The 243,793-nt window shown below is 38.2% G+C and overlaps 25 protein-coding genes, 4 long non-coding RNA genes, 2 other non-coding genes and 2 pseudogenes across 80 annotated transcripts in view; 20 read left to right on the top strand and 13 right to left on the bottom strand.

Annotated features, from left to right (window-relative positions):
• Window positions 1–1,659: 1,659 nt before the first annotated feature.
• On the top strand, window positions 1,660–4,789 carry LOC131309831 (uncharacterized). 2 transcript variants are annotated; one of them, XM_058336478.1, is made up of 2 exons: window positions 1,660–1,973; window positions 4,473–4,789. In XM_058336478.1, exons 1-2 carry the CDS (start codon window positions 1,692–1,694, stop codon window positions 4,665–4,667), a joined length of 477 nt encoding a protein of 158 aa, XP_058192461.1. In that variant the 5' UTR covers window positions 1,660–1,691; the 3' UTR covers window positions 4,668–4,789. The 2 variants fall into 2 exon arrangements, with proteins under 2 accessions (XP_058192461.1, XP_058192462.1); XM_058336479.1 differs by lacking the exon at window positions 4,473–4,789 and adding an exon at window positions 4,339–4,472.
• A 2,565-nt stretch (window positions 4,790–7,354) lies between these two features.
• On the top strand, window positions 7,355–13,491 carry LOC131309830 (protein ROLLING AND ERECT LEAF 2-like). 4 transcript variants are annotated; one of them, XM_058336476.1, is made up of 5 exons: window positions 7,355–8,674; window positions 9,804–10,137; window positions 10,869–11,044; window positions 11,442–11,665; window positions 12,494–13,491. In XM_058336476.1, exons 1-5 carry the CDS (start codon window positions 8,048–8,050, stop codon window positions 13,287–13,289), a joined length of 2,157 nt encoding a protein of 718 aa, XP_058192459.1. In that variant the 5' UTR covers window positions 7,355–8,047; the 3' UTR covers window positions 13,290–13,491. The 4 variants fall into 4 exon arrangements, with proteins under 4 accessions (XP_058192459.1, XP_058192458.1, XP_058192457.1 ...); XM_058336475.1 differs by having other exon boundaries at window positions 9,795–10,137; XM_058336474.1 differs by having other exon boundaries at window positions 7,360–8,669; window positions 9,784–10,137.
• Window positions 13,492–20,079: 6,588 nt separating this feature from the next.
• Window positions 20,080–20,163, bottom strand: TRNAL-CAA (transfer RNA leucine (anticodon CAA)). Its single transcript has one exon. It is a non-coding gene; the product is annotated as a tRNA-Leu (tRNA).
• Window positions 20,164–21,729: 1,566 nt separating this feature from the next.
• Window positions 21,730–22,840, top strand: LOC131309829 (transcription repressor OFP14-like). Its single transcript, XM_058336473.1, has 2 exons — window positions 21,730–22,045; window positions 22,262–22,840. The coding sequence occupies exons 1-2, from the start codon at window positions 21,745–21,747 to the stop codon at window positions 22,732–22,734; spliced, it is 774 nt and encodes a 257-aa protein (XP_058192456.1). The 5' UTR covers window positions 21,730–21,744; the 3' UTR covers window positions 22,735–22,840.
• Window positions 22,841–26,689: 3,849 nt separating this feature from the next.
• On the top strand, window positions 26,690–87,539 carry LOC131309824 (heat shock 70 kDa protein 14-like). 14 transcript variants are annotated; one of them, XM_058336464.1, is made up of 9 exons: window positions 26,690–26,770; window positions 27,207–27,221; window positions 81,551–81,569; window positions 83,540–84,770; window positions 85,515–85,742; window positions 85,898–85,993; window positions 86,082–86,309; window positions 86,391–86,537; window positions 86,614–87,539. In XM_058336464.1, the coding sequence occupies exons 4-9, from the start codon at window positions 83,601–83,603 to the stop codon at window positions 87,343–87,345; spliced, it is 2,601 nt and encodes an 866-aa protein (XP_058192447.1). In that variant the 5' UTR covers window positions 26,690–26,770; window positions 27,207–27,221; window positions 81,551–81,569; window positions 83,540–83,600; the 3' UTR covers window positions 87,346–87,539. The 14 variants fall into 14 exon arrangements, with proteins under 14 accessions (XP_058192447.1, XP_058192449.1, XP_058192437.1 ...); XM_058336459.1 differs by lacking the exons at window positions 26,690–26,770; window positions 27,207–27,221 and adding an exon at window positions 80,948–81,211 and having other exon boundaries at window positions 81,534–81,569; window positions 83,322–84,770; XM_058336457.1 differs by lacking the exons at window positions 26,690–26,770; window positions 27,207–27,221 and adding an exon at window positions 80,948–81,211 and having other exon boundaries at window positions 81,534–81,569; window positions 83,318–84,770.
• LOC131309825 (heat shock 70 kDa protein 15-like) lies at window positions 28,449–33,282 on the top strand. Of its 3 annotated transcripts, none has more exons than XR_009195022.1 (7): window positions 28,449–30,039; window positions 30,751–30,978; window positions 31,130–31,225; window positions 31,314–31,508; window positions 31,590–31,736; window positions 31,827–32,657; window positions 33,045–33,282. XR_009195022.1 is itself a non-coding variant. In XM_058336468.1 (6 exons), the coding sequence occupies exons 1-6, from the start codon at window positions 28,837–28,839 to the stop codon at window positions 32,556–32,558; spliced, it is 2,601 nt and encodes an 866-aa protein (XP_058192451.1). In that variant the 5' UTR covers window positions 28,449–28,836; the 3' UTR covers window positions 32,559–33,282. The 3 variants fall into 3 exon arrangements, 1 of the variants encoding a protein (XP_058192451.1); XR_009195021.1 differs by having other exon boundaries at window positions 33,036–33,282; XM_058336468.1 differs by having other exon boundaries at window positions 31,827–33,282.
• On the top strand, window positions 38,532–41,171 carry LOC131309827 (uncharacterized; annotated as a pseudogene).
• Window positions 76,424–78,438, bottom strand: LOC131309689 (uncharacterized). Its single transcript, XM_058336286.1, has 5 exons — window positions 78,384–78,438; window positions 78,153–78,275; window positions 77,984–78,052; window positions 77,832–77,906; window positions 76,424–76,540 (listed from the first exon to the last, which is right to left on the bottom strand). Exons 1-5 carry the CDS (start codon window positions 78,435–78,437, stop codon window positions 76,424–76,426), a joined length of 438 nt encoding a protein of 145 aa, XP_058192269.1. The 5' UTR covers window position 78,438.
• LOC131309828 (uncharacterized) lies at window positions 76,955–77,720 on the bottom strand. The gene is made up of 4 exons (XR_009195023.1): window positions 77,628–77,720; window positions 77,441–77,524; window positions 77,245–77,349; window positions 76,955–77,085 (listed from the first exon to the last, which is right to left on the bottom strand). It is a non-coding gene; the product is annotated as an uncharacterized LOC131309828 (long non-coding RNA).
• Window positions 87,540–89,027: 1,488 nt separating the features above from the next.
• LOC131309826 (heat shock 70 kDa protein 15-like) lies at window positions 89,028–95,864 on the top strand. 3 transcript variants are annotated; one of them, XM_058336470.1, is made up of 10 exons: window positions 89,028–89,285; window positions 90,892–92,122; window positions 92,684–92,911; window positions 93,014–93,109; window positions 93,201–93,416; window positions 93,734–93,928; window positions 94,010–94,156; window positions 94,235–94,384; window positions 94,504–94,634; window positions 95,239–95,864. In XM_058336470.1, exons 2-10 carry the CDS (start codon window positions 90,953–90,955, stop codon window positions 95,432–95,434), a joined length of 2,529 nt encoding a protein of 842 aa, XP_058192453.1. In that variant the 5' UTR covers window positions 89,028–89,285; window positions 90,892–90,952; the 3' UTR covers window positions 95,435–95,864. The 3 variants fall into 3 exon arrangements, with proteins under 3 accessions (XP_058192453.1, XP_058192452.1, XP_058192454.1); XM_058336469.1 differs by having other exon boundaries at window positions 89,036–89,231; XM_058336471.1 differs by lacking the exons at window positions 92,684–92,911; window positions 93,014–93,109 and having other exon boundaries at window positions 89,068–89,231.
• Window positions 95,865–97,687: 1,823 nt separating this feature from the next.
• LOC131309822 (pentatricopeptide repeat-containing protein At3g16010) lies at window positions 97,688–104,409 on the top strand. 3 transcript variants are annotated; one of them, XR_009195020.1, is made up of 5 exons: window positions 97,751–97,922; window positions 99,294–99,503; window positions 99,814–101,664; window positions 103,685–104,024; window positions 104,057–104,409. XR_009195020.1 is itself a non-coding variant. In XM_058336449.1 (4 exons), the coding sequence occupies exons 2-3, from the start codon at window positions 99,404–99,406 to the stop codon at window positions 101,652–101,654; spliced, it is 1,941 nt and encodes a 646-aa protein (XP_058192432.1). In that variant the 5' UTR covers window positions 97,688–97,922; window positions 99,294–99,403; the 3' UTR covers window positions 101,655–101,664; window positions 103,685–104,409. The 3 variants fall into 3 exon arrangements, 2 of the variants coding, with proteins under 2 accessions (XP_058192432.1, XP_058192433.1); XM_058336449.1 differs by having other exon boundaries at window positions 97,688–97,922; window positions 103,685–104,409; XM_058336450.1 differs by having other exon boundaries at window positions 97,750–97,922; window positions 99,586–101,664; window positions 103,685–104,409.
• A 936-nt stretch (window positions 104,410–105,345) lies between these two features.
• Window positions 105,346–107,537, bottom strand: LOC131309823 (trihelix transcription factor ENAP1-like). Its single transcript, XM_058336451.1, has one exon. It carries the CDS (start codon window positions 106,711–106,713, stop codon window positions 105,559–105,561), a length of 1,155 nt encoding a protein of 384 aa, XP_058192434.1. The 5' UTR covers window positions 106,714–107,537; the 3' UTR covers window positions 105,346–105,558.
• Window positions 107,538–109,632: 2,095 nt separating this feature from the next.
• On the top strand, window positions 109,633–114,155 carry LOC131309815 (MAR-binding filament-like protein 1-1). Its single transcript, XM_058336443.1, has 4 exons — window positions 109,633–109,926; window positions 111,478–111,521; window positions 111,664–111,804; window positions 112,236–114,155. Exons 1-4 carry the CDS (start codon window positions 109,677–109,679, stop codon window positions 113,955–113,957), a joined length of 2,157 nt encoding a protein of 718 aa, XP_058192426.1. The 5' UTR covers window positions 109,633–109,676; the 3' UTR covers window positions 113,958–114,155.
• Window positions 114,156–114,586: 431 nt separating this feature from the next.
• TRNAR-UCG (transfer RNA arginine (anticodon UCG)) lies at window positions 114,587–114,660 on the bottom strand. Its single transcript has one exon. It is a non-coding gene; the product is annotated as a tRNA-Arg (tRNA).
• An 879-nt stretch (window positions 114,661–115,539) lies between these two features.
• LOC131309818 (uncharacterized) lies at window positions 115,540–123,612 on the top strand (annotated as a pseudogene).
• LOC131309819 (uncharacterized) lies at window positions 120,156–123,612 on the top strand. Of its 2 annotated transcripts, none has more exons than XM_058336446.1 (3): window positions 120,156–121,308; window positions 121,430–121,659; window positions 122,218–122,643. In XM_058336446.1, the coding sequence occupies exons 1-3, from the start codon at window positions 121,085–121,087 to the stop codon at window positions 122,328–122,330; spliced, it is 567 nt and encodes a 188-aa protein (XP_058192429.1). In that variant the 5' UTR covers window positions 120,156–121,084; the 3' UTR covers window positions 122,331–122,643. The 2 variants fall into 2 exon arrangements, with proteins under 2 accessions (XP_058192429.1, XP_058192430.1); XM_058336447.1 differs by lacking the exon at window positions 122,218–122,643 and adding an exon at window positions 123,216–123,612 and having other exon boundaries at window positions 120,159–121,308.
• Window positions 123,613–124,622: 1,010 nt separating this feature from the next.
• Window positions 124,623–127,367, top strand: LOC131309817 (coatomer subunit beta'-3-like). Its single transcript, XM_058336445.1, has 10 exons — window positions 124,623–124,705; window positions 125,156–125,197; window positions 125,282–125,343; window positions 125,487–125,541; window positions 125,624–125,660; window positions 125,776–126,101; window positions 126,340–126,471; window positions 126,603–126,751; window positions 126,894–126,962; window positions 127,055–127,367. Exons 1-10 carry the CDS (start codon window positions 124,703–124,705, stop codon window positions 127,158–127,160), a joined length of 981 nt encoding a protein of 326 aa, XP_058192428.1. The 5' UTR covers window positions 124,623–124,702; the 3' UTR covers window positions 127,161–127,367.
• A 1,305-nt stretch (window positions 127,368–128,672) lies between these two features.
• Window positions 128,673–141,860, top strand: LOC131309814 (coatomer subunit beta'-3). 6 transcript variants are annotated; one of them, XR_009195017.1, is made up of 26 exons: window positions 128,673–128,902; window positions 129,164–129,184; window positions 129,284–129,345; window positions 129,749–129,803; window positions 131,583–131,619; window positions 131,738–132,063; window positions 132,166–132,297; window positions 132,388–132,536; window positions 132,804–132,872; window positions 133,234–133,384; window positions 133,490–133,555; window positions 134,716–134,904; window positions 135,263–135,403; window positions 135,512–135,586; window positions 135,730–135,906; window positions 136,013–136,104; window positions 136,194–136,310; window positions 136,618–136,732; window positions 136,884–136,955; window positions 137,375–137,571; window positions 137,665–137,758; window positions 138,670–138,776; window positions 139,124–139,253; window positions 139,603–139,797; window positions 140,568–140,635; window positions 141,539–141,860. XR_009195017.1 is itself a non-coding variant. In XM_058336440.1 (26 exons), exons 1-25 carry the CDS (start codon window positions 128,900–128,902, stop codon window positions 140,594–140,596), a joined length of 2,760 nt encoding a protein of 919 aa, XP_058192423.1. In that variant the 5' UTR covers window positions 128,673–128,899; the 3' UTR covers window positions 140,597–140,635; window positions 141,539–141,860. The 6 variants fall into 6 exon arrangements, 3 of the variants coding, with proteins under 3 accessions (XP_058192423.1, XP_058192424.1, XP_058192422.1); XM_058336440.1 differs by having other exon boundaries at window positions 139,603–139,756; XR_009195019.1 differs by having other exon boundaries at window positions 128,761–128,902; window positions 139,603–139,802.
• Window positions 141,861–143,371: 1,511 nt separating this feature from the next.
• LOC131309816 (nuclear pore complex protein NUP50A-like) lies at window positions 143,372–146,421 on the top strand. The gene is made up of 2 exons (XM_058336444.1): window positions 143,372–143,510; window positions 144,855–146,421. Exon 2 carries the CDS (start codon window positions 144,885–144,887, stop codon window positions 146,094–146,096), a length of 1,212 nt encoding a protein of 403 aa, XP_058192427.1. The 5' UTR covers window positions 143,372–143,510; window positions 144,855–144,884; the 3' UTR covers window positions 146,097–146,421.
• Window positions 146,422–146,749: 328 nt separating this feature from the next.
• Window positions 146,750–147,423, bottom strand: LOC131309820 (uncharacterized). The gene is made up of 2 exons (XM_058336448.1): window positions 147,070–147,423; window positions 146,750–146,973 (listed from the first exon to the last, which is right to left on the bottom strand). Exons 1-2 carry the CDS (start codon window positions 147,368–147,370, stop codon window positions 146,915–146,917), a joined length of 360 nt encoding a protein of 119 aa, XP_058192431.1. The 5' UTR covers window positions 147,371–147,423; the 3' UTR covers window positions 146,750–146,914.
• Window positions 147,424–150,313: 2,890 nt separating this feature from the next.
• Window positions 150,314–159,852, top strand: LOC131309812 (protein MLN51 homolog). 6 transcript variants are annotated; one of them, XM_058336436.1, is made up of 11 exons: window positions 150,314–151,128; window positions 153,428–153,530; window positions 153,617–153,822; window positions 153,921–154,687; window positions 155,036–155,150; window positions 156,604–156,726; window positions 158,163–158,218; window positions 158,328–158,592; window positions 158,667–158,744; window positions 159,281–159,372; window positions 159,469–159,852. In XM_058336436.1, the coding sequence occupies exons 1-8, from the start codon at window positions 150,611–150,613 to the stop codon at window positions 158,438–158,440; spliced, it is 2,001 nt and encodes a 666-aa protein (XP_058192419.1). In that variant the 5' UTR covers window positions 150,314–150,610; the 3' UTR covers window positions 158,441–158,592; window positions 158,667–158,744; window positions 159,281–159,372; window positions 159,469–159,852. The 6 variants fall into 6 exon arrangements, with proteins under 6 accessions (XP_058192419.1, XP_058192421.1, XP_058192420.1 ...); XM_058336438.1 differs by having other exon boundaries at window positions 153,918–154,687; window positions 158,334–158,592; XM_058336437.1 differs by having other exon boundaries at window positions 153,918–154,687; window positions 158,331–158,592.
• A 4,901-nt stretch (window positions 159,853–164,753) lies between these two features.
• Window positions 164,754–175,306, bottom strand: LOC131309811 (F-box/kelch-repeat protein At1g15670-like). The gene is made up of 2 exons (XM_058336432.1): window positions 175,245–175,306; window positions 164,754–165,883 (listed from the first exon to the last, which is right to left on the bottom strand). The coding sequence occupies exon 2, from the start codon at window positions 165,848–165,850 to the stop codon at window positions 164,783–164,785; it is 1,068 nt and encodes a 355-aa protein (XP_058192415.1). The 5' UTR covers window positions 165,851–165,883; window positions 175,245–175,306; the 3' UTR covers window positions 164,754–164,782.
• Window positions 170,066–190,783, bottom strand: LOC131309810 (F-box/kelch-repeat protein At1g15670-like). 4 transcript variants are annotated; one of them, XR_009195016.1, is made up of 3 exons: window positions 186,712–190,783; window positions 184,939–186,145; window positions 170,066–170,092 (listed from the first exon to the last, which is right to left on the bottom strand). XR_009195016.1 is itself a non-coding variant. In XM_058336431.1 (2 exons), the coding sequence occupies exons 1-2, from the start codon at window positions 186,717–186,719 to the stop codon at window positions 185,050–185,052; spliced, it is 1,104 nt and encodes a 367-aa protein (XP_058192414.1). In that variant the 5' UTR covers window positions 186,720–190,783; the 3' UTR covers window positions 184,667–185,049. The 4 variants fall into 4 exon arrangements, 1 of the variants encoding a protein (XP_058192414.1); XR_009195015.1 differs by lacking the exon at window positions 170,066–170,092 and adding an exon at window positions 179,010–179,125 and having other exon boundaries at window positions 184,931–186,145; XR_009195014.1 differs by lacking the exon at window positions 170,066–170,092 and having other exon boundaries at window positions 185,879–186,020; window positions 186,712–188,816; window positions 189,145–190,757.
• Window positions 170,575–175,346, bottom strand: LOC131309687 (F-box/kelch-repeat protein At1g15670-like). The gene is made up of 2 exons (XM_058336285.1): window positions 174,332–175,346; window positions 170,575–170,745 (listed from the first exon to the last, which is right to left on the bottom strand). The coding sequence occupies exons 1-2, from the start codon at window positions 175,226–175,228 to the stop codon at window positions 170,575–170,577; spliced, it is 1,068 nt and encodes a 355-aa protein (XP_058192268.1). The 5' UTR covers window positions 175,229–175,346.
• A 1,594-nt stretch (window positions 190,784–192,377) lies between the features above and the next one.
• LOC131309808 (E3 ubiquitin-protein ligase At1g63170-like) lies at window positions 192,378–196,444 on the bottom strand. 6 transcript variants are annotated; one of them, XM_058336426.1, is made up of 6 exons: window positions 196,133–196,444; window positions 195,019–195,091; window positions 194,250–194,918; window positions 193,465–193,581; window positions 193,090–193,375; window positions 192,378–192,847 (listed from the first exon to the last, which is right to left on the bottom strand). In XM_058336426.1, the coding sequence occupies exons 3-6, from the start codon at window positions 194,903–194,905 to the stop codon at window positions 192,602–192,604; spliced, it is 1,305 nt and encodes a 434-aa protein (XP_058192409.1). In that variant the 5' UTR covers window positions 194,906–194,918; window positions 195,019–195,091; window positions 196,133–196,444; the 3' UTR covers window positions 192,378–192,601. The 6 variants fall into 6 exon arrangements, with proteins under 6 accessions (XP_058192409.1, XP_058192410.1, XP_058192406.1 ...); XM_058336427.1 differs by having other exon boundaries at window positions 196,273–196,444; XM_058336423.1 differs by having other exon boundaries at window positions 194,250–195,091.
• A 2,811-nt stretch (window positions 196,445–199,255) lies between these two features.
• Window positions 199,256–201,239, bottom strand: LOC131309807 (protein LIFEGUARD 4-like). 2 transcript variants are annotated; one of them, XR_009195013.1, is made up of 2 exons: window positions 200,959–201,239; window positions 199,256–199,508 (listed from the first exon to the last, which is right to left on the bottom strand). XR_009195013.1 is itself a non-coding variant. In XM_058336422.1 (2 exons), the coding sequence occupies exons 1-2, from the start codon at window positions 201,156–201,158 to the stop codon at window positions 199,267–199,269; spliced, it is 354 nt and encodes a 117-aa protein (XP_058192405.1). In that variant the 5' UTR covers window positions 201,159–201,239; the 3' UTR covers window positions 199,256–199,266. The 2 variants fall into 2 exon arrangements, 1 of the variants encoding a protein (XP_058192405.1); XM_058336422.1 differs by having other exon boundaries at window positions 201,047–201,239.
• Window positions 201,240–201,672: 433 nt separating this feature from the next.
• LOC131309806 (uncharacterized) lies at window positions 201,673–204,529 on the top strand. Of its 2 annotated transcripts, XR_009195012.1 has the most exons (3): window positions 201,673–201,865; window positions 201,899–201,968; window positions 203,866–204,529. It is a non-coding gene; the product is annotated as an uncharacterized LOC131309806 (long non-coding RNA). The 2 variants fall into 2 exon arrangements; XR_009195011.1 differs by having other exon boundaries at window positions 201,673–201,968.
• A 5,775-nt stretch (window positions 204,530–210,304) lies between these two features.
• LOC131309805 (uncharacterized) lies at window positions 210,305–214,594 on the top strand. 2 transcript variants are annotated; one of them, XR_009195010.1, is made up of 2 exons: window positions 210,305–210,792; window positions 212,762–214,594. It is a non-coding gene; the product is annotated as an uncharacterized LOC131309805 (long non-coding RNA). The 2 variants fall into 2 exon arrangements; XR_009195009.1 differs by having other exon boundaries at window positions 212,145–214,594.
• Window positions 214,595–221,525: 6,931 nt separating this feature from the next.
• Window positions 221,526–224,151, top strand: LOC131309804 (auxin-responsive protein IAA1-like). The gene is made up of 5 exons (XM_058336421.1): window positions 221,526–221,877; window positions 222,421–222,599; window positions 223,075–223,186; window positions 223,287–223,348; window positions 223,689–224,151. The coding sequence occupies exons 1-5, from the start codon at window positions 221,603–221,605 to the stop codon at window positions 223,811–223,813; spliced, it is 753 nt and encodes a 250-aa protein (XP_058192404.1). The 5' UTR covers window positions 221,526–221,602; the 3' UTR covers window positions 223,814–224,151.
• Window positions 224,152–225,281: 1,130 nt separating this feature from the next.
• LOC131309803 (protein CDI) lies at window positions 225,282–226,783 on the bottom strand. Its single transcript, XM_058336420.1, has 2 exons — window positions 226,596–226,783; window positions 225,282–226,478 (listed from the first exon to the last, which is right to left on the bottom strand). Exon 2 carries the CDS (start codon window positions 226,467–226,469, stop codon window positions 225,615–225,617), a length of 855 nt encoding a protein of 284 aa, XP_058192403.1. The 5' UTR covers window positions 226,470–226,478; window positions 226,596–226,783; the 3' UTR covers window positions 225,282–225,614.
• A 3,707-nt stretch (window positions 226,784–230,490) lies between these two features.
• LOC131309802 (uncharacterized) lies at window positions 230,491–231,696 on the top strand. Its single transcript, XR_009195008.1, has 2 exons — window positions 230,491–231,144; window positions 231,326–231,696. It is a non-coding gene; the product is annotated as an uncharacterized LOC131309802 (long non-coding RNA).
• LOC131309801 (D-glycerate 3-kinase, chloroplastic) lies at window positions 231,341–237,686 on the bottom strand. Of its 3 annotated transcripts, none has more exons than XM_058336417.1 (12): window positions 237,349–237,686; window positions 235,740–236,158; window positions 235,502–235,581; window positions 235,339–235,390; window positions 235,198–235,239; window positions 235,021–235,099; window positions 234,878–234,909; window positions 234,723–234,791; window positions 234,403–234,477; window positions 234,185–234,301; window positions 234,058–234,108; window positions 231,341–233,982 (listed from the first exon to the last, which is right to left on the bottom strand). In XM_058336417.1, exons 1-12 carry the CDS (start codon window positions 237,566–237,568, stop codon window positions 233,845–233,847), a joined length of 1,374 nt encoding a protein of 457 aa, XP_058192400.1. In that variant the 5' UTR covers window positions 237,569–237,686; the 3' UTR covers window positions 231,341–233,844. The 3 variants fall into 3 exon arrangements, with proteins under 3 accessions (XP_058192400.1, XP_058192401.1, XP_058192402.1); XM_058336418.1 differs by having other exon boundaries at window positions 235,740–236,149; window positions 237,349–237,684; XM_058336419.1 differs by having other exon boundaries at window positions 235,740–236,125; window positions 237,349–237,682.
• A 3,247-nt stretch (window positions 237,687–240,933) lies between these two features.
• Window positions 240,934–243,793, top strand: part of LOC131309799 (aromatic aminotransferase ISS1) — an 8,702-nt gene continuing 5,842 nt past the window's right edge. The window contains exons 1-4 of one of the 3 annotated variants that reach the window (XM_058336415.1): window positions 240,934–240,990; window positions 241,392–241,457; window positions 241,523–241,617; window positions 242,674–242,721. In XM_058336415.1, coding sequence (XP_058192398.1) covers window positions 241,555–241,617; window positions 242,674–242,721 — 111 coding nt within the window. In that variant the 5' untranslated portion in view covers window positions 240,934–240,990; window positions 241,392–241,457; window positions 241,523–241,554. The other 2 variants (XM_058336416.1, XM_058336414.1) reach the window with 2 other exon arrangements.

The following is a 243,793-nucleotide window of genomic DNA, read 5'->3' as shown; positions in this document are numbered from 1 at the left end:
GTTAAAGGCCTGACATTTGTTAGGCGTCGACCCATATGCCTTTACTTAACTTTTAAAGATTTCTATTCAGTGTTTTGGAGTTCAAATTACAAACCGTTGGTAGCTTTTGATTGGTGTCACAGGATTAGTCAAGTCAATGTGCACGTAAATTATTCCGAACACTTGAATTACATATAAAAAATCGGTTGGATAACTAACATTGTTATTAGTCCATTTTCTGCAACAGTGCTAAACACCTATTTAAAATTAATAGAATTTGAAAACGTGAACGTGGGATTTTAGGTTCTACTATTTCTGATTTTATTGATTGTAATAAATTGATATGAAATTATAACCAAAGTATACTTCTTTGTTACAGTGCAGCTGTCGTTGGGCCAATTTTGGCCTCCGAAGCCTATTATAGGCCTGCCACGTCAAAATAAGTTGAAGAGATTGGAAATTTTCTAGTGTGGTTTTTTGCAAGAGAGAGATCACGATACCTACATTATACTTACACTTACAAAAAATGATTTTTCAATTTTATGATATTACTTAGAAAAAATTTTAAAAAAAGAGCCTCTTAATGATTTCCAATTTTCTAGTTTTTTTACTTCTTTTTTTTCAAAAGGAAGAGCCAAATCAAATGGGGTGTTAAGTAGTAATTATTTAGAATCTAAGTACATGAAGTCATTTTATTAAAGACGCAATAATTTTACAACCACAAATATCTATATAAATACTTATACGAACACATTCATATTTTGAAACCCACGAGTATATATGGAGACCCATAAGACATCTCCATGTTTCAGTGTGTGTGAAACCCACGAATATATATGTGAGTGTCTGTGTAAAATTACTAGCGTATGCCTGTGCCTGAAGGCACGGCTTGAACAATCAGCACACAGAAATAAATACTGAACTTGCGTGTAATATACAACTCAAATAATCACCACACACAAATTAATACTAAACTTGCTTGCAATATACAAACTCGTGTCCAACAGATTCAACTATACGATAAACAATAACGCAATATATCCATTGATAAACATCACAATCTTAATGAAAAGGAAATATGGGTAGCAAATATACAAAGAATGATTGAAGAACTCACCTCAGTGGTTTCAGTGAAGTAGATTTTGGTGGTATTGAACTTCTCAAGAGAGAGAGAGAAGCGGGGGGGAGGGTGGTGTGTGTTTCTGTAAAGAAAGTAAAGAAGAAAAATATGAAAATGATATGAACGATGTATAGAAAATTTTATTTTCGGTCATTTTCGTGATGTACGTTTGACAGCTTAGAAATAAAAAAAAGAATGATGACTTTGATTTTGGTGATCTCGGTGGTTTTGATTTCGATTTTGTACAAAGGTTATATATGACTTTGATTTTCATTTGAATAATGCCTTAATGGGTGGTTTTAAATACAATGCCTTACTGGGAGCAATTTATGAGAGAGAGAGAGAGAGAGATAGATATGTAGGTTAATACATTAGGAAACCTTCATTCATTCCTTAGGTTAATACATTAGAAAACTTTCATTCCTTTAATCCAACGGCTATAACTCTCACTAAATACAATTGAACGACTGTAGATGTATCTATATTTATATGCATAGACATTTTCGATGAAAAATCGCTCTGTTTTATAATATGGATTTATATGAGTCTTTTTGTGGTCATAGAAATATCCACACGCCCGAGCCGGTCCAGTATGTCTCGTATCTGGGCCTCCGAAAGCGGTTGGTATGCTATCCAGTATCCACATAAAACCCATTTGAGTGCTACAGACGAGGAGATAGATAAGCCGCCGCCGTGGAAAATGGCGTTCCTACCCCTCTCCCTCACCCTCTCCATCCCCTCCATCTCCCCGCCGCCTTTCACGGCGGCGGTATCCCTTCCCTCTCTCCGCGCTCTCCGGCGATCGACGGCGATATTCACGCGTTCGAGGCGGCCTCCAGGCGTCGTTTGCGCCATCCCTTGGGATTTCAGCTTCGTAAGCCCTTTTCACTCCCACCTTTATCTTGCAACTTATCTTCAAAAAAGGTAGATCCGTTTAGTTTTCCTTTTCCACTTGTTTAATTAGAGATCTCGCGGCATGTTAAGCCCTAGTAAGGTTATTCGCCTTGCATCGAATTAAACCTCGCGCTCCGCCGCTTGCGCGGGCCCCGTCAATTCCTTTGTATGTTAACCTAAGGAGATGGAATAATCGAGAATCTCGAGTAACTGGCCGAGTCGCTTAAAGTTGGTAGAGTAGTGGTGAATCCCCGAGTAACTGGCCGAGTCGCTTAAAGTTGGTAGACTAGTGGTGAATCCCGTCAGTAGAATGGGATGACAAGAGAGACAAAAGCTAGGGGAGCGAGTGGAATAATCGAGAGAATCTTGAGTAACTGGCCAAGCCGCTAAAGAAAGTTGCTAGAGTAGTGATGAATCCTTCAGTAGAATGGGCCGGCACTGACACTCGGAGAGAAAAGCTAGGCGAGTGAGTTGAATAATCGAGAATCTCGAGTAACTGGCTGAGCCACTAAAGTTGCTATGTTAGTGATGAAACCCATTTGTAGAATGGGCCAATGCGGACACTGAGAGACAAAAGCTAGGGGGACCGAGCCATAAGTAAAATGGACCGACAGTCACACTAATAGACGAAAGCTAGGGGAGTGAGCGGGATTAGAGACCCAGTAGGCCTAGCCGTAAACGGTGGATTCTAGGATGTTTTAATTGAGAATCTCGAGTAACTAGCCAAGCCGCTAAAGTTGCTAAAGTAATGATGAGTCCCGTCAGTAAAATGGGCCGACACTGACTGAGAGACAAAAGCTAGGGGAGCGAGCAAGCAGAGATCCTAGTGGAGTAGTCCTAGATGTAAACAATGGATACTAGGATGAAGCGGAAGCAAGACTGTCGTGTTGAGTATTGCAAACATTGGTGAGATTCGAATGCTTAGAAATTGAAGACAAGATTGTGAATATTGTGTTTAAGGTGATCGGGTTTATGTGACTGAAATACTGGCCTAAATTTCGTTGGCAGTAGTTGTATTTAGACTTAATTGAGTGAAGGCTTTTCATTTGATTTTTTTTTTGTTTGGTTTGTAGGTCCGTTTTGAGTTTTTCCTTTCCCTGTGTTCAATTGCTGAAAAGAAGAAGTTATGTTAGATATGGAAGACGAGATTTTTGAATTTTGTAAAGCTTATTTGATTTTATGTGAGTGAAATACTTTCCTAAATTAGGTCAGAAGTAGTTTCATGTAAAATTGATTGAGCGAAGGTTGTTACTTAGACTCAAAGAGCTCCATTTAACACCTTCTACATTCAGCAGAAGCAACTGTTGCTGTTCTAGTGCTGCTCCAAAGTGTCTGTTAGGGAATATCTTGCATGTTGAACTCCTATTATGTTGGTAGTGTGCGGTTTAGGGGACAAATTGATCTGGTCAGGCTTCTTTCATTTATCCTTCTTCTTGGGGTAAAATCGACATGGTCTGCAGTATTGAGCATTGATTTGCTTTGCCATTTTAAAATGAGAAAGTAGCTGCAGAATTAGAACCTTGTAAAAGTTCTGAAAATTTAATCTGAACCTTTCATTTTTACTATGATATCTTAGCAATCAAACTTTGCATATGGGTACTCCAAACAAATTGCCTACGAGTATTGGGTATGGCCCATATGGGTACGGCAAAAACATGTCGGGTACGGCGCCAGTATGCCATGGTTATGGGACGGGTATGGCTCCGGTTCACGTGTTTTTATTTTTATTTTTATGTATTAGATAACTTTATTGTTTAATGTTAATATCTATTTTTGTCCTCCCATTCTTATTTCATATTTTTTATCTGGCTTTACTTTCTTATTTGCAAAAGAACTGATTTGAAGTACCCACACACAAAAGAGAAAAGAAGTTCATATTGAAAGTATAAGTGTAATGAGCAGAGGTGGGACGTCCAAGAATAAATAAGGCCGTTTTTTCTATAGCATGCTAGAAATCTAAAAATTATATAAAAATATTGGTGTACCCTAGCCGTACCCGTGGGCGGAGAGGGAGGAAGAATACTGTGGCGTCACTTGACCCCATCGAGATTAAGAAATCACATAGAATAGTGATCAGTTTTATTAGATTTTGACACGAATTGGCCCCACATATATCTAAAAACACTTCCATGGTTCTATTAAAATCATTTTTGGCCCTTTATTTTTGCCAAAACTCGATTTAAATTCCTAACGACTCTAGGTATATGACCCCACTGCATACAAATCTTGGCTCTGCCCCTGCCCGTACCCTATATTTTTAGGCTTTTGTTGCATTCTGTATCCGCACCTGTACCGTACCCGTACTTGTGCTTCATGTGTCTTGTTATGCATGGTCTGCTTTACAGCTGCGCAAGATGCAAGAAGTCTATCCTGTTTTCTTTTGGACGGAACTGAAATTTGTTTCTCAACTGCATGCAATCATTTGTCTTTATCTGCTGTTCGCTCCTTAAGATTTTGTGCACATTCACTGGCATGACAGGACTTTGAGATAATCGAACCCCCATATCGAGCGGATATATTTCCCGAGTTTGAGCCGATGCCAATACCATTACCACCACCGATGCCAGCTGATCCTCCTCTACAACACGTCCCAGACGAAGAGGAAGAGGGAGAGGAGGAATACTATGAATACGAAGAAGAATACGAAGACCCAGATGATTATTTTTCTGTATGATTTTGAACCCCCCTGGTAAGGTTGTGCACATCATGGTTTATTATGGTTTCCGCATAGCAGAAACTTAAAGAAATGTACCTATTTAGTACCATTTTATAATCTCCATTCGGGAATTTCAGAAACTTCTTCTTGTCATTTTCTGCCTTTTATTCCTGCTGCAAATTTTTTTTTTTTTGACCATTTTCGTATTCTTTATCATACGTGGAGTTACATGCTAATGACCGAGACAGACAGCTTATATGTGGCCAAGGATACGTTTACGGTGATCGAAAGGCTCCTCGAGTTGATGATGCGATTTTCCAGGTTTCCAGCAATCTTTAATGGCAACTATTGATAGTTAACCTTTCTTTTTCGACATTGCTGTGTTTGAAACACAGCTGCAACAGTTCACATTTTCGAAATGAGTTTCCAAAACAACTTATCCTGTACGGTTTCACTGTTCAAAAGGAGAGAAAAAAACCCAAGGTAGAACATCGTTTTCTGTTATGACTGTCCTCGCTCAATATTTCTGATTTTGGTAAATTATCGAAACAGTTCGCGTTACAAGACTTAGTTTGAAAAACAACTTACGCAGTGCCGTTCCCCTAATCAAAAAACACCCATTCAGAGCATTGCTTTGGGTTCAACAAAATTCCTGAAACCGGCAGCATCAAGAGACCCAAAGAAGTACAGTATGTTACTTCTGCACTTGCAATTTGCAAAGAATTCCTACAGAGAATACAACCAAAAAAAAAAGGAGGAGAAGAAGAACAAACAACTCTTCTAACAATTAAAACACAAAATCAGAATATGTGACCGATGCCCCCAAGTGTTTGTCTAGGTTCAAATCAGAGCACTTAAAAACGACCCCCTGAAATCCTTGTAAATTTTGGATATTTCCGGAAAAAAGTTGGGTAAAAGTTATAAATTTTTAACTTTTCCAATTCTTCTCGTCGAGACAAATCAATAATCTACAAAAATTTGAAGCAAAATTAAAAAATACAAAAAAATTTAATTTAAGACAAAACAAGAAAAAGAGAATAAAATAAAACAAAAAGAAATGAATCTTTAGAGCCGATTATGAGTAAGTAGAATACAAAATTGAGACCAATACAACAATGTACAATCAAGCAAAGCCACGACAACTACTTCACCGATAAGAAAGAACAAAGGTTCCTTTAATTCCTTAATTCAAGTGGAAGGAAGGAAGGAAGGAAAAGCATATTTGCAACTTTAGAATCGTACTTGTTGTCGGGTCCCAAACCCAAAGCCACTTCCTTAGGAAAAAGGAGAAAAGTGCACTCACACAGTCACATTAGCGTAACTTGTCACATTAGCATATGTGAGCTGAGCCATTGATCGGAAAAGTTATTTTATATACAACAAAATAATAGTACATACACAACAATGTCGGATGACGATAAATGCATAATCATAACACATATATAACTAACTCACACTCACTATAATTGTGTTCTGATAATGCATTTATCGATATCAAATAAATACAGTTTGAATTTTGGCTTGGTTAATATTTTCGACGTGCTCTATAAAAGTGAAAGTTTTCGATCAAAGTGATGAAGTCCATATGCTTAGGAGGTAAATCGGCTGTGAGTTTGGTTGTAAAAGTGGGAGTGCAAATAAATTTTTTTGTTTAGTCATAAAAGTGGGAGTGTGAATAGATTTTTCCTGTTCGGATAGAATATGGAACAAGACAGGAAAATTTTCTGAATTACTACCAAGTCTTATGTTGATTTGTTGAATATTGAACTTGACTATGGAATATTTATTAATGTAGCTACAAGAAAGTTCCAAAGTTGTTTATATTTGAGAATAGACTTCTGTAAATTCAACACCACAAAAGTATAAATTTCGACAACATAAAAAATTCCCTTCCTCAGAGTTCATTTCATAATTATAGCCACTAATTAATTTGTAAAGCTTCATGTACAAATTATACATGGAAGAATTGGTTGATCGAACGACATTAAATTCACGATCATGCAATCGTATTTGCTGTAAAAGAAATAAACTGTCAAATATAGTTTGTGCTAATAATAAGTATTGATTTTCGGTTAGTCTTATATTTAAAGTGAATGATGTTCACATGGAAGTTGACAAATGAAGTGCTCGAATCGTAAAATTGAACGCTGCAATTCATTTCGTATCATATAAGGAGTCACACGAGAAACGATGTCACTAAAGGATCATATAGAAATCAATAGTGGCCAATAACATCCCACCAAATTGTTACTAATGACATCATCATATTCAAATAGCAAGGCTTCATCCTATCCGGCACTGAAAATTTTTCCGATATGCATAGCTAGCTTGGAGTAATTATTTAGTGCTACCAAAGTACCTCAACTATTTACGTATCTACAAATTATACAATAAAACTATAAAAAGTATTATTATTCGCTTTTATTTGGTGCATAGGAGATAAGTGACCACAGGGTGCAGTAACGATTTTTTATTTACAGAAAAACACAAGATTTCAATGTCACGTGGTACTTCAAAAATATTCACTTATTTGCCCTTCCCTTTAATTGGAGAAATTTTGGATGTCGAACGGGTATCACGTGGTCGGTAATACGGACTGTCCAAGCAGTGTTCCATCGGTCTAGATTTTATTCCCTCCCTCTTCTCAGTTCCCACACCCCACCACTCTCTCTCTCTCTCTCTCTCCTTTGATTGATTGCTAATTTATTCCTCTTGATCCGCTCAACAGCTCGAGTCTTCACCCTCCCTTTTCCTTTCCACTGGCCAGGTGGTTTTGCCAGGTAAAGCACCCAAAAAACCAATGACAAACAACGACGTCGTAAGACAGATTTCAGTCCTCAAACGGCGCCGTCGTACTCTCTGTTTCTGAATATTTAAATATTTTAGCGTCGGATTCACGTAGACACTTCTCTCTCTCTCTCTCTCTCTGCCTTTTCTTCCCCAAAGCAAAACAGCACTCATGATCACCCTACTATGAAACTGATCCAACTCTGAATTCTCTCTCTCTCTAATTCCTCCCTCTAACCTAGGATCCCGACTTTCTCAAAACCATTCACCGTCACCACCACCACCGTCACCGGTGCCGGCCTTAGCCCAAGAGGCCGCTTAGCCAGTGTGAATATTAAGATCGCCAACTATTTTTAGTACCCGACATATAAGATCAAAAAGGACTTGGAACCCATGTTTTGAAAGCTCGTCTTTTGACACCGAAATGTCAGGGCCGGTCCTGACCGCGTCCACCTCCACTTCCGCCACCATTTGAACATTTCCGCCACCATTTGAACGTGTTACTTCTTCATCAAAACGTAGTAATAACATCCACAATATGGTGCTAGTAATGTATTTGCACTTTTAGTTCATTTTATTGTTTTTAGTGTCGTCTTATCTGAAAAAAAACCATGGGCTGCGCCAACTCGAAGATCGAGAACGAAGAAACCGTCTTGCGATGCAAGGAACGGAAGCAGTTAATGAAGGAAGCCGTGACGGCGCGGAACGCCTTCGCGGCGGCGCACTCCGCCTACACCATGTCGTTGAAAAACACCGGCGCCGCCTTGAGCGACTACGCCCACGGCGAAATCTCCTCCTCCTCCGCGGCCGCCGCCGCCGCCTCCACCCTCCCTTCCGCCGCCGTCTCCCACCCTCACTACGACACCACCCTCCCTCCTCCTCCCCCTCCCCTCCCCAACTTCCCTCTGCAGCGCGCCGCGTCGATGCCGGAGATCAAATCCGTGCACAAAGCCACGTCGAATCTGTCCGAGACCGTGATAGAGGAAGGAGAGGAAGGAGAAATTGAGGACGAGACGGAGAACGGATTGAGACACAGATCGACTCGCAGTAGCGGTGGAGGGATTGGTGGCGGCGTTTTTGCGACGACGTTGCCGCCGCGGAATGCGACGACAAGTGATTGGACGCCGCCGCCTCCGCCGCAGGAGGATTCGAAAGGCGTGCTGGATTTGGATTATATCTTTCTGCCCATGGAGAATATGGCTGGACCTAGTTTGGCCGAGGTTGATCATGAAGGTAGTGTTAAAGACTATTCCTTTTCTTCTTCTTTCCTTTTTTTTTTTTCCTTCTAAAATCCGATTCCACCACCAGAAGCGAACTCAGGCAGGCCACATCGAGTGGCCGCCCCATAGTGCTGCAAACGCACCAAGCTGTTTGCGAGCAGCTAGAGGCTCGTCTTGTTATGGCCTCGGCTCGGCTCAAGCTTAAAATTCAACTCAAGTTGTACTCCAATTAGTTGTAACTCAACTCGACTGTAGAGGTTTGGCTCGTTTATTTGACGAACCGAACTCGAACACTTTGATACTAAACAGTCGAGCTGGAGGTCGATTTTTTGGGGTCGGCTTGAGCTAGACTAATCTGAGCGAGCCCATCTCAAATACTTTAAAGCTCGGCTTGCCAGTCATTTTGCACAAACTTTCGCTCACAAGCTGCAAGGTGACCGTAGGAGTGATCAAACTAGGAACTTATACCTTCTTTTTTTCTCAGCGATAGTATTGTTAGAATAGTTAGATTAGTATGTAAGAGGAGTTTGATGTCATTGGGCCAAAGGCCTCTTGACAGGAACTTATACTTATAAAGCACTTATCTCTGTTTGTCTTGTTACATGAGCTAATCCTCTGGGTTATATTATTCTAGTTTTTAGTTGTTTAGAAGCTAATTTCAGTGGCTAATAGGTTGTTAGGAGTTAGTTAATTGTGGTTAGTAGCCCGTTACTTGGACCATCTCTGGCCTTTACTCAGGAGTAAAAGGTTTATTTGATATGAAGCAATGTTTTCTAATAATTACGAAGCAATTCAAATGACAAACTCATATTTAAGCATGAATTTAAGCAGACTCTTCGTTAATGACATAAGAGTAAATTTGGAAAAGACGAAATGGCTTCGAGAAAATGAGTAAATCGTGGTGTGATATTCGGTTTTAAGTCAAGGAGTAGATGGAATTTCAAGGGGGGGTTAACTCAAATTTGAGTTGGAGGGGAGATTTGAGTGAGGCTGGATATATCTTACGAGTTTGTTAACTGTGGTAAGTAGTTTGCTAGAATTTAGTGGTTTATATATTTTATATAGAGTACATGTTTGCTCTGTAAATGATTGAGAATTGATCAAAGTTAGGCCAATATTGTTCACAGGTAGGAGCGAGAGGGAGGAGATTGAAAGGAACATGAGGGAAAGGTCTAGAAGAGCTGATCGTGTTGATGGCAACTCTGGTGGAGCAAGGAGGAGTATGAGAGCTGAGGGGACAGAGAAATTGGCTGAGCGACCACCTCAGCCTCCGCCTCCCACAAGGGCCCCGAAGAAAGTGAAGCAGGCAGCTCCCGGGGAGGGTAAGAGAGGAGGGAAGGGTGCCGCAAGCATTAATATGTTGCAAATTTTTAATGACCTCGACGATTGTTTTCTAAAGGCGTCGGAGAGCGCTAATGATGTTTCAAAGATGCTTGAAGCGAATCGTTTGCATTACCATTCCAACTTTGCTGATAATCGAGGTATCAGGCTGCAGTTTTTGTAAATTTTGATGATTTTAAGTGTCCTTCAGATTTTGAAACAATTTGAAGCATTCGTGGTACTTCACACAAATTCTTTGAATTTTGTCGTACTATTTAGTGGAAGAGTTTACATTTGATATGATTCTATGAAAGCTTTTTGCTTGATCATCAATGATTGTACATGTGAAGATCAAAAGGCTAGAGAGTTGAAAAGAATGAGTTAAGTTGCATATGCTTACTCTTGTTAAAGGAGCTCGCTTTGTGTGCCCTGATGGGTGAAATCTGTTCCAGCTATGCTAGTGTTTCTCTCGACCTGTCATTTGCTGCAATGGTAGATATATATTTCATAGTTCTCTTGAGAAACAAATGGTGATGCAACACCTAAATTTTAGACTTTTGTTTGATGACAGAACAGTTCACAAGTCGCATATATCTTGACTTTCTTCACTTTCACGCTATTCCAAGTTTATGAGCATGAAGTAGTAGTATTCTTTTTCTGCCCTTTTGTGCGAAAACTGATAGTGTTTGCATTTTATTGTCATGGAAAATGGTTAGGCTACTAGTGAAAAGGGTGGACCTTTCTTTTCATAGTATTCGCTAAAGGCATTTTATTTGGGGAATTATGATCCCTTTCTGACACTTGGTACTACATTATAACACCTTTACACAAGTGGTTAAACTGTTTGGCTAATTGTTCAACCCAAGTTACCCAAGTTGTCATTGCTTTGTAGGACACATTGATCATTCTGCAAGGGTCCTGCGGGTCATTACTTGGAATAAGTCTTTCAGAGGTTTACCTAATACGGACGATGGATTGGACGACTTTGATTCAGAAGAGAATGAAACACATGCAACAGTGCTGGACAAGATGCTAGCATGGGAGAAAAAGCTTTATGATGAAGTGAAGGTACGTATGTGTATCACTTCATCCGGTGATGTTTCCACCGTTTTTGTAATACTGTTTGTCTTCCAATGAGGGATCGTTAGTTAAGTTTTCCTTTCCTTTTCCATTCTCCTAAGAATAGGATACTTAGCTCAAATGAAGCTAGATTTAGCTGCATTTCTTTGAATCTAAATTCTTAAATTGGACAAAACTAGGGTGTTTCTTTCTGAAATAGTGAACTTAGTAGTACGTTTTTACACTGTTCCCATGGTGTCTCTCATTCTCTAATTGAATCGAAGTTGATTACGTTGCAGTTTCCTTCAAAATACTATGTCCATCAAACAAATGATATAGTCTATCATAGCCAGGAAAACCTTGGTTAAAGTTGAAATTTTGTTTTGTGCTGACTGATGCTCAACAGACCGGGGAGCAAATGAAGATTGAATATCAGAGAAAAGTTGCTTCGCTGAATAAGCTAAAGAAGCACGGTGCTAGAATTGAGTCAATAGAGAAAGCAAAAGCAACAGTAAGTCACCTGCATACAAGATACATTGTCGACATGCAATCCATGGATTCTACTGTGTCAGAAATAAATCGTTTACGAGATGAGCAATTGTATCCAAAACTTGTTGCACTTGTTGATGGGTAAGTTCAAATTCGAAACAAGACTTTTTGGAAGTAGCAGACATATGGAACTTTGCCTGTTTTTCTGAAGTATTTATCTTGATGAGTAATGTATTGGTATCCGTCTTGCATATGAACTAATTAGCGAAACTAGTCTCCGCGCGTTTAGGAAGTCTTTGTTTCTGTAGCTTGTCTCCCTTTCCTGTCTTCCCTGCAGCCTCCATTCAGTTGTACTTTGATTAGAGTTGTACTTTGATTAGAGTCTCTAATCAAAGTACAACTGAATGGAGGCTGCAGGGAAGACAGGAATTTAGAGTTTCCTTTGTACATGATGCAAGCCTTTGTAGCTTCAGTTTTGATGAACCGGTGATAGGAAGTGATAGTGAAGCAATTGTGGTCTTTTAAGTTGTCTATAAATTTGCTGAAACCTAAATTCTAATCAATTGGGTTCAAATATTTTAAGTCAACTTCCATATTCCTTTCTCGACGTTTAGATGATTAAGGACTCTCTTCATTGGTTTTATGCATTTCGTAGATTCTATTTGGAGGTGTTCCCACTCCGATCTCAAAAAGCACAGAGAGCCTATTGAGTTCAGAGGCATAAAAGTAGTATTGCCCTGCTTATCTACAATTTACTGCAGGAAACCTGAAAAGTTGGTTAGTAACCCGTAAAAATCACACTATACGATAGAAAATGGATCTGATTTCACCAGATACTTTCTTTGGTGTCAAAAGAACTTGCAATATCAATCATGAAACTTGAATTGCACCTGAATTTTGTGTTGCATGTTTTCCTGTTACTGGAATATATACAAAGCCTTACTATGATTGTTCTGTGTACAATGGCAGGATGGCTGAAATGTGGGAACACATGAAAGTGCAGCATGAGAACCAGAAGAAAATCTCGACAGCATTGAAGTCCCTCGACATCTCGCAGTCAGCCAAAGAAACAACTGAGCACCACCATGAACGGACAGTCCAGCTGTTGGTGATTGTGCAGGAGTGGCATTCACAATTACACAAGCTCATGACCCATCAAAAGACCTACATAAAAGCTCTCAACAACTGGTTGAGACTCAACCTCATTCCAGTCGATACAAACCTAAAGGAGAAAGTCTCATCCCCTGGGAGGACTCAAAGTCCCCCAATTCAAGCCCTCCTCTGTTTATGGCATGATCAGCTGGAAAAACTCCCTGATGAGCTGGCAATAACGGGTATAACTAGTTTTGGAGCTGTTATGAATACAATAGTGCAGATTCAAGTGGATGAGATGAAGTTGAGGGACAAATGTGAGCAAACTCAAAAGGAGCTTAATCGCAAAACACGACAATTTGATGACTGGTATAAAAAGTACATGCAAAAGAGAACACCACCCGATGAGGTGGACCCGGATAGGTCAGAGGATAAGGATCTTGTCGCAGAGAGGAAGTTGGCGGTTGACACAGTGAAGCAGAAGTTGGAAGACGAGGAAGAAGAGTACCAGAGGCAGCGTGTTCATGTTAGGGAAAAATCTTTGACTGCTCTAAGAACTCAACTGCCTGAGCTTTTCCGGGTACTTTCCGAATTCTCTAGTTCTTGTTTCAAAATGTACACTCAGCTGCGGTCCATTACACGCCCTAAGAAGCCGAATCAGAGCTCCCAATAAATTTTGGATTGTCTGGACATAATTTGCATATGTTGTATAACGTGAAAGGAGTTATGTTGATGGATTTAGTGGTTGACTTTTTTTGATACTTACATTGAATACTTGTGTTGATGGATTGATGAACTCATGGGTCTACAACCACACAATGTTCTCTTAATTTTTTTGTTTTCCATTTTGGGACAAAAGATAAGAAATTTTACTGTACCAAATTGATCTATCGTTGGGTCCAGTGATTTTTTATGAGCATAGAACTCCATGTGTTATTTGCAAGCCTATCTACAAGGGATAGAGAAAAAATTGTCCCCAAACTGAACTGGGGGCAGATGAATAAACCCAACAAGATTCAAGCGTTCGATCAAACACGTTATTTCTTAGCAACCAAACTAGCACTATTAGAGACACAGACAAATTCAGACATAGATGCGTCAAGAGTAATGCACATAGCTTCCACGAATGCGCTATAAGATGAACCTACATTGGACGACTTCAGATATCAGAGCGTTCGAACAAGCAAATCCACCTGACCCAAATCAGTCATCAGTTTTTTGGAAACCAAAATGAGAACAAAACACAAAAAGTCAACAGTCTCTTAAAGAGCCATGGCCTCTTTTTACAGTGTCTCTCTGCATAACTTCACATGGTAGACAATTTTACCCCTGATTGGTTCTGTTTCCCCATGACCTCAATCCACCACCACTCCACATCAACATCGCAGCATGATTTTATTTTCCCTTTGGCCCATAAGCTTACAGCATCCTCATCTCCCTCTCTATTCCTCTTCTTTTGGTAGAATAGCGAGCAAACTCCGTCTGGTTCGTGCTTAGAGCCTTATCTTTTTTTTCCAGCTGGTCCCAAGCCCAGATAAAGGAGGAGGGTTGTGCGTTAGATAGCTGACAGCCAGTACGTGAAAAGTCTGTTAGATTTTTATGACATGAATCCAAATATGATAACGAGACATGCTAGGGCGTTCCCTTTAAGTGACGCGTTGCACCTGCCTTCGGGTGCTTCGAATAATGAGCAAGGGGCGCCACACCGGCACCCAGGTGTGGTGATAAGTGAGCAAGGGTTCTCGCGCGTGCTTGGATGAGCGCGGGTAAAGAAGCTAGCCTAGGACTACAGGATTCGTTTAACAACTTGGAATATAGGGACATTAACAGGTAAGACTAGAGAGCTAGTTGACACCATGCTTAGTAGAATGATTAGTATAGCTTGCCTTGAGGAGACTAAATGAGTAGGGGGAGAAAGCTAGGGAATTAGAGGGCACTGGTTATAAGCTTTATTATACGGGTAAGGATAGACATAGAAATGAGGTAGGTATCGTAGTAGATAAACACTTGAAAGATTCGGTAGTTACAGTCATGATTAAAGGAGATCGGATTATTTTAGTTGAGCTTGTGATCGGAGGGAGCATAGTTAATATTATTAGTGCTTACGCACCCCAAGTAGGCTTGGATGATCTTACTAAAGAGTAATTTTGGGAGCAGATGGAGAAAAGATTATTTAAGAACTTGCCAAGCTGCGAGAAACGAAAGTGGGAGACATTTCTCAAGTTCAGTGTATAAAAAGTATTGATTTGGTGGTGTTGATGAAAGACGAGGCGATCAGGGATGGATGATCGAAAGTCGTATTTCGAGAATTTGTTAAACGAGAAACATGAAGGAGGTTTTGGTGGGGGAAAATGTATGTACCTAGTAAGAACATAGAATATGAGTTTTATAGGAGAATACAAAAGTATGAAGTGGTTAGAACTTTGAAAAGGATGAAATCGGGTAAGGCTTTAGGACCAGATGGTATCCCTATTGAAGTGTGAAAAAGTCTAGGTGACTTGGTTGACGAAGTTGTTTAACAAGATTATTATGACTAGGAAGATACCCAACGAATGGAGAATGAGCACCTTAGTACTATCTATAAGAATAAAGGGAATATTCAAAGCTACAACAACTATAGATGTATTAAATTGATGAGTCATACGTGAAGTTGTGAGAAAGAGTTATTGAGCATCGCTTGAGAATGGTGACTACGGTATCAGAGAAACAGTTTGGGTTCATACCTGGAAGATCAATCATGGAAGCTATCTACCTATTAAGGAGATTGGTAGAAAAACACAGAGTAAAGCAGAAGGATTTCCATATGATTTTCATAGACTTAGAAAAGGCTTATGATAAGGTGCTTAAAGACATCATATGATCGGTTCTGGAGAGAAAGGGAGTTGCAAAAGGATATATCGAGATGATTAGAGATATATATGAAGGTGTCGTCACTACCATTAGATCACTAATAGGGAAAACGAGTGAATTTTCAATCACTGTAAGATTGCATCAAGGATCAGCCTTGAGCCATACCTCTCTGCCTTAATTATGGATGAATTGACTAGACAATTTCAGGAGGATATCCCATGGTGTATGATGTTTGCAGATGACATTGTCCTCGTAGATGAAACCACTAAAGGTGTTAATATGAAACTAAAAATTTGGAGGGAAACATTAGAGTCAAAGGGTTTTTGTATAAGTATGAGTAAAACTGAATATATGGTGTACAAGTTTAGTGGTACCGCGCATGAAGAAAGAATGATGATCCAAGATCAAGAGATACCAAAGAGTGATCATTTTAGGTATTTAGGCTCAATTATTAGTAGAGATGGAGAGATTATCGATGATGTGACCCATAGGATCCAAGTGGAATGGCTCAAGTGGAGGAGCCCTACTGGTGTACTATGTGACAAGAGGGTACCCACAAAATTGAAGAATTTTTTTTACGAAATTGCCATAAGACTAGCGATGTTTTACGGGACAGAATGTTGGCCTATTAAGAAATAACAGGTGAGCAAGATGAGTGCAGCGGAAATGAGAATGTTGAGGCGGATGTGTGGTAAGACTAGACAAGACATGATTAGAAATAAAACGGTTCATGAGATGAGAGGTGTAACATCTATAGAGGAGAAGTTGAGGAAACATAGGCTAAGGTGATTTAGCCACGTCTACCAAAGACCAAGAGATGCAGTAGTTAAAAGAGCGGATAGGATAGCTTTAGGTAGCAATGTTATGGGGAGGGATAGACCTAAATTGACATTAGATGCTGTTATGTGCAAAGATATGAGTATAATGAGTTTGTGTGAACAAATAACCCTTGACAGAGCTCAATGGAAGAAAATGATTTATGTAACTGACTCCAAGTGATTGGGACATGAGGCTCGATTTGGTTGCTTGTTACAAGAGGCAAGAGACTATTCACAAGCTTGTTCTTATTTTATTGCTTCGGCCCTTCTTGGATTCAAATGAACCTGGACATTGGTTTGTCCAGGTACCTCTCCAGAGAGTAAAGTTAGAGAGAGGGGTTTGTTTTGATGCTTTTTGTTTAAGAATAAAGAAACAATATTTGTGATGGGATAGTTTTAATATAGAGAGTCCGATACAGTAAACATTTTGAAAGTAAGTAGTTAAAATAATAGTGACTTTTTAATGTGTAAATTGATCCAAAATATAAATAGGCTGATGCAAATGCTCTTACAAATTTCCATTAGGTCATTTAGCTATTGCGTTTTGTCAAGAAGACCTAGTTAGCTCTGATTGGCCAGTTATATCTAACAGAAAAATCCTTGTGCCACAAACATGGACCTTGGGCTAGAGTAGAAATGAACAATGCATAAAGGCCAAGGCGGGAATTTTATTTCGTGGATTGCTATGTTCGGAAAATTTATTCGGCCCTTCAAGAGCCTTACCACAAATTTGCGGATTCCATATCAATTTGTGATTCGGATAGGCCCTGGAGTAATTCTCCAGAAGTACTAAATAATCTCTCGTGGATCAGGATTGGATTGTCAAGCGGATTGTTTTCCAACGTGAATACAAATAGAGTGCATGAGTGTTTTAAATTGCTTAATATTGGCAAATTGTAACCACCAATCCACCATATTGAAGAATGGAACCACCTTCCTCTGTTGACCTAAAAAAAAAGAAAGAATGGTACCACCTTCATTGTATAAGTAGCCCTGTGCATGCATTTACACTCTTTGCCATAAAAAGACCAACCAGAGACACTCTTAGAGCAAGCAAAGCACACACATTCTCATTCTCTCTCTCTCTCTCTCTCTCTCTCTCTCTCACACACACACACACACACACTGCCATGGATGCCGGAAGTTGGTGCAACTCAGGCCACAGTACTCACGCCGGATATAGCAGGACTTTCTTCACGGGCAACAACAGTACTCGGTTTGTGCCATTTGACTTGCCTGTCAGTAGTGGATCAAAGACACCCATTTGGAGACTTTTATGGAGGAAGATCAAGAAAGGGAAGAAGAAGCTTTTCAACATTTACTCAAGCTCAACCAACCATAATTTCACTTATAGTCCATGCACATATGCCCAAAACTTCGATGAGGGCTCGATGTGGGAAAATCTTGATGATCTCTCCCGTTCATTTTCTGCTCGGTTCGCTGTTCCATCAAGAATCTTTCAGAAGGGTGGAGGATTGAGTGATTGATGATCAATAGTGGTACTCTTTAGTTTGAATCGCCTGCTTATCTTATTACTCTTAAGTTTGTTTTTTTTCCTTTAAACAAATCCGAGCGATGTTGGGCTGAATATCCGTGGATTGTGACAGGAAATCCACTTTGCCTCATACTCCATAATACTACGTCACCTAGTAATTTTATGGTCTGGTCTGCGTAAAGATTCTAGTTGTTTCTAATTAGACAACTCTGATTTTATCCCTTATAGTATTTCGTCGCGTATTTAAATAGTCTATTAAGTATTTATGCCGGCCGTACTTACGTATGTAGTTGCTGTAGTATACGCTAGCTGCTGCTCCATGTCAATTCACAAGCAAATGAAGGTGAATATTTTTTGGCCCCTCTTTTCTTGCACATCTGTTTTCGTGCAACGTCAGCCGCAAGATTGGTGAAAAACTCTTTTTTCGGAAAGAGACTATTGTGCAATCATGCAGATGAAATTCTTGCACATCTGTTTCCGTGCAACGTTAGCTGCAAGAGTGATAAAAAACTCTTTTTTCGGAAAGAGACTATTGTGCAATCATGCAGATGAAATTGCATAAAAAAAAACAGAGGTACGTGCACATTTTCTTGGCTTTCTTGTGTTAAACTTGAAGCAAACCCTTTATGGCAAAATGAATTCTTCAACACTTGCTTTTTAAAAAGTATTGCTTCGCTTTGACATTGATAGCAAATGACCTAACCGAGATCCTAAATTCGATTCTTATAGTCATCGAAAAGTCCTTGGAGCTGTTGATCGAGATTTGTCCGTCATTAACTTTAGAATTCTCAGATTAGCCGAGATGTCATAAAGATTAATCGAAATGTGGGTAACTTGGTTCCGACACCCTATCATGCAAGCAAAATACCGGTGAATATTGAATGTTCAGCGGTTTTGGGGGACCGAGACTGCACAAGTATGAGCGGCGGGGTATTAAAGTTTAGGCAAAATTACATAATTCAATAGGGTCATGTGTAGACACGTGAACATGATTCATAAATTCTACTGCTTTATTTGAATTGCAGTGTGTACAATAATGTCAGAGCTATATATGTACTAGTAAAAATTTGTATGGTCACGCCTTTGTTTCTTTTTTTCCGATGATCAAGGTGTCCAAACCAACTTACGCGCGCTCTTCTCAGCTAATTTCCTTCCTGATCTGGTCAAGAGCAAACCATTTACACCGAGACTAGAGAATTCACAAGAAATTACTTTCTTGCGATCTAACTCAATAATGGAACCCAAATTAATTGTGTGAAAACAAACCCATCAACCAAAGGAACTAACGCTCAGGGCGACCTTTCACTAATAGTGTAAAAATGCGTAGACGTAGTACATATAGAATAAAGATGGCCCAGACATACCAACAGATTGCTGCAGAAGTGTAAGTAGGCATGTGCTGCCCAGGAACAACATTGGGGTCCATGCCTTGACTTAATTCATGAGTATTTCAGCGGGTCAATAACTTGCACTAAAGAGGTGAATTACAACTTCTTTTGATGGTGAAAAAGATTACGAATTCGTTTGCTTTGAGGGTTTGGATCGCCTTTTATAATTTTTTTTTTCCTTTGGATTTGTAGCTTAATTGGAGTTTTTATACATAGACTCGAAGAGTAGAATAGGAAGACCAAGATAAAAGAGATTTGACTTCGAAACAACACTTTAAGAAAAAATGCATGTTTAGTCAAGTTCCTGTTGACGTTCAGTCAAGTTATTTTTTTCTTAGAGACGCATTACGAAATGAACGATTCGGTGATTAACCTATATATTAAGCTTGCAAAAAATAAAAGAACACAACTTTTAAAACAACTCTGGTGTGGTTTAGAGAGGCAAGGCAAGGCAAGAGAGAAAAAACTAGAGAAAGACAAATGGAGTAGGAAAGATCATTAATGCAGGGTAACGAAGCAGTTTCAATTTCAAAAAAGAGTAACAAGCTGGGAGGGGCAGTATAGAAAAATAAAAGAAGAAGATAAATGATTTTCACACTCCCCTTTTGATATTCACTTTTCTTTTTTTTTAATGAAAAAAATATGCCCTTTTCAACACTAAAAAATAAAAACGGGAGTGGGGATATCAAAAAAGGGGGTGTGAAATCACTTCCCAAAAAAGAAAAAAGAAAAGAAAAGGGCTTGATATAGTTGGATTGGGAAACGCTGTAGTGCGCTATTTTTTTCTAGAAAAGTTTGTTTTTAATCTAACCGTTAGTTGATGAGATCAATGATTGTACACTATCCTACAGACGCACTACACTTGGGGTGCACTATAGCACCCTGAGTCTTCAGAAGAAATCAAAAAAGAAATGTCAGAAGTGGGATTTGAACCCACGCTCTCTCACGAGAACCAGAACTTGAGTCTGGCGCCTTAGACCACTCGGCCATCCTGACACCCGCACTAAATCTTCAACCAAAATTATATATATTAAATAAACATCGCAGGAATAAGTAGGCCCAGACAATTTTGGCCCAGGCCCAACAAAATGAAAAAGCCTAAAACCAGCCTCTCTAAATTTTTTCCAATAACTATATTTCCCCTTATCCATAGAAATTGTTTTACATATAAGAAAAATTGCAAAAGGATCATGGATATCTGTATAAATACTTATTGATATATGTGTAAAGTCAATTCACGTTTTAGCATTACGTGTACGTTATTCGCTGTCCAGTGGGATGTGGGTAGCAGAACCGTATACATAATGGGACGTCGAATTAATCAGTGCAATTTATTGGCCTTTTGACTCTTTGATCATTCCACCTTTTTTTTAAAAAAAAAACGATCATTCCACTTTTGCTTAATTTTTTCTTGCCTGTCGAATGGCATGTTCTTCTCGATTGCAATACGCCGGTCAATCCTTTTCCCTTACAACCGTGCTTTAGAGTTTTTCCTTAATAATCTCATAAAGCTCATGCGTTAATTCTTTTGATATCATATTTATTGATCTCATCTCTTAATCAATCCCGTTAATAAAGACATGTTTTAATTCATTGTATGTGCTAGGTATATATTGGAGTAGTAATTTTTTTCGAACCCCGATATATCATTACAGCAAGGAATGAAGAAAAATCCATAGCATTGATTGACTTCTTCTTTTTTCCCCTTCTTTGTATGTTGTAGCAAAATTAAAGATCATTTTCTATTTTTATTGGTGTAAGAAAATATCGTCTTCTCTTCTTCTTTTGAATTGAGACAATTTCGATCCGTCTTTCAAGTTGCACATATTCAAAAAGATGATCCTTTCTGCAGGCGGTTGGACAAAGGACAAGCTAATAGCACAATATTGAAATGAAAGAATGAGCAAATTTTTTTCTAGATAAGGTTTATTTGAGACTATTTATTAACTTCCCAACTTTGCACATCCGAAGTCTAGCATGAAAATTTTAATGTTCTCAAAACACACAAGATTCTATCAATCCAATACCATATCTATAATGTCCTTTACTAGCAAGTCAATTTATTTATGGTCATACCTCATTGAATAAAATCGAACGCCTCGTTTGGAAGCTATGGAAGAGAAAGGAAAAAGAGAATGAAAGTTTGGGGGAAAATTTACTACTCATAAGCTTTAGTTTGGTTATTTTATTCTCTTTATTCTCTCAAACCAAATAAAGGAATAGCAAAAAAAGGGAAATGATATTGGCACTCTAAAAATTGATGCAGACACTCCAAAAAATAAAGGAAAGTGACTTTGGAGTTACACTGATTTTGGAGTGCCTGCATCAATTTTTGGAGTGCCAATATCATTTCCCCAAAAAAAATATTAAGTCATAATCCATTTGGTCAAACTTGGAATGAAAAGAGAAAAAATGTTATAACCAAAATCTCACATTAAATACCAAATCCAACTTTAATGCTTTATGTCAATTACTTGAAAGTTTGTTAAAATCTTCCTTCATATTACTTCCATGCTTTTTGGTGTATAAAAACCACTCCACCCCCATGGATATTACAAACAAAAACTAATAAAGAAAATGCCAAAACCCCTTCAGAAGTCTCTTCAGGACTATATTTCCAAGATCAAAAAACGAAAAACCTACTCGCGTAAATTCCGTGTCCCCTCTAGAATTTTGTCATACTCTTCTAAGAGGAAAATTCTAAGAGCTTGCAAGCATCCCAAGACACGATCGATTGCTGTCGATGATGCAGCAGCAACGCTAGCAGACATTGATAAGTTTATGTTCGAGAATTTCAATTCGTTGTATTTGGAGGACGACGAAGAAGATGACAAGAAGCAGAAAATTCAAGAAAATGATCGCGGCCTATCAAGCCCGGGTAAGATTCTTCTCAATCGTGAGCTTTTTGCTAATAACGAAATTATATGGTGTAATGGTAGGAATTCAAGTGGAGTTCTCTACAATGTATCAACAAATAAATTGACATAACTTTAATTTTTAGAATTAATTTACACACTTTTTGTTTTTTATCATCTACACTTTTATTTTATATTTGTTAAAGCGAATTTTCTACCATTGACATCTCTTTTTTTAGATTATGAAGAAAAAATCGGGACGATTTTGCTGGAATCGCCCCGGTTCACCGATCCGCCACCGGATCTTTGCGGATCCCATCGCTTTTTTGTGGGCTCCACCTCATCGAGTTCTCTAATCACGAAATCGAGCACAATTGCGTCCGACGACAAAGGCTCGAGCTCTGCCACCACCGCCGTCGGTAAAATGGGCGCGGATGATTTCATCACGATTTTGAAATACTCTCCGAGTCCGTACAACGATTTCAGGAACTCGATGGAGGAGATGATCGAGGCGCGGCTGAACGATCGGGGCAGGGTGGATTGGGAGTTCATGGAGGAGCTTTTGTTCTGTTACTTGGATTTGAATGAGAAGAAGTCTTACAAGTATATATTGAGCGCTTTTGTCGATCTCGTCGTTGTTTTGCGGGAAAAGTCCGGCAGAGTTCCGGTGAAATCGCGGCGTGGTCCGTCGGCCGGCGATCGGAGAAAGTAATTGAAAGAGATTGTGTAATGCCAGGTTTGCTGAACAAATGTAGATACAATGGAATTGTGTAATGTAAGCTGCCAAATGTGAATGTAATGATTATAAAAAAAAAGAAGAAGGTGAAATCACTGAAATGTATGATAACTTACCATTTTACATCACAAAAATAACTGTCTTCCTCCTTGGGAAATAATTTTAGTACTCTCTTCTTTAAAATCGAAATGAATGACGATCTTATACTATACAAGAATAAATTTTTTACACCGCTGGTGTAAGCATTTGTTTATTCCAAATCAATTACATCGCGCCAAATTGCAAAACAGTGGTCTCAGTCAATAGAACATGGCGACGTGACGTAATATAATTGATTTGGAGAAAACAAATATTTACACCGACGGTGTAAAGAATTTATTCTCTGTACTAAAGGGGTTAAAATTGCTGATCGGTCGAGTCGTAATCTATGTGTTGAATTTTACTTCTCAAGTGTTTTATGAATATGAAAAATTAATATTGTTGATCAAGCGTGTTCATGCAGCTTGACGATGACCTAAAAGAGGGAAGAACCTAGATTGGCAAGTGTCAATCAAGAAAATATCAAAATGGGCAAACACCAAAGACTGTGTTTAGATGGCAGCCTGACAGGTATCTTAGGGGACTTGGGGGGCTGCTGTCCCTTAAAGGGACTGTAGCGTGCTGTCCCGGCCGAGGGGGCCCTGCTCCGGTCTCGCTCCGACGATCGGAAACGTTTACTTCGTAGAGCTCGTTGAGTTGAACAAGTATGCAAAAAATCAGTTTGATCGGATATTCTTAAGTGCCTGATTGGAACACATATAATTTATCAATAATGGGTTATAGTAGATTTGATCCAGTGTTTCGGATTTATTCTTTTCAAGACAAAAAGGTTTCGATTAGGCATTTAATGATATCCGATCGAGCTAATTTTTTTACATATTTGTTCAACTCGAAGAGCTCTACGAAGTGAATGTTTCCAATCGTCAGAGCGAGACTGAAGCGGGGCCCCCTCAGCCGGGACTGTCTGATCGGAACACATATAACTTATCAATAATGGGTTCTAGTAGATTTGATCCAGTGTTTCGGATCTATTCTTTTCAAGACAAAAAGGTTTCGATTAGGCATTTAATGATATCCGATCGAGCTAATTTTTTTACATATTTGTTCAACTCGAAGAGCTCTACGAAGTGAATGTTTCCAATCGTCAAAGCGAGACTGAAGCGGGGCCCCCTCGGCCGAGACAACACGCTACTGTCGCTTGAAGGGACAACAGCCCTCCCAAGTCCTATCTTAGGGGAGAATGAGAATGTGATTTCGGAATTCTAACATTTCTATATCTTGAATTCCTTGCTCATCAATATGAAAAAAGATCAATATAAGAAGGAAACGTTTGACTTTAAGATATTTTCAAAATAAAAATGATTCTAACACTTTTTTATTACAACTTAAGAAAAAATTATCCATCCCTTTTTTGATCTTAACAAACCCAAATGGAAAATTTTATAATTTATTTTTTAAAATTCTCTTCAAATAGGATTAGTTTCTTCCAAGAATAGTTTCAGAACAAATAATACCACCCATTGAAAAATAGGAGCACATACGAAAATGAAATTTCTAATTAACTTATGCACAACCATTTGTTAACAGCTATCACGATCAACCAATACTTTTATCACACCCATATATAATATAATTCAACGAGCAACTAATAAAAAAAATATATATGAATTTCTTTTCGCCCATTTGTCTGTAACTGTTTTATCTGGGCTTTCAGGCCTTGAGGTGTTGGGGCTTTGTTCCTATTGGGTGTTGCCTTGGTTGGTTTCTTGTCAATCAAGGGTTTGGATCTCGGATTGGACTTTTCGTTTTCTCCTTGTCCTTTTAATCTTTGTAACAAATTTAAAAGTTAGCAAAAATTTCTTTTCGCCTTTCAAAAAAAAATAAAATGAATAGTTTTAAAACTCTACTTCCTGTAAGTTAACGAATGCTATTTTTTTTTAACATTGAAAATGATTATTGCAACGGAATGTTACAACTTGAGTTTTTTTTTCCCCTTCAAATCAAAGGAATGCTGCAGGCTTACAACTGAGAAAAAATTATCAAGCACTACTACTTTGAATCATGCATTCAAGAAATAGGTGAAACAACTTGTTACCGAAAAAAACTAAGTTTATTCTTTTGTATGACTAAAGTTTCCATAATGTTTTTCTATTGTTACCTCAGTTGATAGAAGAAATGAATTGAATAGAATTTTCTGATGGATGAGTGGACAATGTACAACACCATAATGATAGAGTTTGAGATTGACGATGGGGAGAAAAAAATAAAACTAAGTTTATTCTTTTGTAGGACTAAAATTTCTATAATGTTTTTATATTGTTACCTCAGTTGATGGAAGAAAGGAATTGAATAGAATTTTCTGATGGATAAGTGGACAATGCACAACGCCACAATGATAGAGTTTGAGATAGACGATGGGGAGAAAAAAACGTTTTGATAATAAAAGGCACGTTGTTAAATAAAGAAATAATATGATCAGGAAAATAAGATCTTTGTACCGGTTCAAACAGAATGAAAATTGAAACACTTAATCTTTTAACTATTTTTTTAATGTATAAAACTCTTTGGGATCCGGGCGTTGAATGCACACTATTTCCGAAACATGCCATAAAAAATTTGGCCAAACAATATAAGTTATTTACGAAGATACCATTGGTTTGTATGTGAAGGGTGGAGAAATCTGGATCGTTGAATTTGTTTGTATGGATAGATAAAATTTGTGTCAGAGAGAAATCTGAACCGTTGAGAAAGAATATTCCTAAAAAACATTTCTAAATACCCTTGTGTTTTATTAGATAGATTTGTTCATGCGAGTTTTCTACCATTGCTTTCCTGCGCATTGAATAGTGAACAAATTAAAAATTTGCATAAACTAAGATAAACAATGAGTGCACATAAATAAAAAGGAAGTGCAAAAATAACTTAAATTTTTGCATTCTAATTTTTGGAGTTATTGAATTTTTTTATATCATTAATCAAAAGACTTTAATATTCCGACTTGCCTAGAATGGAAGAATTAGAAAAACCTAAAATAAGTTTGACAAGTTGAACTTTTTCGATTTATTTTCTCCTTTAGTAAAAAGGTGGCTTTTCACCAAAACAATTGCTTATCCATTTCCTTGTGTTGAGATGAATCGAAATATAAAAGCCTTTCCACTCAAAATTTCAGGAATAACTATAGCAAAACAAGATTTGAACTTGGGAACCAAAGACTTGCCTGCTCCGACACACTTATGGCTTGTTTCAAAACTTTTGCTCACGACACTCAATAAATTTTCTCTATTTATCTTTCTTCATTTTGTGCATATTGTCAAATATTAGGTCTATCTCCAATCTTTCTCCGCCCATACCCCAATAATTGGGGGCTACATGGGTTTTGTTATTATTGTTATTGTATCTCTCTCCACTTATTACTCTAAAAAATCTACTTCAAAATTCAAACCGAACAGAGCCTTAAAGAAAAGTAGCACATCATGATTTACGCAAAAAACAAACCTACTTTTCTTTCATAAATTAAGCCTCTCAATGGTACTTAAAGAAAAGAAAGGAAAATTAATTTTTTTTTCCTTCTATTGCTTGATTGTAAAAAAAAAAAGAGAGAACAAAATAAAGATTTAAAGTTTAGTGAATAATACTAAATTTTTTCTCAAATTTTCTCCTATTTCCCGCTGATTGTCTTTTCTTTTCCTTTCATTTCCTTTCCTTCGCTCTAAAGAAAAGTTACGCATCATCCCTGGTTCTTAAGCCCCTTCCAGCTCAATAATGCAAAGTGGAAAGAGAATCTTCCACGTTAGCAATTAGTTCAGTTAACATTGGTAATCATCCAAGAAGTGAATTGAATCACGATCACTCTCTTTCTCCCTCTAACTTTCTTCATCTCCGTTACTTCTGGTTTCATTTCCATTCTGTGTTCTTCTAAGAAACCATTAAATTCTTTTACCTTTCGTTGATCCTCGCCGACCGAAGGTAACAGGTAACGACACTGTTAGCTTAACTCAACTCAAGCGTCTTTCCCGGTGTACACTTTTACCTCATGATTCTTCGAATGGTCTCTGAAATGGGTTCCTTAAATATCATTTTGTTGAGAGTAAAAATCGAAAAGTGGGTTTAGTACTGGTTTCCAAAATCTATTTCCAAACTTGAGACAATAATTTCCGTTATTGAAATTGCCTATTTTGAGAGTTGATTAAGTTGGTTCAACACTTCATTCCATGCTTTGTTGATGTGGGGAGACAGGGATTGTTTTTCGTGAAATCCATCAAGAAAGGATTTGATGTTTTATGCTATGTTTGGATTGGTAAAAGAAATGTTAGAAGTAAAAGAAATTTAGGAAGAATCTAAGAGGAATTTTTTTAAAAATTCTTTTTGAATTGTAAAGAGAACCAAGCATAATTAATGTTTCATCCCAGGTGTGACGGAGATATACGGAGATATTCTGGGGTGATGCAAAGAGGAAATGGGCACTATCATTCTTTCGTTCACTTTTCTTTTTTTTCTTTTCTGGTTACTTTTGAAAGCACTAGAGTTATATTTATGAATATTCTTTTCACCCTTTTCAAACCCCATTTTGTTCATCATATTGGTTTTGGTACTTTTTTTTTTGTAAAATTGGTACCAATCAAATGATTTTTGCAATATCTTTAAAACAAGACCAATATTGAGTAAATTTTTTTTTTATAAAGTTAGAAATATTAGAACTTGAATTTTGGAAGGATAAGTGATGAAGTTTGAGATTTGGGGTGAGTTTTTTAAAATATAGAGGAAGAAATAGAGTATTGGGGGTTGGAGTTGTTATGAATAAAAAAATCCTCTAAATCTACTATCTGATTATAAAATAGTATTTTGGTCCTCCAAAATGAAGATTTAGAGGATATTGGGGTGGGGAATGCACAGTGACTAGTTCATAAGTTCGGGCTTTCTTTTTCCATATCGGTGGTAATTCTCATGTTTAACGGTTAGATTACTAACAACCTGAAAGAGGTGGGGTATGCAGTGGCGTAAGCAGGAATAAGAGGGGGCCAAACCTGAAGTTATTTAGAGTTTGGAATGCAGTGGCGGGCTGGAATGAAATTTTCAAGATTATTAAGGACCTAAAATATTTGGCTTTATTATAATGGATACACTGCATGAGAAAAATGGCTCTACTGTAGTTTAGGGGTGCCTTTGCCCCCGTCCACACCCCTTTCCATCTACACTATAGGAATGGTAATAAGCATTGTTTCACCATTGAAATTCGGTCGATACCGGTCACTGAGAGCCTCATTGGTTGTCGAAGATTTGTTTCTAGCGCTAGTGATAGTTTCATACATTTAGTTTCGTTTTGACTTTCTAGACTTCAGAAATTATTTGCAAGGAAAAGCAAAAAGAAAGAATATTAGGATGCGTTCTCTTGGACTTATCTTAAATCTGAAAGTTGTCCTTATTTGAATTTTTTTTTGTATTTGTTGTTTTGCGCCAAACTTTTGTGGGTTATTGATTCGTCTCGACGAGAGAAATCGGAAAAATAAAAAGTGATTATTTCTCAAAATACTTGGTTAAGTACTTGCTTTGGCAAACTGCACTAGTAGGTTTTAGGAATGTGTGCAGATGTACTTGTCATGTGAGTCAAAAGTTCCTAGCATTCATTGAACTTTGATTTGTCCTGGAGTTCACATTAAATTGGGTATAATCTTGGTTGGTTAAGTTCTATATCTGACTCATCTCATCAGGGCTAGGCCTAAATCTAATTAATTCAATCCCTTGCTTGCTAATACTTATCTTTGTTCGTATATATAACTGTTGCCGTATACTAGTTAGATGCCATATGATACACGAATACTAGAAAGGAAGGAAAGGAATGCATAAAGAAGGAATTCTAAAGCAACAGTCATGTCGGATATACGAGCAAATGCATCGGAAAGCTACCAAACATTGTGAATATTTGGGGATTTTTATGGGTTGAATCATGAGAGTTTTGGTATGATGCTGAATTGTTAGTGAATTCCAAGGGTTAATTTTGATTTATTTTCAGGCCTATATCTTCTGCCGAGAACCTAGCATATGTGTGCGGCCAAGAAAAACTTTTGTACCAAAATGAGTTTTGTTGGTTTTGACCTTGGGAATGAGAGCTGCGTGGTCGCTGTTGCAAGGCAAAGAGGAATCGATGTTGTACTCAATGATGAATCCAAGGGCGAGACTCCCGCCATCGTATGCTTTGGTGAGAAACGGAGATTCCTTGGGACAGCTGGAGCTGCATCAAGTATGACGAATCCAAAGAACACTATTTCTCAAATAAAGCGTCTGATTGGCCGCCAGTTCTCAGATCCCGAGCTGCAACAAGATCTCAAAGCACTGCCTTTTGCTGTTACCGAAGGCCCTGATGGATTCCCGTTGATTCATGCGTGGTATTTGGGAGAGACAAGGACGTTTTCACCAACCCAATTATTGGCAATGGTGCTCTCTGATATGAAGAGCACGGCAGAGAAAAATTTAAATGCTGCAGTTGTTGATTGTTGTATTGGGATTCCTGTTTATTTCACTGACCTTCAAAGAAGAGCTGTCTTGGATGCGGCTACTATTGCTGGTTTGCACCCTCTCCGATTACTTCATGAAACCACTGCTACTGCATTGGCATATGGGATTTACAAGACAGATTTGCCAGAGAATGGCCAACTGAATGTCGCATTTGTTGACATTGGCCATGCAAGTATGCAGGTTTGCATTGCTGGCTTCAAGGAAGGCCAGTTGAAGATATTGGCCCATTCATTCGACCGTTCTTTGGGTGGCAGAGATTTTGATGAAGCTTTATTCCAATATTTTGCCGCAAAGTTCAAGGAAAAGTATAAGATTGACGTTTACCAGAACGCTAGGGCCTGTCTTCGGCTTCGCACTGCTTGTGAAAAGCTTAAGAGAGTTCTTAGTGCAAACACAGAGGCACCTTTGAATATAGAGTGCCTGATGGAAGAGAAAGATGTCACGGGCTTCATTAAGAGAGAAAACTTCGAAAAAATTAGCATTCCGATTTTGGAACGCGTGAGGAAGCCTCTGGAGAAGGCTCTCTCAGAAGCTGGCCTGAGAGTTGAGAATATCCATTCAGTTGAGGTTGTTGGTTCAGGCTCTCGTGTTCCTGCCATTATCAGGATATTGACAAAGTTCTTCCGGAAGGAACCTAGGTGTACAATGAATTCAAGTGAGTGTGTAGCCAAAGGCTGTGCTTTAGAGTGTGCAATCCTCAGTTCCACATTTGAAATTCAGAAATTCCAGGTAGAGAATCATCTTCCTGTTTTATCGGCTTACTTCTTTTGTTATTGTCCATCTGTTTATTGTTTACATGCTCCGTTTGGCTCTTGATCCCTGTTTGTTTGCTAGAAAAGAATATGTTGTTATGTTAGTGTTCTAAAATTTGCGTTGTTCTTTAGAATTCCACAATCAATCCCGGATCCATCTATTTGAGGTGTGCCTTGGTTATTAAGTTGATGGGATAGTGAGGTCAATTTTGCAACCGTTTCAGATGGGTTTTTATAATAGCATCTGTCTTCATAAAAATAAAAAATAAAAACTTATCGTGGACATTCTTGATTAATTTTATCCACATCCTGTAGTTTACTTGAAATTAATCTTTTTTTGTGGTAAGGAGGCATGATAAAATCATGAAAGATTTATGGATTTAGATTCAGGGTATTTACATGTTTTAATGTGATATTACTTGATTCACTTCCTTTTCTTTCCACTTGCAGGGTGAGATATATATATCTCTTACTAATAATATTACAAAAGAAACTTATTCATACTACGAGGATACTGCATATCTTCTTGTTTCATAGGTGTACTTAATTATTTCCCATTCTTGTTGTACAGTTTGCTGTTACTGAAGAGATAGGCAAAGAAAGTTAATTGTTACCTCCCTTTCCCCTTTTATTGATTGCATCAGATTTATGCTATGGCATTGTGATGAAAATTTTGTTCTGATTTAAGGTCAATGAGAGTTTCCCATTTCCCATTGCTTTTTCTTGGAAAGGCGCCTCTCCTGATGCTCAGAATGGAGTTTCAGATGATCAGATAAGCGCTATCGGTTTCCCAAAGGGGGATGACATACCGGGCATGAAGACTTTGACACTTTACAGATCAGGAACCTTTACTGTTGATGTTCAATATGCTGATGTGAGCGAATTACAGGCAACAGCAAAGATTAGCTCATATACGGTAATTTATGCAACAATTCTGCTCGGTTGGACTTTTCGTTTTTTGATTGGCTTAAATTTAGGATATTATTGTGCATTTAGACAATATACTTGACATACATTTTTTTGAAACGGCAATATACTTGACATAATTGAAACAAATTTGTGGACAGATTGGCCCTTTTCAATCCACACAGAGTGAACGGGTAAAACTGAATGTGAAAGTTCGCCTAAATCTGCATGGCATTGTGTCGATTGAGTCGGCAACAGTAAGTCCTAGTGACTGTCTTTCTTATTGACTGCAAATGATTAGGGCAATGTTGATATTGCAATTTATTTCTTTTATAACTACTACAGACTTATGAAGAGGCTAATAAGGCAAAGAAGACAAATATTCCTGTGGTCGAGCATATTTATGGAGGAATGTGCCCTGCAGATGTGCAAAAAGCGATTGAGGAAGAGTTTGAAATGGCTTTTCAAGATCGAATTATGGAAGAAACACTAGATAAGAAGAATGCCGTGGAGGCCTATGTCTATGATATGAGAAACAAGGTACTATTGTGGCCCATAATTTGATTATTCTGTTGCAAGTGTGAATATTTTCAGCTCAGCAGTTCTTCTTGTGTTTTCCAGCTTCATGGCATATATCAAGAGTTTGTTACAGATCCAGAGAGGAAAGGCCTTACTGCTGAACTCCAGGAGGTGGAAAATTGGTTGTATGAGGATGGTGCGAACAAGGCTAAAGGCGTCTATGTTGCCATACTTGAGGAGCTGAAAAAGGTTAGCTTTTGCTGTTGATTTCATTGATTTACTTCAGGCACTTTTCTTTCTTTTCTTTTTAATAACTAACATGGAATTCAACATCTGCAGCAAGGCGATGCCATTGAGGAGCGTTACAAGAAGTACGTAGAGAATTGTAACTTTCTAGAGGGCCAGGAGGGAGTCGACACTGGGACTGTTGAACGGGTTGCTGAATCTCATGCTCCGAGTGTGGAGCCTTCTACCTCTCAATTGGAGGTTCCTCGCAGGGGTCTACCTCGCGATTTGCGAGAGGGTGATTATTTGGTTTTGCGTTATCCGGATGGGTCCGCCGGCATAAGACTATGGGCGCAAGAGGAGATAAGGTTAACTCCTAGAACTTTGTTTGCTGAGGTTCGAGAGGAGCATAAAGCCATACTGTCAAACATCTTTGAACTGTGGCCAAGTACTTTTGTTCGTCTTGTTGGTGCGAGCTCGATTTCTAGGAAGCTTGCCTTGGACTCCCTGGTATCTTTCGTGGAGGCGTTGGAGAATATGAGTTTGCCTCAAGCTACACCAGGAGATTTTGATTCTGCTCGCAATGGTTTGCAGGCGTTGACGCATTTTAAATTGGAAGTTGGTTGGCTTCGTAAGAGGTTGGACCGTATGGCTTCGCTACTTGAGCTCCCGGTTGCACGGGACCAGTTGGAGAAGGTGGGCAAGGAAATAGAAGAGATGGAGGAGGTGGTGAGGCGATTGAAAGACAAGAAGGAAGGACTTGTGCAGCGCGTATCCGAGCTTGAGAGTGCCAGTTCGGGGGGGTTTGACATGTCTAGTCACGCGGGGCAGGGTTTGAGAGGGTGAGGGAGTGCGTTGTACTTGGGCGGTTCACCCTTTTGGTTTATGCTCATCTCCCTTGTTTTATTTCGGGTAGCTGTGTTATATGTTGGGTACATACAATATGTACATATAGATTTTGTGGGGCCCAATTCGGGTCCCACAAAGATGATCCGAACCGCTCATTATTTTTAAAACATCTTTTTATGAAGTCTTGTAAAAAATCAGCTCAATCCGATATCATTAAGAATTTTTTCTGAATTTGTAAGGGCGAAACTAAGCAGTTAAGTAGTTTCGCCTCCACAAATTAAGAAAAAATCCTTACCAATATCGGGTTGTGCTGATTTTTTACAGGGCTCCATAAAAAAATGTTTGAAAAATAATGGGTGGTTTGAATCATCTTTGTGGGACCCGAGGTGGGCCCCACAAAACTGATATGAACATAATATGTACATTTCATATGTACCCCTAGCATTTTTGGTGTTATATGGATGCTAGCAGGAGCAGTAGCAGTAGTAGTAGGCTTCATGTGTAATGGATTCTAAATAGTGAAAGGCGTAGGAGAAATGTCACATGTTCCTGGAAGTCAAGCGCAGTGCTCTGCGTTTTGATCGAGATTTTTATTCGGATGTTCATCTCGAATCAAAATTATGTATTTTTGAGTGTTTTGGTAGTTCGCCTTCCTAGCTACTTCCATCTTCCTTGTAATGATCTTTAAGTAATGAATGCATGGAGTATCTTTATGTTGCCCTTGAGAAGTCTCTTCAGGACTATATATTTCCAAGATCAGAAAAACGAAAAACCTAATCGCATAAATTCTATCAGCCTCTTCTAAGAGGAAAATTCTAAGAGCTTGCAAGCATCCCTAAACACGATCAATTGTTGTTGGTGATGAGGCAGTAACACTAGCAAATATCGACTAGTTTCTATTCGAGAATTTCAAGTTGTTGTACTTGGAAGATGACAAGAAGAAGAAAAAAATTTCAAGAAAATGATCACGGCCTATCAAGCCCGCGTAAGGACGTTTTTATCAATTGTGAGCTTTTCGCTAATAACGAAATGATATTGTATAATGGTAGGAATTCAAGTGGAGTTCTCTGCAATGTATCATCAAATAATTTGAAATAACTTAATTTTTGGAATTAATTTTCACACTTTTATCATCTAAACTTTTATTAATATATATATATATATATATATATATATATATATATATATATATATATATTTGTTCAAGCGAGTTTTCTACCATTGCCTTCCTATGCATTGAATAGCAAACAAATTTAAAATTATAAATTTGCATAAACTAAGATAACAACGAGTGCACATAAATAAAATAAAAAGGAAGTGCAAAAATAACTTAAATTTTTGTATTCTAGTTTTTGGTGTTATTGAATTTTTTTATCTCATTAATCAAAAGACTTTAATGTTCTGACTTGCCTAGAATGAAAGAATAAGAAAACCAAAAATAAGTTTGACAAGTTGAACTTTTTCGACTCATTTTCTCCTTTAGTGAAAACTGAAAATGTAGCTTTTAACCAAAACAATTGCTTATCCAATTCCTCGTGTTGAGATGAATTGAAATATAAAAGCCTTTCCACTCAAAATTTCAGGAAAAACTATAGCAAAACAAAATTTGAATGAAACAAAATTGGGCTTTCGATTAATTGGCATCTCTTTTTTAGATGATGAAGGAAAAACTGGGACGATTTTATTAGAATTGTCCTGGTTTACCGATCCGCCACCAGATCTTTGCATAGGGATGGCCATTTTGGCCAATCTATTAAGCTGGCCTGTTCGGCCAAAAAAATAAGCTGGCTTTCCCCGCCGGAAATAAGTCAAAAAAGCCATCAAATCTCTGACTAAAAAAAGCCAACCTTAAAAAGCTGGACAACAGAGGCGTGAAATTACCAAATTGCCCTGAATATTTGTCTTGTTCTGGCTTCCCAACAAGGGGTATTTTTGGAACACTGGGGTCGGGTCGGGTCTCTTGTGTGTGTCAGACGGGGGAGTCAGGGAAATGGCTTTTTTGGGAATTGCCAATAAGCCAAATGGGATTTTTTGTCGTTAATGTTTTTGTGATTTTTCGAAAAAAAGAAGAAGAAGAGAAGAATACCAAAACTTTTCCAAATTTTGTTCTAATTTGAAGAATATATATACAGGGAGCATTTCGGGGACACAAAAAAGACACTCCATTTCAACCATTGAAGCCAATGGCTGAGATTAGAAGTTCACCAAGAATTACTATTGGCCGCAAAAAATTACTCCTAGCCGCAATGAATTACTCTTGACCGCTAAGAATTACATTTGGCTGCAAATAATTACTCTTGGCCACATCAAATTGTACTTGGTCACATCAAATTGCACTTGGCCGTATCAAATTGCACTTGACCGTATTGAATTGCACTTGGCCGTATTGAATTACTTTTGGCCGCATCGAATTGCACTTGGCTGCATCTAATTTCACTTGGATGCTACGAATTGCACTTGGCCGCATCGAATTACTTTATGGTCTCGCAATTCTTTACAACCAAGTGCAATTTTGTGTGGCCAAGTGCAATTTGATGCGGCCAAAAGCTGGATATTCGGAGATTTTTTCGGAGATTAGAGCGGATACCAATTTTTATTTTAAAAAAATTCTGAGATCGGATTGGATTTGGGGATGAGTTTGTCCCCGATCCGATCTGTATTCAATCCGCCTCGAATTCCAAATATGCCAATATCCACTTCTGATCTGCCCTTTTGCGATCACCGTCTTTGCAGGTCCCATTGCTTTTTTGTGAGCTCCATGTCATCGGGTTCTCTAATCATGAAATCGAGCACAATCGTGTCCGACGACAAAGGCCTGCTGCTTCGTTCTCCAAGATAATGTGGAATAATACCCCAAGCGTAGGATTTAATATGTCTGTTGAAGCATAATAATCCGGAAGACCGGGATCGTACTCAAGGGAATAATTATATGGCTTAGTCGGATTTGTAGATGCAAGTAAGCTCGGGTTTTCGGCCTTTAGACAGCCAATTTTGTTTTACTTTAAACGGTGGAAATAAAAGGCCAAATTAAAAACGAATTAACTAGAGAAAAGATAAGCTAGGTCTAGGAATTATTAACACTCAAGACTTGAGCTAAATCACACTCTTCACCCAATTACACAATTTAAGATACTTGATTAAAGTTCTCAAATCGGAAGATAAAATGATTTGAGAACCAAGCTAGCTCTAGAGTTCATTTGGCAAATACCTTGAGCGACAGAGCTTTAAGCATCATGTGTGGTGGGTAGGCGATGCTCCCACCTACACATGATCAAAGAGGTTAACACCTCGGTAATTTGACAAACAAACCCGAACCCCACATCAATTTTCAAATCAAAGATTAAAGCTTTATTGGGTGCAAAATACAATTTTCGCCCGAGCCATGAGGTGCTAATCACCACATGACCTAGCCTTAGAAAACTACTCACCCATATCTAGAGAGATAAGAGCAAGCAAAAATCTACTTAACATAATGAAATAATAAGACTTGAAAAAAACTAGAGATTAAGATAGATCGGGAGTAAAGAAACAATTTTAATTAAAGCAACAATATCAAAAACTAACAACTAAAGGCAGAAATTAAAGTATTTAAAACTGAAAATGAAGAACACTCAAGAACAATTTGAATTGCAATGAAATCTAATCTAGATCTAGAAATTGTACTACTTGAATCTATCTACTTTTCTTTTTTTACAAAATGATGTCACAAGCTTTTTATATTCCGGAGATCCACGCGCAGAATATACCGCGAGATGCTCTGAAGATTCGCCCCTAAGACCCTCGGCATCGATGGCAACGGCCTTAGTATGCTCTGCTATGGACTTCGGCATCGATGGACCATATAACCTTACATCGATGCCGAGCTACTTTGCTCAATTTCCACTAATTGCCTCGGCATCGATGGATCTTCTCCCTTGACATCGATGCCGAGCTCATTAACTCGATGGTTGGCCGTCATCCTCTGCCTTGGCTGCCTGCCTCTTGCTCGGGCAATCCTGCTTCCGCTCGGGCAATTCTGCTTCTGCTCGGGCAATCCTGCTTCTGCTCGGGCAATCGGGTCATTTTCAGGCCATGACATGCCTTAAGCCTCGAAAACTCCCTTGTTTGGCGATTCACCTACAAAACAGAATTAGAACACTCTACAAGCAAACAACATTAACAATAACTAATTAGTACTTAAATTAAACTAAAACTAAACACTAGCGCACCCTACATTACATTCTCGAGTGCTTATCACCTGCCTTGTTTGGTTTGGTTTTTGGAAAAAAAATTCTAACTCAAAAAATACTGATTATCCTTATTTCCAATCATTACTCTCCACTCATTTTCCCAATCTCCAATTATTATTCTCATTTTTTTCTCTATCTCTCCACTCATTACCCTTATTTCTAATCATTACTCTATTTCTTTCTCTACTCATAACCCCCAAAAATTTCTTAAAAACTCATCCAAACACAGCATCAAGCTCTGCCACCACCGCCGTCAGTAAAATGGGTGACGATGATTTCATCACGATTTTGACATATGTTAATTGGATTTGAATGAGAAGAAGTCGTATAAGCGTATATTGAGTAATTTTGTCAATCTCATGGTCGTTTTACGGGAAAAGTCCGGCAGAGTTCCGGTGATTTCACGGCGTGGACCGTCGGCCGGCGATCAGAGAAAATAATTGAAAGAGATTGTGCAATGCCAGGTTTGCTGAACAAATGTAGATACAATGGAATTGTGTAATGTAAGCTGCCAATGTGAATGTAATGATAAAGAAAAGGTGAAATGTATGATAACTTCCCATTTACATAACAAAGTTAACTGTTTTTCACTTTGGGAAATAATTTCATTACTCTCTTCTATAAAAACTAGAAGTCGGAGCATACGACGTGCGTGCACTTCGTTAAAATTGAAATGAATGACGATCTTATACATGATGTAGTATCTCTACATCACTACTTTGAGCCACATTGCATTCGCATTATCCTGCATTTTCTCGTATTTGACGTACCAGTATCTCTACTATCTAAGGCTACATAATCTCACTACATTTGTCCCTATTTTAGTTCCAACAAGTTCTGATAACCACAAAAAAAAGTTTGATATATATGAATGTTACATGCCTACTGTTAGCACCTTGATTTCCAAGGCTTGCTAAGCTTGGCTAGTGGTGGCACCTTGCACCCTAGCCAACCGGTGGAAACTAAGGCATGAGGCAGGCATGTCTTTTCAAGGTGACCCGATGGTGTCGGTTGGTGTCGGCACTAGTCCGTTAGGCAAGTGGCAGCTGGGATGCAAGTGATAGCCCGATGATTATTGGGGCATGGATGCTAAACGGGAAGCTAGCTTGTGGGACAATGCAATCAGAAAACGGCTAAGTATTTGGAGCTGGGTTGGATCACGAAATTGGCCAGGCAGACTTGAGTTGGCTCGGGCAAAACGGTTATTGACGGTTACTACATTCTGCACATGTTGCTGGCAGGCAGGGACAGGTGTCCCCAGCAGAATCGGGCAGTTAGTAGCAGTTATTGCCAGGCAGTTTTATTTTCCTATGTGCTGGCAGCTTGTGGCTGTGCCAGCACAACCCTAGGGCAGTTGGGGGTGTCAACTGCAGATCATGGGGCCACCCCATGATCCCATTTCACTTAGTGGCCACGTTTTATTGATTGTAGCCTTATAAAGGCACTGCATTTTCGAGTCTAAGGCAGAGGGATGTTCTGTCTAGTACTCTAAGTGTTTTCCTTGTATTGTCGGTGCAATAAAAGGTTGGGAACGGGTTCCTGTAAACGGTGTGCGTGCTAGACTTCATTCAAACTCGTGTGTGTGTGTTTTACTGTGGGCTGAGACCAAGTCTTGCTGGGAAACTTGGTGCCATCACGGGCAGAATCTTTAGGCGAAATTCAGCCCCGTGACAGTTGGTATCAGAGCTCCGGTTGGAGTTATGGCTGCGAATGCGGCTCTAGATGCAGTTTGGGAACGTGTTAAACAGTTGGAAGATCTCGTGGGTATTGATGATTCTGATGAGGGCGTTACCTTGGTTGATCGATTGGAAGTTGTGTTGGCTTCGGTTCAATCTCAGAAAACTGAACACGAAGCACACGTTGCTCAGACGGAAACCAGGTTTACAGAAGTGTTGAATGATATGACCAAACTCTCGGATGTCATGAAGGAAAGAGTTTCCAACTTGGAGTCGGAATTGCTGGTGGTAAAGAGGGCCTTTCTTGGCCGCCCCGAAAGTTTCGATGCTCGTGTTAGCATGAAAGTTCCTGAACCAAAGGCTTTCGGTGGTGCCCGAAATGCCAAAGAGTTAGAGAACTTCCTCTGGGATATGGAGCAGTACTTCTCTGCTGCTCGTGTTCCAGTGGGAGATCGGGTGACGATAACTACTATGTATCTCGCTGGAGACGCTAAGCTCTGGTGGAGAACTCGATCTGAGGATGATGTCCGTCCAAAGATTGAGACGTGGGAGTCCCTAAAGAAGGAATTGAAGGATCAGTTCCTGCCTTGAAATTCTTCATGGCTTGCAAGGGAGTCGCTGAAACGATTGAAGCACACTGGTACGGTGCGAGATTATGTGAAGGAATTCAGTTCGTTGATGCTTGACATCAAGAACATGTCGGAAGAGGACAAGCTGTTCAACTTTATGTCGGGTCTGCAGAGTTGGGCTCAGTTGGAGCTTCGAAGGTTGGGAATCAAAGACTTGCCGATGGCTGTTGCTGCTGCCGACGGCTTGGCCGACTTCAAACTGATGGGTAAATCCAATGCTTCTGAATCTAGCGGTTCGAAATCGAAAACTAAGAACAAGAAGGATGGTGAAAAGAAGGCTGGTTCAAAGAAATGGGAGAAGTCCCAGAAGTCGAAGCCGACGGGTGACAATAAATCGCAGGACAAGGGGAATTCCAATTCTGGTTGCTTTATTTGTAGCGGGCCACATCGGGCAAAGGATTGCCCAAAACGTGAGAAGCTGAATGCTATTTGCGTAGATGAAGCCAAGGGGGCAGATTCTGACTCGGATGGTCATGTTCGAGTCAACCCGTTGCAGTTACTGAATGTTATTCATGCAGACAAGGCCCCGGCCTCGCAGAGATCAGGTTTGATGTACGTTAAAGTGTCGCTTTGTAATACTGATGTGTTGGCAATGGTCGATACAGGAGCCACACACAATTTCGTTTCAGAACAGTTGGTAAATTCGCTCGGCCTTAAAGTTGTCAAGAGTTCCAGTCGGATTAAGACGGTCAATTCCACTGCACAAACTGTGCACGGATCAACCAGTGATGTTCAAATGAAGGTTGGTGACTGGAACGGGCGGGTGGACTTGATGGTGGTCCCACTTGATGACTTTGAACTTATTCTTGGGAATGATTTCTTTGTGGCTGCTAAAGTGGCTTTGATGCCACATCTCGGTGGGATATTTATTGCTGATGAGAAACAACCTTGCTTTGTGCCCCGGTGTTCCAAGGCAGAAAAGGCCAAGCGGGCAAGAGAAGATACGGGTGGTTGGCTGTCGGCAATACAAGTACAGAATGGGCTGAAGAAGGGTGAAATGACTTACCTTGCAGCACTGGTTGAGATTAAACCAGACGTGAAGGTTGAAGTCCCGGACGAGGTGGCAATCTTGCTAAAGGGTTTTGCTGATGTGATGCCTCCAGAATTGCCTAAGTCTCTCCCTCCTCGGCGGGCTACGGATCATAAGATTGAGTTACTTCCAGGCGCTAAGCCTCCGGCTAAGGCCCCTTATCGGATGTCTCCGTTAGAGCTTGCGGAATTGAGGAAGCAGTTAACGGAACTGCTTGATGCTGGCTTGGTTCAACCCTCAAAGGCTCCTTACGGTGCCCCGGTTCTGTTCCAAAAGAAGCAGGATGGTTCATTGCGGATGTGTGTTGACTATCGGGCACTAAACAAGGTTACAGTGAAGAACAAGTATCCAGTCCCGTTGGTGACCGATCTCTTTGATCGGCTATGCAAAGCCTCCTATTTCACGAAGTTGGATCTCAGATCGGGCTATTGGCAAGTCCGTGTGGCAGAAGGGGATGAGGCAAAGACCACATGCGTAACTCGGTATGGTTCTTTTGAATTTTTAGTTATGCCATTTGGTCTTACGAATGCTCCTGCGACGTTTTGTAACTTGATGAACGATGTTTTCTATGATTGTGTCGATGATTTTGTAGTTGTGTACTTAGATGACATTGTTATCTATAGTGAGTCCTTGGAGGACCATTTGTCCCATCTTAGTGACGTGCTGTCCAGGCTTAGGAAGCACGAATTGTATGTAAAAATGGAGAAGTGTGAGTTCGCCCAACAGGAAATCAAATTCCTCGGGCATGTAATTAGCAAAGGCCATGTAAAAATGGATAGACGGAAGGTTCAGGCCATTTTGGACTGGCCGCCGCCTACCAAAGTGTCGGAATTACGATCTTTTCTTGGATTAGCTAACTATTACAGGAAGTTCATCCACAACTATTCAAAGATGGCGGCCCCTTTGACAGAGTTGTTGAAGAAAGATCAGACTTGGCAGTGGGAAGTTGGCTGCCAAGAGGCCTTTGAAAAGCTCAAGGTTGCTGTGGCAAGCGAGCCGGTGCTGCGGCTGCCCGACTTTGAGTTGCCTTTCGAAGTGCACACGGATGCCTCAGACAAAGCAATTGGCGGAGTACTCGTGCAAGAGGGCCATCCTGTTGCCTTTGAAAGTCGGAAGCTTAATGATGCAGAGAAGAGATATTCCGCTCATGAGAAGGAAATGACGGCTGTGGTACATTGCCTTCAAACTTGGCGAGTTTACTTGCTGGGTACGAAATTCTTGGTATTGACGGACAATGTGGCGAATACTTTCTTCAAAGTGCAGAAGAAATTATCGCCAAGGCAGGCTCGCTGGCAAGAATACCTTGAAGAGTATGATTTTGAGTGGAAGCACAAACCTGGTCGGCATAACCAGGTTGCCGATGCTTTAAGCCGCAAGGAAGTGCTGGGGTACATTGCTGCTATCTCTCAAGTTGCATCAGGCTTTGTGGACAGGATCCGGGTAAATGCTGGAAATGATTCTGAGTATCAAAAGCTGGCACAACAGGTCAAAGACGGAACTGTTCGCAGGTATTGGTTGGAAGACAATCTGCTCCATGCCAAAGGAGACAGATTATATGTCCCTGTTCTTGGGGGCTTGAGGCAAGAGTTGCTTAGAGAAACCCACGATCCACAGTGGGCTGGCCATCCGGGAAGGCAGCGCATGTTGGCTTTGTTGTCGCGCTCTTATTATTGGCCAAAGATGGAGGACGACGTGGAAGCCTATGTCAAAACCTGTTTGGTTTGCCAACAGGATAAGACGGAGCGAAGGAAAGAGGCAGGCTTGTTGCAGCCCTTATCAATTCCAGAGAAGCCTTGGGTTTGTATCTCTATGGACTTCATTTCTGGGTTGCCGAAAGTTGATGGTATGCGTTCAATTATGGTTGTTGTTGATCATTTCTCTAAGTATGCTGTTTTTATCCCTGCGCCACATAAATGTCCCGCTGATGTTGCTGCTGACTTGTTTTATAAGTATGTGGTGAAATACTTTGGGTTGCCCGAAGATATTGTCAGTGATAGGGATACTCGATTCACGGGTCGATTCTGGACAGTGTTGTTCAACTTGATGGGTTCTGAGTTGAAATTCTCCACAGCAAATCATCCGCAGACAGATGGCCAAACTGAAAGGATTAATTCGTTGTTGGAGGAGTACTTGAGGCACTACGTCACAGCAAGTCAACAGAATTGGGTGGAGTTGCTGGACAGTGCACAGTTTTGTTACAACCTGCACAGATCGTCATCGACGGGTGTTAGTCCGTTTGAGTTGGCTTCGGGCCAACAGCCCCTTACTCCTCACGAGGTGGCTAGGACCAGCACAGGAGGTCGGTGTCCTGCTGCTTATAGATTTGCTCGTGCAAAGCAAGAGTTGCTTGAGGAAGCCCAAGACAGTTTGTCAAAGGCAGCGAAGCGAATGAAGAAGTATGCGGACAAAGGAAGGCGGCCACTGGAATTTCAGGTTGGGGATAAGGTTATGCTCAAACTTACTCCCCAAATCTGGAAGAAAATCAATAGCAAGAAGGTGCATCGCGGGTTGATTGCACGCTACGATGGTCCCTTTGAAGTTGTAAAGCGAGTGGGGAATGTTGCTTATCGTTTGAAATTGCCGGACAGGTTGAAGATTCATCCCACATTTCACGTCAGTTTTCTAAAGCCGTTCCATCCGGACTTGGTAAACGTGGGAAGAAAACAGGCTCAACGGGCTCCTCCAGTGATTCGGATGCAATTTGACAAGGGGGTGGACAAAATTCTGGATCATAAAACGGAAGGACAGAACAAGAAAAATAGGAGAACCTCCTATTTGGTGAAGTGGAAGAGTAGGCCCGATTCGGAGGCTACGTGGGAGAAAGATGTGACTTTGTGGCAGTTCGAAAAGCAAGTTCAGGAATACCTACAAACCTTACCGACGAGGACGTCGGCCTCCTCTGGTGGGGGTGGTTTGTTAGCACCTTGATTTCCAAGGCTTGCTAAGCTTGGCTAGTGGTGGCACCTTGCACCCTAGCCAACCGGTGGAAACTAAGGCATGAGGCAGGCATGTCTTTTCAAGGTGACCCGATGGTGTCGGTTGGTGTCGGCACTAGTCCGTTAGGCAAGTGGCAGCTGGGATGCAAGTGATAGCCCGATGATTATTGGGGCATGGATGCTAAACGGGAAGCTAGCTTGTGGGACAATGCAATCAGAAAACGGCTAAGTATTTGGAGCTGGGTTGGATCACGAAATTGGCCAGGCAGACTTGAGTTGGCTCGGGCAAAACGGTTATTGACGGTTACTACATTCTGCACATGTTGCTGGCAGGCAGGGACAGGTGTCCCCAGCAGAATCGGGCAGTTAGTAGCAGTTATTGCCAGGCAGTTTTATTTTCCTATGTGCTGGCAGCTTGTGGCTGTGCCAGCACAACCCTAGGGCAGTTGGGGGTGTCAACTGCAGATCATGGGGCCACCCCATGATCCCATTTCACTTAGTGGCCACGTTTTATTGATTGTAGCCTTATAAAGGCACTGCATTTTCGAGTCTAAGGCAGAGGGATGTTCTGTCTAGTACTCTAAGTGTTTTCCTTGTATTGTCGGTGCAATAAAAGGTTGGGAACGGGTTCCTGTAAACGGTGTGCGTGCTAGACTTCATTCAAACTCGTGTGTGTGTGTTTTACTGTGGGCTGAGACCAAGTCTTGCTGGGAAACTTGGTGCCATCACGGGCAGAATCTTTAGGCGAAATTCAGCCCCGTGACACCTACCATGATTCAACTGTGCTTGTCTACTATCACGTTGTACTCTAGGCTCCAACAAATGTGCAATATTTCTATCATTTCAGCGTATTGCCTTATATAGAATATCCATCGGATCATGGACGGACTTACTATTGGGTAGGACTGGGCCACGGTCTTATCCACTTTGCTTTGCTTGTAAAGATTTCTTTTTATACAAATTGAGCTTGGTATAATTATGGACTTTATATATATATATATATATATAACAATGAATAAATCAACTATATAATAGCTTTACTAGTAATTTGAACAACAATAATCAATTATATAATAGCTCTATAATTTTATAGAATAGCTTTACTAGTAATTTGAACAACAGAATTACTGAAATAAATTACTTACAAAAACAATCTGAATTCAATTGCTGAATCAGAAACAGTACATGGCAGTTTACTGGTTTACAAGGGTTGCTGGAGTATATTGATACTCAGCAATGAAAAGCAATGACTGGGTTTACTACAGAGGATGAGGAACAAGGGGAAGTGGTAGGAGAATTTCTCTCTCTAAAACCTCTCTCGTATTCTCTCCTCTCTTTTTACTTGTGGTCTCTAGTCCTAACTGGTCTTACTGGTCCTGCTTCTAACTGACTTCTCCAATCCTTTTATAGAATAAGGATCAGAGAAATTACAAACATTGAATAGTAGAATCACGTGACTACAGTAAATAAAGTAAGTTACTGTTTCTACTTTCGGTGCAGGTGGGGCCAAAAGTAGAAATGATGACTTCTTTTGACTGTGACTGTTTCTCCTTTTGGTGCTGGTGGGGCCAAAAGGTAGAAATGACTACCACTCCATCATGTTGTCCATATTCTGCAATTCTTCACATGTGAGATTCTCCCAATAATCCCGTCCATTGTCATCACTGTTGACTTGTGAGGTAGATTCATCTGCTTGACTGTCTTCAAGTAGGTGACTTTGCTGACTCTGATATTCCTTGACTAGGTTTTGAAATTTGGTGTAGAAAATGAATGGGACTTCTTGAATAGGTTCTGTGGCTCTGATTTTTTGAATAGGGTCTTCACACACTAAATGATGCAGGTGATCAATGAATTGATTATCAATTTCAAGGAGTTGAGCAATTGACTTGGCTCTGTGATGCCTGATTTGCGCTCTGGGTGGTTTGGAACACGGCCAGGGGCATTCATCTTCAATTAGTAGAATTGGTGCATGCAGTCTGCTGAATGGCCAATTTGCAGAGAGATACATGACATGCTGGGCCAGTATCACATTCCCTGTGTTTGTCCATTCCGGCATTTTACTAGTAATGAGGACTTGGCATATTAATGCGCCATACTTAGCAAAGAGGTTTTGGACACAAACAGCTAATTTACGGGTAACTCGGTCAGTTTGGTTTGAACTAGTGAAAATTAATTGTCTAAGAAATCCATAATCTAGTAGGGTCATTGGGCTAATTTGGATGACTTGATCTTTATAGGGAATAATAATGTCCTGAAAGTACTGCATATTGATACAGGCTTTCGGGACACTGAACACTAAATCACAAGGGCAACTGTATCGTTCTAATGGTATTTCTTGGCACAATGGGTTAGTTTTGGGGCAGGTGACTGGATTTTCAGTATAGTGAGTTTCCCAAGTGATTGATAAACCTGGGGTTGGTTGACTGGCTAGTTTAGTAAGGGTTTCAAATAGGAATTCTTGAAAATGATGGGCATCTTGTCTGGCTAGGTGTTGAATGTGGTTTACTATTTCAGTAGGCAGAGATGTGGGTATGAGAGATAATGACTGTGGTAAAGCTAGGGCTTTGGATGCCATTTTTTGGAATGGTTCCAACACACACACGCTTTCACCATCATCCAGTGGGGATGATTGACTTTTCTCTACCTTTACCAGTGGGGTAAAGGAGGCCTTCTTGTCTCGGAGTTGAGCAAGTTCAATCATTGACTGGTGGTACCTGTAATTTAAATTCAGAAATTGGAAATTCATGGCTTCACATCGTTCACAATGTGAAGGGTTAGTATAATTATTACTGACTAAAGATGGGTTTATCAAAACTCCACCTGAAGAACTAGGGAAAACAACTCCACTAGTCTGTTGATTTTGCTGACTAAAATAAATACTCAAGGAATTTAAGCTGTCTAGGAATTTACGATGATCCCCACGCGTATTCCAGAGATTATCCAGAAGACATTGTTGGGTCTCATTTATGCTGCCTACGTTTTTAAGCTTCCTAAATTTTGTGCTGGCTCCTTCAGGAAATACTGGTAGTAGGATTTTCCCAAAAGGAATGGTTTTCGGGTGACTTTGATCCATCTGTAAAACAATCAAATAAATCATTAGTAGGATAAATAGAGCAATTTTGAAGTTGACATAAGTCATCTTTGTTTGGTATTGATGAAAATTCAAAATTGACTTGTTGATCAAGAGAAGTGGTAATAATGTTGTTACTAGTGACTGTGAATGGATAAAGTAAGTAAATAAAGGGTATTCCTAAAATTACTTTATCAGTTAAATTTTTCACTAAAACAAATGATGTTTTGAAACAAATGTTATTTTGGCAAATATTTACTTCAGGTAATTTATACTTGATCTGCATTTTACTACCATTTGCAGAACTCAACCGTTCAGTTGTTTCTTGATAATACCTTTTTGGTATTATTCCTTCTTGAATGCAGTTTAAATCAGCTCCTGTGTCTATAAGAGCAGTAATCTCAATTCTATAATCTCCTACAATTAATTTGATACGTGCATGCCATTTTTGTAATTTTATTTTATTTAGTAAATTTAATCTGTAATTTACTGGATCATCAATTGGGTGATTGGGATCAAAAGATTGTTCTTGACTAGGATGTTGAGTTTGATTAATGGGCTCTTCTTCATTGGAAGAAGATTCAGAAGATAATTGGTCATCCTTAAACCGGACAAATCTTTTTCTTGGAAGTTGATTTTTAATTGTTTCAATTTCTTTTTTAATCAAATTTATTTCTTCTTGGAGACTTTGCAGGGTTATTACTTTGTGAATTTTACTGAATCGTTCAATAGTGGTGTTGAGGTTAATAATTGGCTTATTGTATTGAGGTTTTTTACTTTGTTGGATTAAGAGTTGTTTGAGTTTTTTAATATATTGTTGTTTCAACTCAGAATCATCTAATTTACTTATTAAGTCAATAAGTAATTCTTCTTCAGGTAATTCTTTGGTAAGTACATTTATTGTTTTACAGCAGTTAGCAGTACATCCTATCTCAATTTGGTCGTCACTGGGACTATTACTTAGAGAATGGTACTCGGAAGACTTGATACTGTCATCTTCATTACTAGTGTTACTCAGATTTTGTGCTCTAAAAATTTCTAAAATCTGCTGTTTATCAGTGTCGGATATGTTGAGTTGATTAATTTTTGTTTTGACTTTACATTCAGTTTTATAATGACCTTTTTTGCCACAATTGTAGCATGTAACATTATTCTTATCTTTTGACTTGTTATTTGGTTTTATGTTTTTATGCTTTTGTGTTTTGGGTTTTTCATAATATTTATCCTTGGATGGTGTGGAGGATTTATTACGCCTATAGTATTTGTGACTTTTATGACTGGTAGTTGGTTTAGTATGAGATTTGGTTTTCCTTCGTGATGGTGCTACAGGGGGTAGACCATATTGTTCACAGAAGTTACCCAATTCATATTTGGCTTTATTCTTGTCTTTTTGGGCTTGTTTACTAATTTTCATATCAATGCACATTCTTAGACCTTCTTTTTGAATGGTACTAATAATGTCACCGTATGTTAACTTATCATATTCAATTACTCCTGTTGGTTGACTAAGAACATCTCTAATTTTATGAGCAAATAAATTAGGGAGTCCATTAATGAATTTTTCTTTCCAAAATGATTTTGTACAATCATCTCGGAGCATGACTCTAGATGTAAAAACATCTTTGTACCATCTAAAATCACTTAATGTTGGGCAACGCAAGTTAGTCAGTTGATCATGTATCCTAGAGGTAATGTTACTAGGTTGACCAATGAAATGTTTAATTATGGTGTAAATTAGGGTATTAACTCCGTCGGGTATTCCCATTCCAATTTCATTATCAAAAATTGGGAGACCATTTTCATCAAGTTGAACAGCATGTTTTACTTCTTCTCTTGACTCACTGGTGAGGTATTTATCCCACCAAGATTTTAGCATTCCAGTAAAACCGGAGGTTAATAAATCAACAATTTGTGGTTGACTAAGTTCAGTATTACTTAGGTAACTATTGGCAGCCATTGACATGTGATTTAATTTTTCTAATATTTGGTGTTCACTTAGACCATCTATATTCCATTCATATAATTTATTAGACGAGACAGAAAACTGGTTAATTAAATTATTTTCTTCATACTGTAAGTCAGGAGGGGTTGGCCTAGAGTACCAATTTTTGGTAAGGCTAGTAGGGTTTGCTGGGGGGTTATAAAGGCGATTTATTTCTTGACCAGAGAATTGTTTTTGTAGGTTTGTGATTTCTTCATCAGAAGAGGTTTGACTAGAGGTATGGGAGTCGTGGTTTTGTGTAATTGTAGCAAGCTGAGGTGACTGTGGTTCTAACTTAATTGCTATGTTTGTGAGCAAATTTTCAATTTTTTGAATATTTTGATTCTGGTTTAGACTGATTTTTTCTCTCTTCTCAGGGAGGTGGATGAGAGGTTTTTCAATATTTTTACTGGATGAGGGGATGCTACAAGAGGATCCTTCATCTATTTTAGTTTCTATTTTATCCAATTGTTTACTAATTGTTGTGAGACATTGATTAGTGTAATTAATTTGTTCAGCTATTTGCTTACATTCAGTTCTATCAGTTGGTAATTTGAATGGAGATGCTGATATAGCAGATCCTTTGTAATTAATAATGATTGAATCTAAAGGAGGGTGACTAGCAGTTGTAACAGTATTGTCTGATTTTGTCCATTTTACTTTTGTAAGAGTATTGACTTTTTTGTAATAATTTTCTAAGTAGTCGAAAAAATAAATTTCAGTTCTGGATTCTTCCATAAATGCTTCCCAATGAGCTAAAATTTTATCCTGTTTACTAGATGTATATTTAGCAAAATAATTTTTTCTTTTTTGTTTATTTTATTTTGACTTAAATTCAAAATATAATTTGTCAAAATTTATTTCAAAAGGTTTATTTAAAACTAATAAAGTTGAATCAATGGGTTCTTCAAAATCTGTTTGAGTTGGAGACCCTTGAAAGGTGTCTTCATCCTCAAATTTTGACTGTGTAGAATAACAAGGTTTACTAATTTGTGAACTTGATTCAACACCTTTTAATCTAATACTGGGATCAATTAAATTTTTGTCTTTCCTAGGCAAAGTAGTTGAACTATTTGACCTATCCATAGCTATTGAGCTATTGGATCGACTTAATTCTCTGATTCTCAGAGGAGGGTTTACTCTTTGTTGATCAAAACTTATCCTAACTGTACCATCTAAGTATTGTTGAATATAATCTAGATCAATTGTGTCATTTTGGAGTTTCTGTGGGAAACTCTCATTTTCACTAAGCCAACTGGTTGGTAACTGGATATCACTCCAAGAAATGGTTTTGGGTACTTGTACATTAGCATTTGTGCTACTTTGTATAAGTACAGTTTTATCCTTGGGACTTTTGACTAATGCATGAATATTTAAATTAGTTTTCATACATTTATAGTAAATACGGTAAATTAATGCAATTGACTGACTACCTTCAAGCATTTGAGTGATTGCTCCGGCAGTTTGAATATTTAAAGTTAATGCTTTCAAAATATTTTTATCTTTTAAACTAAGGGGTAAATCGGGGTAACAGTTAAAATAAACTGGACCATTATGTAGACTTGACTCCATTAATCCTAGGAGACTATCACTATAGACTGTGAATCTACTATCTCTTAAAGATAATAAAACTGAGGAATTTAATCCTCTTCTTGTTAATGGTTTAATTGCAACTTGTATTAATCCTACATGAATATAATTATACCCTCGTTCAAGGTGACGTTTGACTGATTGTTGACTAAGGAGAGAACATCTCTCTTCTTGTTTAGTAATGGCATAAACATGTTCAGCAGTTTTAGCAACTTGATCAGTACGAAAAGCATCATCTAAAAAACTTGACTTATAAATTTCTTTTACTGGGATTTTAGGTATATTCCAATTTCCTAATCCTGTATCTAAATCTTGATACTCATGTTCTTCTTGGTTGACTATGTCCGCTAACTCAGATAGAGAAGCCATTGAAGAACTGGCTGAAGAACTACACCTAAATAATCTATTCATTGTTTTTAATCCTACAGACTCTTCTTTTAGTATTTTAACCCTAAAGATTTCTTAATTAATATTTTAATCCTAAATTGTCATGATAAACACATACCCCAATTGACACATACCCCAGGTTTTTTCCCAACCCCTTCACTGCCCTACCGCGGGACTTACTCACGAGGACTTTTACGGATTACCTAAGGTGGTCTTTTGCAAGGTGGTCGACCGATGACAACCGGACTAAAATACTAACTAAAATTTCAGCAGGATTAAAAGACTAAATGAAAATTAAGTAGGAGTAAATACAACTTACAGATTACTTGAGTTTAATTCTTCAACTATATCCTACTTGGCTTTGATACCATGAGAGGGGGTATTTACTCCTACTTAATTTTCATTTAGTCTTTTAATCCTGCTGAAATTTTAGTTAGTATTTTAGTCCGGTTGTCATCGGTCGACCACCTTGCAAAAGACCACCTTAGGTAATCCGTAAAAGTCCTCGTGAGTAAGTCCCGCGGTAGGGCAGTGAAGGGGTTGGGAAAAAACCTGGGGTATGTGTCAATTGGGGTATGTGTTTATCATGACAATTTAGGATTAAAATATTAATTGAGAAATCTTTAGGGTTAAAATACTAAAAGAAGAGTCTGTAGGATTAAAAACAATGAATAGATTATTTAGGTGTACTTCTTCAGCCAGTTCTTCAATGGCTTCTCTATCTGAGTTAGCGGACATAGTCTACCAAGAAGAACATGAGTATCAAGATTTAGATACAGGATTAGGAAATTGGAATATACCTAAAATCCCAGTAAAAGAAATTTATAAGTCAAGTTTTTTAGATGATGCTTTTCGTACTGATCAAGTTGCTAAAACTGCTGAACATGTTTATGCCATTACTAAACAAGAAGAGAGATGTTCTCTCCTTAGTCAACAATCAGTCAAACGTCACCTTGAACGAGGGTATAATTATATTCATGTAGGATTAATACAAGTTGCAATTAAACCATTAACAAGAAGAGGATTAAATTCCTCAGTTTTATTATCTTTAAGAGATAGTAGATTCACAGTCTATAGTGATAGTCTCCTAGGATTAATGGAGTCAAGTCTACATAATGGTCCAGTTTATTTTAACTGTTACCCCGACTTACCCCTTAGTTTAAAAGATAAAAATATTTTGAAAGCATTAACTTTAAATATTCAAACTGCCGGAGCAATCACTCAAATGCTTGAAGGTAGTCAGTCAATTGCATTAATTTACCGTATTTACTATAAATGTATGAAAACTAATTTAAATATTCATGCATTAGTCAAAAGTCCCAAGGATAAAACTGTACTTATACAAAGTAGCACAAATGCTAATGTTCAAGTACCCAAAACCATTTCTTGGAATGATATCCAGTTACCAACCAGTTGGCTTAGTGAAAATGAGAGTTTCCCACAGAAACTCCAAAATGACACAATTGATCTAGATTATATTCAACAATACTTAGATGGTACAGTTAGGATAAGTTTTGATCAACAAAGAGTAAACCCTCCTCTGAGAATCAGAGAATTAAGTCGATCCAATAGCTCAATAGCTATGGATAGGTCAAATAGTTCAACTACTTTGCCTAGGAAGGACAAAAATTTAATTGATCCCAGTATTAGATTAAAAGGTGTTGAATCAAGTTCACAAATTAGTAAACCTTGTTATTCTACACAGTCAAAATTTGAGGATGAAGACACCTTTCAAGGGTCTCCAACTCAAACAGATTTTGAAGAACCCATTGATTCAACTTTATTAGTTTTAAATAAACCTTTTGAAATAAATTTTGACAAATTATATTTTGAATTTAAGTCAAAAGAAAATAAACAAAAAAGAAAAAATTATTTTGCTAAATATACATCTAGTAAACAGGATAAAATTTTAGCTCATTGGGAAGCATTTATGGAAGAATCCAGAACTGAAATTTATTTTTTCAACTACTTAGAAAATTATTACAAAAAAGTCAATACTATTAAAAAAGTGAAAAGGAATAAGTCAGACCAGCCTGTTATAACCACAGGACACCCTCCTCTAGATCCAATCACCATTAGTGATACCCCACCATCTAACAATAGTAAATTGGAAATTGAGGAATTTAAAAAATTAAACGTAATCACCAAAACCTTACCGGAAGAAGAATTATTAATTGACCTAATCAGTAAAATAGATGATTCAGAGTTAAAGCAAAATTATATTATTCGCCTTAAGCAAATTTTACTTCAAAAATCTCATTCAATTACATCATTAGAAAATTCTGGTAAAAGATTAAACAAAGTCCACACTGAAGTCACTTTGCAAGATCTAAAGCAGGAAGCTAATCTTATTAAAAAAGATATTACCAAACTAAATAAATCTCAATTTGGTAAAGAAATTGATACAATTCCTAAAAATTACCAAACATCTGATCAACAAGAATACTACCAACAATGGTATGCCAAAGTAAAATTAGTAATCCATGATTATCAAATTGAAATCCCTGCCCTCATTGATTCAGGAGCAGACTTAAATTGTATTCAAGAAGGTATAATACCTACCATGTACTATCACAAAACAACATAACAATTGACTTCTGCTAACGGTAGTAAAATGGTAATTAATTACAAGTTGCCTAAAGTCCATGTTTGTCAAGACAAAATTTGTTTTAGGACTTCTTTTGTCCTAGTTCAAGATTTATCTGACAAAGTAATTCTAGGCACCCCTTTTATCTATTTACTTTATCCTTTTACAACTACTGAAGAAGGAATTTCTACTAAACCTTTTGGTCAACAAGTAATGTTCAAATTCTTAACACCACCAGAACAAAGAAAATTGAAACAATTAACATTACCATCTACTTATAAAGTAAGTCAAAAAATGAACCAATTAAAATTTTTACAGGAAGAAATTAGATACAAAAAAATTGAAGAACAACTCACCAATACACTACTTAGTCAACAAATTGAAGATTTTAATAAAAGATTAAAAGAGGAAGTTTGTTCTAATCTTCCCAGTGCTTTTTGGCATAGAAAGAAACATATAGTAACACTGCCATACATAAAGGACTTTAATGAAGCCCAAATCCCAACAAAGTCAAGGCCTATTCAAATGAACCCTGAAGTTATGGAAACCTGCAAAAAAGAAATAAATGATTTACTTAATAACAATATTATTAGGAAAAGTAAATCACCATGGTCATGTCCTGCTTTCTATGTTAACAAAAATGCTGAAAAAGAAAGAGGAGTACCTAGGTTAGTCATAAATTATAAACCATTAAACAATGTGTTAGAATGGATCAGGTATCCAATTCCAAATAAAAAGGATTTAATTAATAGATTAAGTAAAGCAGTAATCTTTTCAAAATTTGATTTAAAAAGCGGATTTTGGCAAATCCAGTTACACCCCGATGATAGATATAAGACAGCTTTTACTACCCCCTTTGGTCATTATGAATGGAATGTAATGCCTTTTGGATTAAAAAATGCTCCCAGTGAATTTCAAAATATAATGAATGAAATATTTAACCAATTCAGTCATTTTATTATAGTATATATAGATGATGTTCTCATCTTTTCTAACTCAATTGAAGAGCATTGGAAACATTTAGAATCATTTATTAAAACTATTAAACATAATGGATTAGTCATTTCTGCTCCCAAGATTAAATTATTCCAAACAAAAGTAAGATTTCTAGGTTATGATATTCACCAATCAACTATAGTACCAATCAGTAGAGCCATTCAATTTGCTGATAAATTTCCGGATGAAATTATTGACAAAAATCAATTACAAAGATTTTTAGGATCCCTAAATTACATAGCTGAATTTTATAAGGACCTCAGGAAAACTTGTCAGCCTTTATTTGAGCGTCTAAGGGACAATCCCCCTCCTTGGTCACCAGTACACACCTCCATAGTCAAGCAAGTCAAAACATATGTAAAAACATTACCATGTCTAGGTATTCCTACAGTCAATTCTTTTAAAATTATTCAAACTGATGCCTCTGATATAGGATATGGTGGTATCCTCCTGCAGAAAGTCAATCCTACTTCCCCTGAGCAAATTGTCCGATTCCATTCTGGTCTATGGAATAAAACACAAAGCAATTACAGTACTATTAAAAAAGAAATTTTATCATTAGTTTTATGTATTTCAAAATTTCAAGATGATATATTAAACCAAAAATTTCTAGTCAAAATTGATTGCAAAAGTGCAAAGTATGTTCTAGAAAAAGATGTTAAAAATATTGCTAGTAAACAAATCTTTGCTAGATGGCAGTCAATTTTAAGTATTTTTGATTTTGATATTGAATATATTAAAGGAGATCAAAATTCCATTCCAGATTTTCTTACTAGAGAATTTTTATTTAGCACAACATAAAATTACTTTATAGCTATTAAAAATTGTTTTCTCAGCAGCATTCATTGTATTTAACATTGAATTCATTTGCAGTTCAGTCATGGCAGAGAAAAGCAAGAAACCTACCTCCACTACAAAAAACCAACTTGCCCTTCCCCCAACTGATTGCAGAAACAGATACCAAGTTCTTGGGCAAGTACCCAAAACTAGTTACAGTTCTGCACTAATACATGCTCCCTCACCTAGTCACAATATAACACCATCCAATTCAAACCTTCATGCTGATCCCTTTTCCTCGACTCAAACTATTCAACCTAGTCAACAAAGATTCCCGTACCCAGCAAGAACTACAGAATATATTCTCAAACCAGTCACCACTAACCTCTTCTCCATTGAACCAGCCCACAAAAATATTCAAAATCCAGTTGAATTAGTCAAAGCATTTTTCCCCCCAGGATGGCATTTCATCCCTGCTCACCCAGCTAAAACCCTTTCTTTTTACAAAGACATCCTTCTTCACCACAAGTCAATCCAGATAAAACCCATTAATGACAGAGTCAATCCAACTAAAGTCATTTACCATTCCCTCTATATTCACAACATAGTCAGCCTAGAAGAATGGGGCCACCCATCACTACTCAGAGATCTTCCGAATCATCCCATTCAATATAATTATTACGATTATATTGATGCATGGTTCAAAGTCATCCTCCATGAGAATGAGTCTTTTACTCACTCTTGGTTCTTTTCGTTTGATCATAAATTCAAATCAGTCATTCCATCTTGGTTCTCCCGGTGGTGGCACCAAAATGGAGCCATTCCAGACATCTTACCCAGTGAACTCATGGACCAAGTCAATTACTTTTCCACTCTGTATCCAGTCAATAGTCACACAAGTCAATTTCCAATGCTACTGTTATTTATGGCAAAATACAAAGTTCCATGGATCTTCAAATGGAAATATGGTATCAATAACACGATAGTCAATCGCCAGTATTTGGTAAAATGGTGGGATGCATACAAGCATCAACGCGTCATTGATCAAGTCAAAGAAGAATTCCCAGTCAAAGTTCCAACACCAGTCAAAATTCCAGCTATACAGGTTCAAGTTCCTCAGATTCAACCAAGTTCACCTACATTTTCCACTATTAGACTTGGAAGTCCAACACCAAGCTCTTCCAAGCCTTCGAAATCCAAGTCAAAAACCAAGTGCTCCCAGTTATTAATGTTAGCACAACAGTTAATTGCTCAAGCCAGTCAAGAAGAAGATGATACATCATCCGAAGAGTCAGCTACAGCAACATCTCATAGGAATCCATGTGGGTCAGCTTTCCAAGATGCCCAGGACCCATTTGCCTGAAGTCATTATTTCTACTTTTGGCCCCACCAGCACCAAAAGTAGGAACAGTCACAGTCAAAAGAAGTAATCATTTCTACTTTTGGTCCCACCTGCACCGAAAGTAGAAACAGTAACTTACTTTATTTACTGTAGTCACGTGATTCTACTATTCAATGTTTGTAATTTCTCTGATCCTTATTCTATAAAAGGATTGGAGAAGTCAGTTAGAAGCAGGACCAGTAAGACCAGTTAGAACTAGTAGGAAGAGAGTTAGGACTAGAGACCACAAGTAAAAAGAGAGGAGAGAATACGAGAGAGGTTTTAGAGAGAGAAATTCTCCTACCACTTCCCCTTGTTCCTCATCCTCTGTAGTAAACCCAGTCATTGCTTTTCATTGCTGAGTATCAATATACTCCAGCAACCCTTGTAAACCAGTAAACTGCCATGTACTGTTTCTGATTCAGCAATTGAATTCAGATTGTTTTAGTAAGTAATTTATTTCAGTAATTCTGTTGTTCAAATTACTAGTAAAGCTATTCTATAAAATTATAGAGCTATTATATAATTGATTATTGTTGTTCAAATTACTAGTAAAGCTATTATATAGTTGATTTATTCATTGTTCTTTCATTTCTTTTATTCACTATTCACTATTCACCGACACTATTCACCCGTCACTATTCATCCGATTTACTATTCACGTCGCTATTCATCATAGGCTTTCCTTTATGCTTTGTTTGATAACTTTCCTTTATACTTTGTTAGATTCCTCTGGTAACATTTGTTCCCCAGTAGTACCTAGTACCTAGTACCTAGTACTTTGATTCTTTTGCTTGCCTTTGTTTGATAGTTTGATTCCCCAGTAAACATTAGTCCAATTCCCACTCTCCCACTCTGACCCACATGTTCTTCCCCCTTGTCCGTGCTTCCGCCCCCCCCCCCTCATGGTATCAGAGCCAAGTAGGATATAGTTGAAGAATTAAACTCAAGTAATCTGTAAGTTGTATTTACTCCTACTTAATTTTCATTTAGTCTTTTAATCCTGCTGAAATTTTAGTTAGTATTTTAGTCCGGTTGTCATCGGTCGACCACCTTGCAAAAGACCACCTTAGGTAATCCGTAAAAGTCCTCGTGAGTAAGTCCCGCGGTAGGGCAGTGAAGGGGTTGGGAAAAAACCTGGGGTATGTGTCAATTGGGGTATGTGTTTATCATGACAATTTAGGATTAAAATATTAATTGAGAAATCTTTAGGGTTAAAATACTAAAAGAAGAGTCTGTAGGATTAAAAACAATGAATAGATTATTTAGGTGTAGTTCTTCAGCCAGTTCTTCAATGGCTTCTCTATCTGAGTTAGCGGACATAGTCAACCAAGAAGAACATGAGTATCAAGATTTAGATACAGGATTAGGAAATTGGAATATACCTAAAATCCCAGTAAAAGAAATTTATAAGTCAAGTTTTTTAGATGATGCTTTTCGTACTAATCAAGTTGCTAAAACTGCTGAACATGTTTATGCCATTACTAAACAAGAAGAGAGATGTTCTCTCCTTAGTCAACAATCAGTCAAACGTCACCTTGAACGAGGGTATAATTATATTCATGTAGGATTAATACAAGTTGCAATTAAACCATTAACAAGAAGAGGATTAAATTCCTCAGTTTTATTATCTTTAAGAGATAGTAGATTCACAGTCTATAGTGATAGTCTCCTAGGATTAATGGAGTCAAGTCTACATAATGGTCCAGTTTATTTTAACTGTTACCCCGATTTACCCCTTAGTTTAAAAGATAAAAATATTTTGAAAGCATTAACTTTAAATATTCAAACTGCCGGAGCAATCACTCAAATGCTTGAAGGTAGTCAGTCAATTGCATTAATTTACCGTATTTACTATAAATGTATGAAAACTAATTTAAATATTCATGCATTAGTCAAAAGTCCCAAGGATAAAACTGTACTTATACAAAGTAGCACAAATGCTAATGTACAAGTACCCAAAACCATTTCTTGGAGTGATATCCAGTTACCAACCAGTTGGCTTAGTGAAAATGAGAGTTTCCCACAGAAACTCCAAAATGATACAATTGATCTAGATTATATTCAACAATACTTAGATGGTACAGTTAGGATAAGTTTTGATCAACAAAGAGTAAACCCTCCTCTGAGAATCAGAGAATTAAGTCGATCCAATAGCTCAATAGCTATGGATAGGTCAAATAGTTCAACTACTTTGCCTAGGAAGGACAAAAATTTAATTGATCCCAGTATTAGATTAAAAGGTGTTGAATCAAGTTCACAAATTAGTAAACCTTGTTATTCTACACAGTCAAAATTTGAGGATGAAGACACCTTTCAAGGGTCTCCAACTCAAACAGATTTTGAAGAACCCACTGATCCAACTTTATTAGTTTTAAATAAACCTTTTGAAATAAATTTTGACAAATTATATTTTGAATTTAAGTCAAAAGAAAATAAACAAAAAAGAAAAAATTATTTTGCTAAATATACATCTAGTAAACAGGATAAAATTTTAGCTCATTGGGAAGCATTTATGGAAGAATCCAGAACTGAAATTTATTTTTTCGACTACTTAGAAAATTATTACAAAAAAGTCAATACTATTAAAAAAGTGAAAAGGAATAAGTCAGACCAGCCTGTTATAACCACAGGACACCCTCCTCTAGATCCAATCACCATTAGTGATACCCCACCATCTAACAATAGTAAATTGGAAATTGAGGAATTTAAAAAATTAAACGTAATCACCAAAACCTTACCGGAAGAAGAATTATTAATTGACCTAATCAGTAAAATAGATGATTCAGAGTTAAAGCAAAATTATATTATTCGCCTTAAGCAAATTTTACTTCAAAAATCTCATTCAATTACATCATTAGAAAATTCTCGTAAAAGATTAAACAAAGTCCACACTGAAGTCACTTTGCAAGATTTAAAGCAGGAAGCTAATCTTATTAAAAAAGATATTACCAAACTAAATAAATCTCAATTTGGTAAAGAAATTGATACAATTCCTAAAAATTACCAAACATCTGATCAACAAGAATACTACCAACAATGGTATGCCAAAGTAAAATTAGTAATCCATGATTATCAAATTGAAATCCCTGCCCTCATTGATTCAGGAGCAGATTTAAATTGTATTCAAGAAGGTATAATACCTACCATGTACTATCACAAAACAACAGAACAATTGACTTCTGCTAACGGTAGTAAAATGGTAATTAATTACAAGTTGCCTAAAGTCCATGTTTGTCAAGACAAAATTTGTTTTAGGACTTCTTTTGTCCTAGTTCAAGATTTATCTGACAAAGTAATTCTAGGCACCCCTTTTATCTATTTACTTTATCCTTTTACAACTACTGAAGAAGGAATTTTTACTAAACCTTTTGGTCAACAAGTAATGTTCAAATTCTTAACACCACCAGAACAAAGAAAATTGAAACAATTAACATTACCATCTATTTATAAAGTAAGTCAAAAAATGAACCAATTAAAATTTTTACAGGAAGAAATTAGATACAAAAAAATTGAAGAACAACTCACCAATACACTACTTAGTCAACAAATTGAAGATTTTAATAAAAGATTAAAAGAGGAAGTTTGTTCTAATCTTCCCAGTGCTTTTTGGCATAGAAAGAAACATATAGTAACACTGCCATACATAAAGGACTTTAATGAAGCCCAAATCCCAACAAAGTCAAGGCCTATTCAAATGAACCCTGAAGTTATGGAAACCTGCAAAAAAGAAATAAATGATTTACTTAATAACAATATTATTAGGAAAAGTAAATCACCATGGTCATGTCCTGCTTTCTATGTTAACAAAAATGCTGAAAAAGAAAGAGGAGTACCTAGGTTAGTCATAAATTATAAACCATTAAACAATGTGTTAGAATGGATCAGGTATCCAATTCCAAATAAAAAAGATTTAATTAATAGATTAAGTAAAGCAGTAATCTTTTCAAAATTTGATTTAAAAAGCGGATTTTGGCAAATCCAGTTACACCCTGATGATAGATATAAGACAGCTTTTACTACCCCCTTTGGTCATTATGAATGGAATGTAATGCCTTTTGGATTAAAAAATGCTCCCAGTGAATTTCAAAATATAATGAATGAAATATTTAACCAATTCAGTCATTTTATTATAGTATATATAGATGATGTTCTCATCTTTTCTAACTCAATTGAAGAGCATTGGAAACATTTAGAATCATTTATTAAAACTATTAAACATAATGGATTAGTCATTTCTGCTCCCAAGATTAAATTATTCCAAACAAAAGTAAGATTTCTAGGTTATGATATTCACCAATCAACTATAGTACCAATCAGTAGAGCCATTCAATTTGCTGATAAATTTCCGGATGAAATTATTGACAAAAATCAATTACAAAGATTTTTAGGATCCCTAAATTACATAGCTGAATTTTATAAGGACCTCAGGAAAACTTGTCAGCCTTTATTTGAGCGTCTAAGGGACAATCCCCCTCCTTGGTCACCAGTACACACCTCCATAGTCAAGCAAGTCAAAACATATGTAAAAACATTACCATGTCTAGGTATTCCTACAGTCAATTCTTTTAAAATTATTCAAACTGATGCCTCTGATATAGGATATGGTGGTATCCTCCTGCAGAAAGTCAATCCTACTTCCCCTGAGCAAATTGTCCGATTCCATTCTGGTCTATGGAATAAAACACAAAGCAATTACAGTACTATTAAAAAAGAAATTTTATCATTAGTTTTATGTATTTCAAAATTTCAAGATGATATATTAAACCAAAAATTTCTAGTCAAAATTGATTGCAAAAGTGCAAAGTATGTTCTAGAAAAAGATGTTAAAAATATTGCTAGTAAACAAATCTTTGCTAGATGGCAGTCAATTTTAAGTATTTTTGATTTTGATATTGAATATATTAAAGGAGATCAAAATTCCATTCCAGATTTTCTTACTAGAGAATTTTTATTTAGCACAACATAAAATTACTTTATAGCTATTAAAAATTGTTTTCTCAGCAGCATTCATTGTATTTAACATTGAATTCATTTGCAGTTCAGTCATGGCAGAGAAAAGCAAGAAACCTACCTCCACTACAAAAAACCAACTTGCCCTTCCCCCAACTGATTGCAGAAACAGATACCAAGTTCTTGGGCAAGTACCCAAAACTAGTTACAGTTCTGCACTAATACATGCTCCCTCACCTAGTCACAATATAACACCATCCAATTCAAACCTTCATGCTGATCCCTTTTCCTCGACTCAAACTATTCAACCTAGTCAACAAAGATTCCCGTACCCAGCAAGAACTACAGAATATATTCTCAAACCAGTCACCACTAACCTCTTCTCCATTGAACCAGCCCACAAAAATATTCAAAATCCAGTTGAATTAGTCAAAGCATTTTTCCCCCCAGGATGGCATTTCATCCCTGCTCACCCAGCTAAAACCCTTTCTTTTTACAAAGACATCCTTCTTCACCACAAGTCAATCCAGATAAAACCCATTAATGACAGAGTCAATCCAACTAAAGTCATTTACCATTCCCTCTATATTCACAACATAGTCAGCCTAGAAGAATGGGGCCACCCATCACTACTCAGAGATCTTCCGAATCATCCCATTCAATATAATTATTACGATTATATTGATGCATGGTTCAAAGTCATCCTCCATGAGAATGAGTCTTTTACTCACTCTTGGTTCTTTTCGTTTGATCATAAATTCAAATCAGTCATTCCATCTTGGTTCTCCCGGTGGTGGCACCAAAATGGAGCCATTCCAGACATCTTACCCAGTGAACTCATGGACCAAGTCAATTACTTTTCCACTCTGTATCCAGTCAATAGTCACACAAGTCAATTTCCAATGCTACTGTTATTTATGGCAAAATACAAAGTTCCATGGATCTTCAAATGGAAATATGGTATCAATAACACGATAGTCAATCGCCAGTATTTGGTAAAATGGTGGGATGCATACAAGCATCAACGCGTCATTGATCAAGTCAAAGAAGAATTCCCAGTCAAAGTTCCAACACCAGTCAAAATTCCAGCTATACAGGTTCAAGTTCCTCAGATTCAACCAAGTTCACCTACATTTTCCACTATTAGACTTGGAAGTCCAACACCAAGCTCTTCCAAGCCTTCGAAATCCAAGTCAAAAACCAAGTGCTCCCAGTTATTAATGTTAGCACAACAGTTAATTGCTCAAGCCAGTCAAGAAGAAGATGATACATCATCCGAAGAGTCAGCTACAGCAACATCTCATAGGAATCCATGTGGGTCAGCTTTCCAAGATGCCCAGGACCCATTTGCCTGAAGTCATTATTTCTACTTTTGGCCCCACCAGCACCAAAAGTAGGAACAGTCACAGTCAAAAGAAGTAATCATTTCTACTTTTGGTCCCACCTGCACCGAAAGTAGAAACAGTAACTTACTTTATTTACTGTAGTCACGTGATTCTACTATTCAATGTTTGTAATTTCTCTGATCCTTATTCTATAAAAGGATTGGAGAAGTCAGTTAGAAGCAGGACCAGTAAGACCAGTTAGAACTAGTAGGAAGAGAGTTAGGACTAGAGACCACAAGTAAAAAGAGAGGAGAGAATACGAGAGAGGTTTTAGAGAGAGAAATTCTCCTACCACTTCCCCTTGTTCCTCATCCTCTGTAGTAAACCCAGTCATTGCTTTTCATTGCTGAGTATCAATATACTCCAGCAACCCTTGTAAACCAGTAAACTGCCATGTACTGTTTCTGATTCAGCAATTGAATTCAGATTGTTTTAGTAAGTAATTTATTATATAATTGATTATTGTTGTTCAAATTACTAGTAAAGCTATTATATAGTTGATTTATTCATTGTTCTTTCATTTCTTTTATTCACTATTCACTATTCACCGACACTATTCACCCGTCACTATTCATCCGATTTACTATTCACGTCACTATTCATCATAGGCTTTCCTTTATGCTTTGTTTGGTAACTTTCCTTTATACTTTGTTAGATTCCTCTGGTAACATTTGTTCCCCAGTAGTACCTAGTACCTAGTACCTAGTACTTTGATTCTTTTGCTTGCCTTTGTTTGATAGTTTGATTCCCCAGTAAACATTAGTCCAATTCCCACTCTCCCACTCTGACCCACATGTTCTTCCCCCTTGTCCGTGCTTCCGCCCCCCCCCTCATGGTATCAGAGCCAAGTAGGATATAGTTGAAGAATTAAACTCAAGTAATCTGTAAGTTGTATTTACTCCTACTTAATTTTCATTTAGTCTTTTAATCCTGCTGAAATTTTAGTTAGTATTTTAGTCCGGTTGTCATCGGTCGACCACCTTGCAAAAGACCACCTTAGGTAATCCGTAAAAGTCCTCGTGAGTAAGTCCCGCGGTAGGGCAGTGAAGGGGTTGGGAAAAAACCTGGGGTATGTGTCAATTGGGGTATGTGTTTATCATGACAATTTAGGATTAAAATATTAATTGAGAAATCTTTAGGGTTAAAATACTAAAAGAAGAGTCTGTAGGATTAAAAACAATGAATAGATTATTTAGGTGTAGTTCTTCAGCCAGTTCTTCAATGGCTTCTCTATCTGAGTTAGCGGACATAGTCAACCAAGAAGAACATGAGTATCAAGATTTAGATACAGGATTAGGAAATTGGAATATACCTAAAATCCCAGTAAAAGAAATTTATAAGTCAAGTTTTTTAGATGATGCTTTTCGTACTGATCAAGTTGCTAAAACTGCTGAACATGTTTATGCCATTACTAAACAAGAAGAGAGATGTTCTCTCCTTAGTCAACAATCAGTCAAACGTCACCTTGAACGAGGGTATAATTATATTCATGTAGGATTAATACAAGTTGCAATTAAACCATTAACAAGAAGAGGATTAAATTCCTCAGTTTTATTATCTTTAAGAGATAGTAGATTCACAGTCTATAGTGATAGTCTCCTAGGATTAATGGAGTCAAGTCTACATAATGGTCCAGTTTATTTTAACTGTTACCCCGATTTACCCCTTAGTTTAAAAGATAAAAATATTTTGAAAGCATTAACTTTAAATATTCAAACTGCCGGAGCAATCACTCAAATGCTTGAAGGTAGTCAGTCAATTGCATTAATTTACCGTATTTACTATAAATGTATGAAAACTAATTTAAATATTCATGCATTAGTCAAAAGTCCCAAGGATAAAACTGTACTTATACAAAGTAGCACAAATGCTAATGTACAAGTACCCAAAACCATTTCTTGGAGTGATATCCAGTTACCAACCAGTTGGCTTAGTGAAAATGAGAGTTTCCCACAGAAACTCCAAAATGACACAATTGATCTAGATTATATTCAACAATACTTAGATGGTACAGTTAGGATAAGTTTTGATCAACAAAGAGTAAACCCTCCTCTGAGAATCAGAGAATTAAGTCGATCCAATAGCTCAATAGCTATGGATAGGTCAAATAGTTCAACTACTTTGCCTAGGAAAGACAAAAATTTAATTGATCCCAGTATTAGATTAAAAGGTGTTGAATCAAGTTCACAAATTAGTAAACCTTGTTATTCTACACAGTCAAAATTTGAGGATGAAGACACCTTTCAAGGGTCTCCAACTCAAACAGATTTTGAAGAACCCATTGATTCAACTTTATTAGTTTTAAATAAACCTTTTGAAATAAATTTTGACAAATTATATTTTGAATTTAAGTCAAAATAAAATAAACAAAAAAGAAAAAATTATTTTGCTAAATATACATCTAGTAAACAGGATAAAATTTTAGCTCATTGGGAAGCATTTATGGAAGAATCCAGAACTGAAATTTATTTTTTCGACTACTTAGAAAATTATTACAAAAAAGTCAATACTCTTACAAAAGTAAAATGGACAAAATCAGACAATACTGTTACAACTGCTAGTCACCCTCCTTTAGATTCAATCATTATTAATTACAAAGGATCTGCTATATCAGCATCTCCATTCAAATTACCAACTGATAGAACTGAATGTAAGCAAATAGCTGAACAAATTAATTACACTAATCAATGTCTCACAACAATTAGTAAACAATTGGATAAAATAGAAACTAAAATAGATGAAGGATCCTCTTGTAGCATCCCCTCATCCAGTAAAAATATTGAAAAACCTCTCATCCACCTCCCTGAGAAGAGAGAAAAAATCAGTCTAAACCAGAATCAAAATATTCAAAAAATTGAAAATTTGCTCACAAACATAGCAATTAAGTTAGAACCACAGTCACCTCAGCTTGCTACAATTACACAAAACCACGACTCCCATACCTCTAGTCAAACCTCTTCTGATGAAGAAATCACAAACCTACAAAAACAATTCTCTGGTCAAGAAATAAATCGCCTTTATAACCCCCCAGCAAACCCTACTAGCCTTACCAAAAATTGGTACTCTAGGCCAACCCCTCCTGACTTACAGTATGAAGAAAATAATTTAATTAACCAGTTTTCTGTCTCGTCTAATAAATTATATGAATGGAATATAGATGGTCTAAGTGAACACCAAATATTAGAAAAATTAAATCACATGTCAATGGCTGCCAATAGTTACCTAAGTAATACTGAACTTAGTCAACCACAAATTGTTGATTTATTAACCTCCGGTTTTACTGGAATGCTAAAATCTTGGTGGGATAAATACCTCACCAGTGAGTCAAGAGAAGAAGTAAAACATGCTGTTCAACTTGATGAAAATGGTCTCCCAATTTTTGATAATGAAATTGGAATGGGAATACCCGACGGAGTTAATACCCTAATTTACACCATAATTAAACATTTCATTGGTCAACCTAGTAACATTACCTCTAGGATACATGATCAACTGACTAACTTGCGTTGCCCAACATTAAGTGATTTTAGATGGTACAAAGATGTTTTTACATCTAGAGTCATGCTCCGAGATGATTGTACAAAATCATTTTGGAAAGAAAAATTCATTAATGGACTCCCTAATTTATTTGCTCATAAAATTAGAGATGTTCTTAGTCAACCAACAGGAGTAATTGAATATGATAAGTTAACATACGGTGACATTATTAGTACCATTCAAAAAGAAGGTCTAAGAATGTGCATTGATATGAAAATTAGTAAACAAGCCCAAAAAGACAAGAATAAAGCCAAATATGAATTGGGTAACTTCTGTGAACAATATGGTCTACCCCCTGTAGCACCATCACGAAGGAAAACCAAATCTCATACTAAACCAACTACCAGTCATAAAAGTCACAAATACTATAGGCGTAATAAATCCTCCACACCATCCAAGGATAAATATTATGAAAAACCCAAAACACAAAAGCATAAAAACATAAAACCAAATAACAAGTCAAAAGATAAGAATAATGTTACATGCTACAATTGTGGCAAAAAAGGTCATTATAAAACTGAATGTAAAGTCAAAACAAAAATTAATCAACTCAACATATCCGACACTGATAAACAGCAGATTTTAGAAATTTTTAGAGCACAAAATCTGAGTAACACTAGTAATGAAGATGACAGTATCAAGTCTTCCGAGTACCATTCTCTAAGTAATAGTCCCAGTGACGACCAAATTGAGATAGGATGTACTGCTAACTGCTGTAAAACAATAAATGTACTTACCAAAGAATTACCTGAAGAAGAATTACTTATTGACTTAATAAGTAAATTAGATGATTCTGAGTTGAAACCACAATATATTAAAAAACTCAAACAACTCTTAATCCAACAAAGTAAAAAACCTCAATACAATAAGCCAATTATTAACCTCAACACCACTATTGAACGATTCAGTAAAATTCACAAAGTAATAACCCTGCAAAGTCTCCAAGAAGAAATAAATTTGATTAAAAAAGAAATTGAAACAATTAAAAATCAACTTCCAAGAAAAAGATTTGTCCGGTTTAAGGATGACCAATTATCTTCTGAATCTTCTTCCAATGAAGAAGAGCCCATTAATCAAACTCAACATCCTAGTCAAGAACAATCTTTTGATCCCAATCACCCAATTGATGATTCAGTAAATTACAGATTAAATTTACTAAATAAAATAAAATTACAAAAATGGCATGCACGTATCAAATTAATCGTAGGAGATTACAGAATTGAGATTACTGCCCTTATAGACACAGGAGCAGATTTAAACTGCATTCAAGAAGGAATAATACCAAAAAGGTATTATCAAGAAACAACTGAACGGTTGAGTTCTGCAAATGGTAGTAAAATGCAGATCAAGTATAAATTACCTGAAGTAAATATTTGCCAAAATAACATTTGTTTCAAAACATCATTTGTTTTAGTGAAAAATTTAACTGATAAAGTAATTTTAGGAATACCCTTTATTTACTTACTTTATCCATTCACAGTCACTAGTAACAACATTATTACCACTTCTCTTGATCAACAAGTCAAATTTGAATTTTCATCAATACCAAACAAAGATGACTTATGTCAACTTCAAAATTGCTCTATTTATCCTACTAATGATTTATTCGATTGTTTTACAGATGGATCAAAGTCACCCGAAAACCATTCCTTTTGGGAAAATCCTACTACCAGTATTTCCTGAAGGAGCCAGCACAAAATTTAGGAAGCTTAAAAACGTAGGCAGCATAAATGAGACCCAACAATGTCTTCTGGATAATCTCTGGAATACGCGTGGGGATCATCGTAAATTCCTAGACAGCTTAAATTCCTTGAGTATTTATTTTAGTCAGCAAAATCAACAGACTAGTGGAGTTGTTTTCCCTAGTTCTTCAGGTGGAGTTTTGATAAACCCATCTTTAGTCAGTAATAATTATACTAACCCTTCACATTGTGAACGATGTGAAGCCATGAATTTCCAATTTCTGAATTTAAATTACAGGTACCACCAGTCAATGATTGAACTTGCTCAACTCCGAGACAAGAAGGCCTCCTTTACCCCACTGGTAAAGGTAGAGAAAAGTCAATCATCCCCACTGGATGATGGTGAAAGCGTGTGTGTGTTGGAACCATTCCAAAAAATGGCATCCAAAGCCCTAGCTTTACCACAGTCATTATCTCTCATACCCACATCTCTGCCTACTGAAATAGTAAACCACATTCAACACCTAGCCAGACAAGATGCCCATCATTTTCAAGAATTCCTATTTGAAACCCTTACTAAACTAGCCAGTCAACCAACCCCAGGTTTATCAATCACTTGGGAAACTCACTATACTGAAAATCCAGTCACCTGCCCCAAAACTAACCCATTGTGCCAAGAAATACCATTAGAACGATACAGTTGCCCTTGTGATTTAGTGTTCAGTGTCCCGAAAGCCTGTATCAATATGCAGTACTTTCAGGACATTATTATTCCCTATAAAGATCAAGTCATCCAAATTAGCCCAATGACCCTACTAGATTATGGATTTCTTAGACAATTAATTTTCACTAGTTCAAACCAAACTGACCGAGTTACCCGTAAATTAGCTGTTTGTGTCCAAAACCTCTTTGCTAAGTATGGCGCATTAATATGCCAAGTCCTCATTACTAGTAAAATGCCGGAATGGACAAACACAGGGAATGTGATACTGGCCCAGCATGTCATGTATCTCTCTGCAAATTGGCCATTCAGCAGACTGCATGCACCAATTCTACTAATTGAAGATGAATGCCCCTGGCCGTGTTCCAAACCACCCAGAGCGCAAATCAGGCATCACAGAGCCAAGTCAATTGCTCAACTCCTTGAAATTGATAATCAATTCATTGATCACCTGCATCATTTAGTGTGTGAAGACCCTATTCAAAAAATCAGAGCCACAGAACCTATTCAAGAAGTCCCATTCATTTTCTACACCAAATTTCAAAACCTAGTCAAGGAATATCAGAGTCAGCAAAGTCACCTACTTGAAGACAGTCAAGCAGATGAATCTACCTCACAAGTCAACAGTGATGACAATGGACGGGATTATTGGGAGAATCTCACATGTGAAGAATTGCAGAATATGGACAACATGATGGAGTAGTAGTCATTTCTACCTTTTGGCCCCACCAGCACCAAAAGGAGAAACAGTCACAGTCAAAAGAAGTCATCATTTCTACTTTTGGCCCCACCTGCACCGAAAGTAGAAACAGTAACTTACTTTATTTACTGTAGTCACGTGATTCTACTATTCAATGTTTGTAATTTCTCTGATCCTTATTCTATAAAAGGATTGGAGAAGTCAGTTAGAAGCAGGACCAGTAAGACCAGTTAGAACTAGTAGGAAGAGAGTTAGGACTAGAGACCACAAGTAAAAAGAGAGGAGAGAATACGAGAGAGGTTTTAGAGAGAGAAATTCTCCTACCACTTCCCCTTGTTCCTCATCCTCTGTAGTAAACCCAGTCATTGCTTTTCATTGCTGAGTATCAATATACTCCAGCAACCCTTGTAAACCAGTAAACTGCCATGTACTGTTTCTGATTCAGCAATTGAATTCAGATTGTTTTAGTAAGTAATTTATTTCAGTAATTCTGTTGTTCAAATTACTAGTAAAGCTATTCTATAAAATTATAGAGCTATTATATAATTGATTATTGTTGTTCAAATTACTAGTAAAGCTATTATATAGTTGATTTATTCATTGTTCTTTCATTTCTTTTATTCACTATTCACTATTCACCGACACTATTCACCCGTCACTATTCATCCGATTTACTATTCACGTCGCTATTCATCATAGGCTTTCCTTTATGCTTTGTTTGATAACTTTCCTTTATACTTTGTTAGATTCCTCTGGTAACATTTGTTCCCCAGTAGTACCTAGTACCTAGTACCTAGTACTTTGATTCTTTTGCTTGCCTTTGTTTGATAGTTTCCCACTCTCCCACTCTTCCCCCACATGTTCTTCCCCCTTGTCCGTGCTTCCGCCCCCCCTCATGGTATCAGAGCCAAGTAGGATATCGTTGAAGAATTAAACTCAAGTAATCTGTAAGTTGTATTTACTCCTACTTAATTTTCATTTAGTCTTTTAATCCTGCTGAAATTTTAGTTAGTATTTTAGTCCGGTTGTCATCGGTCGACCACCTTGCAAAAGACCACCTTAGGTAATCCGTAAAAGTCCTCGTGAGTAAGTCCCGCGGTAGGGCAGTGAAGGGGTTGGGAAAAAACCTGGGGTATGTGTCAATTGGGGTATGTGTTTATCATGACAATTTAGGATTAAAATATTAATTAAGAAATCTTTAGGGTTAAAATACTAAAAGAAGAGTCTGTAGGATTAAAAACAATGAATAGATTATTTAGGTGTAGTTCTTCAGCCAGTTCTTCAATGGCTTCTCTATCTGAGTTAGCGGACATAGTCAACCAAGAAGAACATGAGTATCAAGATTTACATACAGGATTAGGAAATTGGAATATACCTAAAATCCCAGTAAAAGAAATTTATAAGTCAAGTTTTTTAGATGATGCTTTTCGTACTGATCAAGTTGCTAAAACTGCTGAACATGTTTATGCCATTACTAAGCAAGAAGAGAGATGTTCTCTCCTTAGTCAACAATCAGTCAAACGTCACCTTGAACGAGGGTATAATTATATTCATGTAGGATTAATACAAGTTGCAATTAAACCATTAACAAGAAGAGGATTAAATTCCTCAGTTTTATTATCTTTAAGAGATAGTAGATTCACAGTCTATAGTGATAGTCTCCTAGGATTAATGGAGTCAAGTCTACATAATGGTCCAGTTTATTTTAACTGTTACCCCGATTTACCCCTTAGTTTAAAAGATAAAAATATTTTGAAAGCATTAACTTTAAATATTCAAACTGCCGGAGCAATCACTCAAATGCTTGAAGGTAGTCAGTCAATTGCATTAATTTACCGTATTTACTATAAATGTATGAAAACTAATTTAAATATTCATGCATTAGTCAAAAGTCCCAAGGATAAAACTGTACTTATACAAAGTAGCACAAATGCTAATGTACAAGTACCCAAAACCATTTCTTGGAGTGATATCCAGTTACCAACCAGTTGGCTTAGTGAAAATGAGAGTTTCCCACAGAAACTCCAAAATGACACAATTGATCTAGATTATATTCAACAATACTTAGATGGTACAGTTAGGATAAGTTTTGATCAACAAAGAGTAAACCCTCCTCTGAGAATCAGAGAATTAAGTCGATCCAATAGCTCAATAGCTATGGATAGGTCAAATAGTTCAACTACTTTGCCTAGGAAAGACAAAAATTTAATTGATCCCAGTATTAGATTAAAAGGTGTTGAATCAAGTTCACAAATTAGTAAACCTTGTTATTCTACACAGTCAAAATTTGAGGATGAAGACACCTTTCAAGGGTCTCCAACTCAAACAGATTTTGAAGAACCCATTGATTCAACTTTATTAGTTTTAAATAAACCTTTTGAAATAAATTTTGACAAATTATATTTTGAATTTAAGTCAAAATAAAATAAACAAAAAAGAAAAAATTATTTTGCTAAATATACATCTAGTAAACAGGATAAAATTTTAGCTCATTGGGAAGCATTTATGGAAGAATCCAGAACTGAAATTTATTTTTTCGACTACTTAGAAAATTATTACAAAAAAGTCAATACTCTTACAAAAGTAAAATGGACAAAATCAGACAATACTGTTACAACTGCTAGTCACCCTCCTTTAGATTCAATCATTATTAATTACAAAGGATCTGCTATATCAGCATCTCCATTCAAATTACCAACTGATAGAACTGAATGTAAGCAAATAGCTGAACAAATTAATTACACTAATCAATGTCTCACAACAATTAGTAAACAATTGGATAAAATAGAAACTAAAATAGATGAAGGATCCTCTTGTAGCATCCCCTCATCCAGTAAAAATATTGAAAAACCTCTCATCCACCTCCCTGAGAAGAGAGAAAAAATCAGTCTAAACCAGAATCAAAATATTCAAAAAATTGAAAATTTGCTCACAAACATAGCAATTAAGTTAGAACCACAGTCACCTCAGCTTGCTACAATTACACAAAACCACGACTCCCATACCTCTAGTCAAACCTCTTCTGATGAAGAAATCACAAACCTACAAAAACAATTCTCTGGTCAAGAAATAAATCGCCTTTATAACCCCCCAGCAAACCCTACTAGCCTTACCAAAAATTGGTACTCTAGGCCAACCCCTCCTGACTTACAGTATGAAGAAAATAATTTAATTAACCAGTTTTCTGTCTCGTCTAATAAATTATATGAATGGAATATAGATGGTCTAAGTGAACACCAAATATTAGAAAAATTAAATCACATGTCAATGGCTGCCAATAGTTACCTAAGTAATACTGAACTTAGTCAACCACAAATTGTTGATTTATTAACCTCCGGTTTTACTGGAATGCTAAAATCTTGGTGGGATAAATACCTCACCAGTGAGTCAAGAGAAGAAGTAAAACATGCTGTTCAACTTGATGAAAATGGTCTCCCAATTTTTGATAATGAAATTGGAATGGGAATACCCGACGGAGTTAATACCCTAATTTACACCATAATTAAACATTTCATTGGTCAACCTAGTAACATTACCTCTAGGATACATGATCAACTGACTAACTTGCGTTGCCCAACATTAAGTGATTTTAGATGGTACAAAGATGTTTTTACATCTAGAGTCATGCTCCGAGATGATTGTACAAAATCATTTTGGAAAGAAAAATTCATTAATGGACTCCCTAATTTATTTGCTCATAAAATTAGAGATGTTCTTAGTCAACCAACAGGAGTAATTGAATATGATAAGTTAACATACGGTGACATTATTAGTACCATTCAAAAAGAAGGTCTAAGAATGTGCATTGATATGAAAATTAGTAAACAAGCCCAAAAAGACAAGAATAAAGCCAAATATGAATTGGGTAACTTCTGTGAACAATATGGTCTACCCCCTGTAGCACCATCACGAAGGAAAACCAAATCTCATACTAAACCAACTACCAGTCATAAAAGTCACAAATACTATAGGCGTAATAAATCCTCCACACCATCCAAGGATAAATATTATGAAAAACCCAAAACACAAAAGCATAAAAACAGAAAACCAAATGACAAGTCAAATGATAAGAATAATGTTACATGCTACAATTGTGGCAAAAAAGGTCATTATAAAACTGAATGTAAAGTCAAAACAAAAATTAATCAACTCAACATATCCGACACTGATAAACAGCAGATTTTAGAAATTTTTAGAGCACAAAATCTGAGTAACACTAGTGATGAAGATGACAATATTAAATCTTCTGAGTACCATTCTCTAAGTAATAGTCCCAGTGACGACCAAATTGAGATAGGATGTACTGCTAACTGCTGTAAAACAATAAATGTACTTACCAAAGAATTACCTGAAGAAGAATTACTTATTGACTTAATAAGTAAATTAGATGATTCTGAGTTAAAACAACAATATATTAAAAAACTCAAACAACTCTTAATCCAACAAAGTAAAAAACCTCAATACAGTAAGCCAATTATTAACCTCAACACCACTATTGAACGATTCAGTAAAATTCAGAAAGATATAACCCTGCAAAGTCTCCAAGAAGAAATAAATTTGATTAAAAAAGAAATTGAAACAATTAAAAATCAACTTCCAAGAAAAAGATTCGTCCAGTTTAAGGATGACCAATTATCTTCTGAATCTTCTTCCAATGAAGAAGAGCCCATTAATAAAACTCAACATCCTAGTCAAGAACAATCTTTTGATCCCAATCACCCAATTGATGATCCAGTAAATTACAGATTAAATTTACTAAATAAAATAAAATTACAAAAATGGCATGCACGTATCAAATTAATTGTAGGAGATTATAGAATTGAGATTACTGCTCTTATAGACACAGGAGCTGATTTAAACTGCATTCAAGAAGGAATAATACCAAAAAGGTATTATCAAGAAACAACTGAACGGTTGAGTTCTGCAAATGGTAGTAAAATGCAGATCAAGTATAAATTACCTGAAGTAAATATTTGCCAAAATAACATTTGTTTCAAAACATCATTTGTTTTAGTGAAAAATTTAACTGATAAAGTAATTTTAGGAATACCCTTTATTTACTTACTTTATCCATTCACAGTCACTAGTAACAACATTATTACCACTTCTCTTGATCAACAAGTCAATTTTGAATTTTCATCAATACCAAACAAAGATGACTTATGTCAACTTCAAAATTGCTCTATTTATCCTACTAATGATTTATTTGATTGTTTTACAGATGGATCAAAGTCACCCGAAAACCATTCCTTTTGGGAAAATCCTACTACCAGTATTTCCTGAAGGAGCCAGCACAAAATTTAGGAAGCTTAAAAACGTAGGCAGCATAAATGAGACCCAACAATGTCTTCTGGATAATCTCTGGAATACGCGTGGGGATCATCGTAAATTCCTAGACAGCTTAAATTCCTTGAGTATTTATTTTAGTCAGCAAAATCAACAGACTAGTGGAGTTGTTTTCCCTAGTTCTTCAGGTGGAGTTTTGATAAACCCATCTTTAGTCAGTAATAATTATACTAACCCTTCACATTGTGAACGATGTGAAGCCATGAATTTCCAATTTCTGAATTTAAATTACAGGTACCACCAGTCAATGATTGAACTTGCTCAACTCCGAGACAAGAAGGCCTCCTTTACCCCACTGGTAAAGGTAGAGAAAAGTCAATCATCCCCACTGGATGATGGTGAAAGCGTGTGTGTGTTGGAACCATTCCAAAAAATGGCATCCAAAGCCCTAGCTTTACCACAGTCATTATCTCTCATACCCACATCTCTGCCTACTGAAATAGTAAACCACATTCAACACCTAGCCAGACAAGATGCCCATCATTTTCAAGAATTCCTATTTGAAACCCTTACTAAACTAGCCAGTCAACCAACCCCAGGTTTATCAATCACTTGGGAAACTCACTATACTGAAAATCCAGTCACCTGCCCCAAAACTAACCCATTGTGCCAAGAAATACCATTAGAACGATACAGTTGCCCTTGTGATTTAGTGTTCAGTGTCCCGAAAGCCTGTATCAATATGCAGTACTTTCAGGACATTATTATTCCCTATAAAGATCAAGTCATCCAAATTAGCCCAATGACCCTACTAGATTATGGATTTCTTAGACAATTAATTTTCACTAGTTCAAACCAAACTGACCGAGTTACCCGTAAATTAGCTGTTTGTGTCCAAAACCTCTTTGCTAAGTATGGCGCATTAATATGCCAAGTCCTCATTACTAGTAAAATGCCGGAATGGACAAACACAGGGAATGTGATACTGGCCCAGCATGTCATGTATCTCTCTGCAAATTGGCCATTCAGCAGACTGCATGCACCAATTCTACTAATTGAAGATGAATGCCCCTGGCCGTGTTCCAAACCACCCAGAGCGCAAATCAGGCATCACAGAGCCAAGTCAATTGCTCAACTCCTTGAAATTGATAATCAATTCATTGATCACCTGCATCATTTAGTGTGTGAAGACCCTATTCAAAAAATCAGAGCCACAGAACCTATTCAAGAAGTCCCATTCATTTTCTACACCAAATTTCAAAACCTAGTCAAGGAATATCAGAGTCAGCAAAGTCACCTACTTGAAGACAGTCAAGCAGATGAATCTACCTCACAAGTCAACAGTGATGACAATGGACGGGATTATTGGGAGAATCTCACATGTGAAGAATTGCAGAATATGGACAACATGATGGAGTGGTAGTCATTTCTACCTTTTGGCCCCACCAGCACCAAAAGGAGAAACAGTCACAGTCAAAAGAAGTCATCATTTCTACTTTTGGCCCCACCTGCACCGAAAGTAGAAACAGTAACTTACTTTATTTACTGTAGTCACGTGATTCTACTATTCAATGTTTGTAATTTCTCTGATCCTTATTCTATAAAAGGATTGGAGAAGTCAGTTAGAAGCAGGACCAGTAAGACCAGTTAGAACTAGTAGGAAGAGAGTTAGGACTAGAGACCACAAGTAAAAAGAGAGGAGAGAATACGAGAGAGGTTTTAGAGAGAGAAATTCTCCTACCACTTCCCCTTGTTCCTCATCCTCTGTAGTAAACCCAGTCATTGCTTTTCATTGCTGAGTATCAATATACTCCAGCAACCCTTGTAAACCAGTAAACTGCCATGTACTGTTTCTGATTCAGCAATTGAATTCAGATTGTTTTTGTAAGTAATTTATTTCAGTAATTCTGTTGTTCAAATTACTAGTAAAGCTATTCTATAAAATTATAGAGCTATTATATAATTGATTATTGTTGTTCAAATTACTAGTAAAGCTATTATATAGTTGATTTATTCATTGTTCTTTCATTTCTTTTATTCACTATTCACTATTCACCGACACTATTCATCCGATATATATATATATATATATATATATATATATATATATATATATATATATATATATATATATATATATATATACTAGCGAATGTCCGTGCCTGAAGGCACGGCGCAACATATTTGGAATACAACTAAAGATATTTATAGAACAATGAGCAAAAGGAGGACATGTTAAAAAAATGGGTAGGAACAAATTAAACTTTGGAATATGTGCAGGACAATTCGAGATGCAAATAATATTCAAGTTTTACACAAATTTTCAAAATCAATAACATTCATGTTGTTCTGATCGCTGAGCAGTGCTTTGCTTTAGGTTTCGTTCTCGTTCCCGTCGCGCACGTTGTGCCGATGCCAATTTTGATATATCTTTACCAACCTGTGGCTAAAGAGAGAAGCAGTATTACTTAAGGACTAAATTTTTTTTTTTCAAATGAAAGGTAGAAGACGTGTCATCGTGTGTTGTGTCAACGTGTGATACCTCAGAGTTTTCCTTTCCACTCCCTACATACGTTGCCTTCCTTTTCTTAGCCATTCCCCATATTCTTTGTACATCCTGTTAAGAGACACATAAATTATATTACGGGTACTAATTAGGGTTTGGCAGAACCTCCATATTTATATGGAGACCTACCTTGTGAACATGGATAGCATGGTGAACATCATTTGAGAAAGAATTATTAAAAAAAAAATGGTTAGAAGATATAGATAGTTGAACACATGAATTAATAGCACGTGCGCAAGCACCAAAACAAAGGCTTCCTGAGTTCCATGGCGGTCTCGTGCTTGGAAGGGGGTATCGATGTTTGATTGTTACTTTCATGGTCTCCATATAAATAGTGTACGAAGTTCCTCACGCACACGTATGATGTTCACATTCCGCTCTTCATGGATTTCATCTCCAACATTTATGTCTCGAAGTGGTTCTACCTATAAGAATTTTATACTAAATATTTAAAAGATTCAAACAATAAAAGAAGGTAGGGCTACAATAATTATGGCACATGATTTCAAATTTGTTTAAACTCCAAATAATCCACACAACAGACTTTTTTGGATCATTGGGAAAATATTGTGCAGGAATAATACCAAAGAAGTATCCTTTTCAATAGCATAGGTGAGAAGCCCTTTCCCCTTATCTGCATAACTTGATTTCTACCTTGCCTGAGCAGTTGTGTCTGCCCTTTGTGTATCCTTTGAAGTAATGCATAATGAAACGTGTTTTTACAAAATTAACAAAGCTAATTAAAATAATTATAACATAAAGAGCGTGCTTTAGGAATACCTCATGAATATGGACGTTGTTGCCAATGTTGGCACAGTGCTCATCACGGGTATCCCCAACATGTATTTCGTGTAGAGGTTGTGTCTATAAATAACCAGCGAATAGTTCAGTCAGTTGCATCGACTATCATATTTGTTTTTTTTAATTTCATGTTGCATGTCATTGTTTATATTCAAAAGAGTCTTACCCTGGTATCCCATTGCCAAGCAGTGCTTTGCTTTAGGTTTCGTTCTCATTCCCGTCGCGCGCGTTGTGCCAATGCTAATTTTGATATCTCTTTACCAACATGTGGATAAAGAGAGAAGCAATATTACTTAAGGACTATTTTTTTTTTTTTTCAAATGAAAGGTAGAAGACATGTGTCATCATGTGTTGTGTCAACGTGTGATACCTCAGAGTTTTCCTTTCCACTCCCTACATACGTTGCCTTCCTTTTCTTAGCCATTGCCCCTAGTTTTTGTATATCCTGTTAAGAAATACATAAATTACATTACGGGTACTAATTAGGTTTGCAAGGAATTCCATATTTATATGGAGACCTACCTCGTGAACAAGGATAGCATGGTGGTCTCGCCCATCGGCTCTAATATGCCCATCTCGGAGAGGTTGAATCTTTACGTACAAAGTCAACAATTGAGAAAGAATTACAAAAAAAAAACATGGTTAGAAGATGTAGATAGTCAAACATGATTTTGATTAATAAGAGTCTTACACTTGTATTTATCGGCGAGTGTTGTTCCGATCGCCTTTCAGTGGTTTGTTTAAAAATTCGTTCTCGTTCTCGTCGGGCACGTTGCGCAAGTGTTCCTTTTGATATATCTTTACCAGATTGTTCCTAAAATACGTGTATAAGCAACTTTAAGAAATTAGAATGTCATTTAGCTAATTGACTATCAATTTTTCTTTTCAAAATAAAGATAGAAGATACGTCAAAGGGTGATACCCGTGAATATTTTTCTCCATTGCTAACACGTGTTGGCTTTCCCCAGCTGTTCATTGCCTATATATATATATATATCTAAATTTTGGACTATCCATTGCATTTTGCAATTTTTTTTAGTTACAAGGGACAGAAGCATATATATAGATACAATGAGGGTGGTAATTGTCACTACTACAAAATGGTATAAAGATCACGGTCCAAAAACTAAAAAGATCTCACATTTTGTAAAAACGTAATAAAATGTTATGAACTATAATTTTAACCTCAGTTATACGAAAAAACTGAGATAGAAAGAATTTTAAACTCAGTAATCTAAAAAGTGAGGTTGTAACTTGAAGAATAGATCTCATTTTCAAAAAATTGAGATTATATATGAAAGAATATATCTCGTTTCCAAAAAAACTGAGATGAAAAGATTTTTGAGTCTTAGTAATTTAAAAGTGAGATTGTAACTTCAAGAATATAACTCGTTTTCCAAAAACTGAGATAAAAAGAACTTTTAATCTCAGTCATCTAGAAACTGAGGTCGTAAGTTAGAGAACATTTTTTTTAAGACTTGAGATGAAAGCTCTTATATAGGAAAAGTTGAAAGTCGCTTACCCCATAATCGACTCCTCGCGCAATATCCCTAAATAAATGTCACTCTCAACCATTCTACAAAAAATATTTCGTCACAAAATGGAGCACTTTCAGCAATGAAAATATATTTCGTCGCCAAATGAGTACCTTTGGTGACAACATTTATGAATGTTGCGTTTCATCTCCAAATATATTTCGAGTATAACTCTATGTTCAGAACTCCATTAATTAAGATAATTCAAATTGGGTTTGAACAATAACACAAAGGGCTACAACTTTCATATTTATCAAAATTGCTAATTTTAATATTTAAAGGTTCAAAATGATGTTCAAAATATATTTTAATGTTAAACGCATATGTTTTATATTAAATATTTCAATTATATATTGAAAAGTGTGTGTGGTGCAGTTGGTTGAAGCTTCTATGTAAAACTCAAGAGACTTGGGTTCAAAACCCACTAGGAGAAATAATGTGGGATTTTTTCCCTTAGGAAAATGCCACTTTTAATCTCGGTTTTTTCAAAAACTGAGATTATTTCTCTCTAAACAACTACGGTTTTATAATAAAACTGAGAAGTTTTGCTATTAAAGGTCACGATTTTGTCATTTTTAATCACAGTTTTTATGTTTTTAGTCACAGTTTTAATGAGTTTTAATCACGGTTTTTATCCTGTGGTTAAAAGATAGAGACTTTTAGTTACACCTTGATAGACCACGATTTTAAATGCGAGATTAAAAGTGAAAGATCACACCTTGATAGACCACGATTTTAAATGCGAGATTAAAAGTGAAAGATCACACTAAATAACCGAGGTCTTTATCTATTTTTGTAGTAGTGTGTCCACTCGATAAAAGGAGAACGAAGTTCACATTTATCAAATGAGTATGAAAATACCATTCATTTTCATAGGTAAAAAAGGTATGAGTACATCAAAAAGTAATCTCATTCCATTAACCTCCCTTATTTTAAAAAAAATAGTCAAGAAATTCAATATCCGAAGACGAAAGATTACATCATAATAGAGATTATCTTGTCATTCTATCTCATCAATACAGAATTCTCTACACCCCGGAAGAAGTCTCAAGTCTCCACAAAGAAGATAGGTAGAATAGATAGATAGAATCATTTCCTTTCCTTAGCTTGAATCTATAATCGTGATTCATTTTATCCCTGAAGTGTTTTTTCTCGCCTAACAATTCACAATGAGACTTGGGAACCAAAGACTTGCCTGCTCCGACACACTTATGGCTTGTTTCAAAACTTTTGCTCACGGCACTCAATAAATTTTCTCTATTTATCTCTCTTCATTTTATTCATATTGTCAAATGTTAGGCCTATCTCCGATCTTCCTCCGCCCATACCCCTGATGATTGGGGGCTATGCGGGTTTTGTTATTATTGTTATTGTATTTCTCTCTACTCATTACTTTAAAAAATCTCTATCAAAATCCAAACCAAACAGGATCTTGAAGAAAAGTAGCACATCATGATTTACGCCAAAAATAGACCTACTTTTCTTTCGTAAATTAAGGCTTTGTTTGGAACTTAAAAAAAAAGAAAGGAAAATTAAAATTTTTTTCCTTCTATTATTTGGTTGTAAGAGAAAAAGAGAAAAAAAATAAAGATTTAAAATTTAATGAATAATAAATTTTTCCTCCCATTATCTCCTATTTTCCGCCCATTTACTTTTTTTTTCCTTTCATTTCCTTTCCTTAGCTTTAAAGAAAACAAAAATGCTACAGGTACCGAAATTGGGGAACCGAAATCGGACCGACGGCCGCCGGCGGGCCGTCTCCGGCCACCGGACGGCCGATCCGAGCCGTCCAAAAATTCTAAAAAAAAAAAACCGAGGGGGCCCACGCGGGAATCAATGTCATCCGAGGTGTGTAGGGTACTTGATCGGAGCACCCCTTTTCGTGTGTATATGTCCCCCAATTTCGGTACCTGTAGCAAGTAGCACATCATCTCATTCTTTTGTTTTTCTACTGGCTCATCAAGATCCCTGGTTCTTCAGCTCCTTCCAGCTCAATAATGCAAAGTGGAAAGAGAATCTTCCACGTCAACAATTAGTTCACTTAACAGTGGTAATCATCCAAGAAGTGAATTGAATCACGATCACTCTCTTTCTCTCTCTAACTTTCCTTTTCTTCTTCTCTGTTTTACTTCTGGTTTCATTTCCATTCCGTGTTCTTCTACGAAACCATTAAATTCTTTACCTTTCGTTGATCCTCGCCGACCGAAGGTAACAGGTAACGACACTGTTAGCTTAACTCAACTCAAGCGTCTTTCCCGGTGTACACTTTTACCTCATGATTATTCGAACGGTCTCTGAAATGGGTTCCTTAAAAATCATTTTGTTGAGAGTAAAAATCGAAAAGTGGGTTTAGTACTGGTTTCCAAAATCCATTTCCAAACTTGAGACAATAATTTCCGTTATTGAAATTGCCTATTTTGAGAGTTAATTAAGTTGGTTCAACACTTCATTCCATGCTTTGTTGATGTGGGGAGACAGGGATTGTTTTTAGTGAAATCCATCAAGAAAGGATTTGATGTTTTAATGTTTCATCCCAGGTGTGACGGAGAGATATTCTGGGGTGATGCAAAGAGGTAATGGGCACTATCTTTCTGTCGTTCACTTTTTTTTTTCTTTTTCTTTTCTGGTTACTTTTGAAAGCACTAGAGTTATATTTATGAATATTCTTTTCATATATTTTGAATCTATGCATCTCCAACCCATACTCCATAACTCCAAATCTCCCTTCATTCCTCCATTTTGGCGGAATTATGCACTCCAACCCATCCTCCATATTTATCATCATTATTAGGGCATCTCCAAACCACATCTATTTCTCCAAAATAGAGGATAGATATGGTATATTGAGGGAAAATTTTGTAATTTGTTCTATTTTTTTCTTTACTTTTTTTTTTTATACTTTTTGAAAGAATTTTTGAATGACCCATGTCCTTTTTAGAGTTTTGAGAGAATCTTTGAGTGACCCATGTCCTTTTTAGAGTTCGATCCTTCAAAAGTAAATTTATTTTTAGAGGACCAAAAGTAAATTTGGAGTTCAATTTCTCTCCAAACTTTAAAAAGGACATGGGTCACTTAAAGATTTTCCAAAATAATACAAAAAAGTGAAGAAAAAAGGGAATAAATTACAAAAAAATTTCCTCAATGTGTCACACCATCCTCTATTTTGGAGGAATAGAGATGGATTGAAGATGCCCTTATGGAGGATCAAAATTGATTCTCCATATTTAGAGTACCAAAAATTTATGGAGGATCTCCTCCATGTCACTATTCACTCTTTTCAAACCCCATTTTGTTCATCAAATTGGTTTTGGTACAATTTATTTTTTTGTAAAATTGGTACCAATCAAATGATTTTTGCAATATCTTTAAAACAAGACCAATATTGAGTATTTTTTTTTATAAAGTTATAAATATTAGAACTTGAATTTTGGAAGTTTGAGATTTGGGGTGAGTTTTTTAAAATATAGAGGAAGAAATAGAGTATTGGGGGTTGGAGTTGTTATGAATAATAAAATCCTTTCAATCTACTATCTGATTATAAAATAGTATTTTGGTCCTCCAAAATGAAGATTTAGAGGATATTGGGGTGGGGAATGCACAGTGACTAGTTCATAAGTTAGGCTTTCTTTTTCCATATAGGTGGTAGTTCTCATGTTTAACGGTTAGATTGCTAACAACCTGAAAGGGGTGGGGAATGTAGTGGCGTAAACAGGAATAAGAGGGGGCCAAACCTGAAATTATTTAGAGTTTGGAATGCAGTGGTGGGCTGAAATGAAATTTTCAAGATTTTGAAGGAGCTAAAATATTTAGCTTTATTGTGAATACAGTGCATGAGAAAAATGGCTATACCATAGTTTGGGGGTGCCGTCCACACCTCTTTCCGTCTACACTATAGGAATGGTAATAATCATTGTTTCACCAGAGATTCGGTCTTGATACCGATCACTGAGAGCCTTATTGCTTGTAGATGATTTGTTTCTAGCGCTAGTGATAGATTCATACATTTAGTTTCATTTTGACTTTCTAGACTTCAGACATTATTGGCAAGGAAAAACGAAAAGAAAGAATAAGTACTTGCTTTAGCAAACTGCACTAGTAGGTTTTAGGAATGTGTGCAGATGTACTTGTCATGTGAGCCATAAGCTCCTAGCATTTATTAAACTTTGATTTTTCCCGGAGTTCACATTAGATTGGGTATAATCTTGGTTGGTTAAGTTCTATATCTGACTCATCTCATCAGGGCTAGGCCTAATTAATTCAATCCCTTGCTTGCTAATACTTTTCTTTGTTCGTATATATAACTGTTTCTGCATAGTACTAGTTAGATGCCATATGATACACGAATGCTAGAAAGGAAGGGAAGGGAAGGAATGGATAAAGAAGGAATTCTAAAGCACCAGTCATGTCGGTTTCACAAGTGAATCCATCGGAAAGCTACCAAACATTGTGAATATTTGGGATTTTTATGGGTTGAGTCATGAGAGTTTTGGTATGATGCTGAATTGGTAGTGAATTTCAAGGATTAGTTTGGATTTATTTTCAGGCCTATATCTACTGCTGAGAACCTAGCGTTTGTGTGCGGCCAAGAAAAACTTTTGTACCCAATGAGTGTGGTTGGTTTTGACATTGGGAATGAGAGCTGCGTGGTTGCCGTTGCAAGGCAAAGAGGAATCGATGTTGTACTCAATGATGAATCCAAGGGTGAGACTCCCTCCATCGTATGCTTTGGTGAGAAACAGCGCTTCCTTGGGACAGCTGGAGCTGCATCAAGTATGATGAATCCAAAGAACACTATTTCTCAAATAAAACGTCTGATTGGCCGCCAGTTCTCAGATCCCGAGCTGCAACAAGATCTCAAAGCACTGCCTTTTACTGTTACCGAAGGCCCTGATGGATTCCCGTTGATTCATGCGTGGTATTTGGGAGAGACAAGGATGTTTACACCAACCCAATTATTGGCAATGGTACTCTCTGATATGAAGAGCATGGCAGAGAAAAATTTAAATGCTGCAGTTGTTGATTGTTGTATCGGGATTCCTGTTTATTTCACTGAACTTCAAAGAAGAGCTGTCTTGGACGCAGCTACTATTGCTGGTTTGCACCCTCTCCGATTACTTCATGAAACCACTGCTACTGCATTGGCATATGGGATTTACAAGACAGATTTGCCAGAGAATGGCCAACTGAATGTCGCATTTGTTGACATTGGCCATGCAAGTATGCAGGTTTGCATTGCTGGCTTCAAGGAAGGCCAGTTGAAGATATTGGCCCATTCATTCGACCGTTCTTTGGGTGGCAGAGATTTTGATGAAGCTTTATTCCAATATTTTGCCGCAAAGTTCAAGGAAAAGTATAAGATTGACGTTTACCAGAACGCTAGGGCCTGTCTTCGGCTTCGCACTGCTTGTGAAAAGCTTAAGAGAGTACTTAGTGCAAACCCAGAGGCACCTTTGAATATAGAGTGCCTGATGGAAGAGAAGGATGTCAAGGGCTTCATCAAGAGAGAAAACTTCGAAAAAATTAGCATTCCGATTTTGGAACGCGTGAGGAAGCCTCTGGAGAAGGCTCTCTCAGAAGCTCGCCTGACAGTTGAGAATATCCATTCAGTTGAGGTTGTTGGTTCAGGCTCTCGTGTTCCTGCCATTATCAGGATATTGACAGAGTTCTTCCGGAAGGAACCTAGGCGTACAATGAATTCAAGTGAGTGTGTTGCCAAAGGCTGTGCTTTAGAGTGTGCAATCCTCAGTTCCACATTTGAAGTTCAGAAAATCCAGGTAGAGAATCATCTTCATGTTTTATCGGCTTACTTCTTTTGTTATTGTCCATCTGTTTATTGTTTACATGTTCCGTTTGGCTCTTCATCCCTGTTTGTTTGCTAGAAAAGAATATGGTGTTATGTTAGTGTTCGATAATTTGTATTGTTCTATAGAATTCCGCAATCAATCCCAGATCCATCTATTTGAGGTGTGCCTTGGTTATTAAGTTGATGGGATAGTGAGGTCAATTTTGCAACCATTTCTGATGGGTTTTTATAATAGCATCTGTCTTGATCAAAAAAAACTTATCGTGGACATTATATAAGCTGTGTGGGGAATGAGAAAATCATGAACAATTTTTGGATTTAGAATTACATAAGAATTACCACATCCTGTAGTTTACTTGAAATATCTCTTCTTTTTTTGGCGAGGCATGAGAAAATCATGAACAAATTTTGGATATAGATTCAGGGTATTAACATGTTTTAATGTCATATTACTTGATTCACTTCCTTTTCTGTCCATTTGCAGCGTGATATATATCTCTTACTAAGATTACAAAGGAAACTTATTCATACTATGTGGATGCTGCATATCTTGTTGTTTCATAGGTGCACTTAATTATATCCAATTCTCGTTGTACAGTTTGCCAGTACTGAAGAGATGGGCAAATAAAGTTAATTGTTAGCTCCCTTTCCCCTTTTATTGATTGCATCAGATTTTTGCTATGGCATTGTGATGAAAATTTTGTTCTGATTTAAGGTCAATGAGAGTTTCCCATTTCCCATTGCTTTTTCTTGGAAAGGCGCCTCTCCTGATGCTCAGAATGGAGTTTCAGATGATCAGATAAGCGCTATTGGTTTCCCAAAGGGGGATGACATACCGGGCATGAAGACTTTGACACTTTACAGATCAGGAACCTTTACTGTTGATGTTCAATATGCTGATGTGAGCGAATTACAGGCACCAGCAAAGATTAGCTCATATACGGTAATTTATGCAACAATTCTGCTCGGCTGGACTTTTCCTTTTTTGATTGGCTTAAATTTAGGATATTATCGTGCATTTAGACAATATACTTGACATAATTTTTTTTTTTTTGAAACGGCAATATACTTGACAAATTGAAACAAATTTGTGGACAGATTGGTCCTTTTCAATCCACACAGAGTGAACGGGTAAAAGTGAAGGTGAAAGTTCGCCTAAATCTGCATGGCATTGTGTCGATTGAGTCGGCAACAGTAAGTCCTAGTGATTGTCTTTCTTATTGACTGCAAATGATTAGGGCAATGTTGATATTGCAATGTATTTCTGTTATAACTACTACAGACTTATGAAGAGGTGAAAGTTGAAGTTCCATTAGTTAAAGAGCCAGCAAAAGAGGCTAATAAGACAAATATTCCTGTGGTCGAGCATATTTATGGAGGAATGTGCCCCGCAGATGTGCAAAAAGCGACGGAGGAGGAGTTTGAAATGGCTTTTCAAGATCGAATTATGGAAGAAACCCAAAACAAGAAGAATGCCGTGGAGGCCTATGTCTATGAAATGAGAAACAAGGTGTACTATTACGGCTCATAATTAAATTATTCGTTGCAATGTGAATATTTTCAGCCCAACAGTTCTTCCTGTGTTTTCCAGCTTCGTGGCAAATATCAAGAGTTTGTTACAGATCCAGAGAGGGAAGGCCTTACTGCTAAACTCCAGGAGGTGGAAGATTGGTTGTACGAGGATGGTGAGAACAAGACTAAAGGCGTCTATGTTGCCAAACTTGAGGAGCTGAAAAAGGTTAGCTTTTTGCTCTCACTGATTTACTTCAGGCACTTTTCTTTTTAATAACTAACATGGAATTCAACATCTGCAGCAAGGCGATCCCATTGAGGAGCGTTACAAGAAGTACATAGAGAATGGTAACTTTCTAGAGGGCCAGGAGGGAGTCGACACTGGGACTGTTGAACGGGTTGCCGAATCTCATGCTCCAATTGTGGAGCCTTCTACCTCACAATTGGAGGTTCCTCACAGGGGTCTACCTCGTGATTGGACAGAGGGTGATTATTTGGTTTCGCGTTACCCAGATGGGTCCGCTGGCATGAGATTAGGGGCACAAGAGGAGATAAAGTTAACTCCTAGAACTTTGTTTGCTGAGGTTCGAGAGGAGCATAAAGCCATACTGTCCAACATTTTTGAACTGTGGCCAAGTACTTTCGTTCGTATTGTCGGTGCAAGCTCGATTATTAGGAAGCTTGCCTTGGACTCCCTGGTATCTTTCGTGGAGTGGTTGGAGAATATGAGTTTGCCTCAGGCTACACCTGGAGATTTTGATTCTGCTCGCGATGGTTTGCAGGCGTTGACGCATTTTCGATTGGAAGTTGGTTGGCTTCGTAAGAGGTTGGACCAGATGGCTGCGCTCCTTGAGCTCCCTGTTGCACGGGACCAGTTGGAGAAGGTGGGCAAGGAAATAGAAGAGATGGAGGAGGTGGTAAGGCAATTGAAAGACAAGAAGGAAGGACTTGTGCAACGAGTATCCGAGCTTGAGAGTGCTAGTTCGGGGGGGTATGACATGTCTAGTCACGCAGGGCAGGGTTTGAGAGGATAGTGAAAGTTGTTTGTCTTTATGTAAGATACAAATATATGCTTGTCTAACGTTATAAGATATGCTTATCTAAAATTGAAAGTTATGCTTGTTTTGTTGTGAAGCTATGCTTCTCCTTATCCTTAAGTCTATAAAAGGAGAAGCCCTTCATTGTTGTAAAGAGACTTTTCTGAATAATAAACTCCTTTGTGTGTCCATATCCATATTTCTTACTTTGTGTTTTGCACTTGTGGTATCAGCAAGGGAGTGCGTTATATCCACTTGGATGAGCCAAAGGACCATTATTAGATGGAGGTTGAGGAGGTGGAGATTTAGGAGAGTGGAGATTGGATTTTTTAAAGGGCTAGAAGTTAGCTGAATCATTAATTGGGGTGACTTTGAATTTGGATTAGATGGTTTAGAAGGAGTGGAGGTAGTTGGAGCAGAGTTGGGCAGTTCACCATTTTAATGAACTTGTGGAAGAGAAGGGAAAGGAAGGGGGGAAAATTAAGAGAGAAAATTGAGGAAAAGTTGGAGAAAAAATAGGAGGAAAGTTGTATTCATTTTGTTATTTTCCCTCCCTTTTCTATAGGAATCCAAACCAGGGAGGAGGAAATTTTTTAATTTTCCCTTCCTTTCACTTCTCTTTCACAAATTCCAAACAAAAGCACAAGTAATGAATGCATGGAGTTTCCGTACGTTGCCCTTTTCTTTGGTTTCGCCTTCTCCCAAGTTTGGTTTTGGGGCGAACGAATGCCTAATCGTGCTGCCCTTGAGCTAGGCGCAAGCTTGTTCTCTGATGCTTTGGCTGTCAACCAACATGGCAACATCCCAAGCACTACGGGATGGTCAACAAGTTCCCGATTAGGCTAGGCTTGCGACTCGCATGGCACTGTGGGCGAGAGATGAGAGTATCGATAGACAATGATTTTCATAGCTCTCTTATTGAAGTTTTATTTTTAGTTACTTTGACGGAGACTTATCAGGCTTGACATAGAGATTCTTCCCTATTTGAAAGTGGGATTTTCAAAAACAGTAGTACTTCGCCTCAAAATTGAATAGTGTTTTTCGCATGTGATTGAACAATGTTTTGGCTGAAGTTTAGTTTCATGTTTTCTTAGCCTGCACAAATGCAAAATTCTATGTGTCTGTTAGAGGTGTCAAATGTGTCGTGCCGTGCCGGCCCATTTAGCTTCGTATCGGCCCGTTTACTTAATCATGTCATGCCGTACCGGCTTTCAATCATTTTGTGCCGTGCTAACCCGTTTACTTAATCGTGCCGTGCCGTTTTTTAATTGTTTCATGTCATGTCCATGTCAACTCATCTCTAACCGAGTTTCGCCGGAAATTTTGTGTGTATAACAACTAACAACTGAGTATTTGTTGTGCCGTGCCTTTTCGTGTCCGTCAAGAATCGTGTCATGCCGTGACCGACCCACTTCCATGTCACGCCCGTTCCGTGCCCGTCTAGGACTATGCCGTGTTCTTCTCCATCATTTATAAAGATGCATCGCGAATGAAAAACAATACAGTATTACTTGTAGGGAAGATAGCTAAAGTAGGTGGTCCTATCAAGATAAAACCCAACAGTTAAAAAAAAATAAATAAAGATAAAGCCCAAGTGCCCAACCCCTTATTGAGCCCTAGCCCAGCCCACTGGCCCAGTCAATCATATATAGGCCAGCCCAGACCCACTGTCAAGATCTTTCTAGAAGCAGCAGTGTATCTCTCTAGACACCTCTGGCTACGCACTGAACCCCCTCACCTCTTGGACCTCAGAACAACTCCAAAGTATAAAATCCCCCAAATTACCTTCCCCCTTCTCTCTCCTCGGTACAGAATTCTCTACACCGTTCCACAGTCAGAGAGAGAAAGCGGGCTTTGTTTCCACAAGCCGGATCCACCGAAAGGTACAGCGATCTCACGAACCCTAGCACTTTCTCTATCTCACTCCTAGATCCGCCGTAAGCTACCTTAGATTCTTTCACTGTTTAATTGGTTGCAAAGATCCAGATGCATATATATTGGTATCTAGTTGCGAATTTGTCCAATGTTACTCTGGATGAAACACGTTATAGTCGTGATTTTTGTCGATGTGATTTGGAGATATAACGAGATTTTTTGTTGGTCGAGGCAAATTCTACCGCCTGAGCTATGCCTCGCATTCTTTTGTAACGAGGTTGAAGATGTGCAAGTTATGTCTGATTGGCGTCTGTTTTGTTTATGTTGGCTGGAATTTGTAGCCGTTGCTATTGTAGAAGATTGATTGTTTCGAATTTATCTTTGTTGTGTGTTTTTGGGGGCTCTGCTTAGACGAATCCTCAGGCAGTCAGACCAATTCGTTGGTACTCCGCGCTTTTTACGTGTACGAGGTAGTTACTGGGTCTAACAATTTAATTACTAACAACCAAAAAGGTGTGAGGAATGGCCGTTGAGATTCGAGTGATACCAGTAGCTGAGCTGTCCCCATTAGTTGTAGAAGATTTGTTTCTAACAACAGTGATGCAATAAAACATTCTAGTTTCCTTAAACAAAAAGAACAAGAATAAACTTTATTACTTGTAGGTTTTAGGAATGCATGCAGATGTACTTGTCACGTGTATTGTAAGTGCCCTGCATTTGATAAAATCTTTGATTTATTCCGAGACCTGGAGTTCCTGAAGGGGTGAGGAACTGAACTGTCGTTGAGATTCTAGAGCTGTCCCAATTAGTTGTAGAAGATTTGTTTCCACCTATAGTGATGGTGTTAGCACGTTTTAGTTTCCTTAAATGAAAAGGAAAACAATAAGTACTTGCTTTAGTGAACTGTATTAGTAGGTTTTAGGAATGCATGCAGATGTACTTGTTATGTGAATCATAAGTGCCCTACATGGCTACATTTAATAACTACTTTGATTTATTCCCGCAGTTCATAGAGCGTCTGGTGTAATCTTGGTTGGTTAAGTTCTATATTTGACAAATCTTGTTTGGGCTAATGCTAATTAGTTTATTCCCTTGCTAATTAGTTTATACCTGAATCGAGTTTGGCCTAAATTAAGTCATTGTCTTTAGTGTTGTCCTATATGAATTTTTGATAGAAGACTTGGTCAAGTTTCTTGGATTGATCATTTGTCTCGACAAGTGGAACCTAAAAAGTACTAACATATTATGACCAAAAGCATATTATTTTAACTGGGGACAAAATAGGTGTCTTGTGCTTCTTTAGGACTGTCTTATAAGAAATTTAGGACTGTCTTATACATTTTTTATGATTCCAAGTCGAAACAAAATATTAATCCTAGAAACTCCGACATAAAGCTAAAAAAATTCCACCCAAAGCCATTAATACCAACTGTCTTTAGGAATAATTAATTTAGTTCAAACCCACTCCTTCTAGAAAGGGAAGGGAGGGAGACAGAAGGAATCCTAAAGCACCAGTCATGCCGGTTTGGCGGTTACCCACGAGAATCCATTGAAAAGCTACCTAACATCGTGAATATATGGGGAGTTCTTTATTGAATTGTTATAGTTTTGGTATGACGCTTGAATCGGTGATGAATTTCTAGGATTAATTGACATTTTCTTTTTCAGGCCGATATCTTCCAAGGAGAAGATAGTGTGTGTGTGGCCAAGGAAAACTTTTTGTACCAAAATGAGTGTGGTTGGTTTTGACCTTGGGAATGAGAGCTGCGTTGTCGCCGTCGCAAGGCAAAGAGGAATTGATGTTGTACTCAATGATGAATCAAAACGGGAGACTCCTGCCATCGTATGCTTCGGTGAGAAACAGCGCTTCCTTGGGACTGCTGGGGCTGCATCCAGCATGATGAATCCAAAGAACACGATTTCTCAAATAAAGCGTCTGATTGGCCGCCAGTTCTCAGATCACGAGCTGCAACAAGATCTCAAAGCACTGCCTTTTACTGTTACCGAAGGCCCTGATGGATTCCCGTTAATTCATGCGTGGTATTTGGGGGAGTCAAGGACATTTACACCAACCCAATTATTGGCAATGGTGCTCTCTGATATGAAGAGCATAGCGGAGAAAAATTTAAATGCCGCAGTTGTTGATTGTTGTATTGGGATTCCTGTTTATTTCACTGACCTTCAAAGAAGAGCTGTCTTGGATGCAGCTACTATCGCTGGTTTGCACCCTCTCCGGTTACTTCATGAAACCACTGCTACTGCATTGGCATATGGGATTTACAAGACAGATTTGCCAGAGAATGACCAAATAAATGTCGCGTTTGTTGACATTGGCCATGCGAGTATGCAAGTTTGCATTGCTGGCTTCAAGAAAGGCCAGTTGAAGATATTGGCCCATTCGTTTGACCGGTCTTTGGGTGGCAGAGATTTTGATGAAGCTTTATTCCTATATTTTGCCGCAAAGTTCAAGGAAGAGTATAAGATTGACGTTTACCAGAACGCTAAGGCCTGTCTCCGGCTTCGCGCTGCTTGTGAAAAGCTTAAGAAAGTTCTTAGTGCAAACCCAGAGGCACCTTTGAATATAGAGTGCTTAATGGAAGAGAAGGATGTCAGGGGTTTCATCAAGAGGGAAGATTTTGAAAAAATAAGCATTCCCATTTTGGAACGGGTGGGGAAGCCACTGGAGAAGGCTCTCTCTGAAGCTGGCCTGACAGTTGAGAATATCCACTCCGTTGAGGTTGTTGGTTCAGGCTCTCGTGTTCCAGCCATTATCAGGATATTGACAGAGTTCTTTGGGAAGGAGCCTAGGCGTACAATGAATGCGAGTGAGTGTGTTGCCAAAGGCTGTGCTTTAGAGTGTGCAATCCTCAGTCCCACATTTAAAGTGCGGGAATTCCAGGTAGAGTATCATCTTGCTGTTTTATTAGCTTACTTTTGTTATTTTTCATCTGTTTATTGTCTTTATGTTGCTTTTGGCTTTTGATCCCTGTTTCTCTGCTGGAAAAGAATACGATGTGATGTTAGTGTTCTAAAAATTGGATTGTTCTAGCAGTGTGCCTTGGTTATTTAGTTGACGGGATAGTGAGGTCAATTTTACATCTGCACCAAATGGATTTTTAGCACGGTATCTGTCTTAATAAAAAAGTTTATGGTATTGTTGATAAAATTTTATCCACATCCTGTATTTTTGCTTAGATTCAGGGTATTCACTTTATTTGATCTGATAACCCTTTATTCGCTTTCTTTTCAGTAGTCCGTTTGTAACAGGACACACGCGCACATGCACACACACTCACAATCCTGCAAAAGAAACTCATTCAAACAATGCAGATGTTGCATATCTTGTTTTTTCATACGTAGTTAATTGCACATATCTTCTTGTACATTTTGTTGTTACTGAAGAGATTTGCATTAAACTTGTGCTATGGCATTGTGATGAAAATTTTTCTTCTGATTTAAGGTCAATGAGAGTTTCCCATTTCCCATTGTGTTGTCATGGAAAGGCGCTGCTCCAGATGCTCAGAATGGAGTTGCAGATAATCAACAAAGCACTATTGTTTTCCCCAAGGGGAATCCAATACCTAGCATAAAGGCTTTGACATTTTACAGATCAGGAACCTTTAGTGTTGATGTTCAATATGCTGATGTCAGTGAATTTCAGGCACCAGCAAAAATTAGCTCATATACGGTAAAAATTTCCGCTCAGTTAAGACTTTTCCTTCTTTGATTGGCTTGAATTTAGGATATGATTGTGCATGTAGACAATATACTTGACATAAATTGTGGACAGATTGGTCCTTTTCAATCCACGAAGAGTGAACGGGCAAAAGTGAAGGTGAAAGTTCGCCTAAATCTTCATGGAATTGTGTCCATTGACGCAGCAACAGTAAGTCTTAGCAACTGTATAAATAATTCTTATTGTGATTACGAATGAGTAGGAGATGAGTAATTTTGCAATATATTCTTTAAAAATTCAGCTTTTGGAAGAGGAGGAAGTTGAAGTTCCGGTTGTTAAAGAGCCAGCTAAAGAGGGTAATAAGATGGATACTGATGAAGCTTCAAGTGATGCTGTTCCAACGACTGAAAGTGATGTGAACATGCAAGATGCTAAAGGTGGTACTGATGTTCCTGGGGCTGAGAACGGTGCCCCAGATTCAGGGGACAATCCTGTCCAAATGGAAACAGATGCCAAGGTGAGTAGTAGACTTGCACTATTAATGAGCCACATTTGCATGCAGATACATATGGCTATTGTTCATATCTTATCTTCTGTTCATTATTATGGTTTTAGCTAAGTTGATTAAACCATTTTCATTGAGAAACTCCTCTAACTTAGGATATTTAGGGGGTTGGGAATGATGCAACTGGCATGCCTACTCTTCTGTTGCCTTATGTTTTATAGTTTTAACTTGGATGCATTTCTTATATATCGGTCCATAACCTAAGAATAAAGTCTGAACCTGAAATTGCTCTTTTATGCCAAAGTAAAGTTTAATTTTGTGGTGTGCAGGCTGAGGCTCCAAAGAAAAAGGTAAAGAAGACGATTATTCCTGTGGTCGAACATATTCATGGAGGAATGTGCCCCACAGATGTGCAAAAAGCAACAGAGAAGGAATTTGAAATGGCTTTGCAAGATCGAGTTATGGAAGAAACCAAAGATAAGAAGAATGCAGTGGAAGCCTATGTCTATGATATGAGAAACAAGGTACTAACACGGCCCATAATTAAATGATTCCATGGCAAGTGTGAATATTTTCAACTCAGCAGTTCTTTCTTTGTTTTCCAGCTTCACGGCAAATATCAAGAGTTTGTTACAGATCCAGAGAGGGAAGGGCTTACTGCTAAACTCCAGGAGGTGGAAGATTGGTTGTACGAGGATGGTGAGGATGAGACTAAAGGCGTCTATATTGCCAAACTTGAGGAGCTGAAGAAGGTCAGCTTTTGGTGATTTCATTGATTTACTTTAGTCACTTTTGTTATTAGTACCTGACATGCAATTCAACATCCGCAGCAAGGTGATCCCATCGAGGAGCGTTACAAGGAGTACACGGAGAGGGGACCGGTGATTGATCAACTTGTTTATTGCATCAATAGTTACAGGGATGCGGTAGTGTCAAACGATCCTAAGTTCAATCACATTGACTTGGCAGAAAAGCAGAAGGTTTGACATGATCTCTCTCTCTCTCTCTCTCTCTCTCTCTCTCTCTCTCTCTCTCTCTCTCCTGTAGACGCAGGGTTAAATTGATTGCTCTGTTGTCTTCAAATTTTATTGCTTTGTAGGTTTTGAATGAATGTGTTGAAGCTGAGGCTTGGTTGAGGGAGAAAAAGCAACATCAGGACTCACTGCCCAAGTATGCTACTCCAGCTCTCTTGTCTGCTGACTTGAGAAGGAAGGCTGAAGCACTCGATAGGTATATGTTGTTTGACATTGCTCGAAATGTGTCCTATCATTGTTGTTATATTCTCCTGGTATTCTGTTTGTCCCCCGAACTTCTTAATTTGACTGTGACAGACTGTCTCTGATCTCTTATCCAGTGGCTTTACCCTCTTATCCGATGGCATTTTAGCTAGATGACACATGTGCTATTCCAACTTCCATGGCTTACTCTAATTTGAGGAGCATCTTTGGTTCTGAAATCTAAGAGCATCCCCAGCACATACTTCATAGTTTACCATAAAAGTTCACTATGATACCTTCGCATTTTGAAGTGAGATTTTACAGTACACTCCAATCGACTCATCATATTTTTTTATTACTAGTTTTTTTGGGCGTGTACTGTTAAAGTGTGCTCAAAATGGACTTTTCAAATTTCAAATCGTTTTTCCAAGTATAATGTGATATTCTAAGTATGCTACCCGTATGTCAAGTTTGAGCATAGTATTTGAAGGTTAGTTTGGTGTTTGAACTTTGAAGCATTGCCCTATATCTCTAACTAAGCATGGGTCTTTACTCATGACATTTGTTTTTCCCCTAGATTTTATGCGGCTATTGACTTCTAGCATGTCTGCAAACAGGTTTGCAAGGCCAATAATGACGAAACCTAAGCCAGCCAAACCAGCTACTCCGGAAACTCCCACGCCAGCGCCACCTCAGGGTGGTGGCAATGGCACCACAAACACCGACCCTAATGAGAATGCTGGAGCTGCTAGTAGTGAGGCACCAGCAGCTGACGAAGAGCCAATGGATACCGAAAAGCCTGAGATTGCATAAATTAGTGACCTGTTTGTTAAAGTTTTGAATGCAGGCCGAAAGTTGGACGATGTGTTTTAAGTCGTCAGCCTAAGACTCTTTGATGGACCTGTACTTAAAAGGCTGTGGGGTATTTACTGGTGAGATTGTTTATTTCCTGTAAAGCCGTCCTACTGGTTCGATGGTTTGCAAATTTCCAACATTATATAGGATAGTTCTTTTAGAATCCAGTTTTCAAATGGATTTGTAAGAGAAACGTTAAAATTTCTGTTGTCCTTTTTGGTAGACCGGTTTCCTTTTAAGTGTCATTTGTCTCCCTTCCCTCCCTTTGTATCGAGGATCTATTATGGGATTCATCCTGTGTCTTTGTTTGATTTTCTCAAGTATACAACAATGATTATTATGGTTCTACCAGTATATTGAGCCTGGAATTTGATCCATTCCTGTTAAACGTGGACTGCTATGCTCTGGATTTGGATATTTATGTGGTGAAGACTCGGATGTGTATACAAGTACTTTTCGAGGTGAGCTGCTTTGGGTTATCAGTGTATCTGTGCCCATTTTTTTTGTATGCGTCCTACTTAAGTCTGGGGAACGTGTATGAAATGCTGAGTCAACAGATTTGTTATTAGATTGGGTCATCTTTTTCACAACTGGCTCGGTGGTGGTTCTGGGTATTTACTCGAATGTGTGGTGGTTCTCTCCAGTTTTGGGCTATAAGGCTATGAATTCCTCTCGTTTCCTGAGCTTGTGCGACGTTCATGCTGGTTTCTACTTGCTCGTCTGATATGAAGGCACGTCTTCAGACCAAAATGCATGGATAACAGGTCATCAATGTACGAGTGTTCGGATAATCTAGTGGGTTGGGACAAAGCCCCCTTAGAGCCAATCTTTTGCTCTGGCGTACAGATTTATTTACCGAACTTCTCACTATTCTGCATCGCGTATGTCCGGTTTTCGGTTGTCTGATGAACCAGTATTCCTTTTCACCAGTGATTGAAATCAATTGACAGAAACGAAGTTTTATAAGATGTGGAGTATAATCTAATCTAATCCAATGTCTGATCAACCAAACATGTCTATGTAACAAAAAAGGAGATGGGGATGGGCGTGTTTATAAGAGACCATCTGTTGAGTTGACAATGGTGCTGGCTCTAGACTCTTGACCCAGTTCAATGTGTAATAATTCAGTTTTTTGGCACTCTTGCTTGTGGGGGTTTTTGAATCACACAAATGTGAGAAGAGGTGGGGATCGGTTTGCTTGTGCATCTTGAGGCTTTTAAACCGGGTGGAACACGGACCTACCGTGAGCTGTCGATCGGAACCCATGGCCGAGCACGAGCTTTCGGAGTCCACCCTTGCCGCGAGATCATGTTTGTGCATAGGAGAAAGGCATGCAAGTCCGTCCTATACCTTGCTTAGGAATGACATGTATGTAAGACCATTTTCTAGTTTGGTCTCTTGTTTTATGGGGATTTGATTGCTTGATTGTAACTCTTTATGTGATCCCCTGTAATGGTCTCATTTATTAATGAAAATTACCGCTTCCTATTCAAGAAAATAAAAGTGGAGTGAGAGAAATTGTAGAGAAAATTTTAAGAAGTTGTTACTCAAATTTTTATTTGAGTTTTTTTTTTCTTTTCAATTCTTGTATTTTTCCTTTATAGGACTAGTTTCCATATACAGCAAAAATAATTTCTTCTGTTATTGTGTGTGCTTGGACAAAAATTAGTTTTTAGAAACGACAATATGTTTTATTGATGTCTAGCGATTTTTTCTGTTTAGGCTTGCTTTTAGAATTAATCATTTGTCGTTATGAGATGATTTGCAAAAACTAAAACACAATTATGAACAACAATTGTATGTGCAATAAAAGTTTAGAGAAATACTACATACACTACCTCACTACATTTTTTGTGAGGTCTATTTTGAGTCCCACAAAAATATGAAAAAATATTCATAAATTTTAAAATAATATTTTATAAGGCTCTGTAAAAAATCAGTTCCAGCGGATATAGGTAAGTATTTTTTCTAGATTCGTAGAGCTGATTTTTTATAAAGCTCCATAAAATAATATTTTAAAATTTATGGATATTTTTTGTATTTTGTGCGATTTGAAGTGAGTCCTACAAAAGATATAGTGGATAGTACATTGGAATAGAATGAGATAGTATATACTGCTATAAAATTTCTCAACACAAATTCTCACATACGTGGGCCCATGCTTGAATGGTCCTAGACGAGTGCTTTGAAGTTGTTTCCCTAGCCTAAATTCTCCCTTGCTTGACACAGGGTTCGAACGAAGGACCTTCCAATAAAAAGGAGAAACGAATTCCAACTTGTGAACTCAGTTTGCTAGGTGAACTCAAAGCAAGCCCCCCCCTCTCTCTCTCTCTCAGATGAACACAACTTACCACGTGTAATTTGTGATCGGCGTTTCCCTCCCGATGGACCTCTCGGCTGTGCAGTGACGGGGGTTTGATAAAGCCTGATTTCTCCGACATCTGTTGTATGATCTTCTTAAATACCCTCTCTTTTCTTTCTTTTCTTTTATTTTATTTTATCATTTTGGTCTGTATCACGACTGTGCCTCTATTTCATTGCCCAAAATTCTCTTCTGGGTATTTGTTTTTGTGAAATTTTGTCCCTTGTTTGAAGCATTTTTAACAGATGAGTGATACGCTTCTTTGTTTCGATGAAATGCCTCGCTGAATTGTGTTCTTGGATTTAGTAGTGCACAAATGTTGTTTTGGAATCTGCTCAGTTACGGCGCAACTGGACTAATCGTGGGGTCACTCTCACCGTCCTCTAGCGGGCCTGACTAAAACTGGGGCAAAGCCCATATGGAGTGACTGCATGAGAGTGGGTAACACTTGAGAGGTCTCAAACATGAGACGTAGCGAGGAGCAAACTCTATGTCCGAGACCTTGTCCGCCAAGCCAACCCTTGGGTTATGGATCTGCTAAATTCGCAAGAGGCGACTGACAAAATTCTGTTGTTCTGCAACATAGTCCTGTGATTGGGTTAATATTCTAATCTGTTTCTTCATAGAGGTATTTGTCAATTGGTAACACATTTCAGTTACCCCATTGGAACCAAGCACTTGGACATTCAACCTTTGCCGCACCAATTTAGTCAAGGCATGCAGTATAACTTGCCCATAGCAAAACCCCATGGTTTTATGTGTAGTTCTGTAAATTTTATTTTTACCTGTAAAAATGTAAAAATAGAAGTTGTGTGTGTATCACAGCCAAAGTTGCTATACTTTGATCAAGTTCAAATTGTATGGGATATGCATCCCAGTAAAGACCAAGAAATGAGGTATTGTAATAAAGGGTAGCACTAAGGGGAGGGGCAAAGAGGGTTAGACCAATTACCAATATAGACCTTAGAGGGGGTAGTTTGAAAGGACCCAAATGGATTGGCCTCAACTGAGCTCGATGGAGAAAATGGATTCATGTTGCCGACCCAAATTGATTGGCATGTTTGGTTTGGTTTGTTTTGATTTCATATGGCATGGTTATAATGGTGACAGTTTCTTGCTTGTTGAACCGGAAGCAAGTACTCTGCGACAACTTTGAGCCTACAAATTGTCTTACATAACTGTTTGCGTTTTGTTTCTAACCTTAATATTGCGAGTTTGAGCAAAAAGTTAAGTTGCGAATCTTGCAATAAAGAAAGTTCAGCTGATACTGAGTTTTTTACTTACTCTTCATAACCTGACTGATAAATGCTCTTCAAAAATGGGATTATGTTTTTTTCTGTGGTTAATGTTTGGTTTTCTTTCTGCGAGAAATTCTTCTCTCCCTATCTATTGTTTGGACTTTATCCAGCTTCCATCTTGTCAGTTTGTTAACATGACTTCACATTATGTTGACAGGTAAAATGATGCACATTACTTTCAAGCATTGGTGCGCTGTGCTATGAACTGTGCCCAACCATCCATGCCATACCTTGAACATTACTTAACATACTTCTAGCTGCATTGAAATGTACTTTAGGGGCTTCAGGAAAATGGTTGAAGGACCAATTGGTTCAAGGCGAGTAATATCAACGTTGCCTCATCTATGCAACAGAATTAAGCAGACAGGTAAGAGTTTCATCATCTGGTATTTTAATCTCAGTGCTTATACATTTGGATGACCATGTTTGGTATATTCATTCTGTTACAGTCCCTGTAGCTGCACCACTTCCAACATTTGTGTGTACGCATATGGCTGTCTGTATATGTCTCTGACTTTGTTTCTTCCTAAGCTGTTCTGTTTGGAAGTTGGAACAAATGCTGCATTTCCAAACAGGCACCCTACAGATTTTTTCCCTACCATATTGTTAGTTAATTTGGCTCCAGTTTGCATTAATGGAAAAAAATATTGGAAATTGAATGAATCTTAATCTGGCAGAAAGTGAAATTGTCCAAATGTTTCGGCTGTCAACTCCAAAGGGTGAAACACCAAACTTGCCCACAAATCGTTCAGTGTCACGAAAAAACCGATCTGTGAGGACACTGGATGAGAGATTCATAAGAATTTTGAAGATATTTAAGTGGGGGTCTGACGCAGAAAAGGCTTTGGAGGTGCTCATGTTGAAGGTGGATCATCGATTAGTTCGTGAGGTTTTGAAAATAGACGTTGAGACCAATGTTAAGATCCAGTTTTTCAGGTGGGCTGGGAAGAGAAGGAACTTTGAGCATGACTCTACTACCTACATGGCTCTAATTCGCTGTTTGGATGAAGCTGGACAAGTTGGAGAAATGTGGAAAGCAATCCAAGAAATGGTCCGGGGTACATGCCTCATAAGTCCAGTTGATCTATCTGAAATTGTGAAAATTATGGGCAAGGCTAAGATGGTGAACAAGGCACTCTCCATCTTTTACCAGATAAAAGCTCGCAAATGCAAACCAACTGCAAGCACTTACAACTCCATAATATTGATGCTAATGCAGGAAGGCCACCATGAGAAAGTCTATGAGCTTTACAATGAGATGTGCAATGAAGGTAACTGTTTCCCTGACACAGTTACATACAGTGCACTTATATCGACCCTTGGGAAATTGGGTCGCGAGGATTCTGCTATAAGGCTGTTTGATGAAATGAGAGAAAATGGATTACATCCTACGGCAAGAGTTTATACTACTTTAATGGGGATATACTTCAAGTTGGGTAGGGTTGAAAACGCTTTAGGATTGGTCCAGGAGATGAAAGAAAAGGGTTGCCCTCCAACTGTTTATACTTATACGGAAATCATAAAAGGACTTGGGAAAGCTCAGAGGGTTGAAGATGCGTACAGTATCTTCATGAACATGCTCAAAGAGGATTGTCAGCCAGATGTCGTGCTCATAAACAATGTAATTAACCTCTTAGGCAGAGCGGGCCGTTTGGCTGATGCCATCAAGCTATTTGAAGATATGGAATCACTGCACTGTACACCGAATGTGGTGACATATAATTCTGTTATTAAAGCTTTATTCGAATGCAAAGCTCCTACATCTGAGGCGGTTTCATTGTTTGAGAGAATGAAGTCAAACGGTGTAATTCCTAGCTCTTTTACTTACTCAATTCTTATCGATGGCTTTTGCAAGACTAATAGGGTAGAGAAAGCTTTGTTGTTGCTTGAGGAGATGGACGAAAAGGGTTTTCCTCCCTGTCCAGCTGCATATTGTAGCCTTATAAACACTCTGGGAAAAGCAAAAAGGTACGAAGCTGCAAATGAGCTATTTCAAGAACTCAAGGAGAATTGTGGATCTTCAAGTGCTAGGGTATATGCAGTGATGATCAAGCATTTTGGAAAGTGTGGGCGTCTCACAGATGCTGTAGATCTTTTTAATGAGATGAAGGGTCTTGGGTGCAGTCCTGATGTATATACATATAATGCACTCATGTCAGGGATGGTAAGGGGTGGAATGATAGATGAAGCTCATTCATTGCTTCGAACAATGGAAGGGAATGGTTGTGTTCCAGACTTGAATTCGCATAATATCATTCTCAATGGCTTCGCTAGGACTGGTGGCCCACAACGAGCAATGGAGATGTTAACGAAGATGAAGAATTCAAAGATGAAGCTGGATGCCGTCTCTTACAACACTGTCCTTGGCTGTCTTAGTCATGCTGGCATGTTTGAGGAGGCTGCAAAGCTGATGAAAGAGATGCACTTAAATGGTTTTGAATATGATCGGGTTACGTACTCTTCAATACTTGAGGCTGTAGGAAAGATTGATGAAGTTCGTGCACATACAACTCCATGAAAGAAAAACGGTACCATATTTATTCTCTATTAGTTGTGTTGTTTTATTCTTTAAGGCGCATTTCATTTGCACTGGAAGAATATACCATGTCCCTTGTGAAAGGTATCATAGTGAAGTTACCGGTGTGCCTTGTATAGAAGGGTGTTGATAGGTGCGTAAATACGCCTATTTTGCGCCACCTAACTTAAGCTTGTTATGTTCTTTTAATGCGCTACTTGGGGTTTCATACTTGTTAATTGTGTTTCAGGATCCTCAGAACCGACGGTTAACATTTGGAGCTAAAAGCACAAAATCATATTTAACGCAAAGCCGATCCCGATCCAATTGATCCAGAGACGACCAAATTATGTTGGATAACGAGAAGTACCCAATCAAATTCCTAGCTACCTTATGGAAATTTGAAGCATAAAGTTATATAGTCTCTGCACGTGATTTGTGGCTGGGAATTGGGCCATATATTTGCCATGATTTGTAACAAAATGGGAGAGTTTGGAAATTAAAGGTGGGCCCATTAATTATAATTTCTGGAAAAATACAATTCGGAAAGCGGCAACTATATATGGGAGAAAAGGGTTTTGTTTAGGACATCATATTTTCCCACGACAGAAACGGGAGAACGGTGGTGGCCATCAGGATACTTTTTCATCACGCGAAAACAGAGAACGGGGCAGCCATCACCACGCCTCGCGAATCACGGCCAAATCAACACAGGAGCTTTGGGTTTTATTCTTTTACTATTTATTAGAAAGCTTTCAGTTTGTTGTTCAATGGAGTTTTGTTCTTACATGATTATTTGTTCTCACTCCATGAACGGCTAATCTACTCGGCTAGGGTAATGAGGTGGTCTCTCCAAGTAGCATAGTTGTTTGATTCTAGGGTTTTATATTCAACTTGATTGTGTGATTTGATCGATTCATAACTTTTTATGAAGTTTGATATTTTTCTGACATTCGAATGTGTTTGTATCCATGGTTTCAAGCACTGTCATACAATGATTTTTAATATTTCAGGATAGGCTTTGAGATAGACTATACGACGTGAGACGGATCGTGCCGTTGGTTAAATCCAATGAGACGATTTGTGCCGTGTTGAGATAGCCTATACGGAGTGCGAATTTTGATTATCTTTTTGGGAATTATCGATAGGAATTGCTACCCTACGGTAATCTGGTTGAATGTTGAATATGAACACTAGGTTTCGAAACAATTGCGTTACAGAGGGAGACTGAATCGGAAACTCTAGTCCCATCTCTCATCAGTTTACAACTCCTTTAATCTGCTTTCTAGTTTAGTTTTAGTTTAATCAATCCAAATCAAAATCCAACTTCTCTTTACTTTCCAAATTAAATTAGAAATTAATTGAAACTACTGCAACTCAGCTTTTTACTCCCTGCGGACGATTCTGGACTTAACCACTGTTCTTCGGAATACTAGTTAATTCCTTGGTTTTATAAATTATATTTTTGGTGCGAAAACGACAGACCAGGTGTTAATCCGTATCCTAATGCTACGTGGAGCAAAATGTGTCACTTTGTTCCTTGTTTCCTAGTATTTCCCTATTGTAGCTTTGAAGGTTTATGCTTATTTTTTAGGACTATCCATCGAGTCATTATATTTCCATATATGAGATTTGAGGTTTAGCCACATCATGGCTGCTTCAAATAAACTAAAGAGTGGCTACGGTTTTTAAAAATATTTAAATGTCTTGGCCGGAACATCTTGATCACGTAAACTAATGTCACAAGTATGGGGAACATACTTAAGTTTCCATCTACCTTGATATGGATGGTGTTCCGTAAGTTCGTACAATATGCACAAAAAATGTGGATGCCCCTTGGTTGGATGTAAAAAGAAAGAACCTTTCCATACTTTTGACTTCAATGATAAGTTGACTAAATGTGAAGGAGAGAGAGTGTGTGAACTTGTTATCTTTGCAAGATAATTCCTGAATGAACGTTATATAAGGCTGATTGTGTTCATGTTGTCAAAATACTTTCATGGTAACAGATTCTTTTTTCTTCATTTTCTCAGGTAGAAATAAGGTTCCGTTTCCTTCGCTCCAAAAGAGAATGTTGTCCCCTTGAAAGCCCAGAGGAGATCTACTGCATAAAACTTCACCTTGAATAGAGAAATGTTCAAGAGAGTGCCATATATTTCGGGCCAGCCTTGGTTGTTTTGACTGACAAAGATGATGTTGGCTGCTCACACGAGAGTGCATAACTATGTGAAGGGTGAAGTTGCAGGCGAAGCGGGATGGAAGTAATGGTGAAAGATTGCACCAGAATTCACTCTGAAGAACATGGAGCTCTTAATTCTCCGCTACCCGTGGTGAAAGGCCTTCCAAGTATCAGAGTTTATTCTAATGAGGATTGTTCAGAGGCTCGTAGATATTGAATTGCCAAGGTGCAGGAATTTTGAAGAATTTCACGGGTCAGCCTATCCATCCAAGTGCTAGAACTCGCTGATGAACAAAAGAAAAAGTGCTAGAACTCCTGAAGGATTTAAAAATGAGGCACCAAATTCGTCTCCCAGTTCATGGGAGATGGGTATTCGATAAAAAAAAAAAAAAACCAGGCTTTCTTATGGCTACTCCCAACATATTGTAATGTGGTCATCGACAGGAGTTACAGAATATACGTGAAAAAAGGGTAATACTAACTTCCTGAGCAAAGTTTTATTGGCAAGGGAAATTGGTGTATTGTTTGCGCTACTTTGTTTAAGCTTGGGTTGGGATATAAGCTAATGGAAACAATGCCCTCATCTCTGTATCGCTCCAATTTTTATCAGACGCATTTTGTTATTTCTTGGAAGGAATGATGTCACCGGAGGTTACTTGCACTAACAATCAATGTTTCCCCATCACATATTGTGTATGTTTTTTTGTACTTGCAATGTACTCTCTCTCTCTCTCTCTCTGGATTGACTTGAATATTAGTGAATATTTGGCGAAGGTCCTCAAAAAACCCCTAGGGACTGCCGGACTGCTCCTTGAAGCCAAATGCACTTTAACGAAATACACACCAGAAAAAGGCCCAAAATCAGACATTACAATTGCACAAGGGAAGAAAGCCAGTAACAACAAAATCTTTAAAGTAAACTACCATAGCAAACATCTGCCTCTTTCTGTCTAAGACATGCAGTGGATGTCCCGTGTTGTACGATCAGGATATCACATGACCAACTCACCACAAGAAAATAAACGATTTTGTGCATGAACTGTAGTCGATGATGATGAAAAGATGAAGATCAATGCACTACATAAGCATTCGATCACTTCCGCGAGATCTTCCACTTTATGAGGCAAACACATTTTCAATGCAGCAAAGAGTACTCGTCAAGAAAAGAAAACAAGAGATGAATGAACACTCATCCAAACTAGTGAAACAAGGTTACTCTCGGTGGTCAACAGACCTGTGGAGTGGACATCAAGCAAATGAGCGATTGATGATTTCCACTTCAGATATCAGGCGTGCACATTCTCAGTGCAGCAAAAGAGTAATCGGTCAAGAAAAAGAAGGCAAGCAAAGGAGCAAATAGCAATTGATGATTTCGATACGAGATATCAGGTATGCCCACTCTCAATGCACCAAGAAGAGTAATCAGTCGAGAGGAAAGCGAGCATAGTTTGGGTGAAACATCGAAAGGAAGATAAAAACAAAACACAATCCTGATTGGACGTTGGACAAGGCGCATACGGAAACCGAAGAGTACCTCATTATGTCTCATAAAACAAAAAACTACAACCAACAAAGTAGCAGTGCCACTATTAAAGGAATGCTAATTGACCTACCTAATATATCCAGATACATTCATCCTGGAGATTTTATTACCTAGTAATTTTAGAACCAAAAAGGAATATGGTGTACCATCCCGCACAGCGGAATAATACGAGGCTCTGATACATATCAATCGCTGATAGTCTCGGCGGACAGATCGTTCTCCTCGTCGTCATCACCTTGTCTTATTTTCGCAATCTCGGCATGGGCTCTCTCTAGAATCTTCCTTTTCTGCACTTCCAAATCTCTTTGGAAATCCATCCTCATCTTTTCCAGTTCAACCATCTGCTGTCTTTTCCTATTTTCAATCTTCTCGTATATGTCGCTGAACTTGTGAATAGAATCCGCAAGCAATCTGAAGGAAGCCCCATCAGATCTCTCCCTTCCCATTTTAACCCTCTTGGGCGGAAGTCCATCCGAATCATCCCCAGATTCTGAATTTACTGGGCTATCCCTCATTTCATCCAATCCACTCGCACGATTCAAAGAGACGTTAGGGTTCGTGAAAACATACTCCCCTGAGTCCACCCCACACGAGAGTCCTGTTTGTTTTGACGACATTAACAAATCCATTTTACTGAAGTAAACCCATCTTCCGGTCACGCCTTTGCTCTCACCCAACTTAGCCTTCTCCTTCTTGTATTTTTTCTTCAACGTATCCAAACGGTTTCTACACTGAGTGTCTGTCCTCACTATTTTTGAGTTTTGGTTTACTTTTTCAGCAACCTCTTGCCACTCTTCAGACCGGAGACTCTTTCCCCCGTGTTTAAGAAACCTTTCACCCCAAGCGTCTAACAAAACAAACGTCTCATCTTCAGTCCAATCAGAGAGTGAATTCCGCCCACCAACTGAAGGCTTTGAGGTGGATGGATCTACCACTGGAGGTGCAGCCACTCGAGGAGCGAATTCGTAACTTGATAACAAACTCTTTAACTTCCGCTTTTTTCGGTGCCTTCCTAAATCAACGTCTTTTATTCCTTCGCTTTCACCATTTTGTTCGTTTTCATCCTCGTCGTCATTCTCATTATAACCCTCATCCTCGTTGTCATCATTACCCTCATCATCATCATTTCCAAATTTGGCCATTTGTCTACTATCATTAGCCTCATTATTATCATCTCCCTCTTCATCAACATCTTCTTCATCAGCATAGTCATCATCATCACCATATAAATATTGATCACCGACTTGTTCGGGATAAGATAGATCCCGAACGGGAAGCTTGGGCCTTTGAGGCGACCTATAAAGGCTCCGATAACTCGTATCATCATCAGAGTCGTCCATTTAAGCACAATTCAGGGTCAACAAACTCCAAAGACAAGAAACACACACAACCCAAGTCTCTATCACAAACCACTTCAATGTACCAAATACTGAAGCATAAATAACCCAAAGTTTCAAATCCCAAATACCAACATTCAGTTCAAAATCACCAATTTTCACCTTTCTATTAGCAACTAGGTCGCAGAAAAAGAACTGCCCATTAACCTTCACTCTAAAGAAGAAAAAACTAAATCCCAAAAAAACCCAAGTTCGAACCCATAATACCCAAATTTTCTGCTTCAAATTCTGAGAAAAACAACACCCTTATCACAAGCTACAAGAAAATAAAATCGGTACAGTAAAAACCAACCTGGCTCCAAATCACCAATAACTCCAACTAATAGAATCATCAGTAACACCAAGAAAATCCAAGAATTCAGTACTCAAGAAGAAACAAATGAGCAACTTCACCTTTTTTCTGTAGAACGAAATACCCAGACATATAAAACCCGTAATTCTTACCTCAAATAACAAAAAGTCTCGAACTTTGAGTGTACCCAACACCGAAGAGGCAGGCAAAACCCCAGATCATATTTCTGTAAAGCCTAAAAGTAACGATTTTTATGCTAAATTGAAGACGAGTGAGAGAGGATATTGGGTCGGATTTCCACATGTGAAACCCTAATTTCAGAGGCAAGTTTGACCCTTTTTCGGGGGTTTTTGGCTTTCGGGAGAAGGTAAAGAGGAAGTGCAACCTGGACGGTACGCATCTAGTGGATGGATTGGAAAAGTAGCTGAGCCATGCTAACGTCCGCCGGTTTTCGGGTCCCACCTGTTCTTGGGTCTGGATGTAGCTGGAGTGTCCCAAAAAACATTAAAACTTGGGGAGGGTGAGTTATTTACTGTTTTACCCCTTCTTCTATTTTTCTTTTTTCTTGGGTGCTGCTATTCGCAGCCTTTTATTTTCTCCCGTAGCCTACTACATTTCGGTAAATGGTTGTTGAAAATCATAAATAACATTTCGGTAAATTGCTGTTGAAAACAAGATTATATTTCGGTAACTACATGTCGAAAATATGTTCAACTTTCGGTAAACAACTGCCGAACATGCATTTTCGGTAAACATCTGTTGAAAAAAATATTATATTTCAGTAATTGGATGCTGAAAATATATCTCAATTTCGGTAACTAACTGTCGAGTATAATTGAAAAATTTTAATGGGCTATGGAAGTAAATAGAGGGTTCCGAATAGCAGCGCCCTTTTTCTTTTTTGCCTGTAGGATTAGTAAGTTAAATAGCATATTAGTATGAAGTTAGATTGCAGTATGACGACCCTAATCGGAACCGATAGACATAATTTAACATTTCCTAGTTGGTGGGAATGCCTTTGGTCACTTCATGGGAGAAAAGCTTCATTAGTAGCCCCTTTTTATTTATTTGGCTTATTCTATTCACTTAAATGCGACACTCATAGAACACGAGACTTATTTTATAAGTGAGTATGATAAGTTTGAAATAAATTAATTATTGTTTAGTGTAATTTATTTTTGTAGCATTTGGTTAAATTCTTTGGATTAATCAATTGTACGATGAGAGCAATCGAGAAAGTATTCTAATAGAAATCGATGGTGGAAAAAGTTTAGATAAGACAATTCTGAAGACGCTCAAGACACATCTTTCAAACTTCTTTATCTTTAGTAACTTTTTTTTTGGCTTTTGATCAAAATTGTTTAAAGTTTAGCATCTCAAAATGAACAAGTAATTTAGATACATAACGTGAATTTGACAAATATTCAAAGTGGACAACACAATAATCAGTTCTCTAAATTAAGGTCGCAATGACTTAACTGCAACAACGAAGGACAAAATTAGTTTTTCTTGTGAGGAATTTAGTTCAAAAACTTTAATTGAAATCTATATTATTCAAGATTGACTCAATTAAAATTTATATTTGAAAGCAGTAACCTGATAAACAAGTTATAAAAATTATTTTCGAAAATAGTGACCTGATTAACAATTTAATTATCTTAAATAATATTATAAATTCCAATTAAAATTTTAGAAACGAAAACACATCACTTATCTTGGTATCTGCGATGCTTCTCTCTCCATCTCATGCCATGGATGGATCATTTATCCTAGGATAACAAAGTAAGTTTTTTCCCTGACCTGGCATGCTCCTATTGGTGGAGCTGCAATGTAATTAGAGGCCATGTTCCAGCTTACGTGGATAACGTTTTATGAGAATGCCTCCAATTCAATACAAATTACAGGATTGCCATGAATAATGCTAACCAAAGGTCCCTTGTCTTTTAAAGTACAAAGAAGGAGCCCTCAGTATTCAAGAAAACAAAGAACTAAGACGGTAGGAGAAGGGGTTAATATAAGTTGGTTGAGAAAGGGCAATAGATTAAACTTGATACATTGGACGTACCATCAAACATGTTGTACGTTAAGTTTAAAATTAGTTGTACATATAAATTACTCATTATAAATGCTTACGGAAGCTCACTAAAAAAATCTAGATTTACCTATGCAAACTTCCAATGTGATATGAAAAAACAAGAAGCTCAAGAAAACATGAAAAGCTCTACGCAGTCGGTAGGATATCCTTGTTACGACAAAGCATTTCACGGTTTACTCCTTTTTACAAGAAAAGAAAGAACCAAACTTCCATGGTAGTTATGCATAACGTCATAAAAAACCACGAGGAGCTTAACTGTGCATTTTACTAATTCAAAAAAGGAAGTTATGTGGTGACACAATTGAACGTCCGAGGGTTAATACGAACATAGCTCAAAGGACAGGGGGTCAAAGTGAAGTTTTCTTAGGATTTTTCTTCTGAAGGGTTATTGTATCATCGAAAAGAGGGTATATAGGTCTATTCAAGTCACAGCCATGGAGGCCCAAAAAAGCAAAAAAACAGGGGAGAGCGAGAGACCAGAGTGGGTGCTTGAGAATCACTCAAAAATCTAGAAAAGCAATGATCTTTGAAATGGGGAGTTCTTGGTTTTCGCACTCTCCCTCCCCATCGTCTTCCCCTTTATTAAACTCTTCGCAATCTCTTCTCCCCTACTCTTTCCCAAGATATGGAAGAAAGAACAGAACAGCCAAGGTTTTTATGCATCGTGACAGCCCAACCGACAGCGTTTTCTCGAAGAGGAGAGCTATCCTCTTTCTGGGTATTTCAGTTGTTCCCTTTCTTCAATTAAAGGCTACCGAAGCTCTTGAAGGTCAGTTGGTTTTTTGGGTATTTACTTGATTCTTTCCCAGACTCAGTGGTTGGAATTTACAGCGAAATTAAATTACTACTATCTTTTTGTTTAAAATTGATGAATCTCATGAGATGGGTTTTATTTTACAATATTGAACCTTTCTTCTTCTTCAAGATTACTGTTGTTGGGATGGCCATGATTGGATAAGTTTTTGTTCTTTTATCAAAATTCGTTGGGCGCGCATAAGCTGGCACGTACACGTACACCTGGTTAGAAAAAGACAAAACCCGTTCGGTTAACATTAAATAAATGTCTTTGCTAGTAGTTCTAAATTTAATTGAAATCAACATAAATGTGGATTCAAAGATTTTGGTTTGTAGCACAGTTAGACGGACCTATATGGACATTTCTATTTCTATCGGAAGAAAAAGGCGTGTTGTTGGGCCGTTCGTGGGTCCTTCTCGAATCCACATGATCGGAACTTGTTCATCTTTTAGAGCTAACCATGCAAAAAACAATCCTGCACTCTGGATCGAACCCGCTTATCTCAAGATAAATGTGTTTCCATTATTTGTTTATTGGTATGATATCCAATCAATATGATTTTTGGCATGGATGATGTACTCGATCAGTCCTAAAAGATGAACAGTTCCGAAAATTGAAGTGGGTTTGAGAAGTCCTCGCAAATGGCCCAAGGACTGGACTGACTGAAGAGGAGCTAGTTCGTTTTGGATTATATCATTACTGTGGTTATTCTCCAATTCAATATTTGCTCTAGTATTGGCTGATCAGTCATTGTAAGTACGTGATTGATGAGATAGATGCTTTCTGATATGCATGTAGAATGAGAAGAGAATTGGATTATGTGAAGTATGTTGTATTGAATTGGTTTGATGCTACCCAATACAGTCATATATTAAAGAGCTTCCCAAAGTGAATTGAGGCTTAGAATGCAACAAGGAAATGCTCTCGTTTTTCATTATTCTTTTTCTCCTTTTGGTAGAATCACATTTATCAACTTTCACTAAGCTGAGGAAACTTTGTTTTGACTCTTCTGGGTTTCAAGAATCCAGGAATGAGTCGAATGACCCTTTTCCTGTCCACCCCACTCATTTGATACCTTAAATAGTTAAATGTGATTTGAGAGCAGTGGCACGTGAATCAAAGAATGTCAATTTTCGTAATTTAATCCAGCTTAACTGACAAATCTTCTACCCAAAGACCTAGTAAATGCTCAAGTCTCCCTAAGTAGATTGATGGAAACATATTTTTACTTTGACGGTTTTCTCATGGAGTAGGAACAAGAGCAAAACCGTTTGTTCACCTTATTCCCCCCACTGTTATTGGGTCTATGGTTTAAGTCTTTAGGCTTGTGATTCTTAATTTCTTATCAGAATGAGTTATTTCTTTTCCTTCTCACCGTATCACCTAACAAGATTTGTCTACCTTTTGTTTGTAGCAATTTTTATCAAAACGTTCATAACCCAATTGAGAATAATAGGTTGTATGTTAAATTCTTATGCCATCTCAATGATCTCATTTTCTTTGCCTTAATCAATTTCATTGCAGGAGGACCTGAAATACAGACAGCAGAGCAGAAACAAAAATCAGAGGTCTGAATCGCTGCCAAACTTGATCTGAAAGAGTTTGGAACGAATTTGTTGTTTCTGTTTTCACACGATTAGTTGCAGTTGAAATCTTCTATATGGATTGTTTCACAGTTTCAGTTAAACAAGAAAATATTTTTTGGTACAGCAAACAGTTCAAGGAGATACACCACAGAATCCCTTTCTCTCTGTTCTGAATGGACTCGGAATATTCAGTTCTGGCGTGCTTGGTGCACTCTATGCATTGGCTAGGAAGGAAAAAATCGCTACTGAAGCAACGATAGAATCGGTAAACAATACTCCATTTGGTTCTCTTAATCTGTTTCCTCAGCCAGAAGAGATTTGACTTTCTTGATAAGGCTTTGCCTGATAGGTGATTAGCAAATAGAAATTTTCTGAACTTGTTCCGAGTATATGAATATTACGAAGTTGAACTCTTCTGGGACTAAAACTGTTGCAATCTATTTCCCTGTATACCAATTACTCCCTTAAAAGTATATAGGAAACCTGTAATTTCACATTAGGCACTCGTTTCTCCCACATTTTTGCTTAATCTTATTGTAGGAGAGAAAACCTCAGAAAGTTTCATGTAGGAAATTTTCCTGCAGGTTGTTTAATCTCAAATGGGTTTCGCCCTTTTGCAATATTAGCACCCTTTCCTATTCCAAAGTTAGAATATTATTGTGATACACATATCTTGTTTACTGGTTGGCTGCGCAGATGACAAAAAAGCTGAATGAGAAAGAAGTGGCGATTGTTTCGCTGGAGAAGAGCTTTGAGCTGAAGCTGCTAAACGAGAAGGATGAACGAAACAAACAACTTAAAAAAGCAAATGAAGAGCAGCAGTCTTTGATGAACCAATTGAAATCGGCAAACAGTACAATAACAGGACTTGGGAAGGAGCTACAAAGTGAGAAAAAACTAGTTGAGGATCTAAAAATCCAAATAGAGAATCTTCAAAGCAATCTCTCAAAGGCTGGGGAAGACAAGAAGGAACTAGAAGAGAAGATGAAGAAGAAGCTTAACTCGATTGAAGTACTGCATGAAAAGATAACGTTGCTCAGTTCGGAGATCAAGGACAAAGAAGAAACTCTTTCTAAACTCAATTCCTCACTTGCTGAAAAAGAATCAGAGCTTAAGAAATTGAAGTCTACCTTCGAGAAAACCAAGAATGAACTAGTGGGAGCAAATACAGAAATGAGTAGATTGAAACTAGAGATTCTGAAAAGTGGAAAAGAGCTGGAATTGAAGAATACGGCTGTCAATGATTTGAATGCTCAAGTGGGTTCTTTGACTGTTGAGAGAGATGATTCTATCAGGAAATTCAAAGCTATTCAGAAGGAGTACACTGATCTGAAGTCATCTTCCTTAGAAAAGGCTGCTGCAGATGCCAAGCTTTTGGGAGAAAAAGACTACACGATTCACCAGCTTAAGGAAAAGATAGATGTTGCTTCAAAGGAAGTGAGTGAAAACCAAGTCTTAGTTGCCAATTTGACCCGAGAACGGGATGATATGAGGAAATCTCTCGATCTTGAATTGAACAATGTGAAGAATTTGAAAAGTGAGCTCCAAATTACACAAGAAGCTCTTGGGAAGTCAAGCAACGAGGTTTCTGATCTGGCAAAACAATTACAGCATTCAAGAAGTCTGTGCTCTAGCCTTGAGTCCGAGATTTCCAGGGTTACGGCTGAGTTTTCCGAAGCTAAGAATTCTTTTGACCGGAACCTTGTTGAGGCAAAACGCAGTGCAGAAGTGTTATCTAGTGGGCTTGCATCAGCAAAAGAGGCTCAGAAGAAAACAAAAGATGAGCTGAAAATCGTGTCTCGTGATTTGGCAGCTGCTGTAGAAAATCGCAATAGCCTAAAGAAGGAATTAGTGGACGCGTACAAGAGAGCAGAAAGTGCAGCCCACGATTTGAAAGAAGAAAAGAAGGTTGTTACCTCTTTGACCGAAGAATTACAAGCTTTGGAGAAACAGATTTCAGAACACAAAGAATCTCAAAAGTCTCTCGAAATAGATTTGGAAGAGGCTACCAAGTCGCTTGCCGAGATGAATTCAAAAGCGATGGTAATTGCTAGAGATTTAGAGACGGCGAAATCTCACATTTCAAGCCTTGAAGAGGAGAAAGATGTGATTTATAATTCCCTTTCTGAGCAGAAACGGCTTTCTCAGGAAGAAAGAGAAAGCATGGAAGATGCACATAACATTGTGATGAAGCTTGGGAAAGAAAGGGAGGTGCTGGAGAAGAGAGGGAAGAAACTCGAAGAGGAACTGGCATTTGCTAAAGGTGAGATATTGAGATTGAGGAGTCTCGTAAATTCTTCGAAACCTATTGTGAATCATCGGGTTGAGGAAAAAATTGAAGCGGGGGCAAATGCCGCGGTTTCTGTGAAGAAAAGTGGTAGGAGGAGAAAGGGAGTTCCCCAACAAGATAATTCATAGTACAATACCGGGATTGCTGCCTATATTATTTGCTGGGTTTTTTTCCCATTTGTAGAAATGTGACCAAAAATCACAGAGGTTGAGGAAATTAGTTTTGTATGTACTGAATCTTCACAAGTTAGTAGTTCAACTTTCTGCTATGAGTGTATAACTGTATATTATCAACTTGAGGAATGTACTGCATTTTTTTTTGTTACAGGAGTCATGCAGTGACTGCAATGTTTGGAAATCCTCTATTCCATCTTGAATCAGATAACAAGTTTTTGCTACGTTTGGGGGCCGGTTGTTCAAACGGATATGAGACATATCCGATGTTTGGATTGAATTGTGGAGTATAAATTATTGAGGAGATATATCTGGTCAATGTTTGGCTAAAAGTTTTACCGCCCGGATTAAATGTCCGTGTCAGATATATTATCTCGCATGAGACGTATAGTACCAAGAGGATGCAATTTTATCATCACTGTTGGTCTAATGAGATTAACGAGGGTATCTCTTTTATCTCTTTTTCTTTTTTAGTCGAACAACCGGGACCTTGGTGTGTTAAATTATGTGAAGTCCAGACTATTTTTGATGGTGAGATTGGAGCAGTAACTGAAATTTGAAGGAAGAGCAAAAAAGAGGAACTTCGACCACAGTGGGAGTCGAACCCACGACCTTTTGATCCGAAGTCAAACGCGCTAATCCACTGCGCTATGCGGTCACCCTGTTGGCTGATGTGTTTGTTTTAAGGGATCATACTCTTGTTCTCAGTATGGCAGATACAAGAGGTTTTTTCACTTTCCAAACGCATTTTTGGGTAGTGATTTATATACTCCACTTTTTACTAACCGCACTTCTTTTTTTTGGTGTGTGTGAAGTTACCAAAACACCCTCCCCTTTTCAATATTTTCTTCTTGTTATTATCCAAATGAAATTATTTTCGTACAAAATTTAAGGATATTTTGGTAATTTCATTCACTCAAAACAAAGTAAAAAATAAGTGCGAAAATCACTCCCTTTATTTATATAACAGTATCATTTTTACTTGCCCTTTTCATTTATATAAGACTGTAAGTCATAAGTGTCCGATCCAACTTACTCACACCCCAACTAATTTCCGAGGATCCAATCCCATCAAGAATTCAATTAATGCCGAGAAAAAATTTATGTTTCAACCGGCCCCATAAGAAGTAGCAATAAATAGCACCTGAAAGGTTTGATATGATTTCAGTACATATCAACATAAAACGGTAAATGGTATTTAATCCAACACTACAAATCTCATGTTTTCAAATGATACCCATTTAACACGACTTTTGGCGTTATTAATTTTCTCAACCAAATGCAATAAGAGAAATAGAGAATGAACTCGATTATTGAGGTGGGCTCGGTGAATACCCAAAAACAGTATGAACTGTATCCTAAGTCCATTTAAGGTTTAAAAAAATTGATTTTCACGTTCCTTTTTTTTGATATCAATACTCTCTTTTTTTTTTGTTTTATAGTGCATGTATTTTTTTGTAAAAGACAAAAAAAGTATGAATATAAAAAAGGAGTGTGAAACTCAATTCAAACAAAATAAGGACTTTCTTCAAAACTAACACACACTACGAGTCGCTGAGTCGGCTAGTGTGTTTCTGAGTAACCTTTACCAATAGTAGCAAAGAGGGAAGAAAGAAATAAACCCTGCACTCTGCCCGGCCCTCTATCGATCTTGATCTTGGTGACTCTCTTTCTAAAACTTTTGATTTCATCGATTTGAAATCTCAGTTGAATCTGAATCTCTCACTACTGAATTTCTTGAAGTCGATCTCTTTCTGCTTAAAAAGGTTAATTGATTATAACTATGATCGATATGAATACGGGTTTAGATCGGTTTGGATTTTGAACTAATCAAGTTTGAATAATTGGGTTTTGGAATAGACCCTTTGGTTTGATTGTTTTGGGAATCAAGTTTGAATTTTGAAGGAACAGGTATTAGGGCTGTGATCTGGGTTGTCGAATTTTTGAGGTTGTAAATTTGAGGGTAGATGTTAGGGTAATCATTAGAATTTGGACCTCTTTCTCTATCTCTTTTCCTGTCAGAGGATTGTCAAGTTGTCATTAGTTGGGTTGGTGAAATCTCTTGATCTTGTTTGGTAATTGGGTATTCAATACACATCCAAATTGATACGAGCATTGGTTTGGATTGATCTTTGAAATCTGAAACTTGGAGAATTGGGTTCTGGAAGTGACCCTTTGGTTTGATTGTTCTGGGAACCGAGTCTAAATCCAAAGTAACGAGGTTATGATATTTTTGAACAATTGGGTGTGAGAAATATCGAGACTTTTGCCTACTTGTGTTTCAGTTAGAGGGTTTTATCAGTGATCAGTTGCATTGGTATGAAGAATTGTGTTGGTAATTCAGAGAGGAAAGTTGATTTTGTTTCATATTGAAATCACCACGAATATGGGTTTGGGTTGGATTTTTAGCTTTGCAGTTTTGAGATTTTTAGCATCGAAGTTTTCACCATCGGATGCTGAATATAAGAGAAAAGGGTTTTTTCATTTTGGACTATTTGGGTGTTTTGGGGAGTTGGGAAGTTGGGTTCTTTCAGTAGCAGCTAATATCATGTTCTGCGGTGCGAAGTTATGAGATCCATGGCTCATTGGCGTCCAAATTGTTTGCCTCCAGTGCTTGTACTATCTAACTCTGGGAGTTTTCATGGCAATCCTCGTTGGGACTCGTGTCTCTCAGATGAGTTTAGTTTATTTCTTTGATTATGCTGCCATCACTGCTTCAACAGTTACTGGTTGGTGTGTCATCGTGTCATTTGTGCTCAGTTCGCTAGCAGGGTGAGGTTCATCTTCCTTTTGTTTGCTCCTTATTGATTGTCGTGTCCGTATACTAGTTCCTTGCTGATTTGTATGGGAATAACATTTGTGCGGTTCTGTTAGAATTTTTTCTTCTTTGAAGCAGATCTGTTTACATGCTGTATTTGGTTGAGAGGGCAAAGAAGTGCTTAGATTTCTCAGCCACCCTCTACATCATCCACCTCTTTATATGCATCATGTATGGAGGTTGGCCTTCATCAATAACTTGGTGGATTGTGAATGGAACTGGAATTGTAGTGATGGCATTGTTCGGTGAATTCTTGTGTGTAAGACGTGAGCTGCAAGAAATACCCATAATGAGATTCCGTTCAAGTAAGCAAATGCCTTTTCCCTTGCTATTTAGTTATGCCTAAGAGTGACTACATGAGAGATTTCCTTTTATGCCTCAAATACTCAAAACAATTTGTTGCCTCAAGTTCTATGCTGCCTTGTTCTTGTATGTGTCACCGCTAGTTTTGCACATTAGATCATTTGTTATCAGTTTTGCACTGCAGCCACTGCTTTATTACTTCCATTCTACTCTCGAGCCTTTGGTATTTCCTTGAGATACATCGATTTTAAGGCAAATTTTTATTTTTGCTTCACTTTGATTTTCTGGCATATTAAATTTACTGAAATGGTGCTGTTTTTATGGTCAATATTGATCTTATTTTCGATTGTTTTAATCATATTCACATTCCCTTCTAGATTGTCCTTGGGTTTATTTAGCAGGTATGTCGGGGGTAGTCTGGGTAACTAATGTGGTACTTTTGTTTGTTTTTGAGATCTCCAATTTCTTGCTGCTAACGTCCAACTGTGAATGGTACACTTCTATTGAGAATACTTGTGCTGGTATCATCTTGCCTGGCTTTTGTACCCCTTCCAGCTAGACATATGAGACGAGGCATCTCCTTCATTTTGATTGTTTGACATGGTTATTGGATTCTATGGCATGGCGGAAATTACTTTGCTTGATATTTGGAAGACATACTGTTTCGTGTTTTGTAATGGATGTGTTTACCTTCTTCATTCAGTATATGAATCGTACAGTTTAGCCTAACATTGACCATCTATTTGGTTAATGTATCATAAATGAAAATAATGCAATTCAAATCAGTTTGGCACTTTCCTCTATTTGGAAACCAAGTTAAGATCTACACCGTTGAGCTTTTTGAGGTGCCATCTCAGGTCTCACAGTCTGATACAATATCATTCTCTGTACTCGCATAAGAATAGAAGTCTCGGCCTTGAAGCGTTTCTCTCGTTGTTTGGATTGGTTGTTAAGGCTTCAGTTTTCCATTTTCGTATTTTGTTTGGTAACTACTCAGAAGCCTTTGATTGAAGTGAAATGCCATTTCTGTGTTGGATTTTGCTCCTATTCAGTTCAATATATACATGCTTTTGCGGTGTATGTTTGTGAGGGACTAGTTTTTGCAGAGGCCTGGTGCTTACAATACCTTCTGAAAACATTACTTGCTTTGCATGGAGTTTTTTTTTTTGTTCCAAGTGCAAGGAATACAATATCATCTAGTTCCATGTATATTGAACAGTTGGAGTAACGAAATTCTGGTGTTTCCAACGAAAACAGCAGAATATCGCGAATTCACACCAGAACAACGAATCAAATAAAAGAAAAAGTTGGCAACATGAATTCGGAAGTTTTGACCATTTGGCTTTCAGAATAACGTTTATTTTGTGATTTTATACATGTTCCTTTTTTACAACTCAGTTAACCAATCTGTAAATTGTCAAAGTTTATCAATTAATTGGCGTTTATGTACTTGCACAAGTTTTAGTTCCTGTTTGTAAAAAGTTTCTTTGTATGTTCGCAATCTCCTTTTGGCTGTTTTGAAATGTTTCCCAGACATTTGTCAAATGTTTCCATTTCTCTTTTTGGCGAAACAACGCACTGCAATAAATTTCTTTCCTTCTTCAAGCGATAATGTCAGGAAAACTAATTGACGGTATTTCTTGCAGATGTTTGACTGATTGGAGAAACTCGACAGGCAGGCAAGAACAGATTTCCTTGCAGGCTGAAGTGACCGCGGTTTTTTGCTTTTTTTCCTGAATTGGGAGGAACTCGAGACTGATTGAGCTTCCAACTTTTTGAAGTCTTTCTTATATCGAATTCGTTCTCAGCTGGCAGCAATAGCAGGCCATAGCAATCTGAAATTTCTTTTTGGTGGAAGCAGAGGAGTAGAACTGCGTAGGCGACTGCGTTACGGAACCCTGATTGTATAATTGGTGTGGTTTCAGAGAGATTTCAGTTCCCCTATGTTTGTAACTAGTGGATGCACGTTGAAATCTAATATAGTCTCAATTTAAATAAATTATTTGTTATACCCAACTACTCTACGCTATAGTTGTAATCACCACAAAAGGTCAGTTATCATTTTAATGTGTGTGTGTGTGTGTGTATATATATCCTTATTTGATTATGAAAGACAATATTTACATAGAGATACATAGCCTAAAAAATGAGGGTGGAGATATATAGATTTATTATAATAATATTCTCTGTATTTTTGTGTGTATGCAGTTATCAAAACACCTTCCCCTTTTCAATATTTTCTTCTTCTTGTTATCCAAATGAAATAATTTTGGTACAAAATTTAAGGATATTTTGGTAATTTCATTCACTCAAAACAAAGAGGGGAGTGTGGTTAGTAAAAAATGAGTGCGAAAATTACTCCCCTTATTTATACACCAGTATCTTTTTTATTTGCCCTTTTCATTTATATACAACTATAGGTCATGAATGTCTGGTTGAACTTATTCACACCTCTGTTAATTCTTGAGGATCCAATCCCATCGTCTATAGGGGGAGTTCGATTAATGCCGGAAAAAAAGTTATGTTTCAACCGGCCCTATAAGAAGTAATAGTACCTGAAAGGTTTGATATGATTTCGATACATGTCAAAATAAACTGTAAATGGAATTCAATAGGATGCTGCAACCTTCTTGTTTTCAAGTTGATAATATATATTCTAAAATCACATCAAATGATATCCCACTTTTGACGTACTATTTGTTGAACACAAATTTTAATTTTTGAAATTTTACATGCCTACACTATTAACCAGATCCAATAAGAAAATGATCTCGATTATTGAGGTAGGCCCAATAAAAACACAAAAACGCCTTGAAGCAGATTCACAAGTCCACTCTCTCGAGCAAATCAAGTTTGTCAAGTTGATAATCTTCCTCCCTCAGTAAAGGCAAGAGTTTGAGCTCTGCAAGAGGGTAAAGGTAGAGTTCAGGATTATAGACTGCCTCTGAATCCTGTAAACTCACTCACTCCGCCATTCTCCGTTGACATAGGAGTATAGCCCAACCTAAGACCAAAAAAAATAAAAAATCCACTTTCTCAAAAATCACACACACACGACGAGTCACTGAGTCGACTCAGTGTAGTACCGAGTAACCTTTGCCAATTTTTAAAGCAATAGGGAAGAAAGAAACCTTCCACTCGGCCCTCTGTCGATCTTGATCTAGGTACCTCCCTTTCCAAAACTTCTGATTTCATCGATTTGAAATCCCAGTTGCATCTGAATCTATCGCGGCTCGAGTTTCCCAAATACCTCAATTAAGACCGTGTCGAACTGCTGAATTTCTTAAAGTCGATCTCTTTCTGCTTTAAAAGGTCAGTTGATTATGATTATGATCGATATGGATGCGGGTTTGGACGGGATTCGATTTTGAACTAATCAAGTTTGAAAATTTGGGTTTTGGAATCGACCCTTTGGTTTGATTGTTCGGGAACCAATTTTGAATGTGATCTGGGTTGGGGAATTTTAGGGTTGTCAGCTTGTAATCAGTTGCATTGATAAAATCTTTGGGAATCTGTGGGCTTTGTTTGATAATTGCGTATTCGATACACATCAACATTGGTTTGGATTGGGTTTGAAATCTGAAACTTGAAGGATTTGGGTTCTGGAAGTGACCCTTTGGTTGGATTATTCTGGGAACCAAGTCTAAATCCAAATTAACGAGGTTATGATATATTTGACCATTTGGGTGTGAGAAATTTAGGGACTTTTTGCCTACTTGTGTTTCAGTTGAGAGGGTTTCATCAGTTGCATTGGTATGAAGAATTCGGTTGGTAATTCTGAGAGGAAAGTTGATTTTGTTTCATATCAAAATCACTACGAATATGGGTTTGGGTTGGATTTTTAGCTTCGAAGTTTTCACAATTGGTTGCTGAATATAAGAGAAAAGGGTTTTTTCATTTTGGACTATTTGGGTGTTTTAGGGAATTGGGAAGTTGGGTTCTTTCGGTAGCAGTTAATATCATGTTCTATGGTGCGAAGTTATGGGATCCATGGCTCATCGTCGTCCAAATTGTTTGCCTGCAGTGCTTGTACTATCTAACTCTGGGAGTTTTCATGGCAATCCTTGTTGGGACTCGTGTCTCTCGGATGAGTTTAGTGTATGTCTTTGATTATGCTGCCATCACTGCTTCTACGGTTACTGGTTGGTGTGTCATAGCATCATTTGTGCTCAGTTCGCTAGCAGGGTGAGGTTCATCTTCCTTTTGTTTGCTCATTATTGTCGTGTCCATATACTAGTTCCTTGCTGATTTGTATGGGAATAACATTTGTGTGGTTCATGTTAGAATTTTTTCTTCTTTGAAGCAGATCTGTTTACATGCTGTATTTGGTTGAGAGGGCAAAGAAGTGCTTAGATTTCTCAGCCACCCTCTACATCATCCACCTCTTTATATGCATCATGTATGGAGGTTGGCCTTCGTCAATTATTTGGTGGATTGTGAATGGTACTGGAATTGCAGTGATGGCATTGTTAGGTGAATACTTGTGCATAACATTCCGTGAGATGCGAGAAATACCCATAACGAGACACCGTTCAAGTAAGCAAATGCCTTTTTCCCTGCTATTTAGTTATGCCTAAGAGTGACTACTTGAGAGATTTTCTTTTATGTCTCAAATACTCAAACAATTTGTTGCCTCAAGTTCTATTCCATGTTTCATTTTTTTCTAAGATTTTGATGTTCGTGCTCCACTTTTTACTGATGGCGCTCCACTTTGTTCATGAAGTTACTAGTAACTTCACGTTAAAAGTGGAGCACCATCAGTAAAAAGTGAAGCGCGAAAATCAGTTTCCTTTTTCTATCATCATTATTTGTTGGGTATCTGTGGCTGAATATGCTGCATTGTTTTTGTATGTTTCACCGCTAGTTTTGCGCATTAGATCATTTGTTATCAGTTTTGCACTGCAGCCACTGCTTTATTACTTCCATTCTACTCTCAAGCCTTTGGTATTTCCTTGAGATACATTGATTTTAAGGCAACTTTTATTTTCGCTTCAGTTTGATTTTCTGGCATTAAATTACTGAAATGGTGCTATTTTTATGGTCAATATTGATCTTATTTTCTATTGTTTTAATCGTATTCTCATTCCCTTGTAGATTGCCCTTGGGTACATTTAGTAGGTATGTCGGGGATAGTTCGGGTGACTAATGTGGTACTTTTGTTTGTTTTTGACATCTCCAATTCCTTGCTGATAACATCCAACTGTTAATGGTACACTTCTATTGAGAATACTTGTGCTGGTATCATCTTGCCTGGCTTTTGTACCCCTTCCAGCTAGACATATGAGATGAGGCATCTCCTTCATTTTGATTGTTTGACATGGTTATTGGATTCTATGGCGTGGCGGAAATTACTTTGCTTGATTTTTGGAAGACTATTCTGTTTCGTGTTTTGTAATGGATGTATTTACCTTCTTCATTCAGTATATGAATCGTACTGTTTAGCCTAACATTGACCATCTATTTGGTTAATGTATCATAAATGAAAATAATGCAATTCATATTAGTTTGGCCTGGTGCTTACAATTTTACCTTCTGAAAACATTACTTGCTTTACATGGAGGTTTTTTTGTTCAAGTGCAAGGAATAAAATATAATCAAGTTCAATGTAAATGGTTGGAACATTTTCGCTTGCTAAGATACTAAAATGAAACTGTTGGAGTAACGAAATTCTGGTGTTTTCTACGAAAAACAGCAGAATATTGCGAACGCATACAAGAACAATGAATCAAAGAAAAGAAAATGTTGGCAACACGAATTCGGAAGTTTTGACCATTTGGCTTTCGGAATAACGTTTGTTTTGTGATTTTATACATGTTCCTTTTTTACAACTCAGTTAACCAATCTGTAAATTGTCAAAGTTTATCAATTAATTGGCTTTTATGTACTTGCACAAGTTTTAGTTCCTGTTTGTAAAAAGTTTCTTTGTATGCTTGCAATCTCCTTTTGGCTGTTTTGATATGTTTCCCGGAAAATTTGTCAAATGACTCAAATGCTTCCATTTCTCTGTTTGGCGAAACAAAACACGGCAAGAAATTTCGTTCCTTCTTCAAGCGATAATGTCAGGAAAACTAATTTTACGGTATTTCTTGCAGATGTTTGACCGATCGGAGAAACTCGACAGGCAGGCAAGAACAGATTTCCTTGAAGGCTGATAGGTGCTGCGGGTTTTTATTTTTCTTTCTTGAATTGGGAGGAACTCAAGACTGATTGAGCTTCCAACTTTTTGAAGTCTTTGTTACATCGAATTTGTCAGCTGGCATCAATAGCAGGCCATAGAAATTTGAAATTTCTTTTAGGTGGAAGCTGAGGAGTAGAACTACGTAGGCAATTGCGATAGGGAACCCTGATTGTATAATTTGTTTGGTTTTAGAGAGATGGGGTTTTTTTTTTTTTTTTTCGCGACGATAATATGTTTCCCAAGAGGAAAAACTAATCTGGGCATGCCAGTATTCTGGTTCTGCATTTGAAAAACATTACGAAATTTTCACTCACTAGAACTTCTAGATTAGTGGAAACACTCCCTAACGCTTCAAATTTGGTCCAAAATGCGACAGAAAAAGGGCAACATCTACCTTTTCTGGACATAATTTGGATCAGATTTCAGTTCCCCTATGTTTATAATTTATGGGCAAGCATAGATTGGTCGATTCAATTGAGTTTGCGTAGGCAAATGAGAAATTGAAGGCTTTTTTTGGCTAGAAAATCCATTTGGATTATTTTTTGTCCTTATTCATTTTTTATTTTGCATTTGTTAGTTTTTTTTCCTTTTTTTTTTGGATTATTGCTTCATTATGACGAGAGAAATCTAAAAGTAAAAAATTAACATCGAAATCCAATTTTTTTTTAATAAGGACAAAAAAAATCGGCTTATTGGCTTGTTTTTGTTTTTATTCAAAAAAATTGGGTTTCAATTATAATTTTTTCTTTTTAGATATCTCTTGTCACGATGAAGTAATAATCTACAAAAAGATTGATAAAAAACAATAAATGCAAAAAAAAATTAAATAAGAACAAAAAATTTATTCAAACGAATTATTTAGCCAGAAAAGGCGGCCCCGAACAGCAAGTATTTAAGAAAAAGTTATCCATGTCCTATTCTAAGAAAGTTCAATTGACCAACGCTCGAGCTAAGAAAACACGCTTGCAAAATCGTAATTATCCGACCTTCCTCGGATATTCCTAACCCAAAGCTTGTATAAAACTCGTGGATCAAAACTGGAGGTTGATCTCCACCATTGATTCTGCCACGTTTCAGCATCGACGGCTGGATAAGCATTGCATGATAAGTTTCAGCATATCAATTGGAGCTAAATCCCCACCGTTGATTCTGCCAAGTTTCAGCATCGACGGCTGGATCAGCATAGTATGACAACACAAAAGAAAAGTCTCACAGGAATGGTGTTTGAAGAATTTGGGAGTCCAAATTATTCACTAGCAGCAAAGCATTGCAATTTGCACCACTATATAAAGAGGTCTTCTGTCCTCCTTCAAACTAAAAAGCACAGAGCAAAATACCCCTTAATTTTCCTTCTGCAACATTTGCAATATTTTCCGGTGTCCTCTACTCCAACACCTGCAAATGGTAATTTATTTCATGGAATGATCCGGTCCTAATAACCGTCGAAGTTTTATTTTCACATCGTACGATAAAAGTATGTCACGAGCACGTACTAACCTTATGTTACTTTATAGAGTATATCGCATGCACTATTGCTATTCTTCTTGTAGAGTATTGCTGCGTAAACTAGTATTTTGTACAACATTTCGATACAAAACGATGACGCCTTTCGTAGTCTCTCTCTTCTTTTCTTTTTTTTAAACCAAGACGACCACCATTATGGTTAATAAATTACCTTATGGGGTCGGCATGATGCCCTAAATTCGAGTCAGAGCAAGATTTTATTAAATTTTTTTGCATCACCATGAATCAGAATTGAATAAGCTCATACTGTATATTATGATTTGAAATGTGCAATTCCCTTGCATTGGTGTTTGGACTAATAAGCTTTTTGTATGGTTGTCTTGTTGAAAGGCTGGCAATGGCAAGCAACAACATTTCACACTTAAAATCGAGGTATGCCAATCTTCGCGCCTTTGAATTTGCATTTATTTTCGGGATCATTGGGAGCACTAATGTTATTAATTTTGTTTTAATCAGAAAGAGTTTGATCGACGATCGGAGAGAGTTAAGTCTCTGGATTTTCATCCGACAAAGCCATGGTAACATATTTTTGCTTTCTTGGCCACTCATCTAATGCTACATGTATAAATAGAAATAATGTTTCTTCATCCAAATAAGGTGCAATGTGGGAAATTAACATTTGTAGTTAATAGAGCTCATGAATACGGCCTCGATCTTTCAGGATTCTAGCAAGTTTACATTCAGGAAAAGTCTGTATCTGGAACTACCAGTCACAAGTAAGCAATTTGTTTCTTATGTTTACCGACAGGGATTCAGAAAGGTATCTATGGCTAACTCAAGATTCATCTATTTTTACAGGCCATGGAGAAATCTATCGATGTCACAGAGTCACCGGGTATAAAATCTCTCTGAGTTGTTATGTTTTCCCTTGCCTCTAGTTTATGCATCGGTGTGTGTGTTTTTATCTACTAAATCAACTTGAGCTGAACATTTTTTCTTCCACTTAACAGTGAGAACGGCGAAATTTGTAGAACGGGAACAATGGATTGTTACAGGATCAGATGACAAGTTTATTCGCGTGTACGATTACAATTCTGCTGAAAAGATTAAAGAATTCGAAGCGCACACGGATTATATCAGGTCTGTGACAGTGCACCCTACCCTGCCATGTGTTCTGTCAGCGTCCGATGACAAGCTGATAAAGCTTTGGGATTGGGAGAACGACTGGGCGTGCACTCGGGTATTCGAAGGGCATTCCCATTATGTCATGGGAGTGGCATTTGAGCCGAAAAATGCCGTCGTCTTTGCTAGTGCATCACTTGATTGCAGTGTAAAGGTATGCATTTGTCTCGAAAAGTCTGTATTCGATCACAAACAGCCCAATGATCAAAACTCTCAACTATGCTGGGAACCAAGTTGGGCTTTTGACTGCATGCCATAGCTTCAGGGCTTGAATTTCCCGGGTTTCGAAAAGTTTCTGTTTTATCAAGTACTTGGTCTAAACAAACTGATACGGGAATAGGCGTTTTTCGGTATGTTTCTCTGCAACTGTAGCATGTTTCTTTGTTTTACAGGTATGGGATCTTGGTTCTCCCAATCCAAGTTTCACTCTGGAGGAACATTCAAAAGGGATAAATTGTGTTAACTTCTTCACAAGTGGTGATAAAACATATATAATCACTGGTTCTGATGATTATGCTGCTAAGGTATGCCAATGAGTCTTTATTATTTTTATTTTTTTTGCATTAGGCCTTGAAGAATTTCATTTCTGTAGAAATGTTTCATTTCTGAAGAATTCCGTTTAATATCTGAACTATATGTTATAATTGCATCTCAGGTTTGGGACTATGAGAGCGGAGCCTGTGTCCAAACCTTAGAAGGCCACACACACAATGTCACTGCAGTATGTGTTCATCCAGAAGCCCCTATAATAGTCACTGGTTCCGAGGATAAGACACTTCGCGTGTGGAATGCAACAAATTTCAGGTACACTGATCCGAGCCCAACAGCGTAAACTTTCGTACTGTGTTTAACATATCTGTGCTCATATGATCGCCACAAATTGAGCAAGCACACACTCTGATATATGTGGTTTGGCTCATTTTGGATTGCAAACTATTACTTGTAGGCTTGAGAACACACTGAACTATGAGCTTGGAAGAGTTTGGGCTATTGGTTGCATGAAGGGTTCACCACAGTAAGTTTTTCAGATTATTTTTGCCACTTTGTAGTATTTTTTACTTAATCATTTCAACAGGATTGTAATGGGTACATTTATCCTTCGAACAGGATTGTGATTGGTTGTGACGACGGTATGGTTTTGGCAAAAGTCGAGTGTTCTCGCAATTGGGATTCTGCGGAACTTCAAACCGAAGGCGAAGAGAAGGAGGACTAATCTCGACGCTGTTTGATGCCGTATTTGCTGCTACTGATAGCTCGCCCATGTTTTTCATTTGTAAAATAATGGTGTGTAACTTCGCGGGTATTCCGGTTGGAAGAGAGATAAATGTTGTATACTTACTTGTGCTTCTCTGTGTATTGAAGCAACTTATGTATGTACGGTGTATAGTTTGTTTAAGCGAAATAAATGGCCACTTATTATGCTTGAGAGCCAATTCCAGTAGAATAATGTGATTCATGGGTAGCTTCAACGTGGGAAAGGCATAGTGTCAATATCCATTAAAGGTAAATTTGATCTACATAACCAACAAATGGGCATGCAAGAGTCAACGGTCAAATAAAGTGACTTCAGGAACCACTGCCTAGTGCAGTTAGTTACCTACCACTCTCCTCCTTTAGGAGACGGAGGTTCGAGTCCATTCGTGGACAGTTTGGAATTAGGGTTATGGATAGTCCTTACACCTCCTGTGTTAACCTAATACACCCCGCTAATCATATTGTGTGGGAAAAAAAAAATAGAGTGACTTCAAAATCATGCTAAGTTTGTTAAACAATTTTTATTTATCACACAAAACAGTAGAAATATTTTCCACATTAATGCAACTCCAATGAGGGTTAACCAATTGGGGCTAACTAGCAAGTTAGCTACCAATCTACACTCTCAAACGAGATGCTAAATTGTCAAATCTCGTCAAGTACGTGACTTTTCTTTATTGAAATCCTGTAATTATATTCTTACGATATACTACTTTTCATCAATTCGATCAACTGAGAGAGAGAAACTTCACAAATTCCTAAGTCGCAAGAAAGTAAATTATTGTGAATTTCCTACCGTCAACGTGAATAGTGGCGGAACCAGGATTTTAGACCGTGGGGGACCAACTTAATAGGCACATTTTTATTTACACTAAAACTTATTAGTATACAATAGAGTTTTTGATTTCCAATATAAGAAACTTGTGCATTATAATTACTCTAACTTAAAACAGTATGAATCATTTTGTTCCCTTTACTTAGGCTACGACAATACTCACATGCCTAATTGTATGTTTATGAAAGAAATTAAGAAATGAGAATATAAAATAATCTATTTTTTTACTAAATCAAATTAAAATTATTAAGATTATATGAAACTGTTACATTAGTAATATTAATAACAGTCTTTCAAAAATCACGGGCGGCCGGGGCCTGCCCGGCCCCAAGGTAGCTTTGCCCTTAAACGTGGATGACCTATCTTTGAATAGACCGGGGTGGCATTTGTCGAGGTGTCCATAAGTTGACCCGGACACCAATTACCGCTATACCAAAAAAGGGAAGGCAAAAAAAATAAGAGAAGGAGACTTGTATGGCCCATTTTGTAGTACGATTAAGTTGTCTTGAGGCAAAGAACGAAATTTATAGAACCTCAAGGGTAATAATGGACCTTCCGTAAACCTCAGGGGCGGTTAGTGTAATTTTAGCCCAATCGGTTTTCGTAACTACAAAGCATCTATCAATTGCCAATGCCATCTCCCCCACTGTACAACTCTCCTCACGTACTCCATTTGCAAGCGTTGCTCTGTTACAAAGACAAATCTCTTTCTCTCTCTCCAGAATTGTCTCTCTCTAGACGTTGTGCCCGCGCTTTATCACTCTTCAGTTTGAGAGCAATTCGAACGAGGATCGTCTTGCGGCAGCTGAGACTGTCGGTTATTCTACCGCGATCTCACCTGGATCTCACCCGATCCAATCAAAATGGTAAGTCGCTTTGTCCTTCTCGTTATTCAAATCCATTCACAGTTGTGCGTATATTAGATCTGGCGCGAATGTCGTTACTTAATTCGATCTGAACATCTATTTCACTCGTGCTAGTTTATGACTGTCACGCAATTGCGTTTTCTTGCGCGTGTATTTGAATGCTGTGCTTGGAATTATCGGTTTGAGATTTGAATTAACTCGAGATCTAGCGTTAGAATGCGGTACTGATTCTGTTCGTGTGTTTGTTTTGATCTGGTGCAGCCTCTCAGATTGGAGATAAAGGTAATTATAGCATTCTTGTGAATTTGGAAGAATTGTTGAAGTCATGTGTGGATTTAACTTATGAGATTTTGATGTTGTTGACTATTGTTGCTTGATCAGAGAAAACTTGCTCAGAGATCAGAGAGAGTAAAGTCTGTGGATCTGCATCCGACCGAGCCATGGTATTTTAACTTTATTTGCTCGATTAATATGTTTGTTTGTTTTTAATGTGAATGGTACTGCCATGTGCCCTCTTTATAGGTCCGGCATAAAAAAATGTCGCAAAAACTAATTATCATTGAGTTTATTCGAATCTTGTATTTAAAGATCATAAAGATTAAATTTTATGCTCAATTGATATGTTTGTGTGTTAACTTGAGAGGTATCTGTGTGTGCCCTCTTCAGGGGTCCTGCGTAAAAGAATGCATACACCTTCTTACGAAAACTAATTAGCATTGAGTTTATTAAAACCTTTTATGTTAGAGCGGACGGGTTCTTAGAACATGGGAAATCATTTTTGTGATTTTTGGTTAAACGGTTTTGTGGTGATTCTGACGAGCGAGACATGATGCTTTGACCTTGCAGGATTCTAGCAAGTTTGTATTCAGGGACTGTTGGCATCTGGAATTACCAGTCTCAGGTATGCAACAGTTATGCTGTATGCTAGAAAAGAATGTTAAGCTACCATCCATCCCACTGGATAATGATATGTGCCTTCTAATGCCTTACAAGTTACAATGCCATGTTTCTTGTGACAAACCCGCATGTTTTCTTTTTTCTGTGTGTTTCTGAATGCGATTTTCTTTTCTTTTTTTGATTTGTTATTGTGGAGTAAATTGAAATCCCAGTAATTACTATTATTCGTAATTTGCAGTTCTTATTGTGTTTTCTATTAGTATTGTCGAAACAAGGTCGTTTTTGCAATTTTGCACCCTTTGCTGGTCAAATATCACTAGGCTAATGAATAATATATTCGAAACACGTTTTACCATCAGAAGGAGACCTGGCCAAAGTATGTATTGCAATTGCATAGATGTATAGCACATTCCTCTTACTATGTGGATTTGATAGTCTATTGCTAAGCTTGCCATTTAAAATAAGCTTATGACCTGTTGCTCTAAGTAACAAGTATAATACCGTGGCCGCAGATTCCTACCTTGTTAAACTTAAACACCACTTAAGAGTTGATATAATCCTTTGGTAGATCTCTCCAGGATGTTAAGCTCCTCGTGCTTGTCTCTCGGGTAAGTACCCAAGAACGTTATCATATTCATAACATTTGCCCACATGGACCTACCCAACCTCGTCTCTATGTGGACCCATTCGAGCATCTTTGATCGAGCCCGCGTTACTACTTGTTGCATGCTTTGTTTCCATTTATAACAATCCGACCGGCTTAATACGATATCTTCTTCATTCCGCATTCATATTGAAATTGTCCAAACACATTTCTCTTTTGGTGCTAGCCTGATGTCAGTCACAATGACTATGCCTTGCATGGTGCAATATTGTCTGTTTGAGTCTGCACTACCCACCAAGTGATACGGAGAGGTTCATGGGTTCATAAGCTTGCAACCTTCACCTCCCTCACCTCTTCTCTTTCATATGGGTCTCAAGCTTCAGGGAGCCTTGGCAATCTGGGTCACAGCAAGTGTACTGACGGACACACAACCCTTGAGCTTAAAAAGTGAAGCTCTGCCATCGCAAATTGGTTGGGATGGTGGAACTTGGTCTCATGAGCCCTCTTGATTGAAATGACCAAATAAAACTTCCATATTCGGCTAAAGAAGATACTTAGGGTACCACTTTTCTCTGACATTTTGTATTGCATAGAATAGAAGACTTCGGCATTTGTCTCAAACACAGTTGATCCATTTTGTGTTTAGTTAACTTTATAGAGGGTGGCATATCAACTGAACGGAAGCCAATTTTCGTGAGATTTCTTATATAATAACGCTTCAACTTACGAGCTCTATTTATTTATGTCAGCACATTTGGTTAAAATGCTCCCAGTTTCTCTTTTGAAGCATTTCTTACTAGTTCCAATGCTGTCATGAGAGGTCTTTTCACATACAAATCGTTTTGAAGGCCTTGCGGGCGAGCATGTCCTAGATCACTCTGTAGCTGGTGGCTAATTTTATTTTAGCCTTTCCTGTGATATGTGCTATTTCTGTCGACAGACAGCGGACATGGTTGTACTGGCAGCCTTTTCTGTGCTACCTGCTATTTCTGTCGACAGACACCGGATATTGTTGTATTTGCTATATTAGGGAATTGAAATGTTCTTTAAGTCTAAGAATTTAGACTCCCCGTCACACCCCAAAGCCACAAGGAACAGTAAAGTTGTGATGACTTCTATTTAGTTGTAGTAATTTTCTGATCATTTGATGCTAATTTAACTTTCTTTTTCTATTCTCAGACTATGGTGAAGTCTTTTGAGGTGACCGAGTTACCAGGTATGTGACTCACACTTCACATTATTTATTTGTTTGGTCAACTGGTAAATTTTTCTTGCATTTTTCGCCTTGATGCGGTCTTTTCTTGTTCTCTGATTTCTACTCTATGGATTTGCAGTTAGATCTGCCAAGTTCATTGCACGCAAACAGTGGGTTGTTGCTGGCGCTGATGACATGTTTATTCGTGTATACAATTACAATACGATGGATAAGGTCAAAGTATTTGAGGCACACACCGATTATATTAGGTGTGTGGCTGTTCATCCTACCCTACCTTATGTGTTGTCATCATCTGATGACATGCTTATAAAGCTTTGGGATTGGGACAAGGGCTGGTTGTGTACTCAAATTTTTGAGGGTCATTCCCATTATGTTATGCAAGTCACATTTAATCCGAAAGATACCAACACATTCGCTAGTGCATCTCTGGATCGCACCATAAAGGTAAGGGTTGAATTTTCTATCTGAGCAGCGATGCCTGTATGATTTGGTAGAACCAATCCCTCACTGTGAGTTCTTTTTCTTTTGTTCTTGTTCTCTTTCCAGATTTGGAATCTGGGCTCCCCTGACCCAAATTTTACATTGGATGCACATTTGAAAGGTGTAAACTGTGTTGATTACTTCACAGGTGGTGATAAGCCTTATCTTATAACTGGTTCTGATGACCACACAGCAAAGGTTTGCATTATATTTTCTTCTCTCCTCTTCCTTCCTAAGTTTGTACATATGCAATTTGAAAAGTATTTGTGGCTATATTCATTGAAATAGGTGTGGGACTACCAAACCAAAAGCTGTGTCCAGACACTAGAAGGCCACACTCACAATGTTTCTGCTGTTTGTTTTCACCCTGAACTTCCCATTATACTTACTGGTTCTGAGGATGGTACTGTTCGTATATGGCATGCTACCACTTATAGGTAAGTTTATGCTAAAACTTTCTTATTAGTTATTACCGACATTTGAATATGTAGACTTTCCTCGAACCTTGCTCTCTTATTGCTTTCAAGCACGATAGGACTTTATCGTATGGCACACTAGGTAAACATCCAACAAAATATACAACATGGGTGGCCATTAGTTAACTTGTTTTACTGATTTCAGTATAGCAGTTATTATTAGAAAAAGTTGAAAATTCAGACTGCATAATTATTATTTGCATTTATACTATTTTGATTGATGTGTAGACTTGAGAACACGCTGAACTATGGTCTTGAAAGAGTTTGGGCAATTGGACATATGAGAGGTTCTCGCCGGTAAGTGGTACTTGTTTAATTCTTACTTTTAACTCATTTCTTTTTTCTTTTTTGTGGGGGTGGAGGTTGATGTCCATCTTAGGTCACGGAGTATTGGGTAGTTATTTGTCTTACTAAAAGGTTTATGAGCTTTGGTGTCCCGTGGATGTGAAAAACTGGGAGATAAGTCATGCAAGGTATAAAAGATCATTCAATCCCATGAGTAGCCAACAACTGAAGGTTGGAACAAGACTTGATTGAACTGAGTTATTTCTTGACTCGAATAGAACATTACAATTTATTTGTTGCATCTATCCTTGGGTGTGTTTAACTCTTATCTGGCTGCGACCTCATCTTCTATTGCGGTCGTACTCTTTTACAGGATTGTAATTGGCTATGATGAAGGAACTATTATGGTAAAAATTGGTCGAGAAGAACCCGTAGCTAGCATGGACAATAGCGGGAAAATCATATGGGCTAAGCATAATGAAATACAGACTGTTAACATCAAGAGTGTTGGAGCAGATTATGAGGTTTAATTCAATTGCATTTTCATCTTTTGAACATCCTTATATCTGGAATGACATCTTTTTTGCTTCAGGTGTTGTTTAAATCCATTGTTCCCTTTTTCTTGTCAGGTTAATGATGGAGAAAGATTACCTTTGGCAGTGAAGGAGTTGGGGACCTGTGATCTTTACCCACAAGTGAGTTGGCCTTCTTTGGAAGTACTTGATATTCTCTCGTCTGGCTTGTGATGAGTTAAATTTTATACTTGCGTGGTGGTCTTCTTGTGGATGTTGTCTTGGTTCTATTTGATTTGCAATGCAAATACTTATCATGCAAAGATGTCTACTAGATTAACTTTCATGATGTTCATTTGTGATCACATAATAAGAGTTAGCTGGTCGTGCTTTAGGTGTTTGACTACTTTTATGCTTAATGTACATTTTACCGGTCATTCTTGTTGTCCTGATGGGAGAGAGTTAATCCATGAACTAGTTTGTACTTTGTCGTCTATTTGAAATTTTCTTTTGACGAAAGTATCATTGTAGTAAGACGGTGTGTAGTTGTCAGTTTGGAGTCATATATGGTGCTCTCCTGTTTTTATATGCAAAATGAAACTCATAGATGATTTGCAGAACTTGAACCATGTTTGAGAAACGTAAAAAGTCTTTGGCAGTCATTCTCAAGGGTGAACACTTAGATTTGCGGGTACTTTATTTGAGTACAAATTGGAAGTCATCTTTGTTTCCAGCCCAACCTCCTCCTAGAATTGAATGTGGACTGGACCGGCACTTGATCTTGTTGTTTCAGTCAGCATTTTTTTCAGTTTGGTGCCTCCAACGTTACTCCTATTATAGCTCTCTTTATGGTGCAATTGTTTTAGATTAGACACAATTATCTTTTACATCTTTTTTCTCATTTGACTGGTGCAACCTCTAAGTTTGCATCTATCCTCATTGGATACTGTATCTTGTGTACAGGTGGCACTCATTAATCTCAACATATAATCTCTCTTTTACCTAGTTGGTGAACATGTTTTAATTGCCATTTTGTGCCTCTGGCATAGCTTACTTGATTGTTTACATTGCGTGCGACTCTAACTACTTCTATGTGCGTCAGACACCTCACTCCTTAGTGAAGTTCTACAAAATAATTCATGTCCTTTCTCCTGATATTATTGTGGTCCTACATTCCAACAACCATGCTTATCTTCTGCTAGTTATCATGTGACTTCCTTGTATAAAAACAGCAGTTGTTAACATATATTATATGCTTTGAAACTATGAGAAAAGAATTCTGTTGGGATCTACATTAGTGGCATCATGGTTAATTCTAACTAATTTTAAATTTTGCTTTCTAGAGCTTGAAGCACAATCCCAATGGGAGGTTTGTTGTTGTCTGTGGAGATGGTGAGTACATCATATATACAGCCCTGGCATGGAGAAATAGGTCATTTGGTTCAGCATTGGAATTTGTTTGGTCATCTGATGGTGAATATGCTGTTAGAGAAAGTACGTCAAAGATCAAAATCTTCAGTAAAAGTTTTCAGGTTCGTATGCCCAATTGTTGACATCACCTTAAATCCATGGTTTATGTTTTTAAGAGATACAGAAAGGGATCAAATTGATCACTCCTGAATTTTATCAAAGGAATGTTGGGGAAGTTGTTTTGAAGATTGCTGAAAAAAATTGGTTCTTGTGTCTTTTGTTCTTTAGCTCTTGGCTTTGTTAACTTATTCTCACTTATCTTCGTTTTACTCGCATGGCTTCCTGTTTAAATGTGTTTGTAGTTCTTGGAAATTCAGTATGGAAGCTGGCACCTTTGCAACTTAGAACGTATTGCTGTTTAGCTTGATTCTAACTGTCTTTGGGCAATTGGATAATTTTAATGAAAGTGGTATTTTACAGGAAAGGAAGAGTATCCGGCCAACATTTACCGCTGATCGTATATATGGTGGAACTGTATTAGCGATGTGCTCAAATGACTTTATTTGTTTCTATGATTGGGCTGAGTGCAGGTTGATTAGACGGATTGATGTAAATGTCAAAGTAAGTAGTAAGATGCCCTCTTATTTCCTATCAGCTATAATGTTATGCTGCTGAGAAACTGTAATGTTCTATTTATTCTCTCTTTCTCATTTATTTAACTTTTTTCAGAACCTCTACTGGGCTGATAGTGGTGATTTGGTGGCAATAGCCAGTGATACATCATTCTACATACTTAAGTACAATGTAAGGATTCCCATCTTCTCATTTGTTCGATAATCGTACAAAATCTCTGCAGAAGACCAGCTCTTCTCCATGAATTTTCGGCAATGGTGTGAATTGTTGGTTTTTGCAATGCATGAGGTTCAATTTTGTTTTTCATGGTGCAGCGTGATGTGGTTTCCGCACATTTAGATAGTGGAAGTCCAGTAGATGAACAAGGTGTTGAAGATGCCTTTGAGCTTCTTTATGAAATAAACGAACGTGTCAGGACTGGATTATGGGTCGGGGATTGTTTCATTTACAACAACTCCTCCTGGCGACTTAATTACTGTGTTGGTGGTGAGGTATGTACAAGATCATATGCGTGCTTATAAAATTGCAAATATTCAGATATAATTTGCATTGTTGGAATTCAGGAAACCATTTACGGATTTATTGTAACATTTCCAGGTGACCACAATGTTTCATTTGGACCGGCCTATGTACCTGTTGGGTTATATGGCTAATCAAAGTAGGGTCTTTCTAATTGACAAAGAGTTCAAGTAAGTGTTGTTTTAAAGGATACTATTGGAGCAGTAACATCTGTGATGTTCATTATTAACTTCTTGACCGCTTGCTTTTTTGCTTGTAGTGTTATGGGATACACGTTACTTCTTAGCTTGATTGAGTACAAGACTCTTGTGATGCGTGGTGACCTGGAGCGAGCCAATGAGATTTTACCTTCAATTCCCAAGGAGCACCATAATAGGTGTGTCTCACCTCTGACTATCTTTAAATTGCAGTGTTAAGCATGATAAAGCCTTGATGTATCTACAAATCCGACCATTAAGAATATCTCAGTAATAGTTTATGAGACGACCGCCTTGCTAATGTATTATTGCAATACGCTTGCCACTGGCTTCTTTGTAAGTGTATGATTCTGGGATCAGTAACAGTATATCTCTTTCCCTACTTCTCCCTGTTTTCCCATTGTTCTCTTGTTTTCTGTGTGGATGCAAAACTTGGGTTCTGAATTGTACCTTGCATCCTAATGGAGAATGTTACCTGCTATTTAGCGTGGCCCGTTTCTTGGAATCACGGGGATCGATAGAGGAGGCACTGGAAGTAGCTACAGACCCTGACTACAGATTTGAGCTAGCCATTCAACTGGGTAAACTAGATGTTGCCAAGGTAAGCTCTGTTGTTAGATGCATATTTAAGGAGTTAAGCAATTGTTAGAGTGTTTATTGTGTAGAGCGTTTGTGTGAACTGTGAAGTAAGATTTGAAGAATTGTGTTGACTTTCTAAACATCCTGGTAAAAGTTTCATTTCCTGCTGACAGGAAATTGCCACAGGAGCGCATAGTGAATCCAAATGGAAGCAGTTGGGTGAATTAGCCATGTCCACTGGAATGGTACTTTCTCATTCACGTCAAACTGCACATTTTCATCTAAACATTTCCACTGCACCAATTCTCATAATGTTCTTTTCTGTAGTTAGAGTAAACATATCGCCGACAGTAAGGTGGTGACCAAGGAGCAATTTTGTTGTTTCCTAGAAATGTCTGCAAAATTCATTGTGAATGATGAGTTCTTTCCCTTGCTTGAGTTTAAACATCTCTCTTTGGCGGTTTATGAAGGCGATATGATTTTCCGTTCAACAATTTCGCTATTTTCTGTATTACAAATTACTTTTCAGTAGGCACACATTCCATTTCTGTTCCATACGTGTACTTTTAATTGTGCTGCTCTGGACAATCATCCTGTCAATGGAAGGTTTATATTTGTTTGTTGGGCTACTTTTCTAAAATGTCACCCTTTTGATGTATTGCAGTTAGAGATGGCAGAGGACTGTTTGAAAAATGCGATGGACTTGAGTGGTTTGTTGCTACTCTACTCTTCCTTAGGAGATGCGGAAGGGATATCAAAACTTGCATGTCTGGCTACCGAGCATGGAAAAAACAATGTTGCCTTCCTTTGTCTATTCATGTTGGGTAAATTGGAAGAGTGCCTGCAGCTTTTGGTTGACAGGTGTTTTTTCTTTTAATTGTATTCATTCTCTAAAGAGCCCTGCAGTAATGGCTAGTTCTCATCTGGATGCTGTTCTGAATGGAAACTTTGCAGCAATCGGATACCTGAGGCTGCTTTGATGGCACGGTCTTATCTTCCAAGCAAGGTTTCAGAGATAGTTGCAATATGGAGAAAAGACCTGAATAAGGTAACTTATCATTCTACTGTCTGTGTGATTGTTTCTGAATAATTCAATCTCAAACTTCTGACAGCTGAATTATTGTTATAGAATAATGTGGCCCTAGGTTTTGTAGACTTGGACATGTGTCAACTGTGGGTGTGTTGCGTCTAAGATCCATCAAATTCTTACGCGCATTCATACCATGACACTGCAAAATTTCATAATTGTTTAGTACGACTTCCATTTATTTCTGACAGAATGATGTTTACAGACAACTATGCTACCTTCGTGGTAGACGAGTGGGCAAAACAACTGGACTTAAGTGTCCGCTCCTTCCCGCGCAGTCGCTGTGCCGAACCTACTTGTGGTAGTGTCCTATGAATCAGTTGTCTAGTGTGAAAGGGGCTTTGTTCTGCTCGCTCCTTGGTGGGGCGGTAGAAACCTATGGGTGATTGATCCCTTTCGGGACCCGCTGCAAGTTTGGAGTCCCTAAGGTCACGCCCAGGGGAAGTAGCTACGGCGGTTGCCCCCTCCTCCACCCATTTTGTTGAGCAAAAAGTAGTCGTCTGTTGGACGTGTATCTCACACTCCTATAGAAATATAAAAGTGTCTGGCATAGAAACTTCACAGATTTAGTTATGGGGAAATATTCATGCTGGAAGTTAGGGTTAGACCAAACATATGATACCTGCATTCTGCAAAGCCCAGCGGAAAAGGAAATACCTTAATGGTAGTTCTCTCAAGGAATGTTCCTGGTTGCTAATTAGACCTGTAGCTCTCTTGAAATTTGTGGATAGCGTAGTTCCTCAACTTGATGAAACTTGTATTTGCATTATTAGTTACAGAGATGGAATTTTTTTGTCCAAAGCAACAAGTTATAAGGAGAAGGAAGTCTGTTACTGGTGATGTATCTTCATCATTAACTGCATGTTCTGTAGGTTAATCCGAAAGCTGCAGAATCTTTGGCTGATCCTGAAGAGTATCCTAATTTGTTTGAGGATTGGCAAGTTGCTCTTGCAGTTGAATCAAAAGTTGCAGAAACAAGGTTAAATTACATGGCTTTCTACTGCATTTCCATTTTTCATCATCTTTTCTTTCTTAAGAAGGAATCATCTGCCTTGAAGTCTATATTTTTTATTGCCCAATCTTGTCGATCCCAAATTCTCCATTTTTCAAAATTTCATCTTTTTTTTTATTTTGCCTGCTAATGTGCAACACGGCCTGTTTGTGTATGTATCGCTTGGGAAACTTTTGAGGTGTGGTCTGTCTGTGGACTATTATGTTTTCAGTTTCCTGAAATGTTTGTTTTGCCATTACTAGGAAGTGTATTCTGCAAATGTTGTAGTTGAAATGTGGCATTTATGTACTTACCATCCTCCAATTCCATTTTAGGGGTACTTATCCTCCAGCGGAAGAATATGTCAAGTATACCGATAGATCACATGTTAACCTCGTAGAGGGATTCAGAAATATGCAAATATATGAAGACACGCCACTTGAAAATGGAGGCTTCGATCACGAGGTAACTTTGAGTTTGGATAGAGATTTATGGTTCTCTTTTCCTTCAAGTATATATTTCATTAGCCTTTTTATAACTTTGATTCCGTATGTAAAACAATGCAATTACCTAATCTTGACTTCAAAAATTGTGATGTTGAGCTTCGCTGTCTTAAGTTGTTAATATTTTAGATTCAGAATTTTCCGAACTGTGAATTGCCCTCTGTTGGATTTGCTTCCCCCTGGACATGTGAATCTCGCTCTACGACACTGTAGATGATTTTAGCATTCATATCTGGGCAAAGGCCTTTGTCTTTCTTGTAGTTAACTCAACCATATAAATCATTAACGTGGAATTTTCTTCCCTTTATCAGGTTGAGGAAGAGGATGGAGAAGAAGAGGCACTAGATGAAGGGCAAGAAGAGGGACAAGAAGAGGCACTAGACGAAGGGCAAGAAGAGGCTGTAGTGGTTGATGCCGACTCAACAGATGGCACCGTACTTGTTAACGGTAACGACGAAGAGTGGGGTACGAATAATGAAGGAAACCCGTCAGCGTAAAAGCAATTGGTTAGGCCAGTGTGAAAATCCTAATTTTGTCACTGGTGAATAATTAATTTCTCTAATATGCCATTTTTGACTCTTGTTCTTATCAAAACTTGGCATCTGTTTTATTTTGAAATCCTGTTTCACGTTACGCATACAAGATTGCATGTGGTTGTACCATAGAATTAATGATTTAAGTTGAACTTGATTGGCAATCCCCATTGCAATTATTTGTCTTTGGTCTATTTTGTCCTTGACTTGGTTATATTATTGCATGAGTTATGTAGTCCCCCATTGTGGTTATTGTAACAAAGGTCACCCCCAGAAATTATGTTTAACTGCACTATTGCAATTTTTCTGAAAGAAACATAAAAATCCATCATTAGTCACTATAAACATCACAAAACACGTTATTGGCCCGGCATTAGTCCTGAGGATTGGATTGGTTGTTTCTTCAAGCATTCTCATACCCGGTCATATATTGGCAATAGTTGCGTAGCTGTTGCTTGCATTCTAGAATCATAAAAGCCCTTGCTGTGCCATTTCTAGAGCAATGTGGGTTTGATCTGTGTTTCCATAGGGGCCTGGTTTCGGTTTCTAATACCCTATTTAACTTGCAATTAAATGCATTTTTTTTTATGCTTTTTATTTTCTTTGACCTGTTTCTGTCACTGTTTTCACTTTAAGGGTTTTCTCCTCTTTGTTTTGCAGTTTCAGGCAGTTCATCACATCTATTAACTTCATTGTGGTGTTGTGTCTGAATTCTTTTTGTGCTCTTTTTTGCTGTTTTGCAGTGCTAACACCACGTCATGGGGGCCAGTGAAGACAGTCAGTCCCTGTTGTATCAATCTCGTTTGCTAAGGTTTGAACACAATTGCTGCTTGAAAGGGAAAATTCTTTTTTCATTACTTAAATACAAAAACCATCTTTTGCATGCATCCTTAATGAGGATTGGGATCATTAACATGTATTAGAAAATGCAGTGGATATTTCGGCTGTATCCTTTGCATTAGAGTATATTCCGCAGTGTTGTTGAGATCCATGACCGTGCTGTTGGATACTCTCTTCAATCTAGGAGGCCTCATTTCCCTTTGTCGATCATTCGGAGTATATATTTATCTCTTAAATTGGTCCATTCAGGAAATATAAAGACTTCATATACATTTTGGAATGGGAGCTTTTAGGTTTTCTCAGATGACATCACGATGCCTAGTACCTTCACATAAGATTACATGATAATATGCATTTGAAGAATGTTAATGAGGATTTCAGATGTTGGGGTATTGGAACGCTCCTTTTTTTTTGTCGTTCGATTCTGGTGGTATGTACCTGACTAGAGAAGATTTGAGTTGTGGAAAACAAGTTTGTTTCATTAAATTATATCTTTACTGACTAGAAACTCGACTGCCAATGTGTACAGGTCTTCTGAGAGTTGGAAGATTAAGTGCATGTTTGGTTATATCATTATTCATTTGCTTATTTTGAGTCCGAATCAGACACAAGATTTAGACACAGAATAAGCACATAAACAATGATAACCAAACGCCCCCAAAATCTCTAGGAGTCGAGAATGCAATTTTTATTGAGTTCTTGGTGCAAAATGGATTTTACTGGAATAAGACAGCAAGTGATATCTACCGGCTGAATACTTTCCACACGATTTTCTCGGACTTGCCTCGTCAATCAGTGGCATTTGTTTCCCCGTTTATTCTGAATTTCATGATATATGTACTTATTTGTTTGTCTATTTTCTGTTTCTTTCTAGGTTTGCCTGAAAAAAGATTATTACGGGACCAGTTGTCACACTGCTGTGGTTGATGTTGTAGCACGAGGAATTTTGTCATGGGCATATGTTATAGACAAGTCCCTTTTATTTTTATAGTTATTCATTTACTTGCTCCTGGTAGTTGTTCTAGCATTATTCTTTGAGCCAATTTTTTACCTGTCGAAAATTTACGTGCCATTGTGAATGTAGAATGATTTATACGGTGAATGATGATAATGATTACAGTTCATCCCAACCCTTATAAATTTTCAGCTATAAGCATATTTGTTTCTAATAACACCATCTTTTGGAGTTTCCTCTTTCCCCTGCCGCAAAATTGGTTGGATTTGGAACACATTTTACTGGGTTATTTGTCTCCATTTCTATGGACATTTGAACTAATTTTTACCAAAGTTTCCATAGGACTCAGATGGCATTCTTTGGAGAAAAGTAGCACCTTTTTAGCTATTTCCCCTATTATAGAGGTATTAGCCATTTTACATTCCAAATTGCAATCCTCGAAGTCTCAAGTGTAACTTTGATAGATGTGATTCTTAGCTCATCTGGTTGTATCTCTCAGTTTTCACTCTGCTTTGATGTTTGAGTCTACGGAGAGACTTCAAACGCCCATTAGTTGTTAACTTATTGACCTCTAAAAATGTATAGACAAAAATAAAATAAAAACAAGGACAAAGTGTAGCTTTGAATTTGTTGACCATATCCAATGCATAAAAGGAGGTGAATTTGCACTCCTCTCAAGAGAGATTTAATTCTTCTGGTGAATTCCTTCCTAATTCACCTAATAATTCACAACTTGCAAGTTTAGTCCAAATGCGTGGGTGTCTACTCAAATGTGGTTTAGATATCGAGCTCAATTCTCTCGAATTCACCTTAAATATTGTAGTAATACATATTTTGGTGTTCTTGCATGTATACCGAAAAAACGCTTGTCATTCAAATCATTTGAACTCGAGATCCATTACCAAAAAAACAGAAAAAGATAAAAGAACTCAAGTTCCACTCCTCCAATGTTTATTTCATACAAATTGTTGATGGGAAAAATACTTCTACAGTTCTCAATCCTAATTCTTGAAAACATCCAGACTAAAATGTTTGGTTCAATGACTAAATACTTAAAATTTCTTGCTTAATGCCTGAGTTTGAGTCTTTATCATAGGCATTTAGTAAGCACATTTTTTAGTGCTTGTAATACACTGTGAGACTTTTACCTTCAACCTTGACATAACGTAATGAAATTCTTGCAATACTTAAGTGGTAATAAGAATTATTGTATACAACACTATCCGCAATTATGCAAGGTAGCTCGCATATCCATTTTGTGTTATAATGAAAAAACTAACGGTGGGTTTGGAACTTGAGAAAAACAACGGGAAAAAAAATTAAGAAAAGAAACTGGGAGGAAATTTTTACCTTGCACAAAACTTCAATTCCCTTCTCTCAAAGCCAAACGGTGGAAGAAAAAATTTGTTAACTTTCCCTTCTTTTATTTTTTCCTTTTCATAATCCAAACAAACTTTAAAGTGGGCCAATTCAATAAACATTCATTTAACCAATGTGTTTGTAGCCCAGCGGTTATTTCTTGGTCGTCACACAAGGGAGGTCAGGATTCGAGCCTCGTCAGAGGCGTTTGAGATTCAGGTTTATGGACAGCTACTGAATTTCATGTGGACTAACTCATTAACTTCCTCTCCAACATTTCTCGCTAATTCCTGCCGATATATATAATATTGGGAAAAAAAATCACTTGAACTGGGTTCCGGCCCGGCCCATGACGGTAAAGGTATAAGATTGAACCGGATCGACGCATTCCACCATATACACGTCTTTTTTTTATTGCAAAGAAAAGATATATCTGAAACGAAGTTCTAGGGTTTGTAAAGACAGTTCAGTCGTTACTTGATTGGAAGCCACATGTTCTGATTCTGCATAACAGTTCAATTCCTTTCCCCAGGTCCCCTCTCTCTCTCTCTCTCTCTCTCTCTCTCTCTCTAAGTGTTTATATATGTATGTATAGGTGGAAATATAATCTTCATGTGGTGCCAGATTTTCTGTTTCATCGTTCTTTTACAACCCGTTCTGTTTCTTTGTGCCTTCAATTTGAGATAGAGTGATTCTGGGTCATTTTAATAAAGCGATGTAATTGTGTTTGAAGTAGCAGCTGTTGTTGCTTCCTTAATTAGTTTCTTGATTTGGAGAAAGTGGCATTAGAGTTTGATGTGAAACTATAACGTGTGGTCTTTAGAGTGCGCATATGATACCACTTCCGTTCCGAAAGATTGTTACGGGAGCTGAAAAATGATGCATTTTTGTCGGAAAAAGTCACTTTTTGCTTTTTGTTGCTAGTTACTCAAAATAATGAGTTCTTAAAATTTACAAAATAATTGAGATTTTCTTTATAAAATTTATTTTTTTCCGATCGCTTTTTGCAGACTCGACAATCTTTTTGAGACAGAAGGGGTACGTATTCGATATTTTGTGCTACTTTTCTCCCCTTTTGTATTGGAAGTACTTATACTATGTTCGCTTCCGCTCTTTTGTTCAGTAGAAGTGTAGAACAGAATTTACGTAAGAATTTGAGGATTTTCAGTTCCATTTAACGAATTCCTATATAGGTGTCTGTGAGATCTGTAGATTCAATGGTGCCATTCTGGTCGATCCATTAGTTGCCCATTGATCCTTAACCTGGTTTCTAATCCGGTTGATTTTCTTAATAGCTCATTTGTTCTAATCTAATATGAGATAAATCTCACACTTTACAGCTCACTCAATGTATTTCTAAGCACTTTCAGATTATGTTTCAGTCAAAGGCAAGAATAGGTAATTATAATTATAGACTCCAGTAAACCATATGGGATTTGATGATAAATGTGCTATTAAATTATTCGTTTCGCGATATTTTTGCATTGTAATGGTTACCTAGTGCTATTAGCAATTTTTAATTCTTCATTTGTAATTTGTTGGTGCTGGAGGTGGGTTGTCACTCGTCACCCTCTCCAAAACGCAAAGTAAATGAAAATTTCTTTATACATATGCTGGTAGTGTCTACTATTGTAGGACGCCTGTATAGTCTATTTTGATTGGAAAATAGCTGATTGATCTCATTGATGAGTATGAATCCATATCTACTGATATTTCTGTCTTTTTGAATCTGTACCATTTGTGCTTCCGTTAGTCTTTCTTTTCTCGTTTTAGGGAAACTTGACTTTCGTGAGCGCTGCTATTGGTCATGTCTGTTGGTGTTTTTTGTTCTTTTTTCCTGTGGAAAATAACATTCTTTCCTTTGTTTAGAGGACAGGTCACAGATCAGTTTATTTTTGGCTTCTGAATGGGGGATCCAGAAAATAACATCCCACCTTCAAAGAAGAGGGCAGCTGGAAGGGAACTATCACGAGATAACCCTGGTCTGGATGACGATGAAGAGTCTTCTGAACTAGAGACTGGGACTTTCAAGAAGGCTAGTGAGGAGGTGCTGGCAAATAGAAGAATTGTCAAAGTTCGTCGGAATCAACCATCGTCGACCCCGTCAATCCCTTCTTCTAACCCTTTCGCCGGGATTCGCTTGGTTCCTTCCACCAATCCAAAAGTGGAAAATGATAAAAAAGTTTTAGAAGATGTTGACGGAAAGAAAAATGAGAACAAAGAATCAGTTTCAGAAAACAAGGTCGATGAGGCAGGTGCAGAGCCTGTTGTATGTGAGAGGGAACCTGATAAGGTGGGTGAGGAGGGCGGCAAAGCAGGACTTGCATATGAGAAGGCAACAGAAGGGGATAAAACTGAGAATGAAGATAACAAAGGGACTGAGGGTACTATGACAGAGAGCAAGCAGAAAACAGACCATGGTGGTGACAATATAGAAAAAGAAGCGGAAGCTGCATCCTTAAGTTCCTTTCACCAACTTTCAAGCACCCAAAACGCCTTCACAGGACTAACCGGAACTGGGTTCTCCTCTTCTACGTTCTCTTTTGGATCAATTCCTAAAGAAGGATCTCCGCCAGGTTCTGGTTCCTACCCTACTTTTGGGTTGAGTCTTCCTAATAATGGAAATTCTTCCCTCTTTGGCACAACAGGGGTTTCCCTTGGTACTAAAAGTGAGGGAAGTGGAATCCCCTCAATGCAGGAGGTTGCGGTTGAAACAGGGGAAGAGAATGAAAACGTCGTTTTTACAGCTGATTCTGTGCTATTTGAGTTTGTCGAAGGTGGTTGGAAGGAGCGAGGGAAGGGAGAACTCAAGGTGAATGTCCTGACCAACGAAAAAGGGAAAGCCAGACTCGTAATGAGAGCTAGAGGAAACTACAGGTTGATTTTAAATGCAAGCCTATACCCGGATATGAAGCTGACTAATATGGAAAAGAGAGGCATCACTTTTGCCTGCATGAATAGTGCTGTTGAAGGAAAGGGAGATCTCTCTACATTTGCTTTGAAGTTTAAGGATGCTTCTATTGTTGAAGAGTTTCGTGTTGCTGTCACGGAACATAAAGGCAAAACAGCTACTGTTTTGAAAACACCTGAAAATTCTCCCAAGGAGTCAGATGATTGAAAGTTGTCCAAGTTAGTTGATAGAGAACTGTTTTTTCTCTCATAATGTTACTTCCGACATCTGTTTCCTTTTCTTGCGGTGGAGGAAGTAGACGGAGGAGGTTGTTTGGGGTTGGTAACTTCTATGGCCTATAAAGAACAGTTAGCAGAGTCCTATCCATTTTGTTGTTGTTTTTACCCAGTAGACTTGTTCAAATTCTGGGTAAATCCTGGCGTCGGGTCGAAGTTTCTACTTTGTAGCTCTAAAGACATGGAAATCGCCAAACGTATTTTTCGAGTTGTCTGATAAATCTTGAGTTATACATGAAATTCCTGTCTTTATGTTATCGTCATAGATGTATTGGTTTTCAAACGTTATTTTTGGAACAGGTTGATGAAGTTAAGAACTTAAGAACAGTCTGATGTGCTACACTCTCTGGATTGGGCTTTAATATGCTTTCACATGCTTAGGTCTTCTGCAGGAAATATGCGGATGTCCATGGCTTATTGCATGTTTACTATCCTGTCTGAAGTCTGTGTTTGGATCTTCGTTGTTTAGAGTGTTTTGCAAAGCGAGGAAAAAAAGATTGAGAAAAGATGTTTAAACATATCCATGTCTTTTCTCTATCTTTTCTTGTTTATCTCTGTTGTCATCACTGCTTCACAAAGACAAGATTTGAACGCATTTTTTAGTTCAAATTTCAGATAGCAGGTCCACACAAGATGAAGCATTCATCGGATCCATGAAGGATATATTGACATTAAACATTGCCTTTACAGCTACATATGTTGCTCATATTTTGTGATAGGACTAAAGTAGGAAGTTAAGAACCACTAGGACTATTTGGCGTTGCAGTCGTGGTTGCAACTGTTTGCACAGACTTCAAATTCCTTCAAATCTGCAACAATAACAAATCGCATGAGAATCATACAGTGCAACAATTTGGTTGAATCAATTGTATAGCCAGGTTTCGGTGTTACATATATAGGCATACCTGGTGCAAATTTGGAGCACTTGTGTTTTGCACAGTTGAAAGGCACATTTATGGCTTCAGAAACAACCCTTGCACTGCACTTAGCTTTGCACTTGTTAAAGCACCAGGGAAGAACATAACAGCGTCTGAAATAACATGCAAAGCATTTCTTCCGACATGCCGAAACGCAGGGGCTTTCATTTACCGTCTGATCATCAGCTGCTGCCTCCGCCACGAGTGCTTGAGCTACTAGTAGTATTATGATCAATCCCATCCAAATTCCCGCAACACATGATAATCTCCTACCTTGATTTCCAGCCATCTCTCTCTCTCTCTCTCTCTCTCTCTCTCTCCCTCCTTTCTGTAGAGAACTTGTGTTTTAGATTTCATGCATAGGTATCCTTATTTATAGGCTATATAGCTAGTTAAGGAAGTGAGCATTATTTATATTTATTTTCACTGGTCAGAGTGTCGGGACCAGCTTATGCACACCTCAACTAATTCCTTTGCCGGTCCGGTCACAGGCAGGCCATCCATGCCAGGACTAGGGGATTCACAAAAAATTACTTTTTTGTGGCCTACCCCAAGAATCGAACACTTGTCAATTGTATAGGGAGCAAACTTACAAACCAAATAGACTAATCCTTAGGGCTAAACATTAATTGAGTGATAATCTCCTACTGATTGCATGAATAAGATTTAAGCATTACTGAAATCCTTTTGGATTTTAGTTACGCTTTTACCTCTTTGTTATTTATCTGAAGTACTAGAGGATCCAGAAGTAAAATGGATATGGACTTGTTCGAAAAAAAGTCAACTACAAAGAACAAAAAAGTACCAGTAATGCTACGTACCCCCGAAACTAAAAGGTAAGGGACATTCTCTCTTTTGCGACTTGACAACAAAAGATTGTCAAAGTTTTGAATTCAAGATATCTAAGTTTATAATTTATCGATACTTTTTTCAAATGTTCGTAAGCTGATACGGACATTCATGATCGTTGAAAAAAAGAAGCTATGGTACCCGTTACCTACACCAAGGAGTATTGCATTGTCACGCCACACTATTATCTTTAGGGGATCTCCGCAACTATATCGGGACCAAAGTTAAGGTCTCTCCACGTGTGGATGTTGTGAGTAGTATGTTCAGCCCCAACAAAAGGTATGGAAACTTGAACCTGAGTATTGTCCAATCAAAATCCAAGTTTTCAATCACTAAATGATCGTTGGTTTTTGTAGTGTACTAACGTTTTTAGTTACTGTCCTATTCATTACCGGTATGATTATTTTTTTGGGAAAAAAAAAACTAACAAGTATGATTTTATTTACTTTTTGTCCTTAAAATGGTAGAAACGAATGAAAGTTTAAACCCCACCCCCCGCAGTAGATGTCCTAAAGTATTCTCTTTTTGTTTCGGAATATGTATGAAACTTTGGAAAAGAAAAAGTAAGAGTAAAAGAGGTGAGAAACAATGACAAAAATTAACTGTTTAGTTTCACGGCTGTTAAAATAGAAAGAAAGAAAATTGAGAAAAATAACTTCTACTGTTACCGAATTCCATCAAGAATTTGATGAGGATTGCAACGTGAAGTTATTCCATATTTTTGGAGCAATGCTCAGGGACACTCTCATCGATCACACATAGGTATGCGGTCAACTCCAAGGCGTGTGAACTCCACACCAACGTACGGTGAAAAAGGCCCCAAAAGCATTGTAGTTTGCAGCATAGTCGAATAATCTCTTGTTTGGTACAGGGTTTGATGGAAGAATTTGTACAACTTTAAGTGTTTAATTGAGATTAAGATAGATTCCAAGTCTTTATGATAATTTAACTGATATTCTAGGAGGTAATTCGAAATGATCCTCATTCAATTTGAAAATGGAAATGACTTTTTTTGGCCGTTTTGGGGGAAAAATTGCACACTATGGGGTTGTGGTCCGGCTTGTTCCGACCCAATTTCGCGTTCATTTTAATGATCGATTTCCTTCACATCCTAATGCTCACTATAAGTATGGTAGTCAAGTAAAAATTCAAGTCAACCGGAATCCAAATAATATTTGATCGGAACACATTCCTATGGAGAATAAATGAGTTGGGCACACAAGGTTTCAACTTCAACAAAGATCAATGTGCTCTTTAGATATTGTTCGGCCTTCGATTGACTTGAATTTTCACGTGACTATCTTACTCAACGAACTATACAATATGAACGAAAATCGGGCGCTAGAATAAACGCGAAATGGAGTCGGAACAAGCCAAACCCCACGATGTGCAGTTCTGGCCCAAGCGACAGAAAAGCCGTATCCTTTGAAAATAGAGTTAATTCTGGGCCGGTCCTATTTTTCAATTTCATAGCCCACTAGATCCTTTTTCTATAGAGTGCAATTCCTAATAGATCCTGTGGAGTGTATTTTACATTTTTACCCCTGTTTAAAAACAAATGAACCCATACAACCTCCTACACCACCACTACCACCACCACCACCACCATCACAACCAGCGCCACTACCACCGCCGTCACGCCGCCACCACCACCACCACAACGCCGCCACCGCCACCACAATGACCACCACCACCACTCCACCATCATCACCACCACCACCACCACTGCCACCACCATGCTACCGCTGCCACCACCACCACAATTAACACTGTTAATCGTGGCGGATTAACACTGTTAATTGGGGTGTGAATTTAGACGAAAATTAACACTGTTAATTTAGACAAAAATTTAACACTGTTAATTGTAGTGGTGGTGGTGGCGGCGGCGGCGTGGTGGTGGTGGTGGCTGCAGCGATGGTGGCGTCGTGGTCGTGGCGGCGGCATTGTGGTGGTGATGGTAGCGGTGGGGGTGGTGGCGTCGTGGTGGTGGTGGTAGTGGTGGCGGCGACGTGGTGGTGGTGGAGGAGTGGTGGTGGTGGTGGAGTAGTGGCGCCGGTGGTGGTGGCGGCGCGGTGGCATGGTGGTGGTGGCGGTGACGTAGTGGTGGTGGGGGCGGCGGCGGCGGCATTGTGGTGGTGGTGGTGGTGGTGGCGGCGGCGACGTGGTGGTGGTAGTGGTGGCGGCGTCGTGGTGGTGTGGTGGTGGTTGGATCGTCTCTCAAATCGCCTATTTTTTGCGAAGGGTAGTTTTGTCAACAAAATAATGAAAAGGACTTACTTGACTATGAGCTCTTTGAGTGGGACCTAGTGGGCTATTCTTCACCCAGACAGAACCGGCCAGGAAGTTGCTCTTGAAAATAATAACCAAAGTGGGCCGGATTATAAATCGTACCAAATGCTGGGCTGGACTGCTCCAGTTCTTTTCCCAAACTAGAGAGAGAGACTCGAGTCAATCCAATCCCTTGCAAAAATTCGACGCACCAAATCACCAAAAAGAAAAAAAAATCAAAAAAAAAGTCTAGGGTTTAGATTTTCCCCCACCCTGCCGTAGCCTTACGCAGATCACAGGCAATCCAAATTGACACCTCGTTCTCTGCGAAATTCGTCGCGTATTAGTTGAGAAAGATTCGATTTTTCGTTTGTTGTTCGGAAAATTTGAGGTCAGAGTTAGGGTTTTTGAGATGGCGGGTTCGGGGCAGGAAGATGTGGAATACGAGAGTGATCCGGAGGAGGCGAAGCGGTCGTTAACGATGCGGAGGAGAGAGGCGAGCGATGACGAGGAGGAGAGAGAAGAAGGAGAAGGGGATGAGAGAGAGGGGAAGGTTGAATCGAGGGCTGTGATCGAGTCGGACGTCGAATCGGACGGTCAGGGCGCGCCGGCCGAGTACGATGACGAAGAAGAAGAAGAAGAAGAAGAAGAGTTGGAGGTAGAGGGAGAAGAGTTGGAGGGTTATGAAGAAGAGGAGGAGGTAGTAGCGGTGGTTGAAGATTACGAAGTGAGACGAGGCGAAAATAGAGGTGAAGTGGGGAAGGAATTGGAGGAGGAGAGAGGGGGGGAGATTGAGGGAGTGAATCAGGTTGGGGAGGAAGAGGAGGAGGAGGGAGAGAAGAAAGAGAACGAGCCGTTTGCGGTGCCGACAGCGGGTGCTTTCTACATGCACGACGACAGGTTCCGAGGCAATGTCGGTGGGCGAAACAGGTATTGGCATTGAGTTTTTATCTCTCAGTGGCTTAATAGAATTGAGTTATATTACTGTTTGTGTAATTTCTTGAGGGTCATGTTTTCTGTATCGAGAGCCATATCGTCGAACAGGCATTTGGTTTATAGGGGGTATTAGTGGGTCTGTGGATGTTTCTTGCTTGTATGCATATGGATGAAGTAATTGGCAGCACTGCGACAGGACAACTTTCATGAAGAAGACATTGCGGGTTTACAAAAATTTCTAGGAGCTCATTTTGAGATTTTAGCTTTTAAAAAGCTAGTGTGACTTGTGAGTGTGTGTCAAAAATTCTTTTGAAAAGATTTTGGATTCTAGCTGATTCCTAGAAGGTGAAAAAAGGTCTAGAATTTGATTTCAAAAAGCTGGGTTTGGGGTGATAATTTCACATCTATAGTAAACACGTTTATTTTCTTCTACTAAAATTCAAAATCGACAATCTGCAGCAATATATAATCTATAGTGTGTATCCACAGCTTTCGAAAACATGCCTATAAGCTTTTCCTAGATGCGAACATGACGTATTTTGGGCCTATTTGTTTGACGAAACTAATAGTGAAGCGGTAATCCCATCGAATTACTAGTCATGAGATGAATATAGTATCAGTGTATCACCACCATCCGTGGTATTGTATATCCCATACTTCCTAAATGTTTTATCAGGGTCATAACAAGTTCAACCAAACACTGGATGTGTGGTCCCTTGAATACTCCCTCCGTCCCATAATATTTGTCCGGTCTGCAAAACGGAGACGTAAAAATAATACTATTTTTTTAAGAAAAGTTGAAAAAAAATTCAACAATTTACTAGATCTCGACGAGTTCTTTTAACTTATGAAAAAAATTTAAATTTTTTTCTGAAAGAAATGCATTATTTTGTAGTCCTCGTTTTGCGGACCGGACAAATATTATGGGACGGAGGGAGTACAGTCCAAATCGATGCTTATAGACGGTCAAACAAATGGGCCCTTAATGTTTCTGATAGTAGTGTAGCGGAAATAAGAATGTTGAGGTGGATGTATGGTAAGACTAGACGAGACAGGATTAGAAATGAAACGGTTCGTGAGATGGTAGGTGTAGCACCTATAGAGGAGAAGTTGAGGGCAAATAGGCTAAGGTGGTTTGGGCATGTCTACCGTAGACCAGGAGATGCAGTAGTTAAGAGAGTGGATATTATAGTTTTGGGTAGCAATGCTACGGGGAGGGATAGATCTAAATTGACATTAGATGTTGTGGTGCGCAAAGATATGAGTATAATGGGATTGCGTGAACAAGTGGCCCTGCTCAATGGAGGAAAAAGATTCATGTAGCCGACCCTAAGTGATTGGGATATAAGGCTCCGGTTGGTTTAGTGTTTCACTGTTTCTGATAGTAACTTGGCCAGTCACATACATGAGCGAAGTTTAGATTGGAGCAATCCTATAAGTAGCACTCTATTGCATCTCATAATCTTTAAAACTGTAATAAAACAAGGAAGAGAAACTTCAAATTCATTTGCCTCATAACAAACTAATGGAACTTAGTTTATTACTCACTAATTGACTAAGAAATATTCAAATATACACCAAGCGTTGGCTCTAACATTTCTTGAGATGTACTGGACAGAGGATTGGTGTCGGAGGTGTGCCCCTAATTTGTCCAACAAACAACAAATAATAAGATACATAACACAACGTGCAAACATGTTACCTGACGTTGCTTGTTTGTACCTGACATGTGTCAGACGATGTTGTGACAGGCTTGGCAGCTGAAATGGAGTGTTCGTGCTTCATCGAAAATGGTGCAGAAGTCAGGGGACTTATTTTTCGTTCATTGATAAATAAGTTATGAGATTTAATGAAAGAAATAAAACCAAGAATCGAGCAATCATGAATAAAACTTGAGAAACTTGAGGAATCAGTTTGTGCATGTGGAGCACCAACTGCTATAGTTGCAGCAATGACTAACAAGAGATTGGCATTTTATGGATTCTTATGTCCGGAGAGAAAATTGCTTGCTTTGTAGTGAAGATTCTGTCACCGGGACTTTAGTATTTTCTCGCCGATGATGGCTTTGTTTTGTACACCTCCAGATACAACGCTATATGTAATTTTCATGTTTTCTTTTAATCTTTATGTATAGCCTTTGACATCAAAAAATCTGACCCCTGTATGACTTTTTTTCCTTTTACTTCTTTGTCGTCTCTTTTTTATTTGTTGTCCGGGAATATGTCAGTTTTGCTCCGAGTTCAATGACACAAATCTGCTCTATGTTTGTTTTTTATTGTTCCTATCTGTTTAGGCGGACATTTGTTGGAAAGAAGTTATGGGAGTCAAAGGACGAGAGAAAATGGGGGCATGACAAGTTTGAGGAGATAACTGTCCAGGAACGGCACTATGAAGAGGTTAAGATTTCATGATTGTTGAATTGGCTCTGAATGACACCATTTGAAAATCTGCCTTTTGTAATATCTGAAATTTTCAATTTCAGGGTACAAGGAACTCTAGAGGTCGTTATCGAGCACGTGAGAAAAATCGAGGTGCAGATCGTGGATATCCTGGTGGAGGAAACAAGTCGAAAACATACAACAATAACAACCAGAACCAGGGACCAAAGAGTGTGAGAGGCAGAGGCCCTAGAAGGTATGAGCCTTCTAGAAAGAACTACGGTGGAGTACCTCCAATGCAACATAAACCGTGAGTATATATTACATTTGAGAGTTATAAATTATTCTATTTCTCAGTTTTATCATGCTTATTTAAATCATGTGCTGTAACTTTGCTGTGTTTAGTAGATCTGGGAGGCCAATTGAGAAAACATTGCACAATTCTTCTGGGAGAGCATCTATGGCCTCATCAAATTCGGAATCTGACCCAGCTCCTTCTAGGAAGCAACTGTTTGCTTCAAGCTTGAATTCTGCTTCCCCTCCATTTTATCCTTCTAGCTCTTCCAACAAAGAACCCAGCTTGACTCAGAAAAGGGATGAAAAAGCTACGAGTCGGAACCTTCCAAATACCAATACAATGGTGCGAGGAAAGAGTGTAGTTGGTTCCATTGGTATGGAAAAGCTTAGTATTAATGACTCTGCTTCTGCGATTGGTGGAAAGCCTTCAACGAGCTCACAGTTGCCGTTTTCTGGAGCTTCTTTAGTGAATACTACTCAACCTCTTCAGTCAAGGGCTCAGGGGAGAGGGGTAGCACCTCATATTCAAGTCAATAGAGCTTCTCCGCCAACCCAACTCCACAATGTGCAGCGAAATCCAGTTCAAACACGAGTTCAACCTTCTTTGCAAGCTTCTGTTCAGCAGTTAGGACAGTCTCCTGTTAGTGGATCTCAGACTTCTTCTCCGCCAAAAGCGGCTTTGTCAATAAAGTCTTTCCAATCTGCAGAAATGGGATCTCCTTCAGAATCAGGTAAATCCAAGACTACATTGGTTGGAAAAGGAAGAGGAAGCATTCAAGGCAGCGGAAGGGGTTCTTTTCCATATGGTGCTCAGGTCATGGGAGCCTCTGGTAATATGGGCGGTGGTCATGGTGATCCGAACTTCACGTTCTTACCAGGTGAATCTTCACAATCATATTTTACTTGTCAGATTTAGACATTCAACACAAACAATAAAAAGTTGTTGGAATATTTTTCTCACTAAACTGCCATTGTCCGGATGCCCTCATTTGGCAAGGATGACAAACATGAGCCTAAGTTCAGTTTCATTTAGTATCGGTTTTGAGTGTTAACCCGCATTCCCTTATTCTCCTCAAAACTTAGAGTAGTAGTTGATAATTTTATGGATTGTGAAATATATCGAGATCGCAAGATTATGGCTTGTTCTTTTACAGTTTGCTTGATGATCTCCCACTCAAAGTTTAAACTTCTTTTTGATATATATTTTTTTAATGGATGACTTGCAGTAATGCAGTTTGGTGGCCAGCATCCTGGTGGTATGGGACTTCCGGCTGTTGGCATGGCCTTCCCTGGTTATGTTGGTCAACCTCAACTTGGAATGGGAAACTCTGAGATGACTTGGTATTACAGTTATCCATTTTCTTAAGTGTAATGTTATTTGTTGCATTTTCCTGCTTTTAATTCTTAGGCTTTAGGCACCTAGTTTAGTTTCTCATATGCCATTCGTTTTTGTGGATCTGATTAAACTACCAATTTTTTAATAAGCTGAATGATACATCTTAGAAGCTCATCATTTAGGAATTTAAGAATCTTAACACAGGTTTGGGCGGAAGCTATCTCATTCTTGAGCTTTAGGGATAATCGGGAAAGCATACAGATTGTACAAAAGCTAGCAGTACAATCGTAGAATCTTAACAATTGGCTGTGGAAGTTTGCCTTGAAAGTTGTGGAGCTGCTAGAGAGATGATAACTATTTGAGGGATTAAGGTCCCCCAAACATGGTTTGAATGGATCTGTACTTTTGCATAGCCCCTTTTTCCCTTTTGCTGGATGGTGGAGGATTGACCATTATCTGTATCGTACATTTTGGCTTATGGGTGATGTATACATGCTCGTGGGTGTACAGCTCTCAGATTATGAGCTTTCTGAGTGTATACAGCTCTCCCCCTTTTGTTGCTTTTACTACAGGAAAGTGATCAAGTTTAGATATCGAAATGGATCATCAATAAGGATGAGTTGATAGGTCTACTAGGTAATTGTCACTTTTTTTTTCATGTGTGGCATGGAAGAGAGTTGATGAGTTGTAGGCTTGAGTTATTTTGACAGGACTATGAACCTTCTGTTCTGTCCTCTGGCTCCCTAACATTTGGGAGAAGGGGTAACAAATTCTACGCGGTAAGTACTGAAAGTTTTGTACGGCTGTGTGTTTCGATCTTCAGGGCTATGTGGTCGGAATACTTGTCGTATCAAACGCGTGATGATACAAATGCACATGTGCTCAAGCACACACTACCTCCACGGGCAAGGGATTGTTTCTGAGTATTGGTTTCTTATATTTGGAAGGGTCTGAAACTTCGTGACAAGGTGTCAAGGAAGGAATACAGCTTGATACTTTAGAGGCTCTTTTCTTCAAGTTTGACATGTATAAACATGATTCTATAGGCAAAATTCTAAACTTGTTTCCTTAAAAATATTGATTATACTGTAGTTTTTTGTAATACATTTTTGAACTTCTAAAGGTTAGCGTGACAGTATGACACTAATGCTTGATGCATCGACTTTGTATTAGCATTCGAGATCCCACAGCTTCCGTCAGTCTCTCCTAGTTAAAGTACCGTACCTACACTTTCGTGGTAATGTAGTTCTTAGAATTACGAAGAGATTCGTCATCCCGTAGGATATGAGGTGCTTTCTCGATGGCCCCTCACTGTCTTGGAGACGTGTTCATCATACGTACAACCATAGTGACATTTACCTGCTAAACTAGAAATTGCTATTTTGCTTCTCTAACTTTTTGTATTTTTGTCATTCTTTATGCTGATTTGTACGTTTTTCATATCATCCTTGTGTTCAGGCTACCAGTTTTGGCTGGTGCTGCGGGTGCTTTGGGGGCAGCATACGGTTCACCTTATCTTGCTGTTGATGGTGCTTATCACTCCCGCCCGTCGGGACAGACATCTTCTTCGGGAGCTTCCAGGTTAGTTGCATTGGTTTTCTAGTCTTGGCATATTGTTATGAAATTCAAATCCAACCTTTTTGTTTGGTTACCTCTGCTTGGAACAAAGTTTTGTTTCTCTTTTGAGTCAATTATTAAGGTGATTTCTTCAAGTTGAAAGCATATATTAACAGAGTGTGGAAGCTTAGAACTCTTATAGGGTCCTGAGTTGGGATTACCCTTCCTCTCTTCTATTGGATGTCTCTTTTAACTGTCATGTGGCTTATTATCCAAATATAAGTGCAAAGATACTTTGTATTTAGATGGACTTGGTTTGATATCCTTTTTGTGCCATCTGTGGCGTTCATTCGTGATCCCAATAGCGGAAAGAATCTTCTTGTTTCATCTGTGGAAATTTATAGGCAGGATTCCGTCATTTAGGGTACCCGTTTATGACGTGCTTTGGCTCCGCTCTTGTATCTGCCTGGGTTCTTATGATTTTCGGGTGAATGTCTACCAGTCTAGGCGCATGTAACGTCACATACTGTTATAGGAATAAATACGCAAGTTGCTTTGACATTTAGTTGCAGAAACCTTCAACTATGCCCACGTTTCTTCGACGGAAACGCGTTTCCGCGTTCCCGTCGAAGGAAACTCCAAGAAACCCGTCCCAATGACGACGGGAACTCGTTCCTTACCTATACGGGAACTTACACCCAAAAACGGTTGAGAGACTTACGATTCAAGTTGCAATTGGTACCTTTAAAGTTGTTTTGATCTTGTTAGTGAGGACATCTGATATTAACCTTCTAGAGTCATATTAATGCCCTTAACTTTTACTCCTACTTAATATGCACAAGAGCTCTATTGTGTAATCATGTGCTACAATAAAAATGTTGAAATATAACTAGAAACTTATAATTTTAATAGTAATATTTTATATGGTAGAATAATATTTTTATATTGACATTTAACAATATAAAATTCCAAAATATATTTATAATTTTAATAATTTTTCCTAACCGCTCTCAATAGCGCTCCCACACTTCTGTGATCATCCGCTCCCCCGCCCCCACTCCCGCTCCCGCTCCCGCTTCGTGTAGGACCTAAACCAAAATGAAGGGTAGAGACAAGTTCCTTTATCTGTGGGTTCTCCTGTGAATAGATGGGGTGGACACATGGCTACGAATGAAGGTGTTGGGAGTTGGATTCAAGCAGCGCATGTCTCATTATTTTCTCTCGTTTTGTGAACGCTAATTTTTTTTTTTGGCTCTAGTCAAGCATAGGCATGAATGAACCCTCGACATGGATGTGTGACTTGAGTTCCTTATTCTTTGAGATACTTGCTTTAATTGCAGATGAAAAATTGCACTTCACTAAACTTTAAAACGGAACACTTTTTTTTTTTGTAGAAAGTTACGTGTTAATATTCTTTCAATTTGATTTACGAGAGATTAATATGGAGTCTTCTGTTTCAGCATAGAAACCAATGCAAATAAGCCCAACAATGAGTGGAAGGCTTCACAGAGATCTGGTAACATGCCTTTTTCATTTTCTGAAATGATTGTATTTGCTAGAACTTAGTCTTGGTTGACTTCATTAGTTTCCACTGAGTCGTGCTAACTTACCATTCTTGTATCCAGAAGCAGCGAGTGATGAGTTTGGTCAACGGCAAAAAAATACCCGAAGGCAAGTTGAATGCCACAATCTATCCTCAGTGCAGAAAATATCATTTCCTGCTGTCATCTCTGTTTAGATTCCATTCCTACCTTATGCTGTAATTGTCTCTTGGCCTTTTATTTTAAACGTTTGTTTGTTTGTTTTTTTTTTGTTTCTGTGCAGATATACGGAGATGAATTTTGGCCAGTGAAGTACATTTATCAAACATATTTGGATAAGCTGATACAGGTAAAATTTTCTCTGTGAACTACTGCACGTTTTGGAGCTTCAAATTTCTGACTAGGGATTTCCTGGTGCTGCAGGCCTCCTTACAGGCCCGTTGTGATATCCAGCATTGTTCTGGAGCACTCTGGGCCGCAGTATAATCCATGATAATTAAGGTAATGAGTTTGTACTTGATCAGTGCTCATTTGCATTATACTTGTTTGTCCAATTTACATGTGACTGTCACTGACTCAATATGAAAAGGGTCCGTATATTTGTATGTTCCAGCATTATGTTTAGATAAATCATCTCGATTCCTTTTGACTTTGAGACCTCACCTGTGAAGAACTGCACTTCATAGTTCTGGGTTTTACATTGATGGCAATCGTTTCATATTTCTCCATAATTTCAGAAATCTTGATCCATTCCACAAAGTGATGACTAGAGTAGAATCTAGAAATACTCGGATATCTGTAGTTGTGGATTTTGAACATACGCAGATGTTTGTTTGAGTTGAGTTTATGTTAAGGGTAGCTTAATTTCCCATAAGATGCAGTGGAGCAGGTTTGTTTAAATTTTTAGAAGCTGATGCCTCGGCCCATTTCCTGGATTCTGTTGTGAAGTTATGTGGACTCAGTATACTCCTGAGTCCTTGCGTAGATATGATTTTGGGGCATTTTTCTCCATTTTAAATGCCCTCCCTCCCTCTCAGGTATGTATGACAAATGCCTGGCTCATGCTGTGGTCATTTAAAGGAACTCACCGCAGCCTGTGACGGGCAGCAGTTCTTTGTGCAAATGTGCGGTATGATTATGCATCAAAGGATTGGAGAACCTTTCTAGTTTTCGATTGGATCTTAGAAATTGGACATCTTTACAATATTCCTGTCTTTCCTTTCAGGTTTTCCCAGTGGCTTTGTTTTCCTTGTGAGAGTTGTTGGAAGGCTTCTTCCAGGATTAGACATTAACATATAATTTGAAGACAAGAGTATTGTGCAGCTGCTATTTGTTTATTTATTAGTGAAGTTCTAACTTCTGTGGTTAGGGTTGGAATCTCATTGGTTTTTATTTTATGTATGGTGTCATTGGTGTCCTAAAAGTTTCTTGGTCAATGTCTTGGTTTGAGGGTAACAAAGTATAGGGATTCTTATTAAAATTTGACAGTTTTAAGGTTTTAGAAAGACTTTGTGCTGATGGTTGTTCCTTGGGTTTTGTAAACTGTCCTGGTGATTTTTTTAACTGGTGCTTTCTAGGTATTGGAATGCTGGATTGCAAGTTCTTGAAAGTTTCGCCCTCTCTATTACCTTTCCTTGTGGATTAATCTCTTTAGATCTTAAAGGATGTGTCGGTATTTTTTTTAACTTTTTGAGCGCCCGTTAGTTTGACGGGACTAATATTGAAAGAATATACAATCTCAGACGATATTGGTTTGACGGGACTAAACTCCTCTTTTTCATAATCACATTTTTTTGTCCTCTTTTGATGTCAATTTACAAAATTAATCTTTAATTTGTATACTCTTACACTTGGGAAGGACAACTTGGTAAATTCAATCATAAGAGGACATAAAATGAAGTGTGGTTATAAAAAAAAGGAGTGTGAAAATTACTACTCTGTTCATTTTCATTACATGGGACTTAAGTTTCTATTATATTGTATTTTGTGAGCATATTTCGTATTGTTACGATTCTCAATTCTTGCTCTGTCTGCGCTTGTGCCCTCACTTCTCGTACCCAAGAATTTTACTTATTTTGGAGGTTTTTTAGAGGCTTTTACGCTCGTGTTCCCGCACCTGCCTGCGGATTATGTGATTTAGGTTTGGCCCCTTGAATTCAAATCCTGAGTCCTCCCGTACGTAGTACTAGTGTGCACACACCTATTTCTAAAATCAGGGTACGAGAAAAGGCGGGCCTACGACAGAGATGAGTTTTGCTATAGGTACCGACGGCTCCCTCACCTAAATCGTACCGACGGCCATGCCGGGCTGTCTCCGGCCACCGGACGGCCGATCATACATATATACACGAAAAATAGGGTGTTTAGATCAAGCACCCTGCACACATCGGATGTTGTTGATTCCTGCATGGGCCCCCTCGTTTTTTTTAATAGAATTTTTGGATTGCTCGGATCGGTCGTCCAGTGGCCGGAGACGGCCCGACTTGGCCATCGATACGATTTCTGCGAGGGAGCCGTCGGTATCTATAGGTTTTCTGGACAGAAACTCTCCATCATCTGTGCTCTATAAGTACTACTCTCAAATGTTAGGCATACGATGTACCATTCAAGAGTAACACTACAGGTACAGAAATTTTGGGACCGAATCCGGACCGACGGCCGCCGGCGAGCCATCTCCGGCCACCGGATATACATATACACATACGAAAAGGGGTGCTCCGATCAAGCACCCTACACACCTCGGATGACGTTGATTCCCGCGTAGGGGCCCCTCGGTTTTTTTTTTTAGAATTTTTGGACGGCTCGGATCGGCCGTCCGCTGGCCGGAGATGGCTCGCCGGCGGCCGTCGGTCCGGATTCGGTCCCAAAATTTCTGTACCTCTATCATTTTTGACCATTCAAACCACACCAAAAGCAACAGAAATACCACTATATATTTTCTAGACCCAAAAATTTCAATGCATTTTCTAACATCATACAATACAACCCATCTAAAGCTTCCGACACTGCCGTTGTATTTTTTTTTGTTGTATTTTCGGACCGATGGAGTTCCGGTTCTTCGTACTTTGTTTTATTCTATATATACATTGGATTATCTTGTTCGTCCAAAAAAAAAAACCCATCTAAAGCAACTCTCTTACGTAGTATGCAACACAGATGCGCAACTCACAAATTCACCAGCCTCTTTAGAAAAACTATTGCAACTATTATGAACATGCCAATAAACAACAAGCATGATCCGCATCATAAGAACCTAAATTGAAAATTTCGCCCTCTATTACCTTTCCTTGTGGGTTAATCTCTCTGCGTCCGGTATTTGTATTAACTTTTTGATCGCTCGTTGATTTGACGGGGTTAATGTTGAAACTTGAAAGAATATATATATATATATATATATATATATATATATATATATATATATATATATATATATAATCTCAGATGATATTGGTTGGACGGGACTAACCAGTTCATAAATTGTTTGTTAAAGTTTTTAGCTTCCATAAAAGCATAGTGAAAGAATATGCACCCATAGGATATGTAGTCGCACTCTATAAGTTACATAATGCACGTACGTGATCATGAGCAACATCTCAAACTTTTCAAACTAGTAAAGTTCGTAGTATTATATATAGTTCTGAATTTTGTCCTAAATATTGCGATTTATAGGCCATATTCATTTGGTAATTGATTCTCAAACTCCTCTTTTATGTACTTTTTTCTCTTGTGATGTGAGTTTACAAAATTAACATTTCATTTATATACTCTTTTACACTTGGGAAGGACAACACTGTAAATTCACATCATAAGATGACAAAAAATGAAGTGTAGTTATAAAAAGAAGGGAGTGTGAAAATAACTACCCTATTCATTTTCATTACACGAGATTTAAGTATCTATTATGTTGTATTTTGTGAGTATAGTTCGTATTGTTACGATTCTGAATTAATTTGTTTTTGTATGAAAAAATTCCTCTCATAGTTTGGCCATTAGTCACATAATTCTGTAAAATAGCCTTCATTCACACTCTTAATTTTTGTTCTGCACTTGTGCTCTCACTTCTTGTACGTACTCACGGATTTTAGTTATTTGGGAGGTTTTTTAAAAGGCGTTTTTACACTCACGCTCCCATACCCGCCTGCAGGTTATGTGATTTAGGTTTGGCCCCTCGAATTCAAATCCCGAGTCCTCTCGTGCACACCTAGAATACTCTGCATTTGCTTTTGAGCTAAAATTTCTGCCTTTAATATCATCATTACAGAAAGTCTACACACACATACAATCTGTGCACAGATTGTGCACAGATTTTGTTGTGGGGCCCACCACGGGTTCCTTACAAATCATCCGAGCCGTTCATTAAATGTAAAATATTTTTTCAAGGGTCCTCGTAAAAAATAATCTTAATCCGATACCTATAGATGCTCGATCCAATCGTATAACTTTTCATTATCCGAAAATCTGAATGAAAAGTTAGATGGTTGGATGAAGCACCTATAGGTATTGGATTGAGCTTATTTTTTACGGGGACCCTTGAAAAATTGTTTTACATTTAATGAACGGCTTGGAGATCCTTTCAAAAAAAAAACGGCTTGGATGATTTGCGTGGGACCCGTGGTGGACCCACCATGAAATCTGTGCACAATCTGTGCAAAAAATCTGTACCGGTAGCAGGACTCTCATCATTAAACCAAAACATCAAGTTTGTCGCTCAATTTACAAAAGTCAATGGTGCTATTCATAGGTGAAGAAGTTTTCCAGGATAGCTCCAACCTTAATTAAAACAAGAGATTAATTAGCTAAAAGTCGCATCATGTAATAATACACTGTACCTAAGACCCCGTGATCTGTATAATCAACAATTAATACATATATAGTATTGTTAAGATGTCTATTCTATTTGGTTATACTATCAATTAGTTCACGTTATTCATTCTCTAGGACTTTCTAAGACCTCGTTCCGCTAAGGTTCTTGTATTTTAAGTAGTACTTATTTTTCTGCTTTACGAAACAGGTCATTCGGATTAATTAAAAAATGATAGATTGCAACACCCGCGTGAAAGTTAATACTCCCATTGTCCCATTTTGATTGTCTATTTTCGTTGTTTGTGCCGATCTTTAAACGCTTATATCTCCCAATCTACAATGTTTTTCATAATTTCGAAAACTTTGTATTATAGGCCTAATCGAGTACTATCAAACAAGATCTATATTGCATATTTTTGAAGATTCATATTAGAAAATATAAACAATTGAAAATTGATACGAATATCAAAAAAGGACAGAAAATGGGACGGAGGAAGTATTGTAATTTGCGGCATGGCATTAGTATTACCTGGCATTGTAGCATATTTAGGCTAAACTAGGAAGTTCGACTAAAACAACGTGCGACAGGCGACAGGCTCTCGTTGCTGACATATATATGTATGTCACTCATAGATTAAAATTCCGACCATGCCTTTGTACGCACACATGCACACACACAAAAGACAATTTTTTACATAGGAGGTGGCTTCTCTTGGGTTGGGAGCAGAGTCGAGTGGCGGCCACTTTAGGCTTTCAAAGATTTACATATTTTAGGGGTACCAACCAAAAGAAAGGGCCTCATCTCTGATATATATGTTTTATCCTAAAAAAATTAGGGCCGGCTCTGATTGAGGGTAGACTGCACGAAGTGCAATCTAGTCATCTATGACCCCATTTCGGGTCCACTTTGATTATCAGACTCATTAATGTTGTAGGCCTCATCGTTTAGAACTATCACAAATAAAATCAAGTTGATTGAATAAAAATCAACATCTGATCTAAAAACACATTTATCTCTTAATGTTGTACGTAATTTAGTGTGCGCAACACGTTTTTTACAAGATATATGTGCTCCGATTAGGAAATAAACGGTATTCGATCAATGTGAATTTTTTTTTGAACAGCAAAAAAAGAAGAAGAATTTATTAATCTTGAAATTGTTACAAGACTAATAGGAGTAAGGAAACAACATCATGTTCTAAGAACAATCATCTTCTCAATCCAAGATCCAAACCAACGATTGCCAAGAAAGCAATCGAGGACACTCAAAAGGGATGAAACCCTCCTGAAAAGGCCGAAGCCTAAACAACCTAAATGAGTCTAATAATACTCAGATCGAAATAAATTCAGTACATAAACAATGTGACTTTTTACGTAATTCTAATTTACGAGCTCTACAACATAAACAATAATACTATCATCAATGGCCAGACTGCAGGACCAAACCTGAGATAATCCGCCATATGTTGTTGACTACGTCGCACAAAAGGAGGAAAAATGATTCGTGAGCTTACAATACAATCCAAGAACGAGAATATAGATCTAGTCTTGGATTGCTTCAATCATATTCACTGGTCAAAAGGGAGAAAAAAGCAAGGCTTGGATTGCTTCAATCATCACTGGTCAAAAGGAAGAATAAAGGGAGGAAAACTTCTTCAGTAATTCGATGCAAATGGTTTCAGAATAGTTACACAAATGTGTTAAAGGACACAGAATTTTGCTGTGGCCTATGGATTTTAAATCTCCAGGCAACAACCTGATTGGACATGGCCCGAGTATTCTTCTGGTACAGCAACTTTTGTCCACTTGTAATTCTTCAAATCCATCACATAAGCTGTGTGGGGCCCACCCGATTTTCCGGAACCAATCACGAGCAACTTCCCCTGCCACGCTGTCACGAAACCCACCTTGCACAACTCAGCTGGTAGTCCAGCCAGGACTTGCCAAGCGGCACCATCGTGCACGGTCACGTTGTTGTTATGGCACGTGTACAGCCGCGAATCACCACCCTCCACGCAAGTCGTCGGACACGTGGCTGCTTCTAAGAAGTCCTCTTGTACCGGGTCCCACTGCCAGGTGGCCACATCGAATGCTTGGGCATCTCGCTGGAAATTGCCTTGGCTCTCCGTGGGGTACCCACCGATGACGTGGAACTTACCACGGTGGAAAATACCTTTACACTCCTCTCGTGGTTTTGACATGTCGGGCAATTGGATCCATTCATCTTTTACCACATCATATGCCAATGCGGATTTCAAAGCGTTCTTGTCCTCATCATGACCACCTGCAACGTACACCATCTGAACAAAATCTGAATCACATCCAGAGAATAATCTTTGCCCACCGGGCATATCGGTTCCACAGCGCCATGTGGCAGAGAGGAAGTTGTAAATAAACACTGAATTGGAGGCTTGCCACGAGAATGGGTCGCAACCACCTATCACCACAAGCTCCGATCCGACCCCAACAAGGTGGCAAAACATTGGTATCCCGTCAAGAAACCCTGGCATCGGCGGCAACTCAGACCAATACCCAGTTTCTGGCTCGCAGATAGCAAGTCGATGAAAAGGGGGCCCCCAAAGCATTGCAAGGTGGGCAGTTCGGGTCGGGTATATCCATGCTTGTGCAACCACTATGACCGATCGGGCCAACCCAGCCTGCTTCCGACTCCGGCAAAACTCGGGTAGCTTAATCTCGGCCTTCCAACCTTTGCATACGGAGGCGGCCACAGAGATTTGATCGAAAGGAATGCGAATAAGACATTCAAGGGCGACGTTGTTTGGTAGGCCGGGAATGAGTTCCATGAGAGAGTTCAAGAACCAAAGAAGGGAACTTAGCTTGTAAAGGCAGTTTCTACGCTTCAGAGACAACAAAAAGGGAGAGAGAGAGAGAGAGAGAGAGAGAGAGAGAGAGAGAGAGAGAGAGAGAGAGTTGGGGCGTGAAACAAGTTCGAGAATGTTTACTGGCTAATATTGCTTTGAGATTAAAACTCTGCGCGTATATATACATGCTGTGCTGCGGGGAATGGTTGTTTTGAGAGAGAATTAATGGAAAGCGGCAGATTCCTGTGGCTAAAGAGCCTAAGACCATAGAAATGGCCATTCCCATGTGCCTTTTGACATACTAGTATAATTGAGCAACATATTTTAAAACAAATGGATCAGTTCTGTTAAAAATACCATGTTAGTATATAACTACTGTTTAAGTCGTGGGACAAAAAAAAAAAATCCAATTGGTTTCCATGTCAATGTCATACTTTTGCTTGTTCAGGGCAATAAGTTGTGAACAACAATTTTTTAATTTTGTCTTTACTCAAAATATATATATATATTTTTTTTTGCATGTTAGTTTTGCGAAAAACTTTTTTATGTATTACGGATTTGTATAAACGAGAGGAATCGAAAATATAAAAAGTTATTTTTTTTACACAAGTATTTTAGAAAATATCTAAGAAAAACCAAAAAAGTTGGCTTTTCGGGTTCTTTCTTGGTATTTCACAAAATACTCGTGTAAAAGTTATAATTTTTTACTTTTTCGATTCCTCTCGTAAAGACAAACGCATAATACATAAAAGTTCGGCACAAAACTAACGTACGCGAATTTTTTGAATAAGAACAAAACCAAAAAGTTGTTTGTCAACAACTTAATTATTGTTTAGTGAAAACGCCCCTAATTGAATATAGGTTTACACACACAAGAATTAAATATTCTACAACAAGCAAGGATAGATAAGTGGCAAGTCGGGTGTGGGTTTCATGAGAAATTTTTAGGTGCCGGGTGGATACTAGCGCATTCGGGTCGTCCAAAAGTGTGTTGGACGGCTCAGATTGAAATTATCTCTCTTCTCTCATCTCACCACTCTATCTCCTCTTTCTCTCATTTTCTCTCTCTAAATTCAAGTTGTCCAATTCAAAACCGAAACGGAGGGCCCGAATGCGCTACTCGAGTACCACGTGGTGTCCGTTTGGCACTCAAAAATTCCTCGGGTTTCGGGGTCAACCGGCCGACAGATCCAAGTCACTGCTTCCGTAAGCTTCTGAGAGTCTGTTACAATCTGCTAAGCAAGAGAATATAATTATGTCATTTCCATTCCATATTTTCGCAGAGGAGTCTCGGATGAAAGGTTTGGGCATAAATAACCAAGTCAACAACACACACATATATAGAAAACTTTCAATAAGGGCGTCTTTAACTTATTAAGTTAAGGGCGTTTCTTTTCAGACCAATTTGCGATGATCCGAGCCGGTCAATATGTTCAGAACGTGATTTTAAGGGTATCCACGAGAAATCAGCAAAAAAATAGACCAGAAAGGGCTTAATCCGAGCAGTTTTTGTTTGTATGTTATCGAACGGTTCAAATAAAAACTGCTCAAATCAAGCCCTTCCTGGTAATTTTTTTTGCTGATTTCATATGGTACACTTAAAATCACGTTCTGAACATATTGAGCGGCTCGGATCATCGAAATTTGATTGGAAAAGATGAGAAAAGGGGACGTCCGTATTTTATTTAAATGAGGATATTCTTACTTGGAGGGGACTCATTATATATATATATATATCGGGACTGTTCAATGGACAACTATTTAGACACCTAAAAAAATACCCCAAATCTCAATCACATAGTTTCCGATCAAATTTTTATGATCCGAATCGTTCAATGTGTGCAGAATATGATTTTAAGGGTGCCCGCGTGAAATTAGCAAAAAAAAATGACCGAGAAGTGCTTGTTTTAAGTAGTTTTTAATTGAACCGTTCATTAAATTTAAGCTAAAAACCGCTCAGATCAAGCCTTTTCGGTCTTTTTTTTGCTGATTTCTCGCAAGTACCCTTAAAATCACGTTCTGATCACATTGAGTGGCTCGGATCATCAAAATTTGATCAGGAACTATGATGTGTTTTTTTAAATGTGTAAATAGTTGTCTATTGAACCGCCATATATATATATATATACTGTAAGTTGTAATTCTGACTCTGTGGCAGTAGAACCTTTATATCTTGTTTCTTTTCTGTAATCTGAAAATTAAGAAAGACCAATGCCCTTCAAGTCTACACATTAGCTAACCAACTGGTTTAGCTGGTCAGGACTCTTGCATCACATTAGGAGGTCAAGAGTTCAAGTTTTTTTACCTGCGTATGGGTATTCTTTTGTTGAGATTATTTCTTCCCCTAATGAGGGCTTGTAGTAGTTGAGTTATGGGGCTTAGTTATCTCGTATACTCTCATACAATATAATTGATGTAGTGCCTCATGTTTGTATTTTGTGTTTCCTATATGACGTAATGATCTCTCCTACTGATTGACAGAAAAAAAGTCTCCACGTCGGCCAACGGGCTTGTAGCCCAATGGCATCTCATGTTCCTTTCCTTGTGGGAGGATAGTGTTTAAGCCCCATGAGGAGCGTTGTGTGGTCCAGGGCTGTGGAGCCTTTGGAACCCTTATGGTCTAGTCTCCTAACTCCCCTTAACCTCCACTGATATATACTTGGCAAAAAGAAAAAAGAAAAAAAGTCTACGCGTCGTAAATGCGAGGGGTTAATGCATTTTCTCCTATAGATTGAGAAGGTGTCCATATTGTTAACTTCAAGACCCAAATTAGCTTCTCATATTGAAAAGTTACATTATATACTATACGTACACATGAGAGGCCTCATTTTCAAATCCTGCCTAGGGCCTCGAAAATCTCTGGGGTCGGGTGTGGTGGTGATACCGATAGGTGGTAATGTTGTGGTGGTGGTGGTTGGGTGAGTGCACGGTGGTGGTGCTATTTCGGGTGGTGATGGCGTTGGCAGTAGGTGATCGAGGGTGGTAATGGTGATACGGTGGAGGTGCATGTTTACTGAAATGAAACGGCTCACCGGAGGGGGTGACTCGCCGGAGGAGGTGGTGGTCTGACGATCAAAGTTGCGTGCGAGATCGAGGGCGGTATTCGGCTGGGAGGAAGAGGGAGAGAGGTGTGAGAGGAGTTTGTGTGGGAAATGGTGGTTGCCGGTAGAAGAGAGAGAGGGGGTTTGCCGGTAGAAGAAAGAGAGGGTGCTGGTGGCCGTGAACAGTACACCTCATATATACTACTACTACCATAATACAACTACCCAGTATTTATGGCATTGAAGGAGCACCCAAACCAGTTGGAGAGTATTTGGTTCCATTTTCCAAACGTTTCATTTCGGGAAAATATCTCTGCCTGCCGACACTGATTCGTACTAGTACTCTAGAAGAATGACATCAGCTGTCGGTTTTGGCATTCGGTTTCGGCATTGGACAGTTCAAATTTTAATGAAATTTTTCCGGATCGATTCACGTCCGTAAATAGTTATTCACGGCTTCCACAGTTAAACGATTAGTTTGGCTTTGTCCAAATTCTTTTGTAATGATCTTTGTTTTGTAAGTGCCGTTGGACGTTTATCAATATAATTTTCTCACATTTGACAAAAAAAAAACAGTTATTCACGGCTGCACACAACAATATTTGGTCTCTGATCGGTTTCTCTAAATTATCGTAGACAATAAAAATTATTTCCAATCCAAGTGTGGTGACAGAATTTTAAGTTTTCGCATATATAGTATTTTAAATAAAATTAGGATTGTGTCACAAAAAAACTCAATAGGTTTTTTTTTTTGGGTAAGTCACTCAATAGTGTTGAAATGAAAGGAACTTAACCTTTCTCTTCTTTTTTTTTTTTTTTAAGAATAGAATAAAATACTTGCAAAATCTTTTAAATCAACTACTTAGTCACTACATGCGCTAATTTACAAACATTATAGTTTATAGTTTACAAAAAATAAAGCTTTAGACTGTTGATTCTAATCGTTACTTTTCAAAGTGTCATCATAAATGATTCGTTTAACCAAAAATCTTACCTCCTCATTCTCTACCGAACCATGGAATAACTCGTTAAGAAATTGTTCCAACTAATTTCATACACGCCTCCTCATTCTCGACCGAACCATGTATTTGGTGGAGAAAGAAAAAGAGGAAAACTTCTACAGTGATTCGATACAAACGTATATCCTTAGAACCACACAAAAAGGAGAAACTTACCCTCAGACCTCTGAATAATTACCAGAGGAAAAGGGTTTGGCGAGTTGCCTACATTTGTGCAAATGCTACACACACATACAATCTGTGCACAGATTGTGCACAGATTTTGTTGTGGGGTCCACCACGGGTTCCACACAAATCATCCGAGTCGTTCATTAAATGTAAAATATTTTTTCAAAGGTTCCCGTAAAAAATAATCTCAATCCGATACCTATAGATGCTCGATCCAATCGTATAACTTTTCATTATCCGAAAATCTGAATGAAAAGCTAGATAGTTGGATGAAGCACCTATAGATATTGGATTGAGCTTATTTTTTACGGAGACCCTTGAAAAAATATTTTACATTTAATGAACGGCTTGGATGATTTGTGTGGGACCCGTGGTGGGCCCCACAACGAAATCTGTGCACAATCTATGCACAAAAATCTGTACCGGTAGCAGGACTCATCTATACATGAACAAAAGTTTAGCTGCGGCCTATGGATTTTTAAATCTCCAAGCAACAACCTGATTGGACGTGGCCCGAGTATTCTTCTGGTACAACAACTTTTGCCCACTTGTAATTCTTCAAATCCATCAAATAAGCTGTGTGGGGCCCACCAGAATTTCCGGAACCAATCACTAGCAACTTCCCCTGCCACGCTGTCACGAAAGCCACCTTGCACAATTCAGCTGGTAGTCCAGTTGTTATGGCACGTGTATAGCCGCGAATCACCGCCTTCCACACAAGTCGTCGAACACATGGCAGCTTCTAAGAAGTCGTCTTGTACCGAGTCCCACTGCCAAGTGGCAACATCGAACTCTTGGGCATCTCGCTGGAAAAGGCCTTGCATCCTGGTAGGGTACCCACTGATGACGTAGAACTTACCTTGGTGGAAAACATCTTTACCTTCGATCCTCTCGCGCTTTCGCCATGTCAGGATATCAGATCCATTGATCTTTTCACCACTATCATATGCCAACGCAGATTTCAGGGCATTCTTGTCATTGTCATGACCACCGGCTATGTACTGGAATTATTTCTGCTGGAAGCCTGCTCCAATACCACTTTCCAGGTACAGAAATCAAAAAATATATCCATAGTTCTCCTCTCACTCTGGTGAGGGCTGGAGTTTGTTTGCCGATGGTGATGCATTCCCATCGCTCTCGTCAACCAGCTCATATATATTTACAAAATGGGAGCTGGCAAGGTTAATTGCTGCAGCCTCAATTCATCATTTTCTCCTTATTTTGCCAATCAAACGCAACAAACCTACACCAAAAAAGGGCAGATTTAAGCAGTTAAGGCGATTCATCATAAAACATGAAACACTTGGAATTCATGAGGTTTCGATTTGGAAAAAGAGTCTAATGCTGGGGCTTAGTCAAAATCTGACCACTTACTAGTTACCCAAACGGAAGAACATAAAATCAGAAGCCACGTTTCTGTTCATAAATTTACTGCATCCTCTCCCTATGTCTATGGCACGTTCCTTTTCTGTTCCTCCTGCGGCAGGCAAAAACGCCACCATCTGCGTTTGCTTTTGAACTACAATTTCTGCATTCAATATCATCATTGAACATAAACATCAAGTTTGTTGGAAACTAAACTCAATTTGCAAAAGTCAACGGTGCTATTCCTAGCTAGCTAGGTGAAGAAGTTTTCAGGGTAGCTCCAACCTTAATTAAAACGAGAGATTAATTAACGAAAAGTCGCATCATGTAATAATACACTATAGGATGGGGGTCTCTGTATAATGCCAGGGGGGTTCACCCTTGAGCAGTTGAGCTACCAATTAACAATGTCAACAATACGAACAAAAATTGTTAAGATGTCTATTCTAAAATTTAGCGAAGCGGGGACTGTGCTTTGCACCATTTGGACCATCCGTCTCAGTAATCAATGGTCCGGATTAAAATGAAACTTTTTCGAGGAAGAGTTCCCAGAAAAGTTTTTAAAAATCTGGACCATCCATAACACTTTTGGACGGTTGAGATCGCACAGCACCGTGTTGTGCACCAGTAAACCTACTGGTGCACAGCACAACCCCTGGTCCGTAGTTATACTATCAATTTGTTCGTGTGATTCATTCTCTAGAACACTCTAAGACCCTGTTCCGTTAAATTTTTTATTTTTTAAGTACTTATTTTTCGATTTACGAGATAAGTCATTCTCTCACTATACATCACTTTAATTAAAAATATAAGTATATATTTTAGTTAGTGAAACACACGACATGTTCGGAACATATATATTATATGCATATATATGTAAGTTGAGTCCTGGTGTGCGTTAGGAGTTCAATTTCTTGTCTCCCAAGCAATTCCAATAATTTGATGATTCCACTGATGACAAATCCAAATCCAACTGATTTAACACAATCTTGCTACATTTTTTATATAATGGAGTAGCAATCTTGTTCAATGGTACAATAGAACCACACATTCATTTGATCACGTCCACGCTGCAAATGAGGCCAAGTTAGGACGACCAAAGGACGGGATGAGCTCGGGCAACCGTCCTACCCACGTTTCAAATTTCTAGTAGAATTAAAGTAGGTTTTTTTATTTCAAAACGTTAAAATCGTTATTTTAAACAACTCAACACGTGTCCAACCAATAGTTTTGAGAAAAATAATGTTATTTTTAGCAATACTTTGATTGCTTATATATGTAAGAATAGTCTTGATGGTATATATCTTTACAACTTATATTGACGAAGTTTACATTGCCTTTCTTCATATGCCATAAATTTACGTAATGTTTCCGCACTCAATTTTGAAATCTTGCATATCCGTTCCTAACGCCAACTTATATTGACCAAGCTTACATTGCCTTTCATATGCTATAAGTTTACGTAATGTTCCCGCACTTAATTTTGAAATCTTGCATCCATCCCTGACACCAAGTGGGGAAAGTGGCCGCTGTCGCCACCACGACGACAATCAAATGTTCATTATCCAACTAGGTGCTGTTTTTGTTTACTGTTAAACTATATAGGCTTAATTATACTAATTGTTATGGCTTAGAAGTGGCAGAGTAATTATATAGGCTTAATTATAAATAATTGTGGACTTGTTTCGTACGACATAAACTTTTAAGGTTAAGAAATCATAGATTGGCGTGAAGGTTAATATTGTTAATTGAGGTGCATTGTACCATGCATAGTATTAAGGGAGCTAAACTAGGAGGTTAATTGGGCTGTATGTCACTCAATATATTAAAATTCCGACCATGCCTTTGTACACACATGCCCACGCACATGTCACACGAGTCTTTCGTAGACGTAAGACAATTTTACATAGGAGCTAGGTGGCTTCTCTTAGGTTGCGATCGAGCAGAGTCGAGCTCCGGCCATTTTAGGCCTCCGAAAATTTACATATTTTAGGGGTACCATACAAAAGAAAGGTCTCATCTCTAATATATATGCTTTTAAATCTCGAAAAATCAGGGCCAGCTCTGATTGGAAGTGGACTGAACAGAGTGCAGTCCAGCCATCTATGATTCCATTTCGGGGTCCACTTCGATGATCGGACTCATCGATGTTGTAGACCTCGTTGTTTAGAACTATCACAACAAACAAAAATGATATATATCACAACATTTCACACATTACTATGTGTGAACTCCACATATATGTGAGATGTTATGTAAGTTGTTATGTTTGAATTATTGTGTAAATAACATTGTTGCAAAAAAAAATCAAGTTGATTGAATAAAAATCAACACCTGATCTAAAAGCACATTTATCTCTTCAAGTTATAATATAGTGTGCGCAACACATTTTTTACCAGACAAATGCGCTCCAATTTTAGGAAATAAGTGGTATTCGATCAATGTGACTAAGTGATTCTAATCGACGAGCTCTACAATATATAAATAGTCATCCATCAATAATCAATGGCCAGACTGCAGGGGCCCAAACAGTGCGTCTTGGATTGTTTCAATCCCTGGTCAAAAGGGAGAATAAATCTAGGCTTGGATTGCTTCAATCATCACTGGTCAAAAGGAAGGAGAATTAAAGGGAGGAAAACAGAAAACTTCTTACACAAATGTGTGAAAGACAAACAATTTTGTTGCGGCCTATATGGATTTTAAATCTCCAAGGAACAACCTGATTGGACATGGCCCGTGTATTCATCCGGTACATCTAGTTTTGTCCATGTGTAATTCTTCAAATCCATCACATAAGCTGTGTGGGGCCCACCATATTTCCCCGAACCAATCACGAGCAACTTCCCCTGCCACGCTGTCACGAAACCCACCTTGCACAACTCAGCTGGTAGTCCAGCCAGGACTTGCCAAGCGGCACCATCGCGCACGGTCACGTTGTTGTTGTGGCACGCGTACAGCCGCGAATCACCACCCTCCACGTAAATCGTCGGACACGTGGCAGCTTCTAAGAAGTCGTCTTGTACCGGGTCCCACTGCCAAGTGGCCACATCGAACGCTTGGGCATCTCGCTGGAAACTGCCTTGGCTCTCCGTGGGGTACCCACCAATGACGTGGAACTTGCCATGGTGGAAAACACCTTTACACTCCTCTCGTGATTTCGTCATGTCGGGCAATTGGATCCATTCATCTTTTACCACATCATATGCCAATGCGGATTTCAAAGCGTTCTTGTCCTCATCATGACCACCTGCAACGTACACCATCTGGACATAATCTGAAGCACACCCAGAGAATAATCTTCGCCCACCTGGCATATCGGTTCCACAACGCCACGTGGCAGAGAGGAAGTTGTAAATAAATACCGAATTAGAGACTTGCCACGAGAATGGGTCGCAACCACCTATCACCACAAGCTCCGATCCGACCCCGACGAGGTGGCAAAACATTGGTATCCCGTCAGGAAACCCTGGCACCGGCGGCAACTCAGACCAATACCCAGTTTCTGGCTCGCAGATAGCGAGCCGATAAAAAGGAGGCCCCGAAAGCATTGCAAGGTGGGCGGTCCGGGTCGGGAATAGCCAAGCTTGTGCAACCACTATGACCGATCGGGCCAACCCAGCCTGCTTCCGACTCCGGCGAAACTCTGGTAGCTGAATCTCGGCCTTCCAACCTTTGCATACGGCGGAGCCAACGGAGATTTGATCGAAAGGAATGCGAATAAGACATTCAAGGGCGACGTTGTTTGGTAGGCCCGGAATGAGTTCCATGGGAGAGTTCAAGAACCAAAGAAGGGAACTTAGATTGGGAAGGCAGTTTCTAAACTTCAGAGAGAGAGAGAGAGAGAGTTGGGGTGTGAAACAAGTTCAAGAATGTGTATGCATATATAAAGAGATTGCTTGGAGATAAAACTCTGCATAAATGTTGTGCTGCGGGGAATGGTTGTTTTAGGAGAGTATTAATGGAGAGAGGCAGATTCCTGTGGCTAAGACCATACGAATGGCCATTGCAAATAATTTTCTTAATTTTTTTTTCTTATTCAAATTTTTTTCCTGTTTATTAATTTTTCGTTAACTTTTTGTGAATTATTGCTTCGTCATGACGAGAAGAATCTAAAAAGTACAAAATAATGATCAAAACCCAAATTATTTTGAATAAAGACGAAAAAATTGACTTATTTTTTTTTTATTCAAAAATTTAGGTTTCAATCGTAATTTTTTATTTTTTAGATTCCTCTCGTCAAGAAGAATTAATAATCCATAAAAAATTAATAAAAACTAACAAATGCACAAAAAAAATTGAATAAGAAAAAAAAAAGAAAAAAGAAAAAGACATTTGACTATTAACCGAACAATTAGTACCAAAGGAGATTCCCATGTGCCTTTTAACATATAATTGAGCGAACATATTTTTTTTAAAAATGGATCAGTTCTGTTAAAGTCAATGGCGTACGTGGGAGAAAAAAAATACCACTTGTTGGCAATAATTTTTTGATTTCGTCGTCATTGAAAAAAAAAATTGCATATGTATTAATTTTGCGACAAATTTTTATGTATTGTGCGTTCGTTTTGACGAGAGGAAATTACGACATCTACACAAATATTTGGGTAAATATTCAAGAAAAATAAAATAAAAAAGTCAGCTTTTCTGGTTTTTCTTGATATTTACTCCCTTCGTCCTATTTTCATTGTCCATTTTTGAATTGAGTGCTATTTTTTAATTACTTATATCTTTCAATATATAATGTTTTTCATAATTTTGAAAACTTTGTATTATAGAACTAATCGAGATTTATTAATCAAGATCTATATTGCATATTTTTCAAGATCCACACTAAAAGATATAGGGAAAAACATAAAAAAAAAAAGGACAAACAGAACAAAAGACAATGAAAATGAGACGGAGGGAGTATTTCACAAAATATTTGTGTGGAAGTCATAATTTTTTACTTTTCCAATTCCTCTCTTCAAGACGAGCGCATAATACGTAAAAGTTTGGTGCAAAACTAACGTAAGCGATATTTTTTTTAAATGAGGACAAAACCAAGGTTTTTTGTTTTTTTAGGAACACAAACTAACGTACTAATTCTTGTCAAAAAAAAATTAAAAAAAATAACGTACTAATTACTATCCAACTGGTGAACGCCAAGTGGCAAGTTGGGTGTGGGTTTCAGAGTCAACCGGCCGACAGATCCAAATCACTGCTTCCGTAAGCTTCTGAGTATGTTAATCTGCTAAGCAAGAGGAAATATAATTGTGTCATCTCCATGCCAAATTCTTTTCAATTAAACCAAACCCACCGCATTAATTTGTCTGCATCAGCGTCGGCTCCGTGATTTTTCATCAAACTAGTCGATATGAAGCGCAAAGTCTATCGATTGTAGTAAAACGTATAAAAAGATAAGAAATCTGTTGTACCGACATCACCTTTAAAATGTAGTAAAATGTAGGACTACGTCTGATGATTCTCTCATGTTTTCGTAGTATTTTCAGAGAGGAATCTGTCTCGGATGCAAGGTTTGGGCATAAATACCCAAGTCAACAACGATGCAAGGTTTGGGCATAAATACCCAAGTCAACAACATAGTACTCCAAGTTGTAATTCTGCCCGAGTGGCAGTTGAAGCTTTATATCTTTGTCTCTTTCCTCTTTTTGTAACAAAAATGATAGATAAGTGAAGGATCTGTTCCACCAACTAAATACAAGTATTTATTTTTTATAATTAAAGATGGTGGATCGTGAGAGAATGACTTATCTCGTAAAGCGAAAAATACGTACTTAAAAAATAAGAACCTTAGCTGAAAGGGGCCAGAATCCAGTCCATGAAAGAAAATGAATGATTCAAATTCACAGCACTATGAATCCGAAAATTTGGTCTAAAACCATACTCCCTCCGTCCCACTTTGTTCTGTCTGTTTTCTTTTTTGGACGTCCCAAAAAATTGTCTATATCTCACAATCTATAATATTTTATATATTTAATATGGATCTTGTTTGATAGATCTCAATTTATTTTATTAAACAAAGTTTTCGAAATCATAAAAAACATTATAGATTGTGAGATATAGACAATTTTTTGGGATGTTTCAAAAAGGAAACAGACTGAACAAAGTGGGACGGATCGAGTATTTTATTACACCATCTATTAAGTCTAGGATCACCGCACCATTTTAAAATATAGAAAAATATTCTTAAATTTTAAAATAAGTATTTTTTTATGGAGCCCTAAAAAAAATCAGTTCAATCGTATATCGGTAGGTATGTTTTCTAAATTCGTAAGAATAAAACTGAGGATTATTTTTCTGTATTTTGTGGAGCCTGGAGTGGGCCCCACATGGAGCAGTCCTAGCACTTCTGACCTGTTTCGCTAATTGAAATAGTACTTATTTTTTGAGTTAAAGATAATGTATTGGGAGAGGATGACCTGTCTTGTAAAATGATAAAGTATTTAAGAAATAAAAATCTTAACAGAAGGGAGAATTTTATCATTTTGGTGGAACTTCCATTTAGAGGCTGAAAACAGTAGGCAATTTTTCAATGCTGTGTGGGTATCACGTGGTGCTCGCTCGGAGCATCTGAGCCGTCCATTGCATTTTTGGACAGCATGGATTTGGAGAGAGAGTGTGGGGATGAGAGGAAAGAGAGGGTTTCAATCCGAACCGTCCAAAAATGTATTGGACAGCTCGAATGTGCCAAACGAATCTCACGTGAGATATACTCATCCGGCACTGTGGCTGGTTACGGTGTTTGTGGCTGGAAATTGTTGAAAAGCTTTTCTATCCTCTTTTAGCAGTTTCAAGTACACACTTATCTCAATATGCGAATACATATAGAAACAAGATGGCTCACATAAGTGGTAGCTCGATAAATTTTCGTCAAACTAGTTAATACTAGGCTAACTTTCGCTAAGATTTTTGGGCTTTTTTTATATGGTTGGCTAAGTTCAGCTAAGATTTTTGGATTTTTTCTTAGTTTGTCTTTATTCAAATTTTCATTGCGCTTGTTAGTTTTTCTACTTACTTTTTGAATTATTGATTCGTCTTGTCAAAGACGATTTGGAAAAGTAAAAAAATACTAATGATTTTTACCGAAATATTTTTTAAAATATCCAAGATAAAGCCCCAAAAGTCGGCTTTTTGGACCCCTTGTGGTTTATTTGCTACTAATCGCTAACTTAGGGCGGTGAGTCTTGACCGCAACATGATTTTAAGTCAGCCCATCAAGTTCCGAGCTAGTCCAAATTTTGCCAAATCAAATAATCCGCAATTAAAGCTTGTTTGGCCTTCCGACGCTTCGACCAGTCCAATTGATCCATGAATTCAGCCGCTACTTGTTCTACATCACCTGGCCAGCGTGCGAGTGGAAGCAAATGAAATCAACCTGTCCAGCCTTAACAAGATACCGAATAACAAGACACCCAAACTAGTGGTTCTTTGAAACATATAGTAATTGAACATGACAGCTGAACAGACCTTAGAAAACTTAATTAGAACTATTCCAGCACAGACAGCGAAAATCAAATCGTGACAGAATAATCTTATTGAGGAAGCACTCACTTTCAAGAATGCGCATCGCGCGGCAACGTTCCAAGGTCTCGTATTGATTCTAGTGCTTGGCCTTGTGCGGAAAATCATTGTCCAAACTTGGTTCCGAACTCGCATGATGCTGACTGTCAAATGAAGATATTACAAGCTTAAACCATAATATTTGTAAAGGAATGCATACTGGCAGAAAATTCAGTATCAGTATTCCAACATTAGCTTGTATTTGACTAATTCAAAGAAAACCGAGCCCTTTTACAGCCGAATGCTAGTCTTCGTTTTTGGAGATTTTTCATTCCCGTTGGAAGGAACTGGTGTATCGTTGTTTTCAGATGCTATAAAGCTCGCAAAGTCTGAGTTCAGGAGTTCTCCATTGCTATCTATAAAGGCATTTTGCCTGCTCCGAGTGCTTGTTGGACTTCTCAATGCCTGATTGTGCACAAATTCCAGGACATTCACCAAATATCGTTCTAACCTACGGCTTATGTGCAGTTTAATGGAAAGCTGGTCGGAATGGAACGGAATGGTCCTTGTAATGGAATACCCATTCTTATGTTTGGTTCACCAACAAAATAAACGCAAAATAGGAGAATGACCATTCCATCCATCCATTTCTCCTCTGTTTTTATGGAGGCATACCTGTAGACATGAGAATTAATATTTCGAGACCATGTTACCAAAATTCTTGTTTTCTTTCCAATCGACGGAGAATCGACGGGAAACTGTATTGTAAGCTTGCTGGAATGTGGATGTGAAAAGTGGAGTTTGGTTCCTTGCCGTATTTCAGGACTTCTTTGGAAACAAACAATGAAGTGGATGAAGTATGGAAGAAGATTAACAAAATGGACTTTATTAACCCTCAAAGTAGAAGAACAACCAATCGAGATGATTGAGTGAACAATTACAAGTTAATTCTACTTCTAGAAAAGAAAAGATAAAGGCCTGATTGGCGTTGTTTGTGTGTCCTTACAATGAAGCCTAAAAAGGCTATTTATAGAAAAACAAAGATGTGCAGGAAATAACTTCCAAACTTCCCACTACTCTTTATTCTTTTCTTTGCTTCCACTTGTCCAAATAACTTCCCACTTCCCTTCAAATGTGTAGGAGCATGACAAGTGTCATTTTAACTTCCAAATGTGTAAGAACAAGCCAAGTGTCTTTTTAACCTCCAAGTAAATAGAGATACGCCAAGTGTCCTGCACATGTTATTTAAAATACAAATACAAATACCAATTCTAATAATAATAAAATAGGTTGCATTTCCATAATCGCCACCTTTCGGTCGATTATCGACGGGCGGTGAATATATGGTCCAAACAATGCCCCCCTTATTCATTTGGGTGAAGTGCTAACGTAACCCAAGTGAATAATGAACTAGTACGTTTTAAATCACCCCTCTGTCTATATCGACGGGTATTTACTCTATACGGTGTAAACATTTGCCCCCCAACTCTCGAAGCGTTTTTAGATAAATTTTACACCAATCTTTTTACTTTTTGGCTGAACAAAGCCTTCAAGGCTGAATTCTGCCGTCGAAAACCAAGTTTGACTTTTAAGAGGCAATATTCCCTCTGTCGATAATGATGGGATAATATTGCTTCCGTCGATTAGTTTGCTTCACCTATATATCCTATTGATTACTGAAGGAAAACAGGAAATATGGTCTAAGCATATCATAGACATACTATTAGGCATCAACTTCCTTAGCCTTGTCCATTATCGACGTAAGAGTGTTCCCATCGACGGTAACAAAAACCCATCGACGGTAACAAAAACCATGGGTAACTGGGTCTAATTACAGAATTTAATAGCACGTGGATTGAATACATTTACTCAACGAAGCCTATATGCATGCCAATTGATGAGAATCTGCTTTTATAATATCCATGCATGAACCCATAGTGGATCATTTTGTACATCGACTATTTATGGTCTAAATTAAAAACTCTAGTCGAATTATCCTCATAACTTGACTTGCTTTGAGTTTCACACTTTCGAGCCACATTGGCTCTTCGAAAGATGAGTTTGCCCCTCATGCAAACTCGATATCAAAAGAGGATTATTTCTCATTTCAATCATACTTACTAAAATCTGGATGAAGATGTAGATGCCAACAAGACCTTTCAAAATTTTCCAATCTCTAATGATAAACCATGGCCTCTTTTAAAACAGTACAATCATAAACTAGAAGGCCTTTTAAGATCATGAGTAGCGCCCAAAATCATAATCCCTACTTTTGTTTTCTGGCATTCTTTTGAGTATTCTGCCTTTCCAAACAAAGCCATGAGGGCCTTTAAAAGATAACCGTCTACATCTTGCCGTGTACGTAATTGATTAAGAACCTTTTTTTGTGTACAGATTTAAGGCCAAACATCCACATACCACACATGGCCTATTTTTTGGACGAATAATTTAAACTTCAATGCAATGCTTAAAATTCGACTCATTCCCATTGGACCTCTGTCGATTCCAAAATTTTCCAACCCAGAATGGTCCAATAAATGGCCAATGCATGGCCGACGTAACCCTTTTGTCTTTTATTCATATTAACAACAGATAGAAGGCAATCGATAGAACAGCTGAGGTTGGGGAGGATTCTCTGTCGATTCGTTTTTAATCGGAGAAGATATCCGTATGGGATAGGCCGTAATGGTCTTATCCTTCTTCCGAGCATTGAACAGGCCAACAAATGGCTTTCTTTGCCCATAAATTGTTCAAGCCTTGCAAGACTTTTCTGTCGAATTATATTCAACTCCCGTCGAGTTTCAACACCAAAGCCATTTGCATTGCGTAATTTGGCTTGAGTTTGCCCCCCATGCAAATTCCATATCAAAAGAGGGCTATTTCTCATTTCATAATTGGCCACATGTGTTCTGATTTTCTTGTAAAATCTGGACCGAAAAATTTATTGAGTAGCCATTGGCCTATCTTTGGCCAAATATAAGAGCGAGCCATTTTCATTATTGGCTTCTGTTTCTCCTCCACATCCTTAAACAATATGGACGTGTGTATAAATATAAGCCATTATTATTTTGTTTTATCGGAAAACGAACTGTTCAAAAGATGAACTTGAAGAATTTTTTGCCTCATTCAAAGGCAAAACTTTTCAGAACCACAGTTATGGCTTTCTATATTTTAATATTCATGGCTATAAAGCCCACAGGTTGCTTGAATTAATGTTCAACCTTTATAAACGACAAATCTTAGCAAGAGGCAAAGACAACATTGATCACGCTTTCAATTAAATAGTCACAGTGTCTGTCGAAATTTTTCAATGCACGACGGTAAACAGTTTTGGTTCTTTTCTGATGTAAACCACTGAGAATTAGCCAACGAATGGCTTTTCTTTGCATGAATAAATTGTCAAGCCTTGTGAGGCTTTTATTAATATTTGATCTTGCTTTTTCCAGAAATCAACCATATATGCAAACAGAGTTAAGAATTGGCCATTATTTAATCAAGCCATTATCCATTTCTGTTGGCTCTTTTCCTTTTTCCAGAGCGATCCCAAAATTGGCCAACACATGGCCGTTATTCCGTTTTCGCAAATTACTCAAGCCTTATGTGCAAGGCTTTCATTTTCACATCGATCTCCACCATTACTTCAAATTTAGTAATGACACAGACAAAACTGTAGCCAAATTGGCCACTTATATTTGCCAAAAATTGTAGAAAAGCAATGAACATTATCTATACCTTTTAACCAAAATTGGGCATGTTTCAACCAAAACCAATACGGATACCAATATAGATGGCTTCTAAAAAATCCATACCTCTTCCGAATATTGTTGATCAATAATTGAACAAATAATTTTGGGGTTCTTGTGGTTGATGTGTAGTGTGCCATAAGAGGCACATATTGACTTTGATTAGTACCAAATCCATGCGGTACTTTGAAACCAATGGGAATGGTTTCATTTTGGTCATTACCACATTGACTTCCAACCCCATTACTTCCACTAGTATTTGGAAGTGGTTGATAAAAATCCGTTGGCCTTGTTGGGCTAGGCCTAGGTTCAAAAATTGGATTTTCAAATACTTGAGAAAAATGTACCTCAGTAACATGATTTGGACATCCACTGCTTTGTCCAAGGTTAACGTTTACGTTAATTGGTACTTCCATTATTGGCTGATTTCGAGCCATTGCAACTTTAAACATAGCCATCAATGTTTTGGCTATTTCACTCTCTGGATCATTTAAAACCCTCGCAAATCGTTGAATCAAGTCAGACGATTCAATCTCTGAGCCATTTGGTGCCATTGCTCACTTCCAAATTAGTAATGAGCCCTCCTTCTAGCGCCAAAATTGTTACCAAAATTCTTGTTTTCTTTCCAATCGACGGAGAATCGACGGGAAACTGTATTGTAAGCTTGCTGGAATGTGGATGTGAAAAGTGGAGTTTGGTTCCTTGCCGTATTTCAGGACTTCTTTGGAAACAAACAATGAAGTGGATGAAGTATGAAAGAAGATTAACAAAATGGACTTTATTAACCCTCAAAGTAGAAGAACAACCAATCGAGATGATTGAGTGAACAATTACAAGTTAATTCTACTCCTAGAAAAGAAAAGATAAAGGCCTGATTGGCGTTGTTTGTGTGTCCTTACAATGAAGCCTAAAAAGGCTATTTATAGAAAAACAAAGATGTGCAGGAAATAACTTCCAAACTTCCCACTACTCTTTATTCTTTTCTTTGCTTCCACTTGTCCAAATAACTTCCCACTTCCCTTCAAATGTGTAGGAGCATGACAAGTGTCATTTTAACTTCCAAATGTGTAAGAACAAGCCAAGTGTCTTTTTAACCTCCAAGTAAATAGAGATACGCCAAGTGTCCTGCACATGTTATTTAAAATACAAATACAAATACCAATTCTAATAATAATAAAATAGGTTGCATTTCCATAATCGCCACCTTTCGGTCGATTATCGACGGACGGTGAATATATGGTCCAAACAGACCACAACAGCAGGATGGAGCTTGCAGCCTTTATTATCATATCCTCACACTGGCGGGACCTTTGATTCCTACAACCAAATGGTTGGAGGCACCTGGGATCACCTCTAAAGACACGAAAGGGCGATATTCCATCTCATTTTTGCTATACATATCGGTATTCTAGGCGTATTGATTACAGTATCCATTCCAACGAGGCACCGTAACGGCATTTATTGGCATTGACACATTAGTCAAGTCATCATCATTATAAGCTTCATTTTCCTCGAGTCATCATCATTCTAGTCTATCAACCACCCAAGTCGTGAATTGGAAAGAGAGTTCCGTTTTCGAGACTAATTCCTATCCACAAGGACCACAACCACATGTAGAAATTAGAATGGATGTAAGTATATTCATATTGCATTCTAAATTTCATTCAATTCCTGTCCAAAATCATTCAAGAAGCCTAAATTGTAGAGCGACATGTTACACCAACAATCAAGTCATTCCAAACTTATGTACTCAATAACTACAGCAATGACTAGATAAGGTTTTGAATATCGGCCATGACCTATCTTATTGGCCGGTACGTAATGATAATTTAGCCTTCCAATACCATTACATCCCGATATACCGTAGAGATGGAAAATCGTATCCGCAACAGGCCGGTTCCTGTTATGCATCGGTCTATTTCCGATACTCGACCGTTACAAGTGATTTAGGCACTTCAACTCTTTTTGGTAAAAAATGATTTATCACGTTAGTATCATTCGATACTCCTGATGTCGGGCACCGCAACAATTTTCATACACTATTATATTTGAAAAAACTTCATGCAAAAAGAGAAGAAAAATCATTCGTAAGCCGAGGTACAATCTGAACACATGAATAGATCTAGACTAGTATTTGGTTGAGAAGAAAAAGAGGAAAACTTCCACAGTAATTCGATAAAAACGTATTTAGAACCCTTGGAACCACACAAAAAAGGTGAAACTTACCCTCAGACCGTCATACGTAAGCACTGAATAATTACCAGAAGAAAAGGCCTTGGCGGGTTGCCCACATTTGTGCATCTCTATCTGTACAGAAACAAAAGTTTAGCTGTGGCCTATGGATTTTAAATCTCCAAGCAACAACCTGATTGCACATGGCCCGAGTATTCTTCTGGTACAACAACTTTTGTCCACTTGTAATTCTTCAAATCCATCACATAGGCTGTGTGGGGCCCACCAGATCTTCCGGAACCAATCACTAGCAACTTCCCCTGCCACGCTGCCACGTGAGCAACGTTGCACAACTCAGCTGGTAGTCCAGCTAGGACTTGCCAAGCGGCACCATCACGCACAGTCACATTGTTGTTATGGCAAGTGTACAGCCGCGAATCACCACCCTCCACGCAAGTCGTCGAACACGCGGCAGCTTCTAAGAAGTCGTCTTGTACCGAGTCCCACTGCCAAGTGGCCACATCGAACGCTTGGGCATCTCGCTGGAAACTGCCTTGGCTCTCAGTGGGGTACCCACCGATGACGTGGAACTTACCATGGTGAAAAACACCTTTACACTCCTCTCGTGGTTTCGCCATGTCAGGCAATTGGATCCATTCATCTTTTACCACATCATATGCCAATGCAGATTTCAAAGCGTTCTTGTCCTCGTCATGACCACCCGCAACGTACACCATCTGAACAAAATCAGAATCACATCCAGAGAATAATCTTTGCCCACCTGGCATATCGGTTCCACAACGCCACGTGGCAGAGAGGAAGTTGTAAATAAACACCGAATTGCAAACCTGCCACGAGAATGGATTGCAACCGCCTATCACCACCAGCTCCGATCCAACTCCGACAAGGTGGCAAAACCTTGGTATCCCGTCCAAAAACCCTGGCACCGGCGGCAACTCAGACCAATACTCAGTTTTCGGGTCGCAGATAGCGAGTCGATAAAAAGGAGGCCCTGAAAGCATTGCAAGGTGGGCGGGTCGGGTCGGGTATATCCAAGCTTGTGCCACCACTATGACCGATCGGACAAACCCGGCTTTTTTCCGACTCCGACGAAACTCCGGCAGCTCAATCTCGGCCTTCCAACCTTTGCATACGGAGGCAGCCAGGGAGATTTGGTCAAGAGGAATGCGAATTAGGCATTCAAGGGCGACGTCATTTGGTAGGCCCGGAAGGAGTTCCATGAAAGAGTTCATGCACCAACAAAAGAAACTGAGATTTAAAAAAAGGCACTTTCTAAACTTTAGAGACTAGGAACATGAGAGAGAGAGAGAGAGAGAGAGAGAGAGAGAGAGAGAGAGAGAGAGTTGGGGTGCGAGACAAGTTCAAAAACGTGTGTATATATAAGATAGATACACTGAGGTAAGCCGTGAGTTGGTTCTAGAAATGGTTAAATAGAGAAACAGTCAAACAGAGAGAGTTAATGTAGAGAGACATATTCAAATGGCCAAGACCATAGAAATATAGAGAAACAGTCAAACAGAGAGAGTTAATGTAGAGAGACATATTCAAATGGCCAAGACCATATAAATGGACATGTCAACAAATTTCTTACTCCGTACCATAGAAAATTTCCATGTGGCTTTGACTAATAGTTAGGATGATCACATGAGATATTAAAAAAATGGATCAATTCTGTTAAAAACTTCATATATGCTACTGTTTGAGCCATTGAATAGAATAGAGTCAATATCATACTTTTGCTCGATTCAATTGAATAGTAGGATTTCAAAAAAAAAAAAAAGAATATCTCGTAACAAGCAAGGATGGATACTTACAACTTCATCCCACTGGCGAAGGTCCAGTAGTCTTGGGGTACCGCCACGTAGAGCCCCAATGCCCTTTTTCACCACACATTTTTTTAGAGTCCACACACTTGTATCATCCCATTCTTCTTAACAATTACATCAAAACCACTGTATTAAACCTGCCATACATATCAAAACAAGATGGCTCACAAGCCTCACATAACAAACATCAAAACTGAGATACATATTTACTTTTCTTAAAAATTGATTGTCGTCTCCGAATTCAGACTATGTTTTTCAAAATGCACAATTATACAGTTTCTAATAAGAACAATTTCATCAAGATGCAGGCATTTTTCTGTTTCATGCACAAAGGTAGAAGAAAGAGTTAATGGATTCAGAGAAAACAAATGATCAAACAAGAACATATCTTTTCCTTAGAGAAGCATGAAGAGGATGAGTCAATAATGCTTATGATGGAAACATAGAGATCACATTACAGAACTGCTAGTTCAACTAGTTCTTTGTATTCATAAGAGACATAAGACTTCACCCTGATATATGATTCTCCATCGCCCTTGGTGGGAGAGGGAAATTCCATGAAAGTTCGCCAGCTGAATGTTATGGACAGACAGCATAGATCCCCGGTGAGATAATATCCAGTCTATAAGCTTCTTCCGATCACCTTGTTAGTGAAAAAAGCAGACTTGTCTTAAGCGCTTAACGAGTTGTACCAAACATCTTGAGACACTTGGCAACCGATATCCACAGGAAATGACGGTACTTATTCTGTCGCACAAGTAAGATGTGGCATAGAGTCATAAATATGTTTTGTTTCCTTGTTCAAACAGGAATGAAGGATCACTGTGCACATAAGAAATTCATAGACTCCTTGTACTTCAACAGGAAGAACTTCATATCCCACAAGTAGACAGTCCTGTGTTACACTGGGATTTGAAAAGCTCAATGGATAATAAGTCATGAATGTCCAATAGCAAGGTACTAGTACACACTTTCGAAAGAATACTTAATTCTGATCACCAGAAATTGCAGATTTCGAGAAGTATGCGCCTGAACAGAGCATATGACCACAATTTTCAAGCCAAACTAGATTACCGTGCTATTGCATGATGAATAATAGCCAGTAATTGTAGCAACACACCGACCACTAAGGCAAAAGTAGTCCAAAAACTCCAGACTCTCAATCATAGAAGTGAACCAAACTTATACCCAAATGAGGCAAAAACTTCAGCAGTACCCATCAAAGGAGATCTAATATAGTCAATACATGGTACACATTAGTACATTACAACAGATGAGGCTAAAATTCAGCTTCCAGACATTGGACATCATTAAGGCCAAAACAATCCAACATACACAATCATATAAGTGAATCAAACTTATACGTCATTTGGGGGCTGGAAGGGCCGGACACCCCCAAATTTTGCATATTATTTAGTCAACTTGTTCATTTTTTTGGTAGTAACAGTGGAGATAGCAAAATTTGATTATAAAATCGCAAATAAAGCTAAATTTAGTCCTTCAAAAAATTTCAAAATTTTCCCTTAGCTCTTCAAAAATTTCTCTTTATCCTTTTTATATAACATAACCAAATATGAGCATTTCTAGTTACTAAAAAAAAAAACCAAAGATTATATATAATGCATTATACAAGAAAGAATGTAAAATGGTGAAGGTATATATAGTCGGTAATAGTTCCACTTTGTCACTTTGGTTCCCGGGCCAGCCTGCGAGTAGAAGCAAATGAAATCAGCCCGTCCAGCCTCAACAAGATACCGAATAATTGAACATGACAGCTGAACAGACCTAAGAAAACCTAGAAGTATTCAAATCACAACAGAAAAATCTTATTGAGGAAGGACTCACTTTCAAGAATGCGCCCATATAAAACTCTTTTGCCTTTAGCAACGTTCCAAAGTTCTCATATTGATAAAGGTGCACTCACTGTCTGCCTCTGATTGTTTTGAGTTAATTATTTTACCAAAGAATGCCTCCAAGGAGGCTTAAGCTGGCCCAACACAAAACCCCCTTTCGATCGCACTCTTCCAGAAGTTCGTACTTTGCATTCAGTTGGTTCTCTCCTCTCCTTTGCACATATGCAAGTTTGTTCCACCCTACATAATTCAAGTCATTGCTCTTTATTTCCTTCCAATTGTTCATGTAATTGTAAGAGTGTGCCTTTTCATTTGTATGCAGCCCCAACATGGAGCAGTGTAATAGCAATATTCCCATGCATCCCTTCAATTTGAAGCCTCATAGTGAAAGAAAAAACCAGCATTCATTAGTAGCAGTACAATTTGACGGCTCAACAGAAGTCTAAAAATGGTAACTTATGCCAAACCTTATAGGCTAATAATCAAACCACATTGCACATGAAAGACTCAAAGACATAGAATACATAGCATTACTAGAACCACATACAACTGAAATATCAAACATTACCATCTTTTAGTGAATCCTAGCAGAAACAAGAAACATAAGATTGAAAGGAAATCCTGCACAAACAAAATGAAGAACAAGAAACGAGTAGCCAGAGGGAAGATAGGCAAGCAAATACTGGCATGACAATAAACTACATTAGGTGACGCAACAGAAGGCAGATTCAGCCTAAATTAGTGAATGGAGAGGGACACAGAGGGACAGTAACTCCTTCCAGCATCTCTATAACCTTCTTCATTGAGGGCCTTAACGACAGGTCTTCTTGGATGTTCCACAGTCTACAGTGCAACCATAACAAACCTATCCAACTTCTTGGATGATCTGTGTGCTGCACTCCTCATGTAGGTACAGGAGTCCTGTCGAGCAAAACAAGGCTCTCCACGTATCTCCCCATGTAAAGTGAATCGATGGACTGTCCTTCTTGTTCTTCAATGCCGTGGATTCCAAGATCCTTGACCTGTTCGCTTTCAGGGTCATAGGTAACAAAGGATCCCTCGTCAGTCGCCATGACAAGGTCACCATTCATTCTAAAGCCAACCAAACCATGCAACGCGTCACCAGTGTGAACTCTGTACAGCAAAGTCCAAGACTCTCCCACACCGTACTCTTTCATCAACCAAACCCACCAAATGAAATTATTACTATCTTCGGGGTATGGAGCAATGTCGATTAAACTAAGCGAGTCCTGCAACCTCATCATGGCCCCACTTACCACACCAAACTCCGGTAACGTCAACTCACCAAACTCCTCATCCTCAAACCCAAACGTCGTAATGCAGGAACGCTTGGTGTCTTCCAACGGTTTGCTCCTATCGCATGCATACCAATGCGCAACCCCATTCAAATAGGCAACTGGGTCGTCGAAGGGGGGACCTATCCGAATGCCCTTAGTACTAATCTCTCGCCAAATGCCGGAGTTGAGAGAGTAAACCCCAGCCCAGGGCTGCCCTTGGACTTCTAGTGACATAATCCCAACCACCTTGTAATCATTTCTCAACTCATCGTACTCAAACCCTAAATTGCAACAATGTCCAGCGCTAAAGCTAAAGCTGTCGCTTCTGTCCCTCGGTACAGGAACCACCACGCTTTTTCCAACCAAAGGGTTCCATATAAGCAACTGATCCGACTCGTCTCGTGACACGCCGTCAAAGAGACAGACCAAACCGTTGCAACTGCCTACGACTTCGAAACAAGAGCCCAAGCTCTTGAACGGGAAAGAGGGTTCTGTGTACTCATCGAAAGAAGTGTTGTCGTGGTCGAATCGGACAGTGTAATGCTCTACGAGGTGAGAAGAAGGTTGGTTGGAGTCCTCGGTGCAGTACCTAACGAGTGCGTAAGGAGGAGGAGGAGTGGCTAAGGTTTTCTCGAGGTGTTGAGAAATGAAATTAGGGTTTCTGATTAGAGCGTACCAGTCCTTGCATACGGTCCTGCATCGCAACAGGGTCTTGACGGGAAGCCTCAGTAGGACGTCCGTGAGCACTTCTGGAGGAAGGTAGCAGTCCGACATTTTCTCTTTCGTTTTGGTCTGATCGTTGCAGAGCAGAATCGTCTATCCAGATCGAGAGAGCTCTTCTGCAGACGCAGAGAGAGAGAGGGAGACGCTGAAAATTGAGAATTACACTAATTATTTTGGAAGATGACTTTTCTGTATTTTTAGTACCAAAATTATGCTCCTATAGTCAATTTGTTTTTTCCCATTTAATTTAATGAGCTCATTTTGAATGGATATAATTTTATAAACCCACTTTAAAAAAAAATTACGCACAACTCTTTGGGGTCTCTCTTTTAGCGTATTTTTAGAGGGGCGATTGATTAAAGTCTTGCTCGCTTTTACTCGTACTAGTAGTACTATTTAGGCTGCATTTTTATGAACTTAATTTAAATTTAACTTAAATTTGAAAATTTTGTTCTTATTTGAATTTTGTTTGTATTTGTTAGTTTTGTACCAAATTTTTGTTGATTATTGATTCGTCTCGACAAAAGAAATCGAAAAAGTAATTTTTTTTTTTTTACTTTTATCCAAATATTTTGAGAAATAACTACTTTTTAAGTCAAAAAGCGATTCCTCCCGTTCAAACGAAACTAACAAATGTAAAAAAAATTCAAATAAGGACAACTTTTAAATTTAAGTTAAGTTCATAAGAATGCTGAGTGACCATTAGAATTGAAAATCCAATCCAAACAATCCCTACTTTAGGAGTCCCAAAGAATACAAATTGTCATTGAACCAAATAATACTCCACGCTTAAGGACTAAACCCTATTTGAAAATAGATAATCACCATCTCACCTCCACCTGCCGGTAATGGCAGCCACATCGTGACACCGCCCACCGTCTCAGCCCTTTCCTAATCCTCTCCCGCTATCACCACCCTTCCACAACCAGCCCGCAACATGCACCAATCGATATCTCCTAGATGGATAGAATAGTATGATCAATTTCTATGTCCTTACATATTGTTATTCGATGGAGTAACCAAGCACATCTTGAGTAGTATTTGTAATGGTTCATTTTTGGGTTAAAGAAATTTGGTAAAACACTCACTCCATACTTCACTTGTACTTGTGCAGCCCAGCAATGGTGATCAATGAACCCCTGCGTCTATATCCCACCAGTACCCGTGGCGTCAAGAGAAGGCTTAAAAGACATGAAATTCGGGTCGCACCTCATGCCCAAGGGCATCAACCTGCAGTCTCTGGTCCTAACAACCCGCACGGACTGGGAAAGGTTTGCCAATGGAGAAGTTTTTGGTTGCCGAGCGGGTACCACGTGTATGGTACCCTACCGGCACCCAACAAATTCCCTAGCCGATGGGATCACTGGCGTGTGCAAGCTTCCCCACATGTACATGCCGTTCGGGGTCGGGCCAGGGTCTGCTTGGGTCAAAACTTGGCCTTGATCTAACTGAAAGTGCTACTTGCTCTTGTAGTGTCAAATCACCCTTTTACCCGTTTCACCAAACTATATCCACTCACCGGCTGTTAGGCTGGTTCTTGAGCCCAAATCTGGAGTCAATCTCTTGGTTAAGAGGCTGGGATGAGTTTTGGAAAGTTATATATTACTCCAGAAGCAATACTCAATTCTCTCTCAATCGGATGGTACGTGCCATTAGGGGCCTCCTTTATCCCAAACGAATGGTATACCTGCCATTAGAAGTCAGCCCCAGCCAAGAGAGCAATGGTGATTGTACTTCCAGAAAGTTGTGTTTTCATCTCAACTGTGGTTTCTTTTGATGGTTATTAATTTGTGGGTCAAAAATAAAGTTGTACCCTTTCATTGGGATCCTTCAGAATCAATAACATTATACAATTTCTATATATTTCTCATGGATTCGAGGGTTCTTCCTATAATAGATTCCAAAGTCTTGAGTCTCTGAAAAACAATTTGTAGGCCTTTCTGTCTACCGGAATAATTTTTGCTCGAAGCTTCAATACCAGTTTCAGGTTACAGAAATCAAAAACTATATCATAGTTGTCCCGTACACACCTTCACCATTGCCTGGTCTCCTCTCACTCTGGTGAGGGCTGGAGTTTCTGGCCGATGGTGATGCATTCCCATTGCTCTCACCAAGCTCGTATTTACAGAGAGGACACGATGCATTGATCTTCAGCCATTTATCTACACACTCTATGTGGAAAAAATGGGAGCAAGGTAGCTCCCTCAATTCATCATTTTCTGCATATTTTGCCAAGCAAATACAACAAACCTGCACCAAAAGGGCAAATTTTGAACAGTAAGGCAATTCATCATGAAATTTGAAACTTAGCCACGGGTTTGGATATGAAGTTATCTCCAGAAGCTGCCAGAAGGAAAATTTTGGAATTCATGAGGTTTTTGACTTGGAAAAAAATAGTGAAATGCTGGGGCTTACTCAAAATCTGACCACTTAAGAGTTACCCAAACTGAAGAACATAAAATCAGAAGCCACGTTTCTGTTTATAAACTTACAGCGTCCTCTCCTGATATGGCACGTTCCTTTTCTGTTCCTGCGGCAAAAACGCCACCATCGCTAATACCTGAGTTGGTTTCCTGATTATCCCCAGTTTTTGTAAACTTGAACTTGTAAATTGGTAGAGCATTTATGGATTCTGGGGTGGCTCCTCTGGTTTGAGAAAGATCCTCTCGAAAACCAAGGACTGATATTATGCAGGGCCAACAGAAACATATTGTTGCACATAGTATGAATGGCATGGCATACCCAATAAAGCTAAATGTCAGGAACACTAAACATAACCTGGAATGAGCCCCACCAACAGTTAGAAATGTAAAACCAAGGTGAAAGCCAATAGAAATGGAACAGAAATATATATGATTTCCTGATACCTGTACAATTTTGGAGCTTCAGAGGGAGAAGAGTGACCTCCAAAGATCCATACGTTACCGACAAGAAACCACACTGCAAAGAAGCAATCCAAGGCCATCTTGAAACGATCCACCAGGCTGTTGAAGGTGCAAATGAGAAACCAACTCTTCACTAAAGTCTAAACCAAGCATATTATACCATTTGGGAGCAGAAAAGACTACTGAATCACTGATCAAAGGCATCACCAAGAATGGACATTTTTGTCACTTGCTGAGTTGAAAAGATGATGAATGCACATTACACAAAAGAGAAGTAATTGGATTTAGGTCCTTTGGACCTTGCAGATGGAGAATAAATGTATAGGATTATACTTATGACTCCAGAAAGGCCTGACTTCACATTTTAGTATAATTCAACCACTATTATCACAATTTTGTCCTCTTTCGTGTCAGATCTGTGGTAGTTTTGGCATACAGCGGTCCTAGACTCTAGGTTTTTGTACATAAAAATTGTAGAAAAGTAAAAATAAATATCATCTCAAATTGCCAATTCTATTGATGCCCAGTCAAACTTATCTTGATGGGCTAAACGGTTGCAAAAGTTTACACCTTCATTGTTGAACATTATGTGAACTTTTATTGAGTCTAAGAACTGAAAAAACACATATTCTTCTTGATTATGTATGACAACAAATAATGAGAATATCATAAACGTTAAATTACGCAGTCTTGATAGTGATACAAACAATAGCAGCATCTCAATTCTCCACAGTTCACTACATAAGCATGAACAAGCGAGACCATACCGTGGGCTCAAATGTGGGGAAATCCAACTAATCCTTGGTGCTGAACTCCCAGTTTGACGGTTTCCCTCTTCTGAACCTTGAGCAATTGAACTAGCTGTGTAAGAAGCAGGTTCAGATGATGGGTTATTTTGAGAAGAGCCGTGCCATGACCTGATTGAATCCTGCTCAGTAGCCCTCATGCGGTTACGATAACGCCAATAAAGAATAGGGATTGTTGCAACACACCCAGTTGTGTAACCCACAACCCATTCAAATAGTGGAGCCCGCGGATGTTCATTTCTCGACAACGATAAAATGACAACAGAGGCGATAACTTGACCAACAGTAACAAATAGCTCAACGGAAACCCATAACCTAGAATTTAATGTGCTTCTGCCATGACCAGCATAGCCATCACCTCTCGCTATAGATGAAGAATTCCTGGAGTTTCCTCTGTTCGAAGAAGACAATAATGTTTGATAAGTTGGCGCTATTGTTCTTATTGATGGTATTTCTTCAAGCTGTGGTGGGTCCACTCCAGAGGGATGATCATCATGAGATCTCACTGCTATGTCAATGATATGTTCACTGTCATTATGGTTTTCCAATCTCTCCATTAGCAAAGGGTGTCTATCAGGATCAAGTTCACTTTTTTGTTCAGGAAAGGGAAATTCCATCAAAGTTCGCCAACTGAATATGATGGACAGAGACAGACAGCATAGATCAATGGTGAAATAATATCCAATCTATTCCAATCACCTTGTTAGTCCAAATGGCAGACATATCTTACGCACTTAACTAGTTGTACCAAACATCTTGAGACACTTGGTAGCTGATATCCACCAGAATAGACAGTAGTTATTCTGTCGCACAAGTAAGATGTGGCATAGATAGAGTCATAAATAAGTTTGTTTCGTTTCCTTGTTTAAAAAGGAATGAAGGATCAATCGCGCACATAACAAATTCCTAACTACAGGAAGAACTTCATATCACATGAGTGGACAGTCATGCGTTACACAGGGCTTTGAAAAGCTCAAAGGATAATAAGTCATGAATGTCTTACTGTAGCAAGGTACTTGCGAACGACTAAACTTAATTCTGATCACCAATAATTGCAGATTCGAGAAGTATGGACCTGAACAGAGCAGAATGACCACATTTTCAAGCCAAACTAGATTACCTAGCTATTGCACGATGAGTGATAGCCAGTAATCGTAGCGACACACCAACGATTAAGGCCAAAGTAGTCCAAACACTCCAGACTCTCAATCATAAAAGTGAATCAAACTTATACCCAGAAGAGGCAAGCAAAGCCCATTAAAGGAGATCCAATATAGTTAATACATAGTACACATTGGTACATTACAACAGACGAGTCAAAAATTCAGCTTCCAGAATCTAAACATTGGATATCATTAAGGCCAAAACTTAGCACGTCATTCTGATCAATGTTGCACCAAAACTTGCAGATTTCGAGAAGTGTGTTTTCAAGCAAAACTAAATTGCCTTACTGTTGCATCACAATTAATAGCCATTACGCGTAGAGACACATGGACGATTAAGGCTAAGAAAATCCAACTTACACCACCACCAAAGAAGTAAATCAAAATTCTAACCAAAACCCATCAAATGAAACGTAATGTAGTCAATACAATACAAAAGAATAGGCAAAATTCAGTATGCAAACAGTGTGAATCATTAAGGCCAAAGTAATCAAAACTACACGATCAGATAAGTGAATCAAATCGCTACCAAGAAGCCATTAAAGGAAATCTAGTATAGTGAGTATATAAATTTGATTAAACGCCAGATGAAGCAAAAATTTCAGCTTCTGAACACCGGTTATCATGAAGAACAAACATTAATGACCAAATTCAAGAAAAGGCAAGAGATCCCGTACATACCTTCAACATTATACAGAATCAGGAATCCCTGAATCTCCCACAAATCGAAGAATTTTTTTTGAAGAACTTGATGAGAAAACATGAACCCTAGATGAGATGAATCAGGAAATGTATGGGGAAATCGAGAGGAAAAGCTGTACCCATTAACACACGGAAAGTAGTGGGGCCATCGGAGAGGGAAATGATGGAGGCTCTTGGAGCTCACTAGATTACTGGAGTACTACCACTTCCCTCCGGAACCAGTTTCGCAGGAAAATAAAAATGTCAGCTTTTGTAATCTGTTTCTCCACAGAACTCTTCCGTGTGTGCGTGTGTGAGGAGAAATTTTTCGGTGCCGGGCAGCTATATCACCCGTTCGGCATATTCGAGCGGTCCAATGCACTTTCGAACGGTTCATATTGAAATCTTCTTTCTTTTCTCACTCTTACACTTTCTCTCTTATTTTTCTCGCTCCAAATCTAAACTATCTAAAAATGCAATAAACGACTCCGATACGCGTACCATGGGATATGTCCCGGGCATTGAAAATTTCCGTGTGTGAGACACTAGACTACTCGAGAGAGAGACCAGGTACCAAAAAATTAAAATAAGCGTCTGTTTGATCAGCGAGAGAATAATAAGAAGAAAAAAACAAATTTTTTTTTTTTGGTATTCACTTAGCAAAAATATTATAAAAAGTGGTAAATAATGAATTTTTTCGTACAACCCTCTAAAGCTTGAGAATTTGCCTCACTTTTTCTCACAAAATGTGCAGAAAAAATTTCAATAATAATTACTCTATTTTCCTTTTTTACCCTCTTCACTCTACCTTTTTTCTTTTAATTTGGGCAACTTTTCCTCCTTTTCAACAATGATATTTTATTTTTCTATTATTTTTTTTACAAAACTTTTATCCTAATCAAACAGATGTGAAAAAAAATACATTTTCTTTTTCTTTTCTTTTACTTTACTTTCTATCATTTTCATTTTTCATTATACTTTTCTTGCTAATCAAACGAACCCTAAGGCTTGGCTCTTCTATAGTCCGCTCAAGGGATTGAGGGATTCGGAACCCTGTAGTGCATAGGTGCAATACACAGGACTGTAGCCATCATCTATTAAGTCGTCCAAAAGTATTTTCTAACGATCCGGATTTAAAATAAACTCTTCCAGAGAAGTTGAGATGAACAATTGACGTAATGAACATACACTACAATCTTGTAGAGCAGCCCGCCCTATATGATCCCCAGATTCGGGATTGAGTGTCCATTTGCGGGCTCTTCTCGAGCACGCACATGAGATCGAAGTTGTTCACTTTTTAGACTATGGCAAGAAATTAACATTAGTTTATACGAAAATTCAAGTTAATCGGAAAATGATTTCGAGGTTCATCTATCTAAAGACAAATGGAATAAATGGGTTCGGATTCAGAGTGTCCAAGTGTCTTATAGTCCAAGATAAATTAACCCCGAAATTATATTTACTAAATAACTAAATATCTGATCAACGAGATTATTTTGAGAGGCTGATATTCTTGATATAGTTTTCAAAATGCATTGTGAGAAAATTTATTCTCACTAGCTTCCAAATGAAAATTATTGAATAATGGATAATAACAAATTGGTTTCCGAATGGGCCTTGAGTCTTTTTATTTTTATTTTTATTGATAGATAACTTGAGAAGGGTACATCATGAAAACAAAGAGAAATGAATATATTCAGTGGTGGAGTCAAAATTTTGACCCGATGGGGGGCCGGATTAAATGACATATATTTTTTATCGGAACATGTACTTATTATATCATGAAAATTTTGTTTTACAATACATTACATTTGTATATTGGAATGAGTCTAGATATTAATAACCCTATCTGGTGCGGGGATGCAGGGCTAAACTATAACCTGGCCAAATGGATATGGAGCGTGCTTCTGCTGTTTTGATATCCGTCAAAGATTACTGCTATCTGTGGCTTGGGTTTTCACCAATCCTTAGGCGATTGAGTGTCTGGATTTCATATTCCACGTGTCCCGACCTTCTTTGGCGGTGTGAGGTCGTTCCTGGTCTTAGACATTTATCTTTCTTGTTCATTCTTTGTTGGATGGTTCTGGTTGTTTCTCTTGTCCTTGCTTTCGGATGGATATCTGTAGTTGTCGTATGACTTCTTTGAAATGATATGAATTGTGTTTGAATAAAAAAAAAATGGATATGGAGCGGAGAACACCCGACCACAAGATCATTTTGTATCAATGTTGACGAAGATATTTTTTTTCCGCTAATGTCATTACATACCTCATTATCAATGATGCCATCAAGGTTGGCTTCTTGTCAATTTCGGGATTGAGTCTCCGATTTTTGGGCACAGCATTGTTCTTAGGTTTAGGAATATATTATTCTCAGATTTATGATACGATGCCGTCAAATTCTTGTTCCTTTAGTCTTTGTAACAATTTCAAAGATTATAATTTTTTTCTTTTTTGCCGTTTAAAAAATTGATGCCATCAAGGTTATTCTTGAAAATATATACATTCCAATCATATGTCATACATCGTATTTGGGTTGGGAGATTCTCAATTTAATTATATTCTAAAAATTAAGGAACTCTATATTTTGACCTGGATCAACGGAGATATTCGTATCATAAATATTCGAGTTATGTATCTTGCTCTTAGCTTATGCAGCTTAAATAAGTGGAGTACTTCTTTTGATGTCGTGACCATATTTTCTCTCGTTATTAGTGAAGTACTATTGGTTTCATATACTGTCTCTAGCTCAGGCATAGAATGATTGAAATTACTATTAGTTTAACGATTCAACCTTAGTTTTCTTCTAATCAAATTCTAAACATCTTTTTTTTTTTTTTGGAAGTAATTCTAAAGGACGCGGCTTCCCTGCAGTTGCATTCTAGCCGTTCATCTTTGCATTCAACGGTCCAGATTTTTAAAAACTTTTCCCCGAAAAAGTTTTGTTTTAATCTCGGCTGTTAAAAAATACCATCCGACGGTTGCGATCACTTCGATCGCTGCTCTGTAGTCCAAACGTGGACCGAAGACAAGCCAAATTCAATTCTAAACTTCTTTCTCTCTCATTTTTTTATGGTAAATAACATAATTGACAATTTGCAAGGCTGAAACTACGTTCCGATCGATCCAATGTTCTCATTTTCTTGTCACGTACACATTCATGGTATGGTGGAAAACTATAGAGTTCCCCTGGAATAAGGAAAAGACAGTTCCACAAACCTGAATCAGAGCAAAAGCAATGAGCACCAAGAGGGAGGTGAAGAGAAACGGCCCCAGGACATGGAAGTCGCAGCCATTTTTGGCGGCCCAGAACACGTATAGTGTCAAGGAAATGACCACAATAATAGTTAGAATCCCAGCTAGCAAAACGACTCTCCCTGTTAAGATAATGAGCAACGTTTAACATAAAATTGGGCAATGAAGAAATTCTTAACCAACTTGTAGCTTAATTTGACTTTGTTTTTCCTCTATTTACTTTCAAGAAATTCTGAATCCTCCCTCAAAGTATGCTTCTGTCAGTCTTATGCCCAGACATGTTACAAGAAGATTGGTTTTAAGAGTGTCTAAATGTTTAAACAAGCTTTTGCCAATCTAAGAACAGTACTAGTCACTTAGAACAGCAGTAGTCCCCAAGATACAAAAGCACGGCTGAGAATCCAGAAACTTCAAAAGAGGATACACAATATAAGTATGCCACAAATAGAATCACTGGCAAGAACAGTTCCTAGACAAGCATATCACAATTCGAGTAGAAAAATCAAAAAAGCATAGACGAGATCCGTTCCTAGATAACTACAGGCATGATTTTTGGTTTTGACTTGCAAGTTCATAATAGAACAAGCGTTTTTCAACACACCAGTACTTAAGTTTTCAGGAACAAGTTTTCTCCTTCACTTTTCACAATATTATTGTCTACACCGCCAGTCTAATGTCAAGCTCCGGCAACAGTAGCATGAATCGCCCACAGTACAACACAAACACTACACACCACACGCACACGCACACACAATTACACAAAACACACCCATTCAGTCACTCACTGATGCACCACACACCCACCCACTGCTACACAACACACACCAATAAAGTCCCTAGATCGAAGCCGTGCAACTTCAACAGCATACCCTCGAACTCCATTAGAGAGATTCCTTTATTGCCTTAAGCTTATAGATGAAGTCCTTGCTGCTAAAGTCATTCGTTCCCACTTGCCCAAAAAAAAGTCATTCGTTCCCCACTTCATTTTCACCCCAAATGCTATTCTAATCTTGATAATCTCTGGAATTTCATCCCATTGTGGTTCTGAGTTTCAAAAAAAAACATCCATTAGCCATGTTGATAGGTGCCATATTGCCATCCCTATCAATTGTGTTTGAAAATTCTCATTTCCATCCAGCCATAATTGGGCAAGAGACATCAGCTCTTCCATATAAAAGTTATAGAGATTGTCAATTTAAATTCTGTCAATCAACAACAAAGCCCGATCTTGATCTTCACTTCAAATTGTTGGATTGTAGGTTTTTAACAACTCCATTAGAGAGATTCCTTTTTTGAAGGAGACAATACAAATTATAGGATTGTAGGTTTTTAACAACTATCCTCATATCACTATCGAGCTCTGTTGTGAGAGAACCGACCACAGCCAAAGATCCATCAGCTAATCAACACAAGGCAATAAGACTTCCAAATTCACCTATACGGACACTTTTCCAAACACTCGGAGATGTTCCACAGAGGTACTTCTAGAGAAAGGGAAAATTATAGTTTTGGTGGCAATAACAAGAATTGCAAAAAAGGAATAAAAATCCAAGTACGACAAAGAAGATAGACCTGAATTAATTAGGTAGCATAAAGTGATGAAATCGATAGCCTCATTTGAATTGTACACAATCCGGACGAAAATTGAGATTTTGCATACCCGAAAATGTGAGGCCACAATTAGTTTGGAGAGGATTGACACCCGTTTGTGAACGACGATTCAGTGCAATACAGTATGTATACACACCCAGAGAGAGAGAGAGAGAAATCATGGGGAAAATGGGGACGACGACTGGTGTTCGGTTCGGTTATTTGCATGTACTGGCATTCATTGGAAACTCGCGCATAACAGACGCGAGCTTTATCTAAATGGCGTCGACTGGGTTCCATTTAAAACTCGCGGCTTGATCACGGGAGATATCTCAAAACCGACGTCGTCCGTATTTGTAAGGACTTCGCAAGTTGAAACTGAGAAGTCACTTGAGACATGAATTTGACGAATTGTGAACTCGTTCCAGGTTATCACCGTGATCGAAACCCTTCATGTTTCAGAGATTGTCAAGAACATAAACCAAATCAAATATCCTCTTAATCGAGTACTCATTGATACATAATCGGGGACGATAAGCGTGAATTTGTTTTTGCGAAAATAGACTTGGCCACACCCTATCAAATCCATTGTGTCAACGACGGAGAGGAGTTGTTCAAGAAAACGACGTTGCCCGCAATTTATGGATCTGCATTGTGAATATGTTAATTTGTGATCTCATTTCGATTGATCTCCATGATCGAAATCGTTCAAATTTTAGAGCTTGTAAAGAAGATAAACACGGTCAAATATCATTTCAATCGAATTCTGAAAGATACATAATCGCAGATGATAAAAGTGAATTTATTTTTATGAAAATAGATTTGGCCATACATTATCAAACCCATTTTAGCAAACAATAGATTCACTCCGAGTCTCCGACGAAGAAACGTCCCTAACGAAGAGAGAGAGAGAGAGAGAGAGAGAGAGAGAGAGAATGTGGTGGTTCAGCGGAGAAGCAACTATTCGGCTTCTCACTACTCCATCGTTACAGGTCCGTTAATTTCAATTTTGTATAGTTTTCGTTGCATGTTTAAATTCAGGCAATTGTCAAGGACTTTGTGTGTATTACTGGACCTAGGCCTGTCAATGGACCGGATCCGATCCGAAAAATCCGATCCGGATCCGGATCCGAATCCGATAACATCGATCCGATAATCCGATAATCCGGATCCGGTAATTCAATATGGATCCGGATCGGATCGGATTAAATCCGTTATCAATCCGAATCCGAACTTCATTTTTTTAAAAAATTTTAATTTTTTTTAAAAAAATAGTAAAATTTTTATTTTGAAAAAAAAAATGTTTAAGAAGTTGTATTTTTATTTTTATTTTATTTTTTAAATTTTTTTTCGGAAAATAATTTTTTTTTGAAAAAAAAAATTGTATTTTTTTGAAAAAAATATTTTTTTTTGCTAAAATTTTTGAAGTAAAAAAAGTTTCCGGATCGGATTCGGATTTTCGGATCGGATCCGGATTTTTCGGATTCGGATCCGGATTACCACTATCGGATTTGAGTCTTATCGGATCCGGATCGGATTGTGTCTTATCGGATCCGGATCCGGATCTGTCGGATCCGGATCGGATCCGGCCCATTGACAGGCCTAACTGGACCAGCTGTGGCAGAGCACTGGTTTTGCTGGAGATTTATTAGGTTCTTAGAACGAAATTGTTTGCTTTTAGTTTGGACTTACACAACCCCTGAAGATATGTTTTTTGTGTGAACTTCCGGCTTTCCTTCTACATACATAATTAACATGAACAAAAAAAATACAGAAGAAAAGAGAGAGAGTAAAGCCTTCCCTCTTTGAAGTTCGTGAGAGGTTCAAACCAAGCTCAATTAAGCTACTACTCGGCTCGTATAGCTTATGAGATATGTAAAATACATACTACTCGAGACATATGAAAAATTCAAACTACTCGTGATCGGCTAATGTTCGGCTCGATTAAAACTCATTTAAGATTAGCTCGTCTCATAAACATGCTATGCTTGAACATATTTTTGAAGCTTGTTAAGCTTTCAAACAAAACTTGATCAACCTCTTGCTTGGCTTGTTCACCTCTAATCCTGAGTTTGTCCAAAAAATTTCCTGAAGGTAAGATGTATCAATATGTCATGGGGATTGGTTTCACTGTTGGGTGTGTCTGAATGTGTCATGGGAGTTATCTGTCGGTGAAGTTTGTTTCATTATGTTTGTGTCATGTGGGTGAATCTTACATGAGAGGGATATGTCATGGGATCATATGTCATAGGGTGTAGCTTCAATGTTGGTATCCTGCTCCAAAGGGGTGTTATGGGGTCATTGAATTTGACATGGGGTGTGGGTTCAAAGCGGGGATTCTGATCGAAAGGGGGGTGTTTTGAGTAACGGGTCTGAGTTTTATTGGGGTTAAATCGAGGCAGTGCAAGTTCTGCATGGTGTGCCAGCATGGGTATTGTCTTTTGATCACTGAGTTATGTGTCAAGTCTTTGGTAAGTGAAATGAGGGTGTATGAGTCAAGGAGTATTTGGGGTACACAATATTTGCTCAAGGATTCCTTGGTGAAATGGAGCATCACTATCTAGGAGTTTTGCTGTCAATAAGTGTTACTAACTTACTGTCAAGGGATGCTGCTTTGGACTCTGAATATCACGTCATGGGGCATTTTGGATTGGGTTTATATCTGCAGGTGGGTGTGTAATTCTGCATAGCATGGGTGTTGTATATCTCAAGGGTCATTTTGTCTATTTATAATGCATTTGCGAAGACAATGGGTGTCAACTGGTTTGGTTTTCATTTGACTGAACTATGGCAGGTAGAATTCTTGTTGTTGAAACATTTGGTGTTTTGGTTCTTCATTTCTTCCCATCTAACGAGGATTCATGTATATATTTGTTTTTAATTTTTCAGGTTTGGAATATGTCCTTTGTGGGGCCTTTCTCAGAAGTTGTAACGCATTATAGGACCCAATAGAGCTCTTGAAGGTGAAGTGTCTTTAACAGCTATGGCCCTTAACTGCAGGACAAGCTGAGAGGTGAGGTTTGGTGAATCATCTTGTTGATGAAAGCGAATTGCAGAAGAAAGCCCGGAAGTTGCAAAGGCTATCTTGAAAATGATCCAAGGCTTAAGTTTTGAGTTATAAGACGGTTATCAATAATGGCCTCGACCTGGGTCACGCTCTCGCAGAGGCTATCTTGAAAAATGATTAAGACCTAAATTGATGCTTCTTCTACGTTCATGCTGTGGCCCAAAATCCTGGGCTACTCCATTTGGCTCAGTTGATGCCTCTGTTATTGGGGCCTCATTCTTGCTCTTGGAGCTCAGACGATGCTGCTGTTCCTAATCCCCTGGTGTTTCTCCCCTGCTTTTGAACGTGCTACTCGAAGGCCTCAGTTTTGGTCTTGTCCTCACATGCTACTTAACTTTTTGGTGTTGGAATATATTGTGCATGGAGTTGATTTATGAGGCAATTATGTGTTTATTTTTCTTTGATTGGTTGATGATTGTGGAGTTGTATTGGATTGATTCTTTGCACGTACCTGAGGCAATAAAACCATTTTGATTTACTTGTCAATTCTCATTTTTCTAGTTGAACATTTACAGGAATCTGAATTTAAAGTTGATTTTATCCAACATATGAGAGAATTTAACACTGATTTACTTTATTAGTCTCTCTCATGGTACAAGCAGTGAACATAGACGAAACTGGGATTATGTTCGAGGAAATTATAGAAACTGTATTCCAACTCAAAAGTTTATGTCGTTACGTGTGGAGATTTCAAGTGATCATTCATCTCACACCCGATCAATATTGAACTAGTATTATCTAACATCTCCTCAGGCCCCGTTCCAGAACTAGAAATAAGTACTTATTTTTTAAGAAGGCAATTTCAAGTTCAAAAATTATGTACTTACATAAATAATTTTCCTACCACTATGGATCTTGTTTGATAGAGCTCATTGATATCTTTAATACGGTGCAAAAAAAATTAAAAAATTATTTTTCATTTATATTATTTTTGAGCTTGAAAATGTGAAATAAGTACTTATTTTTTAAGAAGGTGTTCTAGAACGGGGCCTTAGTCCTGTAGACGCAAGCAGGGCTTTTACTAGCCCAACTTCATGGACAATCAAGGATGGGTCTAGTTAGAAGTTCTTCCCAAAAAAGGGCCAACCCTAGTATTTCGATTGAGAGGCATTGGATTGATTGCTACCGCCCCATGCGTACTTTTGAAGTCTATACACTGTAACTTCTCTTAGAATCTATCATCGTGAAATTCTTTTATTAGGTCTGCCATAGTGGAATGTGATTTGTTATATTTTTATAATGTCAAATTGACGGAGACAATCTGACTTTCTAACATCCTTCACTCGAAGCAATACTTAAGTGTAAATGTTGTAAATATCTTATCTTAGGCTCCGTCTGGTTCGATGTAAAATGTTTTACAATGTAAATATTTTTCACGTAAAATATTTTTTCAAAAAATCAACTTTTAAATTTTTATCTTTCGGTGTTTGGTTGACGTATGAAAAATAACTTTCAAAGCAATAATGGATGGATGGATGGCTCAGAAAATGTAATGCACGCAAGTGAAATTGGATTATATATATACTAGAGAGAGAGATGGCTCAGAAAATTAGAAATTAGAAATTAGAGAGCGGGGGGGTGGGGGCGCTGGGGAAGAGAGAGAGAGAGAGAGAATATGCATGACGGGATGGATTTTGGGACAGAGAGAGAGAGTGAATATGCATGACTGGATGGATTATGGATGACAAATGTGGTTGGGTAGTGGAAGGCTAGAAGCGACGGGAGGTGGCACTGGAAAATGACTTACATATGTTTTGACGGTAAGTTGTTTTACCCCGACTGAGGGAAATTATTTTACAAATGAAAACATTTTACTTATAATTTATGCAACCAAACATCGGAAAATGGGTAAAATGTTTTACGGTCAAACAAACGGAGCCTTAATTAGTGAAGTAAATATGAAAGTTTCCTGAAAAAGTAACGACATTCTACTAAACCAATTGGGGAACTAATATTATGAAAGAACTAATTTTCTTCACTGATATTCATGGAGGATTTGTTCTGTATAACATTAATTCCAACATCCCAAATATGGCATACGTCAAAATGTTATCTACATTAAATTCTACGTTACAAGGACAACTTAGTTCATGAGGCAGCACCTTCTGACTCCTTAATGTCCAACTCATGCTCTGCTACTATGATACAAGAATCGGCTTCCAATGGCGACCACATAACGCCCCTTTCCTTGGGGGGTGGAGAATTCAGCATTTTCGTCTTGCACTGTACACCAGGGTTATGCTAACTTGATCTATGTCATGAAGTGTCGTTCTACTTCACTACCATCACGAACAAAGCAGATCCCTCATGGAGCTCCATAACACTTTGCAGCCACCCATTGACCCCAAGAACAGAAAAAAGTATGTTGAGGTACTGTCAGTGTCGACTTCCTAGAAGTGACAACAGTGGCTGCAAAAGTAAGCAACTTGTTGGAACCCCATTTTACCTTGTACAATCTCTTTTGTCAGCAGAATCACCCCATAGAAAGTTTCTTTGAAAGTGCATTCTATTTGTCGTTCTTCAAAGTGATAGCGATCCACCCATGAGCTGTAGCGTTGGGGAATGCTATCTTCAAGTCATATCGTAAGCCGCGGGTTTGAGCAGTGTCATCACTGTTTTCCTCTAGGGAAGTGGTGTTGGCATGGTTTGAGTCAAGATTATTAGCTTCTCCAAAACTAAAACGAAAGAAGCGGGAGTAAAACTGCCTGCCTAGTTCTTCAAACTGTGCGTGTGCAAGGAGGAAGAGCCTTATGTACAAGGTACAAGCTTTTTTGGAAGAGGTTAGTAGTACCTGAATTTTTCCTTTCCCAAAGGTTTTGTGCCCAACAAGGATAGCTCGGCCATTGTTAGTGTAGAGCTCCAGCCAAAATCTCACTTGCACTTGCACTTCCCTCACTCACCTGTTTTAGTGCAGAGAAGATAAACAAAGTGGCACTCAACCTATAAGATCACTATACCTCATACCTTCATGTTTTAGCATTATAGCCACAAAGAAGAGCCCACTCAAACAGAGACAGTTTTGAAAAAAAAACATGGCTTTTTCCTGGACGAAATGAAAATTGAATTCTATCTTTATGTAGAATACAGGATGGAAATGGCATATATTCCAGGTAATTCACTTGACATATTTGCTCTTCAAGTAAAATCGTTTCTTGGAAAAGGGTACTTTAACCAGAAGGTCGAAGACTGATGAGCACAACAAGCGGATCATGTGTTAGGGCATGGCCATTAGCCATATTGATAGGTGCCATATTGCCACCCCTATCAACTGTGTTGAAAAGTGTCCCATTTCCTTCTAGCCATATTTGGCCAAGAAACATTTAACTTTTTTTCAGTATATAAGTTATAGAGATTATCGATCTAAATTCCATGAATCAACAACAAAGCCCGGTCCTGATCTTCATTTCAAATCTCCCTTACATTTCCTCTCTCTCTCTCTCTCTCTCTCTCTCTCTCTCTCTCTCTGATTATTACACTGCACTCTCCCCCGAGGCCATCAAATTTGTGACCCTTTAGCCCATCACGCAACATCCTGTATTTGCTATTTCGAATATAACAAACGAAAACATTCAAAGATATTCTCCTTGCGCTATATATGGGTATAGTATTAGAACTACCTGTGAATGGATACTAGTTAACTTGTTCATGTAGCAGAACCATGGTTTTGCACATAGTTCAGCATACTTGCAACAGTTAGAGAAATAGGGATATGGAGAAAAATTATTGATCGAGGCATGCATGTAGCTCTCTTCTTAGAGAAGATATGTCCCCTCTAGCACCGGGTTGATTGCAATTCCACTCATATCACTATCGAGCTCATATTTATTTTCATACAAAATAAAATTAATGGGATTTACAAATATGTTCAACCAATTTTCCTTATTCTACAGTTAATTCAGCAATAAACCATTTTAAAGAGGTTTTAAAAGCTTTTTCCTAACACACACACACACATCTATATTGTAGGATACCCCATCATATCTCAGGATTTCTACACAAAAGGGACACAGGTCATATACTTATAGTTGGAGAAATCTTCAATACACAGTTACACACCCTTTTAAGGTGCATATCATATGCACCTATTGTGTGGTCTATATTGTGTCACCTTATAAAAAATTACCTGCTAAACCGGTCATTCATAACATTTTATGTCTATCGTAACTTTTAATCAAAAAAATTTTAACTTTTGATTCATAACATTTTTCTTACAAATCATAACCTTTTAGTGCATATCGTAACTTTTAAGAATGAATGTAACTTTTTAGCAACAGATTCATAACATTTTTAGAATCATAACATTTTGGTGTATTTCATAACTTTATAAAAAAAATCGTAACATTTTTAGTTCATAACATTTTCACTATGGAATCGTAACATTTTAGTCTATTTCATAACTTTTCTATAATCAATTGTGCAATCGATTACTCAATCAATTTTTTTTTTTGAACGGTAGTTAATCAAATATGTAATCTATTATGTGAATGTTCAATTCCATAATCGATTAGACTTTATAATTGATTTTTCAATTGATTAGACATTATAATTAAATAGATAGTAATTGATTTTGCAATTGATTACATATTCGATTAGACATCATAATCGAATATGTAATCAATTCTATTATGTAATCGATTAGACAATATAATCGATTTTGTAATTGAATTGAGTACGATTGGGTAACAATGTGAAGTCGATTACTCAATTGATTTGCTAATTGATGGGCCTCAGTAAGTCCTCTAATCAATTACGAAATAAGTTTAAAAAAAAACATTGCAATAGATTTAAAAATCAATTGTTCTGAATAACACAAATAATTGATTACATGATAGATTATATTTCTTTGCGGTTTCAATTACGTAATTGATTGGTATTGATAACACTTGTAATAGATTACATTATCAAATACGAGTATTAGTTATTTGTAATTCGGATGCTTGCACTAATTCACAAAATACTAGTAGTACGTCTATTGACCAAAAAATAAATAGCACGTCCTAAATATTGTTATCTTTTACACATAACCTAAAATGTATTGGTAAATTTATCTCGTCACCATCACTCTCTTGATATTAACTTTTTTTTGTTAGTGTTTCCTACTTATTAATACAGATGATTGACTTCGTTATTTCTTTTAGCTGGACCATTTATGTGAAAGTTCACTATGCAATTAAAGATATTGTGAAAAATATTAAACATCATAATATTTCAAAAAAAATTTTAAAAAAATTGGCTACAAATATGAAACACTTTAAAAATCCTATAAAAAATGCCTTAACTTGACTTTTTATTACATTATGATAATGATAGTATCTTTTTCCTTTAGTAATTATCGAGAACCTATTTTAAAGAAGTGAATTATTTTCACTTGAAATAATTTTAGCTTCAAAGTTTATAAAAAATAAAATTATTATTTTTAACATAAATTAATTATCAAAAATAAAATTGGGCCTAATTTTTCTTTCAGCCCAAGCTTATGGCCCAACTATTAATTCACAGGGTTTACCTGTTGCACTAGTAATAGGTTTTTTGTTAGTAACTTATCGTAACATTTTAAAGGGTCCAGATCATTTTTCAACCATCTAATGGTAATCAAATAGGGTGCATATGATACACACTCAAATAAGGGATGCGTATTGTAGCATTCTCATAGTTTATGAAAGAGACAATTCAAATTGTAGGATCGTAGATTTTTAACAACTATGCTCATATCACTAGCGAGCTCTGTTGTGAGAGAACCGATGATAGCCAAAGATCCAAGTACTGGAAAAGAAGATAGACCTAAATTAATTAGGTAACGTGAAGTGATGAAATCGATAGCCTCATTTGAATCGTACACAATTCGGACGAAAATTGAGATTTTGCATACCCGAAAATGTATGGTCACAATTAGTTTGTGAACGAAGATTCCGTGAAAGAGAGTATGTATACACATCCAGAGAGAGAGAGAGAGAGAGAGAGAGAGAGAGAAATCGTGGGGGAAATGGGGACGACGACTGGTGCTTGGTTACTGCATCACTGCATGTACTGGCATTCATTCTAAACTCGCATGTGACAGACGCGAGCTTTGTCTGGACTTGAACACGGGAGGTATTTAAAAGCTCGCATCTTGAACACGGGAGGTATCTCATAAACGACGTCGTCCGTAGCTGTTAAGACTTCGCAGGTTGAAACTGGGAAGTCACTTGAAAACATGAATTTGGAAATTGTGAGCCCATCCCAGTTTATTGCCATGATCGAAACCCTTTAATGTTTCAGAGATTGACAAAAGCATGAATCATGATCAATATCCTTTGAATCAAGTACTCATTGATACATGATCGCAGACGATAAGTGTGAATTTATTTTTGTGAAAATAGAATTGGTCACACTTTATCAAATCCCTTTCTGTGGAGCGAGGTCTGATGCGTGCATTTTTGGATTGCAACTTGAGTTCGTCAAATTGTGATCTCATTTCGATGAATATCCACGATCGAAATCATTCAAGTTTTAGAGCTTGTGAAGAAGATAAATATTTTTGAAGATCATTTGTATCGAATTCTGAACATGCAGAATCAGAGATGATCAATGAGATTTTGTTTTTATGAAAATAGAATTGGCCACACAGTATCAAACCCATTATAGCAAAGGTTAAATTCACCCCAACGAAGGGACGTCCCGGAGAGAGAGAGAGAGAGAGAGAGAGAGAGAAAATGTGGTTGTTCAGCAGAGAAGCAACTACTCGGCTGCTCACTATTCCATTGTAACAGGTCCGTAGATTTCAATTTTGTATAGCTTTCATTGTTCTTGGCAAAAACAAAAGTTGCTCACTACTCCATTCCTAGTTTGATTTCTATTTTTTTTGGAAAGCAAAGGATTCGTTTTGATTTCTGTTTTTATATGAGATTTCATGGTCTCATTTGATTTTACCTTAATTGTTGTTGATGATCTTTTGTACACCTATTAATCTGCGACAACAAGGAATTTAATTCTTGCTCCATTCCAAGTTCAAATTGAGGCAATTGTCAAGGACTTTGCGTGGATTACTGTATGAGCTGTGGCTGAGCACTGGTTTTTGCTAGGGATAAATCCTTAGAATGAAATTGATTGCTTTCGTTTGGACTTTTTTTTGTTTAAATTCAGTTTGGACTTGCAACCCTTGAAGATATGTTTTGTTGTGAACTTCCGGTTTTCCTTCTACATACATAATTAATATGAACAGAAAAATACATAAGAAATGAGGGAGAGTAAAGCCTTTGCTCTTTGAAGCTTGTGAGAGGCTCAAACCAAGCTCGATTAAGCTACTACTCCGCTCGTGTGGCTTATGAGATATGTAAAATACAAACTACTCGAGATATATGAAAAATTCAAACTACTGGTGATCGGCTCGTGTTCGGCTCGATTAAAGCTCCTTTGAGATCGGCTCGTCTCATAAACATGCTATGCTGGAACATATTTTTGAAGTTTGTTAAGCTTTCAAACAAAACTTGATCAACCTCTTCCTTGGTTCGTTCGACTCATTAATCACCTCTAATCCTGAGTTTGTCCAAAAAATTTCTGAAGGTAAGATGTATCAATATGTCATGGGGATTGGTTTCACTGTTGGGTGTGTCTGAATGTGTCATGGGAGTTATCTGTATGTGACGTTCATTTCATTATGTTTGTGTCATGCAGGTGAATCTTACATGGGAGGGATGTCATGGGATCATATGTCATAGGATGTAGCTTCAATGTGTATCCTGCTCCAAAGGGGTGTTAGAGGGTCATTGAATTTGGCATGGCGGGTGGGTTCAAAGCTGGGATTCTGATTAGAGTGGGGTGTTTTGAGTAAGGGGTCTGAGTTTTATTGGGGTTAAATTGAGGCGGTTTAAGTTCTGAAGGGTGTGCCTGCATTGGTATTGTCTTTTGGTAATTGAGTTATGTGTCAAGTCTTTGGTAAGTGAAATGAGGGTGTATGAGTTGGGGAGTATTTGGTGGTACACAATATTTGCTCAAGGATTGCTTGATGAAAAGGAGGGTCACTATCAAGGAGTTTTGCTGTCAATGAGTGTTACTAACTTACTGTCTAGGGACTCTGCATATCACGTCATGGGGCATTTTGGATTGTGGTTTTGATCTGCAGGTGGGTGTGTGGTTCTGCATAGCATGGGTCATGTACATCTCAAAGGTCATTTAGTCTATTTATATTGCACCTGCAAAGACATTGGGAGCATGTCAACTGCTGCAATTGTGGTCATCTTTTGGGTCTTGTTCTATTGTCATGTTGGTGATTCCAATTTTGATTTTGTATAGCTTTCATTGGTCTTGGCAATAATATTTGCACATGGAAACAAAAATATGAACAAAACTGCTCACTACTCCATACCTAGTTTGAAAACATTTGTGTTTATTTGAGATTTCATGGTCCCTTGAATTTACCTTACTCTGTTGATGATCTTTCCATGCCTATTAATCTGCGACAACAAGGAATTTCTTGCTCTGTTGCATTTTTAAATTGAGGCAATTGTCCAGTACTTTGTGTATTACTGTACGAATTGTTCGGAGCACTGGTTTTTACTTGAGATTTAGGTTCTTAGAATTGAAATGATTGCTTTCAGTTTGGACTTCATCCCTTGAAGATACATTTTTGTGTGAACTTCCCTTTCCTATTTGCGGATGACTGATTTTTGTTTATGGAGTATAATCTCGATCGTGACTGGTGTTTAAAATGGGTCCTTGATTTATATTGTCAACAAGCAGGTCAACACATGAACTTTTCGGATTTTGAATTGTTTGTGAGTCCAAATATGGTGCATGGTGATGTTGATTTACTTCAAAGGATCTTCGGAGTTTGTTGTGTGGCTAAACTGGCATTTACTTGGGGCCCGATTTAGATCTTACTAAAAGTAAGGGGAGTTTATTGGATCGAGCTCAATCCAGGTTGAGACGTTGAGTAACCAGAAGGCACCCCTTTTATCCTTTGCTTGTCACTTGATTTTGGTTAAACATGTGCTGTTGACTATTTCAAGCTATCAGTTTGGTTAACAGATACTCAGCATCTAAAATTGACAAGAACTTTACTGTTAAACGCTACTGTTTCTTGTAATTTTTAAGTCCGTACGTTTCTTGGATAGTACAAAGCCAACCCAGCCTTGAACTCTACTTTCCTCCCCAAAATCCTTCACCTTGTCTATAAACCCCGGATGAAGAAACCACTCATTGAAGGATTTGAAAGGCTTAGGACACCAATCCGTCCCATCCCCCTCCAACAAAATAGGGCAGTGATCAGATAAACATCTGGGAAGACCCCATCGTTTTGATTAAACCACTCAAGCCATTCTGGATGTATCAAAAATTCAACTGACCTGCAGCATTTTTTTTTCCGCAACTGCTTGCCCCAATCATTTATCCTTATTCCACTCTAACCTGTACAGCCTAGGAAAGGTATTGATCAATTGACTCCATTCACCCAGGAGTGTCTCCAGAAGCTGATTTTTAAACCATCTCCAACTCTGAAATTTGCATTATTGAAAACGGCACTGCATAGAGCATGATCCTTGAAAATGTCCAAGCACCGCTTTGATTGATGACTGACTGGTAACCCCTGTATATGGTAACCAACTCTCTTGAGAAATTTTATATTTGTCACAGACCGTTCTTCTCATCGTGAGTCTTTTTCATTAGCAAATTCCCACCACCATTTCACCTGCCTCACCTTTCTAATCCCCAACCCACCCTTCTCCTTCCTTTCGGTCATAGAATCCCAACTAATTAAGTAGTAAGAATTGAGTCGAATATGGGAGCTCAAGGGGATAAGCCCTTATCATGGAAGTCACACTCTTTTGTTGGATTCTTGATGAATTAGAAATCTTTCAGGGGAAAAAATATAAAGCTCATACGTGTGTTGTTATCCCTCAGAAAAGAAAGATGGACGCAGCGGTAAAAATGAAGAAAACAGACATGTGATCAGGTCTTCATTTCTTCTATCAATTTTCCATCTGTGTATCACCATCGACTCTAGGAAAAAGCTATATATGTGTATATATTCAATGGTGATAATGTTGGATGTTTGTTTTATGAATAATGTTGATTATCTAACCCCAGCGGTTGACACAGTTGTAGGCCCATGGAAGCCAGGGACCCCAGAAAACATTTGATCTGGCTTCGCCCTCACCCACCCGTTATTACTTCCTATTGTTGGACCAGTCCATATGACACTTTGTTCCGACTTTAATTTTCCTCTGCTTTCGCACAGATTGATAACCCTATTAGTCGTTCTATTGGGCCGGATACCGAGTTTGTTGTATCTAGCACTCCTTTACCTCTTGTGTTTTCTGCGGCCAATGTAGCATCTCTGAATCTGTACTCAAGACATTGCAAGATTTTTTTTTTTTTTGTATATAGAGGCAAAGTACAAGTCAACTGAAAAGATTTGATCTTCTTTTGTTCCATGCATTTGCAAAGGAACATAGGTGTGTTAATGGACACAGGTACGGTTACGGTTTTCAGGTAGGTATGTGTATATAGTGTAAATTCATCAATTCCGATATCAAGGACAAATATATACAATATATTAATCAAGTAATTGTGTAATTTTCTATTGTAAGTTATTTTTATGAGTTGCTATTAACCATTTCATGCATTAGTGAGAGTTTCATACCATAAGTTTGCAAGATACCTGAATGCTAAAGATGCTTTCTAGGTGAATGTCCACTAAAAATGTCGGACACGTAATTTAAGTGTCAGGTGTCTGACACAGCCACTTCAAACATTTTGGAAAGTGCATGTGACACACTTATAGAATCTATATGTAGTTTTCTCTTTTATGTCCACAAATTTTCATCAGCTGGACAAATGCCAAGGGGTGTAGATTCAATGCAGACTGTATTTTTATCTTTATGGCTAAAAGGGTTAGGATTTTCGTAAATAGTTTGTATTGAATCTTTCTCTGTGACAGGGAGTTTTTGAATTGAGATTCAAAGACAGTGCCAACTGCCAACCAAATTGTTGTCAGGAGTTGGGATGGAATCTCTCTTTCATTTGATTTGGGATGGTTAAATTTTCAGATTTGGTCATTAGTGTCATCACCATATAAACCTTTCAGTGATTAAGAGGACTAAAGAGTACCTTACTTATGTTTGTGCTTTGTATTATTATGATATCTGACCATCTCAAACACTGTAGTATGAGACTTACAGAAACATCTGCTAATCATTCTGGTGAAAAAAGGGGGCTGGTGTCGAATTCAAATGGTTCGAGATTGTCTCAGATCCTTCAGATCAGTACTACTAAAGCCCTCTAGGTTTGATTGGTCAAAACAAAGGTTGTTTCACGAATGAAAAGAGTGTTGTCCACAAGAAGATGGTGGAACAGTGGAAAATCCTCCAAAAAAAGTCTCCCTGAATCCGTCTACGTCCGAGCATACAAAGACTGGATTGACCTACTTTGAGCTGCGTTCGTTGGAGCCCACAGGACCCACTACCATGACTGCATCTTCTTCCTCGACATTGCCTTCCCTTCCAATTACCTGAATGTCCTTCCAAAAGTCTATTACCACTCCCCTGGCCTGTGACTGAATCCCAACTTATATGCAAGTGGGTACTTGTGCTTGAGCCTAATCAACAATTGGCGTGGCTACACGAAAGAGAGGTGGACAGTTCTTCATCCTCCATTCTTCAGTTACTGTTTCCATTCAAGGACTTGTGCTCATTGAGAGACCCTACTTCAATGAGTGGACCCGTGTACACTGACGATTGGTTTGAGGTCTCTAAGGCTTATAATGAAGATGCCATCGCTTGGTCGTGTACAACTATGCTTTTTGTATTGCATGAAACGCCCAACAATTTTGAGGACATTGTTTCTAAACACTTTCATAGTCGCGCATGTGAGACATTGAACATGGATGGTGCTTATGGGGTGGTCGTGCCATTGTTGGTTGGTATCAAGCGATACTATATGGTCTAATTCATCGTCTTTGGGTGAGCATGCCGGCTAGTTTTAAGGGTACTACTATGCATTACTTTTTTCTGCAAACTACTACTTGAGGACCTCAGCTTTCTTGTCCCGGGCCTCGCACTGGTTACGGCGGCAAGGAAGGAAGTAGAGAAGCATATGCCAACCAATACGCTGCCTCAACCGGTGGTGCAAAAAGAACACCAAAGAGTGTGATTTGACTGAGATCCAGATTAACTTAAATTGTGTTACTGAGAGGTTTATATATTTTCGATATTACAATCTGTGCGCTAATCACTGCAGAGTAGGGGTGGCAAATTGAATCCAGACCCATTAACAAACCCAGACTCATCAACTAAAAAATAGACCCAACCCAACCCATTTATTAGTTGGGTAAGAATGGGTTCAAACCCAGCTAACCCATTATTAATTGGGTCATAATTGGGTATCAATTGGGTCAACTTAAATGACCCAATGAGCAATGAAAGTAACCCACCAAATTGGGCAATGAAAGATTTCCCCAGGAGTACGGCCCCCTCCCTCTCTCTCTCCTCTCTTTCTCTCCCCCCACCCCACCCCACCCCTTGCAATTGGGCAATGAAAATATTTCCCGAGGAGTACGGCCCCCTTTTTCTCTCTCTCTCTCTCTCCACCCCACCCCACCCCATTCCACCCAGGAGCATGGCCTTCTCTCTATTTTTTATTCAATTATTTTGTGCTAAATCGCACGCCTCCAAAAATATTTTGAATGGTCCGAATTAAAAATCAATTGTGACCGGTAACAATTATTTTGACCAGTCAAAATTGAAAACACATCTCATCCATTAATTGCGCGAATGGACCTGTGAAATTGTGCTCCGCCGTGAATAAATTTCTCTAATGATAGTCCCGCAAAGGGTTTGGATTAAAAAATTGACTTATTTTTTTGTCCTTATTTAATTTTTTTTTGTTTTGTGTCAAACGTTTGTGACTTATTAATTTGTTTTGATAAGAGGAATCGGAAAAGTAAAAAAATTTGATCGAAACTTATAATTTTTTGAATAAAAACAAAAAAAAATCAATAAGACAAAAAAAATTACTTATTCTCGTCTTTTTGAAAAAATTTATGAGTTTTGATCATAATTTTTTTTTACTTTTCTAATTTTTCGATCGTAATTTTTAGTATATATGTAATTGGGTTAATGGGCGGGTCAGGTTTGCTTTAAAATAAATGGGTCGGGTTGGGTATGGGTAATTAAACTCATAGTTAATGGGTCTAAATGGGTCAATGACCCATTAAAGACCCAACCCACTAACAACTTACCCAATTTAACCCAAATCCGCCCGTTTGCCACCCCTACTGCAGAGTAGACGTGGATAATACGATCACTCAATTAACACCAACCAAGTAAGAATTTCAATACATGTCTTTGAATCTGATCAGGGCATGTCACAAACTTCTGGGAAAATGACAGCCAATGACATGTTTTGATAATTAATATCCACCAAGGACATTCTCAGCATTAACAATTGTTCTTAGCATGTCCTTAGCGGGTATTAATTATCAAAACACGTCCTAGGCCGTCATTTTCCCCAAACTTTTAATAATATTCTTGCGCTTTTTACGGTTTTGAAGATACTACTTTGTACACATCATCCAACGCCAACGCCGTGCAGTCAAGCGTTCTCATGTTCCATTACTAAAATTATCTAGTCCTATTTACAGTATATATTAGCAAATAATATAGAAAGACGATCGAGATATGTTTTGAAGCATTGACCCAACTCTTCGATATCTTTGGCTCCGGCGCCCCTTGTGTGTGGTCAAGATAATATTGTTTTGGGTTATAGATTAATTAATTGTCCATATCTGATGACCCGTTCAATTAAGGACTAGATACAGTACTTAAAAGCAAACATGGCCGGTGTTGATCACCATTTTTCCGTTTAACTAATTGAATAACGCCTGACCGACCTTTAACGCAACAAGTGACGAATGTAGTACTAGTTTATTGGGTTGATTGACTACACGTCTGCTGTGAAAAAAGCTGATTTATTTACAAGAATATATAATAGTACGAGTATTACTTTGTTTTTGTTTTTTGTTTTTTTTGGATAAGTGCGAATCTGATTAAGCTCAACCATAAAAATCAAATGTCTAGGGATGGAATCCCATACAACCACCAACAAATACAACCACAAAAACAGTCAGTATCTAACAAAAGAAAACTATACAGGGAAGAAAATCCTATTAGATAAGCCCCATTGCTTGCATAGGTCTTGATTCTTCAGAGAATATTGCTTTACGTTTCTCCTTGTGCTAAGGAAGGAAATCTCTAACACCATCTGCAACGCCCTTCATCACCTGAACATGCCCCATAGGTTTCTCTTGGAAAAATCGACAATTCCTCTCTCTCCAAAGCCCATAAACAGCATCAGCCTAAGAACACGTAAGACTCATACACCTCAAGCTTTTACCCTTCACCTGCCCACTATACCAATCAAGGACCTCCACGAAGGTGCTAGGCATATCCAAAACCATGTTCTTATTAATCAGATGCTGCCACACAATAGTTGAAAATGAGCATTCAAAAAATAAATGTTGATGAGTGTCAACAGCCGAATTACAGAGAGAACAAGTTCCATCAAAGTACAAACCCCAACTATTCAACCTATCCTTTATGCTCAGTCTTTGAAGGATAGCCAACCAAAGAATAAATGACCATCTAAGCACTGCATTACCAAGTCCATAAAATCTTGTGCCAAGGCTGAATAGGATACCTCTTCCTAATGGCATTCCAAGCTGACCTAACAGTGAAGATGCCGCTTGGGTGAGGTATCCAACTAACAGAGTCTTCAACATTAGGATTTGGTCTCAAAATGGGAGGAGTATGAGCCATAATTACTTGAATGGACTGATTTCTCAATTTGGTCAATGATAGTAGCCACTTTAGACCATAATGCTCTGCCCAAATTAGTCACAACCCTCTCACCAAATTTAGCATACAAAGGTCCCAGAGTATGCTAGTTATTTAGCCAAAGTAAGTTAATAGCCCCATTGCTGACATGATATCTAGTATCTTGGTTGGCACAATTTCCTTAAACCAAGGATCTTCCTCATGGTCCACGAAGAATCATTAGGAATATCCATGATCCAAATTCAATTCTCTTTAATAAAATATGTGTGAATCGAGTATTACTTTGTTAACGGAACTCCATTGGTTGTTATTTTGACACCATAGTAATCGAGTAAAAAAAAAAACGTTACATCATTGGATATTTGAGTTGATTGATAATTGGAGAGAATAGTTCAGAGACATTGACTGACAATGTGATTTTTTTTGGATTATTTGGTTATTTTGACACCTAGTAACTGAGTTAAAAAAAAAAAAGTTATGTTATTTCGGGTTGATTGATAATTGGAGAGAATAGTAGACAATGTGATTTTGTATTAAGTAAAGTCTATTTGAACAGTAACCACATTTTCATTCGATCTTCCATTTTGCTATGTTCCAAACAAATCGTATAGTTTTATCCTGCATTGAATAAGAGGTGAGCTCTCTCTTGACGTTAATTTACACTATTTCTTTGTTTATTTACATGTTTTTCCGAGCGTTGTTGAATTATTGGTTATTTTGACAGAAGTATTTGAGTAAAAAAAAAAAAAAATGTTGCATCATTTGATATTCGGGTTAGTTGATAATTGGAGAAGAAAGTTCAGAGAATCACTTAACAAAGTGGCTTTATTTTGGGTAAATTAAGTTCATTTCAATAGTAACCACATTTGTACTCGATCGATCCTTCAATTAGTTAATTATGCACCAATAGGGTTTAGTAGGACTCAGGTATTTAATTAGTACGAATGTATCATAAATTCTAGATAGTAAAACATCCCGTTAACCTCCGCTGATGTATACCGTATGACCAAAAAAAACAAATGGTACAATATTTCTATGCAACATTGAATAATAAGCAAGCTCTCCCGAGACGGTGACACATTCATTTCCTTTCATCTTCTTTTAAGTAAAAGTTTATTTTTCTTCTCATTTGTGTGCAAACCCAAGTAAAGAAAAATGCCAATTAAACCTTCTCTAACATTTCCATCTTAGTAATTTTTCCTTAGGCACTTCTTCTGCATTCACCTAACACACCATATTGAAAGAAAGTGCTTAAAATAGTAGTAGTACTATAAAGGTATCACCCGATAAAACCAACATGCTCAAGTGTAGGTGTTGTGGGGCTAAAAAATAAACAAAATCTCAGAGTCGGCCTGTAGTTACCTATCACCCGGTGGTACCATTAATTACTCCTTTTTCTTTTTAAAAATATGTTTCAAGCTTGATTATTATAGTGTTTCGGATCGATCTCAGACAAACTCAAAATCAAACCGATAACGAACTATACTCAAATGCTTTAGATTTTATTTCAAATTACCTAGTGTAAGGGCATGGATTGATTCCTCAATCGAGTTTAGTTAGTTTATTTATATAACGAGCCAAGTATCAGAGTAATCTTAATGAATCAAACACATGTAGAGCTTAGGTCGTTTGTTTTCCTTTAAGATCTTACTATATACTTAATTTTACGATCTTGTTCGTAATTGCGCATCAACTAAGCTAGGGCATTTTCGGCCTAACTTTTTAGTGGCTTTTTGACATGGTCTAAGACTCACTTTTTGGGTAGTTTCTTTTCAACTTTGGTTTATATTTTTATACTTTTTCGATTCTTCTTGAAAAAAAAAATATGTTATAAAAATTTAACCAGAATCTCGTAAAGATTAAGAGAAAACAAGCGAAAATAACTGAGCAAAAAAAGTCATAAAGTTTCGGGGCAAAGAAAATTAATCGGTGCCCTTTTTTCACCACACATTCTTGTGAGGCCCCAAAACAAAGTGTAAGAATCACACCACAATATGTTGCGAAAAAGGTCTTGTTGCCCGCACCACTTGTGTAATACCCTGTACTATATCAGAAGTCTAAATAGAAGATTATGAACATATAAAAGGAGCTACTCGTAAGGTACTACTAGTAGGCTTAAACATTTTGGATCATATGGTATGGCTCGTGAATCAAAATCAATGTACTACATGGGGGCATTACAACTTCTGCCAAAAGGTCACTTATACGGAATCGGGGACACTGTAGGGCGCGCATCCAGGCCGTCCATCTTGGCAATTAATGGTTTAGATTCATTGAAGCACTTTTACCAATCAAATTTAACTCTTATCGGTAAGAATCGTAAAAAACATATGTGAATCATTGATTGCTGAGATGAAAAGTCTAAATGTGCCCTACATGGTGCACTGCTCAAAAGCGCCCTACGTACAGTGTCCCCAATTCCCACTCATACGATGTTGATCATGGTGGTTGCCAAAAAAAAAAACAAAACAATGTTGGTCATGGGGTACAGATCTGCCGTTTTTCCGACAAAAGCAGAGAGAATCCAATATACTATGCAAATACGTACCGAGTGAAAGGGACCCAAACTTGAACGCACTCGAAATCAACGACATGCTTTGATCACAAATAATGACGTACAGAATCCAGTCAAAGCTTCCAAACCCCCCAATCAATTCCAGATTGTATATAAAAAGGACCGATCCAAATTGGTTTTGGTCACTCACAGTACATTTGGAAACAAGCCCACCAAGGAAGAAATTCTGAGCTGGTGATGGCACCGGCGTTGGGCGGAAGCTCGCCGGGACATCGTGACGTCGCCAGCCTGAATTTCAAGGAGACGGAGCTCACTCTGGGACTACCCGGCGAATCGCGGATGCAGAAGTCCGGTTCGAAACGTGGGTTTTCGGAGAGGGTTGATCAGTTGAACCGTGGGATTAATACCATTTTTGTGGGTGAGACACAGGGGGTCATTTCTAGAGATGATCCTTTGGAAGAAAAGGAGGAGATATCTGAGTCTGATCAGGCAGCCCAATCTCCCATATCAAAGTGAGTTCCTTTTCATCCATGTATGGGTTTTCTACCATGAATTAATTTACAAGATGGTTAAGAAAACCTCAGTTGTTTGTTTTCTTATAAATCAATCTTTTGTGGGTTCAAGGATTCGGTCCCTGTAGTGAAGTTGGGCGCTACAGGATTGCACTGAGTAATTCCAGCCGTACAAAAGTGTTTTCAACAATCTGAATTAAAACAAACTCTTCCACGGTAGAGAATAACTATTTCCTAGATAGAAGAGTTTGTTTTAAATTCGGATCATTAAAAACTTAGATAGACGGTTGAGCTGTTTCACTGCAATCCTATAGTGCTTAGCTTCATTATAGGGACCCCGAATCCGTTAAAATTAGTTATCTTTGGCTACCAACATGGTTTTTATTCTAAAAATTGTGTCTAATTCTAGCATCTTTAATTCAAAGTCCATAGTAAACAAGAGCTTCGTGTACTGGGTACACGATCTTTAATTTTCATGAGAAATTAACTAGCGTGCCGTATCGTGCCGTGTCTTGTTTGTAAATATATATACAAATTTTTCAGAGCACGAGTAGTAGGCTGGCCGCCTGTGAAATCAACAAGGAAAATAAACAAGGCATGCAAATACGTGAAGGTGGCGGTGGATGGAGCTCCTTATTTGAGGAAAGTTGATTTGGAGATTTACAACAGCTATCAGCAACTCTTGACTGTTCTACAGGATATGTTTAGCTGCTTCACCATCTGTAAACTTTTTAACATCCCTTATTTGTTTTTTGCGTCTCTAACTCCTCTCCAGTCTCAGAAGACCCTCCTCCTGCATGCCCTGTTGAGTTCATTTTTAACCCTTTTTTGAGCCAACTTAGATGCTTGGAATCGTTTATTTGTAAAGCTCATCAAGAACATCTACCATGCTTAGAATTAGGTTGATAAATTGTTGGTCAATAGACGATTCCAACACGTATCTTGAGAAAAATTAATTTCTATCCAACACAGTATTTCTTTGTCTAAGATAAAAGAATTCCCAAATCACAGTTATAGGTATTTGATTGAATGATTAATATTCTCGTCAAGTTTTGAAAATGAACTACATCGATCTTCAAGTGAGTTCAAAAAAGGTCCACAGGGTCATGTGCCTTTTGGGGATAGGGAGGATCCCATCACATTTTTTGTATTGCGAGGGTAATTTGGTCTTTTTATGCACAGCTTGTTTTTCCCTAGGTAATTACCTGAATGAGAGAAAGCTTATGGACCCAGTAAATGGGTCAGAGTATGTACCTACATACGAGGACAAAGATGGTGATTGGATGCTAGTTGGTGATGTGCCATGGAAGTGAGTCTAATTCCTTAACTACCCTTTCGATTTTCCAACCCAATATGGAAGAGTCCCATATATATCTTGAACTTGGAGTTTTTGCCCCTGTTTTTGGCAGAATGTTTGTTGAATCATGCAAGCGTCTAAGGTTGATGAAGAGCTCTGAGGCAATTGGGTTAGGTAATCATATTTTCTTCTCTTAATCATGTTCTCATATATCAAACTGAAGTCTAGTTTTGTGGACCCGGGATGCTGCCGAACAGCTCCCTGTCGAGCGGGTGCAGAGCGACCAATCCGGTTGTTCGTCTCGACACGGATCGAATCTGAGCGCATACATATTGCATACAAATTTGGATTGTCTATTGCTCGGTTACAATGTGGACTGTTGATTGCCGAAATAGATCGGCAGCTCTGTACTGCTTTACAGGGTGCTACTTGGTCATGTTAGAAAGCTTGGAACTTTGGATTGTCACAATTTGCTGATTTTTTTTGTTGTTGTTATCTTTTTGTGATTTTTAAGGCAGTCCCAAGGGCACCTTCAAAAACGCTCAAGCCCAAGTGGTTAAAGAAGCCTTTGCTTCGCACACTGACGGAAGCAGATATTTAACAAAGAGAGATCCAAATATGAAGTTACTTACAGTTTGAAGGGAGAGTGATAAGAACAATACAATTTTGATGCGAATAACAATAACTACGTGGAAAAGTTGGGAGTAAGCTAAAGTTTGAGAGTGTCGTGGCTCTCGAGAAAAGTTTGGGAGTACGCTGAAGTTTAGGAGTGCCGTGGCTCTCGCCCGCATCCTGTGTCTACCGTTTGACTTGGTGTTTTTCACTAGAGGCTTTTGTTTTCCCCTGCGTTTGTGCATGTTTATGATGTATAAAATGAAATTAGGAGCATAATACAGAGCTCCGTTTTCATTTGAGCATGGTTATGATGTATGAAAGGATACGAGGAGCATAATACAGAGCTGGGCTTTAGTTATAAATTTGTTTGTACTTTCTCTTTATTGGGAAATGCTACTCCAGCACATGGGTCCTCTAATAGATGGCCTAAACTCCAAGCATAGTATCCTGTCTTCTGGTATAATAACGGTTGAAATCTGCTTCTACAAGCCAGGAAAAGAGAATAGTGTTTATTACTTCAAACTCACAGGGAAGCAACTATGACTCGATCTCGCAAGCCACACCAAAACAGATTCAAATCCTATCTGGTCATAATTCAAGTGTTTCCCACTCTAAAATCCATCGAAACTAGAATCGCAAATACACCAGAAATCAAATTACATTTCCATGGTACTTCCAGCTTCTCCCTGTTTCAAAGAAGAATTGAACAAGAAATTGAAGTAGGCAATGTCTCTTGCATCTTAGCTTCAGACTCAAATGGTACTGCAGCATTGTCAGCTGCTTTCATCTTGCAAGCAAAAGTATTGCTCAGAGTTTCCGGAGTACATGGCCACATACCATTCACCTCAAATGAAAATTGATCAACCAGCCACTAGCCTACAGTCAAAGCACCTAACCAGTTGAGATTGAGAAGTTTCAAGTTTAAACCAGATGGATTCGTTTCGTATCTTAAACGGGTTCTCTAGTAGTTACTACTTAAAAGTTTCCTGAAGCACCAATATATCTACATCGTCCTGTCACACAATCCTCCCACATTAGCTCATAGGCATACAAACCTTGCGTGCAACTTTAGTGAAGCTCCATAAGATTTCCATATTACAAAGATCTTAGGCACAAAGCAAGATAGCTAAAGTGGAAATCATACCGAGAGAGAATGCAAACGGCAGGTCTACCACTAGGGAGGAAAAGATTGTTCAACTCAATGGTGTGCCTAGTGCATCCAGAAGAGAGATAAAAGACGCATTTGGCCAAATTAAACAAAAGTAAAGTGAGCATTCTGGAGATAGATAACAGTCGACACCAAAACCAACATAAAATGTTTGTAACTGTAGATACACTGATAGAAAGATGTATTATGTACTAAACCAAACGACACACAATGTAGATTCCACAGGACATGCTCAAATTGTACAAATCAGCACCGTAATTAAAGCCGTACAATCATATTCATATGTGGTGGTCATTTCCTAGCTGATAGATATAAACACACAAATAAATGAATCTGCTATTACAAATTTCAATCGGATAGAGAAATAATTGCAAGTAAACAATAGGACGAACAAATCCATCTATCCCATATGCCCGTAATTGATACAGATCAATGAATCAGCTATTACACTCAGCTGATGAATTACAATTGAATATAAAATCAATTGAAAGCAAACAATAGGAAGAAAAAACCGATATATTATATGCCTACTTAAATACTACAGGTAACCGATTTGCCAAGAGCGGATCTGAACAGATCTAGCAGACCAATAGAAGACTGAGGGAAACCAATTACCTTAACCAACCACTGCATTTTTATCTCATCTGCTACATGTACTTATTCCCCTTTTTTCTCCACTGCCTTCTTGTACTCCTCCATCTCCTTAACCCAAAGATCCCCGAACTCACAATCTTTCCACGCCTCAAACCACGGCCCCCCAAGTGTATAATGAATCGCCTTAGGGAACGTACCCGGATCTCCTTCCACAACCTTATTATGCCCCACAAGAAAGTTCCAAACAAACGGAACGTCCCCGATCTCCTCATCATCCAACCACTGGAACCTGTGCAAAAACGCACCCGACTCTGAATTCACAACCTCTGGCGTCAACACCTTATTCTTGGGGTGCCCACAATTATACAACACCATCGAAGACCAATTCTTCCTAGGGTACACAGTTTGCACTGCCCCATCCATTTTCGTTTTCTCCTTGGGCGTGTAATCATGTTGGACACACATCACAGCATACTTATCATCAATTACCTCACACAATTCATTAATGTCACTCAAGTACAGGAAATCGCAGTCCACAAACATCGCCCAACCCTCGTAATTCGCCAGGTACGGCGTCAAGAACCGCGAGAACGAAAACTCGGTGCTCTCGAGCTTCCCTCTCTCGCGCCAGTACACGCTGCGCTGGCGCAACTCGCACTGTTTGATCGGCGCCACCTCGACCGGGACCGACGCTCGCTTGAGGATCGAGTAGCGGCAGACCTCGTACGCGAGGTCCTCGCGCGGATCGTAGCCTACGAAGATCTTCAACTTCGGTGGCATATTGTTTGCGCCATTGTCGGTTGAGTGAAAACCGTTATTATTACCGTTGCTCGAATTAGCCCCAATTTCTACGCTAGGGTTTGAGAATTTTACCTCCTCCGTCCCGTTCGGTTTGGCGCCTGATTCCGTCGCCGACATTGCGATACGCTGCAAAAGAAAGATCAGAGAATTCAGTTCAGAAACAATTCACATTTGTATATACGGTGTTATATGTATATGCGGTGGTGGAGTGAAGATAGGGAAATGCAGGGTTCGAGAGATTACCTTGCAGAGGAGAGAGAGAGAGAGAGAGTAGATCTAGAGGTGACGACGCGATTTGGAAGAAAAGAGTCAAAATTTTGTGGATTTGACGGATGTTTGATTGTTTACGGTCGGCCTTATATATATTTATGGGGATTTTGTGGGAATAAGTTCTGTTCGTATGAGGCCAAACCGTGCTGTTTTCGCCACAGTCCATTGTGGGTTTCACTGAGCATACACCGGTAATTTAAATCGTTCATATTGTAGGACTCGCAAAATAATATACGCATGGAAAAAACCAGCATGATCGGATGTTAATAACTATGTTTAAAATTCTATTTTGATTGATAAAATGGACGGCCTGATTTACCAGTATTTTAAGTTTAACTATTTATTTTCATCCATTTTATAATCTTGAAATTTAATCTTTGGCCTATCTATTGTATGGGTACATTACTTTGCGAGATCTACAAGATGGACGGTTCAGATGACTACAATGGACACAAAATAGAACCAACAATGGAAACCATGAAATTTTCAAGATAGTTAAAGTATTCTCTTTTGTGGTTGGGTGGATATTTTAGGGCACCGACGCAAGAGTTGTGGAGAGACGAACAGTTGTCAAATATGTCCTTTTATGGAAAAGCAGAGAACAACTGTCAACCCCAATGGCTCCATATAGTATTTTTTTTATCTTATTTTTCCGGTGGATCTTGCACCTACGCTACAATTATCAATTCAATCATTCTACTTCAACACCCAATCACATAATTTGCGCATACTACACATTCAGTGTGTATGGAACTCACTCCTATTATGAGTATGAGTGTGTGATTGAGTGTTTATTTGAGTGTGAAGTTAGAATTTTCGTTATCCACAAGTCTAGGAACACTCGTACAAACCACTTTTCGATCACAATTCTCTCACACATGTGTAGAACCCATCCTACAATTAAATGGATGAAACCGACACATATGTGAGAAATGCGTGATCGATAGGAATGTACGTAGGCTTTGTTGATGAATTGTGGGATAAATTATTAATCAGCGTCCCGTGCGTTTCTCCATTTCATGCAGGTGTGAGTGGTCACACGTCAGTTAATAGGGCCTCTGTTAGAGAAGCCCATGTGCTAGCCGCAGGTGTGGCAAAGGATTTGGCAGATCCTGAGCTATAACTTTACAAGTTGTATTGTTGTCTGTTTATGTGTAGTTCAATTTGTTATCCTCCATTATTATTCAGCTTTGGGTCGTTGTGTCATCTCGAACTCACAATAATGGTCGGGCTACATGTTACTTTTTTTTATTTAAAAATAATAATGATCTCATTCAGCTTTGGATCGTTGTGTCATCTTGAACTCACAATAAAGGTCGGACTACACATTACTCCTTTTTTTCTTAAATAATGTCCTCTTACGAAAAAGCTGTGTCACTTTATGATAATTTACTATAAATTTTCCCGCAAGTTCGAAAAAAGTGACGGGGCTTTTCTTATTAGTGCACCACCATGCACAAACAGAGAGAGAGTTTTATTTTTTGAGAAGTAAAGCTGCTTATTTTAGACCTTTAGATAACCATTTTCCGATCGAGCTAAGTTTTTACGTCGATGTACGATGATCAAACTAAATTTTTTCGGGGACGTATATCTGCCTATGAATTCTAAAATATGAATGATGTTCGATATTCGATCATTATTGTGAACACAAGGTGAATCCACGACAGTTCAAAAATGAATAATGAAGTATAACAAACTGGACTACTAGCTAGGTATCGGTCCCAACTCCCAATTGTGGGCTGGACAACTGTCATATGAATTGGTATCCTCTCATGTTCTTATCCATACACTGGAGAGTGAAGATCTCTCAATAAGAAGTACTGTACTTAAGCAGATATAGAACGTGGGGTTTCTGTAGATGCAAGTTTTGTTTTCAGTAGGGCCTCCACAATAAAGGAAGGGACAATGTAAGCTAGCTGTCCACGTTTGTTTGGTTCCGAGCATCAATGGACACGATTGAAAACGAAGTATAACCACTAGTGCATGCAGGTGAAGAATCGTTTTTGGGACCTGCGAGTCGTCGGGATAACCGCGGTCCTTTGGGTGCTTCGCGGCGGCGTTTGACTCCGGCGTTCTTGCCTCCCCTGCTGTTTCTCATTCCCTCTGCCGCTGGTTTCTTCGCCGTCTTCTCCCTTCTCTCCTTCCTGTCGTTGGCCGGCCGCCAGTCTACCTGTTGGGGTTGCAAGGTTCGTGCGTCTCTGCTGGTGTCTCTCCTGAGATCACTTGGTTTTTTGCCTAACGGCATGTGGGCAGCCAGGGGCGGACCCACCATAGGGCACGTGTGGTCACGTGTCCCACGTGCCCCCACGCCATTTTATAAAAAAAATTGGTTTTATATATATATTATTTATGTTGAATGTATACAACAAGTTGTTTGTTGTTGCACGTGCAAAGCACGGTACTTCTAACCAAGAGGTGCGTGGTTCAAGACTTCACCCATTCGTACATAGGTTTTTTTTTCTATTGCTTTTCTACTTCTAACCTAGTTGTCTCTGTGTGTGTCTCTTTTTTTTTTTTTCCCCAATAGGCACTAGAAAATGGTAGGTTTTCCCCCCTCCCCCCCCAAAATGCACTAGAAAACGGTAGTTCGTACCTTGTTTTGTATATTATTTGTGGGTTCGAGTCTACCACCACATTTTATTTGTATGCTTTTTGTTCCCAAAACTGTAATAGTAGAGTTAGTAATAAAAAAATAAATGATGAACATGTAATAATGTTGTTTTAATGCATTTAGTCAATGCACGCAAGTTTGCCCAAGTAACTAATTATTAAAATACATATATACTTTAAAATTGTTAATTTATCATGAATGCCAAAATTATTTTGGAATAAATGTGCTTAACTGTAACTCGTATATTACGGTTACAAAAAAAATTGGTGCCCCCACTATGTCAAATTCTTAGGTCCGCCACTGTGGACAGCGGCGGCTTTTGGGTGTCTCTCTGGGTCGCTGTCTCGTGTGGTGGCTGGCGGTGGAGATGTTCTGCCGTGGTGGATGGCGGCAAGTCTGATTGTAGTAGCTGGGTTTGATTTGAGCTGTAACAGTTGGGTTTGTCTCATTATTTGGGCTTTTAGGCTTTTAAGCCCTTAGATGTTTGGTCTTTCTTGTATTTATCTGGACTTTTAGACCTACGGGTGTGGGCTTCATCCCAATGGATTTTCCCGTGTTTGGTTTCTTGCCAAACTTGGGGATTGGATCTCAGATGGACAAAAGATTATTCGTACCTTTTTAGATTGTTTGGGTCTCGGGTTAGGTGTTTGATGTCATTATTTCTTATTCCTATTAATCTTTGTAACAATTTCAGAGATTAATGAAATTTTTTGCTTTTTAAAAAAAAAAAGACAAATGGTTGCAATTAAAATACTTCAGACATAGAAGAGGTTCTAAAATTTCTTCACAACTTAAAGTCATATGAGTCCAGCCTATCTAAAACAAAAAAAACAAAAAAACAAGAAGAAGAAAAGATATACCTCTAACTAGGAGTCTTCTACACTAGGTTAACAGTGGTTTTTCTTAAGTAGCATAGAGTCTGATTGTACTATACCCCGAGCCGCGTGTCGCATGTCGCAGATCTAACTCGTGTAACTCTACCTGTATACATCATAACGAAGAGCGAAAATTCCCTAGGATACTTTCAGCTGGTATATTCACGTTCTTGTGATCGTCGCTACGCATGTATATATTGCAGCGTAGGGCAACGCAGCTGCAACGATCGTGGGGGCATAGCCCTAGTTGAGTGAACCATGAAAACCCTTCTTGTGTTTCTTGTTCCTGATTTTGTTCTTTGTAGAACTCTCATAGATCCTGTTAAGATCCCGCATATTCCTAATACTATCATATCAATTACCAAAAAGTTTTTCCGATGATTTTGACACATTCCATGTGGATTTCATGATGTTTGAATAATGATATGTTTGTAGTAAACATGCATGATTCACGGGGAGAGTCAACTGAGTCACTCATGGCAGGAACATTTGGTGAAGAGACAGAAACGAACAGAGACAGAGACATTTGAACTAACAACAATTTTAAAATGAACTGGGTAAGAGTGGTAGGCCAATTATTGGCTACTCTCGGAGTACTACGTGGCATTGTCGGGTGGTAATCCTCATAAAAGATCGTCACCGCACAATGTGTGGGTCACACTCCTCGTCTCCTAATCGCCCAACAAAAGTGAATGATAATGTGCCTGCCGCAAAATTTGTTCGCTACGTAAACGTTGGGAGTACCACGTAGACAACGCAACGTGGTATCCGGGAGTGCTGAATAATTACTCGAGTGGTAGGTGCACGAAGAATCCTAAGCCAGTCTTCACTTCCACCCTCTATAAAAAAACAAAACTGCAGCTGCTTTTCTCCATTTGCATCTGAATCCTAGAAGAGAAATTTAAGCTAAATTTCATATTCATCTAACAAACAACAAACAAATGGATGTGGATATGGATGCTCCAGCCACTGAAGAGATGTCATACACTGATCATATCAAGAGAAGGCAAGAGGAGAAAGGTTGCCTCTATGCTTGGTACGTATTTCTCTCAATTCTCTTTAAATTCTTATACAGTATAATTTTGGATACAAAGACGAGATTAGACAGTAAATAAGCTACGTGAAAAAGAACAATGTACTAAGAAACGATTTTCGGGAATCTGTGTGTATTGGGTATGAATTTATTATTTAATGGTATTGTGTTTTTTTTTATGCAGTTTGTTCGCGATGTGCTGTTGTTGCTGTTGCTACGAGACTTGCGAGTGTTGTTTGGACATTCTCTGTTGTAACTGCTCCTAATTTATTCATGCACAAGGGATTATTAGGCCAATGTTTATGGTTTATCATCACCTTATTTCATCGTTTTATTTTTTCCTTTGTTCTATTTGTTCGTAGCTCATACTTCCAATGATTGAGGACTACATGAGTTCTGTTATTATTGTTGTTGTCTGTTTGTTCGTAGCCTTCACTGGCCTAGTGAGAGTGTTGAGTGCCTCTGTAAACTTGCAATTCTGTCAAATTATGATTTTTTTGTTTTCTCTGTTTACTTCCAAATAAAAAGACCGGGCACAAGCATTTGGTTTATTAATGATGTACTTCCACAAATTCCTTGATGTCTTGATTCAGTATATCATAATGTTCCACAAGAACTTTCTTCTCGAATCTCACCATTTCTATTTCATTTAAGCTGGTTTTAATCATTTTGGTACACTGGTGGTACAGGTCTTATGAAACGTTCCTCTTATTTTTTGGACTAAAATTGGTTACCATGAAATCAGTAAAAACTTGCACTTCAACTTACTGGATCCGAAGTTTAGTCAGGCGCAAGACTGTTGAAGGTATAAATAATAAAGTTATCATTCCCTCTAACCGTAAACCGCTTAAGCTTTTAGATGAATTGGTAGTTAATAATCTAATATGGTATCAGAGCAAGCAATAGATCCTATACTTTATTTGTCCTTTAATTTCTCAACCTGGCAATAATAACCAACTCCTATGTCATATAAAGTTTAGCCTCAAATCCTCTTCAGCTGTAGTGTATCCTCCAATTCTTCAAATTTGATAAGAGGCCCCATATTTTTAGGAAAATGATTTTGCCACTCCCTTTTTTTGTTAACGTCACTCCACTGTAAGTGTATTTTTGCACCAAAAATATACTTGCAGGGGAGCGGCGTTAACAAAAAAGGGAGTGGCAAAATCAGCAGCCTATTTTTATTCATGTCTATAAGACTATAATCTTAGTGCTTCTTCTTCTTTTTTTCCCCAATCAGCCATTTCCAAAACCTTAACACCAATTACCAACAGGAAAATGATTCACACAAAGACGTCCGGACATAGATGTATCCAAAGTCATTCAATATGTGCGGATCCTACGTGCATTCCATGGGTTCCACGTGCATCGGACGATATGTGTCCGAACATCTACGTTTGTAGCATTACTAATGCTTTGGGGCCACTATTCGGCACTTCTACGGATCCAAGTAAGATGTGAGCAAAACCTTTTGCCCCTCAGTCCCTATAAATGTTAGACAAGTTGGATCTGAATCAACCAATAGAAACAATTGAGCTAAAACCACATAACTCTCTCTTTTTTTGCCCACTTCTTAATCCATTGAATCACAAGGAAATCACAAGGAAAAATGGACGCCCCAGCCTCCCAAAATATGGCATACTTTGAAACGTATCAAACCGCGGCATGAACACACAAAGGCTGCCTCCATGCTTGGTTTGTGTTTCTTCCATCCTTCTCAATAAGTCATGTTCCTTCTGTACAGGAGTATATGTTTCACTATAATTGACTTGTTAAGTCTGCTTTTTTCACTTCCTTCTAAAATTGACTGATAGCTTTTTAATGGGATTGTTTTTCAAATTACACTAATCCATTTTATTCCGTTACGACATTTAAGGTTTGCTTACGTATTCCATCTTTCTTCAAAAGATGAACACGCAAATAACATTATGACATTAAATATGCATAGAGAAAAACAGATCAAATAGACCTAATTTAGTCTCACAGTTGGTAATGCATTCTCACTAACTGTATATGTTTTTTAGGTCGTGTGGTAAGACGAGTGGCTTTGAGAGATTATGCACCGTCGGTTTTGAATTTGCATGTCCCACAAAAATCCAAGATCTGAAAAACAAGGGAAAAAGAAAACTATCTAGCTTTATCCCTTCTTATTTTTCACACAACTTTGGGCAGTTGGTTCACGATGTGTTGCTGCTTATGTCGCCCCAAGGACAAGGCTTGCGAGTGTTGTTTGGATGTTCTCTGCAGACTGCAGTGATTGCACCTAAGTTCTGTTACTGGAAGCCTGTCTTATATACCACTCAAGTGTGGGTGTCGTTTTCGTTTCTGCTTCTTTTATCAGTTGCCTGGAGTGTCTTAAAGGGTATTGAGTTTTCCAGTTGGCTAATGAGTCTAAATAAATCTATTAGTGTTTTAATGTGTTCTGATTAACATCAATGGGTTACCGGGGGGACTACTTCTAAACACTTCGTTTTACTTGAAATGTGCCAGATAGTTTCTAACAGATAGCAAAACCTTCTTTCTTTGCAATAGCAATTTGCATTATGTAATATCAGTTCCCTTTACATGAGTTTAAACCACGTACAATTATGAAAAACACAAAACAGTAATGATGCTCTTTCCTAAAGCATGCCCACGTCAATTATGAATTCTGCAAGATTAAAAAAGGATTTACAGCACAAAATAATCTGGACAGTTATCACCTAATTAAGGGATGGGATTCCTCCCTTCATCGATTTCAATGACAAGGAGCCGTTCTGGATCCGAACCATTGGGTCCTTCTGAGTAAAGTGCAGGGAGATAAGCCTTGTAGGCAGGCAAATATCGTGAAACAAAGTCCTCAACCTGAAACAAACCCAAATAAAACCTCGGAAAATGGATTGGATATAAAGCTAATAGGGATTAAATTATTCTGCCCACCTCCTCATCAGACATCCCAGGCATTCCATCAGCCTTCATGGCAATCTCTGCCTGCAAATTCGCTAACGATTATAAAATGGTATTGCGAAAAATAAGAATATTCTGAAATTGCAAACCAATGGCTAACCTGCAATCGCCACTGGTAGACACAATTTGGATCTTTAATCTTGATAATTATCCATGCTTTTATGAATTTATCCCATGCATCATAATAAGCTTCTAAATTCTCGTTCACTATCTCAAGCTGTAAAATTACACTTTCACTCGAATTAATAAGGTCCCCATCAGAGTGACAAGGGAAGAAGCTAGATGTATCCCTACATATGATTTGTTAAGTGCTAATACCTGTGGATCAACAGGCGTGACTACTTCAACTGGAAGGGGCTTAAACCCAAGCATCCAGCCCTCAAACAGGATGGCCTAAATGAAATCCAAATGACTTATGGTGAGGAAGACAAAGATTTTAGTGGTTCTCCTTACTGACACACTAAATAAACTTTGTTGGGTTTATAAAATGTAACAAAAAAAAAAATATTTTTAACGCTTTCTGAGTTGATGATACAGTCATTTGGGATGGCAGATGGAACGCTGGCCATAATTTTTGTCACATCCACATCTTAACCAACATTTGCCTATCCCAACTACAAATTGAAGATACATCTTACAGTAAGAGGCCCTTCAACTTCTGGCCATGTTGAAGGATCAGCTCTGTCACCCCTACCGTTGTTTGCAGACTGCAAAACAAAAAAACAATTGATAAGAACCTTGAAATGAAAGGTTTGATTGACAACAAGCATATTCAATTGTGCAGGGAGCTTACTTTATCATATCGAGGTAGATTCATCTTCATACCTGACAACAAAGCACACATAATTCATTACCCATGATAACCATACTAACGACATAAGTAATAGAACTATAAGCACCAAATGCAAAGAGATCTGTATGAGGGAAAACTCCTACCTCCTTTAGTCAATTTGCTTAGAGCTGTCAATGTTTCAACAGAAAATGAAAGATCGTGGCTTCCCGCATTTCCACGCAACTGCAGGTGAGCCAATAATCTCCGTTACCTTGTTCTTTGAAAATGCTTCCTCATCTCTCAAGCTACGAGATTTTAACGGGGAGCAAGTTAGTTGATACCTCTAGAAGTGCATTTCCTGGATTGCTTTCTCTCAGCTTAGCCTATACCATAGAAAGATTGCATCAGAAAATGCAAACACAAACAAGAACAAGAAGGGAAGCAATATCCGAAGACTCCATCGAACACGTTTACGGTTTTACCTGATCATCTGCAGTCAAGTAAAAATCATCTATGGATACTGTAGCAGACTTCCTGAGATTAACGTGAATCAATATAAGGAATTCCTTTCATGTTGTCATACTCCCATTCAACTATTGACAAGATTGCTTCTACACAATAGATATCATCGTTTCTGCAATCTACCTCCCGGTGACTTTGAAAAGATACTCAAGAGCAAAGACTAGTGTAGTCTTTCCACAACCTTGAGGGGCACTAAACCCAATCTGCATCACAAAAAAAATATGTTAAAAAGCATTACCCAGTCCGTTCACAGTACACACGTCAAGACTACAAAATGAGAATTGAGCAGCTTGTCATGTCTGGGGAAAAAAGTTACCCCCTATAACAGAAGAAAGGGATGGTGTGAACATCTTATGTTTACCACTATAGGAGTGACCTCTTCTCCATCTTTAAACTTGGAACTGTGATGAGAAATTTGCTGTTCGCACCATAAGAAGACTGGTATATAGTAGTGATAAAACCTAGCCTTCTGAGGTAGTGTTAGGTAGAGTTCATTTAGTTGAAACAACCTGCAAAGGTGTAATCCATACGCTAACCACTTGTCGATGGACTCGGCCACCATCTCTGAAGTCATGCCCACCTTGTTTAGAAGTGGGCCTGAGCATATAAATTCAAAAAGGTCCTGTACAGAGGAAACTTCTGCGGGTTTTGAGGGAAAAACAGAATGCAATGGACGTTGCCTCCTTCCATTGTTGGAAACAGTGTCAGGACAGCTGGAGCTGTCTTGTATCCATGAACATCCCAAGCCTGCATCAATGTCTTGCACGTGCACTTCAGTGCCTTATGTCATACGACAAAATGAACCAAAAATATCAAGCAGGGGAATAGAAACAAAAGTCAACTTCAATTGTCGACGCCCTTGAACTGGAATAGAGCATTATCTTTCACTATGGATTAAAAAAAAGGAACTCAACTCATAGGATATCTCCATGAAAGAATAAACAAAGTACAAACTTCAAGAAGGAAGGAAGGTTAAAACAGATGCTAGAAACTCAGGAGTTTTGCACTAGTATCACTCAACATTTCCGTAAATTCCACTTGGTTGCCAACAGGGTGAAACATTAAATTTCATAATTGCCATAATTTTGCACTCTCTTGAATTTATCACGGTTTTGGGTTGTGTTACTTTTGAAGCACCAAATAGCTGTGTGAAGCTCAGCGGAGAAAACTGTTCACTTCCATGTGTCGATATGAAACATAAAAATTGGGGAAAAAACCCTTCACTTTCTAGCTTCCTCTCCAGCAAAACAAAGCATAACTTTTAGATAAACAATCAACTATTTAAATCATATAACTTGAGACTAAACCAAAGCTTCGTAAAGAGAGTGGTGAATATCGGAGTTTGATAGATGAATATATTACATATTTTCTTAAATAGCTTACATATTGGTTTTTGGCCATTCAGTTTGGGAGCTTTAATGTGACTGCTTGAAATCCTTTATCCTAAAGGATTGCAGCTATACAAGAACCATTATATAATAATTACCTCTAATCTATCTTCCATGAGTTTCACAAGTCACTTGGAGCTAAACCTCTTATACAATAGGAAGCGGCTCCTCTACAGTCTGTGTTTGGACTGCACAGAGCAGTCTATGCAATCTATCCGTCCCAAAGCGTTTTTAATGGTTAGATTTTGTTGGAAGACTCTTCTTAGGAAGAAACTATTATTTCTGCGGAGATACTTTCTAAAACCCGAATCATTGATTACTGAGATGAATGGACGAGATGATACTGCAAAATAAGTCGGATCCTATACAATATTATGACATGGTATAAGTTAATTCAAATCCACTCCTACCCAAACAGAGCCAAAGGACAGTAAACGAACTCTATAGTTAAAAATTCAGGCAAATGTTAAACTAAAGTTACAGAATAAGTCAACAAGACACAAACAAACCTATTATCGATACGAATGAGAGTCGAATTGGATACAATTTAGGCATTAGGAGAAAGAGAGAACATGATAAGACCTGATTTTGGGGATTGAGGAAGCATCTGAGAAGAGAGATTCGGTTTTGCTGATACAATTACAGCTTTGGAAAGCGAGGAGAGAGATGAACGGATGGAGAATCGACTGAATATGTAACAATTAGTATAGTAATGGTTACAGCTGTAGAGAGAAAAGGAAGCGGTTTTCGTCGGCCATGGGGTCGTCGGCTGCGATAAAATATTCAAAACCGCCATCGTCATCTCTCTCTCTCTCTCTCTCTCTCTCTCTCTCTCGCGATGAAAATTCGGGAAAACTTTACACGCAGGCAGTCACACGGCAGTGGAAGCGATTAGCTCGGATAGCATTCGAGGCCACACAAGAAGAACCAGAGCTAACTCGCAACGAGTTTTTTGACGACGACAGAAGTACGAAAATACCCTCCAGCCCGGGAGTCTCGATGGTCCGATTCCGGACCCAACTGCTTCTGAACGGGTGTTCGAAGTTCGGTTCCGCTTTCTCAAATACTCCATAAGTACTAACTAAAAAATAAGATCTATTTTTAAGTTTAAAAATAATAGATTTATAAAAATAAATTTTTTTTTTTGCAGGGTTTGATAGATCTCAACAAATTTCATATTGGATATTTTTTTATTTCAATAAGCATACTATTTTTAAACTTGAAAGATGCAAATAAGTACTTATTTATTTTTTAAGGACCAACAGCGGAACGGGCCCTCTCTTCTGTGGGAGTTTTTTGTTCCCCAAAAATTTTCTATTCTATTTTTTTCATCGTACTTGATGAGGTAATTCAATCTATATGGATAATCCGAAAGTTGAGAATCGTTCTTCTCAATGAAGGAGGGCTTCGAATTTTGAGTCTTTTGTAGCCCTTTGAGCATTTTATGATGATTAAAAAAAAGAAAAGAAAGAAACCAATTGCCTTGGGTAGGAATGAATTGAAGTGCCAGTTTATTAGAGCGAACAAGTTTTAACTCAGCTGCTTTGATATCAGAAAATTGCACATTGGCTACAACTTCGAATTGTCTTCGCCTTAACTTTTTACCTCTAGAAAATCAACATATGCTAAATAAATAAAAATGTGTTTTGCCTTCCAGTAAGTCTGTTAATATAGACAATTTCCACATAGATCGCTCACAGATCTGTATGTGGGATCCAGAGTGGGCTCTACACAAATAATCTGAGCCGTTCATTAAATGTAAAATATTTTTTCAAGAGCCCATGCGAAAAATTAGCTTAATCCGATATCTATAGATGCTCAATTCAATTATTTAACTTTTTATTATCCTGAAATCCGAATAAATGATTAAATCAAGTACCTATAAGTATCGTATTGAGCCAATATTTTGCGGGGCCCCTTGAAAAAATATTTTTACATTTAATGAACAGATCAGATTCTTTGTGTAGGACCCTTAGAGGGCCCCACAACAAATCTTTGCATTTTTGCTGTGTGTAGCAAAACCTCAATCCTAATTTTCTAGATTTTTGCTTCTTTCGTTTATAAAAATGAATGAGAGAGAGATGTGGGGAGGGGGTATGAATGGAGGAAAATTTATTCTATGCCCCGGTGCTCCAAAGTCATTCTTCACCACAAAATGTCTTTCACTATATAGAACGAGAACAATACCAACACGCATTGAATGGGATTGAAAAAAAAATTAAACTTTTTTTCTTATCACATAGCGTTATGCTCGTTTAATATACAATGACAAAAAAACAACAATGTGATTTTTTTTCTCATGCATCAAACGGGTACAACACTAATGCTGCTTGCACAGTTGTTTGTTCACGGCTACTGACATAATTGTGTGACTTTTTTGATATGTGCAGACCTCGTGTTTATGTGTGATCCTCATGTCTCGTGTTTATGTGTGATCCTCATGTCTCATCATCCGATTTTTGAGCACATTTATGTTTGGATCAATGTACACATCTTTTAAACCCGCAGAATTGCACTTTCGCCTTTAAAAGGATTTTATGAAAAAATTATATGTGATGTGTTGATTTGGTGTTATAGTTGCATTCATGCCTACGAGGCAAGTTTTGAAGTTGAGTAGTCTGACTGATAGTCACCTCGACCTCAAAACTAGCTTGACGCTATCAGCACATAACGTAAGATGAATTTGAATTGAAAAGTTAAGTAATTTATTTTTTTGTTTTTATTTAAAATTTTTTTGCATTTGTTTTTATTTTACGTCAAACTTTTGCGACTTATTGATTCGTCTCGACAAGAAAAATCAGAAAAGTAAATTTTTTTTATCAAAACTTAATTTTTTGAATAAAGACAAAAATAAGTCAATAAAGTCAACTTATTTTACTTTATTCTTGTCTTTTTGAAAAAAAATTATGAGTTTGGATTAAAATTTTTTACTCTTCCGATTCTTCTCGCCGAAACGAATCAATAAGTTACAAAAGCTTGACGCAAAATTATCAAATATGATTTTTTTTTAAATAAATGACAAAAAAAAATACTGTTTCAGTTTCAATTCTAAAGCCAAATGAGCCTGTAACGTCTTAAATTTTGCTAATTACTTTCTCACACACCACAGCATGAAACCCTTACGGGATGATTAGTCTAGCTTCACACACAACCCGCATAGATATTTTGCTCACACAAAAACAGAGACCGACGTCTGTGACCATGTGAGTTTTTTTTTTTTTTTTTGTTATCATGACCATGTGAGTATGTAGACAAGTGTGTTTCATAGGAGTGTGTGTTCAAGAATTTTGTTTGAACTACTATTTTTAATGCGAATTAAGTGCATATGTAGTGGAGTAGTAGTATTTCTCTTTATTTGTGTGTGAAACTAGCATGATAATTTTTTTTGGTGGAAACATAAGAACTTCGTTAGTATAACAAGAAAAATACAATTGTGCTATTAAAGAGCACCGACAATGAAAGACCTAAGAGCATAAGAGCATTTTCAGCTTTGATCCAAATTTTTATATAAATTTGAATAAAACCCTACTTTAAGCCAGGCTCACTCTAATGGCAAAATGATCCCTTATCCAAATATATTATTTTTTATGCTTTCAAGATTATTTTCCTCCATTTTTGTTTCCCCTAACGATTTCGGCCAAAAGGGTAGCACACATCTCTTCTTAACGACGCGGCTCTTATTCCGCAACCAGTTTCAAGATTCTTCCAAAGAGAATAGAGAGAGATCATCGAGACTTCAGCGTTCAGATATCCAAGGAGAGAGAGAGAGAGAGAGAGAGAGAGAGAGAGATGTATCCAAGCTTGGGAAAGTCATGACGTCTACGACACCATGCTCTCAGAATGGCACGAAAGGAGCCGTTAAAAAGAAAAAAGAAAAAAGAGCTGTTGAAATATTGGAAAAAAAATGGTAAGAGACTTGGGTTGTCTCAAATTTGAGAAAAAAAATGGATAAAACTCAATATGAAAAAAAATTTGAGTCAAAGATTGGAGAAGATTTTCTTATATATTTTCTTAAAATAGATCAAGGTCGTAAATGCTCAAAAAAAAAAACCCTAAGAAATAGTGCACACATCACTTTTCCGTAAAACACTGCACAAATGACAAAACTATTACTAGTATGACTTTGAAAGTGAAACTAGCATGATTGCACTTGGAAGTCGGAAGTCCTCCACTCCTCTCCCTACTTTTCATGTTCCCTTGAAAATACGATTCCGGAGGGAGAAGGTGAGAGGTCTTATGATAGCGTATTCCTCGGATATTCCCTGTACGAGTTCATATACAATTCACTGGCGCATTTCTCGTTGATTCTCTTTAGAAATTCGAAGTAGTAAAATAGTATGATTTACAGCTCTGTGTATTTCTTGCACTAGACTGTTGGATGAAGAGAGAGATTTGGGTTTGAGTTTCCACGTTCTTAGGTAGAGAGAGAGAGAGAGAGAGAGAGAGAGAGCTAAACAATAGCCAATTTCTTATCATTCTTTTAGTCAATATCTATAAAGTAAACAAAACGCACAGAAAGAAACAAAACAATCTCGTCAGTATAGACATACAAAAGTGTTCACGTCTTTTTGGCTTCATGCTTATCGCTGGTTCAGTCATCTCCTGCCAAAAAGTTGCAATCGTAGGTTGGAAAAAGAAGATCCCTACCTCCCTTATCTGCTCCAGTAAAAGATTGATCCCTCCTTATCTGGGTAGGTGACGAAAACCCCTTTTGAGCATTTTTTTTTTCTTTCAAGTTTTAATCTTGAGTAAAGAGGTGAAGAGGAGGATCAGAAGAGGAAGAGAGAGATGGGTTCGCCTGGGATGCTAGCGAGGAGGGCTTTATTGACTGATACACCGGTGATGGTTCAGGTAAATTGGGTTTCATTACGAACCCTAAAAATTGGGTTCTGGTTTGTTTTTTATGTATTGTTTTTCTTAGGTTTTTAGCTCTCTGTGTATATACTTTTTTTTTTCCACATATAAACACCACGTGGTTGCTCTTCGTGATGCGTTTGTTTTCGTGTAAAATGTTCCGAGTATTTCGGTGATCCAGGTAAATTGGGTTATCATGAATTATAAAAAAAAAAAAGAAGGCAAATTGGGTTATGGTAGGTCGTATATTTGCTCTTCGTTTGATGTGTTTGTTTCCCCAAAAAAGTGTGCAAGTGTTTTGATGGTCCAAGTAAATTGGGTTGATCAAAGACCCTAAATTCGGTTATAGTAGTTCATCATATATTTTTCGGCATGAATACCAAGCGGGTGCTCTTCGTTTGATGTGTTAGTTTTTCACGTATAGTGTGTGAGTGTTTTGATGGTCCAGGTAAATTGAGTTTTTCAAAATCCCTAAAATGGTTTGAGTAGTTCATACTGTAGTATATTTCTTCGGTACGGATACCATGTGGGTGCTCCTCGTTTGATATGTTTGTTTCCCAAGTAAACTGTGTGAGTGTTTTGATGGTCTAGGTAAATTGGGTCTAATCACAAAACCCTAAATTGGGTTTTAGTAGTTCATACTAGTATATTTTTCCGGTATAAATACCATGTGGGTGCTCTTCGTTTGATGTGTTTGTTTCCGAAGTAAAGTGTTTTAATGGTCCTGGTAAATTGGGTCCTTCAAAATCCCTAAACTGGGTTTTAGTAGTTCATGTATTTTTTTTGGTACAAATACTGTGTGGGCTCTCTTGGTTTGATGTTTTTGTTTGCCATGTAAAATGTGTGAGTGTTTTGATGGTTCTGGCAAATTGGGTTCCTCAAAAACCCTAAATTGGCTTTTAGTAGTTCATATGTTTTCTTGGTATGGATACCATGTGGAAATTCTTCGCTTTTTTTTTTTGATCTTGCGGGAATTCTTCGTTTGATGTGCCATTTCTCTGCTGAAACGTGTGTGACTCTGTATTTGATGGTAAGTGGGTATTGTGTTTGCAGATTCAGGAATTGTTCCGAGGTTCCAACGATCTACTTTCTCTAGCTCAGGTTGGTTTACCCTTACCATTTTTTTTGTCAAACCAGGTTAATTTAGATTATGTAGGTTGTCATTTTAAGGCTATGGAATTTGAGAAACCGAGATTTGTGGAACAGTTCTCTTTAGTCTCTCAAATCACAATCCACAGTACACGAACTCTTTGCCAGCTCAACTTTCTCGAGGAAATGTCTGGACTGCTGAAATCATGATGGTATTGGACGCCTTCAACGTTCAATTTGATATGGTGATAGTGAACAGGAATGATCAACAGTAGACAGTAGTAGATGCCACAGATTATTGCTCATATCCAGAGTCAACTTTTAAGTACTTAGCCTTCTTTGTTTATGGTCTTCTCCCTTCCACCCGAAGTGCATTACTGGGAAATTAATGGGAAGCACAAAGACCATGTTAATATGAGTCCATGATTGAACTGAGAACCAGGGTCAATGTTCTAATGAGGTACTCTTGCTCTGCATAATGTCTGACTAATTTTCCTATCTTCTTCCAACCTCTTTCTTGATCCCAGATATCCAAAGGATCTTGATTGCACCTGGGTAGTCAACTTCTTGATTATTAAGCCCTTAGAAAAGTACGTAAAAACCGACTGATTGTGTTTTTGATAGGTCGTTCATACGTAAGCTAGTTTTGCATATTGGTGTTACGAGGTTTTGTGCATAACAGTTTGGAATTTCATTGTATTCTTATTTCTAAATTGGGATTTCCTGTCAGCTCTCTCAGTCTACTTCTTCCACCATATTCTAGCTGAAGTAACGCTGTTTATCTACTGTTTTGGACCATTGGATCATTCTTGCCAATTTCACACTATATGATAATTGCTAGTTTTTCCATCACACCTGTTGCATGATATTTGTAGCATTTGGTGTTATGGGAGCTGAGTAGTTGCTGGGGTTTTTTTCTTTTTTTCTTTTTTTCTGCGAAACAAGCATTTTATAAGACCTAGGAAGTGGGGATTCTGTTAGTGTTATTCTTTCAGCATGTCACATCCCTACCTGTTCAGGATTCTGAGTGATTCGGATGATTTGAAATTTCTTAACTTGGCATGTGAATTGAGAGTAAAGTAGC

Source organism: Rhododendron vialii, chromosome 12a (genome assembly GCF_030253575.1).
Source record: "Rhododendron vialii isolate Sample 1 chromosome 12a, ASM3025357v1".
NCBI lineage: Eukaryota > Viridiplantae > Streptophyta > Magnoliopsida > Ericales > Ericaceae > Rhododendron > Rhododendron vialii.
The sequence above is the reverse complement of the archived record's forward strand: the minus strand, read 5'-3'. Positions and strand labels throughout refer to the sequence as shown.

Bases quoted from the DNA above. Each gene is read 5' to 3' on its own strand.
- LOC131309823 (XM_058336451.1), bottom strand. From the start codon at position 106,713: ATGGACGACTCTGATGATGATACGAGTTATCGGAGCCTTTATAGGTCG.
- LOC131309812 (XM_058336435.1), top strand. From the start codon at position 150,611: ATGGCGGGTTCGGGGCAGGAAGATGTGGAATACGAGAGTGATCCGGAG. The intron at 153,531-153,616 runs GTTAAGATTTCA...TTTCAATTTCAG, and splicing joins AGGAACGGCACTATGAAGAG to GGTACAAGGAACTCTAGAGG. The intron at 156,727-158,162 runs GTTAGTTGCATT...CTTCTGTTTCAG, and splicing joins TCTTCTTCGGGAGCTTCCAG to CATAGAAACCAATGCAAATA.
- LOC131309830 (XM_058336474.1), top strand. From the start codon at position 8,048: ATGGGCTGCGCCAACTCGAAGATCGAGAACGAAGAAACCGTCTTGCGA. The intron at 10,138-10,868 runs GTATCAGGCTGC...ATTGCTTTGTAG, and splicing joins CAACTTTGCTGATAATCGAG to GACACATTGATCATTCTGCA. The intron at 11,666-12,493 runs GTAAGTTCAAAT...GTACAATGGCAG, and splicing joins CTTGTTGCACTTGTTGATGG to GATGGCTGAAATGTGGGAAC.
- LOC131309824 (XM_058336453.1), top strand. From the start codon at position 81,520: ATGTTTCATCCCAGGTGTGACGGAGAGATATTCTGGGGTGATGCAAAG. The intron at 84,771-85,514 runs GTAGAGAATCAT...TTCTGATTTAAG, and splicing joins TTGAAGTTCAGAAAATCCAG to GTCAATGAGAGTTTCCCATT. The intron at 86,310-86,390 runs GTGTACTATTAC...TGTGTTTTCCAG, and splicing joins TCTATGAAATGAGAAACAAG to CTTCGTGGCAAATATCAAGA.
- LOC131309826 (XM_058336470.1), top strand. From the start codon at position 90,953: ATGAGTGTGGTTGGTTTTGACCTTGGGAATGAGAGCTGCGTTGTCGCC. The intron at 92,123-92,683 runs GTAGAGTATCAT...TTCTGATTTAAG, and splicing joins TTAAAGTGCGGGAATTCCAG to GTCAATGAGAGTTTCCCATT. The intron at 93,929-94,009 runs GTACTAACACGG...TTTGTTTTCCAG, and splicing joins TCTATGATATGAGAAACAAG to CTTCACGGCAAATATCAAGA.
- LOC131309815 (XM_058336443.1), top strand. From the start codon at position 109,677: ATGATCTTTGAAATGGGGAGTTCTTGGTTTTCGCACTCTCCCTCCCCA. The intron at 109,927-111,477 runs GTCAGTTGGTTT...ATTTCATTGCAG, and splicing joins GGCTACCGAAGCTCTTGAAG to GAGGACCTGAAATACAGACA. The intron at 111,805-112,235 runs GTAAACAATACT...TTGGCTGCGCAG, and splicing joins CTGAAGCAACGATAGAATCG to ATGACAAAAAAGCTGAATGA.
- LOC131309687 (XM_058336285.1), bottom strand. From the start codon at position 175,228: ATGGAACTCATTCCGGGCCTACCAAACAACGTCGCCCTTGAATGTCTT. The intron at 170,746-174,331 runs GTGGGTTTCGTG...GAATTGTGCAAG, and splicing joins TACCAGCTGAGTTGTGCAAG to GTGGCTTTCGTGACAGCGTG.
- LOC131309817 (XM_058336445.1), top strand. The intron at 125,344-125,486 runs GTAACATATTTT...TCGATCTTTCAG, and splicing joins TTTCATCCGACAAAGCCATG to GATTCTAGCAAGTTTACATT. The intron at 126,963-127,054 runs GTAAGTTTTTCA...TCCTTCGAACAG, and splicing joins TGCATGAAGGGTTCACCACA to GATTGTGATTGGTTGTGACG.
- LOC131309822 (XM_058336449.1), top strand. From the start codon at position 99,404: ATGTACTTTAGGGGCTTCAGGAAAATGGTTGAAGGACCAATTGGTTCA. The intron at 99,504-99,813 runs GTAAGAGTTTCA...TTAATCTGGCAG, and splicing joins CAACAGAATTAAGCAGACAG to AAAGTGAAATTGTCCAAATG.
- LOC131309804 (XM_058336421.1), top strand. From the start codon at position 221,603: ATGGCACCGGCGTTGGGCGGAAGCTCGCCGGGACATCGTGACGTCGCC. The intron at 221,878-222,420 runs GTGAGTTCCTTT...CAAATTTTTCAG, and splicing joins GCCCAATCTCCCATATCAAA to AGCACGAGTAGTAGGCTGGC. The intron at 223,349-223,688 runs GTAATCATATTT...GTGATTTTTAAG, and splicing joins CTCTGAGGCAATTGGGTTAG to GCAGTCCCAAGGGCACCTTC.
- LOC131309819 (XM_058336446.1), top strand. From the start codon at position 121,085: ATGTTCTATGGTGCGAAGTTATGGGATCCATGGCTCATCGTCGTCCAA. The intron at 121,309-121,429 runs GTGAGGTTCATC...TCTTTGAAGCAG, and splicing joins GTGCTCAGTTCGCTAGCAGG to ATCTGTTTACATGCTGTATT. The intron at 121,660-122,217 runs GTAAGCAAATGC...ATTCCCTTGTAG, and splicing joins CATAACGAGACACCGTTCAA to ATTGCCCTTGGGTACATTTA.
- LOC131309829 (XM_058336473.1), top strand. From the start codon at position 21,745: ATGCCAAAACCCCTTCAGAAGTCTCTTCAGGACTATATTTCCAAGATC. The intron at 22,046-22,261 runs GTAAGATTCTTC...CTCTTTTTTTAG, and splicing joins TCGCGGCCTATCAAGCCCGG to ATTATGAAGAAAAAATCGGG.
- LOC131309689 (XM_058336286.1), bottom strand. From the start codon at position 78,437: ATGAACAGCTGGGGAAAGCCAACACGTGTTAGCAATGGAGAAAAATAT. The intron at 78,276-78,383 runs GTATCACCCTTT...CACGTATTTTAG, and splicing joins ATGGAGAAAAATATTCACGG to GAACAATCTGGTAAAGATAT. The intron at 76,541-77,831 runs GTATCACACGTT...TTCTCTCTTTAG, and splicing joins GTGGAAAGGAAAACTCTGAG to CCACAGGTTGGTAAAGATAT.
- LOC131309825 (XM_058336468.1), top strand. From the start codon at position 28,837: ATGTGTGCGGCCAAGAAAAACTTTTGTACCAAAATGAGTTTTGTTGGT. The intron at 30,979-31,129 runs GTAATTTATGCA...ATTTGTGGACAG, and splicing joins CAAAGATTAGCTCATATACG to ATTGGCCCTTTTCAATCCAC. The intron at 31,737-31,826 runs GTTAGCTTTTGC...CAACATCTGCAG, and splicing joins TACTTGAGGAGCTGAAAAAG to CAAGGCGATGCCATTGAGGA.
- LOC131309816 (XM_058336444.1), top strand. From the start codon at position 144,885: ATGGGGGATCCAGAAAATAACATCCCACCTTCAAAGAAGAGGGCAGCT.
- LOC131309808 (XM_058336423.1), bottom strand. From the start codon at position 194,905: ATGGAATTTCCCTTTCCTGAACAAAAAAGTGAACTTGATCCTGATAGA. The intron at 193,582-194,249 runs GTATGGTCTCGC...CACCTTCAACAG, and splicing joins TCCCCACATTTGAGCCCACG to CCTGGTGGATCGTTTCAAGA. The intron at 192,848-193,089 runs GTAAGTTTATAA...CTTTTGGTGCAG, and splicing joins CCATATCAGGAGAGGACGCT to GTTTGTTGTATTTGCTTGGC.
- LOC131309807 (XM_058336422.1), bottom strand. From the start codon at position 201,158: ATGATTTCTCTCTCTCTCTCTCTGGGTGTGTATACATACTGTATTGCA. The intron at 199,509-201,046 runs GTATGCAAAATC...TTATCTTAACAG, and splicing joins TTGTGGCCTCACATTTTCGG to GGAGAGTCGTTTTGCTAGCT.
- LOC131309820 (XM_058336448.1), bottom strand. From the start codon at position 147,370: ATGGCTGGAAATCAAGGTAGGAGATTATCATGTGTTGCGGGAATTTGG. The intron at 146,974-147,069 runs GTATGCCTATAT...TTATTGTTGCAG, and splicing joins GTGCTCCAAATTTGCACCAG to ATTTGAAGGAATTTGAAGTC.
- LOC131309801 (XM_058336417.1), bottom strand. From the start codon at position 237,568: ATGACGATGGCGGTTTTGAATATTTTATCGCAGCCGACGACCCCATGG. The intron at 235,582-235,739 runs GTAAACATAAGA...TTTGTGATGCAG, and splicing joins AAGAGGTCACTCCTATAGTG to ATTGGGTTTAGTGCCCCTCA. The intron at 234,478-234,722 runs GTAAGATGTATC...GATTTCATTTAG, and splicing joins AAGTTGAAGGGCCTCTTACT to GCCATCCTGTTTGAGGGCTG.
- LOC131309803 (XM_058336420.1), bottom strand. From the start codon at position 226,469: ATGTCGGCGACGGAATCAGGCGCCAAACCGAACGGGACGGAGGAGGTA.
- LOC131309814 (XM_058336439.1), top strand. The intron at 137,759-138,669 runs GTAACTTATCAT...CATGTTCTGTAG, and splicing joins GGAGAAAAGACCTGAATAAG to GTTAATCCGAAAGCTGCAGA. The intron at 139,254-139,602 runs GTAACTTTGAGT...TCCCTTTATCAG, and splicing joins ATGGAGGCTTCGATCACGAG to GTTGAGGAAGAGGATGGAGA.
- LOC131309831 (XM_058336478.1), top strand. From the start codon at position 1,692: ATGTCTCGTATCTGGGCCTCCGAAAGCGGTTGGTATGCTATCCAGTAT. The intron at 1,974-4,472 runs GTAAGCCCTTTT...CTGGCATGACAG, and splicing joins TCCCTTGGGATTTCAGCTTC to GACTTTGAGATAATCGAACC.
- LOC131309811 (XM_058336432.1), bottom strand. From the start codon at position 165,850: ATGGAACTCATTCCCGGCCTACCAAACAACGTCGCCCTTGAATGTCTT.